Source organism: Ischnura elegans, chromosome 9 (genome assembly GCF_921293095.1).
Source record: "Ischnura elegans chromosome 9, ioIscEleg1.1, whole genome shotgun sequence".
NCBI classification, from domain to species: domain Eukaryota; kingdom Metazoa; phylum Arthropoda; class Insecta; order Odonata; family Coenagrionidae; genus Ischnura; species Ischnura elegans.
The window spans coordinates 27,078,477-27,366,834 of record NC_060254.1 but is presented as its reverse complement, the minus strand read 5'-3'; the positions used below and the strand labels follow the sequence as shown (position 1 = coordinate 27,366,834).

Sequence of the window (288,358 nt, the reverse complement as noted above, 5' to 3'; positions counted from 1 at the left end):
CCTTTATCTCATTTTTTTGTTACGTAGCCGAGATTTTAGTGAACTTATTTTCTGTTTAATTCTTGTCTGTTCTAACCCTTTTGGAAACCAGGTTCTAATATATATTGATATGAATCCATTCTTTGCCATTTGAAACTTCTCCCTGATAGCAACGAATCCCTTTCAGTAATTTCTGAATTTTATCCAAAACAATTATTTCAGTAATCATAAAAAACAATCGAGCCACTAAAAACAAAATTATCATAACGATGTGATATGAATCCACCCTAATCTCCGGGAAAAATCAAATTGCAAATGAAGTGTTTCATTTTTATCGATATCATCACCCTTTTAAAGACAGAATTAAAAAGAAATATAATTCCTATGTCAGCGAACAAAAAGTTTATTTGGATAATAAGAAGAGCGAATTTCACATACCTTTCCTGGAGCTATGTTTGGGACGGGGAGGACCGAGATGTTATGGTCCTGAAATGGAACAGATATAAATGATAAATAATATTAATGAGTAGTGTTTATTCAAGTAATATTTTACGTGATAGATAGTATTCCTACTACTAAACATTTAGAAGCGCAATATTAACCATCAACCAACTTATTTTCTAATCCCCACTACTAAAACTTAAGACTACTGAGACAATCTAATGTAAGCAATGCAGCCGATGTGATAGAGGATGACGAGTCTTTCTGAAGCTCACGATTGAAATATGTAGACAGAATCTTATAAAATTCCATTTAGAAATAAGAGATGACCAAAGATTAATTATATTTGTGAAAAACGCCAGTTGAATTGAGCAGTATTTAATCCTCGCGTGAATCTCATGGGGATAATGCCTTAATGCGGAAGTTTTATAATATTCCATCAATCAAACCTCTAATGAACAGAACCAGAATTTTTTATTGTAGGGTTGGATCATTTTCTGTTAAGAGTTAATAAATATTCCTAATGATTAAAATATAAAATTTACGAATATTTTGATCGTGGCTTGTTCATTTTTTTTAAAAAAGTGTGAACGTTTAGGTACACCCAGAAAAAAACTTAATCCCGGCGTTCAAAGCAGCTAGGCATTTGCCTGGAGGTGGCATATATTTTCAGAGACTGCCCCATTCCGGCTAGAGTGCTTTGCGGAAGGTCCTTTGAGCGCAGTACTCGGTATGTCGGATGGAACTTAAAACCGTGTTCTCCCCACCAGGATGATGGCGACACCAAGTTTCTCTTGCCCTCCCAATCTCCTTCCCTCTATCATCGCGCAAATTCCTCAGCTTTCCCTTTCATCCTGCACATTAAGCGGTGAGAAGCCAAGGGGCACTAGAGATTTTTATTTCTAAACTGAGTTAGGTAAAGAATTTAGGCAAAGAAAACAAACGAGATCGACAAGATCAAGGGTAATTGAATAATTTTTTGCTGTCCTTAGCCGCTAAAGAAAATAAGGTATCGCGAACCAAATATCGACGCTGTAGTCAAAAATAAATAATGCCAAAAATCGTATTATTTGATTGAACCGGTTAATCAATTAAGATTATTAGTCTTTGAAATTATAGGTTTATGTTAAATTTTTTTGATCCCGTGATAAAGTGACTTGCATCATTGTGGCCCTCCGAACGAATTGAATTCGATTTTGACCTTTGCATTAAAAATGTCATATATCCCTCAGCTACGTAGTGGATAGCTGTTTCTTAAGTACTATTTTAGGAGTGAAGCCAGTGATGAAAGCTGACGGCTGATGCAAGAACTAAGCCGATAATGTAATTCTGTTGGTAAAATTCGGAACTACGAATCTTTTAACATCACTGGGTAGGGGTTACCTGAAAGGGGCCTTAGATATCCGAGTTAACGGTACTCATAATTGCTACGGAAAAGAAGGAATACTCACCTACTGATTGAGGCCAGCCGCGGGCCTCAAATGGGACCCTCGCCTTGGGGCCCGGCCCGCGGCGATCGCTCCTCCACGGCGGGGGCTTGGGGGACCAGAAGGACCAATACTAGATCATCGGGGAAATGAAACTCCAACGCCCGGACCACCCATTGCTGTTCATCCTCTACAGCCAGCGCGCGGACGATGATGTTTACAACGCCCATCGGCATTTCGTCCGCGCCTGGCTCCCCCGGTGGCTGACGCGAAGCGGCCACTCCGATGTCCCTGCCGGCATCACCGGCCCCAAGATTCTCATCCTGGAAAAGCCAATCCGGGATCATCAAGTCTTCCTCTTGGTCCTCCACCGGAGAATTCGGTCGAGGCACACTTTCCATCGATGTGTCCGATTCCGGGGTGCTGGATGGAGTCACGATGATGATGGCGTTGGTCTCCGGATGCATCGATGGAAAGGTGTCCTCCGGTGGAGGTACCTGATCAACCTCTACATCATCCTCTCTCCCTCGTCCAGGATCATCCCTCATCTTCCCCTGCCGTTTCCGCTTGCCTGGCGAAGAATGAAGGATATGTCAGTCCTATAATATCTATTTGAAGATGTGATGTCTCCACCTTACTACTATTTTTACTCAGATACTTTTCGAAAGGAATAATTACAATCTCTAAAACCGTCAACCATTCGCAAGCTTGTTTATTCAACAACTCAACAATCGGCAGGGCTCCAGGGTAATCCCTCAGAAATAAATTCCGTATTACATAAACAGATTTTAACATAAAATATTAAATTGAATACATTACAGAAGACAATCGACGTAGGGCAGGTGGACGGGAAGAGGAGTAAGTGACCTCTTTATATGAGTTACATAGGTCAGCTCCGGTAACAGTTTTTCCCGTGTTAATGTTTCTTTTATGTGTTTTTGATCTATTGCTTATGACTCGTCATTGCATAATTATGTATTCTATGCATCATATTTTGACGAACGTGTATTGATTTTAAATGATGTACATGAGGAAATCACAAAATGTAAATCTGAAATATATTTCGTGTAATGTATTCATGAAATACTTTAATTTAAACCCGTCCTTTTTAAGATTTGCATAGCACTATTTTTAATATTACACTTATAATACATCTACAGTCATACCTCTGGTATTTACTCGATCACGTGTGCTTTATTCCAGACCAGTCTTGATTTTTCTGATTTTTTTAGCCTCTTCTAGAGATTTTCTTTATGAACCGCATATTGCTAATTTAACTTCAAAATTTTAAGTGGATGATCAAAATTTAATAAGATGCCGGATCGTGTGACTACAAAAATTTTATTTTACTTACAGTAGCTTGATGAACAGGCCAGTATTCATGAGAAGCGTCAATTTCAACTTTTGGGCTTGATTATTTAAGTTCAAATTTTATTCCTTTCAATTCTATTCAATTGCAAGACTGAAAATAAATATCTGTCTTCTCGTTATCGAAGGATTCATGAAATAGCACCATTTTTATATTTTTTGTAGTATTTGTAACCGAATTAATGTCAAATGTATACACATTTATAGTTCAGCCGGTGCTCCACGGTCAAATTTGTATCGTACTAGTTCTCGGTCCAATCGTTTGTATCGAATATGGATTGTTCCGACAGGAAACTGGAGGCTCTAAGTTTCCTGGTAACTAAATGAAACCAACCAATCGCAGCGTATTTGGAAGGATAAGCATCGCCACTTTAGTCATCACTAATTTATCGCCTTCATGAAATTATATAAGGCACTTAGATATGTATTTTTCATGGCCTATTTCGTCGCGTGGTGGTGTCCTAAAACTGAAAATAGGCAAAAACTAATATCAACAGGCGATGATAACTCTCATCGAAGACATATTTATCATCATCTATTTCTAATATCATATATAACAAAGACAATGTCCATTACGAAGGAAGCAATGTTTTATAATCGCTGTTCTACAGGTGAGCTTTGTGAAGGGTATGTTTTTCCAAAAGCAGTTGGAGGAATGGCAGCATGGGTACCACTGCAGCCGCCCATTTCGATCTTTATGGTAATTGTCTAATGGCCTTTTTGCAGCTGCTCAACTCCGAGAGAAAAATGTGATTTCAGCGAGCGTTTACAGCATTACTACGTCGCTTACACATTACGTCATCGGAACTGCTACGTCCATAGTTTATTAAATACAGCTCTTTCTCCAAAACACTTTGGGCTCCTCTTCCTATGCCTTCATCTTTCTAGCCAAGGCTAATGCCAACAACGGGTTTCTCCTCAACCTTTCTCTCACGGCGCAAATGACCATAGCTGACGGTCGCCTTTTCTAAATCCTATACCTCTGAGAAGGGAAGTGAGTCAATTAAATTAAACAAAATCTTCAAATTTTATAAATATAGAGTCATTTTATTTTTGCGATTATAGCCAGTAGACGGAATCCTTGGAGAGTTCTTTTGTGGAGAGATCTTCTTGTGGGGAAAAGTTGTTCAGTGTCGGATGAAGACGGACTTCCTTTTGCCGGCGTCTTCGCAGCCTGGCACATTAGCGGGCCAGGTGCAGTCTCCCGCGACTGGGTCGAAGACGGTGCCTGCACCACACCTGAACTGGGTCATCTGCCACTTGCCGAAGGTGTCTGGGGTGCAGAGATAGAAGATGGTACAGTCGTTGGGGTCGGGGTTCATGCCGGCTTTCTTGCAGATCTCAGTCGGCGGTGGGGTTGGGCGGGAAGTGGTGGTGGTTGCTGGTGGCATGGTCGGACGCTGTATGAGAAAAAGAATGAATATATGAAAAAATCATATTTATTTTGCACTGCGCTAAATCTCTTACTCGTTTGGTAGGATCTTTTTTCTCCTGCCAGACAGGCACTAGGCCATACATTTTCTGGGGGAAAGTGGGGTGCTTTCTCAGAATTCGGGTTTCATATATGTATGTACTAACATTTTGAGGGCTGAGAAACATGTTGGTGTAAGTCAATTTTTGTTGATTTTAACATATCCATACTTAAAATAGCATATACTCCAAAAATTACAATGTTGCAAGTCATTGATACACTTTGGACTGCCAGGTAACTGCACATACTGGTAGCTCTCAGCCCAGTTACAAAATCATTGCTAATTATAATTTATAATAGAAAAATTTGATTTTTTTAAGTGCTCTAATATGTATCATAGCTCCCCATTTTATTCTCTTTAAGTTTCATTAAATTAGCTACAACTATCGCTTGAATAATGCTGGAATAAACGGCATCGTTGATGCTTACCAAAGCGGACGTAGATGAAATGTATTGATTGTCGTAGCCGTTTGTTTCCGAAATCATTCTGATATTTAAAAAAAATTGAATCCTAAGGTTCTGCCAGTGGTAGTTGTTATTATCCTATTTTAAGAAATTTTCGATTCTACGACCCGATTTCATTTTGTAACTTTTAATACTTAGTATGTGAGGATGATAACAGTTAGTAAATGAGGATGAGTGCCCCTGAGATTGCTGTCTACAAAGACTGCTCCCCTCTTCGATAGTTGTCTGGTGCCCGAGCAGTTAAAACTTATTTTATTCTCTCTTGGTATAAATATATTGCGTGCATTTGTGTGTTTATTCAAAGCTTGATGAAAATTATCGTTGATATACAGATTAACCGTGTACCTATCCCCCAAACATTCCCCTTTCCCTACCCATTGTAACTTGGTGGGAAACGTTCCTCCATTGTTACCTATCAATTTACATTGTAGGTTTATGACAAACAAGGTTCTACTTTTCTCTCTCAGACTCATTTAAACGTGCCAAAATCCTTTTTCTCTTTCGCAATTTCTGTCATAAATTATATAGATATTAATTTTGTAACATGTTTCTGTGCTCTCGCACCATTTTTTCCATTTAATCTAATTCCGCTACTTCAAAAGTTTCTTTCCGTATCTCTCTTATCCTTACATACCATAACATCATATTTGTCAGGAATTTCTCTCCCATTCCTATCCGGATTATTTGCTCTCGCCCATTGCGTCCATCTCTTAGAAAGAACTCGGAGCATGTAATACACCAACGAATGCCTAAACTTAATTCAAATCATGTGTTCGTTGCATTGGAATAGAAATCCTGTCAAAAACTAACGATGAAAATCCAAATGAGGTAATAAGCGCACAAAAATAACCATTGAGCTTCTTTATTCCTAAACCAAACTCACTTTTAGAAAATTACGGTGCAATAAGTACATTTGACGGCCTGTATTTAGTATACTATGCAAAAGCATTGAGAGTTGAACGAATAACACGAGATGAATGCCGACATTTATTGCCAAGATATTAATAATGAAATAGTAGGAAAATGGGAGGAGTTTTTTAAATTTCAATTTTCCCGTACTGTTTTAACAAAGAGGAAGTGTATCATTGCTATGGATAAAAGCACACATTTAAATAGGGTATTAATACAAATATACTTCCTAGATTGAAGGACAAAAAGTTTATTTTGATAATTAAATGTGCATATTTCACATACCTTTGCTATTCATGGAGCGATGTTTGGGAGGGGGAGGACGGAGATTTTATGGATCTAAATTGCAAAAGATATAAATGAAAAGTAAACTAATTGAATAGTGTTTATTCAAGTAATATTTACAAGATAGGTAGTATCCTTACTACTAAACATTATGAAGCACAATATTGACCACTTTGTTCTCATCCCCACTTGTAAAACGGTGCAACGCCGGAAGCCTGGAGAGGGGAGCTGGCCTGGTGTTCTGGCCTGTGAAATGATTTTTAGTTATAAGATAATATGCAAGCAGAAGATACGGTAATTTACCGAATGACCACAACGTATGACCAAATATATCCTGTATCATTGAAAGAGAACCTTACCTTCGGGGATGTATTCCGGAGGCTTGGAAGGGGAACTGGCCTGGTGTTCTGGCCTGTGAAATAGTTTTTAGTTATAAGATGAAATGCAAGCAGAAAATACAAAAATATTCCTAATCACCTTTACATAGGACCAAATTGATCCTGTTTCATTAAAAGAGTTCCATACCTGCATAGATGTATTCCGATGGCCTTGAGAGGGGAACTGGATGGTGCTCTGGCCTGTGAAATGATTATTAGTAATAAGATAATATGCAAGCAGATAATACGGTAATATACCGAATCACCTCAACATATGACAAAAGTTCCTGTTTCATAGAAAGAGTGCCTTACCATCGTGGATGTATTCCGAAGGCTTAGAGAGGGGAACTGTGCTGGTGTTCAGTCCTGTGAAATGATATTCAGTTATAAGATAAAATGCTAGGATAAGATACGGTTATTTACCGGTTCACATCGGCACACCACCATATAACTGTTTCATTGAGGAGTTCCTTACCTGCATGGATGTAGTCCTAGACTTGAAGAGGGGAGGTGGCCTGGTGTTCTGGCCTGTGAAATGATTTTTAGTAATAAGATAAAATGCAATAAGAAAATACGGTAATATACCAAATCACCATTACATAGGACCAAATTGATCCTGTTTCATTGAAAGAGTCCCATACCTACGTAGATGTATACCGATGGCCTTTAGAGGGGAACTGGATGGTGCTCTGGCCTGTGAAATGATTATTAGTAATAAGATAATATGCAAGCAGATAATACGGTATTTTACCGATTCACCTCAACTTGTGACCAAATTGATCTCGTTTCATTGGAAGAGTTCCTTACCAGAGTGGATGTACTCCGGAGGCCTGGAGAGGGTAGCTGGCCTGGTGTTCTGGCCTGTGAAATGATATTTAGTTATGAGATAATATACAAGCAGACGACACGGTAATTTACTGAATAACCTCAAAATATGGCCAAATTGATCCTGTTTCATAGAAAGAGTTCCTTACCATCGTGGACGTATTCCGTATGCTTGGAGAGGGGAGGTGGCCTGGTGTTCTGGCCTGTGAAATGATTTTCCATTATAAGATAAACGGTAAGCAGATGTTACGAAAATTTACCGAAATACCTCGACGTATGATCGAATTGATAATGTTTCATTGAATTTATTCCATCAAAGTGGTGATTTGCCTTTACTATAAAATTTAAGTAAAACATAAATTTTACTGGGGAACACCATTTTTTAGTTCATGTCTGTGAATAGTTTTAGCTTTTGCCCTTGCATTTTATAATATCATAGGTTTTGGTTCATCTCGCCAACTTTTTAAGCTATAGGATTATATCAATTTGTCCCCTACATTACAGGAAAATTGTCAATTTAGGAATTAAATGTAAATTTTACCTGTTATACTGTCAATGGAAGTATAGTAAGAAGTAGGTTGTTTACCTAAAATTACGTCTTTACCATGGGGAGTCTCATTACAAAATAAATATCTTCTTTGCGACCTGCACAACACATGAGTAACTCTACCCCTTCCTAGTCACTAGTGTCAGAGTTTCTCTTGCATAAATACGAAAATGATTGTGCCGTTGGAGTGCTTTTCCGCGGGGGGTTTATTTTGAGTAAGAGGATTAATGTATACATTTCCTTGCATGAAAACTACTTATACAAACTTAAGTACTTCAATATTCTTGTATTCTTTTAAACCTCGGAGTTTGTCGTCTGCATATTAGCCAATTTGTAATACAAGTAATAGGTATAATTTAATTTTTTATCCCTTTTGAAATACGAATGTGGAAGTTTTTTATGGAAAAATTACAATGAAATTCAACTATCACATCTTTTTCCCCTGACAAGATGATGAATACTATCGTTCCACTGTTTTCATATTTTTTGCCTACATTAGACAGGGATGCACCGGTCAATGGTCTGCTTAGGTGTCAGCCACCTGGCGCCATTCTGATGCCTCCTTTGATTGAAGCTCAATCTAGCTGATAGTGGACACAATTATACAAGGTGTAGTGATTAACTTGGCGTGTTGGAAGGATACGAACTACTGTTTTGCAATCAGCATATTATTAAAAGGAGCATCTCCATATTGATGAAAACGGAAAAGGAGTTGAAGATATCTGACCCCTCAGTGTTATGTGCCTATAGTATGTAGCACACCGTGATAATTATGTCACCAACATATGCTTGGTTAGTGTGAGAATCAATAACTGTCACCTCACCATTATATCTAATCCGTTATTTTCTTATTGATATTGTAATTTATACAATAGCGTACACATTATTTGTGTGTACAAATTGAAAAAAATTAATTTATAGGCAAATCAAGAGGAAGTCGTTTTAACTTACAAGAATCGAGTTCATGCTCACAATTCCGGTCTGGTTAGTTGGCTGTTACGCATCTGTGCCAATAGCAATAAACTATTTAATTAAAAGTTTTACCGTTTACTTGTGCCGCAACCATCGTTTATCATGCTGAATATTTAAGAAATTTTGACAGTATGATGTGGGAGTCAATTTTGTATAATTCTATTACATTCCGGCGTCCCCTATTTATTTGTATTTTCTCTTTTAATTCGTGTGATATCCGAATCATTAATCACCTATTAAATCGTTATCCTTTGCCACTCAATACCGTCGTCACCACGGTCTACCTCGTTACTGCATCTACCTTCCTCAGCCATTTGTGCATTTCGTGTGATCTATATCTCCAGTAAATTTCAATCCTCAATGCGGTCCACAGTTTCTTTAGCAATACCTTTTCTGCATCACCTTTGACCTTTTGCCTAATCCCTCTTACATTTATTTCATAAGATAAATTCCTATACCCTTTAACATATTTTTTATGTAGCCGAGATTTAAGTGAACTTATTTTCTATTTACTTCCAATCTGTTCTTACACTTTTGGAAACCATGTCCTAATATATATTGATATGTATCCATTCATTGCCATTTCAAACTTCTCCTTGATAGCAATGTGTCCCTAACAGTATTTTCTGAAATTTTATCAAAACCAATTATTTTAGTATTCATAAAAAACAATCGAGCCAATCAATACATAACGATGTAATATGAATCCACACTAATCTCCGGGAAAAATCAACTTGAAAATAGGTGTTTCATTGCTATAGATAACATCACCCATTTAAAGATGGAATTGAAAAGAAATATAATTCCTAGATCAAGGAACAAAAAGTTTAATTGGATAATAAAAAGAGCAAATTTCACATACCTTTGGCTTTTCCTGGAGCTATGTTTGGGACGGGAAAACCTAGATGTTATTGTCCTGAAATGCAACAGATTTAAATGAAAAATAATCTCATTGAATATTGCTTATTCAAGTAATGTTTTACGTGATGGGTAGTTTTCCTACTACTTAACATTTAGAATTGCAATATTAACCGCCAACCAACTTATTTTTTAATACCCACTACTAAAACATAAAACCAATGAGACAATCTAATGTAAGCAATGCAGCCGATGTAGATAGAGGACGACGAGACTATCTGAAGCTCACGATGGAAATATGTAGGCAAAATCTTATAAAATTCCATTTAGAACTATGAGATGACAAAAGAATAATTATAGTTGTGAAAAAAGCGAGTTGAATTGAGCAGTATGCAATCCTCGCGTGAATCTTATAGGGATAATTACTTAATGCGGAATTTTTCAATATTCCATCAATCATAAACCTGTAATGAAAAGAACGAGAATTTTTGCTGTGGGATTCAATCATTTTCTGTTTGGAGTGAATTAATATTCCTAATGAGTAAAATATAAAATTAACAAATATATTTTGATCGAGGCTTGTTGATTTAAAAAAAAGTGTTAACATTTAGGCAGGTACACCCACAAAAAACTTAATCCCGGCGTTCAAAACAGCTAGGCATTTCCCTGGAGATGGCATTAATTTTTCAGAGACTGCCCCATTCCGGCTAGAGTGATTTGCGGAATGTCCTTGAGCGCAGTACTTGGTATGTCTGGAGATTTTTATTTCTAAACTGAGTTAGGTGTAGAATTCAGGCAAAGAAAACAAACGAGATCGACAAGATCTAGGGTAATCGAATAATTTCTTGCGTTCCTTAGACGCTAAAGACAATAACGTATCGCGAACCAAATATCGACGTAAAGTCAAAAATGAATAAAATCAAAAATCGTATTTATTGATTTAACGGGTTAATCAATTAGGATTGTTGGTCTTTGAAATTTTAGTTTTATTTCAATTTTTTTGGATGCCGTTATAAAGTAACTTGCAGCATTGTGGCCCTCCGAACGAATTCAACTCGATTTTGACCTTTGCATTAGAAATATCATATATCACTCAACTATGTACTGGATAGCTTTTTCTTAAGTACTATTTTAGGAGGAAAGCCATTGATGAAATCTGACGGCTGATACAAGAAGTAAGCCGCTAATGTAATTCTATTGGTAAAACTGGGAACAATGAATCTTTTAACACCCCTGGGTAGGGGTTACCTGTAAGGGGCCTTAGTTATCCCAGTACTCGTAATTGCTACGGAAAGGAAGGAATACTCACCTGCTGATGGAGGCCAGCCGCGGGCCTCAAATGGGCCCCTCGCCTTGGGGCCCGGCCCGCGGCGATCGCTCCTCCGCGGCGGGGGCTGGTGGGTGCAGGAGGACTAATACCAGGTCATGCGGAAAATGGACCTCCACCGCCCGGACCACCCATTGCCTTTCATCCTCTACAGCCAGCGCGCGGACGATGATGTTAACAACGCCCATCAGCATTTCGTCCGCGGCTGGCTCCCCCGGTGGCTGCCGCGGAGCGGCCACTCCGATGTCCCTGCCGACATCACCCGCCCCAAGTTTCTCCTCCCGGAAAAGCCAACCCGGGATCATCACCTCTTCCTCTTGGTCCTCCTCCGGAGAATTCGGTCGAGGGTCACTTTCCATCGATGCATCCGATTCCGGGGTGCTGGGTGGAGTCACGGTGGTCATGGCGTTGGTCTCCGGATGCATCGATGGAAAGGAGTTCTCCGGTGGAGGTACCTGATCCGTGCCAGATTCCTCCTCTCGCTCTGGATTAAGCAATCCAGAGCGTAGGATTTAATTGCAATTTCAATTGCAGTTGACCAAATTCCTGGATCCCATAAGACGATAGGCAATTCGCTTGTAGATACGTTGGCAGGAGAAAATAGGAACCTTACACGGGGGAAAATACGAGAAATTCTCACAACTATACTGAACTACGTGTGTAAAAATAGGAAACCTTCAGTATATTTTATATCGTTCTATTATATTCTCGTGTGCGTTAAGTCAATGAGTGGGACTACTAACCTCCAAATTCAACCTGAATCTTTGAAAAAGTTCCCTACCTGTATGGATGTAATCCTTAGGCTTGCAGGGGGGAGGTGGCCTTGTGTTCAGGCTTGTTGTTATGGCCTGTGAAATGATTTTCAGGTATAAGATTAACGAAAACAAAAGATATGGTAATTAACAAAATCACCTCAACGTTTGACCTAGGAGAAAATATTTCATTTAAAAGAGTTTATTACCAGTATAGATGTAATCCGTAGACTTGGAGCGAGGAGGTGGCCTGGTGTTCTGGCCTCTGCAATGAATTTAGGCATTAGATAAAATGTAAGCAGAAGATACAGTAATTTACCGAATCACCTCAACGTATAAACAAATTGATTCTGTTTCTTTGAAAGAGTTCCTTACCTGGGTGGATGTATTCTATAGGCATAGGATAGGTGAGGTGGCCTGGTGTTCTAGCCTGTGTAACGATATTCAGTTATAAGTTAAATTGCGAGGAGAAGATACGGTAACCTACCGGTTTACCTTAACACATGACCAAATTGGTCCTGTTTCATTGAGGAGTTCCTTACCTGTATGGATGTAGTCCGTAGACGTGGAGAGGGGAAGTGGCCTCGTGTTCTGGCCTGTGAAATGATTTTCAGGTATAAGATACAATGTAAGAACAAGATACAACAATTTACCTAATAACCTCGACGTATGATCGAATTGATAATGTTTCATTTAATTTATTCCATCAAAGTGATGATATGCTTTTTGTATAAAATTGAAGTATAACATAAATTTTACTGGGGATCGCCCATTTTTAAGTTCATGTTTGTGAATAGTTTTAGTATAACTTTTGGCCTCTTCATATTATAATATCGAAGGTTTTGGTTCATTTCGCCAACTTTTTAAGCTATAGTATTACCTCAATTTGTCCCCTATATCATAGGAAAATTTTCAATAAATGAATGAAATGGAAATTTTACCTATTATACTGCCCATAGAAAAATAGGAAATAAATATGCAGTTAATCTAAAATTACATCTTTACCAAGGGGAGTCTCATTACTCAAAAAAGTGTCTTTTATGCAACCTGCAAAACACATAATTTACCCTACCCCTTCCCTGTCACAAGTGTCATAGTATCTCTTGGATAAATACGAAATGGTTGTGTCGATGAAGTGTTTTTCCGCGGTGGGTTTATCATCTATTTTTTTTAGTAATGGGGTTAATGTTAACATTTTCTTCCATGAAAACTATTTATACAAACCTACGTAACTTCAATATTCAATTATTCATCTAAACCTAGGATATTGACGTCTACATATTTGCCAATTTGAAAATCAAGGAATAGGTAAAATGTAGATTTAAAAAACCCTTTGCACTACGAACGTTGCGATTTTCATTAAAAAATAATAAAGAAACTCAGCTATCAAATCTTTTCCCCCCGACGAGATGAAGAAAACGCTCGTTTTTCCATTTTCATATTTTTTTGCCAACATTAGACAGGGATGCACCGGTCAATGGTCTCCTACGCACTCAGCCACCAGGCGCCATTTTGATGCCTCCTTTGAACGAAACTCAATTTAGCTGATAGTGGACAAAATCATACAAGATTAAGTGATAAGGTTGGCGTGTTAGAAGAAAACTAACTATTGTTCTCAATTAGCATATTATTACAGGGAGCAGCTCCTAAATTGATGTAATCGGAAAAGAAGTTAAAGTTATCTGTCCCCACAGTGTTATGTGCCTATAGTATTTAGTACACACGTGATAATGATATCTCTATCATATGGATGGTTAGTGTGAGAATTAATAACTGTCACCTCACCATTATATCTAGTCAAAAATTTCTTACTGTTATTGTTGTTTGTACAATATCGTACACATTATTTGTGTCTACAAATTAAAAAAAGATAATTTATGGGCACGTCAAATGGAAGTCGTTTTGCCTCAAGGTTCTTAGACTTACTCTAAGAACCTTGATTTTAAATCGTCATGAGCCGCGAAATCTTCAATCAAGAAGAAACGGTTATTTACCGGTTCAATTCAAAACATGATCAAATTGATGCTGTTTCATTGAGGAGTTCCTTACCTGTATGGATGTAGTCCGTAGACTTGGAGAGGGGAGGTGGCCTGGTGTTCTGGCCTGTGAAATGATTTTCAGGTATAAGATAAAATTTAAGAACAAGATATAGTAATTCACCGAATAACCTCGACATTAGATCGCATTGATAATGTTTCATTGATTCTATTCCATCGAGTGGTGATTTGCCTTTTCTATAAAATTTAAGTAAAACATAAGTTTCACTGAGGAACACCCATTTTTAAGTTCATGTCTGTGAAGAGTTTTCGTGTAAATTATGGCCTCTGCATTTTATAATATCCTAGGTAAAGGTTAATCTCGCCAACTTTTTTAAGCTATAAGGTTACCTCAATTTGTCTCCTATATCATAGGAATATTGTCGATAAGAGAATGAAATGGAAATTTTACCTATTATACTGTCTATGGAAGTATAGGAAAAAGTAGGTAGTATACCTAAAAATACTTCGTTAGCAAAGGAGTCTCATTACAAAAACAGTGACTTTTATGCGACCTGCACAACACATTAGCTACCCTACCCCTTCCTAGTCACTTGTGTCATAGTATCACTTGCATCAATACGAAAATGGTTGTGTCGGTGGGGTGCTTTTTCGCGGGCCGTTTATCATCTACCTTGTTCACTTAGAGTAAGAGGAATAATGTAAACATTTCCTTGAATGAAAACTACTTATTAAAAACTTAATAACTACAATATTCTTATATTCTTCTAAACCTCGAAATTTAATGTCTACATATTCGCCAATTTATAAATCAAGGAATTTATAAAGTTTAATTTTTAAAAAACCCTTTGAAATTCGAATGTGGCGTTTTTTATGGAATATTTTCAATAAAATTCAGCTATCAAATCTTTATCCCCAGACGAGATGAAAAAAACGATCGTTTCGCCATTTTCATAGTTTTTTACGCCACCAGTAGACGGCTATGCACCCGTCTAAGTCCTCCTTCGGCGTCAGCGACCAGGTGCCATTTTGATGCCTCCTATGACCGAAGATCAATTTAGATGAGAGTCGTCACAATCATAGAAGATGTAGTATTAAACATGACGTGGTAGTAGAAAACTAACTACTGTTTTGGAATCAGCGTATTATTACAAGGGGCAGATCGAAAATTGATGTAAACGGAAAAGGAGTTAAAGTTATCTGTCCCCTCAGTGTTATGTGCCTATAGTATTTAGTATACACGTGATAATTATGTCACTATCATATGCATGGTTCGTATGAGAATCAATAACTGTCAAATCACCATTATATCTAGTCAACTTTTTTTACTGCTATTGTAATTTTTACAATATCGTACGCATTATTTGTGTCTACAAATTTAAAAAAATAAATTATTGGCACATCAAGACGAAATCGTTTTACCTTACAAGAATCGAGTTCATGCTCACAATGCCGGTCAGGTTAGTTGACTGGTACGCATCTCAGCCAATAGCAATAAACTATATTCATTAAAAGTTTTACCGTTTACTTTTGCTACAACCATCGTTTTTCATACTGAAATTTAAGAAATTAAAAAAAAAAGAGTGGAAGCCAATCCTGTATCATACTTTTACATTCCAGCGTCCCCCATTTGTTTGTATTTTCTCTTTATATTCGTTTGATACCCGATTCATTAATCACCTCATACATCGTTATCCTTTGCCACTCAATACCGTCGGCACCATGGTCTATTTCGTTACTGCATCTACCTTCCTCAGCCATTTTTGCATTTTGTCTCAACTACAATCCTGTAAATTTCATTCCTCAATGTGGTCCACACTCTCTTTAGCAATACCTTTTCTGCATCCCCTTTGACCTTTTCCCTAATCCCTCCTACCTTTATTTCATTTGATAAATTCCTATACCCTTTATCTTATTTTTTTGTAACATAGCCGAGATTTTAGTGAACTTATTTTCTATCTAATTCTTTTCTGCTCTATTCCTTCTGGAAACCATGTTATATTATATATAGATGTATCCAATCTTTGCCATTGCAAACTTCACCCTGATAGCGACGTAAAAATATCAGTAATTTTTTAATTTTAATCCAAAACAATTATTTCAGTAATCATAAAAAACAATCGAGCCACTCAAACACAAAATTATGATCACGTTGTGACATGAATCCAACCTAATATCCGGGAAAAACAATATTGTAAATGAAGTGCTTCATTGGTATATATAACAACACCGATTTGAAGACGGAATAAAAAAGAAATATAATTCCTAGATCAGGGAACTAAAAGTTTATTTTGATAATAAAAATAGCAAATTTCACATACCTTTGGCTTTTCCTGGAGCTATGTATGGGACGGGGAGGACCGAGATGTTATGGTCCTGAAATGGAACAGATATAAATGAAAAATAATCTTATCGAATAGTGTTTATTCAAGTAATATTTTACGTGATAGGTAGTATTCCAACTACGTAACACTTAGAAGCGCAATCTTAACCACCAACCTACTTATTTTCTAATCCCCACTACTAAAACATAAAACCACTGAGACAATCTAATGTAAGCAATGCAGCCGATATGGATAGAGAACGACGAGACTTTCCGAAGCTCACGATGGAAAAATGTATGCAAAATCTTATAAAATTCCATTTAGAACTATGAGATGACAAAAGATTAATTACATTTGTGAAAAACGCGAGTTGAATTGAGCAGTATGCAATCCTCGCGTGAATCTTATGGGGATAATTACTTAATGCGGAAGTTTTACAATATTCCATCAATCATAAACCTCTATTAATTAACAGAACCAGAATATTTGTTGTAGGATTGGATCCTTTTTATTAAGAGTTAATAAATATTCCTCATGATTAAAATATAAAATTTACGAATATTTTGATTGAGGCTTGTTGATTTTTTTTAAATAAGTGTTATCGTTTAGGCAGGTGGTACATCCACAGCAAAATTTATCCCGGGGTTCAAAGCAGCTAGGTATTTGCCTGGAGGTGGCTGATATTTCCTTTTTCAGAGACTACCCGATCCCTGGTTAAGTCCTTGGCGGAATATCCTTTAAGCGCAGTACTCGGTATGTCGGATGGAACTTAAAACCGTGTTCTCCCCACCAGGATGATGCCGACACCAAGTTTCTCTTGCCCTCCCAGTCTCCTTCCCTCTATCATTGCGCAAATTCCTCAGCTTTCCCTTGCATCCCACGCATTAGGCGGTGAGAGGCAGAGGGGCCCTATAGATTTCTATTTCTAAACGGAGTTAAGTGGAGTATTCAGGTAAAGAAAACGAACGAGATCGACAAGATCAAGGGTAATCGAATAATTTTTGGCGGTCCTTAGACGCTAAAGAAAATATTGTATTGCGAACAGAATATCGACGCAGTTGTCAAAAATAAATAATGCCAAGAATAGTATTGATTGATTGAACCGTTTAATCAATTCAGATTATTGGTTTTTGAAATTGTAGGTTTATGTTAAATTTTTTTGATCCCGTGATAAAGTGACTTGCAGCATTCCGGCCCTCCGAACGAATTGAACTCCATTATGACCTTTGATTTTAAAAATGTCATATATCCCTCAGCTACGTAGTGGATAGTTGTTTTTGAAGTTTTCATTTAGACATGAAGTCAGTGATGATAGGTGACGGCTGATGCAAGAACTAAGCCGATCACGTGATTCTCTTGGTAAGATTAGAAACTATGAATCTTTTAACATCCCGGGGTAGGGGTTACCTGTAAAGGGCCTTAGTTATCCCAGTACTCATAATTGCTACGGAAAGGAAGGAATACTCACCTGCTGATGGAGGCCAGCCGCGGGCCTCAAATGGGCCCCTCGCCTTGGGGCCCGGCCCGCGGCGATCGCTCCTCCGCGGCGGGGGCTGGTGGGAGCAGGAGGACCAATACCAGGTCATCCGGAAAATGGACCTCCACCGCCCGGACCACCCATTGTCTTTCATCCTCTACAGCCAGCGCGCGGACGATGATGTTAACAACGCCCATCGGCATTTCGTCCGCGGCTGGCTCCCCCGGTGGCTGCCGCGGAGCGGCCACTACGATGTCCCTGCCGACATCACCCGCCCCAAGATTCTCCTCCCGGAAAAGCCAATCCGGGATCATCACCTCTTCCTCTTGGTCCTCCACCGGAGAATTCGGTCGAGGGACACTTTCCATCGATGCATCCGATTCCGGGGTGCTGGGTGGAGTCACGGTGGTCATGGCGTTGTTCTCCGGATGCATCGATGGAAAGGAGTCCTCCGGTGGAGGTACCTGATCCGCGCCAGATTCCTCCTCTCTCCCTGGTCCCGGATCATCCCTATTCTTCCCCTGCCGTTTCCGCTTGCCTTGCGAAGAATGAAGGATATGTAAGTCCTATAATATCTACATGAAGACAGTCGTCGTAGGGCAGGTGGACGGGAAGAGGAGTAAGGGACCTCTTTATATGAGTTAAATATGTAAGGTCATATCATATATATGGGATGAGAGGAATAGATTCACCCACCCAAAGTCTAACAGAAAATAAAAAATATTGAAAACTATTGTGTGGTTTTTACATAAAATAAGTACATCTGCCTAAACTTAAATTTGAAGTGCGAAAATGGTATGAAATGTATTTATAGCCATGTCATTTTTTTCAAACATTTTTCCGTACTTAAAGTTTCCTGCGGGGGGGGGGTCACCAAAGGCCCTCCTTTTCCAATCATAGCATAATAATAAGTACGCCACTGAGTCAGGTTATTAAGTATGGAAAAGAAAACGCCAATATGAAATAAAAATACCTATTTCCAGTGAGGTAGCCAGGGGATCCGAGGGGACACGCGCACCCCGAAACCATTTCATTTAGGAGAAAGATATTAATCCATAAAATGAATTTAAATTACTCCGTCGATTATTTTCGCAAAACAGCTTTCCGAAGAGCCTTCAATTGCGTTATAATAATAGCATAAATTGTGATTTCTTGAGATTATAATGCTTACGTTTTCCCCTAGGGGTTCAGCGGCTTCAACTCCCCTAATCTTCGGGTCGTGACGCAGCCAATTTATTATCTTGGCTACGCCCCTGCTAATCACAATATTTACATTAACATTTTTGCATAAAATGCCGGTAGTTCATCAACTAACATTGAGGAAATCAACACTTCAGCGAGTGGTTAGTTTTTATTTAAGATAATTTTAACCTTTCGCCCTTTCATATGCAATAAATAAGAAATTTCTGTTCATCATACTAATTATAATGCTTAAAATCGTACATAATGGTGAATATGTTGTGTATCGTCTTCATTATTTAATGAAATTCCTCAACCGCCCATGTACATCAAATAATATCAAATGGTCTCGCGCCTAGGACATCTGGAATTTGCGAACACCTTCTACATCCAGTAGGATTCTTTTGTATTGAGACACTATGGATCCGCATCGTCGTATAATTGGTATTGCATAAATTAAGCGATGCCGATTTTGCATATCGTAGAGAGCGAGAGCATGAAATATGCGCTTAAATCTTCGAGACTCGCCATTCAACCATACACATAAGGTTTACCATCCCGATTATTGCTAAGTTAATTCACCTCTGAGGAATATTACTCCTAAAATTAAGAGAATACCCAATTTCTTGTGCATCACCACTCGAAAACTGTTGAATCATTCAAGACCGACCAGCCAAGGGATGTATGACGTCTGTAATCAAATGGTTGCTAGGCAATATCCCTTCCACCACGTATTTCAATTAAAATTAGCAAATATTTAGCGGTTTTACGTCTAGTGATACTATCTAATAATGCTTATAAAACTTACATAAACATTGGCCCATGCTGGTATTCAAAGTAGAGCAGTTTTCTGCTAAAAATCTTATTTTTCACAAAAGTGTTCCTGAAGCCTGTCGCTCTGGTCGCTGTCGTGAATAGAGTAATATAGTTCTCCTAGTAACGGTTGGCGTATTGTTCCGAAAGCATTGTTGCACCGTCGGAGGTTTTACCTTTCAATAATGAATCACTGGGTACATATTAGGATATTAATTTTTTTATTTATGATTACATGCGAAATTAACAAATATAGGATATTTGTAGGATAGATTATAGACGCGCAAGTATATCCCTAACCAGGGATTCCGTCTAAAGTGACTTCTCAATGTGGAATTGTAAATTGACACTGAGTAGGCAATTCATATGCTTTTTTTTACTCCAAAATTTAGGAATTGTATTCAAACGTTTTGATTAATCTATTTCTATTCATTTTACAACGATCAATTACGGACACTTTCTGTGAGTGGGAATTATAAAATGAATTTTGGCTGATTATTTTAGTTACTCAAGCGGTAATGGTGTATTTTTTGTCCATGTATTCATAATATGTGAGTATATTTTGTACTCAAAACTGTACATATATTACTTCAGACGTTAAGGAAGATGCCGGAAAGATTCGTAAGCTCGGGTAGCTGTTTTTCCCCTATGTGTTTCTTTAGGTGTCTCTTCTCTTAGGTGATAATGACTCGTTATTGATTTTTTTAACTCTATGCATCATCCTTCATTTACTGATTATTGTTTTTATTGGGTATACTTAAGGAAAACCAAAATTTTATTCTGAATTTTTCTACGGGTAATGTAATCATGAAATATTTTAATTTATACTGGTCCTTTCTCAAAATTGCATTGCGCTCATTTTAATATTACGCCTACAATCATTGCTCCGGTATTTACTGCATCACGTATACTTCTTCGAAGACCAAGGTTAGATTTTTCTGATCTTCTAGCTTCTTCTAGAATTTTATTTCTGAACTGCATATTGCTCATTTAACTTCAATTTTTTTAGTAGATGACCGACATTAAATGAGATGCCGGATCGTGTGAGTGCAAACATTTTATTTTACTTACAGTAGCTTGATGAACAGGCCTGTATTCATAGGAATCGTCATTTTAATTTACAATTACAGTCGCGCAAATTTATCCCTACTCAGGGATTCCGTCTTAAGTGACTATTCAATGTGAAATTTGAAATTGATACTATATAGACAATTCATATTATTTTTCGTAGTCCATATTACAGGATCGGTATTCAAACGGGAAGATGAATGTAGTTTTATTCATTTTACTTTGATCAATAATGAAAATTTGCCTAGAGTAATGCTTGAGAGTGGGAAAAAATATTTGGCTAATTAATTTAGTTATTCAAGCGGCAAGTGAAATTTATTTTTTTATTTCTCGTCTGATATTAACATATCGTAATTATATTGGGGTCCTTTACCCTTAAAAGAAAGCTGCGTAATAATGTTCGCGTCCCGAAGCACAAGATTGTACAAATAATGCTTTTACCTGAGACGTTGAGAACGATGCCAATAGCTTCGAAAGTTCCAGGTTAACGTTTTTTCCGTGTGAGTGTTTCTTTTTTGTGTTTTTTATTTAGTGCTAATGACTCGTTATTGTTACTGTATTATTGTCTAGAATATGCATCACTTTTAGACGAATGTGTATTGTTTTAATTAAATTTGGTTTTCCTTAAAACAGTTTTAATTAAAATTGTTTTAGGGAAAACCAAAATGTTAATCTGAAATGTTTTTCGTGTAATGTAATCATGAAATACTTTAATTCAATCCCATCTTTTGTTAAATTTGCATAGCAATATTTTTGATATTACACCTATAATATGTCTACAATCATTGCTCCGGTATTTATACTTGATCATGTGTAATTCATTCCAGAACAAATTCTTGAAATTTCTGGTCTTCTAGCCTCTTCTAGGGTTTTTATTTCTCAACCGTAGATTGCTCATTTAACTTCAAATTTTTAAGTATGAGACTAAAAGTAAATGAGATGCCGTATACCTTTCGGATCGTACCAAAATTTTATTTTACATACAGTAGCTTAGTAAATAGGCTTGAATTCATAGCATTGGTCAATTTCAACTTTCCCGCTAAAATATCAATGTTATAATTTAGTTCCTTGTAATTTTATTCAATTTCATGCCTGAAAAGAAATATCTCTCTTCTCGTCATCAAAGGATTCATGAAATAACACCATTTATATCTCTTCTGTACTATTTGTAACCGAATTAATGTCAAATGTGTATACATTCATAGTTCAGCAGGTGCTCCACGGTTGAATTTGTATGCAAATATTTGCATCAAATATTTTGATACAACGGACGTGCAGGGTCTCTAGCGGTCATATTTGTATCCTACTGGTTTTCGGTCCAATCGTTTTCATCGAATACGGTTTGGTCCGAGAAAATACCTATGGCTCTAAATTTCCAGCTAATTGAATGAGACAAACCAATCACAGCGCTTTTGTAAGAAAAAGCATCGCCAAGAGCTGTCACGTTAGTCATTACTAATTCATCGCCTTCAGTAGACAAATTGATATATGTTTTTGACGTCCTATGTCGTCGCTTGGTGGGGTCCTAAAATTGAATATGTGAAAACATTCATCATAACGGGCGATGATATTTCTCATCGAAGACATATCAATCATTATCTATTTCTAACATCACCTATAACATAGGCTTAATGTCCAATACGATTGAAAAAATTGTTTAAATTCGCTTTTTAAGAGGATGTTTAGAAAAAATTAAAGATTTCCTTGAGGAATATAAGCTGAAATTTACAAGTGAGCTTTGTGGAAAGTTTTTCCGAAAGAAATTGGAAGAATGACAGCATGTGTACCACTTGGGCCTTCCATTTCGATCTTTATCTTTATAAATCTTATTTTTAAACTGCTCGGTTCGGAGACAAAAAATATGATTATAGCGGAAGTTTACAGCACTACTGAGTGCTAAGTCAATTTTTGTCGATTTTGACATATCCATGGCAAGACACTTCAAAATATTCTATATTCCCACAAAATACAATAGCGTAAGTCATGGATACACTTTAAACTGCCAGGTTCCTGCATATACTGGTAGCACTCAGCCAAGTTCAAACATCTTTCCGAACTTATATTCAATTATTGAAAAGATTTTTTTTCTTATACAGATATGTTTCTTAGATCTCCATTTTATTCTCTATAAGTTACATTAAATTAGCTACACAGTACATTTGAATGATGCTGGAATATTAAGGCATCGTTGATGCTTGCCAGAGCATCCGTAGATGAAATGTAATTATCGTCGTTGGCGTTTGTTTCCAAAATTGGCCTATTAATTAAAAAAAATATAAGACTAAGGCACTGCCAGTAGTAGTTGAATAATCCTATATCGAGCAATTTTCGATTCTAAGATCCGATCTCATTTTGTAACTTTTAATACTTAGTATAAATGAGGCTAAGTTCCCCTGGACATGCTGTCCTCAAAGGCTGCTCCCCTCCTGGATAGTTGTCTGGTGCCCGAGCTGTTAAAATTTATTTTCTTCTCTCTTGGTATAAATATATTGCGTGCATTTGTGTGTTTATTCATGATGAATGATATTCCATATTTGATGAAAATTATCGTTGAAATACAGATTAAAGGTAAGAACGGTAGAGAGATATGTATAGATGACATTCATGTAGCAGGCGAGGTAGAATTTAATGATGAACAATTTTATAGTACTTAAAATTTTATTTGATGGATATTTATTGAGGAGTTGCATTAAACCAATCTTCGGATTCCCTGTTTCTGGTAAGTATGTATGTTTTGTCTTGTCACTTTTTTCGAATGAAGCCTTCCTTTCGAAAACACAGGATCGAGATATATGGGCACTAGCTCTTCACCGAGGCACTTCATGTAGGTCGGCTGGGCATCACTTTTGGCAAATGTTTGGAATTGAAAGAGGTGTAATGGCTTTCAATATTCCTTTTCTAAGGTCGCGATAATGCTAAGAAACCCTCATTCTCTCGATAAATCTTCGGCAACGTGGAGAAAAATGCTAGGAAATAAACAGACCGGCACTTTTCCGAAACAATCGTTTTAATTAGATTTAAAAAAATTGCGTGAACCTTCACACAAATACAATAGTGCGATTCCAGATTCGTATTTGTTTCCTAGGTGTTCCTTATTCGTTTAAAGATGCTTTGGCTCATATGTGATTACAATTGCATTGCAGGAGACTGTTGTTAATTTACTCTACCTAGGACCACCAAATTAGTAAGTGAGGCTATTTTTTTAATTGTTTCAAAGATCATTCCTCGCCATAGCTCACATAGGTGACATTTGTGTTTCGCGTATCTAACTTTCAGTTTCTACTTTCTTTGCCTTTTGGTGTTTATAGGTACCTACCCTTCGTAAGGTACAACTTTTTCATACAGCATCTTTCTACTCTTTTCAATCTTTCCACGTTATTTAAATTCATATTCTATGATAATAACATAATGATATACTCCAGGTAAGTTCAATTTTCCCTTAATGAACTCAATGATAGAACTTTAAGTACAATACTGTGTCTAATCATGTCATCCCTTTACCTCCCGGTGTTCTCATATACGATCTTTTAAAAATTAACTGGTTTCAGGCGATATATTGCATTTGAACTAATTTAAAGCGAATATTTTCAAGTCTCAGGGGGATAAATGAGAAATATACCTATAAGATGTAACATTGAGGTCAGATATACATAACAAAAGATAGATGATTACGAATTCCGCTACTTTTTAATTGATCTTATGTGAGATATTAGGGAGGTACTGGTATAACACAATGTTGTTCGGTACCCTTTGCATTTGACCATCCCCAGAGGCCAGCCTTTTTTATATTTTTCTTTGCGGGCACAACTTTAAATTTTAACTCACACAACTCCAGAAATAATGTATTCCTAAATGATTTCTTAATTTTTATATTCTTTGCTAGAGCAATAACTAGGTACAATAATTTAACAATACATTATAGTACACAGTACTTTTACGTGAGCGGACCACCACAACAATATCTTCCTCTGCTCTTAGCTCGTAGCCATTGGACCCCCCGGCCGTCCTCACCCCAAGGTTGACCTTACTGACCACTGATATCATATCCACCGTGATAATCTCATGCTATGTCGTGAATGTGGACAGGGTACCTGTAATCGTAATAATAATCATGAACTCATTCTGTGTAGAGAATGAATGAAAATGAGATATATAAATAAAGCGATCCCGTTAGTTCTTTAGTTAGTAGGGAAGTGCACTAATTTTTTTTTATTGCTGAATTTGAAAGTTTAGCCTAAAAAAGAAACATTAGTGTAGTCACTTTTATTTTCTGCATCTGGGGTATGCACTTTAAAACGTTTTGAAAGTCGGAAAATTTCATGTTGCGCTGAAACACAGTGCCTCCATCTTGATTGAGATGTGACGTCACAAGGCAGTAGTCACCAGTGGAGTATCGCTGTATTCCGTCGCCTTCTTTAGCGCGGCGAGAGTTTCCGGGAATCGGTGGAGTTTGCTTCCTAAAAATGTCGTCTAGTACCGAAAACATGAATTCAAAATAGAATTATAAATGATTTTTTGTTCCAAATTTCATCTCGACGTCGAAAGAAAAGCCTGGAGAAGATATTCATTCCCGTGCCTTAAGCACAAGCTATACGGAATAAATGGTTCAAGGCTACTCCTGACTCTTACCTATCGATGATATTCTGTTTTGAAGATCATTTGAAGGTATTGTAAGATCAAATTGATATTTATATTATAATAATTTACTTAATAGGTACCTCAGTCACATCAGAAAGTGTGTTGAGTCAAAATATAGCATCTTCCGCGTAGACCTACGTAATTTATAAACTGAAAGTAGTTTGGTTAAAGAATTATGGCGCGAATGTTTTTTTACACGACCGGGCAAAATGCGTACTTTGCCCATGATATGTGCATATATGATAACAAACGATTATTGTTAAAGTTAATCTTTATTTGTTGAAATTAGTACAGTTATAGGTGATACAGATATAAAGGTACACGGCAGGTCGCGCGGCGTAATTTGTACTCCACTGGTGACGGGTTCATCTTGCTGATCTAAAAAATTAGCTACAATACCTCGAACTTTGAAAACTCGCAATATAGGCAATCAAAGTACATTATAAGAATACACGAGACCATTATAGCCCAGAATGTACGTACAATGTCGAAATCCTTGGTTTTCAAAGATTGACGTATTTTATACGCCAGCGCGCCCGTTCCAGGGTTATCAACTTTTATTTCATCCTATTTTTTGTTGAAATTATATTTCAGAATGGTTCTTTTAGCACTGCTACTGAGGTAAACTGGTAGGTACTGAGTACAAGGTACTGAGGTATGTACTGAGTAAGTAAACTCCCTTTGGAGTATTGTGATTTACAAGTGTTCGAGATATATGGCATTTTATATTCGCTTTGTGTTCTTATTAATTATGCCTGTACGCATATTGTTGCTTGCCGCGAGCCTTTAATGGTATGTGCTCTTGCAAGAGTGGTTTTCATTTTTAATGTGGAAGTTGGTCAGTATAAGCAAAGAAAAAATTAACATTTTAGCGCACACCAACCCTTGTAGTCATCGTATCTCGGCGTTTGTAATGACACTGCTAAAATACCTAAACGCCATAATGACGATAAAAAAATTGTCTCATGTCAATGATTGCTGCAATTATAATTAATGATAAACTAGACGCCGTATGATGACAATGAAGGCAACAAAAAATAATGCCATAACGTAGACTTGACCCACGGCCCTTCGGGTAACATTTATTCCTTTGACTCGTGCACTCTACCACTACCCCAACCGGTCCATTGGGATAACGAGGATATTTTGAATTTATATATATAACTTGTAAAAAGTAACGCATGAAAATTAATTAATTACAGCCTAACTAACGCCCTAATTGAAAAAGATGCAGCAAGGTACGTGGTCTCCCCTTGTTAGCCTTAACGTCTCGCATTTCTATGGAGCGTTGAACCTGTCCTCCTTATTCAAAAATTCAGTAACCATAAATATGTACATCAAAGTTTGGTATACCATTTATAAATCGTTGGAATTTTCCTTCTCCCAACCAAGATTATCTTTTCTTGAACCCATCCTGGACAGCGAACCATTGCAACAACCAGCTAGCTCGGAAATAAGGCTAACATCCCATGATTCTAGTTGCGAAGGGCGAACGTTCCGGCCGGCGTGAATACATACGCAACGAATAAATCTTGCAGCAAATGTCTGAAATAGGTTTATTAGTTTGACTCGGTTCTTACAAAAAAGTTTTGGCATGATAAACGGCATTGTGCCAAAATATACCCAGCGAAAAATAAATGCCATCATGCATTTATTAAAGATTCAATGTGCTATTCGTACTACTCTTTCCAAACTTGAAGTTGACACGTAAATGAATATTAATATATTACGCAATGATGAAGTCGTTTACTCAAAAGAGAAGCAGCCACATATATAATCTGAAGATATTTTATGACAGCAAAAAACGGATACCCTCAAATTCTGTAATTTTTCTATGCAATAATAGTGGTAGAACTAAACGGTGTAGAAGCTGCCTTCTGCTACTGCCTTGTGACGTCACGGCCAATATTCAACATGGACACCCGTTTTCGCGGCCTTTGAATTTTTCCATATTTCAGACGGTCATCTCGAATCAAGTATTCACTATTAGGATTTAAACTGTGGTTTTACGACATTATGTTATTCTGAACTCTAATTTTAAAAATGTTTTTGGTGCATTTGAAACACTAGTGCACTTCCCTGTTTAACACAAAGCTCTTTTATTACCGGACTCGATGCCAAGTACCAAACGGGGAGTGTTATACGCTTTCGTATAAACAACCTTATTTCTTTATCTCTGTATACAAGTCTGTCATGCATCTGCCTACATCGGTATTTTATAAAGTAGGCAATAATCATGTATTCATGATGATGAAAAGTTTGAGTGAAAAGACTTCTATCAAAAACCCTCAGAAAAATGTGGGGAAACCCATTTCGCCATACAACGAGGCATGACGGCGTGATGAAAACAATCATCAAAAGATAGGTCGAAGGGAAAAACTGTCGGGAACGGCCCCGAATGAATTACTTAGGAACGGTTATAAAAGATGAAGGTTAGAAAAGAGGGAAGTAAATCACTAAGATAAGGCTAGCGGATAGGGGAGCTGCACAAACCTATGCTAACTAATGAAGATGAATTGTTTTTATCTTGGGATATAATTATCCCCAATCATATTAAGACAAAAATTCGAGTAAGTATGTTTCTAGATTGTATATACATGAAGTACTATTATAATTGGTTGTTTCCCAAGACACAAATGTGTTCTATGATCATAATATCATATGAGAGTTGAATGTGCAATAATGAAGTTAAAGGTAGTTTAAAAATTATCGTTAGTTTTCGGTGTTATTGCTTTAATGATCTAAAATTATAATTTTTCAATTATACTGTCTCACCGCATTTCAATCGATTGGCATGCTGTTCTTGCCCTAGAAAATGAGTTTCTGAGTAGTATTGTATACTAGCAGAATATTGGTTTTTGCCTCAGATACTTTACGTTAGCGTTAATGAAAACGCTGATTTGAAATATTGTGTAAGAACGTGGCAATTTGCGTTCGAAAAAGTTCTAATTGATGTGCATCGAATTTTTGTGTGAAAAGAGGCGGATTCCTGATGGGGAGATATGAGGGACAAAGAAAAGTGTTTTCCTTGCATCAATAGTTGGGGTCCGATAAAAAATACAATTCCATCTTGGAAACCTTAGAGCAGCGGTTCCCAAACTGGGGGTCGCGGGCCGTTCGGAAATGGGTCACGAAATGTGCGAATAATAAAGTGAACTATGTACTTAAACTTAGACAACCATTTTTAGGGGGTCGAGGCTAAAACGTATGGGCTAAAATGGGTCGCAGAAAGAAAAAGTTTGGGAACCGCTGCCTTAGAGTATTGGTGGTAGTAGTTGCAGCCCCACCAAGCCCCTCTCTGGATATGCCACTGGTTTGTACAATACCAAAGGCGTGTAAAATAGGCACTAAGTATAATATAATTTGTATTTTAATTCGTTAAAGTTAGTACATGTTTCGGAATATATAACTAAATGTGTAACGATTCTTTCTATCTCTTCGACAATTTCAGTGAAGATTTTTCAGGTTTCCCTGGGGGTTATGACCTCAATTCAAGTTCAACGTTTCAACAAGGAACTTGCCCACTGTCATCACGGATTCTGCAATCCAGAGCGTAGGATTTAATTGCAATTTCAATTGCAGTTGACTAAATTCCTGGATCCCATAAGACGATAGGCAATTCGCTTGTAGATACGTTGGCAGGAGAAAATAGGAACCTTACACGGGGGAAAATACGGGAAATTCTTACAACTATACTGAACTACGTGTGTAAAAATGGGAAACCTTCAATATATTTTATTTCGTTCTATTATATTCTCGTGTGCGTTAAGTCAATGAGTGGGACTACTAACCTCTTTGAGCCTCCCTCGTACATCCGCCACAACGAATTGTTATCTGCTTTTGTCCAATGATGAAATAATAGGATGTAGCAAATAGTCCCTTACCTGTATGGATGTAATCCGTAGGTTTGGAGAGAGGATGTTATCTGGTGTTCTGGCCTACAAAATGATATTTAGGTATACGATAAAAAAGGGCAGATTGTAAGTAAGGTAATTTACCGAAACACCTCAACGTATGACCAAATTGATCCCGTTTCATTAATAGATGTCCTTACCTGTATGGATGTAACCGAAGGCTTGGAGAGAGGAGGTTGCCTGGTGTTTTGGCCCCTGAAATGATTTTCGGGTATAAGATAATATGCAAGCAGAAGATACTGTGCTTTAGCGGTCACAATAACGTTTGACCAAATTCAACCTGAATCTTTGAAATAGTTCCCTACCTGTATGGATGTAATCCTTAGGCTTGCAGGGGGGAGGTGGCCTTGTGTTCAGGCTTGCTGTTATGGCCTGTAAAATGATTTTCAGGTATAAGATTAACGAAAACAAAAGATATGGTAATTAACAAAATCACCTCAACGTTTGACCTAAGAGAAAATATTTCATTTAAAAGAGTTCATTACCAGTATAGATGTAATCCGTAGACTTGGAGCGAGGAGGTGGCCTGGTGTTCTGGCCTCTGCAATGAATTTAGGCATTAGATAAAATGTAAGCAGAAGATACAGTAATTTACCGAATCACCTCAACGTATAAACAAATTGATTCTGTTTCTTTGAAAGAGTTCCTTACCTGGGTGGATGTATTCTATAGGCATAGGATAGGTGAGGTGGCCTGGTGTTCTAGCCTGTGTAACGATATTCAGTTATAAGTTAAATTGCGAGGAGAAGATACGGTAACCTACCGGTTTACCTTAACACATGACCAAATTGGTCCTGTTTCATTGAGGAGTTCCTTACCTGTATGGATGTAGTCCGTAGACGTGGAGAGGGGAAGTGGCCTCGTGTTCTGGCCTGTGAAATGATTTTCAGGTATAAGAACAAGATACGACAATTTACCTAATAACCTCGACGTATGATCGAATTGATAATGTTTCATTTAATTTATTCCATCAAAGTGATGATATGCTTTTTGTATAAAATTGAAGTATAACATAAATTTTACTGGGGATCACCCATTTTTAAGTTCATGTTTGTTAATAGTTTTAGTATAACTTTTGGCCTCTTCATATTATAATATCCAATGTTTTGGTTCATTTCGCCAACTTTTTAAGCTAAAGTATTACCTCAATTTGTCCCCTATATCATAGGAAAATTTTCAATAAATGAATGAAATGGAAATTTTACCTATTATACTGCCCATAGAAAAATAGGAAATAAATATGCAGTTAATCTAAAATTACATCTTTACCAAGGGGAGTCTCATTGCTCAAAAAAGTGTCTTTTATGCAACCTGCAAAACACATAATTTACCCTATCCCTTCCCTGTCACAAGTGTCATAGTATCTCTTGGATAAATACGAAATGGTTTTGTCGATGAAGTGTTTTTCCGCGGTGGGTTTATCATCTATTTTTTTTAGTAATGGGGTTAATGTTAACATTTTCTTCCATGAAAACTATTATTTATACAAACCTACGTAACTTCAATATTCAATTATTCATCTAAACCTAGGATATTGACGTCTACATATTAGCCAATTTGAAAATCAAGGAATAGGTAAAATATAGATGTAAAAAACCCTTTGCACTACGAACGTTGCGATTTTCATTAAAAAATAACAAAGAAACTCAGCTTTCAAATCTTTTCCCCCTGACGAGATGGAGAAAACGCTCGTTTTTCCATTTTCATATTTTTTTGCCAACATTAGACAGGGATGCACCGGTCAATGGTCTCCTACGCACTCAGCCACCAGGCGCCATTTTGATGCCTCCTTTGAACGAAACTCAATTTAGCTGATTGTGGACAAAATCATACAACATTAAGTGATAAGGTTGGCGTGTTAGAAGAAAACTAACTATTGTTTTCAATTAGCATATTATTACAGGGAGCAGCTCCTAAATTGATGTAATCGGAAAAGAAGTTAAAGTTATCTGTCCCCACAGCGATATGTGCCTATAGTATTTAGTACACACGTGATAATGATATCTCTATCATATGGATGGTTAGTGTGAGAATTAATAACTGTCACCTCACCATTATATCTAGTCAAAAATTTCTTACTGTTATTGTTGTTTGTACAATATGGTACACATTATTTGTGTCTACAAATAAAAAAAGATAATTTATGGGCACGTCATATGGAAGTCGTTTTGCTTCAAGGTTCTTAGACTTACTCTAAGAACCTTGATTTTTAATCGTCATGAGTCGCGAAAGCTTCAATCAAGAAGAAACGGTTATTTACCGGTTCAATTCAAAACATGACCAAATTGATGCTGTTTCATTGAGGAGTTCCTTACCTGTATGGATGTAGTCCGTAGACTTGGAGAGGGGAGGTGGCCTGGTGTTCTGGCCTGTGAAATGATTTTCAGGTATAAGATAAAATTTAAGAACAAGATATAGTAATTCACCGAATAACCTCGACATATGATCGCATTGATAATGTTTCATTGATTCTATTCCATCGAGTGGTGATTTGCCTTTTCTATAAAATTTAAGTAAAACATAAGTTTCACTGAGGAACACCCATTTTTAAGTTCATGTCTGTGAAGAGTTTTCGTGTAAATTATGGCCTCTGCATTTTATAATATCCTAGGTTATGGTTAATCTCGCCAACTTTTTTAAGCTATAAGGTTACCTCAATTTGTCTCCTATATCATAGGAATATTGTCGATAAGAGAATGAAATGGAAATTTTACCTATTGTACTGTCTATGGAAGTATAGGAAAAAGTAGGTAGTATATCTAAAAATACGTCGTTAGCAAAGGAGTCTCATTACAAAAAAAGTAACTTTTATGCGACCTGCACAACACATTAGCTACCCTACCCCTTCCTAGTCACTTGTGTCATAGTATCACTTGCATCAATACGAAAATGGTTGTGTCGGTGGGGTGCTTTTTCGCGGGGCGTTTATCATCTACCTTGTTTATTTTGAGTAAGAGGAATAATGTAAACATTTCCTTGAATGAAAACTACTTATTAAAAACTAAATAACTACAATATTCTTATATTCTTCTAAACCTCGGAATTTAATGTCTACATATTCGCCAATTTATAAATCAAGAAATATATAAAATTTAATTTTTAAAAAACCCTTCGAAATTCGAATGTGGCGTTTTTTATGGAATATTTTCAATGAAATTCAGCTATCAAATCTTTATCCCCAGACGAGATGAAGAAAACGATCGTTTCGCCATTTTCATAGTTTTTTACTCCAGCAGTAGACGGCTATGCACCCGTCTAAGTCCTCCTTCGGCGTCAGTGACCAGGTGCCATTTTGATGCCTCCTATGACCGAAGATCAATTTAGATGAGAGTCGTCACAATCATAGAAGATGTAGTAATAAACATGACGTAGTAGAAGAATACTAACTACTGTTTTGGAATCAGCGTATTATTACAAGGGGCAGATCGAAAATTGATGCAAACGGAAAAGGAGTTAAAGTTATCTGTCCCCTCAGTGTTATGTGCCTATAGTATTTAGTATACACATGATAATTATGTCACTATCATATGCATGGTTCGTATGAGAATCAATAACTGTCACATCACCATTATATCTAGTCAACTTTTTTTACTGCTATTGTTATTTTTACAATATCGTACGCATTATTTGTGTCTACAAATTTAAAAAAATAAATTATTGGCACATCAAGACGAAATCGTTTTACCTTACAAGAATCGAGATTATGCTCACAATGCCGGTCAGGTTAGTTGGCTGGTACGCATCTCAGCCAATAGTAATAAACTATATTCATTAAAAGTTTTACCGTTTACTTTTGCTACAACCATCGTTTTTCATACTGAAATTTAAGAAATTTGGAAAGAGAGTGGAAGCCAATCCTGTATCATACTTTTACATTCCTGCGTCCCCCATTTGTTTGTATTTTCTCTTTTTATTCGTTTGATACCCGATTCATTAATCACCTCATACATCGTTATCCTTTGCCACTCAATACCGTCGTCACCATGGTCTATTTCAATACTGCATCTACCTTCCTCAGCCATTTGTGCATTTTGTCTCAACTACAATCCTGTAAATTTCATTCCTCAATGTGGTCCACACTCTCTTTAGCAATACCTTTTCTGCATCCCCTTTGACCTTTTCCCTAATCCCTCCTACCTTTATTTCATTTGATAAATTCCTATACCCTTTATCTTATTTTTTTGTTACATAGCCGAGATTTTAGTGAACTTATTTTCTATCTAATTCTTTTCTGCTCTATTCCTTCTGGAAGCCATGTCCTATTATATATAGATGTATCCAATCTTTGCCATTGCAAACTTCACCCTGATAGCGACGTAAAAATATCAGTAATTTCTTAATTTTAATCCAAAACAATTATTTCAGTAATCATAAAAAACAATCGAGCCACTCAAACACAAAATTATGATCACGTTGTGACATGAATCCAACCTAATATCCGGGAAAAACAATATTGTAAATGAAGTGCTTCAATGGTATATAAAAAACACCGATTTGAAGACGGAATTAAAAAGAAATATAATTCCTAGATCAGGGAACTAAAAGTTTATTTGGATAATGAAAATAGCAAATTTCACATACCTTTGGCTTTTCCTGGAGCTATGTATGGGACGGGGAGGACCGAGATGTTATGGTCCTGAAATGCAACAGATATAAATGAAAAATAATCTCATGGAATTGTGTTTATTGAAGTAATATTTTACGTGATAGGTAGTATTCCAACTACTTAACATTTAGAAGCGCAATCTTAACCACCAACCAACTTATTTTCTAATCCCCACTACTAAAACATAAAACCACTGAGACAATCTAATGTAAGCAATGCTGCCGATATGTATAGAGAACGACGAGACTTTCCGAAGCTCACGATGGAAAAATGTATGCAAAATCTTATAAAATTCCATTTAGAACTATGAGATGACAAAAGATGAATTATATTTGTGAAAAACGCGAGTTGAATTGAGCAGTATGCAATCCTCGCGTGAATCTTATGGGGTAATTACTTAATGCGGAAGTTTTACAATATTCCATCAATCATAAACCTCTATTAACTAACAGAACCAGAATATTTGTTTGTAGGATTGGATCCTTTTTATTAAGAGTTAATAAATATTCCTCATGATTAAAATATAAAATTTACGAATATTTTGATTGAGGCTTGTTGATTTTTTTAAATAAGTGTTATCGTTTAGGCAGGTAGTACATCCACAGCAAAATTTATCCCGGGGTTCAAAGCAGCTAGGTATTTGCCTGGAGGTGGCTGATATTGCCTTTTTCAGAGACTACCCGATCCCTGCTTAAGTCCTTGGCGGAATATCCTTTAAGCGCAGTACTCGGTATGTCGGATGGAACTTAAAACTGTGTTCTCCCCACCGGGATGATGCCGACACCAAGTTTCTCTTGCCCTCCCAGTCTCCTTCCCTCTATCATTGCGCAAATTCCTCAGCTTTCCCTTGCATCCCACGCATTAAGCGGTGAGAGGCCGAGGGGCCCTATAGATTTTTATTTCTAAACGGAGTTAAGTGGAGTATTCAGGTAAAGAAAACGAACGAGATCGACAAGATCAAGGGTAATCGAATAATTTTTGGTGGTCCTTAGACGCTAAAGAAAATATTGTATTGCGAACAGAATATCGACGCAGTTGTCAAAAATAAATAATGCCAAAAATCGTATTAATTGACTAACCGTTTAATCAATTCAGATTATTGGTTTTTGAAATTGTAGGTTTATGTTAAATTTTTTTGATCCCGTGATAAAGTGACTTGCAGCATTCCGGCCCTCCGAACGAATTGAACTCCATTATGACCTTTGCATTTAAAAATGTCATAAATCCCTCAGCTACGTAGTGGATAGATGTTTTTGAAGTTTTCATTTAGACATGAAGTCAGTGATGATAGGTGACGGCTGATGCAAGAACTAAGCCGATCACGTAATTCTCTTGGTAAGATTAGAAACTATGAATCTTTTAACATCCCGGGGTAGGGGTTACCTGTAAGGGGCCTTAGTTATCCCAGTACTCATAATTGCTACGGAAAGGAAGGAATACTCACCTGCTGATGGAGGCCAGCCGCGGGCCTCAAATGGGCCCCTCGCCTTGGGGCCCGGCCCGCGGCGATCGCTCCTCCGCGGCGGGGGCTGGTGGGAGCAGGAGGACCAATACCAGGTCATCCGGAAAATGGACCTCCACCGCCCGGACCACCCATTGTCTTTCATCCTCTACAGCCAGCGCGCGGACGATGATGTTAACAACGCCCATCGGCATTTCGTCCGCGGCTGGCTCCCCCGGTGGCTGCCGCGGAGCGGCCACTACGATGTCCCTGCCGACATCACCCGCCCCAAGATTCTCCTCCCGGAAAAGCCAATCCGGGATCATCACCTCTTCCTCTTGGTCCTCCACCGGAGAATTCGGTCGAGGGACACTTTCCATCGATGCATCCGATTCCGGGGTGCTGGGTGGAGTAACGGTGGTCATTGCGTTGGTCTCCGGATGCATCGATGGAAAGGAGTCCTCCGGTGGAGGTACCTGATCCGCGCCAGATTCCTCCTCTCTCCCTGGTCCCGGATCATCCCTATTCTTCCCCTGCCGTTTCCGCTTGCCTGGCGAAGAATGAAGGATATGTAAGTCCTATAATATCTACATGAAGACAGTCGTCGTAGGGCAGGTGGACGGGAAGAGGAGTAAGGGACCTCTTTATATGAGTTAAATATGTAAGGTCATATCATATATATGGGATGAGAGGAATAGATTCACCCACCCAAAGTCTAACAGAAAATAAAAAATATTGAAAACTATTGTGTGGTTTTTACATAAAATAAGTACATCTGCCTAAACTTAAATTTGAAGTGCGAAAATGGTATGAAATGTATTTATAGCCATGTCATTTTTTTCAAACATTTTTCCGTACTTAAAGTTTCCTGCGGGGGGGGGTCACCAAAGGCCCTCCTTTTCCAATCATAGCATAATAATAAGTACGCCACTGAGTCAGGTTATTAAGTATGGAAAAGAAAACGCCAATATGAAATAAAAATACCTATTTCCAGTGAGGTAGCCAGGGGATCCGAGGGGACACGCGCACCCCGAAACCATTTCATTTAGGAGAAAGATATTAATCCATAAAATGAATTTAAATTACTCCGTCGATTATTTTCGCAAAACAGCTTTCCGAAGAGCCTTCAATTGCGTTATAATAATAGCATAAATTGTGATTTCTTGAGATTATAATGCTTACGTTTTCCCCTAGGGGTTCAGCGGCTTCAACTCCCCTAATCTTCGGGTCGTGACGCAGCCAATTTATTATCTTGGCTACGCCCCTGCTAATCACAATATTTACATTAACATTTCTGCATAAAATGCCGGTATTTCATCAACTAACATTGAGGAAATCAACACTTCAGCGATTGGTTAGTTTTTATTTAAGATAATTTTAACCTTTCGCACTTTCATATGCAATAAATAAGAAATTTCTGTTCATCATACTAATTATAATGCTTAAAATCGTACATAATGGTGAATATGTTGTGTATCGTCTTCATTATTTAATGAAATTCCTCAACCGCCCATGTACATCAAATAATATCAAATGGTCTCGCGCCTAGGACATCTGGAATTTGCGAACACCTTCTACATCCAGTAGGATTCTTTTGTATTGAGACACTATGGATCCGCATCGTCGTATAATTGGTATTGCATAAATTAAGCGATGCCGATTTTGCATATCGTAGAGAGCGAGAGCATGAAATATGCGCTTAAATCTTCGAGACTCGCCATTCAACCATACACATAAGGTTTACCATCCCGATTATTGCTAAGTTAATTCACCTCTGAGGAATATTACTCCTAAAATTAAGAGAATACCCAATTTCTTGTGCGTCACCACTCGAAAACTGTTGAATCATTCAAGACCGACCAGCCAAGGGATGTATGACGTCTGTAATCAAATGGTTGCTAGGCAATATCCCTTCCACCACGTATTTCAATTAAAATTAGCAAATATTTAGCGGTTTTACGTCTAGTGATACTATCTAATAATGCTTATAAAACTTACATAAACATTGGCCCATGCTGGTATTCAAAGTAGAGCAGTTTTCTGCTAAAAATCTTATTTTTCACAAAAGTGTTCCTGAAGCCTGTCGCTCTGGTCGCTGTCGTGAATAGAGTAATATAGTTCTCCTAGTAACGGTTGGCGTATTGTTCCGAAAGCATTGTTGCACCGTCGGAGGTTTTACCTTTCAATAATGAATCACTGGGTACATATTAGGATATTAATTTTTTTATTTATGATTACATGCGAAATTAACAAATATAGGATATTTGTAGGATAGATTATAGACGCGCAAGTATATCCCTAACCAGGGATTCCGTCTAAAGTGACTTCTCAATGTGGAATTGTAAATTGACTCTGAGTAGGCAATTCGTATGCTTTTTTTTGCTCTATAATTTAGGAATTGTATTCAAACGTGTTGATTAATCTATTTCTATTCATTTTACAACGATCAATTACGGACACTTTCTGTGAGTGGGAATTATAAAAAGAATTTTGGCTGATTATTTTAATTACTCAAGCGGTAATGGTGTATTTTTTGTCCATGTATTCATAATATGTGAGTATATTTTGTACTCAAAATTGTACATATATTACTTCAGACGTTAAGGAAGATGCCGGAAAGATTCGTAAGCTCGGGTAGCTGTTTTTCCCCTATGTGTTTCTTTAGGTGTCTCTTCTCTTAGGTGTTAATGACTCGTTATTGATTTTTTTAACTTTATGCATCAACCTTCATTTACTGATTATTGTTTTTATTGGGTATACTTAAGGAAAACCAAAATTTTATTCTGAATTTTTCTACGGGTAATGTAATCATGAAATATTTTAATTTATACTGGTCCTTTCTCAAAATTGCATTGCGCTCATTTTAATATTACACCTACAATCATTGCTCTGGTATTTACTGCATCACGTATACTTCTTCGAAGACCAAGGTTAGAATTTTCTGATCTTCTAGCTTCTTCTAGAATTTTATTTCTGAACTGCATATTGCTCATTTAACTTCAATTTTTTTAGTAGATGACCGACATTAAATGAGATGCCGGATCGTGTGAGTGCAAAAATTTTATTTTACTTACAGTAGCTTGATGAACAGGCCTGTATTCATAGGAATCGTCATTTTAATTTACAATTACAGTCGCGCAAATTTATCCCTACTCAGGGATTCCGTCTTAAGTGACTATTCAATGTGAAATTTGAAATTGATACTATATAGACAATTCATATTCTTTTTCGTGGTCCATATTACAGGATCGGTATTCAAACGGGAAGATGAATGTAGTTTTATTCATTTTACTTTGATCAATAATGGAAATTTGCTGAGAGTGATGCTTGAGAGTGGGAAAAAATATTTGGCTAATTAATTTAGTTATTCAAGCGGCAAGTGAAATTTATTTTTTTATTTTTCGTCTGATATTAACATATCGTAATTATATTGGGGTCCTTTACCCTTAAAAGAAAGCAGCGTAATAATGTTCGCGTCCCGAGGCACAAGATTGTACAAATAATGCTTTTACCTGAGACGTTGAGAACGATGCCAATAGCTTCGAAAGTTCCAGGTTAACGTTTTTTCCGTGTGAGTGTTTCTTTTTTGTGTTTTTTATTTAGTGCTAATGACTCGTTATTGTTACTGTATTATTGTCTAGAATATGCATCACTTTTAGACGAATGTGTATTGTTTTAATTAAATTTGGTTTTCCTTAAAACAGTTTTAATTAAAATTGTTTTAGGGAAAACCAAAATGTTAATCTGAAATGTTTTTCGTGTAATGTAATCATGAAATACTTTAATTCAATCCCATCTTTTGTTAAATTTGCATAGCAATATTTTTGATATTACACCTATAATATGTCTACAATCATTGCTCCGGTATTTATACTTGATCATGTGTAATTCATTCCAGAACAAATTCTTGAAATTTCTGGTCTTCTAGCCTCTTCTAGGGTTTTTATTTCTCAACCGTAGATTGCTCATTTAACTTCAAATTTTTAAGTATGAGACTAAAAGTAAATGAGATGCCGTATACCTTTCGGATCGTACCAAAATTTTATTTTACATACAGTAGCTTAGTAAATAGGCTTGAATTCATAGCATTGGTCAATTTCAACTTTCCCGCTAAAATATCAATGTTATAATTTAGTTCCTTGTAATTTTATTCAATTTCATGCCTGAAAAGAAATATCTCTCTTCTCGTCATCAAAGGATTCATGAAATAACACCATTTATATCTTTTCTGTACTATTTGTAACCGAATTAATGTCAAATGTGTATACATTCATAGTTCAGCAGGTGCTCCACGGTTGAATTTGTATGCAAATATTTGCATCAAATATTTTGATACAACGGACGTGCAGGGTCTCTAGCGGTCATATTTGTATCCTACTAGTTTTCGGTCCAATCGTTTTCATCGAATACGGTTTGGTCCGAGAAAATACCTATGGCTCTAACTTTCCAGCTAATTGAATGATACAAACCAATCACAGCGCTTTTGGAAGAAAAAGCATCGCCAAGAGCTGTCACGTTAGTCATTACTAATTCATCGCCTTCATGAAAATTATAGTAGACAAATTGATATATGTTTTTGACGTCCTATGTCGTCGCTTGGTGGGGTCCTAAAATTGAATATGTGAAAACATTCATCATAACGGGCGATGATATTTCTCATCGAAGACATATCAATCATTATCTATTTCTAACATCACCTATAACATAGGCTTAATGTCCAATACGATTGAAAAAATTGTTTAAATTCGCTTTTTAAGAGGATGTTTAGAAAACATTAAAGATTTCCTTGAGGAATATAAGCTGAAATTTACAAGTGAGCTTTGTGGAAAGTTTTTCCGAAAGAAATTGGAAGAATGACAGCATGTGTACCACTTGGGCCTTCCATTTCGATCTTTATCTTTATAGATCTTATTTTTAAACTGCTCAGTTCGGAGACAAAAAATATGATTATAGCGGAAGTTTACAGCACTATTGCGTGCTAAGTCAATTTTTGTCGATTTTGACATATCCATGGCAAGCGACTTCAAAATATTCTATATTCCCCAAAATACAATAGCGTAAGTCATGGATACACTTTAAACTGCCAGGTTCCTGCATATACTGGTAGCACTCAGCCAAGTTCAAACATCTTTCCGAACTTATATTTAATTATTGAAAAGATTTTTTTTCTTATACAGATATGTTTCTTAGGTCTCCATTTTATTCTCTATAAGTTACATTAAATTAGCTACACAGTACATTTGAATGATGCTGGAATATTAAGGCATCGTTGATGCTTGCCAGAGCATCCGTAGATGAAATGTAATTATCGTCGTTGGCGTTTGTTTCCAAAATTGGCCTATTAATTAAAAATAAATATAAGACTAAGGCACTGCCAGTAGTAGTTGAATAATTCTATATCGAGCAATTTTCGATTCTAAGATCCGATCTCATATTGTAACTTTTAATACTTAGTATAAATGAGGCTAAGTTCCCCTGGACATGCTGTCCACAAAGGCTGCTCCCCTCCTGGATAGTTGTCTGGTGCCCGAGCTGTTAAAATTTATTTTCTTCTCTCTTGGTATAAATATATTGCGTGCATTTGTGTGTTTATTCATGATGAATGATATTCCATATTTGATGAAAATTATCGTTGAAATACAGATTAAAGGTAAGAACGGTAGAGAGATATGTATAGATGACATTCATGTAGCAGGCGAGGTAGAATTTAATGATGAACAATTTTATAGTACTTAAAATTTTATTTGATGGATATTTATTGAGGAGTTGCATTAAACCAATCGGATTCGGATTCTCTGTTTCTGGTAAGTATGTATGTTTTGTCTTGTCACTTTTTTCGAATGAAGCCTTCCTTTCGAAAACACAGGATCGAGATATATGGGCACTAGCTCTTCACCGAGGCACTTCATGTAGGTCGGCTGGGCATCACTTTTGGCAAATGTTTGGAATTGAAAGAGGTGTAATGGCTTTCAATATTCCTTTTCTAAGGTCGCGATAATGCTAAGAAACCCTCATTCTCTTGATAAATCTTCGGCAACGTGGAGAAAAATGCTAGAAAATAAAGAGACCGGCACTTTTCCGAAACAATCGTTTTAATTAGATTTAAAAAAATTGCGTGAACCTTCACACAAATACAATAGTGCGATTCCAGATTCGTATTTGTTTCCTAGGTGTTCCTTATTCGTTTAAAGATGCTTTGGCTCATATGTGATTACAATTGCATTGCAGGAGACTGTTGTTAATTTACTCTACCTAGGACCACCAAATTAGTAAGTGAGGCTTTTTTTTTAATTGTTTCAAAGATCATTCCTCGCCATAGCTCACATAGGTGACATTTGTGTTTCGCGTATCTAACTTTCAGTTTCTACTTTCTTTGCCTTTTGGTGTTTATAGGTACCTACCCTTCGTAAGGTACAACTTTTTCATACAGCATCTTTCTACTCTTTTCAATCTTTCCGCGTTATTTAAATTCATATTCTATGATAATAACATAATGATATACTCCAGGTAAGTTCAATTTTCCCTTAATGAACTCAATGATAGAACTTTAAGTACAATACTGTGTCTAATCATGTCATCCCTTTACCTCCCGGTGTTCTCATATACGATCGTTTAAAAATTAACTGATTTCAGGCGATATATTGCATTTGAACTAATTTAAAGCGAATATTTTCAAGTCTCATGGGGATAAATGAGAAATATAGCTATAAGATGTAACATTGAGGTCAGATATACATAACAAAAGATAGATGATTACGAATTCCGCTACTTTTTAATTGATCTTATGTGAGATATTAGGGAGGTACTGGTATAACACAATGTTGTTCGGTACCCTTTGCATTTGACCATCCCCAGAGGCCGGCCTTTTTTATATTTTTCTTTGCGGGCACAACTTTAAATTTTAACTCACACAACTCCAGAAATAATGTATTTCTAAATGATTTCTTAATTTTTATATTTTTTGCTAGAGCAATAACTAGGTACAATAATTTAACAATACATTATAGTACACAGTACTTTTACGTGAGCGGACCACCACAACAATATCTTCCTCTGCTCTTAGCTCGTAGCCATTGGCCGTCCTCACCCCAAGGTTGACCTTACTGACCACTGATATCATATCCACCGTGATAATCTCATGCTATGTCGTGAATGTGGACAGGGTACCTGTAATCGTAATAATAATCATGAACTCATTCTGTGTAGAGAATGAATGAAAATGAGATATATAAATAAAGCGATCCCTTTAGTTCCTTAGTTAGTTTAACACAAAGCTCTTTTATATCCGGACTCGATGCCAAGTACCAAACGGGGAGTGTTATACGCTTTCGTATAAACAACCTTATTTCTATATCTCTGTATACAAGTCTGTCATGCATCTGCCTACATCGGTATTTTATAAAGTAGGCAATAATCATGTATTCATGATGATGAAAAGTTTGAGTGAAAAGACTTCTATCAAAAACCCTCAGAAAAATGTGGGGAAACCCATTTCGCCATACAACGAGGCATGACGGCGTGATGAAAACAATCATCAAAAGATAGGTCGAAGGGAAAAACTGTCGGGAACGGCCCCGAATGAATTACTTAGGAACGGTTATAAAAGATGAAGGTTAGAAAAGAGGGGAAGTAAATCACTAAGATAAGGCTAGCGGATAGGGGAGCTGCACAAACCTATGCTAACTAATGACGATGAATTGTTTTTATCTTGGGATATAATTATCCCCAATCATATTAAGACAAAAATTCGAGTATGTTTCTAGATTGTATATACATGAAGTACTATTATAATTGGTCATTTCCCAAGACACAAATGCGTTCTATGATCATAATATCATGTGAGTTTAATGTGCAATAATGAAGTTAAAGATAGTTTAAAAATTATCGTTAGTTTTCGGTGTTATTGCTTTAATGATCTAAAATTATAATTTTTCAATTATACTGTCTCACCGCATTTCAATCGATTGGCATGCTCTTCTTGCCCTAGAAATTGAGTTTCTGAGTAGTATTGTATACTAGCAGAATATTGGTTTTTGCCTCAGATACTTTACGTTAGCGTTAATGAAAACGCTAATTTGAAATATTGTGAAAGAACGTGGCGATTTGCGTTCGAAAAAGTTCTTTTTGATGTGCATCGAATTTTTGTGTGAAAAGAGGCGGATTCCTGATTGGGAGAAATGGGGGACAAAGAAAAGGGTTTTCCTTGCATCAGTAGTTGGGGTCCGAAAAAAATTACAATTCCATCTTGGACACCTAGAGTATTGGTGGTAGCAGTTGCAGCCCCACCTAGCCCCTCTCTGGATATGCCACTGGATTGTACAATACCAAAGGCGTGTAAAATAGGCACTAAGTATAATATAATTTGTATTTTAATTCGTTAAAGTTAGTACATGTTTCGGAATATATAACTAAATGTGTAACGATTCTTTCTATCTCTTCCACAATTTCAGTGAAGATTTTTCAGGTTTCCCTGGGGGTTATGACCTCAATTCAAGTTCAACGTTTCAACAAGGAACTTGCCCACTGTCATCACGGATTCAGCAATCCAGAGCGTAGGATTTAATTGCAATTTCAATTGCAGTTGACTAAATTCCTGGATCCCATAAGACGATAGGCAATTCGCTTGTAGATACGTTGGCAGGAGAAAAAAGGAACCTTACACGGGGGAAAATACGGGAAATTCTTACAACTATACTGAACTACATGTGTAAAAATAGGAAACCTTCAATATATTTTATTTCGTTCTATTATATTCTCGTGTGCGTTAAGTCAATGAGTGGGACTACTAACCTCTTTGAGCCTCCCTCGTACATCCGCCACAACGAATTGTTATCTGCTTTTGTCCAATGATGAAATAATAGGATGTAGCAAATAGTCCCTTACCTGTATGGATGTAATCCGTAGGTTTGGAGAGAGGATTGTTCTGGTGTTCTGGTGTTCTGGCCTCTGGTGTTCTGGCCTACAAAATGATATTTAGGTATACGATAAAAAAGGGCAGATTGTAAGTAAGGTAATTTACCGAAACACCTCAACGTATGACCAAATTGATCCCGATTCATTAATATATGTCCTTACCTGTATGGATGTAACCGAAGGTTTGGAGAGAGGAGGTTGCCTGGTGTTTTGGCCCCTGAAATGATTTTCGGGTATAAGATAATATGCAAGCAGAAGATACTGTGCTTTAGCGGTCACAATAACGTTTGACCAAATTCAACCTGAATCTTTGAAATAGTTCCCTACCTGTATGGATGTAATCCTTAGGCTTGCAGGGGGGAGGTGGCCTTGTGTTCAGGCTTGTTGTTATGGCCTGTGAAATGATTTTCAGGTATAAGATTAACGAAAACAAAAGATATGGTAATTAACAAAATCACCTCAACGTTTGACCTAAGAGAAAATATTTCATTTAAAAGAGTTCATTACCAGTATAGATGTAATCCGTAGACTTGGAGCGAGGAGGTGGCCTGGTGTTCTGGCCTCTGCAATGAATTTAGGCATTAGATAAAATGTAAGCAGAAGATACAGTAATTTACCGAATCACCTCAACGTATAAACAAATTGATTCTGTTTCTTTGAAAGAGTTCCTTACCTGGGTGGATGTATTCTATAGGCATAGGATAGGTGAGGTGGCCTGGTGTTCTAGCCTGTGTAACGATATTCAGTTATAAGTTAAATTGCGAGGAGCAGATACGGTAACCTACCGGTTTACCTTAACACATGACCAAATTGGTCCTGTTTCATTGAGGAGTTCCTTACCTGTATGGATGTAGTCCGTAGACGTGGAGAGGGGAAGTGGCCTCGTGTTCTGGCCTGTGAAATGATATTCAGGTATAAGATACAATGTAAGAACAGGATACAACAATTTACCTAATAACGTCGACGTATGATCGAATTGATAATGTTTCATTTAATTTATTCCATCAAAGTGATGATATGCTTTTTGTATAAAATTGAAGTATAACATAAATTTTACTGGGGATCACCCATTTTTAAGTTCATGTTTGTGAATAGTTTTAGTATAACTTTTGGCCTCTTCATATTATAATATCGAAGGTTTTGGTTCATTTCGCCAACTTTTTAAGCTATAGTATTTCCTCAATTTGCCCCCTATATCATAGGAAAATTTTCAATAAATGAATGAAATGGAAATTTTACCTATTATACTGCCCATAGAAAAATAGGAAATAAATATGCAGTTAATCTAAAATTACATCTTTACCAAGGGGAGTCTCATTACTCAAAAAAGTGTTTTTTTATACAACCTGCAAAACACATAATTTACCCTACCCCTTCCCTGTCACAAGTGTCATAGTATCTCTTGGATAAATACGAAATGGTTGTGTCGATGAAGTGTTTTTCCGCGGTGGGTTTATCATCAATTTTTTTTAGTAATGGGGATAATGTTAACATTTTCTTCCATGAAAACTATTCATACAAACCTACGTAACTTCAATATTCAATTATTCATCTAAACCTAGGATATTGACGTCTACATATTAGCCAATTTGAAAATCAAGGAATAGGTAAAATGTAGATTTAAAAAACCCTTTGCACTACGAACGTTGCGATTTTCATTAAAAAATAATAAAGAAACTCAGCTATCAAATCTTTCCCCCCCGACGAGATGAAGAAAACGCTCGTTTTTCCATTTTCATATTTTTTTGCCAACATTAGACAGGGATGCACCGGTCAATGGTCTCCTACGCACTCAGCCACCAGGCGCCATTTTGATGCCTCCTTTGAACGAAACTCAATTTAGCTGATAGTGGACAAAATCATACAAGATTAAGTGATAAGGTTGGCGTGTTAGAAGAAAACTAACTATTGTTTTCAATTTGCATATTATTACAGGGAGCAGCTCCTACATTGATGTAATCGGAAAAGAAGTTAAAGTTATCTGTCCCCACAGTGTTATGTGCCTATAGTATTTAGTACACACGTGATAATGATATCTCTATCATATGGATGGTTAGTGTGAGAATTAATAACTGTCACCTCACCATTATATCTAGTCAAAAATTTCTTACTGTTATTGTTGTTTGTACAATATCGTACACATTATTTGTGTCTACAAATTAAAAAAAGATAATTTATGGGCACGTCAAATGGAAGTCGTTTTCCCTCAACGTTCTTAGACTTACTCTAAGAACCTTGATTTTTAATCGTCATGAGCCACGAAAGATTCAATCAAGAAGAAACGGTTATTTACCGGTTCAATTCAAAACATGATCAAATTGATGCTGTTTCATTGAGGAGTTCCTTACCTGTATGGATGTAGTCCGTAGACTTGGAGAGGGGAGGTGGCCTCGTGTTCTGGCCTGTGAAATGATATTCAGGTATAAGATACAATGTAAGAACAGGATACAACAATTTACCTAATAACGTCGACGTATGATCGAATTGATAATGTTTCATTTAATTTATTCCATCAAAGTGATGATATGCTTTTTGTATAAAATTGAAGTATAACATAAATTTTACTGGGGATCACCCATTTTTAAGTTCATGTTTGTGAATAGTTTTAGTATAACTTTTGGCCTCTTCATATTATAATATCGAAGGTTTTGGTTCATTTCGCCAACTTTTTAAGCTATAGTATTTCCTCAATTTGCCCCCTATATCATAGGAAAATTTTCAATAAATGAATGAAATGGAAATTTTACCTATTATACTGCCCATAGAAAAATAGGAAATAAATATGCAGTTAATCTAAAATTACATCTTTACCAAGGGGAGTCTCATTACTCAAAAAAGTGTTTTTTTATACAACCTGCAAAACACATAATTTACCCTACCCCTTCCCTGTCACAAGTGTCATAGTATCTCTTGGATAAATACGAAATGGTTGTGTCGATGAAGTGTTTTTCCGCGGTGGGTTTATCATCAATTTTTTTTAGTAATGGGGATAATGTTAACATTTTCTTCCATGAAAACTATTCATACAAACCTACGTAACTTCAATATTCAATTATTCATCTAAACCTAGGATATTGACGTCTACATATTAGCCAATTTGAAAATCAAGGAATAGGTAAAATGTAGATTTAAAAAACCCTTTGCACTACGAACGTTGCGATTTTCATTAAAAAATAATAAAGAAACTCAGCTATCAAATCTTTCCCCCCCGACGAGATGAAGAAAACGCTCGTTTTTCCATTTTCATATTTTTTTGCCAACATTAGACAGGGATGCACCGGTCAATGGTCTCCTACGCACTCAGCCACCAGGCGCCATTTTGATGCCTCCTTTGAACGAAACTCAATTTAGCTGATAGTGGACAAAATCATACAAGATTAAGTGATAAGGTTGGCGTGTTAGAAGAAAACTAACTATTGTTTTCAATTTGCATATTATTACAGGGAGCAGCTCCTACATTGATGTAATCGGAAAAGAAGTTAAAGTTATCTGTCCCCACAGTGTTATGTGCCTATAGTATTTAGTACACACGTGATAATGATATCTCTATCATATGGATGGTTAGTGTGAGAATTAATAACTGTCACCTCACCATTATATCTAGTCAAAAATTTCTTACTGTTATTGTTGTTTGTACAATATCGTACACATTATTTGTGTCTACAAATTAAAAAAAGATAATTTATGGGCACGTCAAATGGAAGTCGTTTTCCCTCAACGTTCTTAGACTTACTCTAAGAACCTTGATTTTTAATCGTCATGAGCCACGAAAGATTCAATCAAGAAGAAACGGTTATTTACCGGTTCAATTCAAAACATGATCAAATTGATGCTGTTTCATTGAGGAGTTCCTTACCTGTATGGATGTAGTCCGTAGACTTGGAGAGGGGAGGTGGCCTGGTGTTCTGGCCTGTGAAATGATTTTCAGGTATAAGATAAAATTTAAGAACAAGATATAGTAATTCACCGAATAACCTCGACATATGATCGCATTGATGATGTTTCATTGATTCTATTCCATCGAGTGGTGATTTGCCTTTTCTATAAAATTTAAGTAAAACATAAGTTTCACTGAGGAACACCCATTTTTAAGTTCATGTCTGTGAAGAGTTTTCGTGTAAATTATGGCCTCTGCATTTTATAATATCCTAGGTTATGGTTAATCTCGCCAACTTTTTTAAGCTATAAGGTTACCTCAATTTGTCTCCTATTAGCCCAGGAAATGAAGCATTTTGGCTTGCAATTTTTTCAAACTGAATCGATTTTCTTGAAATTTTCACAATAAGTAGGGTATATACCAAGAATCAAAATCTATATCATGCCGACGGGCGCTTTTACCCTGGGGGTGGTTTCCACCCCATCTCGGGGGTGGAAAATTTTAATTATATTTTGACCACAGGAATCGATAGAAAAATAGAATAAAATGTTCTTTCCATTTTTTGCGTAAAATTAATATTTTTCGAGTTATTTGCGATTGAAAGTAACAGTTTTTTGACGAAAAAATCAACGATTTTAATCGATTATAGGCAAATAACTTGAAAAGTATTAATGTTATTAGGAAATTGTGGGTTACAAAACTGTAGCTTATAAAAAATTAAATAAAAATCTTATTTTATATTTTCTTTATGACCAATTCGGACCGAGCTACAACTTGTTTATGGTTATCTATTGTTTGTCATACGCTAAATTTGAAAGATTCAATACCAAATAGCGGGAATAATGTAATTACCGAGGAAATATTATGCAATCTGTTTAAAAGTGTTTTTAAAAAACTTTCTTATAATGAGAAAAAATATTTTTTATCATGAAATTTGAGCGAGATATGATTAAAAATAAGATCAGTCCGTACTTTTTTGTACGAAAAAATCAGTGAAAACAACTCCTTATTACCACACTAGACAAAATTAATCAATGCCCTTCAGTATTTCTCTTTATTTAAGTATTGTTAATTGATCCTAGAAGTTTTTTAAATTTACAACCCTAAATTTTGAAAAAAATGGAGGAAAAAGTGAAAAGTCATTTTCTACAATTTCGTTAAAATGCTCTTTTTTTCAAAATAACTCCAAAAAAACTGGAGATAAGAAAAAAATGCAAGAGTAATAAATTATACCTTCTTTATTTTCAAATATTTTGGTGTGATTTAATTTTCTATACAATAAATATTTGGTGAGATATTGATAATTAAAACTTCTATTTCCAAGGGAGCTCCACCTTATTTAAACCCTTAAATCCCTCCCCTTTCAAAATTAATGACTCGAAAAAAATTTTATTCACATGACCTTGTAGTCAGTAAAAACCCTACAAAATAAAATTTAAATGAACTTTCTATCATAAAAAATATAGGAGCTATGTTTGAAATACCAATCAATTTTATTATCGAAAAATTCGAAATCCACAATTCAGAGCATAATATTTCTCATAATCAGCATATACTTTGTGTACTTTACGTTAGAAGCTAACGATACACTCAAAGTTGCTACAAAATAAACACACATACCAATAAGATGTATATATACATACACATATGTGAGTATGTGTGCTCTCGCTCACAGTGACCTGTGAGCATGCATGTGGTGGGAAGACTGAAAGCCATACAGTCTCCGTTTGATTGTGTTTCATGTAATGTCTACATAAATGTACATTTATTTGTTTATGTTACGATGACGAAGTTTGTTCTGTTTATTATATTGTTATATCTTTTCTGTTCTGTGATTAAAATCATGAGAGAAAAAAGTGAATACATAATAAAAAGAGTAAGAAAGTGAATAAGAAGATACATTGTGGAAAATAATTTTTATTTTTAGGGTAAATTATTTTTATTATATTGACCCCCAATAATGGTTGATTATTATGGGTTGAAACACCTTAAAATTATTTTCCAAACAAAAAAAATAATTATACATATAATTTAAACTAAAGTTTACTCGTATTTAGCTTTAAAAAATAATTTTTTAAGTTTTAGGTTTTAGGGGTAGTTTTCACCCCTAAAAAATAAAAGGCGCCCTTCGGCATAGTATAGATTTTGAAGAAGGGGGAATGATTAGTCTAATCCCAAATATTTATGCAAATCGATTCGGTTTGAAAAAAATTTTTAAAGGAGGTATGATTAGTATAAACACAAATTTTTATGCAAATCGATTCAGTTTGAAAATTCTTTTTTACATTAATCCCCAATAAGGGTTGTTTATTATGGGTTGAAACACCATAAAATTATTTTCCAAACATAAAAAAATAATTATACATATGATTTAAACTAAATTTTACTCGTATTTAGCTTTAAAAAATAATTTTTTAAGTTTTAGCTTTTAGGGGTAGTTTTCACCCCTAAAAAATAAAAGGCACCCTTCGGCATAGTATAGATTTTGAAGAAGGGGGAATGATTAGTCTAATCCCAAATATTTATGCAAATCGATTCGGTTTGAAAAAAATTTTTAAAGGAGGTATGATTAGTATAAACACAAAGTTTTATGTAAATCGATTCCGTTTGAAAATTCTTTTTTACATTAACCCCCAATAAGGGTTGTTTATTATGGGTTGAAACACCATAAAATTATTTTCCAAACATAAAAAAATAATTATACATATAATTTAAACTAAATTTAACTCGTATTTAGCTTTAAAAAATAATTTTTTAAGTTCCAGCTTTTAGGGGTAGTTTTCACCCCTAAAAAATAAAAAGCGCCCTTCGGCATGATATAGATTTTGAAGTAGGGGGTACAATTAGTCTAATCCCAAATTTTGGTGCAAATCGATTCAGTTTGAAAAAATTGCAAGGTTTTACACTTTTTTGAGCTTCATTTCCTGGACTATATATCATAGGAATATTGCCGATAAGAGAATGAAATGGAAATTTTACCTATTATACTGTCTATGGAAGTATAGGAAAAAGTAGGTAGTATATCTAAAAATACGTCGTTAGCAAAGGAGTCTCATTACAAAAAAAAGTAACTTTTATGCGACCTGCACAACACATTAGCTACCCTACCCCTTCCTAGTCACTTGTGTCATAGTATCACTTGCATCAATACGAAAATGGTTGTGTCGGTGGGGTGCTTTTTCGCGGGGCGTTTATCATCTACCTTGTTTATTTTGAGTAAGAGGAATAATGTAATCATTTCCTTGAATGAAAACTACTTATTAAAAACTAAATAACTACAATATTCTTATATTCTTCTAAACCTCGGAATTTAATGTCTACATATTCGCCAATTTATAAATCAAGGAATATATAAAATTTAATTTAAAAAAACCCTTTGAAATTCGAGTGTGGCGTTTTTTATGGAATATTTTCAATGAAATTCAGCTATCAAATCTTTATCCCCAGACGAGATGAAGAAAACGATCGTTTCGCCATTTTCATAGTTTTTTACGCCAGCAGTAGACGGCTATGCACTAGGGCGGATCGGAAAAATCGATTTTTTTCAAATCCATCGGCCCATTGAAAAAAAGTTGTGGGACCGATCAAAAATAAGGCCTGAAAAATTTGAGACCTGTAGGTGAACCCCTGACCCTCGCTCAAATGCAATTTAGGGGGGGAAGGTCGAAATTCGAAAAATATAGTATTTTATGGTCATTTCCTATAGATTTTGCCGAGTTACTGCCCTTTTAGGGCAAAAATTTCGTGCATTTTGACGTATCTGCCACCGTTTAGCCACAAAATGCCTCATTTGAGTCCGCGCCCGCGGAGATAATATTCCAACGCCCACGCAGCGTCGCGGATACAAGAGCCGCAGGCCGATCCCCTCCCCTTCCCGCTCACTTCTACCCCTCCCACGCCTCCAATACAGCAAAATGCATCCCGCGTATACTGCTAGGAGGTCATTTATCTTTGATAATATAAATCGGAAGATGGTAGAAGGTAATAAAGGAAGCTTAGTGAGACGACTTGTCCCTTATTAGGCGCCTCGTCGGGGTTAAACAAATCGATGTTACCAACTTTTAGAGAAGTGATGAAATATTTTTAGATCCGAGAACGCAGGAAAGGAGCCTACGGTCCATGAAAAGGCCTCTCGAGTGGCTATAAAGGTGTGCGAACTATGGTGACCCTTCCCTTCCATTATGTGTGTGACTAAATGATTTAGCGGTACAAAAGGAAGTACTAAAACTTACGGAAAATGCGAATAGGCCAAACGTAGGGTTTTTGCTTAAGTACAAACCTGAAGCACTTTGGAAAGAACATTTGAAATTATGCGATATTTTTGCGTGTAAGTGCAAGAAGGAGCATAATGTTCCCCCCAATGAATAAGTATGTTGAGAGACCAGCGGACGAAACTAAAGATGATGGCTGCAGAATTGAGTCCTAAAGAAACTCGACAACTGAGGAAAAAAAAGAGAATCGCCGGAGAGTGTTGAGTCAACATCGTCAATTCTTGTATGGGAAAATAGTATCAAAAATATTCTTCATCAATTCATCCGAAGAAAATTAAACTGAAGAGATATCATCCGATTTTTATCTCTACTTTCCTCATCAAATAAAAATTCAGGACTAAACACAAACTGGAACTTCTGCGAGGAAAATGTGTCTGCCAAATGTGATAGAGGTATATGCAAGAACCAAGAAACAGCAATGATCGTCCCCGCAACATTAGTTGACGCAAAAATCATAACTTCGTAAGAAACATCCAAGGTAGTTTGCAAGAATTACTTACGTAGACAGAAAAAGATGCTAATTATTGTGAATACGAAAAGAGAGGTATCAAAGGGTGTCATCAAAGGGCTACATTTTTATGGAGTGAAAGACTATACTTTTGTCTGATGAAAAAAGGCAAGAGCACTTATCAATCCAAGTTTAGAGGGGAATGTGTGATGTTAGTTGAAGAAACAGGGTCCCACTTTTGGGTTCGCCTCCCCAGTCGTAGGATTAGCAAAAGTTATAAAATCTGCCATTCTCGATTCCTTTCCGAGTGAAAATTAGATACACGAAAATAAAAAGGATTTGAATGCGATGGTGAATACCGCCCAAAAAGGAGGCATCATCCCTATGCTACAAGCATAATTCCAACATCCCTTGCTATGTGAGTAAACTCTTCTCGGGATTCCCACCGGGTTAATTTTTCCATAATGGCAAACGTTTCAAGCTCCGACTCGGGACTCATCATCAGGGATAAATTTCGTTGAATCCCGAGAAGAGTTTACCCACATCATTCGCCGGGAAAGTATCAAATCATATTTCATCCCTTACAGAGGTCTATTTGCTAATTGCACTAATTTGACTTAGATTTGCGGCATAAATATTGGGAGGGCAATCTAAGGACCGAATTTGCGTTGTTGCAAGTATTTGTTTGGAAGCCGATCCGAGATTTTTTAAAGTGCTGGATTTTAATATCAACTTTAAGGACTACTCGCTGATGACATATTGGAGAGAGACCACAGTACCTCCGGCTACATCTGACCTTAGGGCTGTGGATTTTCAAAAATCTGTTGATGAACTTTCAGATTTGAAGTTAAATATTTCTTTTTGTTATAGATACGGACGAGAGATTCGTGAAGATATTCACAAAAACTTTGTTGACAACAGCAAAAGACGAGGAATGACACTGATATAAGAAATACAGATTGGAAAGCAGGTAATTGAAAAATTCTTTCGTGATTGTTCATCCACAGACGATACTGAAACATTAAATATTTAGACTAACGAAGTAAGACGCACTTGGTGTGAATTTTGGTGCATTTGGCGCGTGGGAGAAGCTTGCGGGGAGGGGACGCGAGCGGCTTTCGCCCAAAATCCATTTAATCATATCTGTCGGACAAAACCGAAATTGGAGCGCATATCCGAAGGTAGCACACCTTTATAGCCTCTCGAGAGGCCTTTTCATGGACCGTAGGCTCCTTTCCTGCGTTCTCGGATCTAAAAATATTTCATCACTTCTCTAAAAGTTGGTAACATCGATTTGTTTAACCCCGACGAGGCGCCTAATAAGGGACAAGTCGTCTCACTAAGCTTCCTTTATTACCTTCTACCATCTTCCGATTTATATTATCAAAGATAAATGACCTCCTAGCAGTATACGCGGGATGCATTTTGCTGTATTGGAGGCGTGGGAGGGGTAGAAGTGAGCGGGAAGGGGAGGGGATCGGCCTGCGGCTCTTGTATCCGCGACGCTGCGTGGGCGTTGGAATATTATCTCCGCGGGCGCGGACTCAAATGAGGCATTTTGTGGCTAAACGGTGGCAGATACGTCAAAATGCACGAAATTTTTGTCCTAAAGGACAGTAACTCGGCAAAATCTATAGGATATGACCATAAAATACTATATTTTTCGAATTTCGACCTTCCCCCCCTAAATTGCATTTGAGCGAGGGTCAGGGGTTCACCTACAGGTCTCAAATTTTTCAGGCCTTATTTTTGATCGGTCCCACAACTTTTTTTCAATAGGCCAGATGGATTTGAAAAAAATCGATTTTTCCGATCCGCCCTACTATGCACCCGTCTAAGTCCTCCTTCGGCGTCAGCGACCAGGTGCCATTTTGATGCCTCCTATGACCGAAGATCAATTTAGATGAGAGTCGTCACAATCATAGAAGATGTAGTAATAAACATGACGTGGTAGAAGAAAACTAACTACTCTTTTGGAATCAGCGTATTATTACAAGGGGCAGATCGAAAATTGATGTAAACGGAAAAGGAGTTAAAGTTATTTGTCCCCTCAGTGTTATGTGCCTATAGTATTTAGTATACACGTGATAATTATGTCACTATCATATGCATGGTTCGTATGAGAATCAATAACTGTCACATCACCATTATATCTAGTCAACTTTTTTTACTGCTATTGTTATTTTTACAATATCGTACGCATTATTTGTGTCTACAAATTTAAAAAAATAATTTATTGGCACATCAAGACGAAATCGTTTTACCTTACAAGAATCGAGATTATGCTCACAATGCCGGTCAGGTTAGTTGGCTGGTACGCATCTCAGCCAATAGCAATAAACTATATTCATTTAAAGTTTTACCGTTTACTTTTGCTACAACCATCGTTTTTCATACTGAAATTTAAGAAATTAGGAAAGAGAGTGGAAGCCAATCCTGTATCATACTTTTACATTCCTGCGTCCCCCATTTGTTTGTATTTTCTCTTTTTATTCGTTTGATACCCGATTCATTAATCACCTCATACATCGTTATCCTTTGCCACTCAATACCGTCGTCACCATGGTATATTTCGTTACTGCATCTACCTTCCTCAGCCATTGGTGCATTTTGTCTCAACTACAATCCTGTAAATTTCATTCCTCAATGTGGTCCAGACTCTCTTTAGCAATACCTTTTCTGCATCCCCTTTGACCTTTTCCCTAATCCCTCCTACCTTTATTTCATTTGATAAATTCCTATACCCTTTATCTTATTTTTTTGTCACATAGCCGAGATTTTAGTGAACTTATTTTCTATCTAATTCTTTTCTGCTCTATTCCTTCTGGAAACCATGTTCTATTATATATAGATGTATCCAATCTTTGCCATTGCAAACTTCACCCTGATAGCGACGTTAAAATATCAGTAATTTTTTAATTTTAATCCAAAACAATTATTTCAGTAATCATAAAAAACAATCGAGCCACTAAAACACAAAATTATGATCACGTTGTGACATGAATCCAACCTAATATCCGGGAAAAACAATATTGTAAATGAAGTGCTTCATTGGTATATATAACAACACCGATTTGAAGACGGAATAAAAAAGAAATATAATTCCTAGATCAGGGAACTAAATGTTTATTTTGATAATAAAAATAGCAAATTTCACATACCTTTGGCTTTTCCTGGAGCTATGTATGGGACGGGGAGGACCGAGATGTTATGGTCCTGAAATGGAACAGATATAAATGAAAAATAATCTTATCGAATAGTGTTTATTCAAGTAATATTTTACGTGATAGGTAGTATTCCAACTACTTAACATTTAGAAGCGCAATCTTAACCACCAACCTACTTATTTTCTAATCCCCACTTCTAAAACATAAAACCACTGAGACAATCTAATGTAAGCAATGCAGCCGATATGGATAGAGAACGACGAGACTTTCCGAAGCTCACGATGGAAAAATGTATGCAAAATCTTATAAAATTCCATTTAGAACTATGAGATGACAAAAGATTAATTACATTTGTGAAAAACGCGAGTTGAATTGAGCAGTATGCAATCCTCGCGTGAATCTTATGGGGATAATTACTTAATGCGGAAGTTTTACAATATTCCATCAATCATAAACCTCTATTAATTAACAGAACCAGAATATTTGTTGTAGGATTGGATCCTTTTTATTAAGAGTTAATAAATATTCCTCATGATTAAAATATAAAATTTACGAATATTTTGATTGAGGCTTGTTGATTTTTTTTAAATAAGTGTTATCGTTTAGGCAGGTAGTACATCCACAGCAAAATTTATCCCGGGGTTCAAAGCAGCTAGGTATTTGCCTGTAGGTGGCTGATATTGCCTTTTTCAGAGACTACCCGATCCCTGCTTAAGTCCTTGGCGGAATATCCTTTAAGCGCAGTACTCGGTATGTCGGATGGAACTTAAAACTGTGTTCTCCCCACCAGGATGATGCCGACACCAAGTTTCTCTTGCCCTCACAGTCTCCTTCCCTCTATCATTGCGCAAATTCCTCAGCTTTCCCTTGCATCCCACGCATTAAGCGGTGAGAGGCCGAGGGGCCCTATAGATTTTTATTTCTAAACGGAGTTAAGTGGAGTATTCAGGTAAAGAAAACGAACGAGATCGACAAGATCTAGGGTAATCGAATAATTTCTTGCGTTCCTTAGGCGCTAAAGAAAATAACGTATCGCGAACCAAATATCGACGTAAAGTCAAAAATGAATAATGTCAAAAATCGTATTGATTGATTGAACCGTTTAATCAATTCATTTTATTGGTTTTTGAAATTGTAGCTTTATGTTAAATTTTTTTGATCCCGTGATAAAGTGACTTGCAGCATTCCGGCCCTCCGAACGAATTGAACTCAATAATGACCTTAGCATTTAAAAATGTCATATATCCCTCAGCTACGTAGTGGATAGTTGTTTTTGAAGTTTTCATTTAGACATGAAGTCAGTGATGATAGGTGACGGCAGATGCAAGAACTAAGCCGATCACGTAATTCTCTTGGTAAGATTAGAAACTATGAATCTTTTAACATCCCGGGGTAGGGGTTACCTGTAAGGGGCCTTAGTTATCCCAGTACTCATAATTGCTACGGAAAGGAAGGAATACTCACCTGCTGATGGAGGCCAGCCGCGGGCCTCAAATGGGCCCCTCGCCTTGGGGCCCGGCCCGCGGCGATCGCTCCTCCGCGGCGGGGGCTGGTGGGAGCAGGAGGACCAATACCAGGTCATCCGGAAAATGGACCTCCACCGCCCGGACCACCCATTGTCTTTCATCCTCTACAGCCAGCGCGCGGACGATGATGTTAACAACGCCCATCGGCATTTCGTCCGCGGCTGGCTCCCCCGGTGGCTGCCGCGGAGCGGCCACTCCGATGTCCCTGCCGACATCACCCGCCCCAAGATTCTCCTCCCGGAAAAGCCAATCCGGGATCATCACCTCTTCCTCTTGGTCCTCCACCGGAGAATTCGGTCGAGGGACACTTTCCATCGATGCATCCGATTCCGGGGTGCTGGGTGGAGTCACGGTGGTCATGGCGTTGGTCTCCGGATGCATCGATGGAAAGGAGTCCTCCGGTGGAGGTACCTGATCCGCGCCAGATTCCTCCTCTCTCCCTGGTCCCGGATCATCCCTATTCTTCCCCTGCCGTTTCCGCTTGCCTGGCGAAGAATGAAGGATATGTAAGTCCTATAATATCTATATTAAGACTCACGTCGTAGGGCAGGTGGACGGGAAGAGGAGTAAGGGACTTCTTTATATGAATTAAATATGTAAGGTCATATCATATATATGGGATGAGAGGAATAGATTCACCCACCCAACGTCTAAGAGAAAATAAAAAATATTGAAATCTATTGTGTGGTTTTTACATAAAATAAGTACATCTGCCTAAACTTAAATTTGAAGTGCGAAAATGGTATGAAATGTATTTCTAGGCATGTCATTTTTTTCAAACATTTTTCCGTACTTAAAGTTTCCTGCGGGGAGGGTCACCAAAGGCCCTCCTTTTCCAATCATAGCATAATAATAAGTACGCCACTGAGTCAGGTTATTAAGTATGGAAAAGAAAACGCCAATATGAAATAAAAATACCTATTTCCAGTGAGGTAGCCAGGGGATCCGAGGGGACACGCGCACCCCGAAATCATTTCATTTAGGAGAAAGATATTAATCCATAAAATGAATTTAAATTACTCCGTCGATTATTTTCGCAAAACAGCTTTCCGAAGAGCCTTCAATTGCGTTATAATAATAGCATAAATTGTGATTTCTTGAGATTATAATGCTTACGTTTTCCCCTAGGGGTTCAGCGGCTTCAACTCCCCTAATCTTCGGGTCGTGACGCAGCCAATTTATTATCTTGGCTACGCCCCTGCTAATCACAATATTTACATTAACATTTTTGCATAAATTGCCGGTAGTTCATCAACTAACATTGAGGGAATCAACACTTCAGCGAGTGGTTAGTTTTTATTTAAGAAAAGTTAAACCTTTCGCACTTTCATATGCAATAAATAAGAAATTTCTGTTCATCATACTAATTATAATGCTTAAAATCGTACATAATGGTGAATATGTTGTGTATCGTCTTCATTATTTAATGAAATTCCTCAACCGCCCATGTACATCAAATAATATCAAATGGTCTCGCGCCTAGGACATCTGGAATTTGCGAACACCTTCTACATCGAGTAGAATTCTTTTGTATTGAGACACTATGGATCCGCATCGTCGTATAATTGGTATTGCATAAATTAAGCGATGCCGATTTTGCATATCGAAGAGAGCGAGAGCATGAAATATGCGCTTAAATCTTCGAGACTCGCCATTCAGCCATACACATAAGGTTTACCATCCCGATTATTGAAAAGTTAATTCACCTCTGAGGAATATTACTCCTAAAATTAAGAGAATACCCAATTTCTTGTGCATCACCACACGAAAACTGTTGAATCATTCAAGACCGACCAGCCAAGGGATGTATTACGTCTGTAATCAAATGGTTGCTAGGCAATATCCCTTCCACCACGTATTTCAATTAAAATTAGCAAATATTTAGCGGTTTTAGGTCTAGTGATACTATCTAATAATGCTTATAAAACTTACATAAACATTGGCCCATGCTGGTAATCAAAGTAGAGCAGTTTTCTGCTAAAAATCTTATTTTTCACAAAAGTGTTCCTGAAGCCTGTCGCTCTGGTCGCTGTCGTGAATAGAGTAATATAGTTCTCCTAGTAACGGTTGGCGTATTGTTCCGAAAGCATTGTTGCACCGTCGGAGGTTTTACCTTTCAATAATGAATCACTGGGTACATATTAGGATATTAATTTTTTTATTTATGGTTACATGCGAAATTAACAAATATAGGATATTTGTAGGATAGATTATAGACGCGCAAGTATATCCCTAACCAGGGATTCCGTCTAAAGTGACTTCTCAATGTGGAATTGTAAATTGACACTGAGTAGGCAATTCGTATGCTTTTTTTTTTTGCTCCAAAATTTAGGAATTGTATTCAAACGTGTTGATTAATCTATTTATATTCATTTTACAACGATCAATTACGGACACCTTCTGTGAGTGGGAATTATAAAAAGAATTTTGGCTGATTATTTTAGTTACTCAAGCGGTAATGGTGTATTTTTTGTCCATGTATTCATAATATGTGAGTATATTATGTACTCAAAACTGTACATTTATTACTTCAGTCGTTAAGGAATATGACGGAAAGTTTCGTAAGCTCGGGTAGCTGTTTTTCCCCTATGTGTTTCTTTAGGTGTCTCTTCTCTTAGGTGTTAATGACTCGTTATTGATTTTTTTAATTTTATGCATCATCCTTCATTTACTGATTATTGTTTTTATTGGGTATACTTAAGGAAAACCAAAATTTTATTCTGAATTTTTCTACGGATAATGTAATCATGAAATATTTTAATTTATACTGGTCCTTTCTCAAAATTGCATTGCGCTCATTTTAATATTACACCTACAATCATTGCTCTGGTATTTACTGCATCACGTATACTTCTTCGAAGACCAAGGTCAGAATTTTCTGATCTTCTAGCTTCTTCTAGAATTTTATTTCTGAACTGCATATTGCTCATTTAACTTCAATTTTTTTAGTAGATGACCGACATTAAATGAGATGCCGGATCGTGTGAGTGCAAAAATTTTATTTTACTTACAGTAGCTTGATGAACAGGCCTGTATTCATAGGAATCGTCATTTTAATTTACAATTACAGTCGCGCAAATTTATCCCTACTCGGGGATTCCGTCTTAAGTGACTATTCAATGTGAAATTTGAAATTGATACTATATAGACAATTCATATTCTTTTTCGTAGTCTATATTACAGGATCGGTATTCAAACGGGAAGATGAATGTAGTTTTATTCATTTTACTTTGATCAATAATGGAAATTTGCTGAGAGTGATGCTTGAGAGTGGGAAAAAATATTTGGCTAATTAATTTAGTTATTCAAGCGGCAAGTGAAATTTATTTTTTTATTTTTCGTCTGATATTAACATATCGTAATTATATTGGGGTCCTTTACCCTTAAAAGAAAGCAGCGTAATAATGTTCGCGTCCCGAAGCACAAGATTGTACAAATAATGCTTTTACCTGAGACGTTGAGAACGATGCCAATAGCTTCGAAAGTTCCAGGTTAACGTTTTTTCCGTGTGAGTGTTTCTTTTTTGTGTTTTCTATTTAGTGCTAATGACTCGTTATTGTATTATTGTCTACAATATGCATCGCTTTTAGACGAATGTGTATTGTTTTAATTAAATTTGGTTTTCCTTATACTTGATCATGTGTAATTCATTCCAGAACAAATTATTGAAATTTCTGGTCTTCTATCCTCTTCTAGGGTTTTTATTTCTCAACCGTAGATTGCTCATTTAACTTCAAATTTTTAAGTATGAGACTAAAAGTAAATGAGATGCCGTATACCTTTCGGATCGTACCAAAATTTTATTTTACATACAGTAGCTTAGTAAATAGGCTTGAATTCATAGCATTGGTCAATTTCAACTTTCCCGCTAAAATATCAATGTTATAATTTAGTTCCTTGTAATTTTATTCAATTTCATGCCTGAAAAGAAATATCTCTCTTCTCGTCATCAAAGGATTCATGAAATAACACCATTTATATCTTTTCTGTACTATTTGTAACCGAATTAATGTCAAATGTGTATACATTCATAGTTCAGCAGGTGCTCCACGGTTGAATTTGTATGCATATATTTGCATCAAATATTTTGATACAACGGACGTGCAGGGTCTCTAGCGGTCATATTTGTATCCTACTAGTTTTCGGTCCAATCGTTTTCATCGAATACGATTTGGTCCGAGAAAATACCTATGGCTCTAAATTTCCAGCTAATTGAATGAAACAAACCAATCACAGCGCTTTTGGAAGAAAAAGCATCGCCAAGAGCTGTCACGTTAGTCATTACTAATTCATCGCCTTCAGTAGACAAATTGATATATGTTTTTGACGTCCTATGTCGTCGCTTGGTGGGGTCCTAAAATTGAATATGTGAAAACATTCATCATAACGGGCGATGATAATTCTCATCGAAGACATATCAATCATTATCTATTTCTAACATCACCTATAACATAGGCTTAATGTCCAATACGATTGAAAAAATTGTTTAAATTCGCTTTTTAAGAGGATGTTTAGAAAAAATTAAAGATTTCCTTGAGGAATATAAGCTGAAATTTACAAGTGAGCTTTGTTGAAAGTTTTTCCGAAAGAAATTGGAAGAATGACAGCATGTGTACCACTTGGGCCTTCCATTTCGATCTTTATCTTTATAGATCTTATTTTTAAACTGCTCAGTTCGGAGACAAAAAATATGATTATAGCGGAAGTTTACAGCACAACTGCGTGCTAAGTCAATTTTTGTCGATTTTGACATATCCATGGCAAGCGACTTCAAAATATTCTATATTCCCCAAAATACAATAGCGTAAGTCATGGATACACTTTAAACTGCCAGGTTCCTGCACATACTGGTAGCACTCAGCCAAGTTCAAACATCTTTCCGAACTTATATTCAATTATTGAAAAGATTTTTTTTCTTATACAGATATGTTTCTAAGATCTCCATTTTATTCTCTATAAGTTACATTAAATTAGCTACACAGTACATTTAAATGATGCTGTAATATTAAGGCATCGTTGATGCTTGCCAGAGCATCCGTAGATGAAATGTAATTATCGTCGTTGGCGTTTGTTTCCAAAATTGGCCTATTAATTAAAAAAAAATATAAGACTAAGGCACTGCCAGTAGTAGTTGAATAATCCTACGAGGAATAAATAAATAATTTTTGAAAAAACACAAAAGTCGCGATATTTTTTGAACACACCTCGTATATCGAGCAATTTTCGATTCTAAGATCCGATCTCATTTTGTAACTTTTAATACTTAGTATAAATGAGGCTAAGTTCCCCTTTACATGCTGTCCACTAAGGCTGCTCCCCTCCTGGATAGTTGTCTGGTGCCCGAGCTGTTAAAATTTATTTTCTTCTCTCTTGGTATAAATATATTGCGTGCATTTGTGTGTTTATTCATGATGAATGATATTCCATATTTGATGAAAATTATCGTTGAAATACAGATTAAAGGTAAGAACGGTAGAGAGATATGTATAGATGACATTCATGTAGCAGGCGAGGTAGAATTTAATGATGAACAATTTTATAGTACTTAAAATTTTATTTGATGGATATTTATTGAGGAGTTTCATTAATCCAATCTTCGGATTCTCTGTTTCTGGTAAGTATGTATGTTTTGTCTTGTCACTTTTTTCGAATGAAGCCTTCCTTTCGAAAACACAGGATCGAGATATATGGGCACTAGCTCTTCACCGAGGCACTTCATGTAGGTCGGCTGGGCATCACTTTTGGCAAATGTTTGGAATTGAAAGAGGTGTAATGGCTTTCAATATTCCTTTTCTAAGGTCGCGATAATGCTAAGAAACCCTCATTCTCTTGATAAATCTTCGGCAACGTGGAGAAAAATGCTAGAAAATAAAGAGACCGGCACTTTTCCGAAACAATCGTTTTAATTAGATTTAAAAAAATTGCGTGAACCTTCACACAAATACAATAGTGCGATTCCAGATTCGTATTTGTTTCCTAGGTGTTCCTTATTCGTTTAAAGATGCTTTGGCTCATATGTGATTACAATTGCATTGCAGGAGACTGTTGTTAATTTACTCTACCTAGGACCACCAAATTAGTAAGTGAGGCTTTTTTTTAATTGTTTCAAAGATCATTCCTCGCCATAGCTCACATAGGTGACATTTGTGTTTCGCGTATCTAACTTCCAGTTTCTACTTTCTGTGCCTTTTGGTGTTTATAGGTACCTACCCTTCGTAAGGTACAACTTTTTCATACAGCATCTTTCTACTCTTTTCAATCTTTCCGCGTTATTTAAATTCATATTCTATGATAATAACATAATGATATACTCCAGGTAAGTTCAATTTTCCCTTAATGAACTCAATGATAGAACTTTAAGTACAATACTGTGTCTAATCATGTCATCCCTTTACCTGCCGGTGTTCTCATATACGATCTTTTAAAAATTAACTGATTTCAGGCGATATATTGCATTTGAACTAATTTAAAGCAAATATTTTCAAGCCTCATGGGGATAAATGGGAAATATACCTATAAGATGTAACATTGAGGTCAGATATACATAACAAAAGATAAATGATTACGAATTCCGCTACTTTTTAATTGATCTTATGTGAGATATTAGGGAGGTACTGGTATAACACAATGTTGTTCGGTACCCTTTGCATTTGACCATCCCCAGAGGCCAGCCTTTTTTATATTTTTCTTTGCCGGCACAACTTTAAATTTTAACTCGCACAACTCCAGAAATAATGTATTTCTAAACGATTTCTTAATTTTTATATTTTTTGCTAGAGCAATAACTTGTTACAATAATTTAACAATACATTATAGTACACAGTACTTTTACGTGAGCGGACCACCACCACAATATCTTCCTCTGCTCTTAGCTTGTAGCCATTGGACCCCCCGGCCGTCCTCACCCCAAGGTTGACCTTACTGACCACTGATATCATATCCACCGTGATAATCTCATGCTATGTCGTGAATGTGGACAGGGTACCTGTAAGCGTAATAATAATCATGAACTCATTCTGTGTAGAGAATGAATGAAAATGAGATATATAAATAAAGCGATCCCTTTAGTTCCTTAGTTAGTTTAACACAAAGCTCTTTTATTACCGGACTCGATGCCAAGTACCAAACGGGGAGTGTTATACGCTTTCGTATAAACAACCTTATTTCTATACCTCTGTATACAAATCTTTCATGCATCTGCCTACATTGGTATTTTATAAAGTAGGCAATAATCATGTATTCATGATGATGAAAAGTTTGAGTGAAAAGACTTCTATCAAAAACCCTCAGAAAAATGTGGGGAAACCCATTTCGCATTCAACGAGGCATGACGGCGTGATGAAAACTATCATCAAAAGATAGGTCGAAGGGAAAAACTGTCGGGAACGGCCCCGAATGAATTACTTAGGAACGGTTATAAAAGATGAAGGTTAGAAAAGAGGGGAAGTAAATCACTAAGATAAGGCTAGCGGATAGGGGAGCTGAACAAACCTATGCTAACTAATGACGATGAATTGTTTTTATCTTGGGATATAATTATCCCCAATCATATTAGGACAAAAATTCGAGTATGTTTCTAGATTGTATATACATGAAGTACTATTATAATTGGTCATTTCCCAAGACACAAATGCGTTCTATGATCATAATATCATGTGAGTTTAATGTGCAATAATGAAGTTTAAGGTAGTTTAAAAATTATCGTTAGTTTTCGGTGTTATTGCTTTAATGATCTAAAATTATAATTTTTCAATTATACTGTCTCACCGCATTTCAATCGATTGGCATGCTGTTCTTGCCCTAGAAATTGAGTTTCTGAGTAGTATTGTATACTAGCAGAATATTGGTTTTTGCCTCAGATACTTTACGTTAGCGTTAATGAAAACGCTGATTTGAAATATTGTGTAAGAACGTGGCGATTTGCGTTCGAAAAAGTTCTTTTTGATGTGCATCGAATTTTTGTGTGAAAAGAGGCGGATTCCTGATTGGGAGAAATGGGGGACAAAGAAAAGGGTTTTCCTTGCATCAGTAGTTGGGGTCCGAAAAAAATTACAATTCCATCTTGGACACCTAGAGTATTGGTGGTAGCAGTTGCAGCCCCACCTAGCCCCTCTCTGGATATGCCACTGGATTGTACAATACCAAAGGCGTGTAAAATAGGCACTAAGTATAATATAATTTGTATTTTAATTCGTTAAAGTTAGTACATGTTTCGGAATATATAACTAAATGTGTAACGATTCTTCCTATCTCTTCCACAATTTCAGTGAAGATTTTTCAGGTTTCCCTGGGGGTTATGACCTCAATTCAAGTTCAACGTTTCAACAAGGAACTTGCCCACTGTCATCACGGATTCAGCAATCCAGAGCGTAGGATTTAATTGCAATTTCAATTGCAGTTGACTAAATTCCTGGATCCCATAAGACGATAGGCAATTCGCTTGTAGATACGTTGGCAGGAGAAAATAGGAACCTTACACGGGGGAAAATACGGGAAATTCTTACAACTATACTGAACTACGTGTGTAAAAATAGGAAACCTTCAATATATTTTATTTCGTTCTATTATATTCTCGTGTGCGTTAAGTCAATGAGTGGGACTACTAACCTCTTTGAGCCTCCCTCGTACATCCGCCACAACGAATTGTTATCTGCTTTTGTCCAATGATGAAATAATAGGATGTAGCAAATAGTCCCTTACCTGTATGGATGTAATCCGTAGGTTTGGAGAGAGGATGTTATCTGGTGTTCTGGCCTACAAAATGATATTTAGGTATACGATAAAAAAGGGCAGATTGTAAGTAAGGTAATTTACCGAAACACCTCAACGTATGACCAAATTGATCCCGTTTCATTAATAGATGTCCTTACCTGTATGGATGTAACCGAAGGCTTGGAGAGAGGAGGTTGCCTGGTGTTTTGGCCCCTGAAATGATTTTCGGGTATAAGATAATATGCAAGCAGAAGATACTGTGCTTTAGCGGTCACAATAACGTTTGACCAAATTCAACCTGAATCTTTGAAATAGTTCCCTACCTGTATGGATGTAATCCTTAGGCTTGCAGGGGGGAGGTGGCCTTGTGTTCAGGCTTGTTGTTATGGCCTGTGAAATGATTTTCAGGTATAAGATTAACGAAAACAAAAGATATGGTAATTAACAAAATCACCTCAACGTTTGACCTAAGAGAAAATATTTCATTTAAAAGAGTTCATTACCAGTATAGATGTAATCCGTAGACTTGGAGCGAGGAGGTGGCCTGGTGTTCTGGCCTCTGCAATGAATTTAGGCATTAGATAAAATGTAAGCAGAAGATACAGTAATTTACCGAATCACCTCAACGTATAAACAAATTGTTTCTGTTTCTTTGAAAGAGTTCCTTACCTGGGTGGATGTATTCTATAGGCATAGGATAATGAGGTGGCCTGGTGTTCTAGCCTGTGTAACGATATTCAGTTATAAGTTTAATTGCGAGGAGAAGATACGGTAACCTACCGGTTTACCTTAACACATGACCAAATTGGTCCTGTTTCATTGAGGAGTTCCTTACCTGTATGGATGTAGTCCGTAGACGTGGAGAGGGGAAGTGGCCTCGTGTTCTGGCCTGTGAAATGATTTTCAGGTATAAGATACAATGTAAGAACAAGATACGACAATTTACGTAATAACCTCGACGTATGATCGAATTGATAATGATTCATTTAATTTATTCCATCAAAGTGATGATATGCTTTTTGTATAAAATTGAAGTATAACATAAATTTTACTGGGGATCACCCATTTTTAAGTTCATGTTTGTGAATAGTTTTAGTATAACTTTTGGCCTCTTCATATTATAATATCGAAGGTTTTGGTTCATTTCGCCAACTTTTTAAGCTATAGTATTTCCTCAATTTGCCCCCTATATCATAGGAAAATTTTCAATAAATGAATGAAATGGAAATTTTACCTATTATACTGCCCATAGAAAAATAGGAAATAAATATGCAGTTAATCTAAAATTACATCTTTACCAAGGGGAGTCTCATTACTCAAAAAAGTGTCTTTTATGCAACCTGCAAAACACATAATTTACCCTACCCCTTCCCTGACACGAGTGTCATAGTATCTCTTGGATAAATACGAAATGGTTGTGTCGATGAAGTGTTTTTCCGCGGTGGGTTTATCATCTATTTTTTTTAGTAATGGGGTTAATGTTAACATTTTCTTCCATGAAAACTATTCATACAAACCTACGTAACTTCAATATTCAATTATTCATCTAAACCTAGGATATTGACGTCTACATATTTGCCAATTTGAAAATCAAGGAATAGGTCAAATGTAGATTTAAAAAACCCTTTGCACTACGAACGTTGCGATTTTCATTAAAAAATAACAAAGAAACTCAGCTATCAAATCTTTTCCCCCTGACGAGATGGAGAAAACGCTCGTTTTTCCATTTTCATATTTTTTTGCCAACATTAGACAGGGATGCACCGGTCAATGGTCTCCTACGCACTCAGCCACCAGGTGCCATTTTGATGCCTCCTTTGAACGAAACTCAATTTAGCTGATAGTGGACAAAATCATACAAGATTAAGTGATAAGGTTGGCGTGTTAGAAGAAAACTAACTATTGTTTTCAATTAGCATATTATTACAGGGAGCAGCTCCTAAATTGATGTAATCGGAAAAGAAGTTAAAGTTATCTGTCCCCACAGTGTTATTTGCCTATAGTATTTAGTACACACGTGATAATTATATCTCTATCATATGGATGGTTAGTGTGAGAATTAATAACAGTCACCTCACCATTATATCTAGTCAAAAATTTCTTACTGTTATTGTTGTTTGTACAATATCGTACACATTATTTGTGTCTACAAATTAAAAAAAGATAATTTATGGGCACGTCAAATGGAAGTCGTTTTGCCTCAAGGTTCTTAGACTTACTCTAAGAACCTTGATTTTTAATCGTCATGAGCCGCCAAAGCTTCAATCAAGAAGAAACGGTTATTTACCGGTTCAATTCAAAACATGACCAAATTGATGCTGTTTCATTGAGGAGTTCCTTACCTGTATGGATGTAGTCCGTAGACTTGGAGAGGGGAGGTGGCCTGGTGTTCTGGCCTGTGAAATGATTTTCAGGTATAAGATAAAATTTAAGAACAAGATATAGTAATTCACCGAATAACCTCGACATATGATCGCATTGATAATGTTTCATTGATTCTATTCCATCGAGTGGTGATTTGCCTTTTCTATAAAATTTAAGTAAAACATAAGTTTCACTGAGGAACACCCATTTTTAAGTTCATGTCTGTGAAGAGTTTTCGTGTAAATTATGGCATCTGCATTTTATAATATCCTAGGTTATGGTTAATCTCGCCAACTTTTTTAAGCTATAAGGTTACCTCAATTTGTCTCCTATATCATAGGAATATTGTCGATAAGAGAATGAAATGGAAATTTTACCTATTGTACTGTCTATGGAAGTATAGGAAAAAGTAGGTAGTATATCTAAAAATACGTCGTTAGCAAAGGAGTCTCATTACAAAAAAAGTAACTTTTATGCGACCTGCACAACACATTAGCTACCCTACCCCTTCCTAGTCACTTGTGTCATAGTATCACTTGCATCAATACGAAAATGGTTGTGTCGGTGGGGTGCTTTTTCGCGGGGCGTTTATCATCTACCTTGTTTATTTTGAGTAAGAGGAATAATGTAAACATTTCCTTGAATGAAAACTACTTATTAAAAACTAAATAACTACAATATTCTTATATTCTTCTAAACCTCAGAATTTAATGCCTACATATTCGCCAATTTATAAATTAAGGAATATATAAAATTTAATTTAAAAAAAACCCTTTGAAATTCGAATGTGGCGTTTTTTATGGAATATTTTCAATGAAATTCAGCTATCAAATCTTTATCCCCAGACGAGATGAAGAAAACGATCGCTTCGCCATTTTCATAGTTTTTTACGCCAGCAGTAGACGTCTATGCACCCGTCTAAGTCCTCCTTCGGCGTCAGCGACCAGGTGCCATTTTGATGCCTCCTATGACCGAAGATCAATTTAGATGAGAGTCGTCACAATCATAGAAGATGTAGTAATAAACATGACGTGGTAGAAGAAAACTAACTACTGTTTTGGAATCAGCGTATTATTACAAGGGGCAGATCGAAAATTGATGTAAACGGAAAAGGAGTTAAAGTTATCTGTCCCCTCAGTGTTATGTGCCTATAGTATTTAGTATACACGTGATAATTATGTCACTATCATATGCATGGTTCGTATGAGAATCAATAACTGTCACATCACCATTATATCTAGTCAACTTTTTTTACTCCTATTGTTTTTTTTACAATATCGTACACATTATTTGTGTCTACAAATTTAAAAAAATAATTTATTGGCACATCAAGACGAAATCGTTTTACCTTACAAGAATCGAGATCATGCTCACAATGCCGGTCAGGTTAGTTGGCTGGTACGCATCTCAGCCAATAGTAATAAACTATGTTCATGAAAAGTTTTACCGTTTACTTTTGCTACAACCATCGTTTTTCATACTGAAATTTAAGAAATTTGGAAAGAGAGTGGAAGCCAATCCTGTATCATACTTTTACATTCCTGCGTCCCCCATTTGTTTGTATTTTCTCTTTTTATTCGTTTGATACCCGATTCATTAATCACCTCATACATCGTTATCCTTTGCCACTCAATACCGTCGTCACCATGGTATATTTCGTTACTGCATCTACCTTCCTCAGCCATTGGTGCATTTTGTCTCAACTACAATCCTGTAAATTTCATTCCTCAATGTGGTCCAGACTCTCTTTAGCAATACCTTTTCTGCATCCCCTTTGACCTTTTCCCTAATCCCTCCTACCTTTATTTCATTTGATAAATTCCTATACCCTTTATCTTATTTTTTTGTTACATAGTCGAGATTTTAGTGAACTTATTTTCTATCTAATTCTTTTCTGCTCTATTCCTTCTAGAAACCATGTTCTATTATATATAGATGTATCCAATCTTTGCCATTGCAAACTTCACCCTGACAGCGACGTAAAAATATCAGTAATTTTTTAATTTTAATCCAAAACAATTATTTCAGTAATCATAAAAAACAATCGAGCCACTCAAACACAAAATTATGATCACGTTGTGACATGAATCCAACCTAATATCCGGGAAAAACAATATTGTAAATGAAGTGCTTCATTGGTATATATAACAACACCGATTTGAAGACGGAATAAAAAAGAAATATAATTCCTAGATCAGGGAACTAAAAGTTTATTTTGATAATAAAAATAGCAAATTTCACATACCTTTGGCTTTTCCTGGAGCTATGTATGGGACGGGGAGGACCGAGATGTTATGGTCCTGAAATGGAACAGATATAAATGAAAAATAATCTTATCGAATAGTGTTTATTCAAGTAATATTTTACGTGATAGGTAGTATTCCAAATACTTAACATTTAGAAGCGCAATCTTAACCACCAACCTACTTATTTTCTAATCCCCACTACTAAAACATAAAACCACTGAGACAATCTGATGTAAGCAATGCAGCCGATATGGATAGAGAACGACGAGACTTTCCGAAGCTCACGATGGAAAAATGTATGCAAAATCTTATAAAATTCCATTTAGAACTATGAGATGACAAAAGATTAATTATATTTGTGAAAAAAGCGAGTTGAATTGAGCAGTATGCAAACCTCGCGTGAATCTTATGGGGATAATTACTTAATGCGGAAGTTTTACAATATTCCATCAATCATAAACCTCTATTAATTAACAGAACCAGAATATTTGTTGTAGGATTGGATCCTTTTTATTAAGAGTTAATAAATATTCCTCATGATTAAAATATAAAATTTACGAATATTTTGATTGAGGCTTGTTGATTTTTTTTTAATAAGTGTTATCGTTTAGGCAGGTAGTACATCCACAGCAAAATTTATCCCGGGGTTCAAAGCAGCTAGGTATTTGCCTGGAGGTGGCTGATATTGCCTTTTTCAGAGACTACCCGATCCCTGCTTAAGTCCTTGGCGGAATATCCTTTAAGCGCAGTACTCGGTATGTCGGATGGAACTTAAAACTGTGTTCTCCCCACCAGGATGATACCGACACCAAGTTTCTCTTGCCCTCCCAGTCTCCTTCCCTCTATCATTGCGCAAATTCCTCAGCTTTCCCTTGCATCCCACGCATTAAGCGGTGAGAGGCCGAGGGGCCCTATAGATTTTTATTTCTAAACGGAGTTAAGTGGAGTATTCAGGTAAAGAAAACGAACGAGATCGACAAGATCAAGGGTAATCGAATAATTTTTGGCGGTCCTTAGACGCTAAAGAAAATATTGTATTGCGAACAGAATATCGACGCAGTTGTCAAAAATAAATAATGCCAAAAATCGTATTGATTGATTGAACCGTTTAATCAATTCAGATTATTGGTTTTTGAAATTGTAGGTTTATGTTAAATTTTTTTGATCCCGTGATAAAGTGACTTCCAGCATTCCGGCCCTCCGAACGAATTGAACTCCATTATGACCTTTGCATTTAAAAATGTCATATATCCCTCAGCTACGTAGTGGATAGTTGATTTTGAAGTTTTCATTTAGACATGAAGACAGTGATGATAGGTGACGGCTGATGCAAGAACTAAGCCGATCACGTAATTCTCTTGGTAAGATTAGAAACTATGAATCTTTTAACATCCCGGGGTAGGGGTTACCTGTAAGGGGCCTTAGTTATCCCAGTACTCATAATTGCTACGGAAAGGAAGGAATACTCACCTGCTGATGGAGGCCAGCCGCGGGCCTCAAATGGGCCCCTCGCCTTGGGGCCCGGCCCGCGGCGATCGCTCCTCCGCGGCGGGGGCCGGTGGGAGCAGGAGGACCAATACCAGGTCATCCGGAAAATGGACCTCCACCGCCCGGACCACCCATTGCCTTTCATCCTCTACAGCCAGCGCGCGGACGATGATGTTAACTACGCCCATCGGCATTTCGTCCGCGGCTGGCTCCCCCGGTGGCTGCCGCGGAGCGGCCACTCCGATGTCCCTGCCGACATCACCCGCCCCAAGATTCTCCTCCCGGAAAAGCCAATCCGGGATCATCACCTCTTCCGCTTGGTCCTCCACCGGAGAATTCGGTCGAGGGACACTTTCCATCGATGCATCCGATTCCGGGGTGCTGGGTGGAGTCACGGTGGTCATGGCGTTGGTCTCCGGATGCATCGATGGAAAGGAGTCCTCCGGTGGAGGTACCTGATCCGCGCCAGATTCCTCCTCTCTCCCTGGTCCCGGATCATCCCTATTCTTCCCCTGCCGTTTCCGCTTGCCTGGCGAAGAATGAAGGATATGTAAATCCTATAATATCTACATGAAGACAGTCGTCGTAGGGCAGGTGGACGGGAAGAGGAGTAAGGGACCTCTTTATATGAGTTAAATATGTAAGGTCATATCATATATATGGGATGAGAGGAATAGATTCACCCACCCAAAGTCTAACAGAAAATAAAAAATATTGAAAACTATTGTGTGGTTTTTACATAAAATAAGTACATCTGCCTAAACTCAAATTTGAAGTGCGATAATGGTATGAAATGAATATCCAGGCATGTCATTTTTTTCGAACATTTTCCCGTACTTAAAGTTTTCTGCGGGGGCATCACCCAAGAGAAGAAAACTCCAATATGAAAAAAAATACCTATTTCCAGTGAGGTAGCCAGGGGATCCGAGGGGGCACGCGCACCCCGAAACCATTTCATTTAGGAGAAAGATATTAATGCATAAATGAATTAAAATTACTCCGTCGTATTATTTTCGCAAAACAGCTTTCCGAAGAGCCTTCAATTGCGTTATAATAATAGCATAAATTGTGATTTATAGAAATTATAATGCTTAAGTTTTCCCCTAGGCTTTCAGGGGATTCCACCCCTATAATCATAGGGTCGTGATGATGCCAACTTATTATCTTGGCTACGCACCTGCTACTCACAACATTTACATTAACTTTATAGCAAAAAATACCGGTAGTTCATCAAATAACATTGAGGAAATTAGTGCTTCTTCTAGTCGTTAGTTTTTATTTAAGATAATTTCAACCTTTCGCACTTTCATATGCAATAAATAACGAATTCATGATTTGAATTATACATAATTGTAAAACTTTTGCAGATAAAATTCCTTATTTAAATAAATTCCTGAGCCAACATTGTGTATGAAATAATATCAAATGGTCTCGCGCCTAGGATATCTGGAATTTGCGAACACCTTCCACAGCTTTTTGGATTCTTTTGTATTGAGACACTATGGATCCGCTTCGTCGTATAATTGGTCATTGCATAATTGAAGCGATGTTAATTTCGTGTAGCGAAGAGAGCGAGAGCATGAAACATGCGCTCAAATCTTCGAGAAACGCCATTCAGTCATAAACACAAGGTTTACCATCCCGATTATTGCTAAGTTAATTCACCTCTGAGGAATATCACTCCTAACATTTAGACGATACTCAATTTCATTTTCATCACCACTCGAAAACTTTTAAATCATTAAACTTCCGACCAGCTAAGGGATGTATGATGTCTGTAATCAATTGGTTGCTAGGCAATATTACTTCCTGCACGTATTTCAATAAAAATTATCCAATATATAGCGGATTTTAGTTTAGTTATACTATTTAATAATGCATATTAAACTTACACAAGCATTGGCCCATGCTGGTATTCAAAGTTGATAAGATTGTTGCAGTAAACCTTATTTTCACAATGAGTGCTTCAAGGCCAGTCGTTCCTTTCGCATTCGTGGAAAGAGTAACAATGTTACGCTAGTTACGGTTGCCGCATGGTTTCGAAAGCATTGTTGCTCCGGAACCGACGGAGGTTATGCATTTCAATAATGAATCACTAGGTACATGATAGGCTATTATATTTGTTATTTTATGATACATGATGAATGAAAATATGTGGCTTAGACTGAAAAATTACAGTCGCACTAATTTATAACTACCCAGGGATTCCGTCTTAACGGTCTATTCATTGTGGAATTGAAAAGTGATATTATTTAGGCTATTCATAATATTTTTTGTGTTGCAAAATACAGGAACGGTATTCAAAGGATGATGATGAATCAATTATCATTCATTTTACAATGATATTTGCTATGAGTGGGGATTATAAAAAAAACATTTTGGCCGATTTATTTAGTTACGTAAGCGATCAGTGTAATTTTATTTTACACTATTCGCCTGGTAACTAAAATATCGTAATTAAAATGGGGTCCCTTACACATTTAAGTGCAAGGTGGAATAAATTTCGTGTCCCCGAACACAAAATTGTACGAATAATACTTTTACGTGAGACGTTGAGAAAGAGTCAAATGCCTTCGAAAACTCCGGTAACACTTTCTCCCGTGTTACTGTTTCTTTTGTGTGTTTTTTAGTTATTGCTAATGACCAGTCATTGTATTATTATGTAATCTATGCATCATATTTCAAATAGCATGTTTTGTTTTTAAATGGTGTACTTAAGGAAAACTCAAAAGTTTAATCCAACAATTGTTTGTGTACTTAATGTAATTATGAAATTCTTTAATTTACACCCGTCCTTATTTAGATTTGCATAGTATTAAATTTTATAATGCACCTACAATACATCGACAGTCATATCTCATATCCTTTCAATTTTATTCAATTTCATGCCTGAGAGGAATATCTGTCTTCTCGTCATCGAACGATTCATGTAAGAGCACCATTTTTCTTGTAGTGTTTGTAACCAAATTAATGTCAAAGGTATGTACATTTGTAGGTCTTCCGGTGCTCTAAGTTCAAATTTTTATCAAGACTGAAAATAAATATCTCTCTTCTCGTTATCGAAGGGTTCATGAAATAGCACCATTTTTATCTATTTTGTAGTATTTGTAACCGAATTAATGTCAAATGTATACACATTTATAGTTCAGCCGGTGCTCCACGGTCACATTTGTATCGTACTAGTTTTCGGTCCAGTCGTTTGTATCGAATACGGATTGTTCCGACAGGATACTGGAGGCTCTAAATTTCCTGGTAACTGAAAGAAACCAACCAATCGCAGCGTATTTGGAAGGAAAATCATTGACACTTTAGTCATCACTAATTTATCGCCTTCATGAAATTATATAAGGCACTTAGATATGTATCTTTCATGGCCTATTTCGTCGCGTGGTGGTGTCCTAAAACTGAAAATAGGCAAAAACTAATCCCAACAGGCGATGATAACTCTCATCGAAGACATATTTATCATCATCTATTTCTAATATCATATATAACAAAGACAATGTCCATTACGAAGGAAGCAATGTTTTATAATCGCTGTTCTACAGGTGAGCTTTGTGCAGGGTATGTTTTTCTAAAATAAGTTGGAGGAATGGCAGCATGGGTACCACTGCAGCCGCCCATTTCGATCTTCATGGTAATTGGCTAATGGCCTTTTTGCACCTGCTCAATTCCGAGAGAAAAATGTGATTTCAGCGAGCGTTTACAGCATTACTACGTCGCTTACACATTACATCATCGGAACTGCTACGTCCATAGTTTATTAAATACAGCTCTTTCTCCAAAATACTATGGGCTCCTCTTCCTATGCCTTCATCTTTCTAGCCAAGGCTAATGCCAACAACGGGTTTCTCCTCAACCTTTCTCTCACGGCGCAAATGACCATAGCTGACGGTCGCCTTTTCTAAATCCTATACCTCTGAGAAGGGAAGTGAGTCAATTAAATGAAACAAAATCTCCAAATTTTATAAATATAGAGTCATTTTATTTTTGTGATTATAGCCAGTAGACGGAATCCTTGGAGAGTTCTTTTGTGGAGAGATCTTCTTGTGGGGAAAAGTTGTTCAGTGTCGGATGAAGACGGACTTCCTTTTGCCGGCGTCTTCGCAGCCTGGCACATTAGCGGGCCAGGTGCAGTCTCCCGCGACTGGGTCGAAGACGGTGCCTGCACCACACCTGAACTGGGTCATCTGCCACTTGCCGAAGGTGTCTGGGGTGCAGAGATAGAAGATGGTACAGTCGTTGGGGTCGGGGTTCATGCCGGCCTTCTTGCAGATCTCATTCGGCGGTGGGGTTGGGCGGGAAGTGGTGGTGGTTGCTGGTGGCATGGTCGGACGCTGTATGAGAAAAAGAATGAATATATGACAAAATCATATTTATTTTGCACTGCGCTAAATCTCTTACTCGTTTGGTAGGATCTTTTTTCTTCTGCCAGACAGGCACTAGGCCATACATTTTCTGGGGGAAAGTGGGATGCTTTCTCAGAATTCGGGTTTCATATACTAAAATTTTGAGGGCTGAGAAACATGTTGGTGTAAGTCAATTTTTGTTGATTTTAACATATCCATACTTAACACATTCAGTGCGGATGACATATATATATGTCATGAGGGCCTTTCCACTCAGGCGGATGACATAAATGTATGTCTTCGGGAGTACGTTTTTCCGCTGGTCACTAGGGTGCTCCGAGCGCGCCTAGCGTTACTTTTTCACCCTCCCGCAGTTCGGGATTGACCTTACACCATTGCGGAAGTGTCCGTTTCTAGTTCTACGTGTTCCTTCATTTTTAATGTTTTTTTGTTTACTTTAGTGCTATTTTTGGAACAATTTGGCAGGTTGAGATTTTTCTTTTCATTTCCATCGTCTCTTTTTCATCATTCTTATCGTAAATATCATAATCATGTCTTACAAATGGATTATTTTTTTTTATTTGTTTTTTTACCTTCATTTTTAATTTATTTATATTTTATGGGCTATCACAAAAATTATGATTAGACTAACTCTTTTATTAAAGATATTTATCCCCGTTTCATACTCACTACATTATAAAAAAATGATCTTAGTGCGGTGCTTCAGTTAATGATGTTATATTTGAATTTCTTTTGCTAGGAACATTTTTTATTAATGCAAATTACGTTTATCCTGGGTGATTTTTTTGGGTCTTTTTTCTACTTTTACGGCATATTTTCTCATTCGTTTCCCCAGGTCAATTACCAATCCTCTATTCATTTCGATTTTATTTCATTTTCTGAGTTATTCATACGTGTTGGGTTAGTTGCAGATTTTCTTCCTTTTCATAAAAAAATAACATATTAATGGCGTATGCAACACTGCATTACATTATCTACAGTATTGGTCTGTATTTTTTTACTCGTTTATTTGTTTCCTTAGCTTTGTAAACGAAATTGCGGAAAAAAATAGACTCAGAGGTATTTTAAGCATTACGGCATTTAACCATTATTTATTCCCTTGAAATAGTATTTTTATCTTATTTTTTACTTTATTCATATCATATGTGCAACCACAAAAATTATTATCAGACTTAGTTTTTGTTAATAACGTGTATTCCCGTCTCAAAACTTACTATTTTATTCCAAAATGTTTCCATAAGGTCCATAAGGTCGTATTTTATACTTTATTAATAATTTTAAAATAATTATAGCAAATTACGTTTTTTTTACATAATTTGGGTTTTTTTCCTAATTTTACGGCATATTTTCTCAGTCATTGCTCCGCATCAATTACTTGTCCTCTAATCATTATGGTGTTTTCATTTTATAGGTCATTAATACATTCTAGTGTTAGGTACAGATACAGTCTTAATTTTCATAAAAACTAAGGTATTAATCATGCAATAACCCATTACACAAATTGTACTATTTTGCTGGATAATTTTTAAGGCTCAAGGTTGGAGTCCCTCCCTACCAGCGGCACTCCCAGAGATTATTTCAACTTGCAAATGATATTTTCTTTGAAATAATCCTCTCATAGACGGAGAAAAATGCAGAAAGCATTTTCCTCCGAAATCCTTCACCAAGGGTCTTCACTAAGGGCCTTCACTAAGGGCATAATGGATTGGAAGCTGTTGGACAGGGAGAACTGGAAACTTGGCTGGGCCTTCTTCTCCAGATGGGCGCAATTAGGGTTAACACGATTTCTAACGATTGAAGGTCAGAATTAGTGTAAGTACTGATATTCGGGAGAAAATGTGCCGTGATAGGTTTTTAGGAATGATGCAGGCTCTTCATTTCTCCGTTAACCGTAGGACAGTGACTGCAATTTGCCCAGAATGTGAAAGTCAACCAGGGCACTATCTAAGGCCTTGCTTTCAAATATATCATAAACATTTGTGAGAATTTTTATTGAAATGTTTCAATTTTGCAATAACTCTGAGGTAACATAGATTAAAAAAATGTTTATCCCATAAATTTATATTTTTCTTGCCGTTCATTGTGTGTTCTACTTCTGTGACTTGAAAAAATTAAATCTACGGCCGTTGAAACAAAAAAAATACACGTAAAGACTAATTCCAAGATATTTCCGTCATCAACCTAAGGAATCAATGGTAGAAGAAGTATTATAAACGGAAATATGTAAAGTTCACTCCTTCATACAAGGAAAATTGCATGTGTGTAATGCGGGTTGCGTGAATTGTCAATTACTGGTGACGGGTGGCATACATGTATGTCATTAGGGTTTTTTACAAATTGCTTGAAAAAGAAACAAAAAAAATTGCAAATTCTGTTGTATTACTTCCAAGACCACCGTTATGAAGGAAAATCACCCATCCGTCACTGGAGGTTTCGGTGAAAATATCATCCGCATTGAATGTGTTAAAATAGCATATACTACAAAAATTACAATGTTGCAAGTCATTAATACACTTTGGACTGTCAGGTAACTGCACATACTGGTAGCTCTCAGCCCAGTTCCAAAATCATTGCTAATTATAATTTATAATAGAAAAGTTTGATTTTTTTAAGTGCTCTAATATGTATCATAGCTCCCCATTTTATTCTCTTTAAGTTTCATTAAATTAGCTACAACTATCGTTTGAATAATGCTGGAATATAACGGCATCGTTGATGCTTACCAAAGCGGACGTAGATGAAATGTATTGATTGTCGTAGCCGTTTGTTTCCGAAATCATTCTGATATCTGATATTTAAAAAAAATTGAATCCTAAGACACTGCCAGTGGTAGTTGTTATTATCCTATTTTAAGAAATTTTCGATTCTACGACCCGATTTCATTTTGTAACTTTTAATACTTAGTATGTGAGGATGATAATAGTTAGTAAATGAGGATGAGTGCCCCAGAGAAATACAAAGATTGCTCCTCTCTTCGATAGTTGTCTGGTGCCCGAGCAGTTAAAACTTATTTTATTCTCTCTTGGTATAAATATATTGCGTGCATTTGTGTGTTTATTCAAAGCTTCATGAAAATGATCGTTGATATACAGATTAACCGTGTACCTATCCCCCAAACATCCCCCTTTCCCTACCCATTGTAACTTGGTGGGAAACGTTCCTCCATTGTTACCTATCAATTTACATTGTAGGTTTATGACAAACAAGGTTCTACTTTTCTCTCTCAAACTCATTTAAACGTGCCAAAATCCTTTTTCTCTTTCGCAATTTCTGTCATAAATTAAATAGATATTAATTTTGTAACATGTTTCTGTCCTCTCGCACCATTTTTTCCATTTAATCTAATTCCGCTACGTCAAAAGTTTCTTTCCGTATCTCTCTTATCCTTACATACCATAACATCATATTTGTCAGGAAAGTCTCTCCCATTCCTATCCGGATTATTTACTCTCGCCCATTGCATCCATCTCTTAGAAAGAACTCGATATACAGATTATAGGTAAGAACGGTAGATAGATGAGGTACATGTAGAGGGCGAGGGAGAATTTAAAGATAAACAATATTGTAGTACTTGAAATTTTATATAATGGGGAATTATTGTGAGAGTTGAGTTAAACCAATCTTCGGATTGTCTGTTTATGGTAAGTATGTGTGTTTTGGCTGGTCACTCTTTTTGGAAGAAGCCGGCCTTACAAAAACGCAGGAACGGGCAATTTTTGTGGAACCGTAATGAACCCCTTAATTCTACGTGAAGCATCCAACTCCCTCATGAATCAAGCAAATAAAAATAAAATAATGTTGGATGCAACAAACATCTGAAATACCGATATGGTATTTTTGCATCAGTGCTCATTAAGCCGCAGAGATTCAAGATACTTCAGTTCGCTTAGTAATAATTAATACGTTTGGAGTGAAATGTACATCTTCAGAGAAGTATAGACGTAGTGTTGGAAGTAATAATGCTATTATGTTCATTTTGTTATTATAATAGTATCGTGGGTACAGGTGATTATTATGCTAAATCTCTTAGCGCCCTAATTTGTAAAAGGTAAAGTAAATAAGCATGGGCACTAGCTCTTCACCGAGGTACTACATGTAAGTCGGCTGGGCATCACTTGTGGCAAATGTTTGGAACTAAAAGAGGTGAAACAGCTATCGATATTCTTCTTGTCAGGTCGCGATAAAGCTAAGAAACCCTCATCCTCTCGATAAATCTTCAGGAACGTGGAGAAAAATGTTAGGCAATAGAAATAAACAGACCCCTACTTTTCCCGAAACTATCGTTCTATTTATATTTAAAATATTGCGTTAATCTTTAAGCAAATACAATAAAGCCCAGATTCGTAATTGTTTCGTACGTGTTCCTTATTCGCTGGAAGACCCTTTGGCTCATATGTGTTTACAGTTGCATTGCAGGAGACGGTTGTTAAACTACTCTACTCCAGACCACCAAATAATTTAGTGAGGCTTTTTTGGAATCGGTCCCAAAGATTTTTCCTCGCCACAGCTCACCCAGGTGATGTTTATGTATCGCGTATCTAAGCTTCAATTGCACTTTCTATACCTTTTGGTTTTTCTATGTACCTACCTTTCGTACAGTGCAGCTTTTTCATACAACATCTTTATACTCTTTTCATTCTAGCCACGTTTTTTAAATCCATTTCTGAAGTAAAAACATCGTGATTTACTCCAGGCAAGTTCAATTCTTTCTTAATGAATTCTATGATAGAACTTAAAGTAAAATGTATTTTCTAATCATTTCATACCTTTACCCCCCTGTGATATCATATCTGATCACTTAAAAAATAACCGATTCAGGCGAAAGCTTGCATATCAATTAATTTAAAGCGAATATTTTTCAAATCTCATGTAGATATCAGAGAAATATACCTATTAGATATTACATTGAGGTTATATAAAGTATGAAAATATAAAGACAGATGATTACGAATTCTGTTACTTTTTAAGTGATCTCATATAAGACCACCGGGAGGTAATGGTTTAATATCTTCCTCTGCTCTAAGCTCCTTGCCATAGGAAACCCCTCCCATTTTCTCGCCAGTGTAGGCATTATTGACCACCGGAAAAACGACAGTGAATCTGGGCCTGAGATTTCGCCCCAGTACCCTAGAATCTTCAGGAATAAAATGAAGTTCTGCCTCCCAACGCCCAAGATATGTGCATAGAGTTGTAGGTGGTGCAACTCACGGTGTAATCAGTTGGGACTCCGCTTGGCATCACTGTGCTTGGTTGTGGCGGTGGGGTGGGGATATGCCCTCCGTTGAGTCCGTCCCAGATGGCCCTGAGCAGGGGGAACTTGACGCCGTGGCACCCTCCGTGGAAGTCGTCAGTCTCGATACTCCAAACCATGGCACCCTTGAGACCAAGTCCGACAGCGAACTGAGCCTGAAAGGAAATATTTGGAAAAATGGAGAAGTTATAATCTGCGCATCCGTCAACAAGCTAGTGTATGTTCAATAATTTTTAAAATACATATTTTAGATAAAATATATATTTATTTATACATATATGTTATAATATATTGAAAATATACTACTTATTACGATAGTTATGCAAAAAATGGATTGACGGGTGTAGCTAGTAGTATTTGGTTAAATTGATGTCTAAATTTTTTTCTGTAATTTTTTGATGAGATGACTATAGCTAGCATATTTACTGGATCGTTAAGCAAGCAAAGTTAATATTGTGGCAGGAATTTTATAATTTATCTGTTTCTCCATGTCCAATGTTCTTTTTTAGCACGAACTTTTCTGCTCAGAATATTGATTCATGGTTATTTTCTGAAGTCATTATTACTGATTTTTACTTTAATGGATAACTTAACACAATTTAAGCATTTTACCTTGAGCTTGATGGATTCCTGGTCGTCATAGCCGATCCATTGCCTTCCGTTCCAGGTGTATGGAGCCATAATGTATTCATCCCTGACCTCAGTCCATGCGGATGGGTTTGACTTCTTCTGGTCGCAGATCTGTGTTGAAATACAAAAACAATTCTTCTTTTACTACCTTCAAAACATACTTGGTTAAGCTTCAATCTTAATGAATATTCTGAACCAGTTGCAACTGATATCTAGTCATTTTATCGCTATCCGATGTAAGATTTCTTCTGTGTCACGTCTATTAATCGTTGAAATGAATTTTCAATTGATAGAAAAATATCAAATTCAGTGGATTCGTTCCCTCGTAATATAATTGAGGCAAATTTCTTGCCAAATAATTCATGCAGGTTTTTTCTGGGTTTGTATAGACCTAATACATTGATTATGTTCTTCTATAGTAAAATTAAAATCGACCTACTATGATATGAGGGGGTGTGAAGCTAAGAAGTACAAGTCATTTTTTTCTAAACATAGTTAATCACAGTTATGAGGTGAAGAAAAAAACCAGTCATGGTGTTTTTGAATTTCCACTCAATGTCAGCACAAAGCAGAGATTCACTTGTATTCCTCTGCCACAAACTTTTTGTACATTTCTTCTTACAATGTAAGTACTGGACTCTATTTAGAAAAAAATCACTTGTAACCCTAGGCCTCTCACCCTCCCATATGTAACTAATAACTTCATCATTGAAGTTCACAGTTTTGATGTATCATTCAGATCGTATTTTTATAATTTCGTTGTTAAGAAATCAACCATAAACTAACCTCGTTGTATCCAATGAAACCAGCCTCCCTGGTGTAGGGTCCAGCGATTCCTGGTTGTCCTGCCGGAGCGTACAGACCAGTCTTGTCTTCTTTGGTGAGGGTAAAGGAGCGACCGTAGAGAGGCATACCCATGACGAGCTTCTCAGGTGGAGCACCGTTCTGGATCCAGTAGTGCATGCTGAAGTTCTGCGAAAACGATCCCTCCAATTTAGAAATTTATCGACGTCTTAACAGCAGGTGTAATCATTAATGTAAACGGAAATAAATTCCATTTCATATCGAAATTCCTCGAAAAATTTAATTTCCATTTTAAGAATTTTTTCTTGGATTACGATGTTCATGCTACTGGGCGTAAATCTTTTACAAATTGTAAATCTGAGTAGGTCCTTGCGATTCAAGTTAGGATCCCTTTTACTTTTGAGTAATCAACAGTAGAAATAAATATGCCATTTACTTAAAAGTGAGTAAGATATTGTCTGATACGTTCTGGCCTGTTTTGTCTCTTTTCTCAGTCGCAAATTTTGGTCAGTGTCTAAGAACATAAATTGATAAAAGCACTTAGTGTAACGGAATGTTAATACTAAATAATAACTTGGAGTCATATTCATTGGTTCTTTTACCTTGGATATGGCGAATTTGTGATCTTCATAAAGAAAAAGTTTTTCGTCGTAAATCAGAATAATTAATTATTTTTACTTCAATGAGTTATATTTAGCAAAATATTTATCGCCAATTTCTCAACACATTTCTTCGGTTATGCTCAGTAAGAACTTTGTACAAATTATTGCTGAACCAAAGTTCATTTTTTATCATTTCGTAGTGAAGAAGTTACATTAGAAATGTCTATGTTTCGGCGTCAGAAGCGTGACGATGTTGAACTGTTCTAAAATTGAAAATGTACAATAGCTTCTTTGCGTAAATTACTAGATTGCATGTTCCTCATGCACCTTAGATGGTCCATTTTGTCTCATTATGTGAGAATAAGCTCAAGCATTTGTTCAATGTTCGGCTAAAATCGCAAATATGGAATTGTTACTTACGGCATTGAAATACACGTAATCCCCGTAATCCAAGGGACTCCTGTACAGGGGTGAGTTGTGGCCAGTGAATGGATCCCAGGCACCGTGGTAATCGTAGCACATGACGTGAATGTGGTCAAGGTATCTGTAATTAGGATAATAATCATGTATTCATGCTGACTAGTGAATGCATGAAAATGAATGATTTTAATTCACACGATGGCTTCAATCTCTTAGTTAGTATACCCCCAAAGCTCTTATATTACCAGACTCAATTCCAAGTAATAAACGAGGAACGTGATAAGCTTTCATATAAACTATCTTATTAATCTATATCTGTATCTATTAATCTATTTCATATATCTGTAAAAAAGACAATCATGTATTCATGCTGCCTAATGAATGTGTGAGAATGAGTGATTTAATTCACACGGTAGCTTTATTGTACTAGTTATTATCTCAAAGCTATTTTACTACAAGTCTCAATTTCAAGTACTAAACGTAGAAGGCTACAAATCTGCATTTTGCCGTGTAGAACTCACGAATTTCCATGTGATGAATTATTATTTTTTGATTCGATTATTCCCCATCATATTTAGGAAAAATATTTGAGTAGGTTAGTAGATTATGTAGACCTCAAATGGTATTATAATTGGTCTTTTTCGAAGATACAAACGAGTTCTCAGCTCATAATATCAGGTAATGTAATGTGTATAATTTAATGTCTTTTTATTTGCAGATATAAAGTTTCAAGTTGTTCTAAAATTATATTTATTTTTTTATCTTGTTATAGGTCTTACTAGTCTGGAATTATCATGTTTACAATTGTGCTGTCTTACCGCATTTCACTGAACGCAGTTTTTTTCAAGGTTCGGAAAAAATATTCCCGTTCTTTACCCACAATATTTGACTGCATTATGAACGTTTTTGGTAAGTTATGCAATAACACTAGCAGCCACTTCGTGGAGGGTCAGTTTTTTCTGTCATACATATGTAAAGTTCGATAGTAGATTTGTTCAACAACTGGTTCGAAGAAAAAATTGAAACGATTTAATATTTTCGTGATGTTTCTCGTCTTCATCTTTTAACATTGCGGCGGCTTTTTGGAAAATCCGTGATTTTATTCTGTTAAATGAAATTGAGCAGACCTCTGAGAAACCTAAGGTCAAGGGACCTTCTTATTACAATTTTTTTCAATTGTTATAGCATTGCAATTTTGCTTCTGATACGATTCCCATGATAATTTACCATTCCAGTATACTGTATGTGACTTCAATAATAAATTTCAGTGAAATAAATACCGAAATTTCATGAAATAAATTAATTGACTTCGGTTTTAGTGCCCAATGACGTCGTGCGCGAAGGATAAACTTTGGTCGTAAAATATTTGATCGTTCAGTTGAATCATTATATTTACTTCATGAGGCATTGTACTTACTTGGCCATGTTTGCGATGTCATAAGCCGGGTCGATGGTTCCCTTGCCAGCGGACACGGCGGCTGTCATCATGAGACCGTTCTGGTCAAAGATCTCTCGCATCTCGGAGAGGAATGTGACGAAGTTTTCCTGCGAAGGAAAAAAATAGACTTAATAAAATATGTTGTTGAAAGTTGAATTTTTTAGGTAATTGACTCATAAAAGGTTCTTCAGCTTGCACTTAATGAAGCGGCAATAATCTATCATATAAAATATTTTCCTTCGTATTAGTACTATTATATCAGTTACCTGATTATTATAGGTATTATCTTATACCTACACAGTTATTGTATTCTCGAATTTATTGTAAGGACATCATATCAATAGCGGTTATAGGTAGAATATAATTATAATCCGTAAAAGAGTAACTCTTAACTTCGAGTTCTTTATACACAGTACAAATGTACACTCTTTTTATCCATAATTTGACTTATTCTAAGATTCATAATTTCTGGACATTATGTTATTTGTTATTAATATATCCTAACATTTTCTATAATGGATGTCAATCGTTCATTTATTTTTTGCTTCGATGGTTGCAAATACTTTTTTCATTTTTTGTGAACTTTTAGAGGGTTTTTTTGTCTTCTCTCACCTTATCCTCTGGCTTGCCTCCTCTCTGGGTTGGATATTCCCAGTCGAAATCAAGACCATCGAATCCGTACTGCTTCAGGAAGTCCACTGCGTTGACCAAGAAGGTCTTCCTGCTTTGCGCATTGGACACCATCTGAGGAATTACATTATAATTTGCGTAAATATTTTTTCAATATTTTCAAAATATGTATATCTAATGAACAATTTTTTAAGTTAAACAGTGTTTTGATAGAAAACATAACTGCATCAGTAGATTAAGGAAAGGGACCCTTCTTTCCTCTAAATGCTCGATAACTGAGCAAAATTACTATTTTATCTAGCGCAAATTGGATACCCAAGAGGGTCCTATAGCTTTTTATCTCCCATTTTTGCAGTTTCAGGACGTCTTGATGTAATCCTTTCATGTTGATAGTGTTGAATATATGTCCCTCGATATTCCTAATTTAGAATCTTAGCATATGAATCAACGTTTTTCATCGCGTATTTTTCTGTTTTAAAATAGTAACTCATGGCTTTGTGTTAACATTATAATTATATTTGCAAAGCATTGTGTGAGGATGATAGTATATCCTCAATGGTAATAGCCAAAACTCCTTTAATTTTTTAATTTAATTTCTGAATCCACTACAGATTGCATCATTAATTTGAACTAATTTTAAGGCCGTATGAACTGACTAGTCAGTTAGATAAACTTGTTAGGAATATGAATGTCATGTAGTGGAAATTATGTGAACAATTACCTCTGATAATCGATACTTTTTTATCATTTTCGCCCGTTGTGTAATGCAAAAGTTTTTATTTTACACTTTAAAAACAATTGTGTTAATTATTATTCTCTCGGGCGCATGTGAGACTTGGCGGGAAATAAGCTGTACACATTTAGAAATAGATAATTCGCTTACGGCTGAGTATTTGGGGGACCCTTCGTTCCATCCACCAATGGCAAGGATTGTCTTCAGGGCAGGATTCTTCTCCTTCAGCTTGGTGAAACGAGTGAAGGCACCTATTGGAATGAATAATGAAATTGTAAACAATCATTTATTGCACTTTAGAAACACAAAATTAGAATATTACAGATTGAGGGAGTGTGTAAATTTTAATAAACGTTGTGTCTCAGCGATGCCACAGATTTCAATTTCTGTTATTTAAAGATAAATCCGTAAATACAAAGAGCTTGTTCACCAAATGTCTCATCTATATACTACAAAGCCCACTTACGACCATTCACTCACTCATACAAATGTTTGGGGTGAACGAGACGAGATACGACAAAATGTCTTCTGGCGACCCCCTCTAAAATTGTCTGAACCCCCAAGAAATATTATTAAAATACTAAAGTTCCCGTTATTTACATGCCTAATCATTAAAAATTGAGTGTGTAGATCAGTTCAAAAAATGGCAACCAAAATCCAATTGCATTATCGTGGCGATTATTGGAAGGAAGATACAAACAAATAATCATAGCAACATATTTGTTTATGCAAACAAAAGGAGCAAAATTGGAAAAAAGATAAGGGAATTAAAACGAAAAGATAATAAAGGTAGGAAATTTGCAAAGTAATTTTTGAACGAAAATTTATTAGCGTCAGAGCGAATTCAAAGGAAAAGAGGAGAATTAAAAGGTAGGAAATTGCCTATTATTTTTGATAAATTACATTCTGTCTATAAAATTTCGGGGTGTCTTAAATCGAAAGTATGGTTGTTAATAATTCCATATTTAACAAGTGCACATAATGCCATTTTTAAAAGATGATTCGTGCTGTTTACTGTAGTTCCTGTCTTGTTGCCGATACACGATTGCAATAGAAAGATATCTAAACAAATCTTCCTTAAAAGAAAGGTAGGGAAAAATGATTTTATTTTAATTGTTTGTGATGGCGATAACCTTTCCTTTTTTTACTACGTTCTGTTTTCTGTTAATATCCTTTTTAATGTAAAATGTTATCCGTGAGCTGGTGTATCAAAGGCAGTTAATAATAAAATAAGGAGGTTAAGTGCAATTTAATATCGGTCGATATCCATCAATTTAGAATATAAGCTTTAGGACTCAATCGTTTATTTTCTATTTTAAAATATAACTCTTGGCTTTGTGTTCACACCCCTATGAAAAAATTGTATAAACTTCTTATCTTATATATTGCCATGGTAATGTATAAGAATGTATAAAAATTTGAAACAGGTTTATACAATTTTTTCATAGGGGCATTATAGGATAGTGTAAGCATGATACTATATCGTCGATGGTAGTAGCCAAAACTTCTTTTATTTAGTATGAATTTAGACAAATCTTATTAGTAGAAAACTAATTTGGAAAATCCCCTGTTATAAATATCGATATTATCCTGTTCTACACTGCAAAACCGCAATTGTGCTTGAATTTCTATGTATTTCAAGCAGTCCTGTGTTGACTTTGTATTTCTTTGTGCATAACACCACTGGTAAATGGAGGGACAACTGCTAAACACAAGAAGAGAAGATCGTTTTCAATTTGTCACCGGTAATTTATGCGTTGCGTGTGTGTTTTAGGTATATGTCGGTGTAGGTTTCAGTGCATGATGTCATTGTCCTATACATGTTACGAATGTACAATCGAGACAGCGTGCACGGAATGTAAGAAGAATAGTATTTATTAAGGAAGTGGATGCAGTTGATAATCCATTTTTAGCAAACTAGATATATATTAAGCGTCTGCCATCATTTTTCTTACAGTTTTTGGCAGTGAGCTATTTAGAGATAAGTAGTAGGGCCTGCTATCGATTAGTTAGACACGATTATTAACTTTATCGGGTTGATTGGTTATTCATTGATTTTGGTTGATGTCGACGACATCGACCCAACAGAGGAATGATTTAGACACCTAAAGAATAAATTCAGTTTTAAAAATCATTTGAATTTACTCGTGCGATATCAAATTATTATTGTGCCATCAATTTCTTTCTTTGCTGCTTCTGTCTTCGCACCCGTGAAAGTGACGGCGTACCAAGTCTCTCTTCATATTGCAGTACCTTGGAGCAAAGGCTTCCCTATTAATCTGGGCATATATCCTCTTACCAGCAATATCGTTTCTTCAAGTTCACTACCTTTTATGACAACAGGGTGGGTTTTTTAAAGGCTTCCGTTCGAATTCGTTACCTTTTCCGTAATTGTCAAAGAGGTCGTTCCATGGATCCAGGGACACCATCACGCCCTTGTATGAGCTTATTCCGGCGAACCCGTAGACGACATGGGTGCAGATGGTGGGGTCAATGTCTTCGACGTCGAACTTTCCCGCTCCGGGTCGGTACACAGCCCAGCTGCCGTAGTAGCACACCAGCACCTTGTCGGCTGGGGCCTTTGGCTTGGCTGCCACGGCCGCAATGCCGACCAACAGGAGCAGCAGGGCAATCCGGCACTGTGCCATGACTCTCCTTGCTAACTGATATGGAGAGAAAAAGCATTGCATATAAGTACGGCATATTTGCACGCTAAGGATTCCCCAGTCGGCCGCTAAAGGTTCTGTCGCGCACCGCGTATTTAAACGGGGTCACTTACTGTCTGTATAAAATAGCAGGACACTCGAGTTTGAGGATAGATCGTCTAAACCAGAGGTCTCCAATATTTTCAATGTCAGTGCCACATTATATATTTCCCATACTTATGTGAGCCGAAGGAATAGAAAATAAAATAAAAATCAGAGCCAGTAATTGAATTTTATCAAAAATTATGGCCTAAATATGGAAAATATATAAAAAATATCTCGCTGGATAAAATCGGGATGAACTAAATTGATTCCTGCCTTAAGTTTTATGCAACCAAATTATTGTGACGACAGATACCTTCGTTTTGATTTCAACTTTTCATTAAAATCAGGTTCCTGATTAGATGAGTCAATTGTAAGTTAACACACAGGGATTTGTTTGGCGGTCCGGGTGTCTCGGGCCGGATGTGACCCACGGGCCATAGTTTGGAGATACCTGATCTAAACGAAGCGATCAATTTCAATGCAACAAAAAGCATACCAAAGAGAATTTATTTCTACGTTGGGTCATTTGCTTTAAAAATATTTGGTTCTATTGTATTTCCTTTATCTATTTTTTCTTAAAATAAATGCCCGTTTTTGCGCTTAAAGTCGAGTTGCTCAACTTTTGGAACGAAAGTTAAGGTAATACCAAGTGCTAAAAGTTGGGAAACTTGATTTTATGCGCAAGAAACGGGTACTTTGTGAAGAAAAAAAAATAAAAGCAGGAAATAATATGAAGGAAAAGAATTTTGAAGTAAATTATCGAACGTATAAATAAATTTTCTTTCGTATGCTTTTTATTGCATTGCGCTTCTTTTAGAAAATAGAGCTCCCCAAACTCTTGAGTCTTCCTTTTTTTTACGGAAAATAAGTCGCCATTTTCATCTCTGTTGGGTATAGTAGTCCAAATTTCGCGGAAAAAAATTAAATCACATGGACCCTAGCTAAAATTTATATTTGCGATGGTATAATTTATCAAACTGATAACTTTTAAGTGCTATTCCTCGCGATTGCCGGTACGATATTGCAATAATTAGAATTGAAAATTAATTTATTAATTCATAATCATACTGAAGCTCTAATGACCTCGTTTGGTTTTTGTATTGTAGTCTTATCTATAAAATTTCAGAATAAACTGAAGGATATTTTTTTTGTTTAGCTATTGAAAGATTCTGGTATATGTTTTCTATCTAAATATTCAGTTTTGCGGAATATAAAAAATATGCATAAATTATTCCTGAATCAATCCACATATTTCATTCAAAGCGCTCACGTATGATATTTCTTAACCATTTATATATGTAAATCAGAAACTTAGGCTGACTCAGGCTGATGAATAAGTCACTATTTCGAAAGCTCCCAGTCTTATTTTACCGTGTGAGTGTTTCTTTTTGCGTGTCTATGTTAAATATTATTTGGGAAAAATTGAAGTGAATGCAATGGACACTGAAAAATTACCTTTGTGTACATTATGTAAAGATAACCTGTATGAATCAGCTCTGAAAATCTTATCTAACTCCACCCATCGATAAGTCTTATATGAGTATGAAGTTGGTCATTCATTTAAAGTTTCTTAATTTTAGTCTCCGTTTATCATTTTACCCCGAACTGTGCAATGTCATACCATAAACGTTTCCACGAAGACGAGGGGTTGCCTGACAATCGAAAGGAAAGCTGTTCGTTGGAGTAGATGAGCAAAAAGGCCAGATTTTTTTCTGTCATTGGTTCAGCTGCGGCGGCAGCTAGCACGAGAATAGCTTCTTCATACATTTAATGGTTCGGTTTAATATTTTTCCCCAGGATCGTTCTTCCTGAATCAATCCATATATTTTATTCAAACTGCTCACGTATGATAATTGTTGCATGGAAGTAACCATATGTTAGTGGCACTGTATTTGTATATTTATTTTACTATAATGTTAAGGGTTGAGTTCTGAGGATAAAATAATTTAGTGTGTTCCCATTACTAAGTGTGTTTTGTTTGACGGGTCTAAGTTTCATGATTAGTCTCTATTTAACCGTAAAATATGGATAAAAACAAAATATTTTGCAACGGTAAAAACAATGCTGAGGCTATAATGACTTCGGTAGGTTTTTTTCAGTATTTGCTACAAAGTTTTGGAATAAACTTAAGGTTCATTTTTCGTTCAGCCATTGAAAAAATTCTGGTATATGCTTTCTATATAATAATTCAGTTTGACGGAATTAGTTAAATATGTATCAAATTCACGCGTCAGAATCGGTTAAATTAGGTAATTGTTTTTATCTGCACTATATTTTTACGAAAAGGATGGGAAAGTACGGTAGGGTAAAATTTTAACCTCTCATAACAACCGCTTACTCGGGCTCCAGAATTCCGGTACAGGCTGACCATAAAACTTGTAGCAGACTGCACGCAATAGGCAAATATGGGATATTGGTGATCGTGGTAAATATTTCTTATTAACTTTAAGCCTGGCCCGGACTGTGATGATCGAAACAAAAAAATATTTGCGTCTTTTTTGCTCAAACATTTACGGGTACATCATTTGTCTTAGCTGGTGCACACCATCGTATTTCGGATACATTATGTAACACCTGCGTTTCTCAGCATTTGGTATTTCAGTGTTGGATGAAATTCGGTGTAAAATTTTCCTCAATGTGCGCTGTGTAATGTTCGAATGTACGTAAATTGCACACTCATAGGTATCTAGTATTTCTCCTTTGCATATGCGTTAACTTGTTGCGTATTATATTCCAATACCATAACACATGACTCTACTTAAACCCACCAAGCTTGTACATAGGCTGATGCATGTAAAATACACAGCAATGTTTGTTTTTAGAGCTAAAATCGACGCTTGCGGGACATCATCTCCACATTACCAAAGGCCCCAAAGTGCGACGTAATCGAGGGTATCCAAATGTCAAACCCTCAGCTACATTAAAATCAACCCTCATTAATATGAAAATCAATTTTCAGAATCAACTGCATTCACTTCTCGTATTTTTCCCAAATAAGATGAAAAATGTCAAAGTATTATTTCACTCATAAAATACGATACAATGTAGTCGTGCCCCAAATATTAATACTAACAATTTTCAATTTCTAAAAACTTTTCATTTCAAATTTATAAAAGAAACAGTATTATCTATCTCCTGATGTCTTAGTAAACATGTTTTAAATTTTATTTTTCCAAAAAAAACTAAGTCTTTCAACACTCATTAAACCTTAGGGCTCAAAAATGTTGTGATACAAAATAGCTGCGCAGCCTAGATATTAGCATCTTCATTTGAGAACGCTAGCTCACAAGACACTTCGGTATACAGATTGATTAGCAAAAATGCAATGCATGCACAGTATGGTGTCCCTTAAATATGCAATTTTCGTATTTTTCATTGCAGCTTTAAAGAAAAATTCCTTTTGGCAATAAAGGCTTGTCTGTAAAATTTTAGTTTAGTCAAATTACATTCATACGTGCCACAAACCGTCTTAATATTTGCACATTGTGAGTGGAAATACGGAAATCATGGAGGTTAGTCCTGATTTGTATTTTTCGATAAAAATTTGAAAAATACTTAAAATAACTCATAAATCACCGGAATTTTTAGGGAAAATTATGCCATTCGCTATGTTTCTTACTTATTCCTTAAATTTTGAGAGTGAAATATGACCAAAAAATGTGCATCTTGAATTTTCAAAGAAAATGTTTCCATAATTTATGTAATTAATATATTTTTGTCGTGATACTGTCTGATTATGTGAACTGTAATATAATATTCAAGGGGTGAAAAATGTGGTGAATATTGTAGTGATGTTTACTATTCCGATAACGTTGTGATAACTGATAATGAGGGAACTCCAAAATATGTACCCAAATAGACAAACCAAACCACTAGTAAGTATAAAATATTGCACCTACCTCAGGTGAAGTTTCGAATCGAAGTCCTCAGAGGAGTCTTCCGCTCGAATGACGTTTTAATGGTGCCGTGCTATCTTATATACTTTCTAATCGCCGTTTTCGCTATCACCTGAGATTGAGGACCTGTTGTTATGTGCATAGATCACAAGAAAAGGATTTCAACTCGTTATCTTCTCTCGTGTTTATCTCTCACCATACTCATCGCCAATAAATCCACCACTCCATATTATCAGCGTTGAATGCATTCAATTCGAAGCGGGACAATCGGAAAAACACGACGGAAAGATTTTTGCCTAATCGGGGATTCACTCCTGGGATAAGCCGGCGTGAAAAAGTCTGTGGGTACGCAGAACGTTACGTGATTCTTATCTCCATGGAGCTCAAGGACATATGCGGTATGTGTCTGTGCGGTTGGCATGCTCTAAATTCTGGCTGGACTAGAATTATTGTCATAATTCCGAGAATAGAATTTAGGTTCCAGAATGTGTGCCGTTTCCGTATTTTTTTGTCTCACGTTTACTCACACGTTACATCCGTATGGAATTCCTGTGGGTTTATGCCTATGACTTTCACTTTTTAATTGCTCATTTTCTCTTTAATTTATTTCATCCTTAGTAGGGCCGAACCATTCGCGTTTATCCGGTTAATTTTCTCTACGAATTGCTCCTTCCAAACAGGCGCTATCATCTTGAAAGTTCGGGATGTATAAAGAAGACTATGTTAACATGCGCCTCTCTGTCAAATTTGAAAAATTTATTGAAACTTTTTTATATAGATATTTTTTATCGATTGTATTCAAGCAGGTATTGAAAATGGACTGTTCTTCATACCTAAAATAAATTTCAAAGTGGTAGCTCAAAACTTTGTGAGGGCGTGTTACGATCTCATAGTGAATGGAACCTCACAATACGGAATGTAAACCCGTATTTTTCGACTGTTTGAGTTTTCATCGAAATTGGTGAAGGTAAAAGTGTAGATCGTGTAAATAAGGAGTAAGTGCTAGAAGAGTACCAAAAAATGTACGCCCCCTAAGAACTCTAAGAAGAACACTTAATCGACCACATTAAGAGTATGATGCCTTGATTAAAACAAAGGCCTAAGGACAAGTGGAAGGGAAGGTAGGCAAAGGACGGCCCCGATGAGTTACTTGGGATAAGTTATTAAGGATGTAAAAGAGAAGAAATGTATAAATATAGAAAGGTTAGCTGATTAGAGAATGATGTTTAGAACTGCGTCTAGCAACTCCTCGGATTGTTGACTGATGATGATGAGAGTTTTTACCTCATATTGTGGTCGCTTAATTCTCAATTGAGTTATCTATCTCGCAAAAGACTTAATACGACTGGTATGATTACCATCGAAAGAAGAACCTCAAGTTTGGTAGTTGTGCTATCATAATTCGAGAAGAGAATGATGGTACGAACTCGCTAGTGCCATAGTTTGTTTGAGAATCTACCATGCCAGTACCCACTCTTAAAGTTTTTGCGCTGTGGAATCGGTGGTAGTGTTAGTGTGGAATTAATTTTCTTTCTAATCATTTGTTTTAATTTGGTCAAATTGCTAAATATGATAATCATAGCATAATGAGGCCTGAATTTAGGACGGATTATAAATTTCACACAAAGCGAGACCTGAATAGAGACTCCAGAAAATTGTGTCTGCGTCATAGTTTCTTTAGAATCCCATTCAATGAAAACTCACAAGTTTCAACGTTATGGAATTCCTAGTGGTGTATGGCTAAGACATTCATCCCTGAATTTCTATTATTCTCTGTATGTTTATTCATCGTTGTTTTCACTCAATAATTAACCCATACGTTGGTTTGGATATGTTATGGTAGAGCTCACCCCGTACTGAGCCAAGGGCGTAAAAGTTTCACGAACGATTTTCAGGGTGAGGGGGCCCCTTCCTTTCCGTTTGCCACCTCACACTTCGAAGATTTAAATTGGGATTATCAGATGGGTTTACCCGGGACTCTGCAGTCAATCGCTCTCCTCATTAGGTACCTTGCTCTTCTTCATCGAAATATGATTCTCAAATTTAGACTAAGTTAGAAATTCTCTCGTACTTCGAAACCGGAATTGAGGTTTTTGACGGATTTGCTAACGTCATAGCTCATGTAGGAAGCTATCGAACGCGTGATAAAAATGGTCAGTAGGGTGAAATTCCTGTTTTTATATGCCTAGCTCTGTAATCAGTATTTTTCCTGTTGTTAAAGACCATATCATTCCATGAGGATCCAAAATTAAGGCTGGATTATAAATGCTGCCATACGTAATGCGAGACTAGATTTGAGATGATAGCAAGGGCCTTAAAATTATCTTTCCAATGAGTTCCACTCAAATGCTTCAGGACACTGTAATTTATGGTCGCATTTGGTTATGGCATTGATTTCAAAAAGTAGTCAAACCACCTAAGCTGAACTTGGAGTGACTTTATTGTAGTTAAAAACGTATGTGAACGTGTTTCCGCGCCATTTTTTGGGTGGTTTCAACGTTTCCCGAACAATGCTGGTCGCTATTTCAAGGGAATTTCATTAACTAAAAGATGATATGAATGAGACGCAGAGAAGTAACCCTAAAACTTTTTACTATTATTACAAACACCCATGGAAGTTATAACGATGAATTTGAGTGACTTCACTTAATGTCACCTTGACTATAAAGTAAGATAATTCATCAGTCATAGCTTAAACCGAAAAACAACAGTGAAATCGATTTGAGGGGAAATTTGATAGTTCATTAGCGTTTTACTGCACTCCACGCTTTCTTCCTTGCTAGTAGCTGCTACTAAGGTAATTTTTGCTTTTTCTTTCTAATTACGATTCAAATTGGAGTAGTGCCTTTTCATGTTGCTGTGACTCGACTGATATTATTCTCAAGTTTTCTACACCTTACTTACCAAAACCTTTTCAGTTAATTTAAAAAGTTAATTCAAGTAAAGTAGCTTTTTTTCTTTTTTGTTATTTAACCTATAGTTTTCGAAGAAATTTTCACAGTATTATTGACTTCAAATGTTGGCAAAAATACTAAAGTCGCTCCTGACCAGAATTGAGGATTTGAAATATATGACATTCTAACTGTTTTGGAATTTTGATATGATTGCTCATATGTTTATGCAAATTTAAATAATTTGCCTATTTTTTTATGACAAGTTTTTTCATTAATCAACTAAAAATGTTAAAGCTGCTTTAATTTCATTTCGAGGATCGAATTCAGGTCAAGTTTCATAAAAGAGTTCTAGTTCAGAGCTGTGTCTGTGTGTTTGTTGCGCACGATTTGATAAGGTTGCCCCGAAAAAGTCCGCCTTTGAGATGACCGCGCTCTGAAGCCTGTTTTAGAAACCTAGATTCGTTTTATTTTTTTGCATGTTTACTTTACCCACCTTCTTCCTAGTTAACAATTCGCTATGTAATTGCGTTCGTAGCAGATGATCGTGAATATTGTTGTATATTTGTTGTATTATTGTTGTATTGTTGAACATTGTTGTTGATCGAGGCTTGTCCGTAAAATAAGTTCCACGGGCTGCCGCTGGCGCTAGGATTGTTTCTATGCGCGGCCATGCAACAAAGGCAGATTGTTTGGTTCCCTCACTCCAATCCCTCACCAAGCCAGCGTCAATGCGACGTTTGGTCTTGGCTCAGCAGCCGTCAGCGATGGAGCTTCCTCTTGCGTCTCCCGCCAGCTACGAGTTGCGGTCTGTGATTCGTTTCCTGGCCGCTAAGAAGAAATCGGCGAAGGAAATTCACGAAGAACTTTGTCAAGTGTATGGAGAAGAGTGTATGAGCTCCGGGATGGTGCGCAGATGGGTTAGGGACTTTAAAAATGGCCGAACAGACGTCCACGACGAAGCCCGTGCAGGGCGGTCATCGGTTTCCGACGAAACAATTGCCAAAGTCGAGGCGGCAATGCTTAAAGATCGACGGATTACAGTTCGGGAGCTGTGCGAAAAGATTCCGGAGGTCAGCAAAACCACAATTGACAAGATTTTGACAGAAAATTTAGGCTATTCAAAGGTCTGCGCAAGATGGGTACCAAAAATGCTCACTGCAGACCACCAGCGTCAGCGGGTTGAAGCGGCCCTAGAATTTCTCGCTTTTCACGGAACAACCGAAGAGGAATTTTTGGACTCTATTGTTACTGGTGACGAGACCTGGGTACACTACACCACACTGGAAACAAAGGAGTAATCGAAGCAGTGGAAGCACCCTTCTTCGCCCAGAGCAAAGAAGTTCAAACAAATCCTGTCTGCCGGGAAAATCATGGCTAGCGTTTTTTGGGATCGAACGGGCGTGTTTTTGTGCGAGTTTATGCCTCGCGGGACAACAATCAATGTTGACCGGTACTGTGAGACCTTGAAAAATCTTAGACGTGCAATTCAGAACCAGAGAAGAGGAATGCTGACAAAAGGAGTGCGTTTTCACCATGACGACGCCCGACCGCACACCGCCAATCGAACCACAGCCCTCATCGAAAGATTTGGATGGGAAATGGTGTCTCACCCACCCTACAGCCCAGACTTAGCACCAAGTGAATTCCATCTCTTCCCCGAGTTGAAGAAAAGCCTCGGCGGAACCCAATTCCAGACAGATGAAGAGGTGCAAAACGCTGTTGTTAGTTTTCTACACGGACAGGCGGCAGAGTTCTATGACTCTGGTTTGAAGAAGTGGGTGCCTCGAATGCAGAAGTGCATAGAACGCAACGGCAATTATGTAGAAAAATAAAAGAAAGACTGAACTTTCCAAAAATGTACTTTTCTTTGCAATTAAATCAGTTTTTTGTGTGAAAAAAATTCGTGGAACTTATTTTACGGACACGCCTCGTATTATGGTCGTTTCACTGCGCTTTCATACTTGGTCATAGGAAATTTGATTGTCCCTTCTAATGCACGTCTATTAACTTCACTGAACACCCTAAAACATTTATTCACTTAGTCAAATAAGTTAATGTAAACTAATGATAATAAAAAGCTTCAAGAATGCAAGCAGCCCTTATGTTCAATACAAGCTTCACTAAAATGCTATTACAAGAAAAAATGTAAATGTACCAATATTCCACTATATTCTGTTACAATTTTTTTTTTGCATGTATCTTATTCTTCTGTGCACTGAGCTCTAATATGAATGTAAGCCCTTGTATGTTCTTAGTGGACCATAAAGTTCCAAGAACAATAAATATTTCTTTATCTTTATCTTTATCAAGAATAATGCATGATGATACCCAGTATGAAATATCCGGCTGTAGAATCAAGTATTTTTACATTCGTGGATAAGAGAATATAACGGTGATAAACATTAGCACATAGCAGGCAGAAAGTTCAGCATGGTATCTTAGCTGAGAAGTGCGCTTCTGATTCATAGTGTACTGTTCAAGTCGCGGTGTTACAAGTACATCTCTGACGCTTGTTCCGCTTTCCCTTCTGTAACGCCGTCAATAAAGGTACAAAATTCTGTGGCGAATTATTATTATCAAAATATTCTACCGGTTTCTTTTGCATCGAGCATTTTTGAATTATCCCGGCGGTGTACCCTCCCACTTTGTACTTCCCTTTGTAATTATCAATAACGCCTATTCCCTTTCCTTCCGTTCATAAATTGTATACTAATCTTCTGCCATTGCCGTCTGACAAGCATTCTTCCCTTTAGTTCGGTCTTTAATATCACCTCCCCGCAGTGGCGGATTTAAGGCTGGATTGGATACTCCCTTGGGTATCCAAATTACAATAGATAGAATGGTAATTTTGATCGAACGTCCACCACTTATGGCAGATTAATCTCCACTTAGCCCCCCTTGTCACTATCCTGGATCCACCACCGTCTCCCCACTCAGCAATCCCTCAACTAAATCCTCTATCTCTTCCGCATCACGTCGAGAAGTTTTCTCCTTCATTAAACGCTAGTCGAGTACAATTCTCAGTAAAAAAAGGAATAGATTACGAATGCTGCTCATAGAAATTGTATTGTAACAATTTCTAAAGAGGTTTTTACGGGAGGAATCTGCAGTACTTCAGAAGGTGGTGGAGGAGACAACTTTTAGCATTTCGCGTCCATAAACATGGAGTCGCAACTCCTCAGTTACCGATCGATGGCAACGAAAATATTATTTTGGATGCACTGCAGTAATCATAAAATCAGTTTTTCTTGGGTATCCAGCATTCTCGACATCTTATTTAATACTCCGGGTTCTGAAAGACAATAAATAATTGAGGTTGGAATAAAATGTGCGATTATTATTTTCTGAAACGATTAACCATTGACCTTGACTACATGACAGCTTTGAGTGATTATCAACAGTATGATAGCATAATCTCACCCATTTGGAGATTGTTTCAGACAACTATAAGCGCACATTGTCGTCCAACCTTAATAACTCAACGCCTTTAAACATTCAGAGTATTAAATGTAATTTGAAAAAGGCTGGATACCCATGAATAAAACTGTTTTCATGGTAACTTCAAAGTGCATCCATAAATTTTTGCGTTGCCGTAGCTCAGTAGCTCAATAGTTGCGACCTAATGTTTAAGGTACAAAAAATGCTTAAAATTGCCTCCCCCAGCACCTCCTGAAGTGTTGCAAATCTCTCCTGAAACACTCTGTGTATAAAGTGTACAGCACTTTGTCAATCCTATCCGTCCATTTCACCTTCTTCGGCCTCACCCACACATATAATAGTCTTCTCTCGCACTCCTTCCTCGTCCACGTCCACATTTCCGCACTCAAAAGGGCTACACTTCAAATCAGACTTTTCAATAGCCTTATTTTAATTCTTAAATAGCGATCCTTTCACTAGCTATTTCCTCTTCATTGGCATCTTTCTCGCTAACGTAATTAAAAGTAATTTATTTACTTTCACGCATGAGTATCACCTTATGACATCACACTACTGCTAGCAATTTTGGCTTTGATTTGACGAATTATCTGTGACACAAAGTTACTGAATTTATCTTCAATATTTGGCATATACACTAGTGCCCAATACTTTTGATGATATCCATACCGTGTTGGGGAATAAGGAAATTCTTCTGAACACGAAATTCACCTGAAAGTCATGAAGTCCTCCGAAGACTATTTTGCTTGAATCTCTCGGTCTGGAGTAGGTTGTTGTTGGTGAAGAGGTTGTTAAGGATTGATTGCATTGATTTCTTATGGTGAAAAATAGATTTATTTTCTATCTGTTAGATAGTGGCGTGACTCTACGGTTTCCTTATCACATCAGGATACTCTTAAGAGGAAATCGATGTACTCGTGGCGGTAAGGATAGCGAGTGCGCCGTAACTCGTAATTACGGGCCTTAAAATGAACGCAAAATCCGAACTTTTTCAGGATCCATGAAGCCCAAGCTCGTGTTCCTATCGAACTGAACCAAGGAAAAAGAGGAAAATCCTTCCTAAGCCTTCACCACTGCCACCAAAAAACTCTTGCGAGTATTTATTGTATCTCTGTCTATACTTCCATCGGTTGCAATGAAATAAACTGGAAATGAAAGCAAATTTATTTCAGCGTTTCCTAATTATCATCAGTAATTATTCATCTTTTGCTGATAATTTTTTCTTACAGTTTTGTCTGGAAAAGGCTGCGGGTATGGCCCACGAAACCTTTATCTCCACTTTGAATGCTATTTTCTCAGTAACTTCTCTATTCTAACAAGACATGAGGTTTTTTACAACAAAGGAATAAGCTCTTAGAAACGCATTACCCAAAAAATAGCTTACTAATACTTTTACTTTTGCCAAAAAAGTTTTTGCTAGATAAAACTTCGCCATGCTCGTTCAAGAAATTTTAAAAGTTCTGTAGTCTCCGCATACATGCGCAAGTTGATGTAGAGGAAATTTTGAGGTAAAGCCACGAAAAATAATTAATTTATTTTGTATCAGCTTGTATTTGTTCCATAAATCTTCCGTTCAGGAGAGGTGTACCACAGGCTGTTTGCTAATTATTGCTACTTCTCTCCTGCCTTCACCCGTTATTAGCCTTTAAATTAATATTTTTATAGCAGTAACCCTAAATCTATATCTTCCGAACCCGTATTTAAATAACCGTGTTCTTCCAGCCCCTTGTTAAAGCTTTATGTGTATTTGCTGTTTCCGTTGCATAATTTTCATTTTTATGAACTTAAAATGACCGAGATGTTTCCTTTCTAATCGATTTATAGAGTTTTAAAGTAATTTTAATTTTACTATGGTTTGGGGAGTGTGGCAAGAGAGCTTTGCTTGGCTGATCGAAAGGTCCAGAGATCAGATCTCAGGTGAAACCTTGCCGACACTTCAATATGAAATCTAAAGTCCTAGATACATTGAATTACTTATTTCCGTAAGATCAGCCGAGTCAAGCAATTAGGAGCCCGCAGTAAGGCTGGATAAGTGATCATTCACGCCTTAAGCCTAGTGCCCCTCGAGTCGTAAGTAAATAAAACAAAGGGTTTACATGATGGATCAAGAAAGGTATAAATGCCAAGGAATCCGTCGAAGGAAACCTTCCTGCTATGCAATTTATTTTTATTAAAGTACTCTACCGATTAAGGTAGGTTTCCATGGATTAATTAAGGAGCATTCTGGGAGCCTCCCCTTCCTTCAAGCACTTCCCTTTTCAATTCATTATAAGGCCTACTCCATTTCATTCTACCATAAAGTCCTATTATCTTCCTTTCTCTCCCTCGTTTATCTAACATTCTACCCTCTAACACCGTTTTCAGTATCCCCTCCTCGCTAAGCACTCACTTCATACATACCTTCTGTCTCCTCCGTAACTCATCTAAACGCTGCCTCTCCTCACCCACCATGTCCAGCACTTCGTCGTTACTCCTCCTCTCCGTGCACTTTATCTATACCTACCCATTAATCTTCCTTTAACAAATACGAAAATTTGTATGCAGATTCTTCCTTTGGTGTCAAATAAACTTAATTTATCAGGACATGCGGGTGAATCCATAATAGTTTTTTTTTAATGATTCGATGATATGAGGCCATTTTTTTTATGTCATAAATTATTTTTAGACGCTTCAGTCAGCAGGGGGTCGTCGTTCTTAGCGATGATATTGCTTTCATAAAATTTAAGGTGAATAATAATATTCCATAAAAGACGCCTCTGCAATCGACAGTTGATATCTGGTCGTTAAATTTCTCCGCCATTCTTTCTTTCCACTAAGTCACGTCGATTCAACGGAGAAAAGAATTTTCCTTTGAATGAAATTGGCATATTAGTGGACTATTTTTCCTCTTTTTTTGTGGGTGCCATATTATTTCTATGTTTGCCATTAAATGATAGGGTGGCATTGTCATTTTGTGAGGGATAACCTATATAAGTTCGCAGATGTTGTACCAAAATTGATGTTTTCCTGTTTACGTTATTGTAAAGCCCTGAAAGGCTTTGATTACTCATCTGGCTATTATTCTTTATCTTCAGAATTATCTTAAGAGGTTTATGGAGGTCGAGGTGATCAAATGCTCGTCAACAAGTATCCAAGGACTTAGTCGATTTAAAGTACTTCATATTTCAAGCTGTTTCGTATGTATTGTGTTTTCAGGCTGAATTCTAGTATGCTAATGAAAATTAGTCAATTTTAGTGAAAATTTTCTAGGCCAATCGGTTTTATTAACTGTCCAATATGACTAACCGTTTTTGAACGAGAAAACCATTCGCATAATTGATTAGCTCGTTAACAAAATAAATCGGTGAATAACGATAAATATCAAATAATCATCAAAAAGCGTTGGAAAGAGAGGTTTTTTTTATTAGATTCATGCTTTTTAACAAAGGTAGAGGTTTTAAAAACCCCAAAGTCTAAAATTTTCACTTGTGATGGATGTATCACTCGATGTTTTTATCATGTTATATTTTCCGTAATATAAATGGCATGCGGATTCATTAATGAATATTCATTAATTTTTAATCAGCATTTCGTTCTGTAGGCAAATTATCACAGCAAAATAGTAAACTTTGCCTCAATAAGTTTAAAAATTTTTTCCCAATTCTAATGTTCTATTGAATTATAATTATTTGAGATGATTTTAACCGTGGATAAATTGTCAGTAAAAATATCATTGCCGGAAATGAAAACGAGAATGATTTTCGGTGGGTTTTTTCCCAGTTAATTGTGATATATGTCATATACTCTTAAATACTTATGATAAGCTTTTGATCTTGCTAAAGAAGTGCTCGTTAATTTATAGCTGTAGTCATACTTTAAGGCTTCTGAGAGTATAAGAATGCCTAAGCACATCATGAGATTAGTATCGTTTTGGACTGCTTCAAAGTAAGTTAGGTGAAATTTTTATAGCTCTTTGAGACCACCTTTGGAGTACCTTTTAGATCACTAACTTTTGTACGTGCAGGCATGCGCGTATTCTAACCCATTGAAGCCAGCTCAATCTTCCTGTCGATAGTTAGATTAGCCGATTTCCGCCCTCCTTGGCCGTCTGGTTGCACTCATCTGTGCGGAGAAAGAAAGGCTTTTGAGGAAACGCTGCACACTTGATTCATGAATGAGAGAGATGGCTATTTTCCGCAAATTTATCTAACAAAGCACAACGTGTTTCAACCCTCAGGTCATTGGCAAGTTCGAGGGGGTATTTTTTCAACCTCCGATCGCTCGGCAAAAACACTACACAAGCGACAGGCGGGTACTGTGCGGATATGGCAACTGCGCATCTTCTGCACTACCCGTTCAAGTCATTTCTGACCGTAAATTGTTAGTTTAAGGTTAGCAGCAAACTCATTAACTACACGGTCTCAATTGATTCTTCCGCCAAGTGAGCACTGCGGAGCGGTAGCCAGAAAACTCGCGGAATGGCTTCACAGCATTGACATATTGTGCACCTTTGTGCCGATAAAAGAAAATTTTTGCGTTAATTCAGCTGCTCAGTGTGAAACATTTCGCCCATTCCCATTCGAAACAAAAGAAGATACATGCTGACTTCTGGAAGTGTTCTGATCCATGACAAAGCGCGTCATCTTAGCGCTAATAAAGCCCAACGGCTCCTTAAGTAATTTCAATGGGACCTTTTCGATCACCCGACGTGCAATGTCGACATGGTACCGTGTGACTTCCATCTTAACGCTGAAATGGAGATTTGGCTAGGAGGGAAGCGTTTTCAAACTGGCGATGAGCATCAGGACAAAGGCAAAATTCATTGGAAGCCAATGGCGGCAATATGTAATTAAGAAGGTATACTGAAGCTTTTCCACAGGCAAGACCAATTTTTCAATCGCCGAGGCGATTAAGTCGAAAGTACACTATAAGTGTGCTCAATGTATAGCAATGAAATAATTATCAATCAATCACTTCGTCTTGTGTTCATGAACGGCAATCTTGAAAAAAACGGCCCTCGTACAATAAGAGTTAAATATTTAAAAAAAATAAAGAATATCAAATAAATTTGTAAAAAATGGCCATCTCTCTTATTCATTAATCAGGATTACATGCCACCATATATCGCCTGCCTCAATAACTTTTAACTGCGCAATTTTCTGATGTCATACTGTAACAAGTATGTTGTCAAGGTTATATTCACCTAATCCACCTATTAGTTTATTTTTGAATGCAGTAAAAATAAGCCCACTTACTGGAAGAGAAGGATGCTTAACGGATTTTCAATACAGAAGCAAACTATCTGAAAATAAGACTGTCATTGTACGAATGCGGATGAATTTTTTGTTATGCGTAGAATTTTTATGGCCGTGCGATGTGCATGGTATAATAATATAACTAAAGGCATCGAAAATGTGAATTTAACAGTCCATCATCAAAAATCATGCTTCCCTTGAAGATTTAATCCTTTTTATCTAGTTCAGAGATAGAAAATCATATAATAATCATACTGTAATAATCATGAAAAAGAACGTTTTTCTCACGACAATTTGTCAATATTCTGTAGCGTAAACAAATTGTTTGTGATGATTTTCCATAATTCTCCTTCCTTTAAATGATCGTAGCGCTGCCATTGGATATTGGTGGCCATTTTTAAAACTAATCTCCCTATTTAAGTTAAAATCCCAATTAACATCGAGATACATAACTATATCTTGATAAAAGTGTTTCAATATTGCTATGTTATATGCTAATGAGTTGTGCTGAAATTTCAGCTTGATAGGTAATCGGAAAGGGGTTAAAATTGAATTGCTTTAATCAGTTTGTTTTAAGTGGCCGCTAAGAAAACTATTGAAAAATGTAGGGTGATTGTTGTAAAAATTCAACGGTGGCAATAGGACTTACTTCATGATATCCGATAAAAAAGTCAAGACCACAGATTAAGATAGCTCAACTTACGCTAGAAAAGTTCCCGAAGAGTAGATCACGTCATAATGCACAGCGATTACGCGAGGGAGGTAATAGAAAGAAAAGTGAGAGAAAAGTTCTCTGAAGAAGGTGATTAGAACTTCCGGCATATAAAGACAGACCCTGGGAAGGATAAAATGAGGAAATTGAAGAAATTAGCTTGAGAAAGGAGAATATGTATTACCGCTGTACAGCATTCTTAGAATTCACATACTATGAATTAGTTAAAATAATTGGCGAGTTGTATTTTTCTTTTCATGGCAATTGGGTACAATATTAACTCAGTCTTCAATATTTTATCTAGAGTAATTAAGTTATTAGTTATATTTGGGCAATGGAAATAATATTGCCGATTCACTAAATTGCGTGTATCTTTAGGTTTCGTAGTGCATTACAAATAGAATTAATATTTTTTGTATTAAAAGTCATTGGAACTGCGGCACTGAAATAATAAAAAAAATACTTTGAGCGCTATTCCGAGTTACCTTTACTTATAATATAGATACCTTGTGCAAAAAATAACGAAGAAGTGTTATAGGTATCAGAAGGAGAACTTTGTGTTCACAATTATCGGGTGAGAAGTAATTTGCCAGCTTACCTGGTGTTTCATACCTCAAAGAAAGTGCACAGTTATGATTTCTGTCTACTTATTCAATCATTGCAGTGGTTGGAGAGGATTTTCGTTTCCGAGTTTAGTGAGAAACAGCTGTAGAAAGCTTCACTGCCTCGTCATTTCGAGGTTAAGATTAATTTGTGGCAATCCCTTCCGCTAAATGAGAAATAAATTATGGTTTTACTCGGTGAAAAATAATTTATTGAACTTAAAATATTATTTAACCTCAGTCCTAAATTAGGATAGTCTTATTTGTGTGGGTGGCCATGATTCGCAAGAAAACACTCTTGCTTCCACCCTCAAAAATTGCGTTTTTGGTCCCATATTGTTCACTTCATCGCACAATGAGGATCACGTCTATATTCGTACCTTCATTATTGTGATTCTGGCACCACATTTCCGTTTCTATTGAAGTCTCAACTTCAGGAGTCACTTCCGCTCGGAAATAGTCGACACATGTCGTTACACTTCACTGTTGCATTGCACTGAATGTCTATCCGCCGATTACGAGTTGAATCTGCAAATTTATTGTACGACTAAGGAGTTCACTCTTTCAGAGTTTCTTCTTCACGGTTTTGGCTCAATCGAGTTCGGAATGGGCCTTTCAGTCTTCAATTTTTTCACAAAATATAAGTCTAGCGTTTCTCAGTCGCTTCACCACTCAGTCCTTGGGACACTTAACCACATAATGCATGATCATTGTATACACTTCATTGTTTACAAAAAAGAAGTTACGCGAGCAATCTTCAGGTAAATGCAGGTATGTTTTTTTGACTTACCAAGTGCTACCGATCAGGTTTCGACCTCGACCTCTTCTAGCGGTGCTTTGCTCCATAATCACTTGAGGGAACAGCTTCAGACATTTACACAATAAGCAGTCTTCTAAAAATGTTGAGGATAAATTGTGTATTGCTCCATGTCTCTAAAAATAATACCAAAATTTAATACTTGTTCCCTATTCTTATTATCAATGTAATGTAAGTTCCGGTTTCATTTATCAGGATGAAGTTACTTCGGTGAACCTAGTTGAACCGCGGTTTTTTGATTGGTTATGAAATATATTTACTCTGTTCATAATTGATTAATACAGTAAGTCCATTAGCAAAAATCAAAGTAATTTTTCATGCAGTGACTCAAATTTTGATATATTTTTTTATTCGTGGATTTTATTTTCTGAATTTAGAAGTAAAAAATGGTTTGAGAAGAAAAAGTAACGTAAGTGTTCTCAAAGGGGTTTTATTTTTCCGGTTGTATATTGTTCAGTTTTATGACAAAATGAACGTTACTACCTACTTTCACCGTTAGACCAAAAGAACCCAATGCAAAAATATAATATGAATGAATAATATGAACCTCATGGTTATAAGCTATTTCCCATAATCCGCATCCCAACTGATTGACCTAAGTAAAAATCACCACACTACATGCTACCACTGCTTGGTTCCCCTGAGTAATTATCTATTTGAGTGCGTTATAATTGAAATAATTCTGGTAACGAAGCTGATATCCCAACCTGGTGAAGCGAGGAAATTGAGCGAGGCTCAGAGATTCAATCGGTTGTTAACTTCGGCCTAGAAACTTTTTTATCTTAGGAGAACTGATAGAGCAATACATAAAATATACCCGGCACTTCACGCTAATATCTCATACTCCTTCACAATCACATCAAATTCCAAGAGTAATGAGCCTAGACCAATTTGGTCTCGCTCTCATTATCACAATCTAATATCACCTTTATACTGCCAATACCATCCATTTCTTCGATGTTGAAGAGTTTCTGAGATAATATTTGGGAGAAAGTTATAGAAATATGAGAGATAGGTTACTTCTTAGATTGTTTGAAGGTGATAGGAAAGAGGAGCACTCACTTTTCTGACGAGGAGCAACTAGTCCGGGATATTTTTCACTAATTTGTTTCACCGCAATCCTTATTATCCACTCACAGTATTGACCCTCCCTTAGACTTCATAAAGTTCAAAGCCGGTATCTAGTGCGGTAGTGACATCATGATAGATACTTATTAGATGATAACTAAAAGGTATGTTCTTGGAAAAGATCCTGAGATAATTTTATTAGATTGGAGGTTCAACGTTAAAAATTTGTGCTTGAACTGGCGTTTACTTTAGGAAATTTTAGTTCAAATGTAGCTGCGTCACTTTTCCACATGCAACAGCACCCTTTATACCCACTGTTGACCTTCTCAAACACCAAGCCCGCACCAGTATTAATGATTTGTCACTGGCTAAAGCTTTCTCGGGTTGTCAAACGGCTGAGACGATTCATGGTATGTGGAAATTCGGGGTACGCCACTTTCCTCGTTATCAGGGAAACATTCTGGTGCCTTGAGCCTATGAAAGAGGCAAAGGTCTAGTGAACGTACGAACAAAAAACGAAGATACTGCGTAATTTTACCGTAAGATCAAATGGCTCGAATTGCAACTATTTATTGGAACAAATTTTTCCGTTTGCTGTTGCTAGTTCCCATACTCAAGCGCCCTAATTACATCCCATAGTCATCACTGAACAGGTTGCAATCATCATGATGCTACATACTATTACCGAATGTCATGAATCTCATGAAGCGACGGAAAGTAACTAGTAACATCCGATACTACAGACGTGCAGTCTTTCTCATGATATCCTCATGAAGAGAAACGTGGTTTTCTCGAAACTGCAGGTACCGTTGGTCTTCCCACCACACTGGACACCCAGGAAAACTTTCCCCTGTCGATTCGCCGGCATGGCACCAGATGCATCTTCACAATTTTCACTGCTTGATCGCCGGGGTAGGCACCGTTGCTACTGCTTCAGTCGCTCCTTGCTCCATCGTTGGATCTGCCCTGTCCTCAGTCTCCGGTTCTTCGACGATCTTAGTGGAACGCCTTGATGAGAGGGCGGCGCGCACCGACGACGCCGATGATATGCTCGTGCACGTGCTGAGTCTGCCGCGAGTCGCGAATTCGCTCGCGTTGCTCTCCCTGGGGATTGACGGCGTTTGGTGCGTCACCTTCCCGTTGACCGGTGGCTTCCTCTTGCTCTGTCGGGAGAAGTTGAAGAACCCGTAGACCATCGGGTTGACGGCCGAGTTGGTGCATGCGAATACGAAGAAAACCCTCTGGATCTTCTGGTCGACCTCCTTCGCTGACGTGTCGTCGAACCAGTACCTGTTGCCAAAAAAAATATTTATATACTACAGATCTGATTCAGATAAGCATCAGAATTTATAAAGTAAATATCATAAACTATTTTGATGAAATCTTCACGGGAAATCAGCCGAGTCAAGAATGGTATTGCTGCCAACGTTTCAACGTGATTTCCCGTGAAGACTTCATCAACAAGATTCGCCTAGAAAGTACCAGATGCTTCATCATAAACTGTGGTATTGCTGGACAAGAGTTTGATGAATTTGGATACTACAGTTACATATCTGATTCAGACAAACATCACAATTCATGTAGTAAATATCATCAACCATAGTATTTCTGGGGAATATTTTGATGATTGTACTGAACTACGCATCTGAATCAGGCAAAAATCAGAATTGAAGGGGTCGGGTTGAACAACTGCCAACCAACATTTTTGGCCAAACTCAGCTGCCCACACTATTTTGAGGAAAAATATGAACTATTAGCTCCAACTTATTATGCCACTTAACATTTAAATATATAAAGACTTAATACCAATGTGTTAAAATTAAAAAAAAAATTAAAATGATTTTTGGATGTCGCCGAACTTTAAAATGAGCAATTCTCAAAACACTAGAAATAATGGTTGGCACTCGACTGCTTTAATTCATGAAGTAAATATCATCAGCTGTCATTTCCGGGGGAGATTTTGAAAAAATTTTGATACTATAGATATAGATATTTTATCTGATTCAGAAAAATATCAGAATTCATGACGTAAATATTTAACTATGGTATTACTGGGGAATATTTTGAGGAAGGTCATGTGAACACGACGGATAATTGAGATGGTTCGGAGACAGTGTCATATTAAGAAGGGAGGGATGGGCGTAATTTATGGAAAATTTTAAAAGATAGAAATCTTCAAAGTGGCTCCCAAATTAAAGTTATCGTTTCACCAGATTAATAAAAACGTTTAAATTATTATTTATGACCATTTTAATGCCTTTTTTTTAATACACCACGCTTATGACGCATCATTTCTGAGAGTCAATACCACCAAGGGCCTTAACGGAGATTGAGTATTATTGCCACCAATTTATGTTCGAGAAGCAAAATATTGCATTGTAATTATACAAATTTCATGCGGACGAACATCGGAATTGAAATAATTATTTTTATCCCCTTTTATATTTGAGCGGAAAAGTTGTTGGAAAGGAATGTATGCATTATGGAGAAAGGAATTGGGTGAAGATCTGATATTAATTTCACCACTGCTTACGTGAAAAAATGTGCACCATACCCAAATAATTGTATAAAGTAAACATAATATATGTCAGGAGAGTGTAAATATAGCAGAGGTACTTTTATTGATTTGAAATTTATCAAATGCATGATTTGTAAAGATTCGAATGCCAGTCAAGCAGGTTGAGGGAATTATGTAATTTAACTCAAGTAATAAATCTTTGCAAGACACGTTCTCAAACCATTCCTGCTTTATGCAGAAAAATATTGACACAAATTTCACTCCTAATAAAAAAACGATTTAAATAATATTTTTAACCTCTCAGGACTGTTCAGTGAATATACTAAAAATGTGAGTCAACAATAGTATTTCTCAATACATTGAAATTCTGTGTTCATTCCATGATGCTTTATTCAACACTAAAATGTGCTATTTAACGACACATGTTACCGGCCAGTGCAAAATCCACTATTTTGCCACAGTAGTCACTTATATAATCTTGGCGGCATAAATTCTTAACTTTGGCCTTTGTCTAGCTATTCCGCCGCAATTTTTCTTTCTTTTTTTATCGGTAGTTTTTTTTGCATAAAAATATATTCAGATCGAGCTTACGAAGCTGGTTTCATTATGAATTAGCTTGTGTGCTTACTCGTGGTCTTCAAAATTGCACTCATTGCTAATATGACTCTCCCGTAGAGAGCAGATTTGCCCTAGATCAAAAGATATTCCATTTGAATTGCAGTATCATCATCATTTAAATGAGCTTCTTATTGAGTCATTACGGAGGAACGCTTCAATATCCTGAAGTAAAGACCCACGCATGCCAGGCATTAGTTAATCTTTGACCAGCCGGTGTCGTTAAAGGTTAGGTAATCCCGAGGTATGAATCCCTCTTCAACCATTTTAATCACACATTCTCGGTAAACGGTCGAGTTCATTAATGTAACAGCTGAGATGCCTCTGATCTGTTCCTCTGAACCGTAGTCATTTTTTTCAAAATAACACAATCCGCACGTGATTGTGGAAAATCTTTGATGCTCGCGACCGAGACATGTGGGTGAATACGGAGATCATCGTCGATGTATAATCCTAGGAAAACCATGGCAAGGACTTTCTCCTATAGTCGTATCCTATTTTTTCGAAACTCTCGATTTACTCCTGTTTGTCGTATACATAAACTTGAATTGCATTTAATGTATTACGACTTAGCATCGTGAAACTGCGAAATAAGGAATTAAAACTCTCTTTCCACACTCCGTGCGTATATTTTATTCCCGAATTTAGTTCCTGTCAGACTATTCAATAATCAAGGTAGGCCTTACTTGAGTGAATTTTCATTTCTGAAACTTTAATTAATATCAATGAAACCATTGGGAGGTGCCCATTCAAATATGTGGTGTTTTCTTTGAAGGAAATTTTAAAATATCAGCCAAATTGAGGTGCTTATGGGCAGAAGAGTTTTGTGTAAAAAAATCCTTATGCACCCATCAGGCTCTTCTACACTCATTTCTAATAAACCAGTTTTAGGAAAAAGCTACTCTGAATTACCTTGATATTTACTTGTGCCGCACAAAATACTGAAGAAAAGCTATACAAAAGAATCAAAATATTTTCTGCAGCATAATTCTTGAATAAGCGCCCTACTTCAATTACCTTGTGTATGAAATAACTAGCATATCAAGACCATGAATCTTATATTTAGGGAATAGATGTGCATTTACCCAGATATGACGTAAAATCCTGTCTCCGTCACCTTTCCAACAGATGTCCTAAAACGTGGAGTAATTAGGATGAAGTATGAATTAGGACTTTGATTTTGGAAACAATCACGGAATTAATTTAGTAATCCGGGGCTTTATTAATTTACGGACTTTCTAAAAGAATAATTATATAGATTATACGGAAGTCATCACTTGCATTTCTTTCTCATTATTATTTATATCCTATACTTCACAGTAAAATGAAGAACCATGTCGTAGGGGGTAATCACACGTCACTAATCTTGCTATAGCGAGGGCAGTGTCACTTGAATGGTTTACTGCCGTAAGTCGAATATTCTTTAAGATAAAAGTAAAACACAATACCAAAAAGCATGCGTACTAAACTCCGGACTCTTCAATAGCTGAGCACCGAATGAAGCTCTATCTTTATTCTAATGTCCATAGGCAAATGATAGATAGTGATTACCCTGTCACATCGATATGATGTCCTTTTCCGTGAAGGTCATTGCTCACAGCTGGGCGGCTTCGAGACGACTAGTAACCTCCATCGATGAAGCGGATGTGAATTTTTTAACGTATCTCGAAAGGTCGACCTCGGTCTTACGGTTTAGGGTACGAGAATGATGGCAGGAAGATCGAGTTTGTAAGTAAAAGAAGATATAAGTGGAGTTATGCGAAAAGGAAAGACTTCGTAATTCCACTTAATTTATTTGGCCAAAGATGGTTTAGACGTGGATCGTCATCATCAGAAACTACATAGGTATAAACACATAGTGATACACTTACCATTATGTGCCTGGACGAATCAGTTCCATATTTTTAGCTTCTAAAAGGACCTAAAATTTACTATTTTACGAGTCAGTAAATTTTTTTCATAGTTTTAAATGATTTTTTCCCCGATATTTTGATTGTTATACTTCTATTGGAAACTCTTGACGAGAGTGTAAACCAAAAACATATAAGAAGATCACAGGTAATAGAGGAGAGGATTACGTATTGGTGATAGAACAAGTAGAATACGTTTTAGTATATATTATTATTTTAATCGCCCATCAAATGATTTTCTATGTAACGCTCTTTATTTTTCCGGAATGTAATGAAGTTAATGTTCAATTCTACCTCTTATAGGTGAAAATCTCAGCATTTTATCTTTCGTCAATCAACCTATATAGGTAGATTGCTAATCTCTCATAATTGTGCGAAGATAAAGTTGGAAATTGTTGGGATATAAATTATTAATTAGACCGTATTATCTTTATCGGACATGAAAGAGTAGAATAGGTCCTCTCTTTCCATAAAAAGCTTTTTATTTGCCTTTAATTACATTTATTAGTCATATTTGGTTTTCTCATTCACTTGCATCACGGACCGAATTTGGATATTTCATATTTTTATCAAAATTAGAGGCATAATGAAAGGCTAACTAGTCAAAATGATTCATGGAAAGACCCAATTCAAAGAATGAACCTTACAAAGCTCGATCAAATTTTTTGTGTAATTTGGACCACTTAAAGATATTCTGAGGGTGAGCAATCAGAATTGAGTAAAGTAGGTTTTTCTTATATTCAAGAAAGAGATTATTCTAAATGCAAGATAGTGTTTATTTTATCACGAAAAGTTTCTGGATTTATGAATCAACCAAATTTAATAAGGTGAATAAAAAAAGAAAAATGTCATCAGATGCCAAGGGCGAACCCAGGATGAAAACTAGGGGGGGGGGGGGAGGGGGGGGAGGCAGGCCATGGATTTTCAAGCTGTAGGTAAGATTCAAGCATGGAAAAGGTGATTGAAATCAACATTTTAAGGAAACTGTAACAGCTCTTTATTAGTTTTTAAAATTATTTGCTTGAAAAAATAATATTTTCCTTAAAGACATTTGCGATTTTGCTTCTAGGGGGGTCAGCTGCCCTCTCCGGCCCCTCGCTGGGTACGCCCCTGTCATCTGCTGCTATAGTAGCAATGCCTTTCTCTAAATTGACGAGTTATTAATCCATTTATGACTGTATTTCTGCCGTTTTTACCCTTGCTATCATGATTGTAGAACGTTCGCCATGGGTCTAGTGCGATTTTACCGCTAAGAATGGTTGGGTGATCTAAAGACGATGTTTTCTTTATATTAAAATTAATATTTTCCATCAAAAGCTTTTTATCGGAATTCTATGATTAAAACGTTCAATTCTGCGTCTTTCAGGAGAAAATCTCAGAACTTCTCATGACGGTTCTCGGGAACAATTTATGAGTCATAGTTGGTTTTATCCTTCTCTTGCATCACCGACCAAATTGGGAGATAAAACCAATATACATTTGAATGATTCCTTAAGCAAGATAAGATTGATAAATAAGTGTCAATTTGACATTTACTCAGGTGTCATACCGGATAAAAGTATCGCATTTAGTATTATCAAGATGGTGAACTTATTCAGCGATTGGTTATTTTGGTGGGACACGAAAAACCTCGATAGTCCGCCAGAAAAAGCAGAATGTGCACCTAAAATTGCCTTTTAATTGACTTGTAATCCTGAATATGATTGGTTAATAACCCTGCTAAATGTTTTCAAAGGCCTAAAACACGTTGAATTCTCCTGTTTCATCGAGTTAATGTAGCTAACTTTCTGCTTTCTACTGCGAGTATAAGTGGAATATCTTTAGCTCAAAAAGTAGGGAAAGAAACTTTTACTAGCTTGAGAATTTTCTTCGGCATCCCCGTGCTTCTGTACACAGTGGTACAATCTTACAGTGAACACAGGTACACTTTAAGATTGTACCGCTTTCAGCAATATTCTCGGCTTCGCATGTGCCTCATTTAAGATATTGATTTCAATGCCTTCTCATTCACCTGTGAACCTATCAAAACAGATTAGTAATCTCCAATAATTGTAAAATAAAAAGGTGACTTTATAAAACAGATGAGGAGACAGTTTGCTACGCTTAGGAAATGAATATAATTTGATAATAGGGGCGAATATACGCTGATATCTGTATGCGAAACTTCGGATGAACTTACTTTGGCTAGAAAGTAACTCCAAAAAATAATAATTAATCATCAGAGAAGAGGATATCATTTATGAATGATAATATCGAATTCAAATAAGAACGAAAAAATCTTTTTTAATATAATTTTTTATCTACTTAAAATCGTATTTTAATATAAATGTAAAATGTAAAAAATAATGCTAAGTAATATTAAACCTTGAAATATCCTCAAATAAATACCACTATTTGGAACTATTGCCTAAACTTATTACCAATAGCATAACAATCTTAGCAGTGACGATATTATATATTTTTGGGAAATAGGGGAAAGATCATTTTAAGGCACTAAGTTAGCTCTAAGAAGGCCGGTACTCGGATAAATGTTTTGGTAAGTATCTTGCTAAATAAATGCTAATTATGAATACCCTTCTAACTCGCAACCCAGCTCACCTCAATATTAGCGTGTTGTCTAAGGTTCGTGGTTACATATTTGGAGGTAGCAATTGGCTTTGACAAAACAGATCGTGCATTTAAGTTTTTTATTCATTCATATTACTTTTTTATGAGGTATTGTATTTTTATGTGCATAATACGACCTAAGTCCATGTGGTTTCCCGTAAGTTGATCTGAGTGACGCACATCAACGAAATTGTTTTTGGATAACATTTTGTTTCAATCAAATAATAAATTAGAGTGTTAAAGTAATACTTAAGGTAAAATTTTAAATGATGGAAAAAAATCGAATTTTAGCATTATTTTGTCATAGTATCTATAGTTTTTCACTTTTTGACGAACTTTTTGAGGTTCTGCCGCACAGCAGATGCTCCACCAGAGCATACGCGGTGAAATACTCATTTAAATAAATACCTTGCCCATTAGTTTCATTTTTATCCGAACACATTTTTAATCGTGTATGGCCGTCGCTTTGTGGCTGTTTGGTTGGAGACAGCGTTAGGCTATGACAAAGATGGTCGTAGATGAAAGTTTTCTATCATTCGTATAAAAATTTTCACACATACCTCATATTTTCATGTAGAATAAAACGATTTAACGTAATGTCCTGTGGCTTTACCTGTACAGCAGTAAAATTGTTCGTGCATGAGATTTTTATTTAATTAAAGAATGAATTGGAGCGTTAAAGTGATATTTTAGTGAAATTTAAGTGAAATTTCCGACTCTTTTTCACTTAATACTTCCGTAGTATCCACAATTTTTTGAGTTTTGTCCTACCATTTCAGATTTTGTCCTACATTATATGCCTCACCAGCAGTGACGCCATGGCAAAATTAGTAGTGCCGGAACGCACTATCCATAACTTATTTCAGAAGTGAAATATTACTCTGTTTTTTTACAAGTTATAATTTACACTTTATTACAATTTTTGTTTTGGTTTCGAATGTATAAATTAGAAGTTTTGAGGCAACAAAATTTGATAAAAATGATGTTTGACGACTATGTATTTTGTTAACCAGAGGCGGAACGGCATTCCGGCGAGTTCCGGCACCGTGACACCCCTGCTCACCAGTACATACCTACCCGATCCATAGTATCGTACATGCATTTTAATACATACCTACCCGGTTAAATACATACTCAATAAATACTCTTACCACCACGATGTTTTTTTTTTTGTTAATCGGAACGCATTCTCATTAATCGTGTATAATCGACAGCGGTTGCGTGAGAGGAGGTATCGATAGGCAGTGACAAAACTGGTCGAGCATAAGAGTTTCCTCTTCTAACATTTTCTCACATATCTCATTTTTTTATCGACATATCACGACTTAAGTCGATTTAATTCTGTTACGTCACCTGGAGATATCGCACAGAAATTTTTGTGTATATAAGTTTTATTTAATTGAAAATATACAACCCTGGTAACTTTTCACTGGAAAATTATTTAATGGCACAAAAGCTCTCCCCGGCGGGGAATAGAACCCCGGTCTTCCGCATGACAGGCGGAGGCCACTGACCACTCTACTACCGGAGACTGGTTAAATAATTTTCCAGTGAAAAGTTACCAGGGTTGTGTATTTTCATTTTAACATGGATAATCACAAAGTAAAAGCCGAATCTATTGATTTCAAGTTTTATTTAATTTGACTAAAAATTGGCGCGTTAAAGTAATACCGTAAGTGAAATTTACTTCTTTATTTCTTTATTCTTTCATTACATCCACAGTTTTTTGAGATTCTACCCCATATTACATGAAGGCGGAGAAGGTATTTGAAGATATTAGCCCCACCAGTACATACCTATTATAATATGTATATAATACATATTTCAATAAATATCATGCCCGCCGTTTTGTTTTTTTATAATCGGAACGCTTTCCTATTAATCGTGTGTGGTCGACAGTTTGTGGCTGCGTGGGAGGAGGAAGCGATATGCTGTGAGCGAAGTCTCATCTCACCCCCGCCACTCTATGCAAGACCACCTCCCACACTGCCTTCTTCCCCTCCCACGCCTCCATTCCGATCAAAGGGGTGACGCAACCAACCGCCGGGTAACGTCCACGAGGTGTGCGGGTGTAGACTGTCAATCTTTGGACTCCCCCACCACCCACCCTGACACCCATAAATACTCCCCTCCTTCGTCCCCCATTCCACGACCCGCTGGATTATCACCCAAACCCCTTCCCCCTCACTTCCCACGCCCTCGGTCACATCAAATGCGCAGAACGATATTGGCCATGGATGGCTTAACTTATGCATCCACCCCCGCGCCTCTGTTATTATTAACACTTCCTCGCTATAATTCTCGCATCTCTTTCTCTCAGTAATTCAACCCGAAGCGAAGGTTGGCTTGGATAGGTGAGGGTAGAGCTCACGCTATACGTTAGATTTGTATGCATAATAATTTCCAGTTCCACTTATAAACACTTTCTCGCGATCATCCTCGTATCTCTTCCTCCCAGTGATTCAACCCGAAGGCTGGTTTGGATAGGTGAGGGTAGAGCTCACTCTGTACGTTAGATTTGTGTGCATAATAATTTGCCAGTACCACTTATTAACACCTTCTCACAATCATCCTCGTATCTATTTCTCTCAGTGATTTAACCCGATGGTTGATTTGGATAGGTGAGGGTAGAGCTCACTATATACGTTAGATTTGTGCTCATAATAATTTGCCAGTACCACTCATTAACACTTTCTCGCAATCATCCTCGTATCTATTTCTCTCAGTGATTTAACCCGATGGTTGATTTGGATAGGTGAGGGTAGAGCTCACTATATACGTTAGATTTGTGCTCATAATAATTTGCCAGTTCCACTTATAAACACTTTCTCGCGATCATCCTCGTATCTCTTCCTCCCAGTGATTCAACCCGAAGGCTGGTTTGGATAGGTGAGGGTAGAGCTCACTCTGTACGTTAGATTTGTGTGCATAATAAATTGCCAGTACCACTTATTAACACTTTCTCGCAATCATCCTCGTATCTCATTCTCTCTAAGATTCAACCCGAAAGTTGGTTTGGATAGGTGAGGGCAGAGCTCACTCTATACATTAGAATTGTGTGCATAATAATTTGGCAATACCACTTACTATCACTTTCTCGCAAACATCCTCGTATCTCTTTCTCTCAGTGATTCAACTCAAAGGTTGGTTTGGATTGGTAAGGGTAGAGCTCACTCTATACGGTGCATTTTTCTACGCTATAATTTACTAGTTCCTATTTTAATATCTTCAACCTTCTTGGATATTTTATAGGCTCCTGTGTTATTTCTTTTACCTATTCATTTGTTACCATACTACCGAAATACCTCTATATTCGCCTTTTAAATTAGGTTTTTGTTACCAACTAGCAAACGTTCACTATCATCTTAACATGATATGGGAAACCAACTCAGGCGGGACTCGAACCCGCGGCCTTCGGTTTAACATGCGAGGATATTACCACGCCGCCAACGAGGCAGGTAAATTTAATTTTTTTGTTTGCTCGAGGCAGTTAATTTGTTGTGGTCCTCGTGTATCTGTTGGTATTTGCTCTTTTAAATATTAAATAATTTCGTAATTCAAGATTTCGCTTCTTGATGATGGCTCGCTTTCACACGGTTCCTTCAGTAAACGAAATTATGCGTGTTCCACTGGAAAACTTAGCGTCTAGCCGTGGAAGCTTCGAAACGCGTAGCATCAGTAAACTAAAGTTTCATAAGTTTGATGTTGGAAATTATTGACGGCAACCAACACTTTATTATATTTAATGTACCTTTTTTATCTGTTAAAGTTGGCCTAAATGGAGAAATTATCGAATTAGCCGGGCCTTTCCATTCTCCAAAATTCATCTCCCCTCTTCTACTCAAAGTAACGATAACCTTCTTCCGTATATTTCCCTTCTAACCTTACCCCATCCACTCTTCCCCCGCTCTTCTAGCGCCCCCTACTCAAGTGTGGAGAATGATAATGGTCTCGGATGGCTTAGCTCATCATCCACCCGCACATGTGTAATTTTATAATCAGCCAGCTGCGTATTAATCTGCTTGATAAACGACGTTTTTCACTAGCTTTCGAAAGCATTTTTGAAAAATATAACGTAAAATCCTGCTGCTAAACCTTTTAGCTAATAAATAGCTCAAGTATGATAATCATATCTTAGATAATAAACTGGCATAAAATTTTCAAATTAAACGGACAGTTTTTGATGAGATGTAGTTTAACCGAACCGTCGCGTCGTCAACAAACGGAATCTTTCATGTTCCACCGGAAAACTTCATTCACTGACTCTACGCGTTTCGACGCTTTCAAGCCATTTTCTGGAACTTAATTAATGAACTAAATTTTCATATGATACTTGAGGGAAATTTCTCATTTCTACTCATTTATATGGCCGGAACGGCACGACAACGGAACAGCCGTAATGCTCTCCCGGCTATTAAATCCGTTCACGTCGAACGGCCATTTGGTACATGCCGCGCGAATCTGAAGTTTCATCAGTCGTCGGACTTCCTGTATTTCTTTCATGCGAGCATACGAGTTGAGCAGTGGAAGAGAAGCTCTTCCGCTGATTAATGAAATATTATCCTCTCCACCATGTCTTTTTTGATCGAAGTTGGACCCAGAACAGATCTTAAATGAAGTATTTCTCTTCTCCATATTGCCTCCCATGTATATGCTGCCTTTTGCATCGCGTCTCAGCTGATGCGGCAGCTGATATACGAGTCCAAACCCAAATAAACTGTCAATTTCTGACTTAGATCAGGAGAAAAGTTTATACAAAATGAGTTTGATACAATTTATTTGCGCGATTGATGGCCAAAAAGTGCCGCTCTAGGCATTTACAAGGGTTTACATTCTGCCGTTCCGTTACCGTGCCGATCCCTGGCGTGCCGAGCCGAGCTGTGCTGTCAGTTCGTTGCGTGCTTCACGGATTCAATGGAGTATGGGGGTAATTTTTTAAATTTAACATTCGAACTTTTTTGTCCCATGAAATAAATATATTGACAAAGATGGATGCCATATTTTATTCACTTTTAGACAATGTATACCTTTATTCCGTAAGTATTTTGATTGTTTTATTTGGGTAAATCTTGCGTTACACTTACGACCCTTAAGGTTTCAGTAATCATCATAGGCGGATCTAGGGGGGGTACGGCGGCACGTGCAGCCCTGGCCCTTAAAAATATACAAGATTTTTAATACGGTCCCGTTATCATTGCGTTCGTTTTGCATTACGAGGTATCCTTGTGCCCCCCTCCCCCCAGAACAAAATCCTGGATACGGCCTTGCTTCTGAAGGATCTAAGGTTTTCCCGGCGAATAGACTGGAGGAAGAGTTCTCGGGTTTCCAGCCGGGTTCAAGGGTTTTTCTGCACCGACGTTTCGAAGGCTAAGTCTGCCATCGTCTTCAGGGTGAAAAAAGGGTCAGGGTTTTTTCACCCTGAAGACGATGGCAGACTTAGCCTTCGAAACGTCGGTGCAGAAAAGCCCTTGGACCCGGCTGGAAACCCAAGAACTCTTCCTCCGGCCTTGCTTCTGCCCACCCCCCAGAAAAAAATCGTGGATCCGCCCCTGGTAATCATCTTTAGGTTTATGGAAGTCGGTAGTATATTTATAAATAATTAATAATCAGGGTTGCAGACGAAAATCAAGCAATCGACACGGAATGCAATGAAAAAACAATAGTTGGAGTAATTCTTGCTTTTTAATTTAACCTTAGAAGTTTTTCGCGTTTCGTTAAAAATGCCCTATCTTTAAAAACTACCATTTTGAAAATTTTAGACTCATTAATTTCTTAAGCATACCTGAGTTCATATCAAAGACTCCTCTTTATTTATCTTATCTTGCGTGAGGATCAATGAAACGTAATTTGGTTCTATCGCCCAATTTGATCAGTGATGCAAGTGAAGATATCAACCAGCTATGACTTTTGTACATGTTCATTGTTATTCACTGTACTCGACTCCTGATGTTACCTCCTACACAACAAGTAAGTGAATGCACTGTATTCAGAGTGAAGAAAAAATTTACATTCCTTTTAAATTTAAATGATGTTATAATTTTCATAAGTTTTTCGTGGAAATAAAAAGAGTAAATTGCATTAGTCGTTAAGTTTTCGTTGGTTATAAAGCTAGTTATAATTGCCTAGTAATTGGTCTTATGCGGAAAATGGCTGGTATTTAGTTATAAATGGTTATGATAGCGATCTCACTGATGGATAATACCTAAGGAATTTGAGGTCAAGAGGGTGAACACTATATTTTCCATTACACAGGCAGCAAACGTAGTGAGAGCAAGGGTAAAAGTACAGAAGTTCAAAGTCGTGTTTTTAATGTGTTCTGGTGACACAACGGAGAGAAATAGTCACACTCACAGATAAGAAATGGCAGTTGTAGGCAAGAGTAAAGAAATCAATTGACAATGATATATGCCTTATTTTTTGCGATTTGAGTCAATGTATACCTTAATTCAGTAATTATTCAAATTAATTGATTGAAGTATATATTGCGTTACGCTTACGGCCTCTGTATATGGAAACATATGCCCTATGATTATCCGTTGGTTTCTGGAAACTCGTACCGGTCTTAACGAACCTAATTTACGACCCTTTCTGTAAACCAGCATTATTTCACACTCATAAGCCTCTTGTATTTTTATCATTCTTTCATTTGAATTTAATCATTTTAATGTGTAATTGTTCATGAAAACTCTGATTATTTTCTTTTTGTTCACAATTTTAGTTTTAAATTCGCCAACTTATACCGTTTTCGGTTAAGAACATTTAGTGAACATATTTTAAAGCGCTGAGAAAAGTTTCTTGAATCGTGATGGTATTTCTACTTCATTTGTATTTTTGCGCTAGTGCTCTGAAGAGTGAGATAAAAAAGAGAAGGGTTCTGAAAATCTAAATGAGAAGACTGGAAAACTAAGTTGGCTACCTTATTAGTCATGATGGCCTGATGGAGACTGTCGTAGAAGGACAGGTGGAAGGGAAGAAGGGCAAGGGATTGCCCCGAATGAGTTACATAGGACACGTTATAAAGGATGTAAAAGAGAAGGAATACGAAAAGAAACATTCAAGTTCCTGATATGTTGAAATGGTAGAAAATTTCCCGAGAAAAAAAGGTCGAACATCACTTCAGTGCATATGTCCTAGCGATTTTCTCCGCGGGCCTGTCTGTGACGTAGTTTTAGCAGCCTTATCTTTCATTGAAGTTTCCGTGGTTTAGAGACTTTGAAACACGGGTTTTCAAATATCGTAAACTAATGAGATTTAATCTTATAGATAGCCTGGGCTCGCCTAGGAGTCGCATTTCTTAAAGGGTGAGGTGAATATCTGTTTGCAACGTGTCACTTAAGGTGTTACTGTACGGGAAATTCTCCATATTGCAAATGGATAATATGCATCAAAAGTTACAGGCTGTGATGCATTTGTATTCATTTATTAATCCAATATCTGATTCAGTCCTTACTTTGAATTCCATTGCTTTAAACGTCAACAAGGACTTTCTAGGTTTTTTGTTATTTCAGTTCAATTTTAGCTTACGATTTCTGCCTCATAAATGTTAACAAATGCAAACTGTCGCTAGATTATTTGTGTAGCTGTTAAAAGAACTTTATCCGTTACGATATCCTCATTAACAATGATTTAACTACGAAGGCAAATAAGTTCCTATTTTCTACTTCCCATTTTTCAAAATATTATTATAATTATTAAAAGATAAATAAGGACGCAATTTCACGTCAAAATTTAATATTCTCTCTCAAACCAGAGGATTTGAAAATATTTCTTTTATCCTTCAAGAATTCCTTTTTTATCGAGTTCAACCATAATGAATTGTAATATCTTTCTTAAACTCTTTTGTGTCGATAATAGTGGCGAGGTATATTTTTTTAACTACGGCGATTGCAGTTAACTTGGAAGTGTGAACTCAATTTAATAGTTCATTAGATTATCGTGTAAAAGTTAAGTTAAGTAAAAAATCGCATCCTCAAAGGCCATAAAGCTTCTGAGGCTCAGTGAAAATTTCGTTTAAATTTGCATAAGATTACTCACCAGAACGACATGACGTTGTACGGAGTCCAGCACACAAAAAACACGATGACTGTCACAAATGTCATTTGGAGCGTCCTTATTTTTGCTCTGCATATGTTTCCTGAACTGGAACGTCGCATCTGATGTTCTGCTGTTGGAAAAAATATTCAACGAATTAATTAAAAAGCAGTGTAAAGTGTGTGAAAGTAAGACCTATATCTAAGTAGTTAATTTCTATAGCCGTGTATATTTAAAACCATTTGTATATCTAAATCACTATGACGACAGCAATATAGGTTTCCCGTCCTATTGAATAGGGGAAAGGAAGCTTAAACTATTTTAAAAATCAATGTACATGTAGTGTCCCTTTGATTATGGCTCAGTTGCCTTTTAAAATACATTATTGTGCGGTAGATAGCATGAAGACTTCATGTCATGCTTGGACGTGTCGTTAATGACTTAAAATATTTTTTTTAAATGAATAAAAATATAATAGCTCTATCAATTACCAGCAAGATTTTTATAGCATTCAGATGATTCTGCTAGTGTAACTGTCACGACTAACTGGAATTTATCTAAAGGACTGACTAAAAGCATCAGTAATGCAGCTCATGGACTTTAGGTGAACCCGATTATAAATGATTTATTTTACTATTTTATGACAATAATAATCTGGAAAGACGATACAGCGCAACATGTAAATAAAACCAGCAACATTTTCACTTATGTGCAAGAAACTAGATTTTAACTGAGACTGATTTCCCTTTTCGCATCATATTATCTGTACTACTCACCTACTCAATATTTATTTTATAAGCCTTTTATGTACTCTAAAAGACTTAAGTATTAAGCCAGATTTACAGATTCTGGAGTACATCTATTTAATCCGGTGATTCCTTTTGCACTTTGAGCCTTTTAAGCAAGTACGTTACATCTTTTTCGCAGAGAATTATCAGTATAAGTTTCGATTCATCCTGCAAACAAAATTTTCATTATAATAGTATATTTATCGGAAGAAACTGACTTCGTTCTTATCAGTTGATTGCTAGGTGATTTTTTTATACCTTACGTAAGTGCTTTCCAACAAGTAATACTGATACATAACTCGATAAATTGATTGGTACGTTAGGAAGATATCAATGACACGTGCATCTTCACACCTCCGATAAAAAGATTAGATCTTTTCTCGTCTTGCTCCGAATAATGAGTTAATACGCAGCTATAAGGTGTTTAGAGACTCGAAGTAAATAGTCTCGTACTCCTTAGATAAAGTAAGAAAACAATGGTTAAAATTGTGTTGGCATTGTATAGGTTCATAAAATTATTATTTAGCGGCGATGTTGAAATAATAATCTTAATGGTCATACTAAAGTAGTCCTGAAGTTTGCTCCACGATGATTTCTAGAGCTACCTGCATTCCTCTGAAGTAGCTCTCAAAGTGATTCAGAGTTCCTATACACCCTGAAACATCAATATTATAGCTTAAGTTTGAAATAAGTGATGCGCAAGGGAAAAATATGGGATTAGGCCAGTGAAGCTGAAGTTATGCGTCCACCAGAAGTATTGTAGGACACCCGGACCATGGAAATCTATAGCACTTACTCGCCAAACTGCAAATTCATGATGCAAATTTATTCAAATTCGTGATAGCCGACTTATAGGAAAAAGTAGCGAAATGTCAAATCGAAATCGTGACGAAAAATTATTTTCGTGACACCGTGATGTACCGTAGGTAATGGACTAGTGATGTATCGCATCCTCATGGGCCAAAAAGCTTTTGAGACTCATTAAAATTTCGTTTAAATGTATTTTTTTAAATTAAGTTTTCGTATATCAAAATAATATCCCTCACAGGACGCTATCTATTCATTCTTCTAAAGAACTAACGGCACTCTGCCGTACGCACTGTGTAACAATTGAGTTGAATTTATTTTTTCCAGATTAATTAAATTCAGTAATTCTTCTCGGGTTTTACACCCGTTTAATTCAGTCGAACTGGCTGATGGTCTGGTAAACGACTTGTCCTCCATTCTCAAGACGTGTTTCGTGCCTGAATGTTCAAATTCACACTGAATTTGGGCAGTAATTTTTGGAGTCTAGGTAACAAAACTCTTTACGCTTCGTCATTAATGCCAGTATACCTTATTAATTTTTCAATTAGTCGGCCTAAAGACTGTTTGGATCGCAGAAGCATCTGTGGACAACTTTGCCTTGTACATATGTATTAAAATAAATAAAAATCTAAATCATCTAAATGAATATAAGACACGGTCTCAGGCGTTACTTATTGGAATTGCTCCATTATAGAATAAAATAAAATAACTTTGTTTTTTTCCTCTCTCTATTTTAAATAGTACGACCCGGGTTCCAATATTAGCTAACCCAAGAGCAAGCCACCCATCGAATTGTACCTGATGATAGCATTAGATGCTGAAACCCGGGTCGTGCTTTTTAAAATAAAGTGTGGAATAAAACAAAGTTATTTCATTTTATTCCATCTAAATGAATACTCACGTTCTGTTTCGGCACTCTTCTTGCTGAGTTCGTTGAATATCGATGTATAGCAGAAGGATATGACGATCAAGGGGATGATGTAGAAGCCTGCAGAACCGCATATGCTATACGTGAGCTCCAGTTCCCGCGATGGAAACGAATGAAAAGTTACGCATTGCGTGAAGTCCTCGAAATCCGGATGGACTTCTACGTGGAACACTATTGCCTGTGGAAGGAAAAAAAACAATATTTGGTATATTATTTTAAGCTCGAATCGGAAATGCAGAAATTATGGTTGGTTGATTGATAAAGTATTTTCCATGGGAATTTGCTAGTGTATGATAATAATTTTCTTGGATTTAACGAATTTCCGCTTTCAACCTTATTTATGTCCAAGAGTTGAAACAGGCCGCGTGTCTTTTTCTTAAAATTGAAAGGAATAACTAAGATATTTCCCTTACGTCAGGGTAAAACAATCGAATATAATGAACAGGAATTCAAATTATCTATTATTACTATCAGCAGTAATTTCGTTAGCGTGGTTTCACACTTGGTTATTACTTTTGTCGTATTTATATTTTATGTTCATTAAATTTTAGTATCGTTCCATATTCTTTTCAAAACTCCATATTCTTTTCTAAGCAAAAATTCAATCATTATTTGTAAATTCATGTTTAATATCGCAAATATTTAGTTATTGTGCTAATTACTACCTCCATGTAGGAGGTAAGATCGTGTTTGTAGTATTCAGAACAAATTATCTCCACTTAAGTTATTGAATAATAATTTTCCATCATCGGTGGCACGAAATGAGCTTAGCAAACAAATTGATGGTGCAGAGAATGTGGACAATTGAATTCAATTTATCACTTTTCCTGTTATTTGAGCCGACTGTGGTGCTATTTTCATCTAACGTGATTTGACGTCAACTTCACCAATCATTTGTTAATAGCTCCAGTATTTATTGCTAACTGGGATCATTGTCATTTATGCCGCTATTCTTAAGATATAATGAACATTATATCGTTTTTTGTCAAAAAGACGCATCGATATGCTTCTTTGAGACTCAAGAGTAAATAGTATCTTACCCTGAGATTTAGTAAGAATATAAGTGAAAATTGTGTTTGCAATTTATAGATTCGGATAAAGTCTTTTTAAGCAGCAATGATCAGAGAATAGGCTTTTCAGTACAATAATGAAATACTACTGGACTTTTTCTATAGCTAATTTACTGGATTCTTTCTATAGCTAATTTTATTCCTTTGAATTCGCTCCAAGGTTCTTATACACCCTCAAATATGAGGATAGTAGCAAAAGTGTTAAATAAGCACTGCTTCCGGGAAAGAGACAAAATGCGACGAGTGAAGCTGAAGTTTGCGTCCTTTTGAAATCCAGCAAAAATCTGGCTGGCGGGGGTGTGGCGCATCAGGAAAGGCGTAAGAAAATGTGTAATTTCTTTTCTTAAACAGAATACTGAAAGCTTGTTTTTTACCGTCAGTAAATGTAGGGCAATCACAAGAGTACAGTGAAAACTTCGTGAACATGAGGTAGGGGAATGGGGGGCAAAATTACGCTCCTAACAAACAATTGTACAAATTATGCATTAGGTATAACGTACAATTAAATAAACGCACAAAGCACGTATAAAAATTACGCGGCCCTACAAATTAGATAAACGTTGCGTAAAACTGAAAAATATGAGAAACTCACGTTCTGTCGTTCGTTTTCTTGCACGGAACGCACCCCTGTGTTACATTTGGTCGAGTAAACGAAACTGATTGACTTCAAGTGGCATCATCCAGGTATTTAGAGAAATATTTCGGAAAATGAATCTTGCCCCGTGCGGACTCTTGCCCCTCACTACCATATGCATAGTTTCTGGGACCATCTCTCTCACGGAAGCACTCACCTGCGGCGCGCTGCAGACGGCGCTCATGACCCAGGCGACGATGAGCATCTTTCGGCCCATCTGGTCGGCCTTGCCGACGGAATTGAGGGGCCGCGTGACGGCGAACAGTCGGTCGACGCTGATGCACATGAGCACGAAGCCGGAGAGGAAGAGTCCGAAGGTGCGGAAAAAGGAGAAGAGGCGACAAAGCGTGTCGCCGGCCTCCCATTTCACCGTGTAAGACCAGCCGATCTACGGAGTAGAAATAATGATAATAATTGTGCAAATTTGCATACTTTTTTAATCATTTGTTCCTTTGGAAATGTCAAATTAAATATGTCAATAAGGCCAAATGTCAAAAGTTTTAAGCTTCCTTTTCCAACAAACAACATAAAAAAACCTACTACTATACATGGGCGCCATTTAAATTATTTATTGTAAATTTCACGAATATTACAAAAGAGTCCTCTCCTCAAGTCTGCCTCGGTCTCCAAAAGATCCTCAAGTCGGCCTCTCAATGTGTTGTCCACCACCGCACATTTAAATGGGTTTACAAAAATCCCCACTCGCGTCGGTGATGGACAAATTGATCAGAGTATCACGGAAAAATAATGTATAATTAGAGGTATCAATCAAAATTTACATTCACGATGATGCGATTTATAACTCTTCAATGATATCCCTCACTGATGACTTCAGGCTTTACTTTGTGAAACCTCTCCATATTGGAAATAAAGGAATTAAACTTTGTAAGGTTCACTATTATATGTGCCTATACCCATATTAATATGATTAAGAACCTTACAAAGTTTTATTCCTTTATTTCCGATATTCCTCGCATTTGCAAATACGGTACTGCTAAAAATTGAAAAAAAGGAACGAATTTCATTCATCACTGCCTTTTGAAAGCCGATTAAAATGTGACCGAAGTGGCAACAGAAATCAGCCTTCAATGGGGTGGAATTGGGCCTCCTCTATGCAGTCCGCTTGGTAAACTGGCTGGCTGATGTTAGATATGGACCTACCAGTACGGCAAAATTGAACGCACCCTCGGCGTGACCATCCATTGCAAGGAATAGAAAGAATAAATTTGGCGTCTCAAAATGATTGTAAGCACTTGATTGATTGGCTTTTGTGCTATTGTGCGCGGGACCAAGACTGAAATGGCACAATCCGGGATCAAAGATGCTGGTAGAATTGACAGACTACAGCGATAATGTGTGCTGTAGCGTTTGTAAGAACGTAACGTGTCTTTGTAACGTATCAATAAAACTATGTTTTCAAATGGTGCAGAGACTTGAGGATAATTAAATTCAATTTATCTTTATTTCCAGTTATTTTAACCGACTGTTACGCCATTTGCATCCAACGTGATTTGACTACTAATTTACCTATGAGTTGCTATAACTCGAATTGGTGGTTATTAACGAGGATAAGTGTCTTTTATACCATGATTATCATGAACAACTTACTCCTTAAATGAAAAAAATTTTGCTCTTTGGGTCTCATGTTTTGATGAAATTTTCTGCATGGGAACTAAACTAAATACCCAGAGACCATTTTGTGAAAAATATTTTTTGTGCGTTTTCTGCGCATTTAATTTTTTCGCATTTTTGTCTTGCCAAACAATGAGACTTGAATCATTTAATTACTTCTATTTCCCCTCCAAATAGTCATACAGTCATGAATTACGGCTTATGTTAAAGTTAAGTTTTTAGAGTAAGACATTATATCTATAAAACAGTGATCAAATGCCCTTTCGTATCATTGTTGAATTTAAACATGCAAAAAATTGTTAAAAATATTTTTTCAGACATCCAATCTCAGAATTGGTCCAAACTTTTATTTTAAAATCTATCAGTACTATCTAAAAATACTATCAAAACTTTCTATTGCACAAATAAAGTTTGGTGGAAACCCATGCATGGAATGTTGTAATACATCAAAGTTTAAATAATTTGTACAACATTTTTCTCCCGCGCAACTCAAATATATATTCCGGCTCTCCATTCTACATACGGTAATCTAATTATTTAAGTCTATGGATGTGATGACTACTTCAGGGCATAGTTATATTGATCGTCTCAGCTTTTGATTTTATGTGGTGACATTTTAAGCGCTCTTGAAATTATTTTGAGGTTGGCGTCGGGTTAGTGGAATGCACAATAGACATTTCTTAGCATGCTTAATTAGGTGTTTGACTTCTCCAGACACGAGGGGATATATAGAAAAATGTTAACTTTGTTCAAAGAAACTTGAAGGAGCAACAAAGAAACAGTATGCCAAAATGGTCGTGCAGGATTTACGGATAATTGCGAAAGTAAAGATAATTACCTTTATTTCAGGAATACTTCGATGCTAAATCAATTTTAATGTTTATGAGTTGATTTTTCGTTGCACGTACTTATTTTCTTTTCTAGGGGTGTTATTCACTTTTCCAATGTGTTATTCCCGTAAATAATTACTAAAGAGCAGTTTTTCAGAGTATTTTTTTGCATTTACAAGGATGTTTTTGTCCATTTCTTCCTTCTGTTATCAATGCACCAAAGTTCTCGACTCCTTTGGAACTTGTTTTGGCAAATAGAAAGCTTTTCAAAATTTATGATACATTTTCGCCTCATATCAAGAAACATCCAAAGTCGATCGAAGTCGAGTCATTGATGAATCGTCCTTCAACTTTGGAAGTTTTGCCTCGAGTGTGAAAACATCCCCACAGTGGGATAACATCTTGGAGAAAAAATGAAAAAGAATGTGAAGATTCGACGTTAAAGGCAGGCCATAGTCTTTTTTCTTGACTTATTACTCGTTTAAAGCTGTTGTCCAGAAATTTTCCTGGCGTGTAGAGATAAAATCCTTTTTAACATTTGCATTTATCAAGTTTATGAAACTTTTATCTCCAAAATTATACAAATGAAAAACATTCATAATGAATATGTAGAGTAATTAACATTAACCATAACAAGGGTATATTTTATCTGCAGTTAAAATACAGGGTGTTTATAAATGAATATCGGGGTTTTGAAGCTTTATAATATTTATTACATTACACTTACAGTAATAAATTATATGTCAAATGAAAGATCAACTCAAACAGTTTTGTTTTTTAGCAACAATGCATATGTTTGTGAAATGTTTCCGCCGCGATCCGCTAGAAAGCGGTAGTAGCAAAGATGGCGACTAGTGAACAGAAAGCGTTTTGTGTTTTACAGTTTGTGAAGATTGAATTTGTGCAACGTACGTTCCGCATTAAATTCGGTTTCGATCCTCTAAGAGACAATAACATCCGTAGATGGCATCAAGAGTTTGAAGATACAGGCTGCCTTTGTAAAGGGAAGCGCACGAGACGATCAAGTGTTAGCGAAGAGACTTTTGAGCGAGTGAGAGAGTCGTTTACTCGTAGCCCAAAGAAATCAGTCCGGAAGGCTAGTTGTGAATTAGAAATTCCTGTGTCGACTGCTTGGAAAGTTTTAAGGAAACGCTTACAACTACATCCTCACCGTTTACAGTTATTACAGGCTTTAAAGTCTACAGACCACGGATTACTTGCCAACTTCACAATGGAAATGTTGTTTCATTACGATGATGATTTTCTGGATCATGTTTTCTTCAGTGATGAATCGACTTTTCACCTCAGTAGACATGTAAACACTCATAATGTGAGGATCTGGGGTTACTGTGCGACACACGTTGCACAGTAACGACAGATTTAGTCTTTGCAAACTGTAAAACACAAAACCCTTTCTGTTCACTAGTCGCCATCTTTGCTACTACCGCTTTCTAGCGGATCGCGACGGAAACATTTCACACACACGTTATTGCTGCTAAAAAAAAAAAACTGTTTGAGTTGCTCTTTCATTTGACATATAATTTATAACTGTAAGTGTAATTTAATAAATATTATAAAGCTGTAAAACCCCGATATTCATTTATAAACACCCTGTATTCAGATGAAATCGTTAGTTTTGAACAAGGAATGCGTCAGCAATATAAATGGGTCAAGTGGGAGTAATGCTTCAACTTAACGTTTTTCCGTCGAGTATTGTATTCATATTCATGAAAAATCCAAAACTGCGCTCCATATTTTCATTCAATCGACTTGCGATAGTAATAAGTGGTCCTTTCATGCTAGAGTATTTTTCAAATTAAATTTTCAACCCTTTATTATTTAGTTGGATCCTTTGGCGATGTTTGTGTGAGTAAAAATATACAGTGCCTAATACCAAAAATATTGAGATCGTTGTGAAATAAAACTAATAAGAGATGCATAATTACCTTAAAAATAACAAGTGATGAAATAAGAAAATGCAGGCAACAATATTTTGTAGCATGGGTGTCATTAGCAAATTTATTGTGAATCTAAATACGTCAGTTCATTGATGCGGCAGTTAAAATGCAAAACTAAATGTGATAAATATAAATCATTTAATTGTCTAAAGTCTATGTGGCCGCACTTAATTTATGCCAAAGTTGAAGGCAGGATTTAGAAACTAATATTCACGAAAAGATAAAGTTAATTAAGTACTGATTCTCAAACAGTTGCTCCATAAATTTTATTGCTTATGTAAAGTGTCAGGGATATATTCAACTGCAATTCGGCTAGTTTGCCACCTCGTGGATTAAAAATGCGTTTGCTAATAATTCAATGCTAATATTTTTAATTAATCCAATGCTATAATTTAAAGAAAATAAGGAAAAGGCTTGAAATATATTATATTAAAAATTGCCACCGTTCTTTGAGGAGACTCATTCTTGAATGGCAGCAGTCATAAAGAATTTTCTCGCTTGGTTTTGACAGCGATTCCAAGGGTCAGCGAATATCTCTTCCGGCCTGCCTAACCGTAAAAGAGTGATTTTATACTTACATGTGAGGATCATGCCGTTAAAACATGCGAAAAGTTCTGTTTATTTCTTGTGATAAATTTTGATTTGAGAAAATTGGGAAATGGGATATAAGCTATTGTACTGAATAAGTTTGTGGCTTAAACCCTATAACGAGATGAGTTATTTGCCAAGTTGATTTTTATTGAAATTTCCTATGATATATAAATGTCAGCGATATTATAAGATCAGAAGAGTAGGAAGCACGCGCTTAACATATTGTATATCCTATCGCCTTTTTAGCCAGCGATGTATTTGAAAAGGAGCATCCCTTGCCGAAAAAGTTGAAAGGAAATTCTGTACTGGGCAGCACTTACCTCAAGAGGCATTAGAAGGAATGTGACGAGTAGATCTGCGATGGCCAAGTTGAAAAGCATGAGATTTACCCGACTCAATCGCTTCCCTTTTGATCTCCTGAAATGCAAATATGTGATTAAGGATTATTTTTTAAAGAGAATCCGCTGTGATGTATTACAAAATTCAGTATCCTGGAAATTACAGCAATCTTCTGGCAATACTTTAAGAAAGTTGGGCATTCTATATTCTTTTAGTCAAAATTTCATCATCGGGGTATGTTTATACTATGCTCTCATTTAAATAATCTCTTGTGCGAAAAGACATGTCGATCAAGAAATTAACGTGCATATTGTGTGAATAATGAAACTGACAGTAAATGCATTACTATATTAGGATAGTGACGAAACTTAGAGGAAAGGATCACAACAAGGTGCAAATGGTCAAAATAGTTTCTCAAAGAATGGGGTCTGTACAAAATGAGAATTGACACAACGCTTTTCTACGAAATTTGACTTATTCTTACTACTCCACTCATGCGCTATTGTTGTGTATTATTCATGGCCACTCTCTTAAGGTAGCTTGAGCTCCTCGGTAAAAGTAACTAAAATTGGATGAATATTTTTGTTCGCATATCCTTTTAAGACGCATTTATAATGATCCAAAGAAAAAGGGTTTCCCATGTGCCATTTTTGATAAATTTGACGGTAAAATTAGGATGATTTAACGTGGGCCCCCATCGATGAATACTATTTTAATGCTAGCTTAGCCGTTTGTATCAAGAAGTCATTGAGATGGCACTCATTTGAAGCAAAATTTTGTGACAAATCTAAATATGTTCGGGAAAGTATAAGTTCATGATAAAATAAGAAATATATTTGCGGAAAACTGACTGAAACAGGCGAATTGGCCGTCGGGATCTCGAGTACCACCATCGCAGAACGAAAACCACTACACCAACTTCGCCTAAATTACGCAAACATATTTAGTATTCCGGCTTTTACATGGGTCTTACATATCTTTTTTTTATAAATAAATATGTTTTTTCTCTCAGGTTGTGAATATTTAGTCAAATTATGTCGTCAAAAGTTCAGTGTGAAAAGGTTTGAAGCAGTGTTGAAACAAGTCAAGTTGACTATTGTAAATACCTTTTTAAAAATCATTTTTTACGTTTGCGTTGTGCTAAGGTGCAAATTTGCACTCACATTACATTCCTAATTATCTTTTCTTTTGCTTACATTTTTGGCGACTCTTTTGCGTAAATAATAGGTAGCCCGCGTACATGAATTGACTTAAGCCGATGCTGCTCTAACTACCTTAAAGGTCTGAAAAATCAACAATTCCTATCTTCAAACATGTTATCACTTTGATGGAAGTTTTTTTTCGAAACCTTTATGAAGTTAAAGAAGAAAAATAAAAATAATTTCCTCTCCTCATTTCTTTCCTACTAGGCGATCAACCACGGTAGGTAAGTGATAAGATTTATTCCCGTTACTCTAATCACTGATTGAGAAGATAGCTTTCTCATTCTATCCTTGGATTTATTACTATGTTACTTTACTTCATGCGTGCAGTCTATAGTAGCCTATAACAGTGGAGTAGTTAAAATTTTGTCAACCACAAGTGGCGTCGCTTCATTTGAAAGGAACTATTTTACTCATAGTACTTTTCGATTCGTTGGAAATTTTTTTCTTTAACATGAGTCAAAATAAGCTAATTTATAAAATAAGGCACCGCAATTGACTATCTTCGAGAGAATGTGCTGATTAAATAGTGAATTTCAATATTTTTCATTCGATGTAGCCTATTTTTCGTTTATTTTAATCTTTCTGAACCAATTATATTATTGGATTGATTTTTAAATATAAATATGGGATCTTGGAGCGAACTCGTCAAGCAGAGAATGGCTTAGCGGAAAGTTATCACTGAAAAATAATTCGCATTTTCTCTCTTTATCAACAGAGGGTGTGCATGTCTATCCCCTTTCATTACCGTTACACGTGTACTTGCGTATATGACCTTTCATAGCTCTCTGGAAAAATTTACTCGATCCTTTCAACGGGTCATTTGTTTCGTCGCCAATTTTTCAATATCAATCCATTGATAATGTCACTTGCATTGCTTTCCAGTCAGCTATGGGAAGTCTGGATATCGCGTCAATTGCAAAACATTTTTTTTCCAGAGATGAAATAGTTTCTACACTCATGCCTAAACCCTATAAGGTTCAAGAGACATTTATGTCCCAAACTTTTTAAAGTCTCTCAAAATTAAATGAGGAGGTGTATGATTGTATGAATTGATTCCATTAAAGAATCGGCTATTGTGTTATACTTTTAAATTCTTTTTGTGATATCCTCTAGATATTGCATTTTTCCCCATTGTTAAGAACTTTAACTTGAATTGCTGCTTACGAAGTGGAAATTTGATTTTTAATAACAAATCAATGTAACGCGGACTCTTTGGCGTCATCCGTTAAGAGGACGCATCACTTCCGTAGCTCCGGTTTTGTGAAAAATCACTCATAACTTACTCTGTTATCTGAAACTTCAAGGTAAGTTTAGGAGACCCTAGTCAATATTTTTCTTATCTCAAATTAAATAGCTTCGTCCTATCCATCAAATCATGCTTAGCATTTTACCCCTTAGAAAATACTGAGGTAGGATGAAAATAATAATGATGAAGTGAAATATCGATTAGAGTGAACTCAACGTGTTCTAAAAATTTCAAGAGGTTTGTATAAGTTTTAAGCAAGGAATACGTCATGTGCGTTACGAAATGCCTTAAGTAATACCGGTGTAGCAGTACTGATGCATACTGTTAAGGAGGTACGGCCGTGAATATGGGACAAAAAAACTAATAAATGCAATGCGCCTTATACATTGTTTTAAAACCCCTAATTTAGCATGACAAATACCTTGCAGTGAAAAACTCAAGGTAGGCCACATAGACTTCTGGTCATGAATTTTTATCTTTTTCATATGCTTCACATAAAGCCGTTGAGTCGTGAGAGTAGCGGCATTGTCTATAAACTAACGTATTTTTGCTCTAGTGTGCCGTTAGTGTTTTCTATGGTTTACTGCTAAGATTATTTATACTACGAATAATTAATAAATACTAATAAAATATAAAGAACTTCATAATATATTAATAAAAGTAAGTCCTTTTTTAATGTTAATTGGTCATTCCCTCGCAGGTTCTCAGTTTCCGTAATTTTTCATCGGGACATTATACGTATTTCACCATTTGAAATTGTGCGTGTGAATACGGCAAAAAGTCATTTTTTCCACGAAATCCTTTTAAAAATCAGTTCAACTTAACTTAGATGTTGGTCTCTTCCATGTAATCACAAGCTAACCAATAATCTTCAACCCTTTCTAATCCAGAGCTACTTCTGGGAAAAATTCAAGTCCTCTTATTTTAAAAATATCAACATTTCTACTCAATCATAATTATTGTGGTACCTACATATTTAAACATTAAGCATTGCTGCACAAATAACACGTATTTTTAATATTTCCTGAATAGAGCTGAAAATTTAAACATTTTTGATGTTACTTAGAAGCAACATATAGTTATGATGGGCTAATAGCTGTGAACAACATTAGGTTTTAAGCTCCTTTTTGTATTTTCAATACCTACTATCTTACAAAGATGATATCTACCCTAGGAATTTCGAAAATAGACAAAAATGTAAGGTCAAATTAGCATCCAAATGGTGAATTGCTTTAATTTATTTTTCGTAGGCCGGGCGTCTTTGGCTTTCTGGCTGAAAATTTCACAATCAATGAGAGCAATAGAATCTTAAATAAAATCTCATCTGAATACTTGATAAAAGGTGTGGGAGGATGTTCCTGATGCCCCCATTTCATTATAATAATGCGAAAGAAAGAGATTATTGAAGTAACATCTCTTTAATTATTAAAGTCCTCGGTGGTTGATAAACTAATCCAGTAATTGATTCGGACACTCCCTCTGAATTTTTTATCCGGGATACATTATCTGTGGGTAGATTCCAAGATATATATTTCATTGTTCTTTTATTTCACTTTTGGACGATAAGTAAGCTATTTTTAAACTGTTTATCCCCCAAGCTTGGAAGGAACTACCAACGGGAATTTTCTGAAGCAGGTGGGATTTCCGGGGAACTTTCGGAGGTCATCTGCAAATTTTTGGTGAGCAATGTACGTGAATGATTATCTTTGGCTGCTCAAGCGCTTCATAAATAAGTCATTTGGCTTTTTAAATGATGTAATGGGACCTTTATATCTGGCTGACCGAGCAATTATTCTCACCCAGTTCCAATATATATTCCTAATATTGTTCAGGTAAAAGTCGTTCTTATTTTAAAAAATGACGTGAATGTTTAAATGGTCGTTCACAGCAACTGAACTTGGCGTACTTTGACTAATGTTGAACAAAACCAGTCAATGTCATCTTTCGTTATTCATGACAAAAACCACGAATTAACCGTGAGATCGTAATCACATTAGTGGACGCAGGTAGTTGTTATGTCCCTCGATAGACGAAACCATCTTCCTTGCTGCTGGCTAATTTCAAGTTTTAAGGTGATGTGAGTATTCCTCATTTTTGTTAAAAAAAAAGTTGCTCCAATTATATATGCAGTGAACCAAGAGATTTTCTATTTGAGTTTTCAACTCTATAGTTACGCCGATTTAAGTTATAGTGAAAAATTGTTAATTACTAGCAGGCCAACCGGCGTTGCTCGGGAACCTCGAGAAGTGGGAAACTTAGAACATTTCAAATCATTTCAGCCTTGTGTTGTCGTGAAGATAGCTTTTCCGTGTTGAAAAGGGCCTCTTGGAGGCCGAAATAGCGCTATTCGCTTCTCACTTTCCTATTATACATCTTGATCTGCTCTTCTTGAGCTTATTCTCCCAGTTTTGGCCTGTGTGTTTTCGTGTCTACGTGTGTGTGTGAGTGAGTGAGTGCCAAGGCCTTGCCGGCTGAGAGGCTGTATTTGGTCCTGCAGTCCTTTTCCATCTTAGCAAACCATTTCAGCAAACCGGGGTAGGTGTAAAACTGACAAGTGTGACTCGTTACGGCTTAAGGAGCAACTCATTTTACATTTACCTGACAAGGCCGTAAAACTTATTCCCTCATATTCATTGAAACCCTCCCTAAGGTATTCCACGGTTGACTCAATATTGCAGTAAGACGGTGAGCACAAGACGCTGAACAGTAAGCAATAGAAAAAATTATTTCCGTAAACCACGCACGGTATCAGCTTATAACCCGCTCCACAACATTGATCATTCATTATGTGTGGGTACATGGGTAGACCAAAAACGTCATGTGAACGCATACCCCAGCAAAAGGTTTTGCACAGAGAAGATTAATAGGCGAGTCTAGAATCTTTTGAGTTATACTTGGCCTTTGAGCGCATCAAGCAGCGTGCCTACCTGTCAGGATGTCCAATCTCAGAAGTTGTATGATGTGACGTAGCAAATGGTAATGAGAAAACGACGAAAATAATGCGTCGGACTCAACCAAAAGTAGCACTACTGAGTACGGGAGTATGAGATGCACGTATCTACTAACGTTGGTAGCAATCCCTGCAGCCGTGTGGAAACGTATAGCGGACAGACAAACACAAATCCTCTTTTATTTAAATAGATTTTCTCCAGGCCACATTGCGTTTCTTCTTTTATCCACTCCAACGAACCCATCAATTCCCGCACCGTATTAAAAAATACCATTCTTTTCCCGCCTTTGCTTATATAATGTTTCTTTCTGGGTCCCATGAAATTTCTTAAACCAAAATAGATTAACATCCGTCTTACAAAGATATTTAGGCAACTTAGAGCCTAAGTTTAGCCCAATTCATTTGTAGTGTCTGAAAAATCTCGAATTTTTCTTTCCATTAAGTTCTTTAAATAGCGGTAGAGCTGACTTCGAGCCTTGGTCACATTCGCCAAAGTATGTGCTCGCTAATGATCTTGGTGAGCAACATTTAAGCTTAAAAGCCTTTTTTATTTATATTATCATCTCCTATCTTCTCACTTACTTTATACCTACTATTTAAATGACTAAAATAGACTTCGAAAACTTTGTGTCAATTTCTGAAGCAGGAAGGACTTAAATGAATTCCAGGCGGAAATTCATTGGAGCATTTACTTTTTCTATTCAACGGTTAGCGGCCTGACATCCCCCGCCACACGCTTATTTAGGTGGCTTGCTGTGTAGTGTGTATATTTACCTGAGTATAGTGACGAGTACTGCCGTGTTTCCGATGGTGGAGACGACCATGAGAAGGGAGTAGACGATGATGGCGAGTCGGTGTCCCTCGTTGAACACCATGTCGACGGAGCGCGTAGGCGCTGGAGGAGGCAGTGGGCCAGCCACTATTATCGGATCTGCGACTTCGGTGGTGGTCGAGTGCATATCCCAGGCGAGGGAGCCGTTCTCCGCGGTCAGGAGCGAGTGGGCGGCCGGAAACATGGTAGCGGGCACGAGCATTGTGTTTTCGTGCAATGGGAGCGAGCTGTAAAAAGGAAAAAAGCCATCCCATTACCCTCTGCAACAAATTTCTTACCTCTCACATTTTCCGGTATCCACCGCGTTGTTTCGTGTTTCTTGACGACAGTTTCGTCGGCAATACCGCCAGGACCTTCAGATCAAATGCGGAGTTTGATACAAAAATTGGTATGTATATTGAGGCTGGAGAATAATTTTATCGCGAAATTTTAACCCTGGATAGCAGATGCAGAGAGAATGAGAACCCAAGGGGTGTCCTTAAGACAATTTTACATTGTACACGGAATTGCGCAATCTGTCGTAAGTGCTAAGGCGCAATCAAAATTGCGTCGTGTAAAGCGGTGAATTGCTAGAACACATGCGAGAATGCGTGGATGCGAGACGGCAAAATAGCCCCTGTTCTAATTTCGTTCATGCATTCGCGCAATTCCATGTCATTTTAGAGATTAATGCAGCTCTAACCTACGCAATTCCGTGCCCCGTGTAAAACGGCCTTAATAATCTGTGTACCGTAGGGTGGCGCACGGGGCGACCGGCTACTTCAGTGGGTCCATAGTTTTTATGGTCTGTCCATCCTCCCCCGGTATACAGACTATAGGGTGACGCACGAGCCCGCCAGCTAACTGAGTCGGCCCGCGAGCCTCCGGGGGGAGGAAAGGTCCGAAACTATGGAACCGATTCAGGTAGTCGGCGGGCCCGTGCGCCACCCTACGGTATACAGATTATAGTAGGTTACAACGCACCGGGGCTGGGAACCAGTAATACAACTGATACGCCCGCGCCCCCAGGGTGGGCAGTGGAATGGGAAGGAAAAAGGATGGAGGCGCCGCCGTGATAGGAGAGTAATCCTACTCCAGGGAAGGGATAGGAATTGAAGGGTAGAAATGGGAAATACCCACGCCGCCATCAAAGACGACAGGGCCCACTACTAGCGAAACCATACTTTGTTTCGCCAACGATTTTGGAAGATTTGTATGTGAAGATAAAAATTCAAAGATCAAATCCTTGGATCAAACCGTAAATAGCAGATGCTGTAGGAACCAAAATTGCAAATCATATTTAGGTCGAAAACGGGCAGTTTTTTATCTACAGAAACTTTGAGCCAAGTGCTCCGATTGGCCACGAGTTTGACATGTTGCCAGAAGCTCTTCATAATTAATGACTTCGAATGCTTTGTCTGCCAGAGATCGCGATGTACCCATAGCATCCGGCATCAGGGCAAACTCGCGGTCAATCGGAGAGCTTTGATCAAGGTTTCTAAAGTTTAAAAATGGTGCGTTTTCAACCCAAACATCATTATTAATTTCGGTTCAGCCTACTGGTATCACCCGTCCAAGGTTAAAATTTCTTGACAAAATTTTTCTCCAACCTAATACGCGAATATGACCAAAGTAGCGGTCGTTTTTTCGTCGTCTACTATGACCACCTCCGCGTGTATTTTCGCATTTATTTTGCATCAAAGTCCACATCTGATCTGAAGACGCCGGCAGGATTGCCGGTTGCACTGTCGTCATCAGACATGAATCTTTGCGGTGGAAACGCGGAAACCATGAGATCACTTGCTCGCAGAAGCCTTCTCAAGGAGGAATTTCTTTCCTTGTAAATTAAACCATGTACAAATTAAAATTGGGATAGTTAAGGTATGCGGCCTCTTGATTACAAGATGAAATAAAAGGTAAAATAGCCGTATAAATTATATCCACCCAAACTCACCCATTTTTCACATTTGCCAACATAATTGTGCATTCTTAACAGAGTCCCTTCAGCCCAGTGCAGACTTCGTCAAATACCAAACTTCGTCTTTCAATAAGCCCTTATGCTATTGGTCCTCCATATAATCAGGGTGAATAATGAAGAGGATGAATAAACCCCCTTGTGATGCTGACCATTCATTAGGAATTATGGATACGCATAGGTATTCAGATTGGATAATTTAGGATAGCCTAAACAAATGTTGGTAAAATTGATTATACCCGTTAAATTATCTACGAAAATATTAAAATAATAAAAAATACAGTGAAATTATAGTAATTAAGGTAAGCATCTAATTTTCTGAGTGAAATTTTCCGTAGATAAGAACTGACCATTGTTTAGAGGAAAAAAATAAGTACGGGAGAAATTTTTAAGATTTTTCCTATTAATTTCTAGAATTGAGCTCCATTTAAATGCCTGGGAAATGGAAAAATTTTGAATTTTTTCTCAGTTCATATAACTCTAATGAGATAGGGACTTGAAAGATAAATTACATGGATTACAATCCTTTCCATCTAGTTATGTGCATTTTCCCATTTTAAATATATGCGAGTCGGCCGTATTTGGATGACCCGAACGTTTTCAGCCTGGCTTCAACTACCCTCGTGTTCGGCACATAACGACGAGCATTCTATCTTATTGAGTTCGGTGGTACATTCTTTATGTTACTATGGTCGTATTTTAGCTTCTACTATTGTTTACTGCAAAAACGTTATGTGATGATACGAGTGCATGTTTCGCAACCTTTTCAATTGAGAGATAAGCCAGTGTACTTGACGCTTTAAAGAGCTTCTTTATGATAAATAGCTCATACAGTTTGGCGCCGCCACACTTTGCCAATCTTATCTGATGACACACCTGTTCGATTGCCCTATGAGTGTGTCGCTTCGTATCTGATGTTCTCTTGACTCACGGTTGCTGTGTTACCAGTGAGCATTTGAAGCTGATTTTGCATGGTACGAGGGTCGTTCAATAAGTCCTTAGATTCTCCAATTAAATTGCTCTCTTAGCATCAAAAATTGGTGTTAACCAGAAAGAAGCACTCGTGACTAGTCAGTTGATAAAGTTTCAGCTGTATCCATGCCATAATTTCATTGTTTTTACCGATTGCGGTGAACAACTTTCACTTGTTTGTGAAAATGTATAAAAGGGAGTTTCGTGTGGTGACCGAACACTTGTTTTTGAAAGCGTTAACGTTGAAGGAAATAAAAGCTGTGTTGGATAGAGTTCATGGCACATCAATTTTTGTGTTTGCAACTATTTAAAATTGGGTTGATGAATTTAAACTAGGCCGTACATTAAAAAAAATGAAAATCATTCCGTTTGCATTGGGGAAGTGTCCACCTCCGAAGTGATTGGTAAAATCCTCGCTACGGTTTTATGTGATGGGCGAATCAAAGTGTGCGTTATAGGTAAGGTCACAGGCATATCGCAATGCGCAATTGCTTTTATTTTACAGGAAAATTTGGGTGTGAAAAAAAATCTCGGCAAGATCGCCGCTGCGTTTGCTTGTTTGGTGTAGAATACACACAATCGTGTGGTAAACTCAGAGACTTTTTTGGCGCTCTTCCGTCGCAAACTTGGCGATTTTTCACGTCTATAAATAACTTTTGATGAAATATGGATTCATCACTACACTTCAGAGACGAAAGAACAGGTAAAACAATGGCATTTTGAGGATGAACTGTCACCAAAGCAGCCAAAGATAATGAAATGGGTGTATAATGGCAACGATATATAGGGATGGGTGCGGAATAACCTGCATCCATTACTTGTAAAAAGGAAAATTCGATAACAGGAGAGCATTATGCATCGTTATTGGACCGGTTGATGGTACAAATCAAGAAAAGCGTCCTTATTTGAAGCAGAAAATGTTCTTCCTTCAACAAGATAATGCACGGTTGCACACCAGTTCAGTTGCAATAGCCAAAATTACGGAACTGAAAGTTTCAATTATTACATAATTCACTATATTCACCAGATTTGGCCTCAGTGACTTTTTCTAATCTCAAAACGTTTTAAAGGGTGCTACAGGGGCCGTTCAATAAGGCTTTAGAAAAACGTATAAAAACAAATTATAATTGCAATTTTTTTCGTTTCTCATTATAGTCTAATTTAAGCTCTATAAATTTCTGCATGCATTTTTCCAAGCATTTAAAGCCGTTCAAAAAGTAGAAATTCGTGACATCCTCAAAATAGGCATCAGTTTGGGTGATGACCTCCTTAGACGTAAACCTTTGTCAAGCCATTTGTTCAGGTTTTGAGAGGAGGATTTTACCTATCATTATTTTCAATTTAAATCGTTTTAGTTAAAAATTATCAGCAGCGAAATGAAACATCAATAATTGCCTACATGGAGAAATGGTAAAATATTCTATTTGCGCATGCTTCTAAAGTTTTTGAAGTTGTTTCTTTGAGAGAATTTTGGATTATTGAAAAAAATATTATCGAGAAATTAATCGAAAATTTTGTTTCGAGACAGTTGTGATCCATTAATGTGATTCTTTAATATCTGTGTTAAGGGTAAGCTTGCAAGTTATTTCATATAATAATTGATATTATTTTCCTAATAACGCTTAAGATTCATTGAATACAATATAACCGTTCTATCATCGATGTTAATATAAAAAATATGAAAAAATGTACAGTAAAATATATTTCGATGTAATAGTGGCCCATAAAACAGAATCTGTATGATGCAGCTGCACCTAATTTTAAGCCATTTCCTTGAACGGAAGGGGATCTTTCTACGCAGCTCTGGTCAATGTCATGTTTTTGTTTTTCGAATATCTTTCGACTCTTAGCTTCTACGGCTTATGTGTTGTTTTGGTGTGTCTCAGGAAAAAGCGAGTGTTGTTGAATTGAAGATGAGTTGTTTGAATTGCTGATTTCAAAAGAGGTCCTCTAGTGTGTTCTCCGTGAAAGTGCATGTGTTTCCAGCTGTTGTGTCACGAGGAACGTTTAGTTTCAGGGAACAGACAAAAAAAGGCTATCAACCAATCTTACTAGTATTTTCTATAAATTCTCTGAAAATCCTATTTACCATGTATTACTTTATTGTCATGACATTTTAACATTGAGCAAGTGTTGATTAGAAAACGAAGATGCTATATTCCATAGGTATATAACCCATGCCTTGAGAATACATTTAGATTGCATAATCATTTATTATGCTTAAAAGAAATTGATGAATAAAGACTTATTTTTACTAAAAAAAACTACCCCACTTCCTTCATTAGTTTGATGTCCCAAATGCGATGAAAATGATATGTCATTAATTTCGCAAAACTTTTCCACTTTTCCACAAAAACTTTTCGTCTTAACATGATGGATATGTTCACACGGTCTATCCTTTCACGAAGAAAATTACTATGGATTCGAGCTTCTTTTGGATCTAACAATTTGGTATTGGCACATTTTCTTGATTATTTTTCGTTTTTTGGCTACATTCTCTGTGAGCTATATCACTCACTGTCGGCAATATGTTAATATATTTGTAAAATTAATGAGAGAGAATTTTACTTGATATTTTACTGCTCTGGAGATAAATCGCACTAAACTAATAACTGTATTTTCATTATTTCACATTATTTGCTTTAAATTACCGCCTCGTAACGTCGAATTTATTAATTTAATTCGTCCGTAATGATCATGTAAATTTTCTATAATACTTTAGGCTTACCAAAGAAAAGTTTCTGCTGTACGTACCTAGTCATCTAGTTCTGATCACGCGGTGATCCGTACAGGATCGAAATATCCCCTCCAAAGTAGCTTAATTGACTAAAAGAATACCACGAGAAATCCTCTCCGGCTCAATCCATTGGAAACGTGGGCAGATTTTTTTTCATGCACTTATTAACTTTGCTAAGTGCCCCCGATATTGAGAAAAAACCTGTGTCATCACTAGGTTGATTCATATTTCCATCATTACTTCCGCTATGTGAATGCCTTCAAATAAGATCATCCTAATTTAATCGGAGAGAACTACTAAGTTTTAATATTAGACTGCATTTATTACCCGTTTAGTTAGTCATTTTCATTTCAAAGAAAACTCACAACCTGTCAGAGGGTTTATTTTTCTTAAAAGTGATATTATCCTTTTGTATATAGCTGATGATTTTTATTTTCTGCCTGTAAAAGTGTAACTTTAACGCTGCTTTGTTTATAAAAAAAACTTTCGCGCGGTCATAAACAATTATCCCGGTTAACAAGCCTAAAAATAGTAGGTACTTATATTAGTACAAATAGTTTTTATACTATTTTGACGTAATTGGCAACTTTTGCCTACTCATAGCCCGTAAATATAATTTCTAATAAATTTTTCTAACAGGTTTTAACATTTATGCATTTGCACTTAATTATTTGAAGTTTGATTCTGTTCGCTTCGTTAACGATTCTGCTCCTTGGCACATTTCAATTTTGGCATTTTAATTCTGATTGTCTCATAACTCCACAATTGAAACATTTAATATGTCTAATACCTTTTAGGGGGCATTGATAACAGTTTTATGGTATTTATACAAATTCTCTAATCACCGAAATCTTCACAAAACATGCAAGAGTAGTAGGTTATTTTGGCTTTTTTTTTAACTCAGCACTTCCGAAATACATTTGAATTTTTCCTAGAAACGTGAATTTCTAACATAGGTCTGCTGCGAAAGGAATATTTTTCTTATACACTAGCATGAAAACTCTAACCTATCCTTCAGCGCCAAATTATAATAAGGTCTCAGCTGGACATGTTCTATTTCGAGTCTTAGGTCGTATTACAAAGCTATGACCAGGCGTTTAACGGGGATTTCACCATTCTCCTCCTTTTTAACGGCGTCGTTTCGCCGCACTTAAGCACGATAACACGAAGCTAGATTACAACTCTGCCAACGCAAATCTCAAATGATCTTGAGTGCGTCATCTTGAAGGTCGGTTTCAAAGTGCTCTACAGTAACTCAGTCAATGTTGTCTGGAATTATTTCTTGCTCATTTCTGGCATCTAATGTACTACTGAGGAATATTTAAAAAGCTTCTCTGTCTTTAATAGAATGGGATAGAAGGTTTTCTTAGCTTTTTTCTTACCGACATCCACTGAAATTTCACCTGAATTATGTACCTCTCTTTTCATAGGAAAACCCATATCCCATTCCCCGGCGAATAAATAAACTTCTGTCCCTATCTCTCTTTCCACGTATCTTGGCTTCATTGATATCAAGTAATATGCTATTTATAAATTTCATGTTAATGACAACTTGCAATAAACCGCCACCTCAAATATAGTGGCATTGATTAAAGTTATGCGGATCTCAAAACCTTTAATATTGAGGATTGAATGGCTTTTAAGAAAGATGATTCCTTATTACTTGCGAATTCAATCAATTTCAAATCATTATTATAACAATCATTTCGATAACTTTCCAATCATAAGTAGAAACTAAAATTCACTGTGTTTTAAGTGGCACTCTCTTCACACTTCTCTTAATTTTACCCATCTTTTTTAGTGTTTCTAACTCCCTGAGAGAATAATTAATCATAAGAAATGATGTACCACTTTCCTTAAATCTCATCAAAAAAAACTTGTTTGTGTAACCACATTGTTATGATTTTGAAGTAGTGTGTTGAAGAATGTTGCAAGCAATTTCCATGACATCCTGAAAACGTTAAAATATATTAAGTTACTTCATATTCCTAATAAATAATGCATAAGTGTGTGATAGAACTACTTTTTTCCTTGTAAGTTTTATTCTTGTTCGTCTCTGATGATCGTAAAAACATATGTAACTCTAAGTTTAGATTTTATTTAGGTAAATGGCTTTTTGTATAAATTTAACTTGTTGAAGCTATTTATTTTTGGTGGAGAAAACATTTTTGTAGAGTTTTCCACTATAATTTGGAAAAATACTAACAAGAGGTGTTTCTCAAGAATTGGATTATTTTTTTATGAATTCTAATGGGTAGTATCTCTGTTTTATTGCACAATTCAGGGCAGGAAAAGTAATTGAAAAATAAATGGGCGTTTCGAATTCAAACTACTCGATAATGGTATCACATGGGCCGATATTGGTGATTGAGAAGTGTCACACCATTCGATTTGAGTGTGATTAATGACCTCCTGATTGTCCAATGCACTAAATCCTGCGTAATATAAGTGATGCAACTTCTTCCTCTGACATTTCTTTCAAACATGCCCCAACTTTCATAATTAATTCCTTCGTGGCAGGCGTAACGGTCCGGGAGATTAGGCTCCCAGCTACAAAATATTTTCTCGATAAAGAAAATACTGCTAGTGTTGAACGTTATCAACGGGTGGAATTCGGTTGCATGGACGGAGTTAAAGCAGGAGGCCACGGGGGGTCTTTGCCCTCAATATTTCTACGAGGCTGGAAGCACTTTTTTACTAAGCAGCATTAAATTCCTTTGGTTGTCCATTTCAAAAGGGATTTCCTATGTAGGGTAGTTTCCTTCATCAAAGAAAACGAAAAGTATAGATTGCGATTCGTTACCCACCATTAATGTATTCATAATATACAAATTATTTGGTTTTAGAAATCCCAGTTTAGACGAATGTAAATGGTCAATTTTAACCTCATTTGAAAAAGGCCAGATTTGCGCCCATGCGATGCCGCTCCACGTGACGTCACAGTGACCAAGATTCTATAATAGTAGTCAGGAGTTTTACATCGTCTGAGATTACCAATGCATGCATGAGGCACAGAGCTCAGGGAAATATTTCTTAATAATCACCTATTAAAATTGTCTATAGTCGGAAAGTTTCCTTCGTTTGATGGTGAATTAATAATCCGTATTTAAGCCAAGCGCTACCTGATAGCTGCGTACTCTGCTACCTGCTAGCAGCCTCCATCGTATCGGCGCTCATAGCCTCGCACCAAGGTGGCCTCACACGGCGGAAGCTGGAACCAGAATGACGCGTCACCGGCTTTCCCCAGCATTCATATTTAGCCGTCGCGTTTTCGCGCGCTTGAAAATATTCACTTTTCATTTAATCGTGAAAAATAGAAATCATCATTTAAAAATCTAAAGTCGTGAAAAGCGTACTCCATTAGTAATAATCTTTCGATTTAGGCAATAAAAAAATAATAGGAAACCACCCTATTATTAAAGAGAAGCCTAGTTCCAGCAGGGGACATAACCGTTGTGGTAAGGAAGCAATTCATTAAGTCTTAGGACTTATATTTGGAACACGCTTCCCTATGGTATTGGTACATTGACAATAGCAGCAATAAGTGAAGTATTCAAAATGTGGTGCTGCAGAAGACGTTGATGAAGGATTTATTGTTGCCGAACGCATTACTATCGCATTAGGAAGGATGTATTAGCATCAGATTAAAGTAATGCATGCATTTGAAGAGTAGCCGAAAGGTAGTGGAGAGCAACGTCAAATATCCTGATGAATGGCTCATTAAGAATTGATTTTTATGACTTACAGGTTTTTTTTATTTTCAATAAATACATTACGCAAAATACTCATGCTTATACCTAGTAAAATATATCCCTTTTCTAACTTACCGATATGATTTATCTCCTAGGTAGGTAGACACTTGTATGTTTTGGATAAATCGCACTTCTTATGTGTTCTTTTCTATTTCAAATTATTAATAACTATAAATTAAATTAATATAGTATTTAATTAATAAATTAAATATTTAATTTTCATTTTCTCTATATTTTTACATTTTCTCGTTATAGCTGAGAAAATAAGTGTTGAGGTAAGGAAGAAATTCACTGTAAGACTTACATTAGGACCACGCTTCCTTATGGTACATAGTGAAATAAATTAAATATGTGTTGAAGGATTTAAAACAGATGAATAATCTTAGTGTTTAAAGAGTAGCCAATTGAAGTTAGCGGAAGGCTAACTCAAACCAATATTCTGACGTATGAAAATAACTTACAGCTGGAAAAATTGGTGTTGTGAAGTGTAGGAAGTAATTCATGGTTATCTCACCTCTGTATTTTATCAGCGCTACCACAAATATTATGGAAAGACAAAAATATTTAGGTTTGATGAGTTTTAAACAAATTATTTAGAAAGCAAGTAATATCCTACCTCTAGGTCTGACTGAGCTACGTACTAATGACTTGTGCGATAACTATAATCCGTTACCGCCCAATCTATTGAAAGTAGCAGAGAAAATGAAAGCAAATCGAGTTGCTTAAATGGAATTTAAGATTAGGGAGGATAGGACGGATGGCTTTCCCAAATGTTATTTTTCCTGCTTAATAGCTAGTAAATAATGCATTTAAAGTTGTTTTGTTACACGTTTATCACATACTCTTTGAAATATCTATCGATTATTCCGCAACTATTTTAATTCAACCAACGATCAACCCGTAAGGTGATTTAGATTCGGAAAAAATCTACTTTTGTGTATACATTTACGTTTAACGATATAAGTTTTAACTTAATAAATTATATTATTAAATTATTTAGATTATCCAATAGTAGAAGTTTTGATTTAATTATTTTAATCTCATGAAGTAGATAATATCTTCATTTACGGTTTTTATCCGGGAAAATACTATTTTAGTAATGTTAGACGCCTACCCCACCATCATAACCATTCACGAATTACTTTTATGAATCTAATTCCGGATAGCAGGCGATATCTGATATTTCAGTCATCTTATTTTTGCAAAGTAGAATATTTTGATCAGGAATCTTTTAGAATCAAGATTTGCGATCAGGCATTTATTGTTTGACGCACAAGGAACTTTGAATAAATAATTTTTTGTTACCCTTTCTTTCGCTATGAATGAGGAAGAAGATAAATATTTTAGTCATTCATCGATTTTCACTCTTCATTCTTTTCACTATGATATGTTATCTGAGATCTATGATCATGATGGTGCTAACTTGTACGCAGAAGATGCATCTTGAGAGGCTCGAGTAAAAAAATATCTATTCATTTGTGAAGATTCCGAATCAGTGGGGGATATCATATCACCAGAAATAATTTGAAGAACAGAATCGTAGGATACTTTTGCGTCACTCAATGCCCCCTCACGGAGGTGGATGACTTTACCTTTGCAAAAACTTTTATCATGTTATCTTAGAAAAATAATTGATATTTGAAGGAGGCGACCGACAGCTTAGGTCATTTGCGCAGAAAAATAATTAAATATTCATTTTTTGCAACTTTGCATGCCTGAATAAATTAAATATGTTGCGCGGACTGTAAAAATTTGATAATTACGGAATCCGGAAGTCTTTTTTGCTATTATTGTGTTTACCCTTGCAGAAGCTTTAGATGAATAAATTTTTTACTTTCCTTTATTTTGACGTGAATGAGGATGGGGATAATTATTTTAGTCTTTCAACGTTTTACACACATCCTCTAAATTATAGTCAATTAAGAGAGAGTACACTATTTTATCTATTAGGAAGAGAGAGTACACTTATTATAGCTATTAGGAGAGAAAGAATACGTATAAAATGTATCTAATGTGTGTCTCATGGATCTCCCTTTCCGTCTGAAGTGGTCTGTAGACAGTAGTTACGGGCGGACTGCTCACAGACGGCGATATTATGAAAGCAGAGGGAACTCACGGTGGATTGGTTTGAGCCAGACACTATTGAGTTGAAGAAGGAGGTCGCCTGAACTATTAAAGGAAGGACAAGTCGTGGAATCATCGATGCGAGATCAATTTGAGCTTTAAGATCCGGCTGAAACGAGCTGGCCGATGGAGATTGTCATCTTCGTGTCCGGAAAGTTAATTGTATCATTAGCGATGCTAGCGAAGGGAGAACTGCGGTGAAGGATGCACTGCACTACACAAGAGTGAGAAAACTTATTTCACTGAAGCAGCTGTTCTCCATGTACAACTGCCTTCTAAATTCGAAAATTATCCTTAAAACATCAAGTCAAGGGGATCGGGTTGGTGCGGTGGCTTGAGTGTTGGCTTCCCACCCCGTGGGCTCGGGTTCAAATCCCGGTAGTGGCAGAGAATTTTCAGACTGCCCGATCTCTGCTTGAATGCCATGTGTTGGACATGTCAAGCGCAACACTCCGTCCGTCGGATGGGACGTTAAGCCGTAATCCCTTTGGCGCCTTTCGTTAATAGCAGGCTAATGCCGACGCCAGGTTCTCTCCACTCTTCTTAACTACCATTCCCTCAGGGCGCAAATGACCTGTTAATAAGCTGTTGCAAGTTGATAAATAAGCTGTTGGTCGCCTCCTCCAAATACCATACATCGAGTCAATCACATTTTTGGCACAAAATATATTCTCCGCCAATATATGAAATTGCAGTTTGATGTAATGCGTTGTTAACACGGCCAAGACTTAGCAAAGAGGCGTTAAAGAAGTAACTAGGAGTAAAAGTGCTTGAAATTTGATTTTTAGTACACAGTAGCGGGCCCAGGATAGGGGCAAGGGGGGAGGTGAGGGAACTTGGTGAGTTTCTGGGAGGTAACCTCCCTGCAGGGTCCGAGAGGTGACGAATTTTTGAGATTTTCGAGGTTTGTACCAACACGTTATAAATCTCATAATTAATATTCTTGCCTCATAAATAATTTTCCAAAGAATTAACTTTTTTAACAAACACGTATTTGGTAATTTTTTCTCTCTCTCTTTTTCCTGTATATATTCGAAAACTTGGCAAAATTACCGTTTCATCCTGTGTAAATTGGATACCCTAGGGGGCTTTAGTCCCCCTAGTCCCTCTCTGGACCCGCTACTAAAAGTATAAATATCAAATAGGATGCCATCTACACGAATGCGTTTTCGTTAATGATAACAGCAAGTATGTTTGAATCTACGAAGTTTTTATTTGCTACCAACGACCTATCGCGACGCCTCTCATCATCAGGTACGTCAATAATAGCAGAACCAAATAAAAACTCTGTGGATTATAATATAATCGCTGCTGTAATTATCTCAAAATGGTATTCCCCTAGGTTGCGCCATAGCATATAATTTCATATATAGTTTAATGGTACCTACAAGGTAAATGGTTTGTTGAAGTTGCATATTATTTTAAACCAACAACACATGTAAATATGCACTCTGTGATCAGAAGCATATAAGGAATGTGAAACCAAAAAAATTGTATCATCTTTCAACCCGTGATTTCTTAGTTACGATGGCACAACCCCTGCTTTTACTCTTATTTATTTCACGATGAAGCGTCCTGCAGTGGTTGTCCATTAACCGAACATCCCAAATTTTCTGATAGCGTTGTTACATTCTCTTGATATTCTGATAGAACCTTTCTCTTTGTTCCGAACTTACCTCTTACAGTATGTATTTATATTTTATTGTCCTTAATTTCAAATTTTTGCGAGTTCTCCAAATACGGTGTATTGAGTCGTATTCAGGACGTCGAAATTCTCAGAGAACACATTAAGTTTTTGATAAGAATTAATATGAACTTGCAGTTTTCTGAATTGTGTTATTATCATGGCCGAGACTTGGCAAAGAGACGTTAAAGGGTTACCTAGGAATAAAAATGTAGCATTTGTTTGGAACTTAATTTTTCACGTGCTTCAAAAATTTCGTTTTGATGAACAATCAATGGTACAAATAATTTTATGGGATTTATAAATGTTTCTCGGTAGCCTATTTGAGTGAGGATTATGGCTGCCACCAAATTCATTGCAGCTTTTAGAAATCCTTCTCCCGAAAAAATCATAAATGTTAAATGAGTATCCAAAAACAATGTTGATATTATTGTCCCTAAACTGGAACAAAATCTGATAATGTAATCCTAGCTTAAGGTAATTCATGTCATCAAACCGGAACTAGGAACCGGAACCAGTATGCATAAAAAATGTCAGGCATAAAAATAAAAGAATGTTATTAGAATATACAATCCGGATTAAACACATTACGCATTGTATAATCTTAGGTTTTCCCGTCGTATCATGTAATTTATTATGTATTCTTGATATATTATGTGTTCTTTATATTTTTTCTAAAAATATCATGAAAATTCTAAGTTATCGGATAAATATTATTCGATTTGTAATACATTTTCTGCTAAACCTACCAGTGCACAGGTATATAATATCACCTCGTTCCTGGGCACCAGCAAGGCATTATTTGAATCTAAGAAGGTTTGGTGATAGTATATTGTCTCAAACTATTATTGCGTTTTGTAATGCTGATATTTTTGTTTTCCTCCGCATGAGCAAGCTCATTTATATTTCTTAAAGCAAAAGACATAAAATATTATCTTATTACTAACGAGTTAAAATCAGTATTTATTGTGGAAAAATAACATTTATACCTGGGAAAGTTGAAAACTTTCTAGGGATATTCTCAGCTGCTGAACACCCTGATTAAGTTTATCAGAAACATTCGCCCTTTTCTGTATTATTCCAATACTTACATTTAGGATCTAGTAGGTCACCAGGTCGTAGGTCACCTTCTATTCGATGTACAACTGACACCTAGCGAATACACTTATGTTTTAAGGTCAATATTCATCATGTTGAATTAAATAATGTATGCAAAGATACTCAGTTTTGTTACTTTTTCTGCGTAGCATATTGGGAAAAGTTGACAAACCTTATCGATGCAATAAATTTGCTTTTATTAAATTGCTTACTACTTCCTCTCTCAAATTTTTCCCGCATATTTACACGTGAAATTGGCAAATGACCCATTTTATGAAACTTTGACTAGCGAATACTCTACCAAAGGCCGAAAAAGTTTACACCATACATTAGCTCGTTCGAGTTAACTCATACATATTAACATATCGTGTAAACTGGCTCTAAGGCATGTATCCGTAGACTCAACAATGGCGGGAAACCCGGTAAAGACAGTAATCTTCCTAGAATCGGTGTAACTCTGTGAAATGTTGATGGAAACTCAAGGGGATGGAGAGGTCGCACGTCGAAGGGTGGGGAAAGGATAGGAGGGGCAGGAGGGGGGTAGTTTGGTGCCAAGGGGTGTGAGGGGAGGTTGAGAGGGAGAGGAGGGTTGGGGAGGCCACCACGGCCGCCTGGTCAGCGGGGCAAAAGTCTCCAAAGGTCGCGGCAAAGGCGATAAATCCCATCGGGCATGTATTTTATGTGCATAACGCGACAAATCCAAGGAACCAATGCAGCGTAGAAGGAGTCGACTGGTCAGAGTGCTCGGGGCGCTAGTTTTTCGACTTGCTTTCGCCCGCGTGGGGATCCCGGATGTTGTCCCACTGTTGAATGAATCAGTCACGAAGATAATGAGTGGGAGACGCTCTCTTGATGAACTCAGCGATTCTTTCCAAAGCAATGCATTAATATTGCTCCCCTGTAAGCCTTGGTATTACTGGAAAAGGAAGTGACTTTCCGAGAATAACCAAAACATTAGGGGTGGGGCAGCTAGGCTTAGCTTAAGGCCTTTGTTGAACAATTGAGAATAGATATCCTTGAGAGCGACACGGAGAACATCATCTTTGAGCCCTTTCATGTTTCCAGGTCCGGCAGAAGCGATAAATTAAGAGATGTATTTTGCCGAACGGATAGATGAGGGAATTCGTTTGTTCCCCGCACCATAAAGGACTTTCATAAATGCTAGTCGTAATTTTGTTTGAGGATTTGCAATTTATAGGTAAACGGCTGGTGTTCTAACACCTCCTGCCACACGCCATTTAAGGCAGCTTTCGGGGAAGTATGTTCATGTAGATGCAGATGAACATTACAGGCATTTAGGCGCTGGCCTCGGTGGTGGTTGATTTAAGTCTTTGCCTGCCAAACTAAATATCGCGGGTTCCAGACCCGCTTAGGTGGTTTACTGCTATTCAGATGCCTAGCTGCTGGAAACCCTTAACGAGTTCAACACGAAATGAATACATATTCACCATTTTCTGTATTATCCTAATTCCCTTAAATGAGGATCTCTCAGGCCACCATATTTAGCATGAAAATAATCACAGATTCACTAATATTGTATGCAGTGGCGTAACTAGGAATATACTTTTAGGGGGGATGGGATGGCCTCATGGCCGGGAAATGTTTTGAAAAATGACATGCCTGGAATTAAATTTTTTATATCATTTTGGCCCTAAAAGTTTAACTTTGAGCAGATGCAGTTATTATATGTCAAAACTAGACAATAGTTTTAAACATTTTTTTAATTTCTCTGAGGCTCTGTGGGGGATCTATCCCCTCATCACCCCATAGTTATAGTTACGCCACTGATTGTATGTTCCACAGATATTTTTATCCGTCTGACCCAAGTTTCGTCACTATGCAGTATGCAACTCTCACTGTACACTATCTCCTCCTCATTCACCTATGAGAATGACATAGTATACAGTGTCGTAACCAGGGTCTGACTTAAAATACATTCGTGGAACATGCAATAATAGTGCATCTATGATTATCCTCCAGGTTACACAGTTCCACCAAATATCGTCATCCACCCTTAAGTTAACCATATTTAGCCTTCTATTGGATGAATCTTAAACACAAATAGGATAAACTTATGTTTTAATGTCAAGTTTAACCACACTTGACTAGCTAGTGGATGCAAGGGTTCTCTCTATTAGTGACCATCAGTTGTTAATGGTTGCAAACACTTTCGATTTAAGAGACGAAAATACTCTTTTCTGAGTCATAAATAAATTTTTTTAAATGATTTAAAAAATTCGCGTCCATTTTTTTTATAAAATGCCTTTTTTAAGACTCACGCTTTTAATAATTCATGCATCATTACTCATAGCTAAAGACTTAATGGGATTTACTAAAGATGTGATTTGAGAAGAGCTTTCGTCTTTTCAGCTCTCCGGATACGATGTTCTTATTCAAATTAACTTTAGGAGGTTTATTTTTCCAATTTTACTATCTGAGCTAAATTTAATATCCCTTGAAAATGACCACCAGTTACATTACATGTATTTTACTTTATTTCCAAATCGATTGCAGTCTTTGTCCGAATTTTTCCGATAATTTTGAAATTTTACTTGAGAAAACACCTAAACCTACTGTCATTTATGTTTTATGATCGGAGTGGTTTGTATCGATACATTTTTCCGTTACGTTGGACCAATCTATTCGAAAGTATAAATGCATTTTCCGTAGTATATATTGAGACTGAAGCTTCTATATAGAATTTACGTGTCCATTTTTATTGATTAAGAGCCTTTTTTTGAAGACTTGTGTGAGACCATTATTCACTAGAACTTTGAGTGATAACCAGGATGTTATGCAATAAATAATCTTTTCAAATAGGCTGATTAATTTTTACATACCACGTAAAAATACGTATAAATTATTTTTTTACTAACACGATACCGAAAAGTATTCATTTCTTCAGGATTTTGAGGGAATAAAAAGTGATGAAGTTACCAACTCTGTCGATAAAGTTCCCATCTCTTAAAAATATAAACAACCGTAAAACAATGCTAAGAAAATCGTTCTTAGGCAGTACAGGAGAGAAGTTATAGAGAGGGATGCGGAGTATTTTTCTTTTGTCTACTCTTAATTACTTCGTGCCTAAGAAATCACTTTAGTGAACCAATGGACTGAATGATTATAATTTGTTCCTAAAACGCTTTACTACCAAGTATTCCTATAGATCTCTTAAGTAGTGGTGTATGTGTCTTTTAGGAAAGCTCTTCAGTTTACGCAATTTGTGGATCAAAGTACACCAGGAAAATAAAACCGTACTGATACAATGGATGCATGAAAATTCATTGATGCGATTTTTTTCCCGTTTCAACATGTGACTGCCTTGACCCCGTAGCACATTTATTGGGAAAATACACGAGTTAAGCGCATGCTGAATCAGAAAAGAAAATTATAAGCCATTTCGCCAAGGAATATCCCAGTCTAAACATATTTTACCCAGATAAAAAAAGACAGGAGTCATTAATCAAGTATACAGGAATCTACTCAAGTTCAACTTTCTATCATCTTATATGACAGAGAGGTTTTACGAGGTTCATTAATGCTCTGGCGAATTTATTTTGGCGGGACGATTGACTTTGGAGTGAGAATGCCCACTTACACATAAACAAAAATACAATAAAATAAAATTTTGGTATAGATAAAAGTGTAAACCGCAGCTATAATTATTTTTACAGAGTTCATCTACATTAGTAGGTTTTCGTTGGTTGAGCTACTAGTAAACTTAAATTTTTACGATTACGTAAGATATTTGAGTCATAATTCAAGTGGAAATAATTTCATTAAATATTGTCTGAATCAGCGTAGTTATGATTTCAGTTTAAGTTGCCAATATGCCCTCAAAGAAATTCTTTTGTATTTCTAGGAGAAGTTTTGCGCAAATAGTGACAAAAATATGTATCTACATATTCTAAACACAAAAGTAAATTCTATGATGTCTCGTTTTGCTCATGTCTCCAGGAGAAATCTGCAGTAGGGATTAAAACTTTCTAATTTTAATCTTTAGGATTTATAGTGGTTGAAAGTCAAGTGCTAATAAGGAAAATAATACTAAATAACAATAAAAACAATTATTCGTCAAATGCATGGAGTTCTGTTAATTTCAAATTACAGTCAGGAATCTATATTCTAATTCTCATTGATGTCACGGTAAATTTAAGATTCAAATTTATTTCCATGCTCTACAGAAGCAAAACCTAAGTTTTTAGAGTGAATGCATCGTAAAGAGCAAATTTAGTCATGAATTTCAACTCTATTAATGAGAAAGGAAATACCTAAATTTTATTATGGATAACATTTTTTTATTTACCTTTGCGGTTGCATTTACTTTAGAGAGGATTGTTGTGTTGTTAATTTTTTTTCATCTTTCTAGTAAAACTATAGAAATCTAACGAAACAAATTGCGAAATCGTTCGAAAAAATATATTCTTACGGCCTCTTTCTCTATATAGCCGCATATAGAACTGATTCTTCCGCCACAGAATGTTTAGTCTTTCCCGGTTTATGCGCGCTGAGTCTTCGATTTTAATCGCAAATGGTGGGAAAGAATAGTTCCTGGATAAGGACCACATTCACTGTGGTATCAGTCTGACTGCTTCTATTACTGATAAATTTACTCAAAGACTGGTTTTCAGCTTAAACTCAGCCTTTGAACTTTCCAATCGAATTATTTTTGCGTTAATTTCTCAGTATGAGAGAAATTATAAAATATCCCATAAAATATTAAGGCATTAGTAGCAATTCAACCCTTGCATTGTATGTTTATCACTACAAAATTATGATTAATTTTACGTAGCCAAATAAAATTGTTAATGTGAAAATAAAATTACATTTTTACAATTACCTTACCTAATTTAATATTGTCTTCAGTTTCCGAGGATCGTAAAGACTACTATTGTTAGAAAATTTGCTATAAAAAGACTCTTGCGTCTGCGTCATATCCTTTGATAATAAAGACGTAAAACGCAAAATAACATTCTAAAGTGGATTTATACGAAGAAGTTACCTTCTACAGCCGCACTGAATATGCATATTCTCATTAAATATCACTGATTTAATGAGGTGTGAAATAATGGAAGCCTAAATTCACTATTTTTTGTTTTTTTTAATATTGTAGGGACTACGTATAAGAATAAATACAGTTCATAGAAAAACAAAATGGTCTCATGGAGGAAGTAGCATTGGGGAGTAAATATGGCAATCGAGAAGGAAAGTACGATTTGCACATTAAACTTTGTTACTGCCATGACCCAATCATTTAACTCATTTGTCCTTCGCATTATTTTCCCCGTGGACTATTATGTTCTCCATCTTTACTCTCTGACCTTTTTTCAAATGATGCATGTGAACATGCAAACAGCATTATTTCCAGATATATTAATTCAGTTCTTCTAACTAATATCTTAATTTCTAGGAGGAAAACGTAGTTACTGAAGATATGTATACCGAAACTGGGATCGGTTTTAAAGAGAAAATAGGGTTTTGGGATTTTTCGATTGAAATTGACTCAAATGTTATAAGAAAGGAGAGAAAATTGAGAAGAAGAAAAATTATTTCGCTATGGAAAATATTAATAGCAATTAAACCCTTTTATTTTAAGATTACCATTACATAATTTTACCTAAGATTACTTTTTGCTAGCTAAAGAAAAATTTCAATGCGATAATAAAATAAAATCATTCAATTCATTGATCATAGGCTGATTCATTGATTTAAGAAATTTTTTCCGCAAAGTGGAGAAAAAGCCTCTAGGAAAATGGCCTAATCCCAAAAAAAACATTTCCTATAATTCTGACGTTAATCGAATGCCCGGTTTAGGAGATATTTTTCATTGATCAGTATTCCGATTTTCCATTTTTAGGACGTTTTCATCTAATACTCTAATTTAATCATTCCCCTCAAAAAGAGTACGGCTCCAGTACAAGAAACGAGAGTAAGAAGAAGACATGTTAGTTTGGTTCAGTTAGATAAGTGGCTCGATGTAGTTCGCTCATACATCTCTAGTAATTCTTGGAAGTTACAGCCTTGCTAAACTTTTTTAGTCTACCAGGTTTTATCGGACTAAAAGTCGACTGAAATATTTAATAATACACAAGGCACAAGTTCCGTGGCTACTTATCGCGTACAGGTTCTATATTTTTATTTATCTATTCTTAAACTGTTGTGGCAAGCTTATATCTTTCAATGAATCGTAGATCTATCTCGATATTCTAAAAGGTTAATGCTAATCAAATAAACGAGCTTGAACGTTCAAGGATTTTTATGCAATGTTGACGATTTGTAGTATTTCTTCGTGAACATTAAACCCAGATCGTACTAGTATTGTCACTGATAATTGCGTCTTATTTATGGCATCAAAACAATTCGTTCGTTTGGGACTGGGAGAGGATTCCATTGATTTCTTGGACAACTCATAGGAGGTCCTTCTGCCCACTGTGACCTTTTTGATGGGATGAAGATTGGAAATGTGGCACTCAAGAGTGACAAACAAGTCTTTTTTCCATTTTGAAGTTTATCAGAGAGGGCAGTAGCCAATTGTGGAGGCAACTCCACATCCTTGCGGTGATTTTGAACTATTTTTTTATGGATGCTAGCATTCATTGACCTTTTAAATGTGGCACAATACCACAATCTAAAAAAATAGTAGATATAATAAATAAATTTTGCTTAAAATATTCTTCCGACTAAATGTTTCCCAATTTTAATGGAATGCATCCTCTTATACTAACGAAAAATGTTCTATTCAAGCATTCCATTAAAATTATCCCAAAAATATTTTAATATATGAAAGGTAACTCTCCCACTATCTACAGAGTTCATTATTAAATTTCCCTAACTTTTATGATGAAAAAATATGCCTACTGCGGTAATATGGTGCATTTGAATTTTTTTTTTGGTATAGGAATTCATATTTAAGTGTGAGCTTGTAGGTATTTACATAATCTTCTTTTCAGCGTCTTCTTAATTTCTGTATAAACCATAGATTGAATCAATTAACGCGCTACATTATTGTACAGTGTAGTTTTCTAGTAGCAAAATCTAGTATTCACCCTCGGGATCAAGACCACGAGAATAAGGCAGAATACCCCAGAAAATTATTTCATGGATTGATAGCTGGAAAATTATTTTTATGTTCACAGTATTTTTTGCGGAATTTGTTGGATTTTAAAATATCATGCGTATTTTCCACTGAAGCGTAACAAAATATCAGTCACTTTTAGTTTATCCCGCTCCAATGCCCCCATACCTTCCCCAGCTATCCCATTTACAATGTAATTTTTCCCTTTCGCCCGTTTATTCAAAGCTATATAGTCAAATCTTTATGAAAATTTCATCGATAAACGAAGTCTTCCCACTTTTTTATTATTCAGTTCTTTTCATTTTAAAATTGTTTTTAAGTATTAATATTCTTGTATAACGACCAAGAGTTATACATCTGGATTTTACAAAGTCCAAGTGACATACACGTTTGATTTTTGATTATTCTCTTAGCTTAGCCATGATTATCTTCACCAGAGAGAAGAGTGGCCATTGATATCAGAAAAGGAAAGTAGTGTTTCGGTATTATAATTTAACGTTTCACGGTCTTGGGTGGGTCAGAAACGCTTAAGAGTACATAAGTGGTCCATAGCCACTGTAGGAGACTCCAGTCGCCGTTTGGTGTAGATAGCAGCATCCTTAATGTTCATGAATATTAAAAGAAAGGAGAGCAATTGAAAGTGGAGATTGAGGGCGCTAAGGAGCTGCTTTGTGCGTTTAGAACCGACATTTTTGTTCATATTTTCTGAGAAACTTCGAAATAAGAATAGAATTTTCAGCTTCACTTGAGAATCACCGTACCATGCAATTTTTAATGTTTCTCCTTTTATAAGAGAATATATGAATATGCTAATAGCATAAAAGGTTGCTAGTAACCTACGTATGGTTTATTTTTATCATCTTATTGTCTCAAAATTACAGCAGATGGTACATTAGTTATCTTACAAAGCAACGATCATAATGCAATTGAAATTATACCACATATAATATCTGCTATTTTTCTGTATCTAGAGAAACTGTCTTGTTATAGCCCACAGATATTTACGGATTTTTTATAATAATAATATATTTATTCCACATTATGGTAGATGAAATTTTAACAGCTTACTTAAGCATGATTTTTTACAAGGTGGAATATAGGCACCCCTGTGGTAAGGACCAGTGTTGGGGTTGCCACCTCTTAAATTAGCAAACTGACAGCTGGCTGATGCGGCAAAAACAAAAGAATATACCTTAACTAATTAGTCAAAGTACGCTTTTCTGTAACGTGTGTTCCTTTGAGAATATTGTGAAGGATTGAAACATAAAAACAAATGAAAACAAATGCATTAATTACCATTATACATAGAAATATTCCATACACTGTACATAAATCAGACTAATGACATACAATGTTAAAATAATGTACAAAGATAATATTTACAAGTATTATATTCTCTTACTCTACTCTTCTCTTCAATATTGTTTATGGAGAACAACCATATTTTCAATTCACGTAAAAATAACGTGAAGGACTATATAAAGGTGATATGAAATGCCAGAAGGTTAAACATCTTAGTTGCACAATATGACTAAGACCTTCTAAAAGCTTCGTTATTCGGTTTTGGAATAGGTACTCTATTCCTTGGCCTCAAGGCATAGTAGGAAATATTTACATAGCCAGTGACATTTCCGCCTCTGATATAAAACATGCGTCTATAAACATATAAATACCTCAGGGGTAAAATACCCAGTAATTTAAATAATGGATAAGAAGCGTCCATAACTATTATTTTTTATTATTTTTAACTATTAATTTACAAAAAGTAAGCAATGTAAAGCCTTAAACCAATCCTTCGAACAACCACGCAAAATATGTATTCTTTAGTTCACATGCAGCATAAATATTTAGTAAATTAGATGTTTTGTTTCATATAATAAGGAGTCCACAAATACCATACCGTACCCGGAAGACTTTTTTCCTCTTGTGAAAAGAAATTTTCAATTGCAACGGTTTGAAAAGTGTAGTTGTGTTCGACTGATATCAGCGGGGAAAAATAAAATGAGAATATTTGAAATATTATTTACATTTTCAAGGAATTCTTAAAGTACTTTCTAATTTTCTTAGTTAGGGACATTCTTGTAGATGTGGTGAACTTCATTGTGGTTTTTGTATCCATATTTTATCTATATTTCACAATACTGACCAGTTTCTACATTAAAATGGCCCTTTCTACATTAAATACTTAGTTGTCATATTTATGGAATGGAGCAAATGTTTTAAAGAAATATGAATATTTACAGATTTTAAAAGTGTGGAGCACAAGAAGATTATCCTTTTTTTTTCTCCCAAGCAGTGGCGCCGACTCCATGGGGGGTGAGGGGGGCCGAGCCCCCTCAAAATTTCGTTATGGGCGTGAGGAAAAAATGTGTAAGGCTTCTCGTTTTTCCCCGGAGTGTCCAGATATCGAAATTCGAGTTATCGGGGTTCTAATATTGATCCTACGATACTTCTAAAATGCTTTAAAAAACTGTAAACCCACTACTTATAAAATTTCCCGGGGCAAGATCCCCGGTTTGGGCCCCCCCCCCCCCCCCCAATATTTTTTGTAAGCCGGCATCCCTGCTCGCGAGACACAAGTCTATATCTGTTTATCTGAAATATCTAATAAAATCCGAAACATACACTCCAGTATGGAGGTGACAAGAAGTTTCCATCTCCGATCACCCTTCACTTGTATGTCATGTCGGCACTCTTACTTTAACCGATTGTTTCAATCCTCTCTTGTGATATCGTGTGACAAATCATCCCAGAAGCAATATAAATTCACTCAAGGCATGGAATTTCATAATTGACCTCATTCTACTTTTTCTCATTATTATAACTCATTATATATTTATTATATAGAATATTTTATAACATATATACTCATTATTATAACGTATTATCCTTAAATTAATTTATTTCGACACAAAGGATTTTCTTTTGTTTACGGAAATTAATTAATTGCAAAGTTGCCCAAAACATTAGTTATATATGTATTACCAAAATTTCATCTGTTCGCCGTAAGAACCGCAATGAATTCGCAATTAAATCATTGAACTATCGATTGTTTAAATTTTTAAATTTCAGGTCTTTAAGTCGTAGTGATGTCCGAATGTGATCGTTGCTCCTTTGTTTCTGGATGTCTTTCAAATTAATATCTTTTTTATATAACATTCCACTCTGCATTTGGATTGTAATTGTCATCGATTCCCATTTATCAGTGGTCTCTCTACAAAAATGTTGTTTTTAATAGACAAAGGAAGCACTCCCGTGCCGTTCTAAACTTTAGCCTTAAAATCCTTCGGCATGATTTAGTGCATTTTTCATCGAAAACAATTAATTACATTGGTATATAAAAGAATCTTCGTTGCATTACAGTTAGTGCGTTATTTATAGCAAAATTACATAGAATCAAAAAGACTGCTATGTGCGAAATTTCAGAGGACTTAAACATTTTTTGCTATCAATTTTTAGGGGTTTCGGATCGTAAAAATATTTCTCATGACGCGTGAAACTGCCAACGCGTTGATGCGACATCTGCCAATCGAAAAGGCTTGAAATATCGCAGTCTTTCAAGTCGCTTATGGCTTATAATTGAAATATCGCATTTCATGCGTTTGACGTCTTGTCGCTATTAAAATTTTCACTTTATTTTTCTTTTACATATGTGCGGATTGTAAAGGAAATGTTGAACCTCATCATCATCATCATCATCACTGGTCAACAATCCTAGGATTGGCTTGACGCAGCTCTCCACTCAGTTCTCCTAATGTTGAACCTATTCGCAAGAATTGCTTAACTCTAAATGTACTAAAAATTATTTTTATATCATTAAAAAAATTAAGTTTGAAGTTCTGAGATCATCTAACTTATACTCGTTTCATGGCTTTATCTTTGCTCAATTTCATAACGAGATTACACTGTTTCAGACTGCATATACCTCATCGCACTTACCTATTCTAAAAGCTAATCTTTCTCCAAGTCGCGGGGAACATATGTAATGATAAATTCTTTAGGATAAAATCAAAACTCATCGCACTGTATAAATTGCGTCTTTTCGCAGCAATAAGTTGCTGTTTATTGCTAACTACAATAGTGTCGTCAAAATTTCAGTGTCTTCAAATAATTTCTTACAAGGCCTTAACTATGATAGAATACGTACCTCAATTGAATATCGCTGATTACTTGATACATTAAATGTTAAAGGTCAAAATTTGTAATAATTACTATAACTTAATGCTGCAGCAAAAATGTTGGAGAACAATTTTCGAAAAATAAAAAGAAAATTACGATTTCCCTTTAAAAATTATAGCGTTATATTTTTAATTAGTACGCGAAACTAGAAAAATCTCATATAATTTTAGAAATTCTCCTGAAACTCAAGATTAAAAATATTTTATGGAAATTGTCTTGTCCGATAAATGGTTTGATTTGCTTTGGCTATTGGAAAAGGAAAATGCAGTCGAGGTCTTGAGAGAAATGTAGGCAACGGGAGAAACCTGGTATTGACAGAGTAGCCGGCTTTTGGCAAAAGGCGCCACGGCTTAACGGATGGAGAGCCTATCAAGCATCGATATTTCCAACACGAATCATCTCAGCCACTCCTGAGAATAGACTTCATTACCTTTGGATTTGAATTAAACACTAAAAAAATATTCTGGAGGTTTCCGAATGAATATTTGATTTTGCATATTTTTAGCTTTTTAATTCTACCTGTTTATAATAATAAATTAATTATTTGTCATCCCCACCAGGGTATGTTTATTCTATTTGTGATTTGTTTAAACGAGATTACTGCATCATATCCCTAAAAATAATATTTAACTTTGAGATATTTTATATCTTCTTAATATCTTCAAAATATCTTAATAATAACATTAACATAATAATAACATTAAGATATTTTGAAGCCATGTATTGAATTAAAAGAAATAGGAAAGAATGCATGGCTTCAAATTTTTTATATTCTTTCTTTTTCTTTAATTGCAATTATGAAGAAAATAAATGAATTTCGAATGAATATTTGATTTTTCATATTTTTAGCTTTATAATTCCACCTTTTTCTTATAATAAATTAATTTAGTTTTTATCAGCCGACGACCAGGACATGTTCATTTTATTTTTCATGTTTTCTGAACGAGGATGCTTCTTCTAAACTATGAAAACGATGGACATTTTGAAGCCATGTTTTCTTTCCTTTTTCTTTTATTTCAATTAAAAAGAAAGTAACTTAACGATGTTTTGCTGAAGAAATACTAAAGTTTTGAAAAATAATAGGACTTGACGGCTTTGGTGTTATTTCAATCTGTTGTAGAGCGTGAAGATTCCTTTTTTTAACTCAGCACGCGTACTACTTCGTCATTTTGACGTAAGCATCCTCTGCCATTAGATGTTATTCAAGCCACCCATTGGAACTATCACCATGATAAACTATTCGAAAACTTTCGCAAACTGCTATAAATTCTCGTCTGCTTCCATAAGTAGCATTTTTTTATAATGGAGCAATTAGATCCATGTTTAAAGTAAATCGTAAGGATTTGAAACTTGGGGAATGAATTCTTCCGTGTGCTACGCAGCAAGAATTTACATGCAGTTATTTAGTGGTTCCGAGAACTCTGAATGATTCTGAATAATTGCATATCATATATGAATGATTTTTATAAAATAAAACTATAAAGTGAATGAATATTAAATTATTACTGATAATATCAGTGAATCCAGGTATGAAAATTTATACAAGCTGAATTTTCCTCGGGCTGTTGATATATGTAAACTATTTCTTATTTCATAGTTTATTTAATTCTTCAAAAGGTTTTTATTTGAAAAATTGTCGAGATAGCTATAAAAGTTACCTTTCATAAATTTTTAGCAAATGAAAGTCTTTATGAATGTCTTGCTGTCCCTTACTGAGAAATAAAAACCATACTTTGCCAAAAAATATAATAACGTCGTACGTAAAACAAGAGTTTTTTTACTAGTGTGACGTTTTTGTAATGTGTTTTTGATCGTGAATGTTCTTTTTAACGCCTAATGTGTAATTATCCGTTATTAACGAAAGCGTATTGTTTTATATGATTGGATTCTTCGGATAAACACTATTCTGCACCACATTCATATTCTATGCTACTCTTCACAAGGAGAAATTATGCTCTGAATTTTCCACCCACCTCGCTATGCTGGCGGCCGTCTTTTCAAGGTATTAATCACGTGATGCACAGGAATGGGCTGCAACTCAATCCTTGAAGTGTGCGGGTTCTCTACCTAGTTGCTCTCGAACTGCGGGTGATGGCTGTCTGAAAATCTTCCTCGGCGGGTGAATCCATGTGGGATGTTGCACTAGCAAGAACACTCTCCTCATTCGCTTATAAGATCGAGACTGAAGCATGCTTTCCGCGCGGGAACGATTTAGGAATAAGTGTGCCTCCGCGCATGGGTCACTGCGCAGGTCGGGGAAAGGGTTGATTGTCACACTCACGATTGCTTTAGTCGCGGCAGCTCTCAAAACAGGTGGTGGGACTTCGAACTGTTTATGCCGCACAATATTTGTATCGTCTAGGGATGCTTTGGGTGACTACATTCCAAGAGATGGAAAATAATGCTCCATCCCATATGAGAGGAGAACGCTGGAACTAAATGGCGAGCACTTTACGATTGAAATCTTGTTCGCAACAACTTGAATGGACAAAACTTTTACGTGTCATGTAATGAGAAGTGTCTGAGAAGAGTCTACTGTGTCGCATCTACTGGGAGCAGTTAAATTTTTCTTTAAATTTTAATTCGTGAAGAAAATATTCCATATCTCGTGAAAAAAGCCTGGATCAAGAGAGATGTTTTAGATAAATTCATCTTGTGTCAACAATCAGTGGATTGATGAACTTTCCATTCTATTCGGGTTTCTTCACCGCGTTTTTCCAAAATTTTACCTTCGACCTGAAGACGCCGAGTGTAATTTCGGCGAAACTGTTGTCTTCAAAATACAACAAACGCGGTGAAGAAACCCGAATAGAATGGAAAGTTCATCAAACCAACGCCGCGAAAATCTTCGAACCTACAATCAGTGGATTGGTTTGACGCTACTCCACACTCCGTACTACCTGTTGTCATGTTCATCTTTGAATATATCTTCTTTGAATTACTTGTTGAATGCAATGCATTCTGGGCCTTTATTTGCCTGTTTCCGTCCACTTGTCCTTCTACGATAGTCTTCATCATCTTCGTGCCTAATCGTCTGGCCGATTAAATTGTCCGATCTAATAGGGTACTTTCCTTCATCAAAGAAAACGAAAGGCATTGATTGCGATTCGTTACCCACCATTAGTGTATTCATAAAATACAAATTATTTATTTTTAGAAATACCGGTTTAGACGAATGGCAAGGGTCAATTTTATCGTCATTTGAAAAAGGCCAGATTGGCGCCCATGCGATTCCACTCCACGTGACGTCACAGGGACCTAGATGCTATACGAGTAGATAGGAGTTTTATATCGTCTGAGCTTACCAATGCATGCATGAGGCACAGAGCTCAGGGAAACATCTCTTAAAAATCACCTATTAAAACTGCCTATGGTCGGAAAGTTTCCTTCGTTTGATAAGGCATTAATAATCCTTATTTAAGCCAAGCGCTCCCTGCTAGCAGCCTGCATCGTATCAGCGCTCAAAGCCTCGCCCCAAGGTCACCTCACTCGGCGGCAGCGGGAACCAGAATGTCATCACACGGGCTTTTCCCAGCATTCATATTTTGCCGTCGCATTTTCGCGCTTGAAATTTTCACTCTTCATTTGATCGCGAAAAATAGATATCGTCATTTAAAATCTAAAAGCGTGAAATGCGTACTCCAGGAGTAATAATCTTTCGATTTAGGCAATAAAAAATAATAGGAAACCACCCTATTCTCTTATAGTTTATAGGAGTATTCTCTTTTTTCCCGCTATTCTCAGCACTCTCTCATTATTTACTCTGTCTGTCCATTTCATCTTCATCATTCCTCTATTTCACCACGTTTCGAATGCTTTCATTTTTCACTTTTCTGCCAATTCTTACGTCAATGCCTCGTTACCATGGTGGAACAAGCTTCAAATGTAGCATCTAATTTATTGTCTCTCATTAATAATCCTGTGGACTGGATATCCAACAACGGATATTCTGAACCGCTCCAATACTCTGATTTATCAGTTTCCAAGACATTTCTGCAGAGGTCCATTGCGCTAGGTGATTAAAAAAATCTCTAGGATATTTATCTGCATTGGCAGCCATCTAAAACTCTCGGCAGTTGTCTAAAATGGATGTCACGTTTGATGCGTGGTATTAGCTGTTAATAGAGCGTTTAAAAAAAAGTCCTCGACTTTTTTAAAACGTTCACTTTTCAATGTTTAACTGATCTTCATGATTTTTCTCAAATTTAATTCGAAATTGCCTTTATTGGCGAGTTCTTAGGACATTTTTGGTGAGCAGAGACTTTGCCGGAAAAATTGTCCTTTCAAGCACTTCCTGTCAAAATGACAGGAAATTATTCTAAATTACGCTTAGGCGACCACTTATTCTAGACATAATGGAGACAAATTGTGTTTTTTCAACTGGTAGGCACTCCATGGGGCTGAGGGAATACTGAAAAAATTCATGTTTACTTAACTTGCTATTACACAAATAAAAATATTTTAATTCACCTGTGAAGGAAAAGAATATGTTCTGGAAGTTTGAGGCCACTCCAATGCATAGTAAGCCTGTATAAAGAACTAACTACTGTATTTTTTTATTTTGAGTTATGGCCTTTACTTCATCCGAGTACATTTCTTCTCATTAGCAGGAAAATGAGAACTACTTGAACTCGTGGTTGAAAAAATTTATCGTCTGTACTTTTTTATTTGGAGTATTCCAACTCCCATGTGAAATATTCTGTTATATCATCAAGGGCGTTCCTAGGATCAAAACTGGGGGGGCAAGCCATTGTTGTTCAAGTTGTAGGTAAGATTTAAGCATGGAAAAGGTGAATGAAATCAACATTTTGAGGAAACTGCAACAGGTCTTTATTAGTTTTTAAAATTACTTGCTTGAAAAAATGTTATTTTCCTCAAAGACATTCGCGATTTTTGCTTCTAGGGGGGGGCAGCTGCCCCCTCCAGCCCCACGCTGGGTACGCCCATGTATATCATCAGGATATTACTTCTTCAGAATGAATACCTTATCTCCACCAGCTGTTCCGTATAAAATTTAGTTCTCTTTACAAGTAATTATAAGTTTATTTTTAAGTTTGAAATTAAAATTGCTTCTGTCAAATATTATGGAATAACCTATGAACGCTATATTCTCAGAATATGTTATATAAGTATTATTAGGTATATAATGAATATTTTAGCTCACCGTTATTGAATTCCACCACTTTAATGTTTGAGTTTGAAATGATTCAAATAGTCTAGTTTTCAGTTTGAATAAGGTAACTGTACACGTCAAAAGTTCTCATATTTCCTCCAGACACAACTTGCACCGAAAAAATACCTCGGCTTTATCAGAACTGAATACACTTTTTACTCCTCGTGAAAATAATTTAAAATTGTATTTTTTGTCTTTGAGTTTCCAATTTTTCGACTCGCGTATAAAATTCTTTTTTTCTAATTAATTTAGGAAAATATATTAGTTTTCCACCTTATTCCAACTCTTCCCGAGGAACTTAATAAGTGTTAACTTTAAGTATTTTTACTGATCTATTTTTTGCATTGCAGTCTTTCACCTTCTGTCATCAAAAATTCTTATGCCAATATTGCTTTCGCAAAAATTCCTCAACTCCACCAGGATCATCAGAAAAATTTGATTTCACCTAAAAATAATTTTAATGCTGAATGTTTTAGTTTGAATTTTCAACTACCGTCGTTAAAATTCCTCTTGATTTTTTGGAACAGCATTCTCAAAAATAATTACTTAATTTGAACATATTACATTTTATATTTGAAAAAACTGCTTTAAAAAATTCGACTGCTGTAAATTTGAGTTTAATTTTTCCAACCTCTCTCCTCGAAAATTTTTAAATTATCCTGTTGCATTCTATTATTAATTTCTCAAATTCACTAGGAAAACAGGTACATGTGGACACAGCGAAATTGATCCCACTTCTTCAGTACTCAATTTTGAACTTTTGATCTCCCCCTATCAATTTTGTAGACGGATACAACTTTCTTCTAATAAATTCCTGAGGAGCATCAAAAATATTTTAACTCACTGTTAAATAGTTTAACTAGTGTATTCTTTAATATTGAATAATCATCCGGTAACATCAAATATTATTCAAAATTCTTTGAACGTTATTTCTTAGAATTTTCCATAATTTTACCGATAACTTTTAAAATATTGAACTCCTAACTGAATTAATTAAATATATATAGTAATATTTTTTAGTTTTTATTTGTCTAATGAAGGAAGGAAGTGGAAGAACGTGGAGACAGGGGAGGGTGAAAGGAAGAAGAGTATGTGAGAGAAGGGTATGTGTAACGAATTACGGCGTGAAACCATGAGGGAGGCTTGGTGGAAAAAAAGTGTGAGGAAATAGAAAAGTTTCATAAGAAATAAGGGGTAGGCACACTGTATGCCAAGGTAAAGTCGCCATCGGGCGACAAAAGAAGGCAATGTCAAGTCATGTCAAAAATTATGGCTAAAGATGGAAGGATGCTGATCTAGTGATACGAGGTTCAGAGTAGATGAGAGAGGTATGTGGAGAATCTGTACGACAGCAGTAACAGACCGGAAAGATTGAACATAGTGGAGGAAAGTGCAATGGAGGAAGATAATCTTGGGCCGGGGATCTTAGACATGGATATTGAGAGAGCCCATTGTGATGCGAAGGCAAGCCGTTAAAGTGGTGGGGGTGGACAATATCCCATGCGAGGTGTTGAAGAACTTTTTTAAATTGCAAATTACGAAAAGCATAGTTTAAACACGGAAAAAATCTTCTAATAGCATAAGCTATTCAGTATGTTCCTGCTAAGTGGAGCTTATCCTCTGCAGACCCCATGATTACACATTGTTGTGGTTGAAATATTTGTGCTTTTACATATGGCTCTACATATACGTACGTCTTCAAATATATACAAATATATGTACCTATAATTAGGCCTAAAAATACAAATCTACTCAAACTCTTGTACACCTAGACCTATAAATATATACAACACTATTATTAGAAAAAAATACACCTTCACTGAGTAAAAGACAATAAAAATTATCTAAAGCATGTAGTGACTAAAATGATAATGTAAAAAACTCCTTCTTTTTTCATTTACACAGTTAACAGTAAAATGTCGCATGGTATTGCAGCATTTAGTAGGCATTGATATAATTCGTTGTCTCGGGCGTCACTTCATTGAATCGACATAACATAATGAAATGTAAACAAATTTATAATTCCACTAAAATTTAATACTAATCCCATTCCCCCAAAGCATATTTCTATAGGAAAATGGGAATATGGTTTGGGGGGAATGGGATTTCCTGGGTTGGAGACAGGCAAAATCTGGTAAAAATTTTGAAATATTGCATAACTGGAAATGAATTTTAAATAATTTTGGCACTAAAATTTTAATTTGAAGCAGATGCAGTTTTTGAATGTCAAAACTAGACAATAGTTTTAAATATTTTTTTTTATTCTATGAGCCTTTGGAGGGGATCTATCCCCTCATCCCCCTCCCACATAGTTACGCCACTGGATATAATCTTATATAATTGTGTGATATATTCACATTTTTAAAAAATACTTTGGTACCCCAATCTATCCAGTGAGTTCATTACTTAGGCATATATATAAACATACTAATACACTCATCCATGCATATATACAATAGTATTATTAAAGAAAAGAATTATATTCACAAATGAAAAGACAATGGAATTTATTTAAATGCATTATAGTATATAGTACCTTGTTTCTTTATTTTCATATTTAATAGTAAAAATTCCCATGATATTTTAATTTTAAGCGTAATTTAATTTGAAAAAAAAAAACGTTAAAAAAATAATAAAAAAATTTACGCTTACAAAAATTCCTCACCATATCACACGGGATATTGTCGATCCCCACCTCCCTCCTTCAGTCTAGGTGAGGATGGTTAGAGAAGATTATTCGAACTAACAGGCAGGATCAATGAGGATTGGTTTTAGTCGGAGGACAATTCTAATTCCGCCTGAAGAGTTCTCGGGATAGCCACCTGATCAGGAATTGCATTACTGCCGACGCGTCGCGACGCGACGTTTCGGAGTCCGTCTAGGCCATCGTCCTCAAGACTATGAGCTGCACTCAAGCACTTTTAGTTGTGATAAATGTGCTCATTATTGGAGTACGCGTGAATAAAATTTAATAAGCACGCACGCCCAAAAATTCCTTTTTTATTTGTCGCCATTTATTCGCAAATACATCTAGACGTCTATTTAGAATTAGAGAATATTAAGAATGCACTCAAAGATAGCCTTGTTTTTTATTTATTTTTATTTTCGCTTTTAAGTCAGAGCTATTTAAAGATATGGCAAGGCCGTAGCGAACTGGAAGAAGCGTCGAATGATTCAAACCCGACCCCTTCCCCTCGTGAGATGTTAGCAAGATGGTGTGATGCTGTCTTGTCTGTTTCCATAGGTGGTGTTGCTTGTACCCCCTCCAAATATCGCATGCCCTGAAAGTGGTACTGAGGAAGCATTCGTTCAGCAGCGGCTCTAGCAAGTGTCACATGGGTGGGCCAGATTATAAAATGGGTGGGCCTAAATTAACGCGTTTTCGAGAGTGCATTCATTTTATATTCACGTAAAAAACAGCAACATTGATTCCAGTGAGAAGAAAGCGTAAAACTGTGGAATACAAATTAACCGATATGGGCAAAAAAAATTGTTTAGCAAATTAACAGAGTGGTTTTCCATATTCCTATAACTATATACAATTTATTTTAATTTTATAAAATGAAGTTTAACTTGGATTTTGATTCTGAAATTTTTCCGTCTTATCTAGGGCGGGGGGGGGGGGGGGGGGGGCAATTAAAAAAATTTGGGCGAGCCCGGGCCCACCCTGGCCCACCGCTGGTGCCGCCTCTGCATTTGTTCCGGATGGTGGGTCGGGCAGTTTTCATTTGCCAATCCAAACTTTTCTGAATAGGAATATCAAATGGAAATCAACAGCTGTAATGAGGTCCTTATCGGAGGCAGGCCCGTCGCTAGCTGATCTGGCGCCCGGGGCGAACTGGGACCCCCCCCCCTGCCCCATAACATTGATGTACATATCTGCAATCGGGAGAGTTGAAAATATAATTGAAAACATTTTTTCGTAATAAAGATATTTTATCGATTATGAAAGTAAAACATACAAGGATATTTAAAAAAAATTTCTTCGGCGAACACGGTGCGCCCCCAACTTGCTGCGCCTAGGGCAAAATGCCCTGGTTGCCCCGCCCTCGCGACGGGCTTGATCGGAGGGTAACCTAAAATAGAACCACTTATATTCATTTCATGGGGTCATGAACAAAATATTTGTGAATAATATAAAATGGGTAGAAAGAAGGCACCTTGAACCAAATGTGCCAATCCCTCAATAATATCCGAATTATGCTGTAATGATTACGATGTATGGTTAAGGTATGCTATAATTTTCATTTTTTTAAAACTTCCCCCGGACTTAATTCACTCTACCGAAACACGCCCCTCAGTATGTAAATTTTCTGAGGCCTTGGGCTTTAATAAATTATTAAGTAATTAATATTAATTAAGTAATGGGGTCATTTACTCTTATCATTACTTATATGTAGGTATTGGGTTAGATTTACTCAACTAGGCATCAGCTTCGTGTAATATTGGTCACATTCAATCAAAAAACTGATAATATTTTAATGAAATTTATGTAATCAATTTGATGACAGCGTTCAAAGCGTAAGCACATGGCTTAAGTGAGACATGTAAATTATCAACGGGTTATCACAATTTACGCCTGTTTTTTCCGTAGATACTTTTGCGAGCGTTTCCGTATGTGCTAATTTGACGCTAGGTCTTTTTTGGGCTCTAGAGTTTCCGATTTTGTGCCAAGGTGATGTTGTTGTGATTTCGCGTAACTACAGTGTTCTGTTTCATTGTTTTAGGCGTTTGGAGTTGTTTTTATGAATTTAAAGAATGCTGTTGTTATCATTGTAAGATCTTACTGGGTGCTGACGAGGCTGAAGAATAGTCATCCTAGATGAGCAATAACAGAAGGTTATAGCAATTTAAATTGTATTTCAACGAAAGTTTAAAAAAATGCCGATAGTGATTGTCGTGGATGTCTCTTTGTCGATGACGAGACCTGTCACAATTTTAGAGACAGGAGAGGTGTTTCAAAGGCAACATTTAGCTATCCATGGTATAAACACCATTCTCGATTACTTAGCAGTACATTCTAAACTCGAATTTGTTGCACTGGTAAGTTGAAGGTTTTTGGTTTCGCTAAATGAATTTACTTAGAGACTGTTTGGCCTATATTAAATGGCATTGTTTATTTTTTCGGCTCAGGTTGCATTTTCATCGCTGTATGAAATAGTATCTCCTTTTACCAGAGATTTTGACCTAATCAAAGCTAAACTGCAGCAGTTGGAAGAATTTGATAAAACATGTATTGAAACAGCATTGCACGGTGTCAACTCATTGGTTTTAGAGGAATGGGGAAGTATTACACCGTGTCAGGTGCGTAAAAGTTCTATCAAATCGTATAGTTATAATATGTATAGCTGCACGTGTACCAGTTACTTTTTTACCCACCAAGCCTTCACCAAATCATTCACTTTTCCCCTCTTTTGGTGAGCTCATTTAAAGAGAGGTACATAGTATGTCGGTGTTACATCTGTCCTCGCCAACTCTTTAATTCATAATACTTATGTGAAAACTATTGTTTTTATATAACCTTCGGTCCATAAAATGGTTTGCTGAAATTGATCTTTCTTCAAATAAAATTGAAGGAATACTCACCATTTATGATGAAAATATCACACTTATAGTGGAGTGCAGATCTGGATTTTTTCTAAGTTCTGCTCGTTGTCATGTCATTCTATGTATATTTATTTATAAACATGAATTATAAGCACAGCATTTCACCAAAAACTAGCAGTTCATCCATCACGGAGCACTCTTGTCTAGATGACTGTGCCTCTGGATTTGCTAGAAACATTTTCCTCTTCAGCTGTAGCCAATGACGTTTGAGATAAATCAGTGTACCAGTGCTTATGGTATAATACCCATTTATATTTGCATTAGGGCAAAGACTTTTGACTTGTCTTGACTGACTGACTATTTTTGACTCTCAACCATTTACTGTACTTACGTGCTCTTGAGTATTTCGTGGGTCAATCAAGGCAAGGCTTTAATGAAGGTCAATTTAAGAGAAGGCATTAATGGTTGCTGCACCTACCACTTTCAAAAAAACACTTCCTTTTGTCTGACTGCCTCGTTGGCATGCCACATGTATCATAGCATGGCCTCCACTCAACCTCAGGAGTGTTAACGACCCTGTGGGTTGATCTGTCTTCCCTGCTCACAGCTTTGCATCTTCCGTGCTCACTTCTTGAAAGTGACACACCTGTCAATAGACCCATTCATTGGTCTCCTCAGCCTTAGGGCTCAATTTGTTATTTAAGTGACGGGGCAAATGCAAAGAGGGTGAGGAGGTGGTCTGTGTCATTTTGCTTACAATGCTAAACTTCCATAAGAGCAGGAATAAAAGGATCAACAACTTTGCTATTTCCACATGGTAATTAATTTATTGAGACAGACTCTTCCCAATAGGTTGGGTCCAACCCAACCCCTACCTACCCCTAACCAACGACTCCCGGAAATTTCCCTACCGAACCTTCTGCTATATATAGTGTCAATTTACCTGCATCCTTCGTCTTGATAATGTTACTCTGTAACGAAACCATAGTCCGTCTCAATAAATTACCATGTGGAAATTGCAAAGCTATTGATCCTTCTATCCCTGCGATTATGGATATCCACCAAGTTACACCTGCTACTATTAATTACTTCCATAAGAGATTGGATGTAAATGCCCTGTTCTACTTAGGCTGTTATATTATGTATTTCAGTGAATATTTCTATAGTGTCTCAAGGGCGTACCCTGGATCAAAACTAGTGGGGGGAGGGCAAGCCATGGTTGTTCAAGTTATAGGGAAGATTTAAGCATGGAAAGGGTGAATGAAACCAACATTTTAAGGAAACTGTAACAGCTCTTTATTAGTTTTCAAAATTATTTGCTTGAAAAAATATTATTTTCCTTAAAGACATTGGCAATTTTTGCTTCTGGGAGGGGCAGCTGACCCATCCTGCCCCTCGCGGGGTACGTCCATGTAACATATCCCTCTGTAAAACTTCCAAGACAATTTAACTTGCAACTGAAACAATTACAGACCTTATTACAATGGTAATTCAGCGAAAAATGTATAAAAAATATGTAGGCTTGAAGGACTTTTTAGGTTATGTTTATGTAGGGTAGTAGGGTCATGCAATGGTTGGATTTTTAATAATACTAGGCTAATTTGAGATGTGAAAAAAGTAAAACTATTAGTAAAGGGATATTGCAACCAAACTTTGCGTTCAACTGCTGAACAAAACGATATTTATCTGCAAACATTGGAGCCTGACTTTTTAGCAGGTACAGTTTTGCCCTTCCAGTGTACATGTTCTTGGCCGGCCACTTAATGAATCATGTTTATTCTGTAATTTTCTTCATTTCTTGCACATTTTCTTCTCTTATTAGGCTGCCCTTCTTCATCTGAACTACTTTTTAATGATGACACAAAAATCAATCAGACCGCACTAAATACGATACAACATTTATTAGTAAACAAAGCACAATGTCTTTTGTCTGATGCAACTCAGGTGAACTGGATGTTAGTTCAAATGCAGTACTAGTAGCCAGCTGTTTATCACGGAAAGTCCTAGATGAGCTGCCTTTCTACAGTAAACACAATATTGAAGGTGTTGTCATCATAATGAAACTGCGCAGTAATGCTTCCTTTTTGCATTAAATGCTGAATCTTGCGACTAGAAACTCATTCAACTTGGACTTGATGCTTTTCTGCTGTTAGCTATTCAAATAGGGAAGAAATCCATAAAATTTGGTGTAAAATAATTTATCACCTTAAATATAAAACCTCGTAAATCAAAAATATCAAAATTTACCGTATGAACAGAAAAACTTTATTTTTCTTGTCATACTACATTGAAACAACTGTTTTGGTTCTTAAACTCATTAAATTCAATATTAAGTAGTCAAATTTCAGCTGTATTGTACGAAATAAGAGGTTTTACAACTGATGGCATAAAAATCTAATTCTAAAATTTTTGATGTACAAGGTTTTTCATTTAAAGTGATGATAAGTAGGTTTTAAGTTCATATATTTTTTTACCTCAGCCTTAATTGTAAACCATCAATTAATTTCCCCAAACTTGATGTAATTCTAAAGGTACCTTATCCCACTCTAGTACCTATGTTATATTTTACTATACATATGTGCCTTCCTTTATGTATGCATTATATTTTTTTCTCAGTAATGGTTATGAATTTTTGAAAGCTACTGCAAGAAACACAGCTAATTGTGGTACATACATTACCCATTTCATTTTGTATGAGGTGTTTAATCGTGGTAAATGAAACAAACTTTGCTCATTCCTCAGAGCTCTATATATTCTACAATTTATTTCTTTGGCTAAAGGTCATTTTAAAGGGGGTAGCTAATTGACAAAGAGTCAGCTTTTATTGTAAGATGCCTCTCCCTTGACAGTGACTATGAGTCATCAAAATCGATCGGGTAATAGGTATAAAGATGTGTGGAATGTACGAAGATTTATTTACTTTGTTTAATGTTAGCAATGAAAAACACGTGACTTCCATAATTTATTGAAAAAATCACTAACAGTTTCAGCTGTCACGCTATTATCAAATAAAAAATTCCGATACATACATTGGTATTTATGTACTTGATAATGGCATGACAGCCAAAACCAGTGGTAATTTTTTAAATTAATTGTGGAAGTCACAAAGTGTTTTTCATTGCTAGTATGAAGCCCTTCCACCATGTACAAGCTTCAAGTTTTGATTTTATTGTTTAAAGCTCTTCATTTTCTCAAAGTATCGTCTTCATCCATTATATAATATTAAATCTTTTTTTCCATCCATTTTCATAAGGCTTCTTTCATGCATTAATACTACAATTAATTTGCAACAGGTGATTTTGGTGAGCGATGGAACTCCAGGAGTGGGGTCTCTGTCCCTCAAGAACTTGCTCAGTACTCTCAACCAGAGGGAGGCTGCATCGCCATTTCCTGTGCCTTTCTGTTTTCCCGCCAAACTCAGTATCATGTGCATAGCATCACAAGATGATGTTGGCTTACAAGTCGGACTGCCTTTGTATCAAAAGTTGGTCGATTTGAATGGTGGTGAAGGTGGTGTTTACATTCCAGAAGGAAATCTATCTATTAAAGTGAGTGATATTTTGAGCTGTGATATCCTTAGAAAAGGGGTAAAATTTCAACAGTTTGGTTTGTAGGTATGGAACCATAGAGCTATGCACACCGCATGGTAGAGGGAAAGGTATGAAAGGGTCCTTATGAATACCAAAACCTGTATTAGTATTTCTTACTTGAGTAAAAACTTGGTGCTAAAATTCAATGGAAGAAAAATCGTTTTGCTTGACAAGGATTGTAATTAAAAATTTCTCATTTATCCATGGTATAATTATCCACCTTCTAATAAAACTTTTCTAGGGTTATTGTGGAACTCATGAATCTAATCTGCTAAATGTAATGTTATTTCTGATTTCTGTATCCCTGATATCTGAAATTTTCTCCAGGTTCTGCTTAAGCTACCTCAGCATCTTTTTTCTCTGCCGAGTTTTGTTGATCAGCATCATTGATTTTGGGTTGTAATTATCTTCTTTATCGCAATTTTTATCCATAATCATCTTTACTACTGTCTTGGCCAGTTGTATTAAATATTTATTGTCTAAATTTATTATTTTTACTGCATTTTTTAGAACCTGAATTTAAGCAGCTGATCAATGCACTAATCTAAATGTATTCATCATAGAATTGAAAGTAAAAATCTCTTTAAACTTATGGTATTTTGGCACTGTGGCATACATAGCATGAAATAATGTGGTATTGATACGAAGTGAGTTTTTGTTAGCTCAAAAAAATTAAATGCTCAAGAAATCAGCCTTTTGGTTCAAATGCCTTTTTGGCAAGTATTTTCATGTAAACATCACAAGAGTGTGTTTATCTTGAAACCTTTCTTGAGATCTGTTGAAGTAATATTTGTAGAAAAACATAGAGGTTTGTGTAATTCTTGCTGTTATTTATTATATAATTGTGTATCCACCTTCTAATGAAATGTTGCTGGGATATTATGGAACAGATGACTCTAATCTGCTATGCATCATATTTATTTTCTAGAGTGTGCAAGCAATGTTTCAGAAACATGCAGAGCAGAACTTTGCCTCTTTCTATGGTGTTCTGAAGTGTGGCCACTTAAGTTCCCAGATCATCTTGTCGCCAGTTCCTCAGGTATTTCATTTTTGCATCCATTCTTTTAAATAACTTCATTAGATGTGACCAGAGAATACCATGATAATTTAAGTTTCCTGTGGTATTTTTTGGTAACAGTTGGGTCCCTTTAAAATAACCATAATTTTCTGTCCTCTCCAAATTGCTGTTCTTCCCACCTTACCTTTTGGGATAAGTAAAGTAGATACTCCGTCATGTATTTTAAGAATATTTTTAATTGAAAAAAAATAGCTTTAAAGTATTAAATTAAAATATATCAAACTAAATTCCATATTAAAATAAATATTTAGTCAGAATTTGAATGATGTGATCAATTGGAGCAAATATATATGTATGTACTTTTATTTATTTATTTCAAAAGTCCACATACAGCAATATTGCCAATTTATAGTGGCCCAATTACAAGTACTGAACTTTAAAAACAAGAACTGAACAAGTACTTAAGTACTTTGATGTACTTATGAAATAACACATCAAACTTACTCTTTTGTAGAATATTGTATGAGATATCTGAGGTTTGTGTACTCATGCAGGTCTGAACATCCAATATTGATGCACAGGAAAGATGAATTCTGATGCCAAAAATTGTACTGTTGATTTGCCTCCTGCAGTGAGTCAAATAACTGAGTTTCATTAAAATCGCAGGCATGAAGAAATTTTCCTGTCCAACTTAGTTTGGAATGCCTGATGTTTAAGTAGCCATGGTGTTTTGCCTGGTCTGAGTATATTACTTATCCATCGTCTGTGCTAAGGTGCTTTGCAGTTATACTCAGCTATTTCAGTACATATTTTAAGAACAGTAACAAGTTTTTAATGGAACATAACCAGGCTAGAGATGTGCGAATAGTATCCGCGAATTATCGAATACCTTGAATACTTGAAAGTATTCGATGTCTCGAATAATTATGCTAAAGGTACGTTCTCGAATACTGTGAATTTCGCTCCGTACATTGTTGCACACTGTCGTTGGTAGTTGACTCGGAAAATTGTAAAGAACTCTAGTCGTTTAGTGCATGTAGCGCCGTTATAGGCAAGTTGACGAACTACACCAAATTCGCTGATTAGAGCGGTGAATAGAGTTCGACGTGGGGAACCGAAAATGATTGGGTGAAAAAATCTGAAAATCCCCGGTTTCCCCCACCAGGAGAACCTCAGTGCCGTGGGATAGCAACATTAGGGCATTTCCCACGATCCGCAATCCACCTCCTTTCATCACTCGCCTCACCCACTCTGACCATTTCCCCTTCTCCAAAATCAAACAAAAGGTCCCAGCTCGTGCAGGGATCATATTACGAAGACCTTAGCTTCGAAAAAAAATATCAAGTTGCATGGGAACAAGAAAAACTTGTTTCATGCTCTCCCCCCTTTTCTCACCCTCTGACCTTTTTCTGGCTACCTGCTTCGAAGTTCCCCATTTCTGGAGGTCAACTGCTGCATGAGTACCGTGGGATAATTACATTAGCGCATTTCCCAAGATCTGCTATCCCCCTCCATTTAGCACTAGTCCCCCCTCTGAGGCTTTCCTCTTCTCTGAAATAAAAAAAAGGTCCCACCTCGCGCAGGGATCATATTACGAAGACCTTAACTTCGAAAAGTGTCTAGTTACACGAGAACAATAGAAATGTGTTTTGCACCCCCCCTTTTCTCACCCACTGACCTTTTTCAGCCTACCTGCTTCAAAGTTCCTAGTTTCTGGAGGTCAACTGCTGCATGAATCACCTATAGGCCCAAAAGGTGTCTAACAATGACTTTTCTCAATTGATATTACACCTTTATTGGATTGAAATATTAGTAATGTGCGAGTAATTTAAAAAGGAATAAGACCAAACGCGACGCATTTCTGACTTTATTTAAGCATTTTACGCGAGCAAATAAATGTCAAAATACGACGCAGACTTAGCATTCTGGTGAGACTTGATATGAGCAGTGCTTCCCGGAAATTGATGCGGTATTTTTTTCCGAAAACATGTATCAAGTTACAATTTATGAGTTGTGCTATAAATCTCTATTGTTACAGTCACAGACGAAGGGATATTTTCTCAGGATATTTGGTTTCTCCCTGCTAGCAATTTGAATTCATCTTCTTATCTTGTGAATACTTCCAAAGATGGACTGAAAATAATTGAAGAAAATCCGGTGGAGAAGCGCGTGTATTTTGCAAAATGCCTCAGATTGTCCGCTAGCACTTGACAGCAGGAGTGGGGGTAAAGCGAGCTACCTGTTGAAAATAAGAAGTTGGATGAAGCCAAGTATCAGATGGGCGTGACGCTGAAATGGCCTTTGGTAGATAAGAATGTATACATCAGACAGAAATCTATCGTAGCAGTGTAAATGCCGAGACGGCATGCAATCATTTTTCGCGAGGTGGTGGTTCCCCTTAGAATATTTTAAAGAGATGTTAGTTGAATCAACTATATGCCCAATTTTTTCCATAAAATTAAAACATTCTATTAATCAGCTAAATTCCTGTTCAAATCCTTTAAAGGAAATCAAAATTACTCCCCTAAATCTTGTGTTTCCTGCTGCATAGGCAACCGAGTCAAACAATCCCGCTTTCATCGTTTAGTATTCGAGGTATTCAAATATTCAAGCAATGATTTAATATTCGAGTTCGAGAAATCATCTGTTCGACCCATCTCTAAACCAGGCACATCATTAGACGTGTTCAGTATGTTGGAGTAGATGCAGACCATTTGGTGTGGAGTGCACTACCTTATGTTTTATGGAAAAAAAATAATTTGATGTATACAATTGTGTATAGAATGGTTTTCAATGCCTACATTTATATATATAATTGTGTTGGAGATATACCATATACATAATCATAGTCTTCATATGTTCACCCTTCTAGCCATACTGCAAAACCAATGATTTTGAATCTGTAAAGCGCTCCATATCTGATACCATTGAAATTCTTGGATTTTTGGATGTGGCTGATGTTGGTAGCCCTATGGCATATTCTCGTCATCTTGTGCTTCCAATTGCATCTGGGAAAGGTATGCAGTTAACCTTATTTCTGGTAATTTTAATCAATTTTAATGAAATATTACTAGATATTTTATACCTTCTACTTGCAGCTATAGTTGTTCCTCAATCATGTGCTCATTATTCTTATGATTTGAATGCATTTATGGATTCATGGAACTCTTATTGTATCTTATTGGAATATGTTTCATCCTTTTTCAACTAAAGCTGAACCTGCGCCTGCTGGTGTGAAGGTGGAACCAGATTCTGAAGATGAATCCACCATTGATGACAGTAAAACCCCTTCATTCTGTGTCCTACTTCATGGGGCACTTAAGGTATATACTCTTACATTCCATTGATCCATCAGGTTCATATTGTTTCTCGCTTATCCTGTAAAAAAGTGATTTAGACAGGTAGAGTTTCATTTAACAAGAAAGAATTAAACAAGTGATGCTAGAAACTACACTTTTTAATAGTTAATGGAGGGTCGTTTACCTCATCTTTTACTAGCATCGCTTGTTTACTTATCTTGTGAAAATTGTGGCTAAAAATTAGGATTTTTTAATGCTCTTAACAAGGACATTAATGAGAAAATAATTTAGAAAGTTTGTTAATTTTTATTTTTTGGATGTGGCTTTTGATGAGGAGACAGCTCTGATACTGCTCGATAAAAATTGTTCCTATCAGCTTATGTAATTATGCATCAAAGCGTTCCATTACTCAAAATATTAAAGTAAAATACCTATTAATAATTTTCTGAAAACTGCAGATGTGTAAAAAAATCTGTGGTGTACCTGGAAGGTCTAAAAATTTGGAACATGTTTTTTGAGCGTGCATATCAAATGCTTTACTACTTTGAAAGGATTCCTATTATTTGGATTCCTATGAATGCCTTCATTTGGAGTATATTTTATTTTCTTGCTTTCCAACAGGTTGAAAATGTTGTAGCCCTTTGTCTCCTAGCTGATGAATGGTATGGCATTATGTATTCATGGGCTGATAGCAAGAAGAAGTCCAACCTAATGTTGACAGTATTTGAACCTGGTGGGTATAGCTATAAAAAACCTTTGAGTAGAAACTGTAGGGTAGTGAATCATTAGTTCACTATTCTCAACAATTTGACTGCTATAGACATTCACAAACTTCTTCCAAGACACCAAATGGCCATGACAGCTACTTCCAAATTAATAGTAGAAATTATCAATGTTCTGCTAGCAGTTAGTGCTCTGATCTTGGTCTCTTGGGTCATATACTTCTTTTGTGACTTAACAAGCCACCATATTATATACAGTAGACTCGTTATTACGAAGTTCTTGGGACCGAAAAATCGGAGGTTCGTAATAACGAAGTTCGTAAGAACGTTTCTTTTAGGAATCGCCGAAAGGAATAGTGTATTATAAACGCGATTAAATTACGCGGAAATATATATAAACAGGAAAATGCGTTTTAGTTTTTCAACAGAAGACTGTGCCATGACGAAATCGAGGGTTGATATTTTCCCGAATACATGAACTCCGATATTCAAACTCGATGCGTCCCAAGACCTTGTTCCTAGGTTGATAAAATTACAGGCCGGCCACCGAGAGTTGTCCAATTACAGACAAAATGGTCTAGGTCCGGGGAGGGGGCAAGGCTGCCAGGTAAGAAAGGGAAACGCTTACAAAGTGTTCCGTGAAGAAAAGATCCGGAAGGGACGACGAGCGTGAAGGACCTAGAGGAATAATCACTTGTTCTGTGATTCGAAGAATGGGCTTATTTTGGTGGATCAGGCTTATTTCGGTGTTCGTTTATGCATTTGACAACGTTGTATGACTAGGCGAGGGTGTGAGGTGCGTTTGGGGGACAGCGGTTGGCTTTAAACCGTGATGGCGCAGGATTATCCGCCCATCCTATTGTGCCGTAATCGGACAACCCTCGCCAGCCGGACTGTGTGTAATTTATCGCAGAGTAAGGTTATCCTGCGGGATGCAAGACTGCATTACACGTATGCGCTTACTCACGCTTGTGGCGAACTGATCTAGCGGGGCCTGCGATGCATTCGGAGCCGAAAAAATATCTCCCCGCGGTGACGAAGAACGGGCGAAACGTTGAGCAGTTCCTAAATTCACACCATTTTCATTGATACCTTATTCAGATCATGATAACAGTGAGAGTTTCCCAGCGCCACACCGCGTAGTATCGGCCAAATCGAAAGGCGCCAAATTTGAAATTTGAAAATTTTGAATGCTCCTATCTCTGAAAATTCGTAAATCGAATATGCATAGGAAGAGGTCTGACTGTACATCCTATTTACGAACGGTTATGAGTAGGGCACCCTGACTACACAGGAATGAAGCTAGTTGTAAGATGTTGCGTGTAAACTGAATAAAGAACCATAATTGACGCTCTTAGGCACAGTAAACGAGAATAACTTAAACGTGGCGCAATAATTGAAACTTAAGTGTAGTGAATATCCACCTAAATACCGTGACTTGTGCGTGCAACTTCGTAATAAAGTTCATATTGTAACCGCCGGGACCGGGACAAAGGTTCGTAATTTCGTAAAAACGAAAATTTCGTAATAACGTTTCTTTTACTATAGCTTGGATAGGCCTTTTCGACGGGACCAACGGCTTGCTTCGTAATAACGAGAACTTCGTAACAACGTTGTTCGTATTAACGAGAGTCTACTGTATAAAGCTTAAAATTCATGTGAAATGTCTGATTGAAAAAAAATTAGGCTGTAGATTACTACATAGATGGTTTAGCTGCCTTAAATACAATGCCACATATTGTCAGTCAATGCCAGTGGAGTCATGATATAAAATCATGTGAACCATATTGCTAAAAATGTACAAATGCATATGTGGCATTGTATAAAAGTACAGTCTGCATGATTTAATTCACCTCAAATTTAATTCAAAAATGAGTACATTCTTTTTTTAGAAATAAGTAAGTACAGTGAGTCCTCGTTTAACGTCACTTACCGTTCCTGAAAAATGTGACGATAAACGAAATGACGTTAATCGAAGCATAATATCCCATAACAACAATGTAAAAATTGAATATCGGTTCCTAGACCTCACAATTCCTATGCGAAAAAAATTTGGCGTATCATATCTGGGGCATTTTTTACGATGGGAATGCCAAACTATGGCATAAATACGGGTTCCTGTCTTCATCGACGACAATAGCAGCAGTGACGTAAATCCTTCTCCATTTTTGTATCTTCCCGTATTTGCTTTTCAGCTTCGCTATGGAGTGGGCCCAATGAATGCTACCAGACGCCAAAGACCGGGTATCCAGAGCACCGGTCCATAGGCCCTACCATAGAGTTTATATTACTATTAGTGTGGAGTATTTATGGGCCCCATGTTCGCTATGAGAATTTCTTTTCGGACCGGTCAGGAGAGAAATCAAATTGGCGGAAATGCGCGAGGGCGGGCAAACTGGGATTATGAAATCGAAGAGATGGTTTTAATTGCGAATTGAGGCGGGCGGGCGTCGCCTGGGCATCATCATCGCTGAAACATCGTCACAGTAACAGGAACCAAAATTGTTGCGAACATTGTTCTCTAGGACATTTTCGTGGAAAGGTCTCTGATGCTAAAATTTGCCAAAACCGTAATCGCAATTAACAATATACACACCGTTTTACACTTTGAATAGACTTACCGTATTACCGCCAACGAAACAAGCAACCTGCAACGCCTGCCGCTTCGCCTTTTTTCCCGCGGGAAATTTAAAATACGTGACGTTATCGCGAAGCAAAGGGGCGATAAACGAATAACGGTCTTAAAATTTTGGTGACGTAATCGCGAAATGACGTTAAACGGGGTGACGTAGAACGAGGACTCACTGTATAAGAAATACTATGGAGCTGAGGATATTTTCAAGTCAATAACCCATGGTACAAATAACAGGTCTCCATTTTTCTTACATTGAAATTGGTAAATTGAAATATGTACTCAACCTTGGTAACTTTTCACTGGAAAATTATTTATTGGTACGACGCGTTTCGACGCTGAGGTCTCAAGTACTTTTTTGGTACTTTAGAATGACGCCTCAGCGTCGAAACGTGTCGTACCAATAAATATTTTTCCAGTGAAAAGTTACCAAGGTTGTGTATTTCAATTCAACATGGATTTTCACCAAGTAAAAGCCGAATCAATTGAATTCATTGAAATTGGTAGCTTTAGTGGGGTGATAGTGCTTCTTAAACTCAGATGTATTGGTCATTTTTTGTACATAAAATGCTTGTATGCTTTTTGCTGCCACGAATACAGTTCTACAGGGCGGTATGTATGTGCACATGTGCCTTCAATATCTTCTGGTTTTTTCACAGGCGTCAATGCAGTTCCTTGGCTTGGTGAGTTAGACAAGCTAGGCCCAAGAGAGGACTTTATCGCAGCAAATAATGGAGATGAGTCAATCGCTCCCTTTCCTCTTAAGCCAACAGAAAAAAGAAGCTATTCTCAAAATACTGTGGTTTGGATCAGGCAAGCTGGTCTCCAGGCAGATATTCAAAAGATATTACGCCATGCTAGGAAGCTGCCAGAAAAAACTCAACACTTCTATAAGGTATGAAAAATTTCTGCTATAGTCATGATTTGCATTGGCCTGCTTATGTATGAGGCACAATGGACGTTTGCTATAAGTAACCTTCATTATTTTTATGCATAAAATAAGCCCTGGCCCTAATTGTTAAGTTATTTGAAATCTACTGTTTTCAAAAGTTGAGCATATATGTACTTGCACAATCTGACTTTGAAAACCTTATTTTTTTGCATAATTAGCCAATCTGTATCTCAGACTCTCTGATGAGGGGCATGTTTTCTCATTGATGGAGTGACAATCAATATTTCCTTCCAAAGAATCGAATCTTCGAAAAAGAAAGCAAACATGTGCTTCCAAGTAGAAATTTTTTTATCGTGAACGAAAATACTTAGCTACCGCTGGCTTCAATTGATTAATTGCTCTCTAAAATTTATTATAATTATAAAATACACTTTAGCTGTTAAATTAATGGTGTTAGCACAAATATCTTTCTATTCACTTAATTTGTGCTCTGCCATGGTCTTCAGCTATTCAGTGTCACGTTTGGCCCATAGAAAGAATCTTTTTTTTAGTATGATGTTATAGGCTGTAGCTTTTCAACATATAGAGATTTAAATGGCTGGTTGGTATTAGCTTTTCTTATAAAATTTAGACGTATGTACATAAGTCTCTGGAAGACTTGGTTCTCAACAACATAGTGCTACAAGTTCTGAGGAGACATGTGGATAATTTAGCACAATCCTGATGTGTATAATGAGTAGTCAAGTGTATATTGTATCCAAATATTTTTTTAATCAATATTATCGGTATTCTTGATATCATGGAAATCAATCTTTTTTGTTTATAACAGTACACTCATGATGTTGAGAGAGGTGGCTCGAATAATCGGAAAACACAGATAACCTAAACTTTCACTTTAATGTCTTGTAATGTTTGTAATTTACGTAAAACAAACAATATATGTAGTATTATTTATGCCGTTATTCTGCTCTTATAGAGTGCTTCCGAGACTCATTGAGAGCTTTCTTTGCCAGTTCGCAATCTTTTTAGGAGCGATAACATGGTTGTACTCGTATTATTAATGCTCCATGTAAGGCCTGGTTTTGAAACCCACACATCTGTGGCTGTGTAATCACGGATACAGAAAAGTGGTTTGCACGAATGCTTCAAAACCACTCCTCGGTATCGGAAACTACACTGTCAGGCACCACGCCACATAGTCGCGTCTTGCACAAGTTGCCCGGGTTGCAACTGCTGCGGGACGTGTATCCGTGATCACGGAGTGTGGTCGCGCACTGCGAGGCTTGGAAAACAGGAACACAGTGCTCCCGTGAATGCAGCTAGCATGCAATCGCTTCCGTTTTAAGAAGAGGATTCTAAGGCCTGCCATACACGTTCCGGTTCGGCCTCAAGGCCGGGCCTTGAGGCCGGGACTGCGCAGTTTGGCCGGAGCCGCAGGCCTTGAGGCCAAACTGACAGTGTGTGGCGATGCCTTGAGGCGGATTGTCGGCCGGACGGCTGCCGGATGGGAAAATACTACGTCCGGCCTCTAGGCCGCTTGGCCTTGAGGCCGGGCCTCATTGGATTCCCATCCGGCCGTCCGGCCAACAATCCGCCTCAAGGCATCGCCACACACGTTCAGTTTGGCCTCAAGGCCCGGACTGAACAGTCCAAGCCCTGAGGCCAAACTGAACGTGTGTGGGGGGCCTAACAGTAATAATAAGCCCGGTGTATCCTAGCATTAATGCAGTAATTCCGATGATTTTGCGTCCGATTTTATTTTTTTTATAAAGATCGTGGAAAATATTAAGCGAGAGTGAAAATCATGCGTGGATAATCCGCAACACGGATGTACCACAGCTGGATAATCAGGAGTCTGCTGTATTTATTATTTCCCTCCTAACCATCTTCTCTCAATAGGGTGGTTTCCTATTATTTTTTTATTGCTTTAATCGAAAGATTATTACTCCTGGAGTACGTATTTCACGCTTTTAGATTTTTAAATGACAACATCTATTTTTCGTGATTAAATGAAAAGTGAAAATTTTCAAGCGCGCGAAAACGCGACGCTTAAGTATGAATGCCGGGAAATATCTCTGTACGTCGTATTTCTGGTTCCCCCTCGCGCCCGGTGAGGTGACCTTGAGGCGAGGCTTAGCGCTGATACGTCGCAGGATGCTAGCGGATAGCTGAGTACCTTGCTGAATGGTAGCGCTTGGCTTAAAAAAGGTTTATTAATACCTTATCAAACGAAGAAAACTTTCCGAACTTAGCCAGTTTTAATAGGTGATTATTAAGACATGTTTCCCTGAGCTCTGTGCCTCATGCATGCATTGGTAACCTCAGACGATGTATAACTCCTATCCTCTCATGTAGAAACTAGGTCCCTGTGACGTCATGCGGAGTGGAATCGCATGGGCGCCAATCTGGCCTTTTTCAAATGAGGATAAAATTTGACCCTTGCCATTCGTCTAAACCGGTATTTCAAAAACCAAATAATTTGTGTATTATGAAAACACTAATGGTGGGTAACGAATCGCAATCAATGCCTTTCGTTTTCTTTGATGAAGGAAACCACCCTATTGTTCTAGCGGCGACATGTGTTGCATGACTTTTCCTGTGGAACCTCCCTAATTTTAATTTCCCAATTTTCAGGAGCTGAATCGTGTAAGGAGAGCTGCTCTATCATTTGGCTTCATTGAATTGTTGGATGGCCTTGCTGCAATCTTTGAACGAGAGTGCACCCTGCTACCTGGTGGAGCCCATCCAGACTGTGCACTTCAGCTCACCCATGCTGCAAGCATCTTGCGGAAACCCTATAGTCGTGATCTGAAGTATAACATCACCCCCCTGAGGACAAAGTTTGTGAATGATGATTAGTAAAAAGTGAGTTCAGTGGCAGGTGACATTTTTCTATATGCCATGCAGAAGTGTTCTGGGCTGGAATGCAAAACAGTGTCCACTTTGGCAGATTTCATGTGAGTACGTGTACAAATATCTTTTTGTCTCTGTGAGACAAAAAATAAATATGTTTTTCATCATGGAGGAGTTTCCCTATCATTGGAAAAAACAGTTGCTACCAAGCTATTTGCTAGCCTTAGAAGTAAGTATGTGGGTATGTATATCTAACTTGTTCAGCAATGACCAAACCCTTTTATTTGGAATAGATTAATCAATTTAAATAAGGTGAATGGCCAGGCTTAGTTATTGGCTTTACCATTGGAAAAGGCTGTAACTAAAATTTGTTGTCAGGGACGTGACTTTGTGATATGTTCTTATCATTGTAAAATTAGGGCAATTAATTTGTTTTTCCAATTACATTTTCATATTGCAGAATGTCCTAGGTTTTATAGTCACTCAAACTTGGGGGAGTTAGAATCGGAAAGGAAGGAGTATTAATTTTTAGATGTTGTGGAGGTGGATTCGGTGAAGAAGGGTAATGGAATACATAGTCTGTAATGAGAACCATGACAAAGAGGTTAGGATGACTAGGGAAGGATGCCACAAGTAATGGTCGAGTGAGAATTTCAGAAAACAAATCAGTGGTCACCCTTAATTCCAGCATGGTGGATGTGGTTGGGTGTGGATATGTCCCCTGCAGGGAGTGTTTTTGTGGAAGGGAGGATGCAACTTCTTTCTCCTTTTATGGCTTTAGTGCAGTAGCAGTCAGGGGTAATGCTCCCTGATGAGAATCATAAGTAAATAAGAGACTTTGGTATGGTTTTCTAGAAGATTATGTAGATTTTTTTATCAAAATCCTCTTGAAAACTTAAATACATTGACATTGATTCAGGTTTGACTCAGTTCAGTGGAAATCCGTTGTATCCTTTATCTTTACGTATATGTACTTTATCTTACGTAGGGCGAAAGTCTAAAATTGTGTTAGTTACACCATTTATAACTAGAAAACAGCGGTACATATTTTAATGATATTTGGTTTTTTGGGTTTGTCTCAGCTCCAGATAACATAATAAACATTAAAAAAGAGTTGGAATTCTGGTACAGACTTGTAAAGTCGGTCCCAGATCTGAAGGATCGTAAGGAACCTGGATAGTGGATAGTGTTCTAGCCCTCAAATTTGTTTATATAACATATGCTAAAATATTTGTGTGACTTAAAGGTAATCTCAAAACAAGAGGAAAAACCTCAATGGGTTGTTAGCCATTTAAAAAGTAGATTTTATAGTAGATTATGATAAGACTTTGAACAATGATGAGATCCATACCTTTCCATGTATTAATCTCTCACTCTTATTGAGCTATTCACAAGGAAAAGTCAACCTCCTCAAATTAGAAGAGTACTTAAGTTCTTTAAGTAAGCCAAAGGTTCATTGTTTGATTCCCGGTCCAGGGGAATTTTTTCCCCATTGTAAATCACATGAATTTTACCATTGTTTAGATGGCCAAGTTGAAATATTCCACATTTAAAGCAAAGTCTGGCGTTAGCACTGATTTGGGGTTCACCATTGATGGTAGCTTCGTGGAAGCTCATTTCCTTTATATTGCTATCCTTAACACGTTGCGTACCGGGGTATTTAAATTCCTAAGAACGCCGATTCTGGGTGGAGGTGTTGAGATTGGAAATATGTGCCTATTAGGGCGTAATGCCTTTGGTTTAACCATGGTTAAAAAGCTAATGTTTAGAGTATAACTTTATCCAATCAAACGTTATGATGCATCAATTCATTATGAATAACGAACAACAACTGAAAATGTAGTAACGAATACGTATTGTACGCTTTAAAATTGTTTAGGTTGACGCGCCTAAATGACGAGAATCTTCGTCATCCGTCCGGAACGTTCGGGAAAAAAAATTATGAGAATTCTCGCCATCCGTACGCAACGTGTTAACACATTCAGCGTGGAGCATGTCAATTGACGTGGTCCTGTCCAAGCCAAGATATGGAGCACGTCAATTGACGTGCTCGGCCGGTCGGGCCGGGAGCCCTTTCTCCACCTCCGTACGTTACTAATATCCACTTCTTCAGTCTTCCGATCGTGTACATGGCCTTCAGCAAGCTTCCCTCTTTCAACCCGTGTGTGTCATTGGTAAATAGCAGTATTTGAATGGAAGTTATGGAGCGAAAAGCTCTTTCTATTTTTCTATCTTATTTTATCAGCCGATTAAGGAGACTTTCATGAAAATCGGGGCCATATTGAATGTGTTAATGGACCTAAAGGGCTTAGCATGTATCACCATAAACCTCAGTAAAATTGCCATGAGAGTCAAAAAACGTGGATAGTGTAGCGATATGCACAGTGGCTAGAAAGCCAAAGGTCCATGGTTCAATTACCCAGAAGCTATTTCTTTATGCACTTACACTTGAATGTGAAATTATACTTGGCAAAATTTCCTATCTTTTATATATATGAAGCAGTATATTTCCCCACTTTTCATTACCAAGTATGTACAGTCACTTTCAAAAGTTTTAGGACAAAGTTTGTGGCGCCACTTCTGCTTCTCAAGAAAATTTAGTTTCCCTTACTCCATTTGTTTTCCTTGCTCACGCACTGCAAATATTTCGCTTCCATGTGAAGATATATGAACAAAGAGGGAGAAGTTACTTGCTAAATTTATCGTTTTGTTTCGATCTTTGATGGATTTAATGATTAATTTCGTGTGCATACTCTATGTCCGTGCTCCGGTTTTCACTGCTGGTCTGATATTATGTATTACAAATACCTCAACGTCACCAGTCGTGGTGGCGTAGTGGAGTTAATGCGATGTCGTCATAGTAAAGGTTGTTGGATCGATTCCCCTGCTCGGAATTAAATCCTCAACTTTTTTTTCCTTGGTAACTCCTTTCGTATTTAATAATGGGTTTCAAATAATTTAAATTCGCTGTAACCGTTATATACTTTTTTTTAATGGTAAATGGTAATATACAAGTTAAGAATTGGGCAAGGGTTGACGTATCATTTTTATGGATTGCTAGTACCCATTTTGAAAATTAGGGATTTGCAAAAGGGGTAACCGTAACCCGACGGTAAGGGGCACATTCAAACCCAGCGTTGGTATTAGCTTAATGATTTTAGATTGGCGATGAAGGGTTATACATAGCAGTTGATTATTGCATTAATTGGTTTAGAAAGCTGTTGATAATTATGATTTTCTGAAATGAGTACCATGCTTCATCACACGTCTCTTGAGACGGGTGATAAAGCACAATGTTCATCACCACAAACCTCAGTCTAGGAATTTGAAATAGAGCTTCGAAATTAAACTTTTAAACGCACTATTTATAAAAATTCCCTGGGCAAGACTAGTATGGGCTTCCCCAATATTTTTTTATGAGTCGGCACCCCTGCATATATATCATTATTAAAGATGGCGGAAATAAGGAATTCGCCAATATTTGAATCCTCTTTCAAGTACTGTGTTAAGGCGAACGACAAATAACTTCACTTGCGCGTTCAGGGCACGTTAAAAAAGATAGGGAGTAGAGAAAGCTGGCATCGGCTTTCTCTTGTTCTTAACAAAAGGCGCCAAGGGTCTGAACGTCACATGCGACGGACAGATATTTTGTACTTGCAGTGTTACCCACACACCACACAGGATGGGAACGACATTCAACAGAAAAATGTCCACCACCGCCAGATTTTTGAAAAAAGCCCTCGGAGAGAATTACCTATGCACTGTCAAAACGAAAATTTGTTTCCGTGAAATTACCCACTCATGCTATACACTTACCGTAGCAGGCACATGGCGCTAGAGGGTAGTAGAGCTCAATAACCCACTACAACTCTTAAATAATTTCAAGTTTTTTTAACTTAACTGAGAATCGTTCTACAGATAAACCTTTAAATATTGAAAAACGAAAACTAAAGGAATGAAGTAAATTCTATTACCATGACAAATTATAAAATGAATCCCAGGTAAGTTAAATTTGTGGATATCAATCATCTCTCCCCGAATGATCAAATAAAAATGACTTAAAGTGAAAATGATAATTAAATAAATAATCAAAAATAATTACTTATGAACCCAAAAACTTATGGAAAACTTTAAAATTATTAATTTGATTGCTGTGTTTTTTTTCAGTACATACGCATAAAAAATAATTGTAAATTTTCGTAACATCTTTTATCGACCAATAAAAGTTAAAAAATCAAAACATGATACAAAAATGGCAAAGCTTGCAAATTATTCTTCGGAAGGCGTAAGCGTTGGTTTTATCTAATTAATAGCGAGTAATACCACCATTATTTTCTATGACCGCCTCCAGTCTGGAGCTCATAGAACGAACTAAATTCTCGCACACCTGAGGACGGCGTCCAATCGATTGCCATATTTGGCGCACATGACCATTTAGCGCATCCAGATTGCGCTCATTCCCAATGTCCCATTCTCTCACCACTACACTCCAAAGGTTTTCTATGAGATTCAAGTCTGGGGAATTAGATGGCCATGGCAAAACATGAATCCGTGGATGCTGTTCAAAAAAATTAGAAACGATATTTGCCCTATGGATTGGGCAATTGTCCTGGAGGAAAGTCACTTCCTCGCTAGGCGGAACGACCGTTTCAATATACGGCAGAAGATGGTTCGTCAGGATACCCACGTACTCCTCGGCATTTAGTCTTGGAGACGTGGAAACTATAGGCCCAGGCCCTGCAGCCGTCATTGCACCCCAATAACTTTTGCTGAGGCGTCCTGAGTTATTCCTTGTAAGGATGTGCCGCTGATCGTATCTATGAACGTAATATGTTCGTGTTGCATTAATCAAATCCATCATGATTGACAAAACAATAGAAATAAATATTAGCAATTTAAGAAATGAAAGAAATGCTTTCATACCGTGTATTCCTTTCCCTCCACAGTTTTATTATTCCTTCCTGATTGCTGCGAAAAGTTTTTTCGCCCGCGAAAATAGTTAAGTCCCAAAAAACCTAGTCGTTTACAAAATTATTTCTGCTGAAAAACAACCTCGAATGCTTCTCCTGCTCAGTTAAGAAAGGCTTTAGGGCAGGTTTGTGGTGTTGTATGCCATGCGCAATCACCCGCCTTCTAATTGTTGCGTAGCTGCAACCAAATTGCGCCTCCCTGGAAATCGCAGCTACTCCGCCAACACTGAGAGGTTTACCCTCAATCAAATGGCGAATCCTGTTGTCCTCCAAATCGTTGGTGGCCCGAGGTCTGCCGCTTCTTCGCCCGTCCTTCAGGAATTCGTCGCCTTCCCTAAAACGCCGTACCCAGTAATACACGGTATTCCAGGACAAATTGAGCTGGCCAGCTATTTGGGCAACTGTTTTACCGCCCTCCACCATGCCAATTACCTGTCCGCGTAAGGCTGGACCGCGTGCTCCTCTGCTCTTCCATAGCCCAGAAGTTCAAGACTGGTTCTGAGTTATCGATGAAGTTGTTTCTGAACCACGTGCTTTTCTTTAGTTCGCTGTTCCATGGTTCACGGTTCTCAGGTCCTGTTCCCATGATTACCACTTCAAAGCCATGGATATCTTTCATTCCCAACTGTTAGTAATTCGTGGCATGGATAAATGATTAGAGCGTTAGTTTGCTGATCTGGAGTCTTAGGTTCGCATCCCCTTCGAAGCTAATATTTTTCCTTTTGAAAATTTTTAATTTCAGCGTATTTACTGTCATAATTATTATTCAGTAGATACTCATAATTAGAGAGCGGAAAAAAAACTCTTTCGACGTTTTGTAAAAGTGGGACTTTTGTGGTTATAAATAAAAATCTTCACCAATCTCATCAAATAAAACCGTTTTCAATTACTTTCTTAGAGACTTTTTGGGACTTTTTTGCTGTGGCGGGACTTTTTCGATTAAAAGAGACTTTTCTGGTACTTTTTTTTATTGAAAATACGTTTTTTTCACGCTAAGGTAATATTTTGCTGTTGTGACCACACTTGTTCAACTTTGTGTCGGACAAATCTTGTTTTTTATGCTGTGCATACTATACGGAGCAAATATTTACCGTAAAGTGTAAGCTACTAACAATTGCTAATGCGGAATTTTATTAATAACTCTGTAAACTGCATTGAATTCTTTCGATTATTCCACCGTTCATGAAGTAAACTCATGAAGTGCTTCAACTCGAAGGTGGTTTGGATATGTGAGGGTAGAGCTTAACACGTCCTATTGCATGTTAAATTCACATATTTTTTCTTTCCCTGGGCCACCTCACCCTTTCTTGCTAAGGGTGTCCAAAGACTTCACAAAGGGACATTATGAACCAACTTATTTGAACCCGGGTGGTCAGCTGACAAGGGGAGAGCGCTACACTGTATGCTAGCACTCTGCTTTTTTGCAGGAGATAAGTGGAAAAATGATATAAATGTATGAAAGGTTATCTAGAATTTCCGAAATCTCTCGAAAAGTCTCACGTTATATGAAATGGAATTCCTGCAATTTTGCTCAGTTAAAAATAACTACAACGGCAGGTTCTAAATTATAGAGGAAAAATGTATTTAATTTTTTACTTCAGGTTGTAAAGAATATTGACCCTGAAGAGGATGCAGAATGTATAGAAAATGCTCGAGAACTCTTAGAAGATAGTACACTCTCACTGGAAATGATATGTATTTCAGCATCCTTTGGGTTTTTGGTAGAAAAAATCAAATATCTTGAATCTTCTATCCTGAGCCTCAGTGATTTGGTGTCAACAATAATGGGTGTGAAGAAGAAACTTGAATGTGTCAAGGGTAAACAAGCCGTAAGTGTTTATGGCAAATTGTGCAATGTTTAGGATAAAAACGAAGGCTTCAAGTTAATGACTGATATAGCTCAGATTCTCGACGGAAAGGTAAAGGGGCAGACATCTAATGTTTTACAAAAACTCACCTTAAGTGAAGTGGCTACGCTGCGATATGCTCCTATTACAACATGTGAAGTTGAACGATCGTTTTCGACGTATAAACTTATTTTGACCGAACGTCGCACAACATTTACCATGGAAAACATAGAAAAATATCTTATCTGTCACTACTTCATAGATAATTTTTTGGAAATACAACTCAAATTGAATGAATATACGTTTTTTTCCTTTATTTTATATCATACAATTAATAAATAAAATCTGTTATCCGTAATCCGTAATTTGACTTTAATTTCTCTATTTCAAAATGAAGATAGATATTGATCAGCTAAAAAAATTACAGGGGTCAACTATATTCTTAAACAATTGCTGATCATCCAAAAAAGTGTTATTAGGAATTTAAAAAAATATTCTACAAATTATGGTGATCTCCTGTCTTAAAAGTCCATAAAATAACACGTAAACCCACGAATCCGCATCTCTACCCTCTTTTCTCCATCAATTCAGTTAAATTCAGCCATTTTCTCATGGAAATTACTCAGACTTTTAAAGAGACTTTTTTCAAAAATATTGACAACTTTTTAGGCGACTTTTTTTTGAAAAATTGGAGACTTTTTTTTCCGCGCTCTACTCATAATTTATAAAGGGCTTAATTTGTTTTTTATGCAAGCTGACCCGGCGAACTTCGCACCGCCTAGCAATCAATGAACATTTATTTTAAATAAATCAACATTCAGCCCTGATGATGAGTGCCGAGACGGTACTTGAAACGTTAACCGTTATAAAAACATTAATCCGGTGGGAATCCCGAGAAGAGTTTACCCACATTATTCGCCGGGAAAGTATAAAATCATATTTCACAATGAACATTTTGGTTATAGCATTTATAAATAATGAGCGGCGGAGCCGATTTGAATCATTTTTGACTTATTATAATACCGTAAGGAAAAAATTCAATAAAACTACAACAATTAGTATTACAATTGCTTGTCAGAAAGGCATTTTCTCTATCTACATAGAGTTGACCAGGGCTTGTTACGCAGAATTTCTTTCTGTGGATTTTCTTATTTTTATGTTTTAACTTATCAAAATTTAGACATTGTGGTTTTATAAAGCAGTTAATAAAGTCCAAATTGTGGCGAGCCATTTATAACTCGGTTTGGTAAAAGTGCACTCCGTAAACGTGCCCCGTATGTAAACGAACCCGAGTGTACACTGCACATTTGGGTTTATTCTGCACTAGCACCTTCTGATATACAACAGTTTTTGCTTTGTTATTAGACGCACGAACAAATGAAGCGGATAGTTTACCAACACTGAACATGACACATAATTTTTCATGAGAAAAACATGGATTTCCTAAATTCAGACTACAAACACTCAACGTTTGACATAGTAATTAGCTAATCATCATCGCGAATGAAACACGAAGCCGAAATTTTAATTTATTTGCACTCATAGGGCATATCAGATGGGATCATGGAAATCCTTGGAATGAGAATATCCTCATCTTTGAATTTTCCTTTGAATATAACCGCGTGAATCACATTGATTATCGTTTTTTTATCACCTAACATGTTCCATTACGGTGGTAAGCCAGTAGTCACATCTAAGAAGTTTAAAAATGCAGATGGATAGTTGGTGACTTCATCTATTTTTGTAACACAGTCAATAGATTTGAGTAAATGCAGATTTGAGTAAATTACCAATTATTTGCAAATTTCGAAGTTTCGAAGAAGTAATCCACATCTTCGTCCTGAGCCGCCAAAATTGCTCGCTCGCTCTAAAATTTGTGATTATTGTGCTCATCAGACATGTTCGAGAGCATTGTTGAAGAGTTCATCTTTCGATGAAACGAAATTGCAAAAATGCCGAGGATATGAAATAAATCCGCTCGATTCGTCGACATGAACACGGCCTTTACCGATAGTCAAAAATTTTTATGAGGCTCAGTCATTAAATTGGTAAAAACAAAACAGATCATTTAGTAAGTAGAATGACCGACTTGAACTTGAGCTGTTGAAGTGTTGCCAACTCCTAAAAATGTCCCCTAGCATCCATATTAATTTCTTCCATGAACTGATATTATTTTTAAATGTTAATTCTGCTATTCGAGGTTGATACGAATCCAAAAAATTCTATTCATCTAGAAAATCGTTCAAATATATGTAGCCGTGCTCGAGTTATAAATAGTGTAACTAACACGATTTACGACTTTTTTATGAATATAAATATACTTAGATTAAATAAATAACATAGAAACACTGAAAAAGGGACACTCACAAAATGTTTTTCAGACGTTTCTATGGGGTTACCCACCATTCTCAATGAGTGAGACAGGATTGCTGATGTCTTCTGTGGAGTTTAGGGGGGGGAGGTTGAAGGGGTAGGTGGAGGTGAGGGGGAAATGGGGAGGGATTGGCTGGTGGCTATTGAGCGACGTTCAGCCCTGGGGTTTGAATGCTGTTTCCACCCAGGTGTGCTGGGTGAATTTTCTGGTAGTATTTCGATTTAGGAAAGGGAAAAGCACTGCTCGAAAGAACTATTTTGTGTTGGAGTACTGGTTCAACGAATGGGGGGGACTTGGTGGAGAAGTGATGGTTGTTCATTCGAATGGATACTGCCGTGGTGCATTCTCCAATGTAGTAGGCAGGGCAGAAATTGTAGGATAGTCGGTAGATGGAATTAAAGGAAGTATTTAAAGGAAAAAGGAGAAGAGGAAGATTTGTTGATGACTGGTGGGGAGGTGGAGCGAAACAAGAAGCAGCACTTGCATCTTGGGCGGTTGCATGTTGAGGAGGAAGAAGATAGGGGGGCAGTACGGGGGAGAGAGGGGCGGTTGTATCGGAATATTTGCGCACGTTGGGTGCCTTTCTGTAGGTGATAGAAGGGCGGGAAGGGAGGAGATTGGAAGTACTTTGGTTTGCGCTGATGATGGGGTAGAGGTCTCTTAAGATATTTTTTATTTCTTAGGGCTCTTTAGGTCTTCTTCTAATTCATTGGTTAAAATTCTAGATTGTGCATTCGCAATAGGGTATAACATCAACAGGTTTCCATTATCAGCTCGCCGATTACTTGGATGAATCCGTTCTGACAAATTAGTTGGATCTTTGCATTGATTGAAAACTAGAAAACACATTCAACGTGAAACCCAAATGAAGTAGTATGTTATGATTATAAAGGCTATTTGCTGTATGTAAGTCAAGTTGGACGTCATATAATGACACACATATCACCCGTCTCAAGGGACGGGTGAAAAACTATGGAGCTCATTACAGAGAATCATAACAATCAACAGCTTTCTAAACCAATTAATGCAATAATCAACAACTATGCGTGACCCTTCATCGCCAATCTAAAATCATTAAGTTAATACCAACGCTGGGTTTGAATGTGCCCCTTACCGTCGGGTTACGGTTACCCCTTTTGCAAATCCCTAATTTTCAAAATGGGTACTAGCAATCCATAAAAATGATACGTCAACCCTTGCCCAATGCTTTACTTGTATATTACCATTTACCATTAAAAAAAAGTATATAACGGTTGCAGCGAATTTAAATTATTTGAAACCCATTATTAAATACGAAAGGAGTTACCAAGGAAAAAAAATGTTAAGACCTTAATTCCGAGCAGGGGAATCGATCCAACAACCTTTACTATGACGACATCGCATTAACTCCACTACGCCACCACGACTGATGACGTTGAGGTTTTTGTAATACATAATATCAGACCAGCAGTGAAAACCGGAGCAAGGACACAGAGTATGCACACGAAATTAATCATTAAATCCATCAAAGATCGAAACAAAACGATAAATTTAGCAAGTAACTTCTCCCTCTTTGTTCATATATCTTCAAATGGAAGCGAAATATTTGCAGTGCGTGAGCAAGGAAAACAAATGGAGTAACGGAAACTAAATTTTCTTGAGAAGCAGAAGTGGCGCCACAAACTTTGTCCTAAAACTTTTGAAAGTGACTGTACATATATATTATGGGGAATTTGCACAGGACTGCAAGATAATCATTACTGTGACTTCCATCCTCTATTCCTCAGCCTTATGATTGGTAGTTTCCCTGCATCAAGAAGCAATGGAGGTGTCATTTTATTCTTATAAATGTTTCCCTTCAGCTTGAAATGCAGGATGATGCGTGTTGAGAAAGAGGTGTAGCTGTTATTGGACTGGTATCTGCTGATGAGGGCTGGTTAAATACCAGCAGAGTAAGGTTAAGATTAAAGTTAATGGTTGGTTAAAATTGTATCTGAGTTAAATTTTGGTGGGCTTTGAGTATAAGGGGATTAGTTTTGGGCGTGACAGTTTTAATCTTAATTGAACCAGTAATAAGGAATACCCAAGCTCTCTGAGGCAACTTTTTTAAAGTTTTTCTCAGTCATTTCACATCATAATAGTGACTATGCGGTGGTAATTGGCCTCTTATCATGTTTTCAGGCCTCGTTTGTGAATGTTTGAGAAATACAGATGCTTCTGGCTTCTAGATTTCACTACTGGGAAATTTTCTTTATTTCTCATGAAATTTTCACTGTATTCCATCCAACATCTTCAGGTTGGGTTGTAATTTAGTTGGAATACCAGAGTAACTGTCATCAATTATGAATTAAATTTCTATGCTGCGAAACCCCAAAGCCATGGAGACATCTGCATTGTGAAGAAAATGAATTGGTGATTGCAGTGGCGCAGCGAGGGGGGGTTTTGGGGGTAGGAAGGCTTCACTCAGGATCCTTTAGTGGGCAGCCAATACCACCTATTAGGCAACCTCCCCCCCCCCCCCCTCCCAGAGCTCACAGAAGTTTTTAAGTTAAATCTATTTTACTTAATTGGATTAATATTTCTTATAGAATAGTGTGAGGATTAAAAAAATATTCCTCAGAAGGCCGTAAAAATTACCATTTTGAACCATTTATCTTAATTTTTTCTGGCGGAAGGCCTCCCCACCTCCCGCTAACCCTGGTGGGTATGCAATACCCCAAACACCCCAGTATTAGGTAGTTGCGCCTGAAACCCCCCTAGCCTTACTTCCTAGCTGCGCCCCTGGGTGATAGAGAAATATTTGAAATTAATTTATCTCCTTTGCATTTTGCTCAAATGCCTGGTGAGCACTAACCTGGGGTGGATATAGAATTTTCTGAATTGGGGAGAGGGTAGCCAGCTGGAAGTTTTGAAGTCATGCCGATGGGTTAAGATGTTGGGGACTTTGGGGAACCCAACAGTACATAGGCGCCGACTCCATGGGGCCTGAGGGGGCTCGAGCCCCCTCAATAATTCGTTTGGGGGGGCGGAGCCCCCCAATAATTCAAGAAAATAACCAAAAGCACGTTATGTGCACTGCACTGCTCACAGTTTAAACTTGGCAGTTGTCGACAGTCTCCGCGCTCTTACGTTTATGAGGGATATTATGGCTTTTGCCAAGGACTTAATAAACACCGTAAGGGAATCCACCAAAAGGATGGGACTTTTCAGAAGCATACGTTGTGAAAGCGCCAACGATCAACCTGGTCTACAACCTCTTTGCCCGACTCGATGGACAATGCGAGCTTCCAGTATTTTGACAATAGTGAAAAACTTTGAAGAACTTCTAGATTTTTTTAAAACATTTAGTGGAGAGGACAAAACAGAGGCTGGTTACAGATGTGCAGGCTACCTTGAGTCAATGTTACAATTTAGGACTCATTTATTTTTACGTCTTTATTGCCATGTAATGAACCCAGTAGAGGATGTAATGAAAAAATTCAATGCCCTCATCTAAGTGCTGCTGATCTTGGAAAAATATATGAGGGCTTGATTTTTATACTGAATGGAAGGCGTGATAGTTTTGAACACTTTTGGGATTTGTGTTTAAAAGAGAAACCTTCACAAGTTAATGATCCTTCACTTCCTCGGAATCGACTTATGCCATAGAAATATGAAAACGACAAAGCCAGCTCACCGCACACTTTCAAAACTCCAAAGGAATACTACAAAGCTATCTACATTGAAGTTTGTGAAACGGTGCAATCTTGCATTACTGAGCGGTTTTCATCCACTGGACTTACGCAGGTTATTGCAGTTGAACAAGAGTGTTTGCTTTTAGTGAACAGAGGGGAAACAAATTTTGTAAACTCAACTGAATTTTTCAAAAACGACCTCGACATTGAGAGATTGCGCTTACACTTACATATGTTAGCCGATATCGCTAATAAAAAAACAGCTGGTCTTAAAAAACATATGCGTGATGTAAGAAGGTACATTACACAAGAGTCTGCAGTTGGAGAAATGTTATGCGAAGTAGTGAAGTGCATTAAGTTTCTCCAAGTAGTTCCAATAACGACAGCGACAGCAGAACGGTCATTTAGCGCCCTTAGACGTCTGAAATCATACCTTCGATCAACAATGGGACAGAAGCGATTGAACAACTTGGCTGTTGTCCATGCCCACCGTGATGTTCTGGATGAATTGGATATCCCACCAGTCATCAACGACTTCATATACAGTAATCCAGTCAGACGGTCGCTATTTGCACCTTTCTAAAGACACTTGCACTAATAATGGTATTTATAGAAATATTAAAAATCTTTATAAAACATATATATATATATATATTTGTTTTATATATATCTTTATATATATATATTAATTAAATGAACCGCGGAGTCTTCTTCAAAGTAAACTCAAATTGCCTACATCACTTATTAATCAAAGTGCTATTGCTGAGCAACAGCAATATTTTATGTTTCATTCTTTTTATGATAGTTTAGGATTTATTTAAATATAATTTTAGTTGGTTCAGAGCTATATATTCACTGCTCTGTAATAGACTACGAGCGTAATTTAACTGTAAATGAAATTAGCGTTTTACCAAAATACCGTGCTGTTGTTGTTTTGTTTCTTTTTTCAAAGCCAAAAAATGTGTCAGGCTTGTAGAGTTTCCCGAAGTGTCGAGTGATAGAGATTCGAGTTTTCGGGGTTCTAATGTTGATCATATGACCCCTTTAAAAGGCTTTTAAAAAATTCACTATTTTTCATCTAAAATTTAAAAAATTTCCCGATGCAAGACCCGCGGTATGGGCCCCCCCAATATTTTTTATAAGTCGGCGCCCCTGCAACAGTATGAGAAAGGCTAAAAGGTTGAATGAAACCTGTGGTGGGGTGGCATTTCACTGGCTGAATCAACTCCTGTTGCCGAAAAATTTGAGGGAGAATTAATTTGGTGGAAATATACTTGATGGTGGTTGCCTAATAGGTGGGATTGGCTGCCCACTAAAGAATCCTGAGTGAAGCCTTCCTACCCCCACAAACTAAATCCTCAAAGTACCTACCAGGTGGCCCTAGGAAAGGGACTGCCCCCTCTACTCACAATGTAGAGATTCGCTTACCTGTGGCTTAGTTCAGACTGAGCTGATTTTTTCGATCGCCTATCAAACCCTATCTTTGGGTTGAATCAATGGATGAAGTCAATAAATTATTTTCCTCTTTCATAATTTCAGTACCCGATATAACAGCTGGAAAATGGCGCTACGTGACCTGCTGATTCCCAAACTTCCGCTTCTCGCAGATGTCTTCCGTCCTTCACGCTATTTATTTAAATAATCTATTTTATACCCATCTACAAGGAAACTGCACAGAGGAGGCCCAATTCTGTTCCATACAAGGCTGATTTCTGTTGCCGCTTCGGTCGCATTTTAATCGACTTTAAAAAATGCCCGCGGCGCGATCAGTTCAACGCGATCCAACATTTTGCAGGATGGTCTTTAAAAATGCGAGGAATAGCATTTAGTTAGTTATAAATAGTTATAAATTTAATACATCACATCATCATGAATGTAAATTTCGGTTGTTTCTCCTAATTATACCTTATTTCGCCGTGAAACTCTTTGTCAGCGACGCAAGTGGCGACTTTTGCAAACCCATTTAAATGCTTTGGGTGACAACACATTAATAGGCCGACTAGAGGATCCTCTTTTGTAATATTCGTGTCCATGTATAAGCACTAAAAAAACTCTTCAAAGAAAAAAAGAGGTCTAAACTGTGGGGGTTCCAGAGTTTATTGCCATTTTCCAATAAAGCGACACCTGCGCACAACCGATTTTTTTAGACCATTTAAGCGGCTTAGCGGACGCCATGATAATATTGCAAAATTTGTATTGTTATTTTTGGATTTATTTTCTGGCTGGCGTAGAAGATCAAGTCTACTTTCGTCCTTTTTATTGTTTTGGTTACTTTACTCGAGAGTGCGACACGTTCCTCACTTGCTCAAGAATAGTAAAATACGATTACCCAGAGGGCGTCGCGATCAGTCGGGTCGACGTCAGTGTGGAGGAAGCTTCGATTAAACCGGTGCGGGTGAATCAAAAGGAAGGCTTTGGGATATCCTGTGTTCAATTATCACTAGTTACACCCTTTATTTGCCTGAGGAATCGCCGTGAAAGCTGAGCAGTCATAGGAAATCCTGAGCCGAGGAGTGCCATTTTGAAAACATTTCACCGTTGGCAGTAAGTACGCAAGGGCAAAATAATAATACTGGGGGTACATGGGTCATGCGTGACACATGTTATGATAGTACTCGTAATTATGTCGCCACCTGATTTGAATTTCCTTTTGCTTTCTCTCGGCGTTTTGTTGTTTCGGGAGTAGTAGTGTTGCGGATAGTATACCTTGGGTGTTTTCGTCGGTCGAATGCGGCAATTAAGGTCCCATTTGTCGATTATCGTCGGAAATATTGGTAACATTTGTTACTTCCGTATTCGCAGGGTAATACGGAAACTTGTTTTTGACACAAGCGAATGGAGTCCGATTGTTACGTCTTGGGTAGTAGAGTTCTACGAGGAGAGCCAGTGGCGTAGCCATAAATTTCGTTTGGGGGGGGTCCAAAATCTGGGAGAAAATTTTTGAAAAACATGGTCCTAAGTAGAGGGTTTTAAACTAATCTGAACACTTCTCATAATCGAAAAACTACATTAATGAAAGAAATCTTTCGTAAATTGTGTTTCTATATTTCGGGGGGTATCCTGACCCCCCGGACCGCCCCCCTGGTTACGCCACTAAGGAGAGCATTGTATGTGGCCTACCGTCCGTCGAATGGGACGTTAATCCGTGATTCCCTAGCCAAATTTCCTTAAAATAAGGTCGTTATATGGGAGCGATATGGCCCAACACGGAAGCCTTGCAGGTTAACCAGTTAAATATCGAGGATGGATTTTGGCGTCTCACTCCCCCTCTCTCGTCTCCTTTCCCCTAGTCTCCTTTCCTCTAACCCAGCGTTTGGGAAACGCTGGGTTAGAGGAAAAGAGACTCCTAGGGGGTACGTGACGAACCAGTCGGGGGTACGCTGAAAGTAATCGGTAATGGCGGATGCCAGGAACTATGTGTCTCTTAACCAGGAAATATGTATAGGTACATTACGTGGGGTATTTAAAACAGTTTCTAATTATACAATCGTTAATGGCTAAAAGTTTCACTTACCTGCTGAGAAATAATGAAATAAAATGTGCACGTTACATTTTTTGGGGTACACTATTAGTTATATTCATATACCCAGCCAGCACATTATAAGTCGTGGAGATAAGGTTAAAGGAAGAAATTAGGAAGGCGCTTATCAAGTAAGCTTGTTATGGGTTTCTTATGGCCAGGACGACAAACATCCAGACTAATGACAAAATGGATGACAAACATTTAGTAACTTCAGAAGATGTCGTTTTTATTCCATCGTTTTCGAGTATTCATTAAGGGATACATGTATAAGAATAATTTTTCCATTCTTGGCACTTCTATAATATGAGTAGAAATAACATCATATGGCCATGGCCACTGAAAATCATTCATATTTATGAAATGATGGCGAAACGACACTCGTAAGAAAAACACATCATTTCACATGATTAGCAACTTAGAATAATATAAAAATGCCGGAAGGAGTCTCCAATATAAATATAGTATTCATCGGGTCATCAGACCATAAATTAAAACTCATAAATTTTATATTGTGTGGACCTTGATTAATTTCAGTTTTTCATGCACCTGCCAGCCAAGTTTTTTTTACATAACTGGATTTTAACTGGTAACTACGCCTCTCACAGTCATCAGTTGCCATGGTGTAGTAATAGCGTATAGACCTATGAATGCATAGGCCATATGATCAATTCTCCCTGAGTTAATTTTTTTTTTTTCTTTCTGCCGCAAGGATAAAGTACTTATAGTATGCTTTATATCTTCACCAGCCAGTCGCTTGCAGTTGTTAATTTTTTTCTGTTTGTGGGAAAATCTGTTATCATTTGTTAAGCGCTTATAAAGACTCACTGAATTTCACCTGTAGGCTTTAAATTCATGTCAGGATGAGCAACGTAGCATGTGTAGTTTGCTGTTCAGCCGTCTTTGGCGCTCCAACAGAAGCGACTTAGGATATTTGACGGCATTCATTACCTATTCTTCCCTAAATCTTACCCTTGCCTTATATAAGCCCCTTAGCTTACGACAAGCTGCTTATTACTTTTTTCCATAAGAAACGGATAATTCTCCTACTTTGTACTATCTGGGTAGAGGGGTATGGGAGGAAAATATTGTTGGGAACCGCTATCCTAGTCGATCTCATTGCTGCAGTGTGTTCCAAATTCAGGCCTGTGTCAGTCATTCAGCTTCCATAGTCCAAAAGATTTGTATAAGTTAATTGTGTTATTCCAAAGGAGTTGTACACTATGATCATGCATTATTTCTTACAGATGTCAGAATATTGTCCTTAAATAAGAAAAAAAACAGTATGAGACTGTGGTGAATCTAGATAGGGGTTAGAAGTCGCTAGAATCCCCTTTTGGGTATCCAATTTACTCTGGATAAAATGGTAATTTTGTTTTGACCCCCACTACTGCTGCGATGTTACCCCTTGAACCCCCCAGCCCGTAGCCCTACCCTTGCCCCTATCTGGTATCTGCCCCTACTATGGTATATTTGTGACTCACAATGACATCTATGTGGAGTTTTTCCCATTCATCCTGCTGCAAGGCACATACGTATACCAAACTCCCTTACAGCAAAATCACCATTTTCCTGGTATCTTTGTGGAGGTTTTACTGCATTCGAGAAGTTTTCTTTAGAATCCCGATTTTGCCACTTTAAAATCCTTAAGCCTACTGAAAGTGGTCGTTCCCCATATATGTACTTTGATTCAGAGAGGTTTTTTTGATGCCTTGAACTGGCACTCCATTTTGTTGTGCAATGTGATGCCAAAAAAGGTTCTTTAAATATTTTCTGATTATTTAGGGAAAATTAAAGCCATACACTCACTCATTCTTTGAAAAAGATTCTAATTAAATTTATGAATTTGTAAACTAGTTAATAACTGATAGGTTACTAGAAATTTAACTAAAAAAATCATTGTTATCATCATTTATTATACATTCCTTAAATCTGATAGAGGTTTTCTTTGCTGGAAGTCTAATGTCAGTAACATTCAGGAGATCCAGCACCCAAAGGCATAGCCGCGAGGGCTCAAAGCTCATCCATCATCTGAAATTCTTTGCAAACAGGATATGCCAGTCAGTGTCATTCACTTAGTGATTCAACCCCATGGTTGGATGGAATCAGGGTTGTAGCCAGGATTATTGGCCTAGGAGGACAGACAGGTCAGGTTATGCTACAAGTATATGTTCCTGGAAGGGGAATGATGAATACAACTGTGAAATGCTTGCTGTTCAAGTTATTCAGGTTGGGCAAAAATTCTCCCTTGTCAACCTGTCCCCTCCCCACCTCTCTGGCTACTGTTCTTGATTGGGTAGAAAACCAAATCACAGATATTAAAATTTTTTAAATCATTGTTGAGGTGGATAAACTCTTCTCGAGATTCCCACCAAGTTAATTTATCCATAACGACCAACGTTTAAAGCTCCGACTTGGGGCTCATCCTCAGGGCTGAATGTTGTTTCATTTGTTTGAATTTGGTTTCCTGGTGGGAATCCCGAGAAGAGGTACCCACGTTATTTGCCAGGTAAGCATCAAATCATATGGTAGAGGTGGCCTTTCTTTTCCCTGTTCCTCCTCCTACAGTGCAGATTTTATTCGTGGTGTCTATAGGCTTCACACACAATTAAAAAAAGGGTTCTTGCAGGGTTCATACCAACTTTTCATTTTCAATTTCCCTGACTTTTCCAGTCTATTTCTAAACCCTTTCGAGCCGGACTTTTGTTGAGGGAAATTCTTCCTCAATACGAGTCTCTTGAAAGTTTTCTTTACTTCCCTGCACGAAGCAGAATTTTAAAAAAAATTTTTTAAAATGGACTGGGAAATTCAGGGAAATTGAAAATGAAAAGTTGGCATGAACCCTGCAAGAGCCCTTTTTTAACTGTGTGTGAAGCCTTTAGACACCATTTAATTCAGGATTTAACATTTAAAGATCAAAGGGAAGCGATGACTGCAATTGTGCGCAAAATCTTACTAACTTTATTTCGGGTGTAAAATTGGTGACCAAGACAAATCGTGGGCCCCTGAATTCTGTTGCAGTGGTTGTCATACAAGTCTTTGTGAATGGTTAAACTGGGGAAATCTTTCCTTAAATTTCAGAGTACCACTAGTTTGGCATGAATCCACTTGGCATTTAACGGTTTGCTTTCTTTGCCAAACCGACACTCTGGGGTTTTCAAAAAAGAAACAAAGCTCAAATGATTTATTCGAATGTACCATCAGCAATTCGACCGCTGAAGCATAGTGTTGCTATACCTATCCCTAAAGCTCCAGCTGCTTACACCCTCGATGATTCCGACGTCTCAATGAATGAAGCTACACCGGAAGTGGAAGCAGGTCCTAGCTGCCGAGATGAAGATTACAGCCCTGATGTGGAAGAACCCCAGGCTAGTCGAAAAACGGTCGCCTCATCCAATAATACAAGAGAAGCTAAGTGATCTAATATGAAATTTAGATTTACCAAAGTGGAAAGCACAACTTATTGGCTTGCGTTTACAGCAGTGGAATCTTTTGCCTGAAGGTGTGAATGTTTCTTATTACAGAGGCAGACAGTCAATCCTCACTCCATTTTATTTTCAACAGATGGTGAAAATGATGAGCTCATTTACTGCACTGATATTGAAGGACTGATGAGAGAATTAGATGAATAACTTATGATCCAGATCAATATAGGCTATTCATTGACTCGTCAAAGACAAGTTTTAAGGTTGTTTTACTGAACAATGGCCACGATTTACTTTCGGTTCCTGTTGGATCTGCCACTGTTTTAAGGGAACCTATAATTCAGATTTTTGGGCACCTCTGTATACTCCCCTTCCCCTCTTATATTTCGCGTATCCCTTCGCCTCTTATATTTATATAAAATAATCCTTTACAAAATAAGGAGGGTTAACAGTGTATTCATCTCAAAAAAACTTTTCTATTAGCATGGAGTAAGTATGAAATATATGTACTTACTCTATGCTATTAGCTATCGTATCATATACAAGAAAAAGTGAAGAAAAATGGTTATTTCAATGGATTTTTAAGTTTTCTTTTAGATTTCCCCCCCTTAATATTTTAGACCCGTCAAGTTTGTCTCTTTCATGACCCTTATAGCCTCAAAACATCAGTTTTTTTATCAGAAGCAGATAACATTAGTAAAAGTCCCCTGAAAAGCAATAAGTTTACATATGGGGTTGTTTTCCCCTATTTAGGAGTTGCTCGTAAGAATGGAGGATGATAGAAAAAAAAACAGAGGTCATTTTTGGATTCAGCAACCCAGAATTACATAGTCAGAAACACCCTAATGAAATTAATAAGAAACACCATTAGAAAATCCCTGTTTTGAATTGCTGTTGAGATGAAGTCAGGGGAAAAAATGATTATGACAGGAAATCTAAGCATGAATTTTGGTATGTAACTCTCGTTCCCCAGACTGAGCTCCCCAGTAATTACGTATCATCTGTTACTGCCCCTACAGCTCCTTTTAACCATTTGAGTAAATGGATAATTAAAAATGATGATGTGAAGGAGTCATTCACCAATTTTGTTATAATGTTGATTGTGATATTATCTAGAGGATAAAGAGACCTGCATTTTTCTATTTTTTTTTAGCTAACCCCTACTTCTTAAACTAATGTCAACACAAAGTGATGGCCTTAACCTTTAAGAAGATAAATTCACAAGGCACATAGCCAGAAATTTAATCGGGGGGAACTTGGGTGGTATGTGAGTTGCCCGTACTGATACTATGTTATCAATTATTGGTATTTTTTTGTGTACGTTTTTTTTATCATCATTCATATTTTTCTAAAAAAATTCCTATGTATGAGTGATTTGCCATTGTGATTCTCAAATAAATTCCATTCTAAGATTAAAAATATATGCACTTTCTTTCATATCCACTATATATTCCTATCCCTTTCTTTCCTACCCTGTGAATTTATTTGCATGTTTGTGCTCAAGGTCTTGAGCGAATGAATGAATTTGTATACATTATATAATTTGTTTGCATAATTCTGAAAGTTAAATTCATCGTTGGTTAATGGCACAGACTACCAATCACAACTACATATATTGAAAAAAAAATGGAATACCAGAAAGTGGATGCCCCTGGGCTAGTGGTCTCCTCAGCTGGTCTATTGCAGGTAGTCACCACAATGGAAAACATTTGGGGTGTGGGGGAGGGTGAGTCTGAAGCCCCCCACTTCCCCACCACTGGGTTTTGTGCCAGAAGTTGACCTCACAAGGTCATACTTAATGGTTCACCCAAAGGCGTACCCAAGATCAAAACTTGGGGGGGGCAAGCCATGGTTGTTTAATTTGTAGGTAAGATTTAATCATGGAAGAGGTGAATGAAATCAACATTTTAAGGAAACTCTAACAGCTTTATTAGTTTTTAAACTTATTTGCTTGAAAAAATAATATTTTCCTTAAAGACATTTGCGATTTTTGCTTCTGAAGGGGGGGGGGGGAGCTGCCCCCTCCTGCCACTCACTGGGTACGCCTATGGGTTCACTTCTTCTCAGCTATTCCTCCCCCTAGCCTCGTGAGTTTCATTGTGGTTCTTATGATACTTCCCCTCAATGACAGGTGCACCATGAGGGAATCAAAGAGCCACTCAGTTGACATCACCAACTCATGAAATGGGTGCAGCAACTTTCATATTCTTTGTGATAAAAAGTATGGGGAAATGTAAGGGGACTGCATAGAGAGAGGCCCAATTCCATCCCATATAAAGGTGGTTTCTGTTGCCACTTTGGTCGCATTTTAATGTTTTCAAAAAATGTCTGTGGCGTGGCTATGATTGCAATGCGATCCAATTTTTCCAATATTTTGCTGTTCAATGTTTGTAATTGCGAGAAATAGCATTTAGCTGTTATGAATTTGATAGAGCAATCATCATGTACATACTTTTCAGATAAAACCACTGATTATATTATATCTCCATTAAACCCAGATCAATTAGCCGGTCAGCGACGCGAGTGGCGACTTAAGTAAACTCATTCAAATGCACAGAGGTTGACAACACATTTAGTGGACTACTTGAAGATCCTCTTTTGAAATATTCGCGAGGATATGGCTGACAGGAAGATTTTTTTTTCGCCATTAGTTTTTCCCATCCACCTACTGACCGACTGGTTTAATGAATTACGATTTTGGGTTAGAGTGAATAACGTCATTCCAGAAGTAACTCATTGCTTGCAACAAGTGGCATCAACAAAATTTTGAAAATAAAGAAAATAAATTTTTTTCAGGGATGTGGAGATGTCAATCTTCATTAACCAGTCTTTTTTCCTAATGCATGACTTTTCTTACAAGCTTAAGCAGACATCTCAAAATTTTAAGGAGATTTCAAGTTTCCCATGGTTATGAACATTAAATATAAATGGCATATTTTGAATTAAAAATGTATTAATAGCCACAATTTTTTTATGATTAATTGGATTTTAGTCTTATAAAAAAAATTAAGTTAATGCATACCTTCATTTCCAAGACAAATTTACCTATATTCCACCTCAGCAATTTCTCTGAACTATAGCTACAATTTTCCATGTACTTTGATAATACATTAAGGGTTTGGCAGGATATATCTGCTATCTGAATAAAAATTGGATGGAATGGAGGGTAATATTATCCCTTCATCAAACCGAGTAGAACTAAATGATACATTTTTAATATGGACTTAATATAAGCATTATATGAAAGGAATTTAAGCTGGAGCCACATAATTTCACTCAACTCCCATTGAAAAGTTACCTAGAGCAATGGTAGGCAAGTAATTAATTGATGCTGCAATGCTGAACTTTAGAAAATACTGCTTCAGAATTGAAATGTGCTTACTGACATAATCTTATATGTTAAAGTAAAACTTGTTATTATTTCGCCTCAAATAAAATAATTAGGAACAATCCACTAATAATACCTTGCAATTGAAAATTAATCTATATCTGATACTGATGGAATCAGAATGCATATGGAGATTATTTAGGAGCAGGGCATCATTTATATGAGTGGGTGAGAAGCCAACTGGTATAAGTGATTTCTTTTTTCTACACAGTTAGGTACAGAAATTGGGTGTATAAAACAAATGAGGTCAATTAGATTTTTAATAGTGCATTTGATTTTCCACTCGATATCAGCACAGAACAGAGACTCACTTGGCAACCAAGTTTTTGCTCATTTCTCCTAAAAATTAACTCTACCGAACTCTGTTGAGAAAAAAATCACCTGTACCCCATGGCTTCTCAACCCCTCATATATGATATGTAAGTTTCAGCTATTAAGCCATATTAATTTTCATATCTTCAGGAAGCAAAAAGCATGTTTAAAAATAACAAACATGAAAAGGGAAATGGTCAAGCATGGCAAAAAAAGAGTAGCCTCACGGCCTCAAGTTAACTAATTAAAGATAGTGATGAAGGCAAACATTAATTTGTATTTACATTTACATAAATGCAACTTACACCAAATTCAAAATATACACAAGTACAAATATCTAAGGTTACTTTATTCACTTCTGCTGAAAAATATGGTTGTACTGCATGCCTTTACATAAGTTTTCAATAATTTACAGCTCAAATAAAAAGCATAAGGAATGTATATTGACACCAAATTGACATCATAAATTTAAAATGGATGGAATCTTTCATTATAAATGTTTCATCATTTTAGAAACTTGATCACACATTACCTTTTGGCATAGTAACTATACACTTGCATGAACTGCTATTGACTATGTTGAAATGGACTTATAACCAATTCACGCTGCAATCTACTTTTAATATTAGGCAAATGATAATTTCCAAGGAAAGAGAGTACAGTATGAATTATAGTAAAAATAGATGTTGCAGTGAGGATGAAACAAAACATTTCTCCATGACTATGCAATCCCAAAAAAGAACACTCAACAGGACTAGACTAGGTACAAAGTAAATATAAACTAAAACATTCCTTTTAAATCCTTTAGGCTATTAAGCTACATAAATAAAAGGCTTAAATAATAAATACCATAAAAGGCAAAGGGCTCCCACTTTGCAGATAGCATGAATTAACAATAGAGATAACAATCTTTGCCTTCACAGCCGAAATTAAGTTACAATATTCACTGCAACTTTTACTGCACATCCTATACTGAGGTCTTGTGTATTTATAATAAAAGTAGCTTCAATGGTTTCAATGTAGACTGTAACAAGATTCAAACTGCAAACATCACGAAGCTGTCCAGACAAGCTTAGGTCAAATATGATTTTTATGGCATAGAATTAAATTTCAATAACCATGAGAGATTATTAAAAGAGGGAATCAAGAATGGATCTTAGGCATTGATCGCGGCACCACTGCACAGCCTTAGTTGAGACTAGTGAGCACTTAAGTACAAAATGTTGTAGTGAAATATTGAACTCTTTTCTGTTACATTACAGCACTTTTACTGAAATATTAAGATGAATACAAAGAAAATATTAGATCGAACCAATGACATTAACTTCTGAGTTCACAGTACAGAAGCCTCTGGTCATCAATAACTTGAGCTACAAAGCCAAACAACAGGAGTGAATGGATATTTTTTCTGTTCAGTGAAAATTTATTTTCAGCTCATTGAAGAGTGAAGATACTTCAAAATTTTGCAGCATAGAAGAATGCTCAGCCTTAAAAATCAAATAATTAAAAGCAACTGTAGAGAATACTATTACATATACAATTAGGAGAAGTGATCAATCATTGGTAACATCTTTTTGTGCATGGTGGGTGATTAGAGCTGTCTAATTTACAATTCATAAATGAGCATCAACTTAATTGCAGCATATTCCCGCCCAAAAAAACATGGAGATGAACGATAAAAGATAAACACATGCTATACCAACAGCATAAGTTTTCATAAAAAAATGTACCATCTTGAAACGAGGTGTTAGACACGGTAAAGAAACAAGACATTTTTAAGAACATCTCCCCCAAAATTATTTGTGACACTCATTTTCTCCCCTGAGATAGGTAGTTACAATCAATATAGTCAACTACACTTAACCTCTCCAATGCATACTCACCACTATTTGTAGTTTCACGAAGTTTCATGAAAACACTGAATATAAAATCGGTGCCACTTTCTCTCATTTTCCATTGAATAACTTTTTCTCTACCTGAAAAACACTTGGAAATCGAGTAGCTGCAGAAAACTAGGCACATATAAACAAATTGAAAAAAAAATTAAGCGCTTCTTTAATTGCCCTCATCTTCATACTGGAACTGATCCTGCTTCCAGAGCGTAAAATGGCGAACTTCAACAGGAGAAGAAATAATAGCTTCCACCTGATGTGTTATGAAAACCCCTGGTGAAAAAGTGCTGCACTGACCATACACTAAGCACAAAATGGGTTCTTAGCAATAATCTTTTGAATATAGTCCACCAAATCAACAAATAAAGATAGCATTTCTTGAAAATGAACCCCTATATATTAGTGTGTAGTCCTACAGAGTGTGATAATTCCGTTCCGTGCGAGCTTTGTAAAATTTCCAAGCAACAAATGCAATAGCAGTAAAACCCAGGGCAAAGACAATCCCACCTGTAATAAAAATTTCAGAGAATTAAATCATGGATAAAAATAACACACAAAATTTCATACCATTTCATATATATTTTTTAACCTAAATTAAGGCCCAACCGAATCAGCTATCACTATTCAAACCATCAACAGATTAAAAGGACGCAGGCATAATATTATATGACTACCCAATGTAACTATTAGAACTAAGTTTCCAAAGAAGTAAAGTTCATCCTCACACAGATGAGTGTATTTGCACAGCACAAAAACAGAGGCAACAAATTCATCATTTCCTTCTGCACCTGGAATCCTGTAACTGCAAGCTTAAATGCCAATGTTGAAGTACAAAACTTCATTCTCTTGCATGGGAAGCCGATCACATTAAAATATGAGGGCAGTAGAGCCAGTTAAAGTGGATCACACAAAATATTAAGTCCTAGGGTTACACTATTTCTAGAGCTTCTCTCAAAATCAATACATATTCCGTAACCATTCATCTTCCTATACTCTCTAAAGCAAGGCTTTGAACTAGGCCAATAACGTGTTTTCATGCTTTCCTAGCAAGTATGTATACTAGATTTCAAGTTCAAAGGGAGTCTTCAAATTCAATTCAAGATTAGGAACACATCGTCGTGGGATCCGAAAGAAAGGTGTCCAAGGACAAAAAACCCATGGATACAATTATCAGTTAACTGTGGCGTAACTAGGAAGATGCTTTGGAGGGGGAGGGGCCTAGGGGGCGACTTCCCTCCCCAAAGCAATCGGGGTTTTAGAAAATTTTTGAAAAATGACATGTCATTTTATATCATTTTGGTACTTAAAATTTAACTTTAAGAAGATGAAGTTGTTACATAATGATAGCTAGGATTTGATTCATTATACATCAAAACTAGGCAATATTTTCATAATAATTTTCTTCTCTGAGGCTTCGGGGAGGGAATCTATCCCCCCATTGTTATGCCACTGTCACTTGATAAAAACTGAAATGGCTCTTACCTATGAAACTTGGCCCGTCGAAACGACGAGAAATTTCAGGAGCAGCCGTAGATGTTGTGGGTGGTGCTTTCGTTGAGGTAGCTGTGACAGTCGTGGGCTTTTCAGTAGTGGTGCTCGATGGTGTGGTAGGAGCTACTGTGGTGGTAGTAGTTGAAGGGGAGGTCGTAGGAGGTATGCTGGAAGTGGTGGTAGGGGTAGTCGTAGTGGTTGGAGGAGTGTTTACAGTAGTCGTAGGAGCAGTAGGAGTAGTGGTAGGGGTAGTAGTAGGTTCTGTTGTCGTGTTTGGGCTCAGGGTGGTGTTTGAACCTTGTGTTACAAGCGGATTATATGCAGAAAGCCCTATAGGGCCATGCTCCTGATTAACTTCCTTCGCCTCCGAGGCCGGAGCCGACGTTGCTTCCGCAGCCAAAGGCTGATTTCCTGCAATCGCAGACATTCCATCAATGTCGAACACCGCTACATTCATTAACAATTTGAAAGAATATATTTCAGTCATCCCGATTCCAACTCAAGGCTATTACAAATGCTGCTTACTTGACCTAACATATGTCATTTGTTTGCCTTGCATTGGAAAGCAAATTAATGAAATTATATGAATGAATACGCTATTGAAAATATCACATTCGGTTTTATAGGCAGCAATGTCCTTGATAGAACAGCACTAGATGATTTTACAACCTTCCTATGAAATTAATCCTACAGAAATTAATACCAAAAAGAATCAAAACTGAAATTCATACCAATTGCACTGGACGAGGCTTGGGGAAACCCATTCACATGTTGCGACCCGCTGAGAAATAACAGGCAAGCGATTAAATGCAAACAATTCATTGTTCCTAGTATTCGTAAACTACAACAGAACGTGGATCATGCGACTAACGACGACGAGAAGCTAACAAGTTTTATCTCATCGCTAATTTCCTAGAATGCTGATAGGCGGATATATTGCGTCATTAGCGGAAACCCCATAATCCTCAGCACTACAAAAGTCAAAAGAGGTATCGAGGTATGAAAAACAAATGTCAGTACCGGAAGTACACTATGCTCTTGTCAGATAGTGATAGTGATGTCGGTATGTCTATACTGGTAAGTGATGTGCTAGAATGTGTCTGGTTTTAACAGTAAATATTTTATTTGGTAAAATATTGTAGCAAACACTAATTCGAATTTTAGTTCTTCATAAATTAGAGGAATAAAGTTTTCGCCGTTGCTATTACGTTAAAGACACAGTGACGAAGACATTGGCTCTGTTGCTTTTGGATTGTTTTAATTTCATCGAAGCTAAAACGAAAATGAGTGGCAATAACGTAGATGACAGTGGACCTCTTATCGATGATGTAAGTATTTAAAGTGATACCGTACTACGGCCGGTATTTATGTAGTGTTAATATCCTACTTTCAATCGTTTCAGTCATTGTTTCGTGTGGACGTTGTAAGCAATATCATCAAGGAGGTAATTGAAAACACAATCGGACCGAATATGTATCAAAATAGTAAAGTTAGTCAATGGACTTCTACCGTGGTTGAATCCTGTTTAGCATCTATTACCAAGATGCAGAAGCCATTTAAATATGTTGGTATGTACAGGTTCAACTGTTTATGTAGATATTTTAAACCCCTATCTTCGTGTTCTGTAAGCATCCATCAGTCTCATATCAGAGCTTGTGCCTGTATAATTAAGTGCAAACTGTGCATTAATGCAAATACCTATGCCGGAATGGCGTAACCACTGGTAAGTAAGCTGTAAGTTGCAAAGTTTCGCGGAACTATGATAACTCGCATTTATGGTTGGTTATGATTTATGAAAAATCATGAATTCAGAATAAATCCAATTTAGATTTAGCTGGTTATTAGATAGATCTGGTTGACAGTACATCCTTCATTTTTGATTGAGCTGTTGTGTATTGACAGTGACATAAGCGTTATAACACAGTTGTTCAGTCCAATTATCATGTTTAGCAATGGCAAAGTACATGGTATGGAATGTACCATTTAGCGACAATTTATGTTAATCAATTTATTGGTGACGAAATGTGATTCAAGTCGTGTGAGCTCTCAAGTCGTAACAATATGTTTGTATTATTTTTGCTCGAAATAGGTTTTTAATACAAAACATTGTCTCTAAATTTTGTTAAAATTTGCAAGGCTATCTTACAAAAATGCAAAGAGTACACCATGAATCCCACTGCTTTAATGTACAAGAGCAACCCTATTATGTGTACCTTAACCATTAAATCCCAAGCATGTTAATAAATTTCAAATGTTTTGATGGATTAGCGATAAAAGTGACACAAATAAGGGAAATTATTGATTTTTATTGCATTTAGTTTGCCGTTGGTGAAACATTGCGTGTATGCGATGTTGGGAGTTCCCCAGATCAAATTAGTCGATATCCCTTTTTTTCGGAACTCTTTTATGTTGGCAAAGAATTTTTTTATTGTAACACAAATATATAATTTACTCAAAATATTGATTTAACTAATTTTATTCATAAAACCTATCAGTATGTAAATTAATAATGCACTTAAGACATTCACAGATCGTCTGGCTGCTACAAATTTGGCATCTTCATAGTGAATTTTTTCTTCATGAACAATATTGTGGCCAACCTTGTCTTTCCAAACTGAACTTTGCTAACTATTTATTCTGTCATATCACATACATGGCACATTTTAATGATTATAAGTGTAGTTGCACCATCACTTTCTTCTTCTTTCTTGAGGAGGCATAAAACAGTTTTTTAAACGAAAATCTACCTGACTGATGGTTGATGCAATTGTAACTTCAAATTTACAAATGGGTCCAATGTAGAGAAATTTGTCCCTACAGTTATTTCTTAATTATCTTGCTGAGGGAAAAAGAATAATTCATTCTTATTGTCAATCATATAATCATAAGAGGCTGTGAAGAGGGCCATATTTGATTCTCTTTTCTCTCTCAGTACCAGGGGCAAAAAATCCCATTTCTGATAAAAGAAATGGGATTTTTTGCCCCTGTTTAGCCCCCTATTTGAATAGTGGAAAATGAGTTGTAAAAAATTGTCGAAAAGCAATTAGTGATTTTTTGGAACTTCAACAGCATTTGGCAGGCCAACTACTACTTATAGGGTAGTTTCCTTCATCAAAGAAAATGAAAGGCATTGATTGCCATTCATTAACCACCATTAGTGTATTCATAATATAAAAATTATTTGGTTTTAGAAATACTAGTTTAGACGAATTTTAGTGGTAAATTTTAACCTCATTTTAAAAAGGCCAGATTGGCGGCCATGCGATACCACTCCACGTGACGTCACAGGGACCTAGATTCTATACAATTAGATGGAAGTTTTACATAGTCTGAGATTACCAATGCATACATGAGGCACAGAGCTCAGGGAAACATCTATTAATAATCACCCATTAAACTTGGCTAAGGTTGGAAAGTTTCCTTCGTTTGATAACTCATGCTATTGACAGTCAAAGTTTTCACATTCAAGTAAAGCAAAGCACGAGGTACACGCCTGGTCGCACGGCATACTTTGTATGCCACGGATGTCGGTTCATCTTGCCAATCTAAAAATAAATTAGCTACAATACTTTGAGCTTTGAAAACTCACACTATAGACAGTCAAAGTAAATTGTAAGAATGCACAGGATCATTTTATCCCAGAATGTATCTAAAATGTTAAAATCCTTGGTTTTTGAAGATTGGCATACTTTATTTGCCAGTGCACCTGCTCAAGGGTTAATATCCAAAAAAATAGTTCAATTCTGCCTTTTAACTGGAGATTAAATGCCTTTATGGTCAAACGAACACACTTCGCTCACATATCGCCATGCCTTCAAACACACACAATAGGATTACTACCCAATGTTGCCAAATTTCCATGTTCTGGCCTGTATTAACACTAGGAATACCGGACTTGACATCCCTCCTAGAACTACCAAATGGAGTCATTTCGACTCCTACCTTATAATTGTTTATTTTTCCAGTTTATCTCTGTTTTTATTGATACATTGCTTTAGTTTATCATTTTTGTCTATTTTTGCAATATTTAAGACGTGTTTTTAACAAAAAATTATATTTTTTTAAAATACGAGATTCGACAGTATTGCTTTGAAATTTCTTTTTCCCACATGTTATGTTGTTTTAATAGAATTTTCACAGAGGAATAGATAAAACAGCACACATAGACATTTCAACACATTTTATCATCATGTTTTAAATGATCAAAAATATTACCATGGCTACATGGAAGTTGGGAAGATAATTAAATAAAGCAAAAAAAATGCATTTGATAAGCCACGCATTTGGCTAAGGCGCTTTACAGTTCAAGCATTGTCGTTCATTTTAATTGCTTTTTCAAAGATTTTTGGCAGGTCATACAATTCCCAACTGATCGATTCTTTTTGCACTTTGGTTTTTCCTGGAAATTTTTTTTTTTGCAGAAACATGAGTATCAGCCAACTCTGTATCGAGCTTTTCCTAAAGCGACTTGCGCGAAATGTTTTAGGTAGTCTCCTTGTACACTATCCATGAATACCTGCTAAGTTGCCAACGAGTGGATAGGCCATCGCTGAGTATATGTTCTTGTGGTATATTTGCGATTTCATCTCTTTTGGTATTTCTCTTCTATTTATTTACCTTTCCCACAATGCTAGTACCCTAGCTTTTTTGCTGTTCAGCGAGTTGGACTGAGGTAATGTAACTATCTACAGTAATATTTCGCCCTTTTTCAGAAACGGTTGCATTAATTTCAGTACTTCTAAACGGCAATCTGCATGAGGTGAATTATCTTTTCCATCATAAGTAAAGGCATTTGCAAGATATTTGCTATCCTTGTCAACAGCTAGCCAATATTCATGGCCGTATTTTTCCGGCTTAGAAGGAATGTACTGAGTGAAATACACCTGACTTTACTGGGGAAAATTTGTTCATCAACCGTGATTTACGGACCAGGTTTGTAACAAGCATTGTAATTATCTGTGAATCTATCCTAAACTATTGAAAATAAGGCAAACTTAACAGTTTTGAGCCGCTGGAATCGATTAATTTTCTCATCAAATCTTAGATACAGGCATCCGCCGAGTTACGTATGTCTTGACTTACGTAAATCCGTACTTACGTAAGCGATAACCGTATTTCAAATGATTACGTTAATTTTCGAATGCGAGCGCGAAGAAGTAGATATTCGCTCGTACAACCTATGGTAGAAAAAATATCGAATAGTTATAGAGTTTTTTACGTGCTAAAAATAACAAAGTGACCCATTTTTGTCATTCCTCGAAGGAAATTTCATTAATTTCTGTAGAAAAATCGCTTATAAATCCCAAGTCAGCAATCAACGTGAAAATTTGCAGTTGTAGCGATGGATGTGGTTGCGCTCATTCCTGTACGATACAACTTGTTATACAGCAATCTCTGAAGCGCCAACGCAAAGGTTCGACTTACGTAAATTTCGACTTACGCATAGTCTGCCGGAACGCATCTCTTACGTAACTCGGGGGATGCCTGTAATGCAAAATTTATATAAACCGGTTCCTAGTCGTTCATTTTAGAAAATGGTATTCCCCAGTCATTTGACCAAATACTTGCAATAGAGAGATCATTTGTACCTGATATTCCGCGGGTATAAAATATGGCTATACATGCATCTAGCACCTCATCGGAAAGGATAAAATCTTCATAATTTAGCCTGCGTGCTTCCACAATTTTACATCGCTTTATGTGAGTCAGTATTAACGAATCGATAAATAATCGTAGATATTTTGTAACTCCTTAGGAAAGGGGAAGTAAATGTAAATTACAGCATATCTTTTGCCTAGCTAGAATCGTTTTGAGGAATAAAATCTTCGACTTCGTCAGAGACGAAATGATCTTCCTTTTGGCATTCCGATTCACTCTGGTATAGAATGCAACACAGAAAGGACTTATTCATGCTTTAGCCTACTTCTTCTAGTCATATTGCCAGTCAGGAAAAATGAAAGCCTTACTTCACAAGAGTTCTGCCGTCCACTCGAGAGTTCACTGGATTCACTAATGCAAAGGACAGCACACGGTGTTCCTGTGCGGCATATGACAGCCAGCGCTGTCAGAGCCGACAATGCTAGGAAGGTAACTTTATTTCATTCTACTGTTATATTTTCCTGGTTCATCAGTATATCAATGGAAGGATACAAAGGTACTTTTTCAGGCTTGAAAATCAACTTCCACGCAGTCAAGGCCGAAGTAAAAACGCTGCAGCACAATGCTGTGTATACAGCATTGTGCTGCAGCGAGTCTGACAGGCGGGGAGAAAGGAGGGGTAAGGAAGGAGGGGCAGACACGACGACTTCTAAACACATGAATTTGAAAATGCTCAATATGAATGGCATATTCACCACTTTATCGCAAGATAAAATGATATCAGGACATTCATATGGTTTGTAGTTCCAAACACGGACCTGTAAAATTAGAAATGCCTTCAAAGTCTCGCAAATATTAGCCTAAAAGCGAAATAATTATATATTTAAGCCATCGATTGATTTAAATTAATTATAAACATAAGAAGAAATAACCTCTTGGAATATTACTATAAAGAAATATTAATATTTGGCGAAAACACAAGCAAAATACATTAAGGAGTCAAAATGACTCCCTTTGGTAGTCGAAGGTAAATTTTGAAAAATGTGTACTATTTAACTTTCTAGAACTATTTTGATCTCAAAGCCTTATTTTGTGTCAAAAATGAATATAAGTCAAGGAATTTCAGGCCAGGATTCGGAAAATTTTAGTCGGGGCAGAGAAATAAAAATCGCGAGGAGTCAAAATGACTCCATCGGTAGTTCTAGTGTTAAAGGAGGCCATGGTTGAGCTCAATGTTAACCCTTTCGCGCCGGGCTCCTTCACGGGAAGTTGCTTTTGGCTGTACGAAGGCTTTGAGCATTTCTTTTTCGCCCTGGACGAAGTTGTTTCTCGGTAAGGAATCGTCCAGGTAGTCGCTCCCTCCACTTAATGACCTTTTCTAGCGGGGTGCCGGACCCTTTCCTCGGCAACTGGGCAAATATAATCCTCGACCCTTTTCTCGAAGGCAGCCCATCACGGCGTACTTTTGCGGTCAGTTTATTGTTACTAGTTCGATTTTAATTTTTTTTAATTGTTACTATTGCATTAAATGTCAGTTCATCAATGTAAACCTTTCATTTTGCAATGCCTATAGAACTTTTAAACGAAGTTCTACGGTTATTTTTAGGGTTTTCAGCAAAAGGGCATTACATAGACCAAAAAATACTATAAAGGGAATGAAATCTTTCAATGTTCCTAGCATACTTCTAGGTATTTACGATTTATGATATTAACATATTTTATATCCATGATGCCCAAATCTACACTCCTCATTCGCGTCTGCTCTCCACGAGCTGTCTGAAAACATGGGAATGAAACATTTTGAATTTTTTTAGAAGAAATTTTCTCATAAAACTACTTGAATCAAACAAATTTGTTGTTTGAAATTGCAAAATTATATTTATAAAGCAATTTCACTTAGATAAATATAAATTCATATTACGCACGAAATAAGAAAAAATACAAAACACTGTTTCTAGAGTCACTATCCTCGTCTTCATTATCATTTCTGGTGAGTATTTCCAGGATTGATTGATCGGTAATTAGCCTGGACATTTTCCCAGTGCAAGGAAATTCCCGTCCAACAAATTTGCCCAGTGCTCCACTCGTCCAAGTAACTCTGAACACGTCAAGAACGTATGCAAAACTAACGAAAGCTCTAAGGAACCATCGAAAGGCACTTCAAGAAAAAAATCCTGGCTGTATAATTCCAAGAAAAAATGTAATTCCACCGAAACATCATTTGAAAGACAATCCTTGCAGGAGTGGGAAAAGGAATGCGTACAGAACATTTACGGTTAAATTTGAATACACGCCAAGAAAATTTTGAAAAGAAAATGAGCTATTCCGAGAAGAGTGAGGTTATCATCTTCCACATACATATTTCAGTAGGAGGATACTTGCACCAATATACTCTTGGGTGTGCCAGTTGGGGGGTATAAGTTTTTCCAAGAAAACATTAATGCGCTAATGTGTCCCGAAGTAAGCCCGTGAGGTGCACAGGGCAGATCACCTTAATGGATCCTGACCATAGAACCAAGATATGAAAGTAATTACCTGGGTAGAGCAGTTCTCTTTCCATTCATGGTATGGGCTGCATCGCACAGCAGGGTTTTACAGAAACCATCCCTTGTATAGGTTGCGGAATGCGAACAGAGAGTTAACGGCTATATTTGAATACACGTCAAGGAATTTTTGAAAAGAAAATGAGTTATTCCAAGAAGAGTGAGGTTATTTTCTTCCACAAATTTAAGTAGGAGGCTACTTGCACCAATCTACTCTTAGATGTGCCAGTTGGTGTGTAATAAGTTTTTCCAAGAAAACATTAATGCACTAATGTGTCCCGAAGTAAGCCTGTGAGGTGTACAGTAGGGCGGATCGCAAAAATCGATTTTTTTCAAATCCATCTGGCCCAATTAAAAAAAGTTGTGGGACCTATCCAAAATAAGGCCTGAAAAATTTGAGACCTCTACGTGAACCCCTGACCCTCGCTCAAATGCAATTTAGGGGGGGAAGGTCAAAATTCGAAAAATATAAAATTTTATGGTCATTCCCTATAGATTTTGCCGAGTTACTGCCCTTCTAGGGCAAAAATTTCGTGCATTTTTACGTATCTACCACCGTTTAGCCACTAAATGCCTAATTTGAGTCCGCGCCCGCGAAGAAAATATTACAACGCCCGCGCAGCGTTGCGGATACAAGAGCTGCTAGCCGATCCCGTCCCCTCCCCGCTCGCTTCTCCCCCTCCCATGCCTCGAATGCAGCAAAATTCATCTCGCGTGTGCTGCTAGGAGGGCGTTTATCTTTGATAATATAAATCGGAAGATGGTAGAAGGTAAAAAACGGTGCGTAGTGAGACGACTTGTCCCTTATTTGGCGCCTTGTCGGCGTTAAAAAAATCGATGTTACCAACTTTAAGAGAAGTGATGAAATATTTTTAGATCTGCGAACGCAGGAAAGGAGCCTGCGGTCTATGAAGACGCCTATCGAGTGGCTATGAAGGTGTGGGATCTTAGGATATGCACTTCTATTCCGGTATTGTCCGACAGCTGTGTCTAAATGGATTTTGGGTGAAGGCCGCTCGCGTCCCCTCCCCGCTCGCCTCTTCCACGCCCCAAATGCACCAAAATTCACACCAAGTGCGTCGTTCTTCGTTAGTCTTACTAATATTTGATATTTCAGCATCGTCCGGTGAGGAACAATCACAAAAGAATGACTCAATCATCTGCTTTCCAGTCGGTATTTCTTATATCAGTGTCTTTCCTCGTCTTTCGCTGCTTTCAACAAAGTTTTGGTGAATTCTTTCACGAATATCTCGTCCGCATGTATAATAAAAAGAATATTTAACTACAAATTTGAACGTTCACTAATAGATTTTTAATTTCCACAGCGCTAATCTCAGATATAGCCGAAGGAACCGGAGTCTTTCTCCAATATATCATCAGCGTGTAGTCCTTTACGTCGATATTAAAATCCAGCAATTAAAAGAATCTCGGATTTGTCGCCAAACGCATCCTTGCAGCAACGCAAATTGGGTCCCTAGATTACCCTCCCAATGTTTATGTCGCAAACCCAAGTCAGCATAGTGCAATTAGCAAATAGACCACTGTAAGGGATGAAATACGGATTTAATGCTTTCCCGACGAATGATGTGGGTAAACTCTTTTCGGGATTCAACAAAATTTATCTCTTAGGATGAGCCCCGAGTCGGAGATTGAAATGTTGGCCATTATAGAAAAATTAACCCGGTGGGAATCCCGAGATGAGTTTGCCCTCATTGCAAGGGATGTTGGAATTATGCTTATAGCAAAGGGATGATGCCTCCTTTTTTATTTGTGTATCTACTTTTCACTCTGAAAGGAATCGATAATCGCAGATTTTATAACTTATGATAATCCTCCGACGGGGGAGGCAAACCTCCAAAAGTGGGACCCTGTTTCTTCAATTAATACCACGTATTCCCCTCTAAACTTGTATTGATAAGTCCTCTTGATTTTTTTTATCAGACAAGAGTATAGTCTTTCGTTCCAATGAAATGGAGCCCTTTGATGAAACCTCTCTTTTTTTATCCATAGTAGGCAGGGCTGGGCAAAATACAGGCCGAGGAGTATTTGAAATGCAAAATACCAAGTACCTTGGACTTCGGTATTTGAAATACAAAATAAAAAATAGTATTTTAAATACTTTTTAAAATACAAAATACACTTGTAAGGAAACTAAGACATCTTTTAAAAAGTTCTAACACATAAATAAACATAAAAATTCGAACATACACATATACATTTGAGATTTTTCAATATAAAAATTATCAAATGTTGCTCTCTATGAATGAATTATTCCCCTTGAGGAATACAAGTTTTTCAAAAAGTTTGTCTGACAGAGCTCCCCTCATAGGGGAATGGATAAACCCAGCAAGTGAAAATAGTCTTTCCACTGGTGAAGATGAGCATAGGCTTGTATTAAATCTGATGAACATTTTCTTAATATTCGGATAATTTTGTAAACTCGACAGCGATTTGTCAGTAGGTAGCATCTTTTTCTGTGTACGTAAGTGATTCTGGTACACTAGCTTTGATGTATCTTACGAAGTTATGACTTTTGCGTCGGTTAAAGTTGCGGGAACGATCATTGCTGTTGCTTGGTTCTTGCATATTCCTCTATCACAGTTGGCAGACGCATTTTCCCCGAAGAAGTTCCAATTTGAGTTTATAGTCCTTAATGTTTATTTTACGAGGAAAGTAGAGATACAAATCGGCTAATTTCATTTTCTTCGAATGAATTGATGAAGAAAATTTTTGATACTATTTTCCCGCACACGAATTGACGATGTTGACTCATCGATCTCCGATTATTCCAATTTTTTCCTCAGTTGTCGAGTTCCTTTAGGATTCAATCAAGCAGCCATTATCTTTCTTTTAGTCAGCTTGTCTTACAAACTACTTCATTGGGGGAAACTTATGCTCCTCCTTGCACTTACACGCAAAAATATCGCATAATTAAAAATGTTCCTTTAAAATTGTTTGAGTTTTATACTTCAATAAAACCCCACTTTTGGCCTATTCTAATTTTCCGTAAGTTATAGTACTTCCTGTGGTATCGTTAAATCCATTTAGTCACATTCACAATGGAAGAGAAGCGCGTCACCATAGTTCGCACACCTTTATAGCCACTCGAGAGGCCTCTTCGTAGACCACAGGCTCCTTTCCTGCGTTCGCAGATCTAAAAATATTTCATCACTTCTCTAAAAGTTGGTAACATCGATTTTTTTAACGCCGACGAGGCGCCAAATAAGGGACAAGTCGTCTCACTGCGCACCGTTTTTTACCTTCTACCATCTTCCGATTTATATTATCAAAGATAAACGCCCTCCTAGCAGCACACGCGAGATGAATTTTGCTGCATTCGAGGCATGGGAGGGGGAGAAGCGAGCGGGGAGGGGACGGGATCGGCTAGCAGCTCTTATATCCGCAGCGCTGCGCGGGCGTTGTAATATTTTCTTCGCGGGCGCGGACTCAAATTAGGCATTTAGTGGCTAAACGGTGGTAGATACGTAAAAATGCACGAAATTTTTGCCCTAGGAGGGCAGTAATTCGGCAAAATCTATAGGGAATGACCATAAAATTTTATATTTTTCGAATTTTGACCTTCCCCCCTAAATTGCATTTGAGCGAGGGTCAGGGGTTCACGTAGAGGTCTCAAATTTTTCAGGCCTTATTTTGGATCGGTCCCACAACTTTTTTTAATTGGGCCAGATGGATTTGAAAAAAATCGATTTTTGCGATCCGCCCTAGTGTACAGGGCAGACCACCTAAGTGTAACCTGACCAGAGAACCAAGGTATGAGAGTAATTACCTGGGTAGAGCAGTGCTCTTTCCTGCAATGGTATGGAATGCTTCTCACAACATGTGTCTACGTAAAACATTCCTTATATGTACATTAAATTTAAGAATTTTTAGGATATGCATTAATTAGTATTTATAGCGAAATTAATTTATAATACGTTTGTATTCAAAGTTTGATGAGAGGTTATTAAAAATAGTTGCTGTAATTTCGACAAAGAACTGAGAGAATCATATTTTATTACATTACGAGGGCTTTTTTCATTGGAGTTAAATCGGATATTTTATTGAATTTCACCGCAAATGTACACTTAAAATGTGGCAAACAGAGTAACGTATATCTTTAGATGTAAATCATTACAATATCGCTCCTATAAATTTGCTAGTAAGTTTTAAAAATAACAACTAAACATCTAACCTTAGCGTCTCCTAAATTTGTTCTAGGTGATGATTAACTCCGTTAATATGAACGCTAGAGTTCCGTTTAAAATTTGGAACCGATCAGCAAAACATCCAGAATGTAATTTTTGGCATTGATTTTAAAAAAATGCAACATTTACGTTTTTTGTTATTCCACCTTATAAACAAATAAGTGACCATGAGCACCTTCCTTGAGTGGGTCACTAAGTGCCGGAATGAGCCGAGATAATCCCCACGCGGACAATAGGAAAGGGTCGGACCTCTCGCACCGAGGGACCCTAATGGCAGTTGGGACCCACTTGGCATGCTTGACCGCGAAACCGTGAAAACACGGCCTTTGGCCTTTTGTTTCGAAAAATTCAAGCCATGAAAACCCAGCCTTCATCCTTTAGCATCGGAAAATTCAGACCGTGAAATCACGCCCTGCGTAGGGAAAAGGTTAACACACTCATTCTATTGAAAACCAACTGTGACATTACAATCCTGCAACTCTGCCATGCTTTTTGATTGGTGAAAAATCGATATCAGCCATGGTTTCAGTGATAAGAAAAGCTATGTGCTGAATGATGGGAAAAGCTATGGTAAGGCCCATCACTGAAAATGATTTTAAGGGACTGAATTATGTGATCATTTTTTTTTTTCATTTTATTTTTGCCATTTGCTTTGGAAGTAGCTCAAAATGCAAAAAGCTGAAAATGATCATGTGATTCATGCGTCTCTTTTCTTAATCTGGGCTTCTCACAGTGCAGTTTAGCATTAATACTAAACATAATGTTTACTGATCAAGGTTCGAAATACCAAGAAATGAAAAATTTCACAAAGCGAGTACTATACACAAAGCTTGCAGTTGCTAGCAGTGAGTGCTGACTAAGTTTACATATGACATTAAATGAGACGGCACCTTTCATCAGCATTATATTCTTTTTCTCAAAAAAATAAACTAGGAATTGATTTGTATTTTGAGCAGCATTTACAATTTTTAAGAATATTCTACAATAAATATAACTAATATCTCGATATCAGTATAAACATCAACGTGGAAATTGTTGGTGTATTAAATGCTTATGCTAAATAAATGCTGCATAAAATATTGATATTTGAGCTTCGTTCAAAATTTGACAGTTCTCAGAATAAAATGAGAAATTCAATTCAAAGTCTGCAATTTACGTTCAAGCAACAATAGGGTAGTTTCCTTCATCAAAGAAAATTAAATGTATTGATTGCGATTCCTTACACACCTTTTAGTGTATTCATAATATACAAATTATTTGGTTTTAGCAATCCCAGTTTAGATGAATGGCAATGGTCAATTTTAACCTCATTTGAAAAAGGCCAGATTGGCGCCAATGCGATTCCGCACCACGTGACGTCACAGGGACCTAGTTTCTATACGAATAGATAGGAGTTTTACATCGTCTGAGATTACCAATGCATGCATGAGGCACAGAGCTCAGGGAAACATGCCTTAATAATCACATATTAAAACTGGCTATGGTCGGTAAGTTTTCTTCGTTTGATGTGGTATTAATAATCCTTATTTAAGCCAAGCAGACCAGCTAGCAGGGTACTCAGCTACCTGCTAGCAGCCTGCGTCGAATCAGCGCTCAAGCCTCGCCCCAAGGTCACCTCACAAGGCGGCAGGGGGAACCAGAAATACATCACACGGACTTTTCCCATCATTCCTACTTAGCTATCGTGTTTTCGCATGCTTGAAATTTTTCACTTTTCGTTTAATCGCAAAAAATAGATATTGTCATTAAAAAATATAAAAGCGGGAAATACGTACTCCAGGAGTAATAATCTTTCAATTTAGGCAATAAAAAATAATAGGAAACCACCCTATTATCCACATAGCTAATTCATATAAACAAAGAATTATTGACCGTGAGCCCAATGCCCCTTGTAGGGTTATAAACCTTGAAAGGAGGAAGCCCAATTACCCTCGGAGTTCGAGATAATGCAGAGTCTCCGCTAGGAATGATCGAATAAGGTTAGTGCTGAGAGAGTGTGATTATCCGCGACAACCTTCTTAACGAATGCCCTGTGAAAATGCTCCTTTCGGAGGGGACGGAAGAGTCTCTCAGGGCTCAGTACAGCAGTCATGATAAGGCGAGAACTCCACCGTCTCGAAAGGGTTAAAACCAGCGTGTCGAGAGACTGGAAAAATATGGAATTGCGCATGAATTTTTAGCCCCTGAAGTTATGCATGAATTATTCATGAATTTTTGCTGTGACCGAGAATTTCAAAATCTTAAAGTTCAATTCATTTCACATAAAGTTTTTCCAGTTCAGCACCCATTTTCTGTCCTAATGCGTGTTTTTCTGAATTTTAAGTGCAGTGGCTTAGTAGAATTATTTAGTAGAAATTTCTAGCACTCATGTCTCAAGTAAGATTCAAAAACACGAAGACTAGAATTCCAGGTGACATCAACATCTACTTACGAGGTCAAAGCAGCTTCTTGGCTTGCATTGATGTGCGAAAAAATTTGCATTCAATGTGTGCCAACTAACGTATTCCTTGTCCTTTTAAATGCATAAATGTAATATAAATTAAATGTTGGAAAACTGGAATTTTGTAAAATTTCCCTGGAAAACCAGGAATTTCTTAGCATAATAAAGTTATTTAGATTATGAAAAGTTTTAAAATTAGTTTAAAAACCCTCTACGTACAATTAGTACCCAAGGGTGTCAATCAAAGCAGAAAAATTCATGCATACAGGGTTCCCACTCAACCGTGAATAAGCCGTGAATTTCGTATCATCATCATCATCACTGGTCAACAATCCTAGGATTGGTTTGATGCAGCTCTCCACTCAGTTCTCCTATCAGCTAATCTTTTCACTCCTACGTATTTCTTCTCTTTCACATCTCTCTTTACTTGTTCCATATATTTTGTTCGAGGTCTTCCTTTTCCATTCTTGCCTTCCACCTGTCCTTCGACGATTGTCTTCATCAGGCCATCATGTCTCAAGATGTGGCCTATAAGGTTGTTCCGTCTTCTTATTAAGGTTTTCATGAGGCTTCTCTTCTCTCCTACCCTTCTTAGGACTTCCTCGTTACTAACTCGGTCGATCCATTTGATTTTCATCATTCTTCTGTAGCACCACATTTCAAAGGCCTCTATCCTTGCTTTCTCCGCTGCGGTCATTGTCCATGCCTCACTTCCGTATAGGAGCATACTCCAGATGTAGGTTCTTATAAATTGTTTCTTTACATCCATATTTAAGTTTCCCGCTGTAAGCAGGTCTCTCTTTTGGTGGAATGCTCTCTTCGCCTGGGCTATTCTGCTGATAATTTATTTCTTGCTTCTCCCGTCACTAGTTATCTTGCTTCCCAAATAACAGAATTCATCCACTTCTATCAGTTTTTGCCTCCCTATTTTAATGTTGGTCTTGACTTCTTCTCTTCTGCTGCATACTACCGTGAAAAAACCTGGAAATAGCCATGAATTTCATCATAAAACCTTAAAAATCTATCAAACTTATAGAAAAAGAACTACAATTGACAGATCAAAAGAAAAAAAAAGATATTTCAATATTGTTTCAAGGCCGAGCCGCATACAGACACTGTCCTCACATTTATCTCCACACGTATATTCGAAGTGCAATTATTGGTCCTTGTGCCATGACGACACGTAGATCTTGAGCCTGTGATTGGAGGACTGGCAAACAGTGTGTTCATTAACCCTGGCGAAAAATCAGACACTTCTTTACTTCCCTACCTCACTGCTCCCTCCATTTTGCCACACAACCTCAAGCTTCACCTAAATTTTGATATCGATAGGTGACGTCATGAGAAATGGCACTTTAATTGCTACGTTTGAATTCACGGCGCCTGTCGCAGTTGATAAATTTTTAGTCAACGTTCGGGCGGTGATTGTTACGTCATCAATAATTCTGCCTAAAATGGCTTATCAACAGACAATGAATTTGATGATATTTAGACCATGAAAACCTGGAAAAAGAAACCGTGAATTTTATAATTTAGTTAGAGTGGTAACCCTGTGCATAACATTTACAACCTTACTCCTGGGAATGAAACTAAATGAATCGAAACTCCACTGCTCATAGTTAAGTTTCAATCCCAGAAGTTGAGTGGAGGAGGAAAAGAGGGAATTGTTGAGACCCATTTCATGACAGAATGTAGAGAGGTTATAGAGGTGGTAGGGCGAACCTCGACTCCATTCAACCATACTTCATACTCGGTGTGGGTCAAAACTAAACTGTTTGAAGGTGAAGCTCGTGGTGCCTCCGGTGCAAAACATAATCTGTGTTTGGTTTTGTCCCAGAGACTTAGTTTAGTTTTGACCATAAATAGTTTTTACTCCCAATTTCATTTCGACCCTTAGTTAAGCTCCCCTGGTTTTTTTCTTTATCGTTTCGTTTCTGCATTTTGCTCCCAAGAACAAAACTATTGAAATTTTACCAGTATTGACTGTTGCTTTGTTTCGATTGCCAACCCTGCTTAGCAACCCCCCTCAAAAACCTGAAATCTGAGGGAAGGTTTTAATAATTTCACTGTGGATGCCTTGCTCGAGTTTTATACGTATTGTTATTTTTTTATTTTACAAAGTTCTGCTTGTTTATAGCAAAAAAGTATTAGGGATCAAATTCAATCTCACTTGACCAGCTATGTAATTAATAAGGCACAGTTTAAAATTTACATGAGTATGATAGCAAGCACGTATAAAATTATTTTTCTATTTCAGTGACATGCACAATTATGCAAAAGAATGGTGCCGGCCTTCATTCCGCCAGCTCATGTTTTTGGGACAACAAAACTGATGGCACATGTACTGTGAGATGGGAAAATAAGACCATGTATTGCATTGTTTCTGTATTTGGTCTTGCAATTTAATTCTGGAAGCGCTTTGTGATGATAATCATTTACCACTAATATGTTCTAATGAGTCGAAGTTTATTTATAATTTTGTATGAAAATGTTAACTAGGCTAATCTTTATGACTTTATGATTTATAATGCCATAATAAATTTAAATTTTTTAATGCTTCATGTTTTTGTTCACTCTTGACCCATCCATCTTCATTTTAATCTAGAATACATATTTGATTTTTATAATAAAATTATCAGAATTGGTGAGTCAAACCTAGTCTGTTATAATGAACTTCAAATTTTTAAATGACCCATCCTGAATATGGTTAATTTCTGGGTCATTATATGGTACCAATTTGATTCCCTGCCCTTAATTTGTGATGTGGCTAGCTTACTTAGAGTAATTAGCCTGTCGTGACTGAAAAATTTGTTCTGTTCAAAGTTCAATTTAGTGCACTGCATGATATGGCAGCCTATGTTACTTTTGTCTTGTATATTAAAAAGTCTGAGGTGTGGCCAAAAATTGTTATTTGAGTGTAGAAGGTGCATACATGAATGATGATTGGAACACACTTGCTACACCTTTAAGTATGTGCTGCAATTAAAATTCAAATGCCTAATGAGGATTGGGAGTATAATATTTACATGATGCTATGAAGTGCAAATGTCATTCACATACCAAGTGTGGGTTGGAATATTGTTGTGTAAATCAGGCAATTTTTAGTAACACTAAATAATTTATAATTTTACATCCCTTTTTCTTAGTTTTTTATCTTCCCATCTTTCTGTGGTAATAATTTTATCAGTCTTGAATAATTTCATGCTAGTCTTTTGTCTCCTATTCTGACCTATTTTTACTCTTGTTATTTACTTTTTTTTCTCATTTTGATCGTTTTCTCATCTCGTGTTATTTACTTTTTATCTTCCTCAATATTTTTCAACCAAATCGTTTTTATTTTCTTCTTTACCCTTTTTAGAAGTGTACTTTCTAATCATTTTGCCATTTCTGGGTAGTTTTAGTGTGGTAGTATGGCATTAATATATTTGGGTTAATTTGGTGACATTTACGTCATGGTGGTACTTCAGGTAGAATTTGAATATTTTTCATGCAAATCTTCCTGATCATTTTTTGTGTACCCATTTGATTACATAAGTATATTTTATTACATTTTTGGTTAGTATATAGTAATTTTAGTAGTATGGATATTAGTAAGTATGTATATCCTGAATATGTACTTAAATGTTTTGTTATATTTTTATTGTTTCCTTCTTGTTCTCTTTCATGTAAATTATATATATATATATATATATATATATATATTTTTATCTGAACCAATTTTTAACTTTCCAGACAATTTCTGGAAGATTTTTACCTCTTTATGAAATGCCTTTGTGTCGCTTGCATTTTTTGTCTGACAATGAGACAGGGGATCAATTGCATTAGACAGTACATCAAGCAGGTTTTTGGGTCTCCCCTTATTATTCTTTTCGTGGCTTCATCATTATATAAATATCTTTCATTCAAATTGATTTTCTAAAACTGGACCACTTTTCCAAGTGTGCTTCTGGTGTTGTCTTTTTGGAGGTTTTTCTTTAATCTCAAATATTTTCCATGCAAGTAAAGTTTCTAATATTCAGGACTTCTAGTAAGGATTTATTACCACAGGATTTGTCATTTGTTAAGTGTTTTACTATCCCAAATACTCTTTAATTCAAGTAAATTTTCTAAATCATCCAGAGCAATTTTAATCTTTCCTTACCATTTCTCACTTCTTCCTGACCTTATCAATTTGAATGTTTTAGTAGATTTTGATCCTAGCAGAATTTTATTCATCCAAATTAATTTTCTACCCTCCATTCCTTAACCTTCCACAATGGATCTGACAGGCACATTGCAAGTTTTTTTTCATTTTTCCGTGCCACTAGGCAGCAGAGACCATTTGACGCTCATGGTAGCGTTTTGTTCACGCTCAATGAGCCTTTCACTTTTTACATTTATGCGTACAGATTCATGGCAGATTATTTAGCACAATTAAGAAAAATAAAAGCATTATTAGATAAATAAGATGCCAAAATGAAAAACACTGATCTCAAAGAAATCACATGCTTAAATATATGACACATGAGAATACTTAAAGCCTAAAGAGCACGTTAAATAGCACGAAATACATCATGTAAGGGTCCTACTACACTAATAATAGTGCTTTTAAATTTTAAGGTGTACCACTGTAAATCGCGGTTATAATAGAGATTAATTTTCAAATCATCATTTTAAAATTTCCTCCCTTCGAATTGAAATCGCGTTTATAATAAGGATTTCATTTTCAAATCATCATTTTCTCTGTTCGCACTGAAATCGCGATTATAAAAGGAATTTCATTTCCAAATCATCAATCATTTTTTTCATTTTCAAGTTATCATTTTGAATGTCTTCTCCCTTCGCAATGAAATCGCATAAATAACAAGGATTTCCATTTTCAAACTTCATTTGGAATTTTTGCTCTCTTCGAACTGAAATTTCATTTATATCAAGGATTTTAATTTTCAAATCTTCATTTTTAATTTTTTCTCTTCGCACTGAAACCGCGATTATAACAAGGATTTTCATTTTCAAAGCATGATTTGGAACTTTTTATCTCTTCGCACTGAAATCGAGTTTATAACAATGATTTTACCTTTCAAATCATTATTTTGAATTTTTTTCTCTTCGCACAGAAATCGCATTAACATCAAGGATTTTAATTTGCAAAGTATCATTTTATACATTTTCCCTCTTCGCGCTGAAATCGAGTTCATGGAAAGGATTTTCCATTTTAAATCATCATTTTGAATTTTTTCTGTCTTTGCAGTGAAATCGCGTTTATAAAAAGGATTTTCATTTCCAAATCACATTTTTTATTTTTTCGCTATTCGCACTGAAATCGCATTTATAACAAGGATATTCATTTTCAAAGTATCATTTGGAATTTTTTCTCTCTTAGCAATGAAATCACGTTTGTAAAAAGGTTTTTCAATTTTTAATCATTATTTTGATTTTTTTTCTCTCTTCGCGTGGAAAAACTTTTTTATAAAAAGGATTTTGCGAAAAATGCGATTTGGAAATGATCATTTCCAAATCACATTTTTAATTTTTTTTCTTTTCGCACTGAAATCGCGTTTATACCAAGGATTATCATTTCCAAATCACTAATTTGAATTTTTCTATCTACGCAATGAAATCGCGTTTATAACAAAAATATTCATTTCCAAAGTATTATTCGGAATTTTCTCTCTCTTGAGAGGTGGGTGTAAGTGTTCATTTGATGAACCGTTCAGTAAAAATAACAGTTCAAAATATGTTCATAGCGAACATTCACGGTCATTCAGTTAGAAATACTGTTTATCGGACGTTTAGAGTAAATGAAAGTTCAGTGTGGTATCATATGGTCTGTGCAGATTGTCATAGTATTTTCAAGCAATTTCTCCCGGGCCTTAACTTGGTTATCCGTGTGCAGTACAATATCTGCTATCCACTTTCAGAATAAGCCAGAATTAATATTTATCAACCCAGCGACTGGTGTTATTTACCTATTTAGCACCAGAAAAGTTTTTTAAGTGCTGCTCTTGTGATCAATTTAGACTTTCATAAACAGCTAACTGATCTTTATAAATATTTTTAGTGTAAACGTCATTTGTGAATCTCTCTCTTACACTTCTCGGTAAGATATCGATTTTTTCTCGTCTTTACAGCCTGTGTCCGGTATGTATCAACTCTAACGATGCAATTAACTGTCAACAATAGTAGATATGCGTAAGACGGTGAGATATATTAATGTTTCATTGCTAAATCAGTACTTTAGGTGGAATGTAAAAAATTAGTAAAATATGTTACACCCATGGAATTCAGTAACATATGTATTTAAATATTAAGCTAATTAATAATACTTAAGTATATATGTGCAATTAAGCTAAGTGGGCACAATAAAATACATAAAATGCTGCGACGTGAAAAACCTAATGTCATCAAATAAAATCACCATAGGAAACGTTTTGTCTTTATTCCTTCGAAAAGGATGGATATATGCCTTCGTAGACTTTCTCCGGAAGAGTGCCTACCAAGTCCTTCCCCTTCGATGTCGATTTTTCGTTTCCAAGTAAACTTTCAAAAACTACGCTACAAACAATTGTTTGTTAACATAGACGGCACAGGAATTTTACGTAACTGGATACGAGGGTGAACGATACAAGAAATTGCGCAGGAAGTTACTGAAGAGGTTTTGTTTCTTTATTTCCTTAATGACGAAAGAAACATTAGAATGATACAAGGGGATTGGCAAACTCATATGCATCGATTAAATTGTATCAGATACGCCCTAATTTGCTAAAAACTCGTGAATTAACATATGGCACGCTGGTATCCACATATCAGCGTCAGTCAGTTAGTTAGTCAGTTATCTGGAAACAAATATGCCCTTCGTACATGATTCTTAGTAATTTGAGGAAAGTTGAAGCCAAATTTTTGTTTCCCAAAATCATCAGTTCAGACTACTGAAAGCAACGCAGGGTAAAATACAGATAAACCCAGTTCAAAGTTAATTCCATTACGAATAATTGAATAGCAAAATATGTAGTGAACATAACATAGTTAAAGAATATATGTTTAACTTTTCCGTTTGCTGAAATAGATTTTTGTATTAATATCACTAATCAAAATAAAGCTTTTACCTAATGTTTAAATTAACTTTAAACGATAGCAAAAATTGCGAACAGATTCCGACCCGTAAATTTACCGCGATCCTGAACCATCGCATCCTATTCATCGAACGCAAATGTTCAAATGAACTCGAAATCAAAATGAACGCGAGATCCCAAATGAACCGCCAGAGGAAACGAACGGCCTCCAAAAAAAGAACGCCTTCCGAGAAAAGAACACCCTGCGAAAAAAGAACGCCCTCCGAGAAAAGAATACCCTCCGAAAAAAGAACGCCCTCCGAAAAAAGAATACCCTCCGAGAAAAGAACGGCCACCTCCAAAGAATACCCGAAAGAGAAAAAGAACGGCTGAAACGAACCTTATATTTTGAACACCCATTCGAACCGTTCAGTGGCAATCGTGTTCTTTTTCGTGGACGGAGGGGAATGGTAGAGAAAGAAGGGGAGGGGCTCGGTCGTCGATGGCGCACTTCGGTGGCCTTGGATGGTCTGCATCTTACCCGCCATTTATTGTAGCCACCACGCACTTGATGGAGTAAGCTCAGTTCAAAATACCTCTTGGTGAGTATACCTGATGGACCGAATACGCCGCACGTGTGCAGTGCAGTAATTAACAGTGAACAGAGAGTTTAAGAGAACTGTTCATTTTATAACCGGTTCATTACAGTGAACAGTTCGTTTTGGCAGAATGGTTCTTTTTGACCCATCTCTACTCTCTTCGTATTGAATTCGGGTTTATAACAATGATTTTAATTTCAAAACATCATTTTGAATTTTTTCTCACTTTGCACCAAAATCGCATGCATAAAAAGGATTTAAATTTCCAAAGCATCATTTTAAACATTCTCCCTCTTCGGACTAACAGCGCGTTTATAAGAAGGATTTTCACTTTCAAATCATCCTTTTCTAATTTTTCTCTCTTCGCGTTCAAATCGCGTGCATAACAAAGAGTGTCATTTTTTAATTTGGTCGTAATGAAATCGAGATTATAACAAAGATTTTCAATTTCTATTCATTTAAAATTTTCTTTCGTCGCACTGAAATGGCGTTTCTAACAAGGATTTTCATTTCCAAGTCATTTTGAATTTTTTCTCTCCTCGCACTGAAATGTTTTTAATAAAGTCGACTTAAATTTCCAAATCACATTTTTTATTTCTTCGGACTGGAATCGCGTTTATAACAAGGATTATCATTTTGAAATCATCATTATGAATTGTTTCTCTCTTTGCAATGAAATCACATTTATATCGAGGATTTTTATTTCCATAGCATATTTTTATACATTTTCCCTAATCGCACTGAAAGCACGGGTATAATATAACAAGGATTTTCAATTTCATATCATCAATTTGTAATTTCTCTTCGCATTGAAATGTCGTATATAAAAAGGATTATCATTTCCAAATGAATATTTAAATTTTTTAATCTCTTCGCAATGAAATCGAGACTGTAAGAAAGATTTTAATTTTCAAATTATAATTTAAAATTTTCTCATTTCGCACTGAAAATGCGTTTCTAACGTGAATTTTCATTTCCAAATCTTTTTGAATTTTCCCATATTAGCAATGAAATCACGTTTATAAAGAGGGTTTTACTAGGAAATATTTCTTTCTTCCCTTTGAAAAATTGTATATAACAAGGAATTTTATGTCCAAAATATCATTTTGAATTTTTTCTCTGCTTCCACTGAAATAGTGTTTATAGAAGGGTTTCATGTTCAAATCATCATTTTCAATATTTTCTCATTTCGCACTAAATTCCTACTTAGATCAAGGACTTTAATTTCCTAGCTATCATTTTAGACATTTTTCACTCTTCATACTGAAATCGAATCTATAACAAGAATTTCATTTTTAGTCATCATATCGAAATTCTTCCCACGCACTGAAATCGTGTATATAAAAAGGATTTTCATTTGGAATTTTTTCTCATTTCGCAATGAAATCGCGACAAGGATCTTGGTTTTGAAAGGCATCATTTTGAATTTCTTTTCTCTACGCACTGAAACTGCGTTCATATTAAGTGTTTTCGTTTCCAATTCATCATTATGACTTATGTCTCTTCGCACTGAAATTGCGAATATAACAAGGATTTTCATTTTCATTGTATTATTTGGAATTTTTTTTCTCTTCGCGCTGAAATATGGTAGTTTCCTTCATCAAAGAAAACGAAAGGCATTGATTGCGATTCCTTACCCACCATTAGTGTATTCATAATACACAAATTATTTGGTTTTTGAAATACCGGTTTAGACGAATGGCAAGGGTCAAATTTTATCCTCATTTGAAAAAGGCCAGATTGGCGCCCATGCGATTCCACTCCACGTGACTGCACAGGGACCTAGTTTCTACACGAGAGGATAGGATTTATACACCGTCTGAGGTTACCAATGCATGCATGAGGCACAGAGCTCAGGGAAACATGTCTTAATAATCACCTATTAAAACTGGCTAAGGTCGGAAAGTTTTCTTCATTTGATAAGGTATTAATAAACCTTTTTTAATCCGAGCGCTACCAGCCAACAAGGTACTCCGCTACCCGCTAGCATCCTGCGTCCTATCAGCGCTCCGAGTCTCGATCAAGGTCACCTCACAAGGCGGGAGGGGGAACCAGAAATGCGTCGCACGACTTTTTCCCATCATTCCTACTTACGCGTCGCGTTTTCGCGCGCTTGAAATTTTTCACTTTTCATTTAATCGCGAAAAAATAGGTATCGTCATTTAAAAATCTAAAAGCGTGAAATACGTACTCCAGGAGTAATAATCTTTCGATTTAGGCAATAAAAAAATAATAGGAAACCACCCTGTTGCGTTTACAACAAGGATTTTACTAACAAAATTCACTAACTCTTTAAATGAAGCTAGGATTTAACTTTTTCAATCATCATTTTGAAATTTTTATCTTCGCACACAAACCGCATTTTTGTCCAGGGTCTTAATTTGAAAGCATAGCATCATTTTAAACATTTTCACTTTTCGCGCTGAAATCGCGTGTATAATAAAGATTTTCCATTTGAAAACATCATTTTGAGCTTTTCTATCTTCGCACTAAAATCGTGTATATAACATGGATTTTTAGTTACAAATAATCATTTGAATTTTTTTCTATCTGAAATCGCTGTTATAACAAAGGATATTCTTTTCCAAAGAATCGTTTGGAATTTCATATATCTTCGCAATGAAAATGCGTTTATAAAAACGATTATCATTTTCCAATCATCAAATTGAATTTTTCTCATTTCGCACTAAAACCCCATTTAGAATAAGGACTTCAATTTCTAGTCATCATTTTTAATTTCTTCTCTTCGCACTGAAAACATGTGTAAAACTAGGATTTTGATTTCTAAATCATCTCCTGATTTTTTTCCATCTTCAGACTGAATTCGTATTTATAACAAGGATATTCATTTTCAAGACATCATTTTGAATTTATTTTCTCTTCTCACTGAAATCGCGATTTTCATTTTCAAATCGTCATGCTAAATTGTTTCTTCCTTCACACTGAATTCACATTTACATCAAGTATTTTAATTTCAAAAGCTTCATTTTGTATATTTTCTCTCTTCCTGTTGAAATTGCGTTTGTAAAAAGATTTTTCATTTCCAAATCATTTCAAATTTTTATCTTTTCGCACTGCAATCGCGTTTATAACCAGGATAATAATTTTCAAATGATCTTTATGAAGATTTTCTCTATTTACACCGAAATCACATTTATATCAAGGATTTTATTCTAAAAGATTAATTCTATACATTTTCCCTCTTCGCACTAAAAGCGAGTTTATAACAAGGATATTCACTTTCATATTATTATTTTGAAATTTTCTCTCTTCGCATTGAAATGGTGTTTATAAAAATGATTGTCTTTTCCAAATTCATATTTTATTTTTTTAGCTCTTTGAAATGATTTCGAGATTATAACAAAGATTTTATTTTTCAAATCATCATTTTCAATTTTCACCTTTCGCACTGAAATCGCGTTTCTAACAAGGATTTTCATTTATAATCATCGTTTGGAATTTTTTTCTATTAGAACTGAAATCACGTTTATAAAGAGGATTTCTCTTAGGAATTTTTTCTTTCATCACTCTGAAAACATGTGTATACTAACAGGGGCGGATCCAGGATTTTTTTCTGGGAGGGGCACAAGCAAGGCCGTATCCAGGATTTTATTCTGGGTGGGGCACAAGGATACCTCGCAATACAAAATGAATGCAATGATAATGGGACCGTATTAAATATCTTGCATATTTTTGAGGGTCTGGGGGGGGCACGTGCCCCCGTGCCCCCCCCCCTGGATCCGCCTATGTATACTAAGCAATTTTATGTCCAAATTATCATTTTGAATTTTTTATCTCCTCGCACTGAAATCATGTTTATAATACGGCTTTTATTTTCAATTTTTTTCATTTCGCAATAAAATTCTACTTAGTTCAAGGACTTAAATTTTCACATAATCATTTTAGATATCTTCCCTCTTCTCATCAAATCGCGTTTATACCACTGATATTAAATTTCCAAAGCATCATTTTGAAATTCTTCTCTCTTCGCACTGAAATCGCGATTATAACAAGGATTTCCATTTTGAAAGTATGATTTGGAATTTTTTTCTCTCTTCGCACTGAAATTGCGTTTCTAACATGGATTTTACTTTTCAAATCATCATATTGAATTTTTTTCTCTATGAACTAAAAACATATCTACGCCAAGGATTTTATTTTGCAAAGCCTCATTTTATACATTTTCCCTCTTCGCGCTGAATCTGCGTTTATGAAAAGGATTTTCCATTTTATATCATTTTTAATGTTTTCTCTTTACGCTCTAAAAGCCCTTTTTAAAAACGATTTTCACATTTCACATGAATCACATTTTTGAGCTGTTCCCTCTTCGCACTGAAATCGCGTTTATTAAAAGGATTTTCAGTTCCAAATCATGATTTGAATTTCTTCCGTTTTCGCAATGAAATCGCGTTTATGACAACGAATTTCATTTTCAAAATCCTCATAATGACTTTTTTCTTTCTTCGCACTGAAATCCATTCTCATCAAGGTTTTTAATTTCTAAAGATTCATTTTTACATTTTCTCTCTTCGCATTGAAATCGCGTTTTAAAAAGAATTGTCATGTCCAAATCGGATTTTTTTGTTTTTTTTTCTCCGCTCTGTAATCGCGTTTATAAAAAGGATTTACACGTCCTATTCATCATTAGGAATATTTTCTATTATATCATCATTTTAATGTTTTATAATCTCTTTGCAATGAAATCGAGTGCGGAGACGTAAGTTTAGTTTTAGTGGGAAGAGAAAAAAATTCAAATTGATCACTTGAAAATTACATTTTAATTATAAACGCGATTTCAGTGCGTTGAGAGAATAATCAAAATAATTAGATAGAGGTGAAAATCCTTGCTATTATTTGACGAAGAAAGAAAAAATCTTAAGGATGATACGAAAATTAAAATTTCAAATAATTAATTTAATTAATTCTAATTAATTTAATTAAACAAATTAAAATACGAAAAATAAATAAACGCAATTTTAGTGCGAAAAAAGAAATTTTCAAAATGATGATTAAGTATTGAAAATCAGTCATATAAACGCGTTTTCAGTGCAAAGAGAAAAAGTATTTAAAATGATGCTTTGGAAATGAAAAATCAGTGACATAAAAAAATTTCAGTGCCAAGAGAGAGAAAATTCAAAATGAAGCAGAAAAGATTCAAAATGATGCTTTGGAAATTAAAATCAATGATATAAACATGATTTCAGTGCGAAGAGAACAAACATTTGATGAATATTGTGCTGAATATTCCAACACTTTTCATTGTATCTCTAGAAACGCCTCTTCTGTTCCCTCTGCTAGTGTGTCTAGTGAAGTGTCGCTTCCTATTAATGTTCTTACTGTCATAAATTTGGCCACAAAGTGAACGAGTGTCGCAAAAGACGACGATTTAGCCAGCCTGCCGTGAGTTTGATGAGTATCCGTGACAAGTGTGTGAATCGATTGCCAATACTATCCATTGATCTTCATTAAATGTCATGCCAGGCTTTAGTAGATACTGGGTGTTCAGTTTCCCTTCGTGATGAAGATTTCTTTGCTACTCTGAAATGCTCCCGGAGAAAGATAAATCGAAAGAATGTTGACATCGAATTGATTACTGTGTCCATTTCATATTAATTCCTGTGTGCCTCTTAAGGTCCAAATCGGCAAGTTTTCTTGGTCCCACACGTTTTATTTGGCCAAAATTCCGTTTACCGTGTTACTTGGTGTGGAATTTATTTGTAATTCAAATATGATCATCCGTGCGACGCTCAGAGTAAGGATTGGGCCGTCGATCCTTACTCTGAGGTGCGACGTATGTCAGTTTCGAAAGTGCGCCGCAATTTTTGTTTTTCTTTTACAGACAAATGCGAAGCGCTTAGATCGGCGCCAGTTAGTAATTCGTCTGAATCACATGTACTCACGTCCACTGAAAGTGCGTTGAAAGATAATTTGAAGGGCTTATTGTCAATGTATCCTGACGTGATTTCTCACGATTTGGGAGTCACGTCTGTCATGACTTACGAAATTGAACTGCTAGATTCAACTCCTATTCGATCTAATCCATATCCGTTGTCACCTCCAAAGGCTACTCTAATGAAAAAACATCCAGTGTTAACTTGATAAGGTGATTGAGGTTTCCAATTCAACCTGTTGTTCGCCAGCTTTTCTAGTGCCTAAAAAGGATGGTTCTGAGAGTGGTCGAGTACCGTAAGTTAAACTAGGTTGTTAAATCAGATAGTTTTCCAACACCGTCTGTTGAACATGCTTTTCAATATCTTGCTGATGCAAAATATTTCACTGTTCTTGATCTTAATTCCGCCTTTCATCAAATACCATTATCTGAGAATTCTAAGAAATTAACTGCCTTTGTGACACCTTTCGGATTATATTAGTATACTCGAGATCGATTGCCGTTTGGTTTTGTAAATTCTCCTCTAATATTCACTCGTCTCATCGATGAGGTCTTGGGTGATTTGAAATATTATTGTGTTGATCCATATATTGACGACTTGTGTATCTATTCCAAGTCTGCTGAAGACAATGTATCTCATGTAAAACCTGTTCGTAACAAATTACGCAGTGCCGGCTTGACGGTGTGTGAGGACAAGGTTGAAATTGTTTGTGGAATCTTTCCATCATCCAGATAGTGACAGACGATCGGAGCTCCCCGTTTCTGGGGCTTACGTTGAGAATATGAAAGATTTAAAGACGTAACACCACAACTTTGTGAATGGAGTGTTCTCTCCAGAGTCCCTCCTTTTGGCCCTCTGATCTAATTACCTCGATTCTCCTCAGGTTTTCCCTAAGTTGATCTGTGAATATATTGCGAATGTAAGTGGCACCATGCTTGGATATAAAGTTTTTAACTGTTTAGCAAGTGGATTGAAACACAGAGTGCTGGAACTCCTTTGCTTACTATCCACCTTTCCCTTCTTTATCCTATTCATCAGGGATATTGACCCCTTCTCTTGGCTTTATGCCTTGCCAATGTCAATGAAGTTTTTGAATACATTTTAAGGCTCTATGTGATATCTCTCTGAATACATGATAAAAAATATAAAACCGCTGTCATGTAAATTTACTCCTCTTGAAGGTTGGTTTGACTTCAGTTGAAAGCCTATATTTTAATTTGATGTTAAAGTATAAGGAAAGGGTTACCATAATACTTACTTGTACTCTGTAGGGAAGAGAAGATGGAGAGAAATTCAGGGTCGTATCCAGCCTCCCCTTATGCAGAAAAATGGCCAAGGGGCTGCAGTGTAAGAGTGCAGTTGAAGCATACTCAATACTCACCCAACAAAGGAAAGGGAATATGCTGAAAAATCTGTCACCCATGAGATTGGAACCAAGTGGCAACTCACCTACCCTCACGACTCACTTCTCTCAAATTTAAGGTAAGATATGGTCAGAGTATACTTCATTCAGGTAAATGCATGATATCTTACTTGGTTAGTGCTGGCAAACAGAAGTTTTTTACAGTAAGATAGCTGTTAAATTCCCACAGTAAGCCCACAAAATTTACTTAAGCACAAAATCTACTACTACTTCCCACATCACACACAAGCAGGGGAGCGGTGTGTGAAATTGGTAACGGAGGCATCCCCTAAGGTTTGTGGTGAAAGATCCAGAGATGGATGAAATGGGGCTATACTCAAATCAAGGTCCATTATGCCAGACTTCACCAAAAAAATCGCAGTAAAAAGTAGTGTTCAAAAACTAAAAGTTAAAAAAGGACAACAAATGTAAATAGCACTAACCTTCATTGGTTGGATGGAGGGAGGGGTGTGGGTGGAACTCTTAAGTGCAGCCACCCCTCTGCAGTGAGTTCTGGGTATGTTAAATAATATTAGATGATATCTAAACAAGGGAAGATCTGCAGAATCAAACATGTATTTTAGGCTAAAATATTTCCTTAAGTAATTGGCATGGAACTCTGAAAAACTGGCTAAAAAGAGAAGATCGTTAGCCTGTCAGACCCTTGTGCCCCCCAGAAAAAAATCTTGGATCCGCCCCTGGAGACTGCCAAGGGTGACTTCATTTGTTTGAGTGACTAGCAATGGGGCTGATACTGACCCTTTGACAGTGAAGCAGATATTTTCTATTGTTCAAACATTGTCCATTTTATGCTTACAGGCTAACAACCAACCAAACAAATAACCTTACAATCTCCTTTTGGGGGGCACTAAGTGTTTGTATGGAAAAATAAAAGGTAATATCAGCTTCAGTAGCCATTGCCTATGAAGTGTAGCCCTTTGACTTGACAGACTTCCCCATTGTGTAGGAGTTCCTTTTGTGTGTTTTGAAAATACAGGGTTCCCACTCAACCGTGAAAACCTTAAAACCGTGAATAAGCCGTGAATTTCATCTACCGTGAAAAAACCTGGAAAAAGCTGTGAATTTCGCCATGAAACCTTAAAAATATCTCAACATTGATAATAATACTACGATTGCCTGATCAAATTCGATATGTTAATCATGTTTCATGGTCAGGCACGCGCAGACTCTTAGTCTACGTATTTCTCTACACACGGATATTCGAAGTGTAGTAATTGGTCCGTACTATATGACGACACATTGACCGATATTTTCCATTTTAATGGCGGAAGTCTTATTTTGTATAAGCTTTTCAATAACAGTGATAGCTTGGGATGGACTTGTATTCAAAAAAGGACTAATGATATAACTTGCATTTCTAATGGACCCAGAATGAACCACTTACGAAAATTATCTGATTTATAACTCGAAGTTCGGTTCCCACACAAAATTAGGGCACATGCCATATGCTTCGAAATATGAGTTTGCCATGGGAATTTTACTTAAGGAAACATTTCTACGGCAAATAGGCTTTCAATTTATGGCAATAGCTCTCAATAGACTACCCTCACCTCGTTTGAATTTATGTGAATAATAAAGTAAAAGTGAAAATAACGTTTCAGCAGGTGTTTTTTTTTTTATTTAAAACTAAGTGCATTATACATAATTATATGAAATTGATTTATTGATTTATTACAATCTATAAACAATTTTAATAGATATTTTCCGCTATCTCAGAAAGGTAAGGGAAATTTGGTTACTGTGCGGTAATAACAACGTGCGCAAAAAACAATCTCTTGGCAAGGAATTAAAAAAGGACTTACGGTGTTCAGACGGAAGAAGGTCCTAAGGTTCATTCGCATATTAAAGGAGGCCATGGTATTTGGCGTCCGGGCAAGAGTGCGGTTGGGTTGGGCCTTTAGTTGGCCCTGAATTTTCCAAACGTTAACGTCATAACAGATATCACTTTTTATTGCTGCGTTTATATTCTCGGCGTATGTCGCATACGTTAATTTTTATTTAATTTAGGCTGGTGATAGGCCTATTGTTGACTTATAAACGGACCATGAATTTGATGACATTGAGACCGTGAAAACCTGGAAAAAACCGTGAAAACTTGGAAGGAAAACAGTGAAAACCTGGAAATAACAGTGAATTTCATTATTTAGATAGAGTGGGAACCCTGAAATATGCTTGAGCATACCAAAACTGTAGCGAAGTCAAAATTAGTCAAAAATAGCAAAGTAAAAAGGCATGGTTATTCAAGATGACTTGCCTCTTGCTAGAGGGGGTATCATCCCGCCCTCATAAATCCCTCCGCACTCCACGGGACGCTGACCCAAAGGCCATGCTGCCCTCAAACAATTACCCCAGTAAACCATAATTATTTTAAATACCCACCCATTCGATGTTAAAAGAATATTAATTCCAATTCCATCCACGGGAATACATGGCCGGTGAGTAAAGGTAAAATCTCAAGAGTGACTACTTCATTGTTTCTTGTGGAAAAAAATTACGTGATATTTACCGGGACTCTTTGCCCCACGTGAGATAAGTAAATGTGTAATAATAAGATAATAAGGAACCTGACACTTTGTTGAAAGGGTTAATGGAGAAACTTATTTTAGATTTCAGTGCGGTTTCAAGGAACAAATTCACTGAATAGAAAATAGAGCCATTATAATAATAAAACTATATAAGCTGCAAAGTTCTCACTTTTCATAGTTTTTTCTTATGAAATAGCAAATTTTTTTATAATTTGAGCTAGTTTTAGAGCCAGAATGGCGTCAAAATTTTCCATCCAAAAAAATCCATTTCATACAATTTCTTAAAATTTGCCGGGTGGGGTGAGGTGTGGGGGCAGGGGGCGTATGCCCCAGTAAGGGGTGCCCCATCATGAATCTAAGCTGAGGGCCCTTCATTCACACCTCCCCCTGCTAATATAACCTTGCTTTCCATCCTTATTTTGAAACCCACATCTGGGAAACATTGCAGAAATATTTTAGTATGTTACAATGATGAAAGGACTCCATTTACATAGTTATGATTTTCTCCTGTAAATGATTTATTATACATACTATAAAATCACTGCGTAATTGATGAAAACAGGTTTTATGCCACTACTCCTAGGTCTTCAGAGGCAGCAAGAAACACAATTTTCAGCATTGAACATTTAAAGAGATCGCTCAGCTGCAGCGAAATCTTAAAGTACTAATGAAATTCTTCATATTTACTTAGAAGGTGTTCAATGATGTAATGGATAATGTGTTGGCAGATGAATCAGAAGATTTCAGGTTCAAATTCTGGTACTCTCCTGACTTTTTCCATATATTTTTAACTTTATTTGGCTTTGTGCATTTCCATCATTTTAGGCTGTGCTATTTTGTACTTTTTATGTAGAAGTTTTTGGCTGCCTAATTGGCCTCACTTTTATAAAATAAAATAGAAAAATTATATTAAAAGAGATTAAAAAATTAATCTAAAAAATCACATTTTTATTTGAAATAAAAATTATAAAATATTACTACATGTAAATTTTAAGTTAATTTAAAAACCTACATTTTTATTTGAAGTGAAGAGAAGAAAGAAAACCACCCTGGTATGGCTTATTATGATTCCTGAGTTCAAATTATGTCGACAGGCTTCTTTTAAACTCTTGTATGCAGGAACCGTCAGGATAACTATGTTGATGTTTACACATTTCTTAATAAAGTTTTACGCATTTTTTTGGGAATAGTCACCATTATATCTTCAGTACTTCTCTAACAATTTTCATGTCACAAAAAAGAACATTAACATATGCATTGATGCAGAGGCATACTTGCCTTTTGAGTTTTCAGGAGTGGGCCTGTGCGTCAATCAATGTAGGGTAACTGATGCAGTAGTTTAACAGCAATTTAAATTACTCTCTAAAATGGATTGGATACATTAAATTGAGGTAAATAGTTCACATGTTTTAATAATGGAATTACCAAGACAGACATAGTATGCAGCATGGATTGTGGCGGCTCACGCTCCATGGGCGCTCACCTCAAGGATTGCTCCAAAACCTCAAATTTGGTCTCACAAATGTGATGCCTAGACTATATAATAACAGCTACATACATGGTGTCATAGGTGGATTTAGGGGGCATGTGTCCTCCCCCCTCCCCCAGATGCTTAAAAAATAGACAAGATTTTTAGTACGGTTATCATTACGTTCGTTTTAATTTGTGTATTATGGAGCCTTAATCATTTAATTTAATATTAATAAATTTCCTATCAAAATAACAAGAATATTTTCTACAGCAGGGGTCTTCAATTTACTAGGCAACAAGGGCCACATTCCAAGTTCCAAATCGCCCCGCGGGCCGGATAGCAAATTTGCCGATGACTGAAGTACTATTCGATACCAACGCCTACATAAGTATCCTGTGGCATATTTCGTATTTACGAACAGTTGAAGGCGACTTTGACGTGTAGTACAGTGCTGCAATGCTCCTAACAGCATCTCACAGAGTTAAATGAGTGAGAATCGCATGCTACTTGAAACGAGTGCGTGGGCCAGATGAAAGCCCTTTGCGAGCTGTATTTTAGAGACCCCTGTTCTACAGTAATTGTTATATTTTTTTTAAATCTCAAGTGTGAAAAGGTCTGTGAGACCCTTGTGCCCCCTCCCCCCTTCCAGAAAAAAATTCCTGGATCTGCCCCTGCATGGTGTGTAAACAATATGAAATACACATGGTAAGACTTTGAGGAGGCACCCCTCTCTTTAGTTTCGTAGATGACCGAGGCATACTGAGAATGCCACATTGAAGCCATGGCATGGCCACTGAAGGCCTGGACTTCAAAGTCCTCTGCCCAAAATTATCAATAATTTCAACACTTACATCCTCAATTCTATGTGGTGAATATATCGTATAATGGAGTGTCAAAACAGTCCCAGTCCCCCATGACTATGTGCATGAGGAATTGTTACAGAAGAGGCGAGGTTACAGAATGATCAGCGATTTTTTTACCATGCCTCAAGAGAAATTAAAAACAATCCTATAAGCCTAGTAGTCAAGAAATATATTTTAGTGTATGTGTAATTATTAGTTTTTAAAAATCTTTTTGCGATATCCTCCAAATTAGTTAATGCTGTCGGCTTGGTTATTTACTTTCATATCCCCTTGGGATAAGTGAGTCTCTGTTGGTTGCTAAGAAATGCAATGCATTGTGTTGATTTCTTGATGGCTGGCTTAATGGTCATTTCTGGAGTTAAGCGTTTATGATGATAAGAGCCAATTTAGGCCTTGAAACACGCAAATCACTGGCATCTTTAGAACAATAGTTATTCACCTGGCAGCAAAATATTTGATGGCAAATGAAGAATGTTGAATTTGTTGAAACGGAATGAGCTAATACTCATGAGGGATGCCATTTTATCTATCACAGCTTTTTCAATATCATTTATAATTTTCTAGTAACCAATTAAAAAAGTAGCAGAATAAATAATGCATAGTTGAGTACATGAAATACCTTAACTATTTTTAGCATCAGATCTCTTCCATTTCTACTGAGCGAAGATCTTAGATCAAGAAATGACTTATTCCTTATCAAAGGTACTATTGGTGGTTTTTCGAAATGCCAGTTGGGACTTCTACTTTTACAGTACAGAAAATCAAGAGGATTTTTTAATTGCACAATTCATAGATTTATAAGAAAAATTACTTATCTCCAAAGTATTTGAGGATAATAGCATTATGTTGAATTAGTGTGGGTTTTTTTTTCGTTTTAAGGTATTAAAGAGAAGCAATTCATGTGTTTTTGGTGATTTGGTGAAACATATTTCTACTGGGCAGCAGAAATGCAGCCCACAAGAACACATACTTCTATGTGTTCTTGTGGGCTGCATATATTTAGTGCGAAAAATCCACAGAGAAAAAATCATTCGCCAGGCGTCATTCATCCCTGTGGAAATTGGCGAATGATTTTTTCTCTGTGGATTTTTCGCACAATTGTGCATTGCGGGTGACTCCCGTAAAAGTTATCACCGTGGCTAGTCCCGGTATACTTAAATTTGCATATATTTTGCTTTCATTATCAGAGCTCGATTTCATATTTCGGTGGAGGTGCATCACTCAGTGATTCAAACTGAAAGTTGGTTTGGAAAGGTATAAGGTTATAGGTCAACCCAGTCCAAATCACATGCCTGAGAATGTCACAAATGCAGGGTATTCCTTTTTCCTAGGCCATATTGCACTTTAATTTTATTTGGGGATGGCTGAAGTTTTACTCAGGATTTGATCCCGAGACTCATCGATCAGCAGCCAAGCGATTTCTTAATATGTGAAAGTGAATTTAATTGCTGAGATCTGTAATCCCCAGGGTGAGTGCTCAAACCGAATTTCGCACTAAAATTGTTCATTAAAAAAAGTTAGCCAATTGCCCAATATCTTTCCTACATTCTCCTTGTCCAAAATGAATTAACTATCTCAACTATGTTCACAAGCATTATATTATTGGTTTTCTTCCAAAATAGACTTAGGAAATAAAGGGCTTAGGTCGCTTATGTGATATACTTTATTTAGGCATGCATCAATGAACTAATTACAGCAGACTCCCGATTATCCGGCTGCGGTATATTCGTGTTGCGAGTTATCCGTGCGTGATTTTCACTCTCAATTTTTTCCTCGTTCTTTATAAAAAAAAATGAAATCGGACGCAAAATCACTGGAATCACTGAATTTGAATACTAGGATACACCGGGATTATTATTTTCGTTAGCATCCCCTTCGTAAAAAAGGAAGCGATCGCGCACTAGATGCATTCACGGGAGCTCCGTGTTTCTGTTTTCCAAGCCTCGCAGTGCGCTACTGCGCTCCGTGATCACGGATACATATCCCGCAACAGTTACAACCCGGGCAACATGCGCGAGACGCTACTGCGTGGCATGGTGCCTGAAAATTCTTATTTCCGACGTCGCTCTGTGGTTTTGAAGCATTCATGCCAACCACTTTTCTGTATCCGTGATCACGCAGCCGCGGATGCGTAGTTTTCAAATCCATTTCTTATATGGAGTCGTAATAGTTCGAGTAAAACCTTGTTATTGCCGCTAAAAAGATTGTGGCCTGGCGAAGAAAGCTCTCAATGAACCCGGAAAGTACACTAAAATAACAGGATCACTGCGTACATAATAATGTATTGTATGTTTTACATAAATTATGAACATTACAAGGCATTTACGTCAAAGTTTGGGTTATCCATGTTTTCCGATTGTTCGTGCCGTCTCTCCCCGTCATTAGCCCGGATAATCGGGAGTGTGCTGTATATTCAATTCTTTGAAATCATAATCCCTGATTTGGTAATATATTGTGTAGGTCACCAAAAGCTTAGGTCATTTGTATCATTTGGGTTGGTTGGGTTGAGGGGAAACCATTACGCATTAGCTTGCTCTTGTGCTCCTGCCAAGGGGACCACAGCTTGACGTCCCATCGGGCGGACGGAGTGTTGCACTTGACGTTCCTTCCACGAATCACTCAAGCAGGTGTCAGGCAACCTTTAAAAAATCTCTGCCACCACTGGAGTTTGAACCCAGGAGCACGGCACTCTAGCCACCATACCAACCCGATGCCCTCCCTTATAAATAATATTACGTTGGTTTGATATAGCTGTCAAATCTGTTGCCTTAAGGACTTACCTTTTTTCTCTTGGTTTCGTAGCTCCTTCTCACGTGTTGAATCACCTGTTCCAATGTTCCATGCATTTTTCCTACGCTTTATATTACTTTTCTTACGCGTACGTATACTTCGACAATAGTCTTCACCCAAATATGATGCTTCATGATGAGGACAATTTTAGTTTCTTCATCTTCTTCTCTGTGAAGGGTTATTTATTTTTCGTCGGGAGCGGACAAGGTCATTGAGCTAATACCCTCCTAAATGTGAAGGATATACATTCTTAGGTGTACCACCTCTAATTGTAAGTGAACCAATCCCTCTGCCCCCCAAAATCCATTTTCCCCTTCCCTGCCCCTCGACCCTGAAAAATTGCTCTGCCCACGATCTTGTTATTTTCCTGCTCTTCATAGGACTAGCTCCGAACTCTATCGGCCGATTCATCTGTTTTTCATTCTCATCTAGCTCCCTATTTCAGGCGCATAACTACTCTGGTGCCATTTTCTTAGATTCCCATGTTTTAATATTCAAATAATTGCTCGATTGAAAAATCTACAGCTATTTTCTCTACTTTTCACTTGGGAAAAATCACTGACATTAAAAAATCGTGCGTAACGATGATGCAAGTTGAGAAATCGTGTATTTTAATTATGTTTTCAAAAATTACAATATTTATTCAATTTCGGTGTAAATTAAAGAAAATTAAATAAGCACACTATGCCGATTCTTCAAAATTCTTCTTCTAAATCCCATATTGAAACGGTGGCGGATACCTATGGAGGCGCCCCCCCCCCCTGCGGGGCCGCCCGCATTGCTGAACATTGCAGATCCACACTTTTTTATCGTTCGTGCAGGATATGTGCATAATCAGTTGAAATAAAACTATCCTAAATTTTGCAAGTAACTTGATAATTTTTCATTACCATAAAAGTAGAGGCAGCTCAAGATATCTTTTGCGCCCCCCATTGATTTTTTTTTTTTCCACTACTGAGCTGAAAATAGTTTCCGTTTGCGGTACAGATTGCCAATGATATCCTTTCTTATTCTCCAATCAAGGAATTCGCTTGGAAGTCGTTGGCAATTAGCTTGGGGAAAATAACTTCGGTTTGGTTATTTATTTTATTTCATCTCTTGCCTTCTCTGTGAATTCATTAACCTCACATTGGTTTCATATTTCATTTGTAGCGTTTACTAATTGGCGATGTGGAGGTAAAGGAAAGCAGTTTAGAATTGTCCAAGGTCAATTATTCTCATCACTGAATGCCCTTGTGGAGAAGGCTATGGATTAGCTTATCTGATTTTTATTCGGACGGAGATTTTTTATGCATATCATTAAGCACAGTCAGTTCTGGAGTCTGTGTCTTTGAAAATTAACAATGAGAAATGAAAATATTGAATTTATTTTACAGAAGAGGAGGAAATACGCGATTGGGCCTTTGCGGAAACGAGCGGTTTCATTTCAAATTTCCTGAAACGCTATATTTCGCGTTTTTATTTCTTCCATATATTGTAGTTCAGTTTCTTAATCGTCAGTTCTTCCACCGGATGTCGTCACAATCGAGTTTGTTCGCTTTGTTCTTCTAATTATTTGTCCAAATCCTCGTGTTAAACTTGGCAGCGGCCTACATTAATGTTAATTTGACGATCTCTTTTGTATTTTCTACTATTGTTCTCCATTTTAACGATTCCTTAGCGATTCTGAATTGAGTTCGAGGCGTGATTCATTAGCAAATGTGGGATTGTTGGCGTTTTGATAATTTCCATAGTATTTAAGTTACTCTGTATCGGTGCCACAGCCAACTATAGATTAACCGGTAGATTTGCAATTGTTCCTTGAATATAGGTATTCCGCCACTCACGTTACTTATCGTTACTCACGATAGTATTTGTAATTCGTTCATTAGGAGAACTACTTAAAGTAGCGAGAGAGAATTTACCGAGAATCCTTATGTTTGATGATGCGTGATTTGATTCAGTATTTCGCTTTTTACGCCTTCTTCTCGATTCTTGGGAGGTTGGCTGTCTTCGTGGCCAGGAGTGCCAACTCATTAAAAATATTGGAGGGGCCCATACCGGGGGTCTTGCTCCGGAAAATTTTATAAATAGTGAGTTTTTAAGTTTTTTAAAGCATTTTAGAAGAGTCATAATATTAACATCAGAACCCTGAAAACTCGACTATCGATAACTGTGCCATCCGGGAAAATCGACAAGCGTGAAGCATTTTTTCCTCACCCCACATAGCAAATCTTTGAGGGGGCTTGGGCAAATTATCAAATTTTATAACTTTTTCCTCTCATGTCCTAAATATTGTAATTTTCTTGAATTGTATTGTTTTGTGCATTTCTTTGTTCTTTCCTGCTCTTCTTAAAACTTATCCATGTTTGACCCTTGACATCCAGCTGACTCGAAGGATTTTTTCGGTAAACCCACATTTCAATAGCTTCTGCCCTGTTCATGTCTATCTTTTTTCAAGATCCACGCTTTCATTTTATACAAAAGGGATGAAAATACAAAACATCCATGCTTATAGTTACTGTAGTATTTTAACTAAGGTCTCTCAAACGGAACGCATTCTTCTTTCTGTTGAATGTGCTTCTTGCCTGACCTAAACTTGCTTCGATATCCTGCGAGTTATCAGTATCCTCATTAACAATCTTTCCCAAGCGTTTTGTGTCTCTGAACTTGATCAGTTATTTTCCTGTTGAGTATAAGATATTCTTGCTGATTGGTATTAGAAATCAAATTGGACCTAGCGTTGTTTACATCGAGAGTTAAACAATATTCTTCGCTTTTTTCTGCTTCTATTTTGAAAGTTGCTGTAATTTATTTCTGCTAACTCCTTTCAGAACTTGGTCCACGTTGCCCTAATCTCACTGATGAATTTCAACTTCATTTTCATCGTGATATAATTCGGTTTCGATGGATAAGCATCAGTAGGGTTCAGGGAATAAAGCGAGTGGAATTTTGAAAAAATGAAGGAAGCATCTCGTATAATTTATTTATTGCTAAAATATAATGTACAAAAGGGGAGTATTCTGAAATGTCGTTCTCTGAGCATCAAAACTCAAATCATGAACAACTCAGCAATGGCTGATTATTCAGAAATACAGTTTATTCTTAACCTTTGAAGCCACTCTTTTAATTTATTTAGCCACCAAATTCTTCAATAGTGATCTCGTTTGTTTGGGTTGGACATATTTTTCTGTCTTTCCCAAGTTGTGGTCGAGTTCACTACCTCCAAAAAGAAACGGCATAGCAAGCCCTGTGATTTCAGTACTCGTCATGGGAATTGGAAACATTCTTGTTGAAAAATAAAAATATGTTCTTTGCTGCTTAATCTGAAGCGATTTGTATCAACTTCATGGAAATGGACTATGTACTTGTTTTAGAAAAATTAATGCCAAAAGTTATAGATGTACGTGCGTAAGCTATAGATCCTTTATAGTCAATATATTCAATTCAATATTTGGCTTCAAACCGGCTGTCGGCTAAAAGTATAAACATGTGCTTGTCTATTAACTTTGGTCCAACACCTGAAGCCAATAATCATTTTAAGTACGAGCCTTGCTTCTTGATCTTAATTCAATAATTTAAAATATCTCATCAAGGAATCATTATGATATTTTTAGATAAGAAAATATCCATCATTCATTCTCGATTATTTTTAATCACAAGCATCGCCTAGTTTATTAAAGCACTCGTGATGATCTTAGTGCGTACCCCTCAGGTACTTGGCTACATGAGTTTAAAAGCTACCCACGTCAGTCCCCTGCGTTCATAATATGTTCAATCCAATTACCTCAAGTTATGGCACACGCTTTTTATTTTTTATCGATGCATTTTATGATAATTATGATTACATACACGTAAAACGATGAGAAAAATATTTGCTTCTTTTTTTGGACGAAAAATTGTAATTTAAAAATGTCATGGTCCTGCTTTTCAGCATTTAAACTTAGCAAGAATAATGCTGTTATGAGTGAGTTTAAGTTACAATTCATAATGGCAATGGCGTTGTTAACAATTAGTGAGCGATTCCGGTCTCTTTTCAATACATTTCTCTGAGGAGGATATTACTACGATTTTCTTGAATTTTGGTGTAAATTATAATGCCAAAAGGTTCTCACGGATTTATGCAATTGGAATTTATTTTCAGAAAATCGCATGATCTCATTCGCCAATTTGTGCTAAAAAAACATCGTTAGAACCAATCTGCGTGGTAATTACCTTCGGGCGAATCGGATTCTAAAATTCTTATTGACATATTGAGCGATTTATCCCGTCATATTTATGCAATGTATCCCGTCAATTAGTGAACGCAAAGTTTCATGAATTTCATTTGGGTCGTGATGCGTTGATATTCACTGTAATTCCTCGTGAAATGTTTGAAAAAAATTGTGGGAAATCCCGAAAGTTTCTCATCCAAAAGTTGCAAATTGCCAGTTTTTCTTGGACGTTTTCTATCGAAATTCTTCGTGTATGTATATGAAGTGAGCGTGAGCAGCATTCATGTCAATCAATCATGTGTCTAGAGGGGGTTTCCGGCTTTGTCCTTGTAGAGGTCGTTGTTGACGCTGTAGAATTGGGCTGATATCGGGCAGTCGACATTGAACCACCAATCGCAGACTCGGTGAACCTGGTTGAAGACGGTTCCGTTGGGGCAGAGGAAGCTGAACTTGGATCCAGACGGGAGACACCAGTGCCAGACCTTGGGGGAGGAGAGAAGAATGTTACTGAGGTGAATTATCAATTGTTGCAAACATTATCACTCCTGATAATTGGCTGACTGAGTTGAATATTATTAAAAGAAAGAATTAAAAATATCCGCTTATCAGCAAACCATGGCTCTTAATACGTTTTCAGTCACTTTTGTTTGTTAACAACGAAACGCTTCGTGCCAGGTGTACATTATCTGTGGTGAAATCAGGACTAATTTGAATAAATATAACTGTTATTTTCGTAACACCTAGCTCGCTTGCCAGTGGAATTGGCGATATTTTGCTTAGCATACCTACTGGATAGGTTTATTTTCTAATTGTCTTTGAAAATTTTAAAAAACAATCATAATGACACATCAGTGTAAAGTTTGATTTCTGGCTTTCCAGTTTAACGGGCAATAGAAGCCTGCATCATAAAAATGCTATCACTTTGAATGATATTTTTTACATCGAAATAGGTTTATCAAAAGGTAAAGTAGATGCATAAACATCACAGGTTGGATTAATCATTTCTTGCTTTGGTTCTTAACTGCCGTTGCTAAATTATTTTGTCGGAGTCTATATGTTCTATTATGGCCGGCGGAATGTTAACGCAATGCGACTAATGTGAGAAATTTCATAGTAGTATTTTCGCACTAATGGAAGGAAACACTACTTTCAATGATCAAGGTGCTATCAAGGCCAGGCTTTTCTTCTATTTACCCTAAATCAAAGACCTCCCATTTTCCTTTGCTAGATGAATATTTAATTAAAATTTATAAAGAATTGGAAGGAATTATTTACTTTGACAGTTAATTCAGTGAGACCAATGCCTTTTGAAAAATTTCAAGCACTGTTGGTTTATATTTTAATAAGAATACCGAATATGTAAGCATTTTCCGACTTTTCCTAAAAATTGCATGAATAATTCATTAAGTGAAGTAGTTGCTTTCTATCTTTCTGATTGAACTGGCGATCGATTGGAAATGTGCAATAAGATCGTTGGACTTGAGACCACCCTGAGTGAAAATATCTTGAATAGTTGGTAAAAAAAAAGATTTAAAAAACTATGAATAGCCTTACAAGAGCTTTGAATAGAAAAAATTTCAGCGCTGTGGTGGAACGGAGGCCAAGACAAAAAGAATTTTATCTCGGGATCAAAGTCAGCAGCGGAAAACTTATTCGTCGAAGTGAAATGGAGGGACCTTGCCCTTAAGGAAATGGTTCGCTGGAGGTAGACCTAAAATATTTTTTCTGCTGCTTTTTATTTGCCCACCAGAGGCATAAACTGTGAAAGTATAAAAACGCAAATCATGGAGGCCCTGGCGGTATCGTGGGCCATTGAGTGCAAATGTTAGTAATTTTTGAAGCCTGCGGAAAAAAAATCCTCTGGTCATATTTCATTAGCAGAACAGCAGTGATTATGCGGTGGAAATCACCGCACTTACCGTGATGAACGTAAGAAAAGAATTATGTTTGATATTTTTCTCTCTGATCAAATACCATTTGTTATAGGGTAATGAAGCATGGATAAAATGGCATGCCAATAGAAAGTTAGCGATTAAGGTAGTTTATCCTACGAAATATTTACTGAGTGGATATATTTTCGCTATGCTACTTCAATGATACGAAACTGATGTGAACTACATACTTATTTACCGATTAAATAAGCATAACCGAGAATGTGAGCTTACAGTTACGGTACTAAAATATACGTTGCCAGCAATAAATTCAAATTACGCTTACGTCAACTTGCGCTAACTCTTGATAAGTCAACACTGTCGCATATCTGTTTCTCCCTAACGACAGACATATTATGGGCAGCAAAAACTGAGACCAAGTTGACTCAAGTCAACTTTTGTCTATGAACTGATTTCACCTGTCATTAACTACTTGCATTTATGGCAAAAGGGGAAGGTGGAAAAGAGAAACGTGGATAAATGAATGCATCAGAAAATCACATCAAAATATTTGTCATCGAATTTTAAACTAGGCAAGATGCTCTGATATTTATCGACAACCATTTCAGCCAATTACCTTGCATTACCGTGTTTATTGAAGATAAAATTTTCTTACATTATCGAATAAAAGTGATATATTTTTTGTTCCATAAAACAACTTGAATATTTCGAATGAAAGGAATAAACCTTATTATTAATTTCAAATCATATAAAATTAAATGAAAAAATACTTAAAATATTTACAAGTTTTTTATAATTTATTTTAACACCAAGTTCCATTTTTCTGAAGATGGTAGGCATAGTATGTTGGTGTACTGGTTTTGGAGGTGTTGTCTTTATCTAATTGTTTTTTTTTTTTCAACAATTTCTTCCCTCAGAAATTTAAAAACCAATTTGTCGCTAAAAGTAGTACTCAATGCTGTGTGTTTAAAGTGAAATGAAAATAGGTCGAGAGGTTGAATTTATTGGTAACATGTCTGTGCGTCACACTAATATGGACGCTTAGGACATTGGAAAACTCAGCATGCTAAGTTTTGCGGTATTTGATTCGTGGAAACAAACTCTCTTGAGCCGCCTTGAATCGTCTTTAATTCGACGGGTCAAACCTGGCATTGGGCCTCTGGGTCGGCGTAGTATCCGGGCTGTTTATCGTTGCAGGTGAACTGGAGGCCTCTGGGAACAGCGGCATAGGTTGGAAACCCCGTGCCGAAGCCGGCTCCCGCAACCTCCTGCTCGTCGTTTTGCTGCCGAAAGAGAAAGAAATATGGCAGTTAGCACCAATATTCGTAATGAGACTGATTATGATGAGGATCCATAATGATAGCTTTGCTCACATGCAAAAGAACAAAAATGCATTTCAATCTTCAAATGGTCTCCTTTTCCAATCAAAAGTCAATGCCCGCATATATTTACGGAGTACCTTCGACTTTTAAGTGTACGATTCGCTGATCCATTCGTACCTCCTGTACAAATTCTCTCCCAGCTCCTTGACCCAGGTAAAGAAACTACTCCTCCTGTTCAGACAGTGTTGAACTCACGCGCCGTAGGCTTAGTATGAGATGAGGTTTTCCCCTAATCCTTTTTTATTTTGGGGGTAAATTAGATTTGTAAAATTCGGTGCGGCGGTTTTCGGAGGTAATCCTTTGCGACTTGCGAGAGCGCGCCAGATTCAAATCCGACGGTCTGCATGGTGCGAAATTGACACTGATAATGGAAAATTGAGTTACAATCGTTATTATTATTGAAGTATACTAGAAGATACCTACCTTATACTCGCGATTAAGGTAGGTATCGTCTTAAGGAGAATTTATGAAGTGTTCTGGCATTCTCGCCTCCCTTTATTATATTCATAATAATGCCTATTACCTTTCATTCTATCTAAAAATCCTATTCTCTTTCTTCCTCTCCCTCGTTTACCTAACATTCTTCCCTCTAATACTGTTTTCACAATCCCCTCCCCGCTAAGTACTCGCTCCATCCATACCTTCCGTCTCCTCCGTATCTCATCGAAAAGCTGCCTCTCTTCACCCACCATGCCCAGCACTTCGTCGTTCCCCCTCCTCTCCGTCCACTTCACCTTCTCCATTCCCCTCCACACCTATATATCGAACGCCTCCGGTCTTCTCTCGTCCTCCCTCGTAAGTATTCATTCCAATTGTTATAAAATGCAAAATAAAAATTAAATTAAAAATAATTCGTGTGCATCCTTCAATGGCTAAATGTAAGGACGTAGTTCACGGAATTATCTCGAGCAGAAATGGTGTCGTCTAGCTGGAGCACTGAGTGAGATATCTACTTCACCTATTTCCCTGTTGTGGTCGCCACCTTCCCCTCAGTTCTTCGCACCCCGTGGTGAGGTCACGCTAAGCGATGCCTCCTTTGGAAGAGCACAGCTTCCGGCCTTCCCCCCACCCCTTGATGTCTCCTTGCATTATAATTGCCACCCGCGAGCCTCTCTGCCATTGTTCCCATCAAGCAAGTTGCCTCGCCGCGTCCGGCCTTTTTCTATTTCATCCGCTTCTTACCAGTTTCGCTTTCCTTTCTCTAGTTCTGGTCTTCCAGTTCTTCGTTTTCCTTTTTCCATCTAGGCTACTAATTGCCGAAGGAAGGGCAGAGCACTTGGACACAAAGCGTCGCTGCACACCGTCAGAATGTATCTTTTGACATTTTCACTCTGGCTTAAGCATGGAATTTAAGGAGGATGGTTCGAGGAACGAAGCATATTTTATTTTCATGGAAATTTCAAAATCTACTTATTTAATCATGCGTGGTCGATTGACCCCCGCCATAAGTAGGCTTTCCTTGCTATAAGTTCTGGAAATAGGATTTGAAAATCTGCATTTATTACCAGGTTCTGATGGCAGTACTTGTATAAGCGTGCAACAGATATGGATCGATGCAAGAATACGTCTCTTTGAAAAAAAATAAAAATGCTTGCCGTGGCATTAAAATCACGATTAAATAAAACATAGATTCACCATCGGACTGCGTTTTGAGTTATCAAAACTACATCCTGAAATTTGGGACACATTTTCTTTAAGCTTTTGTAGGGTCCTTTGTAATTAATGAGTTCGGTATTTGAATCAATCCATTGGTTCGAGAGCAGGATTGTGGTCATGCAGATCAGATGAACTAATGGCTGAATAAGTTGTAAGGTTTAGAATGGAATTCTTTAAGCTCTGAGTATGTTTTTCAAAATCTCCTGACAGAAGAATGATACAGGGTGACATGGATTATGAAGGGTAGGTGTTATTATTCGATTAATTTGACCTTTTTTATTCGCCCGTACAAAATTATATGATTGATTAGTTATCTTAGCAAAAGTGTTCTTTTAAGTGCCTATTTGGCTTATTATTTTCTCTTTTGCTCATTCTGCAATACATATTTATTTTTACGACTATTTCTGATGCTTGTGGGTGGTAAAATCGTAAATATATGAGGTCAAAGTAAACTTAGTGTGATTTTTTTATCCTTATAACCATTTTTCACGGTCTGAAAGATATGCGACTTGACGACTGGGATATTAAGATACCGATCTGATTACCAACGTGATGAGTAAGATACCATCTGCGTTGCGGATTCGCTCGCTTGGCGCCGACAACTGCACCTCTAATGGCAGTTATTATGCGTCGCTCACGAAAGCTGAGGTCACTTTTGTGTCTTGGTACGGGTGGATGATCCCGGAGGAAGGGTGGAAATGATTGGGAAAGGTTACTGGGTAATTCCTCATGTGACTCTAGCCTATTCAACGTCCAATGCCCCCTGGTAACTAATGTGGGAACAATGGGCTCGCATGAAATGTTTTTGGAGGGCATTTTTGCTCCATTAGGGAGGGGTATGGAAGGGAGGGTGGAGAGAAACCCGGCGTCGGAATCGACCTGCTGTAAACGAAAAGGACTAATGGGGCCACGGCTTAACGTCCCATCCGACGGACGGAGTGTTGCACTTGAAATATCCTCCACACAACATTCAAGAAGGAATCAGGAAGTCTCAGAAACATCTCTGTCTCTGCCGGTATTTGAACCCTGGCCCACAGAGCAGGAAGCCAGCGCTCTATCCACCACACCAATCGGGCAGCTACCAATCTCACAATGGAGTCTTCTTACGACTAAAAATGTAAGCCTTGAAGCTAGGAAGTGATGTATTACAACTTATTACTTCTGGAGCATGCTTCTTTACGTCAGTGAGGCATGGATGATGACAGCACCGGAGAAATCAAGTTTGGGAGCTTTCGGAAAGTGGTGCTATAGAACAAATATTATAATCAAATGAATATCAAATGAATAAATCATGTGACTAATTCAGAAGTTGTAGTTTAAGTACGAGAGGATTCCTTAAAAAAGCTTGGGTAAAAGAGGGGACTATTTAACCGGCTACATCGTGAGATACGATTAAATAATAAGAATTATCGTTGAAGGTGATGTGGAGATGAAGAACGGCAGAGGTAGGCTACGCATTAGATGGATAGAGAAGGTGATGGAGGGCATAGAACAGAATTGTGTAGGTGTTAAAACATTATCCCATGTGGGAATGAAGTGGGGAGGCAATGCTAGCTAAGGATCGATGACTATTGATGATGGCCACTCACTCAGTGATTCAACCCGCAGTTTGGTTTAGATTGGTGAGGGTAGTGCTCACCCTGAAGTGAGCCACAGGCTTTTGAATATCACACATTAAGGATATGGGGGCGAGTTCCTTTCCCTGGACCACCTCGGGCTTCGATATATTTTTTTTGTGTGTTCCAAGGCATCGCCTGAGATCTTTCGGTCAACTGCCAATCGTTACTATTATTCCACACAGAGTAATAATCGTTATTATCCGTTTCTTATTCTGTCGCCAACTTATCGAGCTATGCGCGGGGAAAAATGGACAGCCTCAACCTTTTCGCAGGTAAGTTGATGACGTCAAGAACTCCTGACATGCGGGTCACCGCTTCTTCTCTCTTCCTCGCATCGGTCTGTCGTCGTTCGGGTGTTGCCGTTTATACTCTTTCGAGCGATTTCGAATTTCTTTCGAATAACTTTCCGAATTAGAAAATAAACCAGAACTTTAATGACGTCATCAACTCATGAATAGTGGGGGTAATTTTCCCCTTTTTATTTTATTCAACATTTGTGCGAGAATGGCGGAATGAGGAATTTTTACTTTTTTTCCCTATTGATCTTTCCTTTCCATCTAGCGAATACTTTTTTTTGGGATGCGGGCACAAGAAATTACTTTATAATTAGGTAATTTACTCACTTCCGATTGAATGGGTATCATCACAAGTACTTTCACGGTTTAATATAACTTCATCAATGGGTTTTTCTTATATGGTACAACTTGGATTTTACAAAACCCATACTTTTTACCTAGCACCATTTACCAGTGCGACAAATCTCTCGGAATTTGTTTGAAGAAAACAAAAATACTGCTCTGTAGAGGAGATTTATCTTGATATAAAATATGAGCTACACAGCTGAAGGATTCATCATTATATAGAAAATTTCAATGGACTCGTATTTGTAAGTAAATATCATTTCATAAAGGATGAGTGTGAACGCACGAACGAAAAGTTTCGCTTAGATTAAAAATGAACGGTACCTGTTGAACTAGTTAAATCTTAATTGCTTTCTCCGCGTAATTTTTTCTCTGCTTTTAGTCGCTCAAATTGAAAATCATCTCCATTCACTTTATTTCCGTCTTGCAAGAATGAGTTGATTTCGCGGAATATCTCAATAGCAGTGCACGTGCCGGCTTGTACAATTATTTTATTGTGAATTTTTAGAAAGCGTAGAAATTGTCTCAGTTTACCTTCGCAATCTCTTTTGAGCTCAAAATTAATGTTAAATGGCACAGCTCTCGGGTGGTATTATTCTGTCGCTAAGTTGTGCATGCGTGAAATTTCCCTGTTGAATGACTGAAGTGACACTTTTAATGACAAATATCCCTGGCAAGCGAGAAATCATCGCTGCACTTACATTTTTACCTGGGTGGAGAAAGTGGCAATGGTCTTTTTTTCTCATTTTTCCTCCTAAGCTTCGACAATGGAATGTTAATTCCTAAGGGAGACGAAATAAGCAGATTCCCACGCCGACCTGTCTGAACGAAGTTTATGGCCTGTGAAGGATGGAGAGCACTCAGTAGTCTTGCTGTTTTGTAATGCACGGTCTTTAAGGGCGTGCACGATCGTTATCACCTGCAGAAATGATGATTTGTTCCGCTCTTGGTGTCAACAGCGAAATAAGTTGGCGGAAGTGATTATGCCATCGTCTCTTCGACTCAGGATCGTAGCCAATCGATATTTTTTGCGGTCGACATGGGGCGATGTTGCTGGCGCACAAAACCGTCCACGTAATTCGCCAAAGTTTCCAAAACGTTTTTTGCACCGTCATCAATCCGCATGGTTGTCCAAATACATACTAAATATGTATTAGTTAAGGGAGCAATATTGTGTTCCAGCGGTTAAGGGAGTCTTTTATGGAGGTTAACGCGAATCACACCGGCATGGCTCCTTTAACTAATTGGACTTCCCTGACATTACAGCAAGGCCTATATCGATGGCTAAATTGTAACAACACGTATCTCAAAAATAACAACTTTTCAGGAGAGAAAAGAAACGATTAATTTTTTAATTGTATATAATTTTAATTGAAATTAAAAACCAAAAATACGTAGAACTGAAAAAGAAGCATACATTTCCAAACAAAGTTGTTGTTTGCTTGAATTTTATTTTTTATGAACAGTATTAGCAGTATTAAATCAGACCGACCAAATTTTGAGATGTGTGCTGTTAGAACTTAGCCATCGATATGCTTTCATGGCATCTTTAAATCCTATTCTTTTTCTTTCCCTGCCCCGCTTTTCTAACACGATACTCGTCCCTCGATTACTCTTTTATCATTCCCTTCTCCGCTTCGTACTTTCTTCATCCAGACCTTCAGTCTCCTCTATATTTCATCTAGAAATTTCCTTGTAAAATAATAGATTACTAGCAATTTTCTGCAAAAAATATTCACAGGAACCGTTTCAGGGCATTTCTACTATCGTCAAGAGTTGCGACGAAAGTCCTAACAAATTCATTTAAACCTGTAGTTCAAATAAAATCGTTCGTGGAAAATTGCCAATAATTATTTTTATATGCAATGTGTAAGAATTCCACCTGGTTAATTAAGATGTTGGGTTGTTCGGTAAGATATTTCCTCTCCTCGCCCACCATGTTCAGCACTTTGTCGGTCCCTTTCCTCTCCGTTCATGTATTTTACTGTTTATCTTCGTATCTACACCCACATCTAAAATACCTCCACTCTACCCTCACACGCCTACACGCCTGGAAGCGCTGCACTCCAAATAAGACGTAACTTGTCATTTCTTAGCTCTCTTTCGTAATTATCCTCTAATTTACTCCTTGATAACAATGCTAGAGTATAGAATGTTTGGCACAAGAGGGGAAGGAATGAAGAGAATCGGATTTTAGATAGAATGAAAGGGAGTAGGCCTTGTATTAAATTGAATAGGGAAGTGCTTGAAGGCTAGGGAGGCTCCCAGAATGCTTCTTAAGAACTCCATGGAAACCTACCTTAATCATTAGAATATTTAATAATGATGTGCCCATGGTTTGTTTAATCGACTTTAATCTTGATCCTCTCATTCCTAGCTCGCGGTGCTTTCCAAAACAGCACTCTTTTAGTCATATTGCGATTCATTGTAATACAATATTCCTCGCAGCATTTACTCACCAGTAATACTTGTAACCCTTTGCCTACTGGCTAATCAGTATCTAGTCATCCGCGTCAACTCAATTATACCAGCACCATCCCATTGTCAGATATCTTGAAAACCCAGAAAAAGCTAATTCTGGGAAAAGCATGGAGTTCCTTGTCTCAGTTATAGCTAACGCCCTCTTTTTTCCCGTATCTTCACATTTCGACGCCCTGTTTTATCCTGAGGCGTCGTGTGCGTAACGTGCGATGTCCGGCCTCGTCTGCTCTCTTTTCCCACCAAGAGCATCTTAGCCCACACCCTCATTCCAAACGCGTCGACCTACTTTCATCCGCATTTTGATTGTTCCTCGCAACAGCTTTGTGCTCCATCCATTCTTCTCTCCGTGTCTTCCATCCGGAAACTTATGCAAGGTCCTCACAATACGTTACGTCTAAGTTATGTAATTTAATTATATTGTGATGCCATCGATGAGGAGAACATCTCGTCGAAATCTTCACTTAAAAAACAGTACGGTATATAACATGTATAATTTTTTTCGGCGTTGAAAGATTCTTGAATGTACTAAAAGTTACATATATCAGGAGCCCTTTTAAGTGGTGAACTGCCTGGATTAGCGTAAGCCACCATGAGCTAGCGTAAGCCTCGTCACATATATACTGTACATAATATGCATGTGTAATGTACACATTTTTCAGTGAAATTCTTGCTATGCCTTGCGATTTAGTATCATCGCTTTTTCTCACGATACACCCATAATATTGGTCGTCGTGATGTCACACTATGATAATACCTTGCCATCATCTCTCTCCCATTTGTTCTTTTCGGCTTTGCATTTCCACCTTCTTCTTTTTCGCAAAATTACTCTAACTATCGTTTTGACCTTGTGAGTATTTATTAAAATTTTAATCAAATGCTAATGTTTATTCTTGCTATCTGGCCAGGGCATGTAACAATTATCAGAATGCTGCCCATTTATAATTTTTTTACGTTCAACACTTCCTTTATATCCTTACGGATAATCTAATTCAAACAATTGAGTCTGCGATTGGGAATAAGTATATTCGAATGATTGATTTAATCAAATCTTTTTATTATTAATGTCATCTATCTCCCAATGAATATTTTTTTCCAGTAGAGTTCCATGTGTCGTTCTTTTACGTCAAATAAAACGTTTTACTTCTTACTCAAAAACCAAATATCCCTAGGATTGAAACTTTTAGCGCTGTCAGAGTGAAGTAGACAAAGTATATCCAAAGTAGATCGAAGCCAATATGTAAAAAAAAGCCCCAAAAATCTTTTTTAAAGGCTGTCCCTTGTCCTGTTCTTAAGGTTTTATCACCATAAACTATAGCCGCGAGGATGCATATACGAAGGCTTTCCCGGAATTTGAAACCGTTCTCCTCTAACCTGGAGTTGGGTATTCTTTTCATACCAGTTCAAATTGATGTTAATTTGGGCTGAGGTTCAACTTAACTTCAAAGGCTACTCATATTCCTATTCTCCGGCGATATTTTCATAAAAATATAATTATAGGACGTGAGAAAATCGCTCTTTATGTGTAATCTGTTATTGATAAATATTAATTGTATTAGTTTTGTCGGTATCTTTGGTCATTGTGCACCTATTTCAGTCCTAAGGTGAACAAGGTGCGGTCAAAATTCTTCCTGTTGTATATTCAAAACAAAAATATGCTTACAGCTGTCTAAAACATAGTAGTTTATAATTTATTTAAAATATTTTATTTTTAATTTTCAAATAGAAAATTACTTGGGTGAGAATATCCATTGTTTTTAAGTTTCCATTAACATTGCATTTGTCACAACAACTGTTTTCTCTCCCACACCGTTGGAATATGTCGCACGCTCAATGGAGGAAGTTCTGAGCTTAGAGTCCTTTTTGCCTCCCATTCGACTGGTCTTTTTTGGTGACGGATTACGCTCTAGAAACTTATGCTGTGATCTTGAAATTGTCAGCGCATACAAGATAGACCTTGGTCTGCGTTTGCTTGTATTTCAAATTTGCAATTATTTTTCAATATTTTTTTTCACATGCAAACTTTTGTGTTCGAGAGACAGGCAAATGATGAAATGTCTCAAAGTTTCTGGCTAATTGCGTAAGATTCAAGCGACTGATCCGTCAGCAAAAAAGACAAAATGCGACCGGTATGCGTCCTCTTAAAATTAGCATACAGAGATGATGGCTATTTTTTCGTGAAGTGGTGATTGTGGCTGAGGGCAGTGAATCCTATTCTGAGAGAAGTGATAACTACTCCCTCGACGCGATACATTTCACCTGATTGTAAACATAGTTTTATAAACAATTAAAAAATTGGCTATTAAAATAAATCGCCATAAATGTAGCCATTTATTTGATTTAATCGTTACTTGTCATAAAAATAAACTTTTATTCATTAAAAATCCACGCTAACTGATTCAAAACTTACTTCAGTTAATATTTTTTCATCAAATGCTGGTACATGTTGAACTGTTCGAATTTGTGAGCGAAGTATCTTTTACAATTATCCAGCAGACCAAGGGAAAACTAGAGCGGTATCTTAGATTGCAATTGAGCTGTGAAGTTGAGCAAAAATGCAGTTAATGGGACCAGACTAAAAAATTTAAGCAAAAGCGGGGCTGACAGAATTTTATTCAATATTTAAGCACCAACAAAATTCTCTCACCCAGGAGCACTTTCAATCGCAGATGCGGAAGTAGAGAGGTATTTTTAGGAGTGTTGCGCTGTGAACAAACTCTCAAGCTATATTAGGCATATCTTCATCAATAATAGTACTAGTATTCCTAACATCACCACCGTTTGAAAGGATGTTTAGTGCTGCAGGACTTCTTTTTTCGGACAGGACATGACTGATGTCCGATACTAATTCTGAAATGAGAATTCCATTAACGTTTTAAGGATTTTTTGAGTCAAAGTTTAATGAGTAATTCTTGAACTTGAAGTTTGCATTCACTTTATCGTAATTAGGAAAATATTAAAATTCTAGGTTACTGCACGAACATTTTTTGAAGTAACGGACAAAAATAACGGACAAGCTACTATTTGAACTCTAACTTCAACCAGTTATTTTTTCAAAAAATTAATCTTTAATTTTAATTAGTTGGTTATCTTTTCGAGCATCGAATTCTTAATTGCTATTTTTATGAATTGGTCCGTCCACTCGTCTACGTTTCGACTATTAGTAGTGATGACCGTAAAAAATACCAACTTCGAAGCGTCTGCTGCGGGTCATTAATCCCTGCTGTAGCCCGCACTTTACTACTATTCCAACTTCTGCTTGTCCTATTTAAAATACCTAGCTGACCGTTTTGTGGCGCGCAACTTCCTCTGGAATCGATTTGGAAACAGGGAAGTGAAACAGAGTGTCCCAGGCGAGGCGAAGTACAAAAGAGGTGGGCGTGTTAGCGGTGGGGTTAGTCAAGGGGTGGGAATATTCTCTCCACTCTTCTGGAGAAACGGAACATCCCCAAGGGAGCCAAGGCGGGAACGAGAATAGAGGAATGAGAACACCACTCGATCTTAATGATGTGAAAATGTGATGTTTCGGAATTGGATTCGAGGGGCGGTATTACTAGTTAGTATTACTTTTAGATTCGTATCTCTCGGATCCACTCCGAATATTGTTGGATTCAATATTCTATAATTGTAACAGATAGGGTAAAAATTTTCCATTCTGCTGATTGGACTTGCGAATGCATTTGAAGTAGTATCATGGATCCTGATCTCGACCCAACGATAAATATTGCTGCTCTATTTCACACGTTTGAGGACAGGGATTAGTAGTAATTTCCTAGGTTGATTTTAAAAATAGTTCGGTCAATGGTTTTGGATATGTAAAAAGAACAGCCAAGATTTTTTTGCATTTAACTAAAAGCAAATTTAGCTCAAAGCAAAACTGTTGTGAACTCTTTAGTAAACTGATGTTGGAATTCAATTATTAAATATTGATATTCGTTAATTTTTTCGATGATGTCTCCAGCATCAGAGCCAATGTATGAATCAAAGGAGTGTCAAATGCTTCGTGGTGACGGAAGTGGAAAAAAAGAAATATCTGCGGCGAGAAAAAAATCGTATATTTCATTTCCGCAGGTGATTGAAAAAATAAACGAGAAATTTAGGCTTAAGAATTCTGCCTTTTGATAAAAATATTCGAAATATAGCAAGATGTAGCTATATTTTGTGCCTAAGTGATGGGATCAGGGCTCCCGCTTGCGGTGTAACTATAATCATAGACTCCTAAAGCGTCCAAAGTAGAAATTTTGGGAGAGTTGCGATCTCAATTGAACTGCTGAACTGCTCAACGTAAATATATCGTATATTTCTAACTTACCCACAATCGCAAATGAAAAGGAGACTTCGTTGATTTCCACTAATTTATTTTGTCCGTACGACATGTTTCGAACCATAGAGGTCATTATCAAGTACTTGAATATCTTAAATTAGAGAATTACAACTAATAAGAGATCATTATCAGGTACTTGATAATGACCTCTATGGTTCGAAACATGTCGTACGGACAAAATAAATTTGTGGAAATCAACAAAGTCTTCTTTTCATTTTCGAATATTAACTTCCACATAGTTGAGCCTAATACAATTGAACGAACCCACAATCGTACTGAACTCTTTTTGAAGTGCTTTCGAATTTGACAGTCGGCCGCTTTATCGTCGACGTGCAAACCAGGATTACGCGATGATTATCTTCCACCGTCCACGATTGGCATTAGTCTTTCGATGGCAGACGTTAGCATCGATGCATATCGATTTATATTTTCTTATCTCGATGGCCAAAAATCGCCAATGGAAGGAGCCTATCTACACCACGATCGCTGCTCTTCCTTGGGCAACCCAATGGCCTGGTCTCTTCCGCTTGGTTTATCTGGGTTGAGGGGGACCGCGGGGGTGTAGAGGGGGAGGGTGGGAAAGGTGCGTGAGGGATGGGAGGGAGGGGAGAGGGGGGAGAGAGAAATGACGAAATAGCGGTGCTCTGCGTGCTGTTCCCACGATCGGGAACAAAAAACAGTCTCATCTTGTGCGCTGCGTGATGGAGCACGCTGATGATCGCAAAACTCTTCCGTCCTTCCTCGCTTGACCCTTAAAAAAATAACTCCTTTCCCTTTCTCTGGTTTGATTTGTCCTTTTCCATCTCCGAATCCAGCGTCTCCTCTGCTCCTTTCGATCTCATATCAGACGTGCGATTTATTTATTAATACATTATGTCGCTGGCGGTGGCGTGTCGGGCAAACAGTCATGTGCACTCGTAAGTTTTCCTGGTTATACACAATTACTTATACCACTTATTTTTTATATCAGAGCGCGACCCGGGTTTCAATGAATTGTCAAAAATCATATTTTGCGCCTGAAGATGATGATAATTCATTGAAACCCGGGTCGCGCTCTGATATAAAAAATAAGTGGTATAAGTAATTGTGTATATCCAGGAAAACTTATTATGGAATACCACAAAGTAAAGCAAGAGTTAGTGAATTTTGAATGTGCACTCGAGTTTAAAGACTGATTACTGATGTTGGCTTAAAAGCCAATTTAATCCAATTTGTCTTGGGTTTATTTCGAGTTTTTCGAAAAGGTACAGTTTTGAATGACATAATACGATATTACAAGTCTTGAGAAAATCAAAAGAGAGCCTTTTTTACGAATTTAAAATGGGTTCGCTTTAAAATAGAGTTATCTATAAATCTCTCCTTACTTCCGAAACCAAAATTCAATGCCATATACAGATAAGACTGTTTTTTGTGTGATATAAGCCTTAGAATATCATCTTGCGATAGAAAGTTTTATTTTCATATTCCGTAACAACATTTTGTCTGGGACTATATTATGGAATAGTTTTCTGCCCTACAATAGGATTGATGCCACCCAATACGCTAACTCATATTATTGCCCTTTCACCCCTATGGAAAATATGCATTCTTTTTAGGTACTTAAGAGCAAGGAGTTCCGTTATCATTTATTAGTTCTTTTTTATTTAGGCTACTGCTTTGAATTAGCAGCAGTGAATACATTTATCGCTTTGCTAGATAAATTTATTACGGCTTCCAGCAAAACATAGAGGGCCTCGTTTGAGCCTGGTCAAATTTAATATTTTTTACCTCGTGGAATTTCCATCATAAAGGACTCGAGTTAATTTCCGAAATATCTCGTCGAAAACCAACCTCGTCATGTCTTGTGAGTAAATATAAAAAAAATCTTTTTTAAAATGAGTTGTTATTATTTTTCACGGAATGGAATCGAGACTGTGGTCAATTAGGAGCCTCGTATTGGAAACGATTCAGTTTGTAATTGTGTGTGAACATAGTTTTATAAAATGTACAGTTAATACTGCAGACCGTAGGAAATAACTAATTTCGTATTTTAGTCCATTTCTAATTACGGTTATATTTTAGTGAAAACTTGTGACTTTCGTTACATCAGATTTTGAATTGCGCTAATAACTTATTACAAATGAATTATCTCATAGTACGGATTACTTGATGATAAACGCTTTCCTCAACCTTAAAAAACTTTTAGGGGCATGATTCGTAAACAGAATTGCAATTCAATAATGTACTCGTAATTTTCTCTTCATGAATTTTTCTCCATCAACAGTAGGAATGTCTTTTTTTAGCGTTTTTATGTGTGCCTACGTTTATAATTATATGAAATTTTGAAAGGGCTGTCCAGAAAGGGTTACACAAAGTCACATCACATATAGTGGTTTGTAATTTCGGCGAGTTTTAAATATCAGTGTGATATTTCCTCGTAGATATCCTACGAGAGTAGTGATTTTATTCGTTTTCTTGGATTTTCTAACATTTTTCTATTCATATTTGAGTGATGTATGCATTGCATAAGTAATACTCACCCTTGGGCGGTTTGAAATGTGTCAATGTCAGGTATTGAGGTTATTGCAGCACATAACACATTTGAATGGATAACTTGAATCACTTATCTGCCGCACCTTTTTCTCAATCTTTTTTCATAGTGGCCACTGATCCATATTTTCTCAGTCCTCAAACATATCCACGTCCAACCCACTCAAGTAATATCGTCTCTGCTTGTACAATTTTTCTATTGATTAAAGTTTATTATCGAATGCTTCCTTGCTTTCACCAATTGCTTCATTCTTCGCAAAACCTGTTCCCTTGCATAAGGATTCCTGCCTCTGTAAGATAATGGCTATTAATGTACCCTGAAATACATGGCTTGATTTTAATTTCATAAAAACTGTCAATGCCATGCGAATTGGATATTATTTGTTTACGGTATTTAACCACAAATTCAAACGTAAAAATAATAATATTTTGCCCATAAATTCTACCTTTTCTGCAAAAAAATGCCTGAAGGATGAATAACATTACAAACTAAGGGTAATTTTAAATTGCTTATGCAAAAATACGAGTTCCCGAAGCCTTTTTGATTCAAAGCACTGTGAAAAACTTACAAATTATGCCATGCAATTGTGACTACCAGTTATCACTCAGATTTTTTTCTAAGCTATCTGGCGCTCTAATTGATCCCGAGGAAGCCTTATGATGGTACTTGAATAAAGCTTGTCTTAGGCTAATGTTTTTATCGTTTCATCCCAAATAGTAACGTGCTGAAAATATATAGTATAATCAACTCAGTTTCACAGCAGTAATAGGTCGCTAAGTAGAATTTTATTAAGTTTTCCTCTGAGGAGTATAATTTTGGTTTTAGGAGTGATATCTCCGAGAAGCTAGAAAATATGTTTACATGCGCTATACTCAAGATTTGGAAATTACCCATTCAGATTGATAGAACTTAAAGTAAGAATTAAATCAGGTACCACGTAATTGATATACAATTACGACAAGAAACGAAATTGAGGTAAAAATCAAAAGATGGTTGGCTAAAGAATAATACGATTAAAAATAAAAGAAAATCATGTTTAGTATATGTACTGAAATTTAAATGTATTCATCTTTTTGACCAGACTTATAGTGAAGTGAATCAAAATATAGATTAAATGTAGGTGTAAACTAATATAAAAAATAAAAAATACACCCTAAAAGGAAATTTTATTTTTGTAGAATACGTTGCTAATATTAATTTATAGTCGATATAATAATTTAGTTGAATAAATATGGCGCAAGTCGGCTTAAAAGGATGGAATTAATGGGCAATTTAAATGTCCATTCCGTGAATAATCTTCCTAATTTGCTTCCTAACGTGCTTTTTAACGCACGAATAAATCATTTTTCAGATTTTTTCATTACGCAAATTATCGCCGAATGTAAATAAATTCTCGTGGCGGTGTGAATACCTCTTTATCCTTTGGCGTTCGGCATCTCCTCTTTTCATCGCAGCCTGTAATCTCATTCCACTCCACTGACTCCACGTCCTTCCTCTCCCTTTCATATCCAGCGAGCTTATCTCTCCGCGAAGGGCAGTATTGAGTTTTCCGGTGAGGGCGTCGTGGATAGCCTTTTATTTTTCTCTCTTCCTTGCTTATGCCTGTGGTCTGCGGCTTCTCACTCCTTGACTCCTCTCTCTATGAAGTTATTTTGTTTTGCAATTATTCTCCGGTCGTCACACACGCAGCTCTTCTCACGGAATGTTTTATAATGAACCGACATAAAAAATAATATGAAAAAATGACTCGAAACAGGTTTAGAATAATTCTATTCATCTGGGAAACGCGATACAGGCAATAGTTGAACTAGCTGTCAGGTATTTTTAACCCAATGCTTCAGCTAACGGGATTCCTTATCCGTTATTTTCCTGAACGCAAAGACGACTCCACGTGTGTATTCAAGTCTTGTAAATCATTTCATAAGAGCACCATCCGTCCAGACTTCCAAAAAAGTTGCCAACTTTTCCGTAACTATCAAGAAAAAGGTCTTCAAACATTTTAAGGTTGTAATAGCTGTGAAGTGTTCATTAGAGAATGCTTCAACGAAAAAAAATTGTATAACTGTTATTATTATTATTACTGTAATTTTTATTAATACTGGGACATGTTGTACACAGAAATGTGGACAGATTATCAATAAAAGATGCTTAACATCTAGCGCCGTGAACCTCGGTAAATTTCCATGGATGGCGTAGTGATCTGTGCGTTATCATGGAGAGCTTAAGTTATGTTCGATTCTCATTCCATGGGACTTTTTTACTGGCGATTCTGGTGAAGCAGGTCAGTTCGCAATTGAAAGCCTTTAGATCAACTTCATTTTAGGCTTAAAATCAGCAATTCGAGTAGAATTAATACTAACTCCAGTAAAAGTAGGGCAGTGGTGGAGAGCTATACACGCCGTGCGATGTGGCGTTCTTGAGCATCTACTTAGAAATCGACAGAAACCTTGATTTCATTTTTATTTAAAAATCTTGCATTCTTTTTCTATTGTTTGCTAGATGAAAAATCTTCACGTTCTCCGCTTCTATTTTAAGCTAAAAATTTATGAAATAGCATTTGTTTCGAAATGTCTTTTGCTTTGTCGAGTGAATTTCTCAATAATTAAGACTGCCTCGCGCAACTTCGGTACCCCGCACACAATGAAAAAAAAATCCCAAGGGAACTAAAAATGCTCGTAAAAAGCGTTCCTTACGAATTTGAATGCATTAAATGTGAGAATGCCAGTGTCTGAAGCGTGTAATTTCACTCTTATGAACCGTTGCGACGAGTAGCTCCGCACAATTAGGTCTGAGAACCGTGTCTACCTACCTGTTGATATAATTCGTATAAACTTCAATAAAATCTTGTTATAAATGGGTGGTTTCGATGAAAAATGTAATTTCGTAGCCAAATCAATGATATATCTGTTTTAATCACCACTTAAGACCATGATTTAAGTCGCTAAAAATCTTAAAAATAGTAATATGTTTGATTCCAATTTTTCCTTTAGGTTAGAATTGAAACTGATATTCAAAACTAAGAGTTTGAAAATATGGGAACCCAATGGGAAAATAGCTCGGTGGCTACATTTAATTTGAAAGTGTGTGACATCAATTTGTGGTATCAATTGCAGTTGGAATTGCAACTGGAATTACTCATACTAGTTTGATGTTTAGGGTTATTGTTAATTATCGTTATTTTTGCATTTTTATCTGTGTATAAGGAACCTTCTGTTGTGATAGCTATTTTCACTTATCGTGAGTGAAAGTCCCAACTGCCGTAGCGTCACGGTCATGTTTTTCTCTGATCGCGGCGCAAGATGCGATGGAATCGTATCGATTTTTAACACTGGAGAAAATTTATATCAAAATTGGTTACATAACCTGTCTTAATGATCACTTCCGCTTCCCTTCTTTTGGACAGTTGTTTTCCTCTTATTAGATTTATCTCAATATTTAGAGGCATCGGTTTAAAATGAGATAGGAAATAGAAATAACCCTACTTTAATATTTCTTTGATTTATCATTATTTTTGACTGCTGATCCTATTTTCATTATCTCTGGCTGGACATTCGCACATTAAAGCAAATAGTCAGTTATTATATTTTTAGACATAAATTCAATTATGATTCTCAGTACCTTTCGGTTTTACTGGTGATTTTGTCGGTATCAGGACATTTTGATGGTCTTCCTTTTTCCCCTCACTGGGTGAGTCTACATGAAGGTTGGCTCGGATATTTAAGGGTAGAGCTCACCCCGAACTAAGCTACAGGCGCGTACATTTCGCACATTCATGGTTTGGAGGCTAATGCCTTCATCTGGTCCTCCTCGCTCTTCAGACGATTTTGATTAGGGTAGTTCTAAAGCTTCATCCAGGACTTAACCTGAAACTCCTCAGACGACAGCCAAGTGCTCCACCAACCAAGATACAACGTTCTCTCACTTCTTTCTGGTAGACCTTAAGTGTACTTTATTTACTATTATTATACATATCAACATAAATATTGAAATATCTCGTCTCCCATTTTCATTAAAGTCATGAATGGTTTATAATAAACGTTATTGGCCGAAAGAAAAAAAAGAGGGAGTAAGTAAAGTCCTCACCTTTATAATCCTTCTCTCTCTCACCATGAGTCTATATTTGACATAACATCTATATTTAACATGTTTATCGAAAAATTTGTCTATGTAAAACCTGGAGACTCATAAACTGCCCCTAAAGGTAATAGTGTAAATAAAGTTTTGAGGAGCTGGTATTCAGTGCTAAGCATTAGCTGGGAAGATTTTTTCATCCTCCCTTTGTGTTTCACACGGAGTCTAGTTGGCCGCGAAGTATTGAGAAATTTTTTTCACGGAACAAGCCCCGAACACCTTGTGAACCTAATTTACTCTCAGCACATATGTATTCGTATTTTTTTTTTTTTGCGAGCGGCGGTAATTTTCCGTGGGTTTGGGAAGAGCGCGGCGATAATGGTTCACTGGGGCAATCCTCGTTGGTCAGAGACTCGGCGCGCACGCCGCTGAATTAACGGCGTGGGAACTTCGAGGGAAGAAAAGTGAGAGCCTTTGGATGAGAAGCGAGCGGTGACAACATTACTCGCGCAACACACCCGGATTATTACGACTATCCTCGGATTCTTGACGACAGCTACTGCAGTGGAGAACATAATGGGGAGTTAACGCGCTCTGTTTTCGGACAACGCGAGTGGGAATCTCATAGCTTCGAATTTTTTACGAGGATATTTAACGTGTGGTGCCTACGAATCGGGAAGGACCGCCATTGAGAGAGGATGAATGCCTTAAGGCCGTTTTAGACGGGGCACGGAATTGCGCAGGTTAGAGGTGCATTAATATCTAAAGGCCGTTTTACACGGTACACGGAATTGCGCAATCTGACGTACGTGCGAAGGCGCAATCAAAATTGGTGTAAAGCGGAGAATTGCTAGAACAAGTGCGATAATGCGTGGATGCGAGATGGTAAAATAGCCCATGTTCTAATTTCGTTCACGCATTCGCGCAATTCCACGCCATTTTAGAAATTAATGCAGCTCTAACCTGCGCAATTCCGTGCCCCGTGTAAAACGGCCTTAAAATGGCGTGGAATTGCGCGAATGCACGAACGAAATTAGAACAGGGGCTATTTTGCCGTCTCGCATCCACGCATTCTCGCTTGTGTTCTGGCAATTTACCGCTTTACACGACGCAATTTTGATTGTGCCTTCGCACGTACGTCAGATTGCACAATTCCGTTTACCGTGTAAAACGGCCTTAATGATCACTCAGTAGACTATTTTTCACTCAGACCGTTTAGGATCTTCGGGAAAGAATTGCACTTCTCTCAAACTGTGTATATAAGGAGAGTTTCTTTTTCTAGTGCCCTCTAAATGAACGCTGTGTTAAGAATAGTTGCAATCGATTGCCTTCCGTTCGACATCTAAGTTGCGTTACAAAGTTAAACATTCATTTTTCAATGTAAATAATAGGGATTCAATATATTTATTTTGATCTTGACCTCTTTTTAGTTTTCATTAATAGGAAATCTTGAAGTTTAGATCCTTTTATATAAAAAAAACATACTCCGTCCAACGTTCGGGGAAATTTATGTTCCATTTTCAAGGCTTATTTTATGAAGAGGATGGAGGTGCACTAAATAAAAAAAGCAGGTTAGTTGTTAAAAAATAATTTTACAGCGCAAAAATATCCATTTTAAGTATTTCAACTGATAAAATTTAAAAGATAAACTAAGAATATTTAAGTGGCATTTCTCTTGTTTTTTGTTTTTTTTTTGGTATTCAGCTGGTGCTAAACACCTTGAAAATGACGTTTATCGGTCGAAACCCTGGTCGGTCTAAATTTGATGAAAGCGTGGAAAATGCTGAAAGGTTGTTTATTCTCTTCTATCATCAAGATTTAAAAAAATCTCCAATATAAACCTTAGTCCATTGGTTTTATTAAGAGTCATTTAACAAATCAATATCGTGTGAACCGATTTTCACTGTACCACCTTCAATGGGTTGTAACTGATTTTATTCTGCTCTTAGTGATAGGGAATGAATATTTGATTCGATGTACGCAACTGTGGTTGAAGATGTTCTGGAGGAGGTATAATTGGACATTGAAGGCCTTCATGGGAGGTGAGCGTTGAAAGCGCTACCGCATTAACAGCTGTGGAATTTCCTTCTCGGTGCGACCCTTGCACAGTAGCTTAATATGAGCGCTCTGTCATTTCTTGGATCCACTTTTTCGGCCGCTACTTGCGCGAGCACCAGTCGCTGGTTTGGGGGAGCTGAAATATTAGCTCTATGTGGCCACTAGTGTGTTTCTTAGTGATTCAAAAGCCGCTGCAAAGCGCCCGTTCATCTTTCTCCATTCAGGGAGGCTGAGAATATGCTTATACGTAGCAGTCCGCTCCCGTGATGAACTAATGTACCCATCCCCTCTCGAGAAATCGTATTTCATCACGCACCACATTTTTGCTGTCATCGTGAAATTTTCAGGAACTCAATAGAGTATACATTTGCCAACAAGGCCTCCTGGCGTTCTCAAATATGAAGATTTCACTCCTGTACTTATTTCGATTTCCATTCAAAATCAAAACTTTCATACTTGAGATGCAGGTATCTATTGATAAGAGTCTTCTGTACAGATATATTTTGGAATTTTTAAGACGATAGCGTAGATTTTAAATAAATAAAACCCCCGTAAATCAAGAAAAAATATTACCTACTGCACGGGAGCTATGGGCGTGAAAAGATTTATCACTCTTGTTTTGTCGAGTACCCTTACGATTTCTTGGAAACTCAGATAATTACTCGAGTGCTCACATCGATACTTAAGTACCTGAATGATTGCTTAAACTGGCACTGGAATTATTGTATGAGTACCTACTGAAATAAATACAATGAAAACCCAGAAGAATACCATGGCAACAAGTTCTCGGGTTCCGCTTTTAATTTACTACCATGTAAAGACGTAAACCTATGCCTTAATTCTGATTTTTATATCGCTAGGAGTTAGCTGCTGCTAAAATTAGCTATACATAACAAGTTAATGCAACAATCGTGGGGAGACTCGCTCCTTTCTTCGCTAACTTTCGATTGCGAGCGCAAGAAGCAACTAGATTACACGCTCGTTTGAGTAACGCGAACCCAACGTGAAAAAATTACTATCGCACTAGAGTTGTGGAAATAAAGCATTAGACTCCTACATGCATGCCTTTCTAGCATATTAGAGATCAACCTTTAAGTTTCTGCCGCAACCCAACTCTCTCATGGGGCTCAATTTAGCCTTAAGTGAAATGATATTTTGACGACTACCCTCGCTCCTTGATGAATACCGGAGTCTCGATCCCGGTTGCCTATTCATTCGTCTGCGTATTTATTTTGATCATTTGTGCATTCATCTAATAATTTGAGTACTCAGTATTATTTCGGGAAATGTCTTCATTTTATTATTGAAGCAATAATTTGGGTATCTAAGGAATCGTTCGAGTTCCCGTGGAACATATTGATTTATTTCCTTTGGCTTTCCCCTGCCAAAAGTGGTGATTCTTCCGAATATTTTCAAGAGGCTTTTTTTTTCTCCGCGGCCAGTTGATTCCACGTCCCTATCTCTCCATTTCCATCAGCCTCATTTCGCTTTCGTCGACCCATCTTTTCGCTTTCATCTCCCTCCCCTTTTCCGCTTCGCTTGGAAACGAAAGGAAACAAAAGACGTGTGCTTACCGCGAACGCCAGCAGCGCCAAGGCGAGGCAAACGAGAGCGGAAGCGAAGACAAACGGAGCTAGACGACTCATCTGGAAATAGAGAGAAAAAATAAACATGGCATTAATTTTTTTTTTGCCCTTGAATTGTAATGAGGAACACAATATGCATTTAAATTGACGCTCATTCGATATTTTTTATTTTATCCGAAATATATGGTGCCAGGTTCACTTTAATAAAGATTGATTCATTAAATTTCTATTTTTTAACCGGTGAAGGATTCCGTTGAGGAACTCATGAGTATAATTGTTGGTTCTCCACATTTTCTTTTAATGGTGTGAAACCCGTGATATTTTAGCCAATATAGGATGGTTTTAATTTTGAAGCAATATACCTTCCTACATTAAATTCAAAATGTATGCTTCCCAATCCTTATGCAGTCACTGCATGCCAAATATATTCATTCAATCGATACCTCAAACCAAAGGTTGGTTTCAACAGATAAGGAGATGATCTCTATCCTCGCATCATGCTAAGTCACAGGCGGGTGAATAAAAAAAATTCAGGGTAGCTGGGGCACTTCCCTTTCCCAAGGGGGCAGTTCCCCTCCCTGGGCCTTTTTCACTACTTTTAGTTTTTCGTGTTCGAAGGCTTAACCCGAAATTTGAACCAGTTTACCCTTGGGTTAGATGCCAAACCATCTACCCACGACCCTAGTGTTCTCTCCATGGATGCTTTAAAGGCTGTTATTCGCTCTGAAGGACTCATTTAGCTTCTCATTTAAATGGTTTTTAGTACTTTTATATTACAGTGGGATATCTAACATATTATTAAAAGTCAAAAGTCTAATGTGAATTTCTGCCGATTGCGTTCACATAAGTTGAGAATCCAAAGACGAGAATTTAAAAATTCTTTAGAGCACACAGCATTTGATAGAATGTGTGATTGCTCCATTTTTTTATCTGTAGAGGCAGTCTGCTGAATATTTTCTGTTGAAGATTGAAAACGATGGAAGAAATTAAATGACGAATATCATGTTATTGTGTAATTTACGAGCTAATTTGACTTATTTGTCGAGCATTTTTGCTCTACCATTGGACTACTTAGTTGATTACGTTTCAGTTGAAGCTGAATCCTGACTGAGAATCGAAGATGTTTTTGCAAATTAAAAAAAAATCTTTGTATGCATATATTGGCTACATATGCTCAACTCTACTGTCGAAACCTAAGGATTATATCGATTGTTCCTCCAAAGGATAATCCTAGCCATTGAGGGTATTATGATTACGAAACTTAATATCTCGGCTTAAATGCGTACGTAGTTATGTTGGCTCCCGCAGTAATTTACAAAATTAATGCTCATTCGTTAAATATCCCTGGTTAATTTTAAAGTCCGACAATTTGTGTATTGAGTCTGATTGATTATACCAAAGAGGATACGGAACAGTGAATCGCGCGGGCACATCCTAAAACAAAAAAAACTCACTCTTTTTCAGTCATTCGTAAAGCAAATGCTAAAAACCTTCAAAGGGTACCTAATTCAGGTAGTTGGTGATTATTGCCCTTAAATTGGTATCATGGGTTGAGAACGAATCTGCTGAGTTCCGTCATTGTGTAAATTATTGTATGAAATATTTTCTCATAACTGGCAGGATTGTTCTGTTCTAACATTATTCTGATTTTACAAAACGTAAATAGGAGATTCTGAGGAATATTTCAGTAAATACCCCCATTTATTGAAATTAACGATTTTTCTATAAAAAATCTCCTAACTTTTTCCCATGTATTTTGTGAAACAATCTATTCTTAGTTAAAATATTTTTACTTTCTTTTTCAACCATTCGAAAAGCAAATGCTAAAAATCTGTTTCATATGCATTCTAAGCTGTATTTGATAAAGTCTTCTAAAATCGATTATCGCTTAAAACAGTCCCGTAAATCAAGTGCTTATCACAAGTTGTTAAGTTTCGACCCCTTTTCTACTGTTCCTTCTTTCGAAATCAAATTAAGGAATCGGGTAGATCGTAGAGTACTACTCCTCTGATAACTTCCCTCAAAGTCTAATATTTACCCAGAATCTCCTCTATCGCCAGCTCTAGGACTTTTATTTAGCTGGACCTCATTCATAAATATATTTTCTTGGATTTATATTCTACAAATTTTTTTATCTCTTTTACTTTTTATGGCATTTTTCCTATTTGTAAATTTTTATTCACAATTCGTTTTGAAGCGTTTGAGCATCATATGGCCTTTGATAAATTTAATTAAACACATTGTGCAGTGTTAAGGATACCTGTAAATTTTCATCGTGGTGGAAAAGGAACAAATTTTGTCAATTAGTAAGCTTTTTATTATCTTCCTGATATCAGTGTTTTATGCCATCTCTAAGTGAAGCTTCATGTCTCCAGGTAGTCCTGGAGATGACAAATTAGCGAAATATAGGTGAGTAATTAAATGATTTATGGCCTAATCGGCTAAACGTTTTCTTCTTCGGTATATTATTTTACGTTTACAAAGATCTTGTTATGGTTCTATAGCATATCGTGGCGCGTTGCACTTTATGAAATTTGCTAAGTTGTTATGACTTTACTGAAGCAATATTCAGATAATCCGGCGTAGGCTTAGAGAAGTGTAGCATCCACTGAAGAGATGAAATTACCTTGATAGTTTGAGCGAAATATCCTGCTGGAATGAAGCTTTAGCCTTGTTTCCTTCTCCCGCTGATGGTGGATCCTCTGAGCACACAAGAGGACGGGGAGACGATAGCACTTGGCCCGAATAGTCCGCTGAAATCACCACGAAGACGCCCTCTCACCAGACTCTCCGGAGATATAACACACAGAAATAACTGGAGGAGAATGTGTATCACTGACGCGGTGTTTGAAGTCACTATTGTACTCCCGTTGAGTGGAAACTGCGGACTGATGCCCATTCTCCGGAGTCGAAGTCTTTTTATTGGCCTTCCCAAGGGGATGAATCTTCTCCTTTGGAGGGGAGCGGGCACTGTAGTGGGGATTCCAGGGCGGTAGTGGGGACTGGAGTGGGGGCGGCGGTGCGTGTGGCGAAAGCTCCTTCGCGGACCTCCTCTCTTGCCGCTGGAAGGAAGGAAGGAGGAACGGGCGAGGCTTAAGAAGGCACATCGCCCAGGCGTGCAGCGTTTTAGCCTGTTTATTGGACAAAAATGGCAATACATTAACCACAGATATGTAGAATAGGTTAATTATACTTGGACTGAGTGTCCTTCGGGACAAGAAGTGTATAACGAAACCTAAAACTAATTCAACTTAAATCAACATTGCAGTCAGTGGCGTAACTATGGGGGGAAAAGGGGAATAGATACCCCCCAAAGCCTCAGAGAAAAAAAAATATTTAAAACTATTGCATAGTTTTGACATTTAATGACCCCATCTGCTATAACTCAAATTTTAAGTGACAAAATGATGCAAATTTATTCCCAGGCATGTCATTTTTCAAATATTTTCCCGGGTTCCCTGGGGGGGGGGGGTCGCCCTCCCAGGCTCCCCCATCCTCCCCCTATAAATATTCCTAGCCCATCCCCCCAAAAGCATATTCCTAGTTACGCCACTGGTTACAGTCATCAAATAGAGGCCTTAGAGAGCAAATTTTTTCAGATACTGAGAATTATAAAATTAATTTCAAGAGGAAAAAAAAACGAAAAATGAAATTATTGTAATAATTATTAGCATAAAATGATTGCCTACGTGTTTCACGAGTATGTCCGCTAGCCTAGAAAACCGGACAAAAACCTGTAACTCTGCGATTGTCCTGGAAATGTCGGTTTCTGTTGCACGCAGCATTCGTCGAAACTAGCCCAAAGAGTGAAATTCTCGTGACCCTCCCAAAGCAGGAACTCCGAGCAGGGAAAAAATTAGCTCTTCCTCCAATTACTTTCCATTGCGAGAATTTTCTGTTGTCATAGATGCTTGCTTGATATCCTTCACTTCTTTCAAATGCTTAAGGCCAAGATTTGGTGACTAGTTAGCGGAACCGTTTTTGCTCTTATTCTGGTGATGCCTGTGCTGTTTTTTTCATCAAGTGTTCGCATTCTAGCTGTGTTCATAAGAAACATTTGGAGAATTTATTTAAACTCATCTAATTGGGTAGCTAACATGAGTGGTTAAATTGCTATCATGTCAAGA

At 36.8% G+C, this 288,358-nt stretch overlaps 8 protein-coding genes and 5 long non-coding RNA genes across 15 annotated transcripts in view; 4 read left to right on the top strand and 9 right to left on the bottom strand.

Annotated features, from left to right (window-relative positions):
- The window catches only part of LOC124165912, a 4,376-nt gene extending 1,789 nt beyond the window's left edge, over positions 1 to 2,587 (bottom strand). Inside the window, exons 1-2 of the long non-coding RNA XR_006866354.1 lie at positions 1,872 to 2,587; positions 418 to 465 (exon numbers count right to left, since the gene is read on the bottom strand). This is a non-coding gene — a long non-coding RNA (uncharacterized LOC124165912). The remainder of the gene's footprint in view (positions 1 to 417; positions 466 to 1,871) is intronic.
- A 1,654-nt stretch (positions 2,588 to 4,241) lies between these two features.
- Positions 4,242 to 7,846, bottom strand: LOC124165911. Its single transcript, XR_006866353.1, has 5 exons — positions 7,198 to 7,846; positions 7,035 to 7,088; positions 6,871 to 6,923; positions 6,705 to 6,757; positions 4,242 to 6,591 (listed from the first exon to the last, which is right to left on the bottom strand). It is a non-coding gene; the product is annotated as an uncharacterized LOC124165911 (long non-coding RNA).
- A 16,977-nt stretch (positions 7,847 to 24,823) lies between these two features.
- On the bottom strand, positions 24,824 to 29,790 carry LOC124166117. 2 transcript variants are annotated; one of them, XR_006866403.1, is made up of 4 exons: positions 29,719 to 29,790; positions 29,554 to 29,608; positions 29,384 to 29,437; positions 24,824 to 24,952 (listed from the first exon to the last, which is right to left on the bottom strand). It is a non-coding gene; the product is annotated as an uncharacterized LOC124166117 (long non-coding RNA). The 2 variants fall into 2 exon arrangements; XR_006866402.1 differs by lacking the exon at positions 24,824 to 24,952 and having other exon boundaries at positions 29,296 to 29,437.
- Positions 29,791 to 44,558: 14,768 nt separating this feature from the next.
- On the bottom strand, positions 44,559 to 46,762 carry LOC124166070. The gene is made up of 6 exons (XR_006866390.1): positions 46,722 to 46,762; positions 45,214 to 45,267; positions 45,047 to 45,101; positions 44,881 to 44,936; positions 44,701 to 44,767; positions 44,559 to 44,590 (listed from the first exon to the last, which is right to left on the bottom strand). It is a non-coding gene; the product is annotated as an uncharacterized LOC124166070 (long non-coding RNA).
- A 20,388-nt stretch (positions 46,763 to 67,150) lies between these two features.
- LOC124165848 lies at positions 67,151 to 72,540 on the bottom strand. The gene is made up of 4 exons (XR_006866342.1): positions 72,455 to 72,540; positions 70,984 to 71,038; positions 68,717 to 68,770; positions 67,151 to 67,263 (listed from the first exon to the last, which is right to left on the bottom strand). It is a non-coding gene; the product is annotated as an uncharacterized LOC124165848 (long non-coding RNA).
- Positions 72,541 to 76,474: 3,934 nt separating this feature from the next.
- Positions 76,475 to 94,102, bottom strand: LOC124165540 (chitinase-3-like protein 1). The gene is made up of 10 exons (XM_046542988.1): positions 94,000 to 94,102; positions 89,731 to 90,013; positions 87,501 to 87,601; positions 86,600 to 86,731; positions 85,967 to 86,094; positions 84,550 to 84,673; positions 83,510 to 83,695; positions 82,706 to 82,834; positions 82,051 to 82,248; positions 76,475 to 76,809 (listed from the first exon to the last, which is right to left on the bottom strand). Exons 2-10 carry the CDS (start codon positions 89,996 to 89,998, stop codon positions 76,537 to 76,539), a joined length of 1,539 nt encoding a protein of 512 aa, XP_046398944.1. The 5' UTR covers positions 89,999 to 90,013; positions 94,000 to 94,102; the 3' UTR covers positions 76,475 to 76,536.
- Positions 94,103 to 97,618: 3,516 nt separating this feature from the next.
- On the top strand, positions 97,619 to 98,188 carry LOC124165928 (protein GVQW3-like). Its single transcript, XM_046543466.1, has one exon. It carries the CDS (start codon positions 97,619 to 97,621, stop codon positions 98,186 to 98,188), a length of 570 nt encoding a protein of 189 aa, XP_046399422.1.
- Positions 98,189 to 98,308: 120 nt separating this feature from the next.
- On the top strand, positions 98,309 to 98,722 carry LOC124165927 (histone-lysine N-methyltransferase SETMAR-like). The gene has a single exon (XM_046543464.1). The coding sequence runs from the start codon at positions 98,309 to 98,311 to the stop codon at positions 98,720 to 98,722; it is 414 nt and encodes a 137-aa protein (XP_046399420.1).
- An 8,340-nt stretch (positions 98,723 to 107,062) lies between these two features.
- On the bottom strand, positions 107,063 to 167,992 carry LOC124165338 (adipokinetic hormone/corazonin-related peptide receptor variant I-like). Of its 2 annotated transcripts, none has more exons than XM_046542695.1 (7): positions 167,798 to 167,992; positions 140,192 to 140,476; positions 133,998 to 134,094; positions 128,824 to 129,054; positions 126,936 to 127,140; positions 124,443 to 124,572; positions 107,063 to 110,048 (listed from the first exon to the last, which is right to left on the bottom strand). In XM_046542695.1, exons 2-7 carry the CDS (start codon positions 140,449 to 140,451, stop codon positions 109,652 to 109,654), a joined length of 1,320 nt encoding a protein of 439 aa, XP_046398651.1. In that variant the 5' UTR covers positions 140,452 to 140,476; positions 167,798 to 167,992; the 3' UTR covers positions 107,063 to 109,651. The 2 variants fall into 2 exon arrangements, with proteins under 2 accessions (XP_046398651.1, XP_046398652.1); XM_046542696.1 differs by having other exon boundaries at positions 124,443 to 124,569.
- Positions 167,993 to 175,696: 7,704 nt separating this feature from the next.
- On the top strand, positions 175,697 to 191,717 carry LOC124165669 (integrator complex subunit 14). Its single transcript, XM_046543150.1, has 9 exons — positions 175,697 to 176,040; positions 176,131 to 176,301; positions 179,838 to 180,092; positions 181,063 to 181,173; positions 184,025 to 184,169; positions 184,366 to 184,475; positions 185,073 to 185,184; positions 188,465 to 188,700; positions 191,332 to 191,717. Exons 1-9 carry the CDS (start codon positions 175,879 to 175,881, stop codon positions 191,554 to 191,556), a joined length of 1,527 nt encoding a protein of 508 aa, XP_046399106.1. The 5' UTR covers positions 175,697 to 175,878; the 3' UTR covers positions 191,557 to 191,717.
- Positions 191,718 to 215,367: 23,650 nt separating this feature from the next.
- LOC124164853 (integumentary mucin C.1-like) lies at positions 215,368 to 219,356 on the bottom strand. Its single transcript, XM_046542060.1, has 3 exons — positions 219,154 to 219,356; positions 218,414 to 218,833; positions 215,368 to 217,438 (listed from the first exon to the last, which is right to left on the bottom strand). Exons 1-3 carry the CDS (start codon positions 219,242 to 219,244, stop codon positions 217,344 to 217,346), a joined length of 606 nt encoding a protein of 201 aa, XP_046398016.1. The 5' UTR covers positions 219,245 to 219,356; the 3' UTR covers positions 215,368 to 217,343.
- Positions 219,357 to 219,404: 48 nt separating this feature from the next.
- On the top strand, positions 219,405 to 235,763 carry LOC124164854 (dynein light chain Tctex-type 1). Its single transcript, XM_046542061.1, has 4 exons — positions 219,405 to 219,499; positions 219,587 to 219,750; positions 219,825 to 219,990; positions 235,466 to 235,763. Exons 2-4 carry the CDS (start codon positions 219,706 to 219,708, stop codon positions 235,612 to 235,614), a joined length of 360 nt encoding a protein of 119 aa, XP_046398017.1. The 5' UTR covers positions 219,405 to 219,499; positions 219,587 to 219,705; the 3' UTR covers positions 235,615 to 235,763.
- Positions 235,764 to 258,752: 22,989 nt separating this feature from the next.
- On the bottom strand, positions 258,753 to 287,134 carry LOC124165745 (U-scoloptoxin(01)-Cw1a-like). Its single transcript, XM_046543230.1, has 4 exons — positions 286,858 to 287,134; positions 284,220 to 284,291; positions 263,032 to 263,169; positions 258,753 to 260,476 (listed from the first exon to the last, which is right to left on the bottom strand). The coding sequence occupies exons 2-4, from the start codon at positions 284,289 to 284,291 to the stop codon at positions 260,297 to 260,299; spliced, it is 390 nt and encodes a 129-aa protein (XP_046399186.1). The 5' UTR covers positions 286,858 to 287,134; the 3' UTR covers positions 258,753 to 260,296.
- Between the last annotated feature and the right edge of the window lie 1,224 nt (positions 287,135 to 288,358).

Bases quoted from the DNA above. Each gene is read 5' to 3' on its own strand.
- LOC124165927 (XM_046543464.1), top strand. From the start codon at position 98,309: ATGCCTCGCGGGACAACAATCAATGTTGACCGGTACTGTGAGACCTTG.
- LOC124165745 (XM_046543230.1), bottom strand. From the start codon at position 284,291: ATGAGTCGTCTAGCTCCGTTTGTCTTCGCTTCCGCTCTCGTTTGCCTC. The intron at 263,170-284,219 runs GTAAGCACACGT...CTCTTTCGGCAG, and splicing joins TGGCGCTGCTGGCGTTCGCG to CAAAACGACGAGCAGGAGGT. The intron at 260,477-263,031 runs GTTTGACCCGTC...TCCTCCCCCAAG, and splicing joins ACCCAGAGGCCCAATGCCAG to GTCTGGCACTGGTGTCTCCC.
- LOC124164853 (XM_046542060.1), bottom strand. From the start codon at position 219,244: ATGAATTGTTTGCATTTAATCGCTTGCCTGTTATTTCTCAGCGGGTCG. The intron at 218,834-219,153 runs GTATGAATTTCA...CTGCGATTGCAG, and splicing joins AGCCTCGTCCAGTGCAATTG to GAAATCAGCCTTTGGCTGCG. The intron at 217,439-218,413 runs GTAAGAGCCATT...TTTTTATTACAG, and splicing joins CGACGGGCCAAGTTTCATAG to GTGGGATTGTCTTTGCCCTG.
- LOC124165928 (XM_046543466.1), top strand. From the start codon at position 97,619: ATGCGACGTTTGGTCTTGGCTCAGCAGCCGTCAGCGATGGAGCTTCCT.
- LOC124165540 (XM_046542988.1), bottom strand. From the start codon at position 89,998: ATGGCACAGTGCCGGATTGCCCTGCTGCTCCTGTTGGTCGGCATTGCG. The intron at 83,696-84,549 runs GTAAGTAACAAT...TCGTTTTCGCAG, and splicing joins ATTACGTGTATTTCAATGCC to AACTTCAGCATGCACTACTG. The intron at 82,835-83,509 runs GTTAGTTTATGG...ATTTCAACACAG, and splicing joins GTTTCATTGGATACAACGAG to ATCTGCGACCAGAAGAAGTC.
- LOC124165338 (XM_046542695.1), bottom strand. From the start codon at position 140,451: ATGCTCGTGCCCGCTACCATGTTTCCGGCCGCCCACTCGCTCCTGACC. The intron at 127,141-128,823 runs GTGAGTGCTTCC...TTCCTTCCACAG, and splicing joins CCGTCTGCAGCGCGCCGCAG to GCAATAGTGTTCCACGTAGA. The intron at 110,049-124,442 runs GTGAGTAATCTT...TTTTGGCAACAG, and splicing joins TACAACGTCATGTCGTTCTG to GTACTGGTTCGACGACACGT.
- LOC124165669 (XM_046543150.1), top strand. From the start codon at position 175,879: ATGCCGATAGTGATTGTCGTGGATGTCTCTTTGTCGATGACGAGACCT. The intron at 184,170-184,365 runs GTATGCAGTTAA...TTTCAACTAAAG, and splicing joins TCCAATTGCATCTGGGAAAG to CTGAACCTGCGCCTGCTGGT. The intron at 184,476-185,072 runs GTATATACTCTT...GCTTTCCAACAG, and splicing joins TACTTCATGGGGCACTTAAG to GTTGAAAATGTTGTAGCCCT.
- LOC124164854 (XM_046542061.1), top strand. From the start codon at position 219,706: ATGAGTGGCAATAACGTAGATGACAGTGGACCTCTTATCGATGAT. The intron at 219,751-219,824 runs GTAAGTATTTAA...CAATCGTTTCAG, and splicing joins GTGGACCTCTTATCGATGAT to TCATTGTTTCGTGTGGACGT. The intron at 219,991-235,465 runs GTATGTACAGGT...TTTCTATTTCAG, and splicing joins GAAGCCATTTAAATATGTTG to TGACATGCACAATTATGCAA.